Genomic DNA, 288,358 nt, shown 5'->3' with positions numbered 1-288,358 from the left:
TTATTGCCTGGCACTTGTGTGGCACAAGTGTTACTTGCCACTTATCAGCGGAAGCCTGAATGTTGCCCAGGTCTTGCTGCATATGGATACAGACTGCTTCAGTATCTGAGGAATCCTAATGCTACTGAACATCCTATACTTATCAGCAAACATCCCACTTCTGACCTTTTGATGGAGGAAAGGTCATTGAAGCAGCTAAAGATGGTTGGGCCCAGGACACTACTCTGAGGAACTCATGCAGCGATGTCCTGGGGCTAAGGTGATTGGCCTGCAACAACCACAACCATCTTCCTTTGTGCTAGATACGAGTCTAACCAGTGGATTGCGCGGCGTTCACTCCTACCATTACTGTCGTGGATAGATGCATCTGCAACAGGTAGATTGGTGAGGACAAGGTCTAGTAGGTTTTCCCACTTGTTCCCTCACCACCTGCTGCAGGCCCAGTCTAGCAGATAGGTTCTTCCAAGTGGTGTTCAACGTGGAGGAGTACTGATTCATCAACTATTCTGAAACTATGTCCCCTAGTTCTAGATTACCCAACGAGGGAAATATCCTTTCAGCATCTACCCTGTCAAGCTCCCTCAGAATCTTTTATGTTTCAATAAGATCACCTCTCATTCTCCTAAACACCAGGGAATATAGAATCATAGAAAGTTTAAGGCACAGAAAGAGGCCACTTGGCCCATCATGTCTAGTCTAAGCCTAGTCTGCTCAATCTTTCCTCATAAGACAATCTCCTCACCCCAGGATCCAGTCTATTGAACCTTTATTGTACCCCTTTTAGGTAAAGAGACCACACTACTCCAGGTGTGGCCTCACCAATGCCCTGTATAATTGTAGTAAGATTTCTTTACTTTTATACTCCATTTCCTTTCTAACAAAAGCTAACGCACCATTTCCCTTCCTAATTGCTTGCTGTACCTGCATGTTAACTTTCCATGATTCATGCACAAGGATACCCAGCCTACTTGAATGCAAATGTTTCCCAGTCTCTCCCCATCAAAAAAAATGCTGCTTTTAAATTTTTCCTACCAAAGTAGATAACTTCACACTGCCCTATATTGTATTCCATTTGCCATACTCTTGCTCACTCGATAGGTAGACAAAGAAAAGCTGTTCATATTAGCTGATGGTAACAAGGACGAGCGGACACAAATTTAAGGTTTTGGGCAAGAGATGCAGGGGGGATGTGAGGAAGAACATTTTTATGCAACAAGTGGTAATGACCTGGAACTCGCTGCCTACAAGGGTGGTAGAAGTGGAGACGACAAATGATTTCAAAAGGAAATTGGATAGGCACTTGAAGGAAATAAATTTGCAGGGCTATGGGGGATAGAAAGGGAATGGCTCTGACTGGATTGCTCTACAGAGAACCTGCCCTGCATGGTCTCAATGGACCGGATGGTCTCCTTCTCTGCCCCTATGACTCTATACAGTGGGATTATGTTTGCTACCTTCCAATCCTTGGGAACTGTTCTAGAACCTAAGCAAGGGTCAGAAGATGAGCCATTCATCACGGAGTACCCAGCCTCTGCCCTGCTGTATGAGGGGAGGCGGTGGCATAGTGGTAATGTCACTGGACTAGTAATCCAGAGCCCAGGCTAATTCTCTGGGAACATGGGTTTGAATCCCACTATGGCAGATGGTGAAATTTGAATTCAATTAATAAATCTGGAATTACAAAGCTAATCTAATGATAACCATGAAACCATTGTTGATTGTTGTAAAAACCCATCTAGTTCACTAATGTCCTTTAGGGAAGGAAATCTGCTGTCCTTACCTGGTCTGGCCTACATGTGACTTCAGACCCACAGCAATGTGGTTGACTCTTAAAATGCCCTCTGAAATGGCCGAGCAAACCGCTCAGTTGAAGGGCAATTAGGGATGGGCAATTATTGCTGGTCTAGCCAGAGATACCCACATCCCACAAACGAATTTTAAAAAAGCATGGCATTGATATGGTAGGCCCAGTTAAGTTTCTTGTCAGTGGTGACGCCTCAACTGCTTTATTGCCAAGACTTCTTGCATTGAGGTTTATAGAACATAGAACAGTACAGCACAGTACAGGCCCTTCGGCCCATGATGTTGTGCCGGACCTTTAACCTACTCTAAGATATAAGTAACTACCTACCCTTCATTCTACTATCATCCATGTACCTATCCAAGAGTTGCTTAAATGCCCCTAATGTATCTGCTTCTACTACCACCGCTGGCAGCGCATTCCACGCACCCACCACTCTCTGTGTAAAGAACATACCTCTGACATCTCCCCAAAACCTTCCTCCAATCACCCTAAAATTATGTCCCCTGGTGATAGCCCTTTCCACCCTGGGAAAAAGTCTCTATCCACTGACTATCCACTCTATCTATGCCTCTCATCATCTTGTACCCCTCTATCAAGTCACCTCTCATCCTTCTTTGCTCCAATGAGAAAAGCCCTTGCTCCCTCAATCTTTCTTCGTAAGACATGCCCTCCAGTCCAGGCAGCATCCTGGTAAATCTCCTCTGCACCCTCTCCAAAGCTTCCACATCCTTCCTATAATGAGGCGACCAGAACAGAACACAATATTCCAAGTGTGGTCGAACCAGGGCCTTATAGAGCTGCAGCATAACCTCGCGGCTCTTAAACTCAATCCCCCTGTTAATGAAAGCCAACACCATTTATACCATTTAACACTGCCAAACTCCCTTCTTGTCTATTTTCTAACCTTTGCTTCCTCTGCCTTCCAAATATGCTAATTTTTTGCTTTCCATTTCTAAATTTTCTTCTCTTCCTTCTGAATCTACTCTCAGGTTCCCCTCCTCCTGCCAAGCTAGTTTAAACCCTCCCCAACAGCACTAGCAAAACCCCTGCAAGGAGATTTGTCTTGGCCCTGTTGAGGTGCAACCTGTCTGGCTTGTACAGATCCTACCACCACCGCCCCACACCCCCCCCCCCCCCACCTCCACCCACCCCTCTGCCCCACCCAGAAGCAGTCCCATCTAAAGCCTTCTGTTACGACCAGGTGAGAAAGGTAACTAGGTGTCTTTTACTGTCTTCACCTGGTCTTATTGTAACAGGGTTTTATTTTTAAACACAGTGTGTTTTGAGCTCCCCCTTTGGTGAATCTTGTTCACCACTTTCCAATTATAAGGCAAAGAAATGAGCACTCCAGGTTTTCTTAGGTTTAAAGAAGAAAAGTGAAATTTATTAAAACTCAAACTATAATTCGGCTCTTCTTCTTCTTCTTTGGCCTCCTTGTCTCGAGAGACAATGGATACGCGCCTGGAGGTGGTCAGTGGTTTGTGAAGCAGCACCTGGAGTGGCTATAAAGGCCAATTCTAGAGTGACAGACTCTTCCACAGGTGCTACAGATAAAATTAGTTGTTGGGGCTGTTACACAGTTGGCACTCCCCTTGCGCTTCTGTCTTTTTTCCTGCCAACTGCTAAGTCTCTTCGACTCGCCACACTTTAGCCCCACCTTTATGGCTGCCCACCAGCTCTGGCGATCACTGGCAACTGACTCCCACGACTTGTGATCAATGTCACAGGACCTTATGTCGCGTTTGCAGAAGGCTTTAAAACGGAGACATGGACGGCCAGTGGGTCTGACCCCAGTGGCAAGCTCGCTGTACAATGTGTCCTTGGGGATCCTGCCATCTTCCATGCGGCTCACATGGCCAAGCCATCTCAAGCGCCGCTGGCTCAGTAGGGTGTATATGCTGGGGATGTTGGCCACCTCGAGGACTTCTGTGTTGGAGATATGGTCCTGCCACCTGATGTCAAGGATTCTCCGGAGGCAGCGAAGATGGAATGAATTGAGACGTCGCTCTTGGCTGACATACGGTGTCCAGGCCTCGCTGCCGGAGAGCAAGGTACTGAGGACACAGGCTTGAAATGCTCGGACTTTTGTGTTCCGTGTTAGTGCACCATTTTCCCACACTCTCTTGGCCAGTCTGGACATAGCAGTGGAAGCCTTTCCCCTGCGCTTGTTGATTTCTGCATCGAGAGATGGATTACTGGTGATAGTTGAGTCTAGGTAGGTGAATTCTTGAACTACTTCCAGAGCGTGGTCGCCGATATTGATGGATGGAGCATTTCTGACATCCTGTCCCATGATGTTTGTTTTCTTGAGGCTGATGGTTAGGCCAAATTCGTTGCAGGCAGCCGCAATCCTGTCGATGAGTCTCTGCAGACACTCTTCAGTGTGAGATGTTAATGCAGCATCGTCAGCCAAGAGGAGTTCCCTGATGAGGACTTTCCGTACTTTGGTCTTCGCTCTTAGACGGGCAAGATTGAACAACCTGCCACCTGATCTTGTGTGGAGGAAAATTCCTTCTTCTGAAGAGTTGAACGCATGTGAGAGCAGCAGGGAGAAGAAGATCCCAAACAGTGTAGGTGCGAGAACACAACCCTGTTTCACGCCATTCAGGATAGGAAAGAGGTCTGATGAGGCACCACTATGCTGAATTGTGCCTTTCATATTGTCATGGAATGAGGTGATGATACTTAGTAGCTTTGGTGGACATCCGATCTTTTCTAGTAGTCTGAAGAGACCACGTCTGCTGACGAGGTCAAAGGCTTTGGTGAGATCAATGAAAGCAATGTAGAGGGGCATCTGTTGTTCACGGCATTTCTCCTGTAGCTGGCGAAGGGAGACCAGCATGTCAATGGTGGATCTCTCTGCTTGAAAGCCACACTGTGCCTCAGGGTAGACACGCTCAGCCAGCTTCTGGAGCCTGTTTAAAGCGACTCGATCGAAGACTTTGCCCACTATGCTGAGCAGGGAGATTCCACGGTAGTTGTTGCAGTCACCGCGGTCGTGCATGTCCAGTGGTACTGCTCCCTCATCCCAGCACAGGCAAAGCAATTCATACGGTACTGAAAGTATAGCAGGCTTGGCACTCTTGATTATTTCAGGGGTAATGCCATCCGTCCCAGGGGCTTTTCCGCTGGCTAGAGAATCAGTAGCATCACTGAGTTCCGATTTTGATGGCTGTACGTCCAGCTCATCCATGACTGGCAGAGACTGGGCTGCATTGAGGGTGGTCTCTGACAACATTTTCCCTGGAGTACAGTTCCAGGTAGTGCTCAACCCAGCGGTCCATTTGCTTGCGTTGGTCAGTGATTGTGTCCCCTGATTTAGATTTGAGGGGGGCGATCTTCTTGATGGTTGGCCCAAAAGCTCTCTTAATGCCATCATACATTCCTCTGATTTCCGGTGTCAGAGGCCAGCTGAATATGACTGCATAGGTGTTGCCTGTAGTCATTTGCGCAGCGCTTCTGGCTGCTTTGAGTGCTACGGATGTTAACTCACTGTGGGCTTTCTTGTAGTTCAGCAGTGCAATGCGCTTAGCGGCTATGACAAGTTCCAGCTCTTCAAAGTGAGATTGAAACCAGTCTGCATTCTGCTTCACACATTTGCCATAGGTGGTCATTGCTGAGTCATAGATGGCATCTCTGATGTGGGCCCACTGGGTCTCTGCATCCCCTGTAGGAGTGTTTTGAAGGGCTTTTTCAAAAAACTCAAACTATAATTCGGTTAATGCCTACGGATATGCAACGCGCCCACGCTAGCATGCACACGTGATACACGCATGCAAATAGGGCCAGAAAAGAGCACAAGAAAAATAGAGAAGTTTGAGGCAATCTCTGAATGGGGTTTCTTGTTATTGTTTCTGTGTTTCCAGTTCACCGTAGAATCTTTGATTGTAGACAGCTCTTACTTTTCGTTGGGGCCCAGTATTCTTCTTAAACCTTGTTCACATAGGAGACTTTTCTCTCTTTGAGTTTACGTGTCTTTAATGGTTTCCGAAGCTGGTGAGAATGAGATGAGAGCAGACAGGAGAGAGGTCTTTTCAGTCCAGGAGCAAACAGCTTTCTGAGTTTCTTTCAGCAAGTTCAAATTCAAAAAAACTCCCAACAGTCAGTTAGTCATGTGACTAAAACTGGTCTGATCACTACTTCTGTGTATTAGGGAAGCAAGGACTGGGTCCATTGTTCCAACACTGTCTGCTAACATGCAAATGTCTTTCCAGTCAGGGCCTTGGCCATTCCTTGCGATAGGCCCTCTTTTCTTCCCAGCCACAATTTTAAGTTTTAATGTTCATGTGGCGAAATAATGTGTGCCTCAGTCTTGGCATGTGGGGGCCTGCATGACACCTTCCCTCCTGCACCATCTCTCCAGCCATGTATTCATGAGCTGTCACTTCCTATTTCTGTGCTCACTAGCATGTGGCACAGGGAATAATCCGGAGATTACTACCTTGTCGGTCCTGCTTTTCAATCTCTCACCTAGCTCCCTAAAATTCGGACCATGACCTCTGGCTGTTCACCCTCCCCCCTCAGCATTTCCTGCAGCTGCTCAGTGACATCCTTGATCCTGGCACCAGGGAGGCAACATACCATCCTGGAGTCACATCTGCTGCTGCAGAAGCGCCTGTCAGTTCCCCTCATTATTGAATCCACTACCACTATTGCTCTTCTACTCTTCTTCCTCCCCACAGTGCAGCTGAGCCACCCATGGTGCCATGGACTTGGCTCTGCCTGCACTCCCCAGAGGAACCATCACTCTCATGAGTATTCAGAACTGAATACCGGTTGGAGAGTGCGATGCACTCATGGGATCCCTACCCTCCTGCTTGATCCTCCTTCTCCTTCTGGTGGTCACTCATTCCCTCTCTGCCTGCACATTTTTAAGCTTCGAGGTGACCACCTCCAGAAACGTGCTATCCATGAAGCTCTCGGCCTCCCAGATGCCCCGTAGTGACTCCAGCCACCGCTCATGGTCCGAAACCCAGAGCTCAAGCTGGCGATACTTCCTGCACATGTGGTTGTCCAGGCCACGAGAAGCGTCCAGGATTTCCCACATGGCTCAGAGTGTGTATTCCACGGGGTTGAGGTTCCTGCCATGCCTTTACTTTCTAGACTATTATCTGGAAACACTTACCAGTTACTCACCAGTCGACTCCTTCCCTGGTTGGGACATCACTTTAGCTGTTTTGCAGATGTTGCTTTTGGTGTCAGATATTTCACCAGAGGCACTCTCTCAGGCTTTAACTCCTCAGTTGCACTCATGTTTCCACCGCTTCTTGGCATTCAGTCTCTTCGTAATATAGATAAATGTCTCCCTACTCACCTAATTAATGCCTCTAGAATTCATCTTTCAGGTCTCTCTGTCTCCTGCTCCCTCACTTGTTTTGTAAAAAACCAGAACAGCACCTCTTCTCTCACTGCGTCGAATTCCCTCACTCACCAAATTCCCAGAGTTAGGTGCTCTGTTGAAGCATTACTCCGTCAAGCTGGACTCCATGCTACTTACTTCCAATCACATCCCACCAAATTGGAGAACATTCCCTTTACCTCCACTCTCTGCCTCCCACCTCCCAACCATTTGCCAACCAGTGTCACAAGGTTACGAACAATTCCGTGCCCTTTCATTTTTGCTAATTGTTTTTGTGGAATATTCTATTTAACCTGTGCTGTACCTGCCTTGGGAGTGTTTGATGGGACAGTGGAGAGGGAGCTTTATTCTGTATCTAACCCGTGCTTCATCTGCCCTGAGACTTCCTAAATGGAAAGCATCCTTTCCACAACAGAGACACATCTCACCTCAAAGAACACTGAATTTACATTAGAAGCAATGAGTTGGGAATTACCAGATTTCTTTTGCTCTCCTACTTGTTTTCTCCAATTCTGCAACTCAATCCAGGTTTAAATTCGCTGGTAATTTTTGTGGTTCCCGATTCAGGCTGTGGACAAGGCACCTGTTAAAAGCAGGCAGGTGCCTACTTAAGATTCAAAGGATGTCATTGGTATTGCAGTCCAATTTTAAGGTCTGTGCAGTGGGAGTCCCAGACTGTCTGCTGCCAAGCAGTGGCAAACTTGTTTGAGGAGTCGACTGTTAGAAGAGGCACAGTAAAATTTGAAAACTTTGCCTATCTTTGAACTTGAGAGAGCTGGTGGTGAGGTAGAACTGGGTGGTGTCAGCATACATGTGGAAACTGGCATGTTTTTAAATGATGTTGCCATGGGGAAGCATGTAGATGGGAAATAGGAGGGGGCCAAGGATGGATCCTTGGGGAACACCAGAGGTAATGGTGCGGGAGCAGGAAGAGAAGGCATTGCAGGTGATTCTCTGGTTATGATTAGATAGCTAAGAATGGAACCAGGTGAGTGCAAATAATTACAAATTAAACTGCAAATAATTTTCTATTTTCAGGAATTATGAAGCGATTGTCAAAGCCCATTGGAATAATCCTCACCAAGGCAAGGATCAGGTGACTGACCAGATCAAGTTCAGTATATTTCAGAGCATCATGGACTCCCTGTTTCAGACATTCAATGCCTGCATCTCTGTGACCAGTTTCCAGGAGTTGTCAGCCTGTGTTTTCAGCTGGATCGAGGAACACTGCAAACCACAGGTCAGAGTCCAGCACAATCCACGAGCACAAAGGACTGGCAACAAATCAGCAGTTTTCTTTATGGCTGATGGTTGATATGTAAATTTTAGTCATGATTGAACAGCGTCTGAGAAGAGCTCAGTTGAGCCCATGAAGAGCAGATGCTTTTTATGGTCATTTGTGTGTTAACACTGTAAGTTAACACCTGCATTATTAGCTCTTGGACAGTGCATTTGCTGAACTCCAGCCTTAGCACTGTGGGTTTGCTGAACTCCAGGAAGTTAGCCCTGTGCGTTCTCCGAATTTGAGTGCTGTGCGTTCTCGGAGCTCCAAAATGTTAATGCTGTATGTTCTTTGAACTCTGGAGTGTTAGTGCTCTGCGTTCTCTGAAATTGGTTGTGTTAGAGCCATGCATTCCCGGAACCCGAGTGAAAGTGCTCTGCCTTCTCAGAGCTCCAGAGTGTTACTGCTGTGCATTCTCGGAACTCCGGAATGTTAGTGCTGTGCGTGAGTTCTAAGATTTCTGGAGTCTTATTGCCATACTTTCTCAGAACTCAAGTGTTACCACAATGTGTTCTCTGAAATTGGTTGTGTCTGAGCACCATGCGTTCTCTGAACTCTAGAATGTTAGTCCTGTGCATTCACAAACTCCGTAGTGTTAGCATAGGTGTTCTCTGAATTCCAGTCTAGGTGCTGTGTGTTCACTGATCTCCAGAGTGTTTACACTGTACATTCTCTGAACTCCAGTGTCTGAGCGTTGTGCGATCTCAGAACTCGAGTGTTTGTGCTTTGAGCTCTCTGAATTCCGGAGTGTTGCTGTGTGTTCTTGGAACTCTGGAGTGTTAGTGCTTTACATTCTTTAAAATTTCTTGTGATAGCGCAGTGTGTTCCGTTAGTACTGTGGATTGTCTTTACTCTGTAGGCTGCCTGACAATGATTGGATAAAGCTACACATTCCAGTAAAGTGTTTGGCATGTGTTGTCCTTCCATCTCTTGGTGGTGAGAATAAGCTTCTCCTTCATTTGCACCAGTGTTGCCAGTAAACGTAGCCATAAAATGGGGACCTAGCAACAGCCCATAATGTGTAGTACACTTCTAATCCCCAGTTGGTCATTAGGTATGCTGGCTAGGGAAATCTAAAAGCAGATTTCGACAGTGAGTGACATGATTCACACTTGGCCACTTCTGCCCAGGAGCTGAGGGGGGAAATATATTTTAGAAAAGCAACCTCTTTTCTGTTAAAATATCTCCAATCGCATCAGTGGTTTAAATCCCATCCAAGTAAATTATCAACCATCACCGCGGTGAGTTGTGTTTCCCTACCCATCAGTACCTCAATAGGTAGCTGACCCAGGGCAGAGCAAAAAACTCTCAGGTTTAATTCCTGGTCTGTGCTACATTAGCTGATCTCAGTGAGGAAACTACAATTACCCTCATTGCCCACAGACGAGAGAGAAAAAAAATCAGCTCAGTTTGCAGCTCTGGTTTGCTATCTAGTCGCTGCTGTTCTATATGTATTTGTTTTGTGTGTGTATGTGCGCGCAAGCATGGCACTAAGTTTGTTTTGCTGCCGATAAAAATTGCAACCTTAATAACCTGATATGAGACACAGCTAAGTGGGAGAAATGCACAGACACTTAGAGCTGATTCAGAAGAAACAATGATGTAACACACTTGTGACTTTTTATTTGGTTTTGGTTAAGTGATCATGTCCACCCTGTGAAGCTCCACCTGAACCCAGAACCAGTCTTTTCTGTTTCACGTGCTGCAATTTGGGAAAAAAATTTGTTTGACTTCCTGCATTAGATATTTATTTTGGATCGGTGCATTTTACTAAGTCGATTCAATGGTGTGGGATCAGAACTAGCCTGGGTGATCTTTAATTGTGATGTAAAATGTGTAACATTTGTTGTTGTCTCTCTTGTTTCAGACTCTGCGAGAGATCGTGGTTGGTGTTCTGCAGCAGTTAAACAGTCAGCTACATTGAGTTGTCAGGATGGTTTAGCATTACAGGACTATGAGCAGATTTGTATGCTGGGAATTTCTGAAAATGTTACATGAACTCTCTGATATCAGCAGAAATATTAATATTGAAGAAAATGGCTTAAAGAATTTGTTGCACTTTTTTATTCTAATTAAAAATTGGATTGTTTATAATTTTGGTGCTTTGAAAAGGTTCATAATAGTAGGTCATACAGCCCCTCAAGCCTGCTCTGCCATTTAATAAGATCAAGGCTGATCCTTGACCTCAACTCCACTTTCTCGCTTGATCCCCATATACCTTGATTCCCTTCAAGTCCAAAAATCTAGCAATCTCACCCTTGAATACTCGACAGAGCATCCACAGTCCAAAAGGGTTGTCCCCTAATCCTGAGACTATGCCCCCTAGTTCATCTCTTCATCCAGGGGAAAGAGTCTCTCAGCATTTACACTATAAAGCCCTCTCAGAATCTTACCTTTCAATGAGATCACCTCTCATTCCTCTGAACTTCAGAGAGTATGTGCCCATTCTACTTGATCTCTACTCAAGAGAACAACCCTCTCCTTCCAGGAATAAGTCTTTTTTTTTTCATTCATGGGATGTGGGAGTCACTGGCCTGGCCAGCATTTATTGCCCATCCCTAATTGCCCTTGAGAAGGTGGTGGTGAGCTGCCTTCTTGAACCGCTGCTGTCCATGTGGGGTAGGTACACCCACAGTGCTGTTAGGAAGGGAGTTCCAGGATTTTGACCCAGCGACAGTGAAGGAACAGCGAAATAGTTCCAAGTCAGGATGGTGTGTGACTTGGAGGGGAACTTGCAGGTGATGGTGTTCCCATGCATTTGCTGCCCTTATCCTTCTAGTTGGTAGAGGTTGCGGGTTTGGAAGGTGCTGTCTAAGGAGCCTTGGTGAATTGCTGTCGTGCATCTTGTAGATAGTACACACTGCTGCCACTGTGCGTCAGTGGTGGAGGGACTGAATGTTTGTAGATAGGGTGCCAATCAAGCGGGCTGCTTTGTCCTGGATGGTGTCGAGCTTCTTGAGTGTTGTTGGAGCTGCATCCATCCAGGCAAGTGGAGAGTATTCCATCACACTTTTGACTTGTGCCTTGTAGATGGTGGACAGGCTTTGGGGAGTCAGGAGGTGGGTTACTCGCTGCAGGATTCCTAGCCTCTGACCTGCTCTTGTAGCCACGGTATTTATATGGCTACTCCAGTTCAGTTTCTGGTCAATAGTAGCCCCTAGGATGTTGATAGTGGGGGATTCAGCGATGGTAATGCCATTGAATATCAAGGAGAGATGGTTAGATTCTCTCTTGTTGGAGATGGTCATTGCCTGGCACTTGTGTAGTGCGAATGTTACTTGCTACTTATCAGCCCAAGCCTGCATATTGTCCAGTCTTGCTGCATTTCTACACGGACTGCTTCAGTATCTGAGGAGTCATGAATGGTGCTGACCATCAGCGAACATCCCCACTTCTGACCTTACGATTGAAGGAAGGTCATTGATGAAGCAGCTGAAGATGGTTGGGCCGAGGACACTACCCTGAGGAACTCCTGCAGTGATGTCCTGGAGCTCAGATGATTGACCTCCAACAACCACAACCATCTTCCTTTACGCTAGGTATGATTCCAGCCAGCAGAGGGTTTTCCCCCTGATTCCCATTGACCTTAGTTTTGCTAGGGCTCCTTGATGCCATACTCAGGCAAATGCTGCCTTGATGTCAAGGGCAGTCACTCTCAACTCACCTCACCTCGTGAACCTTTGTTGCATCCCCTCTAAGACAAGTATATCTTTTAGGTTAATATGGTGCCCCACTACTGCAGATTTTTAATGGGCTCATATCCTGTTTTGTTGGCCTGCCAAAGATCAATTCAGAGTAGATAACAGGAAGTTTAGAAAAGTTAAAGTTAAACTGAACCAGTCTCCCCAATCTTTGCACAGTTGCACATTCCATCTTGCTTATTTGCCTCTGGATGTTTGGGAGCCTTAGAGTCATTATGGCACAGAGGGCGGCTCTTTGTAGAGCAATCCAATCAGTCCCATTACCCTGCTCTATACTCATAGCCCTGCAAGTTTATTTCCATCAAGTGCCCATCCAATTTCCTTTCAAAATCATTCATCATCTCCACTTCCAACATCCATGCAGACAGCACGATTCAAGTCATTATCACTTGCTGCATAAAAAAATTTCCTCCTCACATTCCCCTGCATCACTTGCCTAAAGACCTTAATTTTGTGTCCCCCTCGTCCTGGTACCATCAGCTGATGGGAACATTTTTCTTTGTGTCTACCTTATCATCATCTTCTTCTTTGGCCTGCTTGTCTCGGGAGACAATGGGTAAGCGCCTGGAGGTGGTCAGTGGTTTGTAGAGCAGCGCCTGGAGTGGCAAGAAAGGCCAATACCAGAGTGACAGACTCTTCCACAGGTGCTGCAGAAAAAATTGGTTGTCGGGGCTGTTACACAGTTGGCTCTTCCCTTGCGCTTCTGTCTTTTTTCCTGACAACTGCTAAGTCTCTTCGACTCGCCACACTTTAGCCCCGCCTTTATGGCTGCCCGCCAGCTCTGGCGATCGCTGGCAACTGACTCCCACGACTTGTGATCAATGTTACAGGACTTCATGTCGCGTTTGCAGACGTCTTTAAAGCGGAGACATGGACAGCCGGTAGGTCTGATAACAGTGGTGAGCTCGCTGTACAATGTGTCCTTGGGGATCCTGCCATCTTCCATGCGGCTCACATGGCCAAGCCATCTCAAGCGCTGCTGACTCAGTAGTGTGAATAAGCTGGGGATGTTGGCCGCCTCGAGGACTACTGTGTTGGAGATGCGGTTCTGCCACCTGATGCCAAGGATTCTCCGGAGGCAGCGAAGATGGAATGAATTGAGACGTCGCTCTTGGCTGACATACGTTGTCCAGGCCTTGCTGCCATAGAGCAAGGTACTGAGGACACAGGCTTGAAACGCTCGGACTTTTGTGTTCCGTGTCAGTGCGCCATTTTCCCACACTCTCTTGGCCAGTCTGGACATAGCAGTGGAAGCCTTTCCCGTGCACTTGTTGATTTCTACATCGAGAGATGGGTTACTGGTGATAGTTGAGCCTAGGTATGTGAACTCTTGAACCACTTCCAGACCGTGGTCGCCGATATTGATGGGTGGAGCATTTCTGACGTCCTGTCCCATGATGTTTGTTTTCTTGAGGCTGATGGTTAGGCCAAATTCGTTGCAGGCAGCCGCAAACCTGTCGATGAGACTCTGCAGACACTCTTCAGTGTGAGATGTTAATTTTTTAGATTAGATTAGAGATACAGCACTGAAACAGGCCCTTCGGCCCACCGAGTCTGTGCAGAACATCAACCACCCATTTATACTAATCCTACACTAATCCCATATTCCAACCAAACATCCCCACCTGTCCCTATATTTCCCTACCACCTATCTATACTAGTGACAATTTATCATGGCCAATTAACCTATCAACCTGCAAGTCTTTTGGCTTGTGGGAGGAAACCGGAGCACCCGGAGAAAACCCACGCAGACACAGGGAGAACTTGCAAACTCCACACAGGCAGTACCCGGAATCGAACCCGGGTCCCTGGAGCTGTGAGGCTGCGGTGCTAACCACTGCGCCACTGTGCCGCCCCAAATGCAGCATCATCAGCAGAGAGGAGTTCCCTGATGAGGACTTTCCGTACTTTGGTCTCCGCTCTTAGACGGGCAAGGTTGAACAATCTGCCACCTGATCTTGTGTGGAGGAAAATTCCTTCTTCTGAAGACTTGAACGCATGTGAGAGCAGCAGGGAGAAGAAAATCCTACCTAGTGTAGGTGCGGGAACACAGCCCTGTTTCACGCCACTCAGGATAGGAAAGGGGTCTGATGAGGCGCCGTTATGCTGAATTGTGCCTTTCATATTGTCATGGAATGAGGTGATGATACTCAGTAGCTTTGGTGGGCATCCGATCTTTGCTAGTAGTCTGAAGAGACAACGTCAGCTGACAAGGTCAAAGGCTTTGAAATCTATGAAAGCAACGTAGAGGGGCATCTGTTGTTCGCGGCATTTCTCCTGTAACTTCAAAGTGCCCGCGGGAGATGTGCGGCTCGTAGCGCATCTGCAGCGCAATGTTGGCGAATTCCTGCTGGTACTGGCGCCCACCTCCTGGAGGACGCAGATGAGCTTTCCTGGCGTCGATGGTGGGAACTGATGAAATGTTTTATTACCTGCACCCCCCCCCGCTTCCCCTTTGCTCCCCCCACCCCTTGCAACCCCTTCCCAGCACCCCCTTCCCCTGCAACCCCCACCCCTCTACAGCCCCCTTCCCAGCTCCCTCTCCTCCCACCGGCATCCACCTATCCCTGAGCAGGGGCCCTAACAACCCCACTGCCTTGTTGGCGTCTTGGGAGAGTCCAAGGCTAAGGGAGGAAACCCTAACAGAAAATCCGGAGCGGAACCCCATGTGTCACCTTAGGCATGTTTCCGGCAGTTCCTGCAGCCATACCGGTGCCAAACGTCATGCTCTGCACTCCTTTGGACTCCACCAGAAAGGCCGAGAGGGGGGTTTTGACGCTTGGGCAACTCACAACCTCCATATATTCGCCCAGGCATGCGCCATGGAGAGGTCACTCCATAGTCGCCTCACAACGACCGAAACAACACAGAAGGCAGCAGTTACGGATTATATGTCCAGCTCAATTGGCATAGAGATTGGGCGCCACGACTGCCTTTGTCGGTGGGAGAGGTCATCGCACCTCACTGGATAGCTACTGCCCGCCTCAAACCGGGCAGCCCCCGGTCAATAGGTTCTGTCTGTCCCGCTACAGTCCACCTGCTTCAATGGTGCTTGGAGCTCAGGGTCATTGCCCGAAAAGCGGACTGCAACACCACACCAAACAGCACAAAAAAAGGAAAGAAGGTACCAGCCCTTCGTTTTGCAAGCTGGAATGTCAGAACTATGTGTCCTGGCCTGTCGGACGACCTTACACAAATCAACGATTCTCGGAAGACCGCCATCATTAACAACGAGCTCAGTAGACTCAATGTGGACATTGCAGCACTTCAGGAGACACGCCTCCCTGCGAGCGGATCTCTAACAGAGCAAGACTACACCTTCTTCTGGCAGGGTACGGATCCTGAAGAACCAAGAAAGCATGGAGTGGGCTTCGCCATCAGAAACTCTTTGCTCAGCATGATAGAGCCACCGTCAAATGGCTCAGAACGCATACTGTCCATCCGACTGCTCACCGCCTCTGGTCCAGTACTCCTACTCAGCATCTATGCTCCAACACGCTGCTCCCCACCTGAAGATGAAAACCAGTTCTACGAGGAACTCCATAATATCATTAGTAGCATCCCCAATCCCGAACATCTGTTCCTGCTGGGGGACTTTAATGCCAGGGTTGGGGCTGACCATGACTCATGGCCGTCCTGCCTTGGGCGCTATGGCATAGGATGGATGAATGAGAATGGACAGAGACTGCTTGAGTTGTGTACCTATCATAACCTCTGCATCACCAACTCGTTCTTTCACACTAAACCCTGTCACCAGGTTTCTTGGAGGCACCCAAGATCACGTCGTTGGCACCAGCTGGACCTCATAGTCACAAGGCGAGCCTCCTTAAACTGTGTTCAAATCACACGCAGCTTCCACAGTGCGGACTGCGACACCGACCACTCCCTGTTGTGCAGCAAGGTTAGACGCAAACCAAAGAAGCTGCAATCACTCCAAGCAGAAGGGCCACCCGCGCATCAACACGAGCAGAATTTCGTATCCACAGCTGTTACAAAAATTTCTAAATTCACTTGAAAAAGCCCTTCAAAACACTCCCACAGGGGATGCAAAGACCAAGTGGGCCCACATCAGAGACGCCATCGATCAGTCAGCCATGATCACCTATGGCAAACGTGTGAAGCGGAATGCAGACTGGTTTAAATCTCATTTTGAAGAGCTGGAACCTGTCATAGTCGCTAAGCGCATTGCACTGCTGAACTACAAAAAAGCCCCCAGCGAGTTAACATCCGTAGCACTTAAAACAGCCAGAAGCACTGCACAAAGAACAGACAGGCGCTGCGCAAATGACTACTGGCAACACCTATGCAGTCATATTCAGCTGGCCTCAGACACCGGAAACATCAGAGAAATGTATGATGGCATTAAGAGAGCTTTTGGACCAACCATCAAGAAGATCGCCCCCCTCAAATCTAAATCAGGGGACACAATCACTGACCAACGCAAGCAAATGGACCGCTGGGTTGAGCACTACCTAGAACTGTACTCCAGGGAGAATGTTGTCACTGAGACTGCCCTCAATGCAGCCCAGCCTCTACCAGTCATGGATGAGCTGAACGTACAGCCAACAAAATCGGAACTCAGTGATGCCGTTGATTCTCTAACCAGCGGAAAAGCCCCTGGGAAGGACGGCATTACCCCTGAAATAATCAAGAATGCTAAGCACTCTACGAACTGCTTTGCCTGTGCTGGGACGAGGGAGCAGTACCACAGGACATGCGCGATGCCAATATCATCACCCTCTATTAAAACAAAGGTGACCGCGGTGACTGCAACAAGTACCTTGGAATCTCCCTGCTCAGCATAGTGGGGAAAGTCTTCGCTCGAGTCGCTTTAAACAGGCTCCAGAAGCTGGCCGAGCGTGTCTACCCTGAGGCAGTGTGGCTTTCGAGCAGAGAGATCGACCATTGACATGCTGTTCGCCCTTCGTCACCTTATCTAAATCTGTCATAATCTTGTACACCTCTATCAAATGTTCCCTCAGTCTCTTTCAAAAGGAGAACAACCCCAGCTTCGCCAACCTAACCTGCTAGTTAAATCCCTCATCCCCGGAACCATTCTGGTAAATCTCCTCTGCACCCTCTCAAGGACCTTCACATGCTTCCCAAAGTGTGGTGACCAGAATGGGACACAATACTCTAGATGTAGCCTAACCAGAGTGTTATAAAGATTCAGCATAACTTCCCTGCTTTTGTACTGAATACCTCTATTTATGAAGCTCAAAATCCCATATGCTTTGCTAACTACTCTCTCAATATGTCCTGCCACCTTCAAAGATCTATGCACATGAATTCCCAGGTCTCTCTGTCCCTGTATACTCTTTAGAACTGAGATATTTAGTCCATATGGCCTCTACTTATCCCTTCTGCCAAAATGCATCACCTCTCACTGTTCTGTATTAAATTCCATCTGCCACTTGGCTGCCCCTTCTGCTAGCCTATCTATGTCCTGTTCTGGTTGATTGGTATCATCTTAACTGTCTGCCACTCCTCCAAGTTTGGTATCATCGGCAAATTTTGAAATTTTACTCTGTATTCCAATATCCAAGTCCTGTTTAGATTTTAAAAAAACAGTGGTCCTAGCATTGAACCTTGGGGAACAATACTGTCTCCCATCTCCCAGTCTGAAAAACATTTACCTTACTCACTGTTTTCCGTCCTTGATTCAGTTTTTTTATCCAAGCTGACACAGACCCTCCTTTCCACGAGCCTCAGTTTTGTTAACCAGCCTTTTATGTGGTACTTTGTCAAATGCTTTCTTAAAATCCATATAGAAAACATCTATTGCTTTCTTGTCATCAACCTTCTGTTACTTCATCAAAAAAATCAATTAAATTAATCAAGCATGATTTCCCTTTTACAAATCAGTGCTGGCTATCCTTAATTAACTCAAATCTCTCCAAGTTCCTGATTTTTCTTCCCTGATTATTGCTTCTAAAACCTTACCCACCACTGATGTTAAACTGACTGGCCTGTAGTTACTCGGAATGTCCTAATATCCTTTCTTGAATAAGGGTGTCACATTTGAACAAAGAACAAAGATAATTACAGCACAGGAACAGGCCCTTTGGCCCTCCAAGCCTGCGCCAATCCAGATCCTCTCTCTAAACATGTCGCCTATTTTCTAAGGTTAAAGAACAAAGATAATTACAGCACAGGAACAGGCCCTCCGGCCCTCCAAGCCACTCTCCAATCCTCTGACACCTCCCCCATATCTTGGGAAGATTGGAAGATTATAGCAAAACACTTCCACTATCTCCACTCCCACTTCCATTAGCAATCTGGGATGCAAGCCATTTGGATCAGGCGACTTATCCGCTCTAAGCATAGCCAGCCTTTCCAGTACATACTTCCTAGCAATTTTCACATTTATTACCTCTACCAATATTTTCCAGCATCCTCTCAGCAAACATCTATTGAAAGTACTCATTAATTATTCTAGCCTTGTCCTGCGCCTCTAAGCATATATTGCCCACTTTGTCCCTAATAGGTTCCACCCCGCCACTTGCACCCACTTACTATATACATGCCAATAGAAGATATTTGGGCTCCCTTTTATGTTAATTGCTATTCTTTTGTTATTCTCTTTGCCAGTCTTATTTCCTCTTCAATTTCCCTCTCTACTTATTGTATTTGGCCTGGTTCCCACTTGAAGAATTCACCTTACATGCATCAACCCTTTTTTTTTGTTGTTTCATCATATTCTCTATCTCCCTCATCATCCAAGGAGCCCTGGCTTTGGTTCCCTTGCCTTTGCCCTTGTTGGAATGTACCTAGCCTGTACCTGAAACATCTCCCCCTTAAAGATCACCCATTGTTTGTTCCAGTTTCTCCTGTCAATCTTTGGTTCCCTTTTACCCTGGCTAGATCCCCTCATCCCATTGAAGTTTGCCCTCTTCCAACTTAGAAGTTTGACTTCAAATTGTTCCTTGCACTTCTCCATTACAAAGCAAAACCTCATGGGTAACAGTGATAATTTTATTCAAGTGTTCTCCCACAGACACTTGGTCCACCTCATTCCCCAGCACTAGATCCAGTAATGCCTCCTTCCTAGTTGGATCGAAAACATACTGGCCAAGGAAATTCTCCTGAACACATTTCAAACATTCCTCCTCCTCCTTTACTCCTATATTAGCCCAATCAATACTTAGGTAATTAAAGTCCCCCAATAGCATCACTCTCTTGTTCTTGCTCATCTCTGTGATTTCCCTGTAGGTTTGCTCCTCTATATCTCTCTATTTGGAGGCCTATAGAATACATAAAGTAGTGTGATCATCCCCTTTTTGCAATACAAAGTTGGGTGGGGAAGTGTTTTCAGTTGTTCAGGGCTCTAGTCAAACCCCATCTGGACTACTGCATTCTGTTTGGACACTGCAGCTCAAGAAGGATAGTGGTCTTAGTGGAGGTGCAGTGCAGAGCCACCAGAAGAATACTGAGGCTGAGAGGTGTAAATTGAGGGCAGGTTGCATAAACTTGTCTTGTATTCCCTTGAGTTTAAAGATTGAGAAGTAGGCTAATTGAGGTGTTTAATATTATAAAGGAATTTGTTAATGTAGATATAGAAAAATTATTTCATTTGGGGAATCCATAATAAAATTAGAGTTAGGCCATTCAGGAGTGAAATCAGGAAGCACTTTTTCACACAAAGGATAGTGGTAATCAGTAACCCTCTTCCCTCAAAAAACAGATGCTTGGGGGCAATTGATGTTTTCAAGACAGAGATAGATTTTTTTTGTTGCATAATGGCATTAGGAGATATATGTGTCAGCCATGGCTCAATTGGTAGCACTCTCGCCTCTGAATTTAAAAAGTTTCTGGGTTCAAGTCCTATTTCATGACTGGAGCACAAAAATCAAGGTTGACACTCCATTGCAGAACTGGGGGAGTGCTGCACTGTTAAAGTTGCCATCTTTTCATTGAAACATTAAACCAAGCCCCTGTCTGTCCTCTCATGTGGATTAAAAAAAAAAATTCTATGGCACTACTCATTGTGAACATCACAAAAACAGGTGATTTGGTCATTACATTGCTGTTTGTGGGAGCTTGCTGTGTGCATATTGGTTGCTGTGTTTCCTGCATTACAACAGTGACTACACTTCAAAAATACTTTGAGACCTCTGGTGGTGTTGAAAGGCACTAGTCTTTTTTCTTTTACATGGAATAGAGTTTGAAGTACAGATCAGCCATGATCTAACTGAATGGCAAAACAAGCTCGAGGGGGCTGAATGGCCTCCTATTCTTGGGGCTCAAATGCAGATTGGTGCCTCTCATGGGTTTACTTTAGCAATCTCAGATCCAATATGTGTTCACGCAGTGCAGCTTTATGCCAAAATGAATTTAGTGCCCTATTAGGGTCCCATGAAGGTTGTGAGTGCCATCTTGTCTTGAATAGAACTGGGAATGGACCCTAAGTAACTATATTCCATTTTAATCCCCTCTCGCTTTGGGTGGATTTGTGGCATCTGTTGGGGCAACTCAATAAATTCAAATCTCTTTTCTAGATGTGAACTACACTTTAGCATACTGGCTACAGCTGTAAGACATGCTAAGCCACCTTTGACCTTTTCATCTTGTATTTGATGCTTTTGTCCTATAAGCCAGAGGGTGGGGAACTGGTCTTTGTGTATAGCTAGTGCAGGCTAGATGATCTAGGATTTCCCATTCAAGGTCTTCATGCTGAATGAACTGCCTTGCTTGGGGAAGCAATGATTAGGTTTCCACATCTCACTTTACTGTGAAATATTAACACTTCAATATGCACAAAACTATTAAAATTATTTAATTCAATTTCAAAATTTGAGCATGATGTTGGTTGTTGTTTAGTCTCAGTAATGTTACGACCAAGGCGGGAGGAATGCACTATTAATTCAGTCTCCCTTCTACACAGGTCATAGCACATCAATAAATTTTCCTATTTAGATAGATACTCGATTTGTCTCCAGCATAAAGCACACTAATCAGGTTTCTTTAATCAACATCAAAATTAACCATTTATTATAAAATTAAGTCTTAACTAATAATGAAGTAAATATATATATGAATTGAGATATTAAAGTTCCTTATTTTTTTCCTACCCCTCATGCACATAAATCCAAAAACTGGTTAACCAGGGAAAAAGGGATTTTGGTTTACAGCGGTTTCATAGAAATAAAAGGAATTTTAAAAAACTTATAGACTGCCATGATCTGGAAAGAGGTTCTTTGGTTTGGCGCGGTGTCCCAAAGCAAATAGCTGGATGCCACTCAAAGTCTTTCCAGGCGAGGTTGATGAACCGTCTGTGATGGGTAGGCAAAGAACCTTAACGATAGAAGGCTTCACATAGGTCTTCCATCAGGGGTGTAGCAACAAGTGTCAGTTCTCAACATTCGATGAAAACGTCCTCTTTTAAAGATGCACAATGTCTGCAAATTCAGGGTTTCTTCAAAAATGCAGGAGGCAACAGTACCACTTCATACAAGCTTTTGCTTTTCAGGAGCAAGGATTCTTCATAGAGGTAATAATTTTCTGGTTGTTCTTCTAATCTCCAGGCAGGTCCACATCAAATTCCAATTGTCTGCTTTTTTCCAAACCCACTGGCTTTTAGAGTTCAAAAATGAAACCAAAATCTTCTGGAAACAAGTCATATGTCAATCCATAAATTCTGTCTTGTAATGACAGAGGATAGCTCTTAGGTCAAACCCCCTGCTGGTTTCCTTGAAATTACCTGCTTTCCAGTCCTTGTTTACCAGTTCAACTTCCTTTCAAACCATCCATAAAGTTCAGTTATTTCCAGATGTCTACTGAAATCCTTTTCAGCTTTTAAAAGTATAGAATCCCAAGTTTCAATACAAAAAGAATGGAAATCCGGACAACAGTACACAGAATTTTTTTTTTAATATTTCAAAAAAAAATTGAGGTCAAAGAAAAATCAGTAGCCTCAATAACAAGATTTTTGTTCAATTTCGTCCAATCGTTAAAATTGTTAGTGCATTTTTTTTGATGCTGCTACACCAAATGCAACCAGTTGCCAAGGTTGATTGTGAGGGTATTTGTTGCCCATCCCTAATTGCCCTTGAGAAGCTGATGGTGAGCTGCCGCCTTGAACCAGTGCAGACCATCTGGTGCAGGTATACTCAGTGCTGTTAGGGAGGGAGTTTCAGGATTTTGACCCAGTGACAGTGAAGGAATGGCAATATATTTCCAAGTCAGGACTTGGAGGTGACGATGCGGACATCGCCACCCATGTGCCTGCTACCCTTGTGGTAGAGGTCACAGGTTTGGAAGGTGCTGTCAAAGGAACCTTGGCAAGTTACTGCAGTGCACCTTGTAGATGGTGGAGTTTGTGAAGATTGAGTGTCAATCACGTGGACTGCATTTTGTCCCAGTCTTATTGCACGTGGACGCTCTCTCCTTCATTTTCTGAGGAGTTACGAATGGTATTGAACACTGCAACCATCAGCAACCATACCCACTTATCACCTTATGATGGAGAGAAAGTCATCGATAAAGCAGCTGAAGATTGTTGGGCCTACCCTGAGGAACTCTTGCAACAATGTCCTGGACCTGGGACAATTGGCTTTCAAAAAACACAACCATTTCCCTTTGTGTTCGGTATGACGCCAACCAGTGGAGTTTTCGCCCGATTCCTTTTGATTTCAATTTTGTTAAGGCTCCTTATTGCCATTCTCAGTCAAATGCTGCCTTCATGTCGACAGTCGCTATCACCTGACCTTTGGCATTCAGCTTTTGTGCATATTTGGATCAAGGCTGTAATGAGGTCTGGAGCAGAGTGGCTCCGGCAGAACCCAAATTGAGTGTCAGTGAGCAGGTTATGGCTTTTTAAGTACTTGATAATAGTGTCAACAACAACACTTTCCTCACTTTGCTGATGGAGAGCAGATTGATGGGATTTGTCCTTTTTGTGACCAGGACATATCTGGACAATTCTCCACATTGTCAGGTAGGTGCCAGTGTTGTAGCTGTACTGGAATAGCTAAATATTGGGAAGTCCCACCACACACTGTTCACTAGCCACTGCTTTCATTCCTCTGCTTAGCACCTGTCTGAGACTGAACTCAACTGTTTGCAACCTTGGTGTCTTGCTTGACCCAGAGATGAACTTCCAACCACATAACTTTTCCAATACCAAAATTGCCTACTTCCACCTCTAATAATAATATAATGGTCTCTTCAGACTACGAGCAAAGATCGGATGTCCACCAAAGCTAAGTATCATCACCTCATTCCATGACAATATGAAAGGCACAATTCAGCATAGCGGTGCCTCATCAGACCCCTTTCCTATTCGAGTGGCGTGAAACAGGGCTGTGTTCTCGCACCTACACTGTTTGGGATCTTCTCACTGCTGCTCTCACATGCATTCAAGTCTTCAGAAGGAATTTTCCTCCACACAAGATCAGATGGCAGGTTGTTCAACCTTGCCCGTCTAAGAGTGAAGACCAAAGTACGGAAAGTCCTCATCAGGGAACTCCTCTTTGCTGACGATGCTGCATTAACATCCCACACAGAAGAGTGTCTGCAGAGACCCATCGACAGGATTGCGGCTGCCTGCAACGAATTTGGCCTAACCATTCAGCCTCAAGAAAACGATCATGGGACAGGACACAGTGGCGGAGTGGTTAGCACCGCAGCCTCACAGCTCCAGCGACCCGGGTTCAATTCTGGGTACTGCCTGTGTGGAGTTTGCAAGTTCTCCGTGTCTGCGTGGGTTTCCTCCGGGTGCTCCGGTTTCCTCCCACATGCCAAAGACTTGCAGGTTGATCGGTAAATTGGCTATTAGCAATTGCCCCTAGTATAGGTAGGTGGTAGGGAAATATAGGGACAGGTGGGGATGTGGTAGGAATATGGGATTAGTGTAGGATTAGTATAAATGGGTGGTTGATGGTCGGCACAGACTCGGTGGGCCGAAGGGCCTGTTTCAGTGCTGTATCTCTAAACTAAACTAAACTAAACTAAACTAAAGGACGTCAGAAATGCTCCATCCAGCAATATTGGCGACCACGCTCTGGAAGTGCTTCAAGAGTTCACCTACCTAGGCTTAACTATCACCAGTAACCCATCTCTCGATGCAGAAATTAACAAGCGCATGGGAAAGACGTCTGCTGCTATGTCCAGACTGGCCAAGAGGGTGTGGGAAAATGGCGCACTGACAGAACACAAAAGTCCGAGCGTTTCAAGCCCGTGTCCTCAGTACCTTGGTCTACGGCAGCGAGGCCTGGACAACGTATGTCAGTCAAGAGAGACATCTCAACGCATTCCATCTTCGCTGCTTCCAGAGAATCCTTGGCATCAGGTGGCAAGACTGTATCTCCAACGCAAAAGTCCTCGAGGTGGCCAACATCGCCCATATACGCCCTACTGAGCCAGCGGCACTCGAGATGCCTTGGCCACGTGAGCCGCATGGAAGATGGCAGAATCCCCAAGGACGCATTGTACAGCAAGCTCGTAATTGGTATTAGACCCACTGGCTATCCATGTCTCCGCTTTAAGGACGTCTGCAAACGTGACATGAAGTCCTACGACATTGACCACAAGCCGTGGGAGTCAGTTGCCAGCAATCGCCAGAGCTGGCGGGCAGCTATAAAGGCGGGGCTGAAGAGAGGAGAGTCGAAGAGACTTAGCAGTTGGCAGGAAAAGAGACAGAAGTGCAAGGAGAGAGCCAACTGTGAAACAGCCCCAAACCAATTTTATCTGCAGTGCCTGTGGAAGAGTCTGCCACTCTAGAATTAGCCTTTATAGCCACTCCAGGCGCTGCTCCACAAACCACTGACCACCTCTAGGCGCTTACCCATTGTCTCTCAAGACAAGGAGGCCAAAGATTACCCAACTCCACCATCAGTTCATCTGCTGCCCACAACACACCCACCCATCCCCCCCATCCAAGCCTTTGTTACTTCTAGACTTTGTGCATTCTAATGCTCTTCTGACCAGCCTTCCATAAACTTCAGCTCACTCAAAATTCTGCTGCCCGTCACCTAACTCACACCAAGACACCTCTATGCTCACTTACCTGCAATGTCTCGCTTTTAAAATTCTCATCCTGGTTTTCAAATCTCTCTATGCCTCGATCCTCCTCCCCTCCCTCCCGTAACTTCCTCCAGCCCCACAACCTTCTCAGATCTTCTACTGCAATTCCTGGGTTTTCTTTATAAAATAAGGAAACCTTTTTGGAGCTTTGGGAATGTTAAGATAAATGCTGGGTTTTTAAACTTCAGATATATAGTCACAATTTTCAACCGAGAACTGCATTATTGTACAGTATTTTAATCTGAGAAACAGCAACATTTACAACAATGTACCATCAGTTAATCAGCTCAACCACTACAGAAGTCTGCATCAGCTACATAACAAAACAAATCTTTGAGGTAAACTCAAAACCCAACAGTAAGAATTTGTGAAAAGATAATATTGACGCACTAAGTACAGATCCAATGTATGTATCACCTGGGTCCTTTGAGTAAAAAAAGATGGTATCTTTAATGCGAAGCTTCATCATTGATGGCTGTGCTGCATTAGGAGACAAGCTGAGCTCCAGCTAGGAAATCCCTTGAAGTATTTAGATTCAGTGCAATCCTTTTTTGAAGTGCTGTAAATATGAATTTCAGACAGCAATGAATCTGATGCACTGAAGAGCTCCACAAACTGGATGTTGCTCCAGTGCATCAGATCCATGCAAGAACTGACCAAAATAGAAGTCTACAGCCGTCTTGAGAAGAGACCCAAAACACAATTTAAAATAAATGAAGAGCAATGCTGGAATTCTGGGCAGGCGTTCACAGGTGAGGGCATCATTTAGTTATCTTCTAATTAAAATCACAAATATAACAGTATCACCTCAACTTGAAGTACTGCTCTTATGTGATCAGATGGAGCAACACAGATGAGAACATGTGGCAACACTTGGGAAATGACAGATTTCACAGTGAGTTCTACATCAAGCCATAGGATTCAGCAACATCCAGTAGCCAATCGGAAAACCCACCAATTCCTAGATACAGCAGGTCAACAAATTGGATGCTTTTCCCCAACGAAAAATAGTTTTTCCAGAAACAGCTATTTACATGAAATCTTGACAACCTTTTTATGTAAGGTTTGTTTTCTTCATAAGTCTGGTACAGTGACTAAGTGATCTTCATCCGTGTCTATACCAATCTCCTCCTGAATTAATAAACCAATGGAAATATTATTGAAATAAGCTCCAAAAGGGACTGTTACTGAACTTTGTACATCAACAACACATTATATCATCTGACGGGTTGTCTGCCGAACACTGGAACCCATCACCAAGCTATTGAGAAATCCACACAGACCAGAGTCCCTACTGGCCCCATGTGGACTGAATACTGTCCATGTAAGGATACATGCATTTTCCCAAATTGTGCGAGCTTCAGCACAGGTTTGCACATGGTCCCACACTTGACCTTCAGATAATACCTGCCCATTTACCTCCTCTCTCCTCACTATTCCCAGGCCCCAAACACTCCTTTCAGGTGAAGCAGCGATTTACTTGTACTTCTTTCAATGTAGTATACTGTATTCGCTGCTCACAGTGTGGTCTCCTCTACACTGGGGAGACCAAGCGCAGACTGGGTGACCGCTTTGCGGAACATCTCCGCTCAGTCCGCAAGCAGGACCCTGAGCTTCCGGTTGCTTGCCATTTCAACACTCCCCCCTGCTCTCATGCTCACATCTCTGTCCTGGGATTGCTGCAATGTTCCAGTGAACATCAACGCAAGCTCGAGGAACAGCATCTCATCTACCGATTAGGCACACTACAGCCTGCCGGACTGAACATTGAGTTCAATAATTTCAGAGCATGACAGTCCCCCATTTTACTTTCATTTTTAGTTATTTTTTCTTCCTTTTTTTTACATTTTTTTTTACATTTTTTACAAGTTTTTTTTTGCATTTATTTCATTTCATCTTAGTTTGTTCAGTTTGCTTACCCACTGTTTTTTTTCAGGTTTGCACTTGCTGCTGTTCAATATTCAATGTATTTACACCTAATCTGTACTAATGCTTTGTCTTTCAACACACCATTAACATATTGTTTGCCTTTGCTCCGTGACCTTTTGGTCAGCTATGTGGCCTGGTCCAATCTACACCTCCTTTGTTATCTCTTGCCCCACCCCCACCTCACTTGCCTGTGACTTTTCTAATATTTGTCAGTTCCGAAGAAGGGTCACTGACCCGAAACGTTAACTCTGCTTCTCTTTTCACAGATGCTGCCAGACCTGCTGAGTGGTTCCAGCATTTCTTGTTTTTACTTCAGATAACACCTCCTGGTAGAAGCTGTGCCAGGCTTCAGTTTCCTCTATCAGTTATTTAATAGACACTTGCCTTCAGTCCAGTAAAGGACCTTGCAGGACAGCCTCTGATATCCAAGTGCAATGACACATACCAGACTAACTCGCCACCAACAGCTTAATCTAGGTCCTCGTATGCGCAGCTTTACCAGAATTACATATAATTACATAGGATATATGGCACAGAAACAGGCCATTCGGCCCAGCCAGTCCATGCCATCATTAATGCTCCAATCGAGCCTCCTCCCATCTTTCCTCATCTAAATCTAACATCGTAACCATCTATCCCCTTCTCCCTCGTGCTTGTCTAACTTCCCCTTAAATGCATCTATACTATTTGCTTCAACGACTCCCTGTGGTAGCGCATTCCATTCTCAACAGTCTTTGGGTAAAGAAATTTCTTCTGAATCCCCTTTTCTTGGTGACTATCTTATATTGATTGGTTTATGCAACCTGCCCTCATAATTTAACCCTCTAAGCCCTGGTATAATTTTGATGAATCTGCACCACATCCCTGCCAAGGCCAATATATATCCTTTCCGAGGTGTGGTGCCCAAACTGAATGCAGTACTCCAGAAGTCTGACCAAAGTACTGTACAACAGAAGCATAAATTTTCCCCTTCCTTGTAATCCAGCCCCCTTGAGATAAAGGCTGATATTCCATTAGCCTTTTTGATTGCTCTTGTGCCTGTCTACTCTTGTCCACTCTTACTGTTCAGATTTTTGTGTGCAATAATGGAATTATTAATTTGAGTTAAGCAGTTTAAACAAGACTGCACAGAACATCTTTTGCACAATTTCAAATTAATAAATAATTAGCAGTTGCTTAGGGTAATTAAGAGTAAACCAGGAATTGAAACTTCAATAAATAGAACAAAGAACAGTACAGCACAGGAACAGGCCATTCAGCCCTCCAAGCCTGCATCGATCTTGATGCCTGCCTAAACCAACACCTTCTGCACTTCCGAGGCCCATATCCCTCTATTCCCTTCCTATTCATGTATTTGTCAAGATGTCTCTTAAACGTCGCTATCGTATCTGCTTCCACCACCACCCCTGGCAGCAAGTTCCAGGCACACACCACCCTCTGTAAAAAAAAAAAAAAAACTTGCCTCGCACATCCCCTCTAAACTTTGCCCCTCGCACCTTAAACCTATGTCCCCTAGTAACTGACTCTTCCACCCTGGGAAAAAGCTTCTGACTATCCACTCTGTCCATGCCGCTCATAACTTTGTAAACCTCTATCATGTCGCCCCTCCACCTCCGTCATTCCAGTGAAAACAATCCGAGTCTTTCCAACCTCTCCTCATAGCTAATGCCCTCCAGACCAGGCAACATCCTGGTTAACCTCCTCTGTACCCTCTCCAAAGCCTCCACGTCCTTCTGGTAGTGTGGCGACCAGAATTGCACGCAATATTCTAAGTGTGGCCTAACTAAGGTTCTGTACAACTGCAACATGACTTGCCAATTTTTATACTCAATGCATTTGGAGGAAAATGTAGCTGGTCTGATTAGTAAGTTTGCGGACGACACAAAGGTTGGTGGAGTTGCGGATAATGATGAGGATTGTCAGAGGATACAGCAGGATATAGATCGGTTGGAGACTTGGACGGAGAAATGGCAGATGGAGTTTAATCCGGACAAATGTGAGGTAATGCATTTTGGAAGGTCTAATGCAGGTGGGAAGTATACAGTAAATGGCAGAACCCTTAGGAGTATTGACAGGCAGAGAGATCTGGGCGTACAGGTCCACAGGTCACTGAAAGTGGCAATGCAGGTGGATAAGGTAGTCAAGGCGGCATACGGCATGCTTGCCTTCATCGGTCGGGGCATAGAGAATAGAAATTCGCAAGTCATGCTGCAGCTGTACAGAACTTTAGTTAGGCCACACTTAGAATATTGCATGCAATTCTGGTCGCCACACTACCAGAAGGACGTGGAGGCTTTGGAGAGGGTACAGAAGAGGTTTACCAGGATGTTGCCTGGTCTGGAGGGCATTAGCTATGAGGAGAGGTTGGATAAACTCGGATTGTTTTCACTGGAACGACAGAGGTGGAGGGGTGACATGATAGAGGTTTACAAAGTTATGAGCGGCATGGGCAGAGTGGATAGTCAGAAGCTTTTTCCCAGGGTGGAAGAGTCAGTTACTAGGGGACATAGGTTTAAGGTAAGAGGGGAAAAGTTTAGAGGGGATGTGTGAGGTAAGTTCTTCACACAGAGGGTGGTGAGTGCCTGGAACTTGCTGCCGGGGGAGATGGTGGAAGCAGGTACGATAATGACATTTAAGAGGCATCTTGACGAATACATGAATAGGATGGGAATAGAGGGATACGGTCCCCGGAAGTGCAGAAGGTTTTAGTTTAGGCAGGCATCAAGATCGGCGCAGGCTTGGAGGGCCGAATGGCCTGTTCCTGTGCTGTACTGTTCTTTGTTCTTTGATGGGGAGAGAGAGAGCGAGCGTGCGGTGGGAGCAGAGCAGAGATTCAAATAGCACGCCAAAAGGTGGGAGGATAGCGAGAGAGAGAGCGCGCGCGCGGTGGGAGCAGAGCAGAGATTTTAAAAACGCATCAAAAGGTTGGAGGCCGGAGAGAGAGTCTGGTGGAAGCAGAGTGGAGATAGCGTGCCAAAGGTCGGAGGATGGAGAGATAGAGAGAGAGGGGGTGGTGGGACCACAGCAGAGATTTAAAATGCATGGCAAAAGTTTGGAGGGCAAAGAGAGAGAGAGAGAGAGAGAGAGAGAGAGCGGTGGGAGCAGAGCAGACTTAAAAAGATCAAAAGGTTGGAGGCCGGAGAGAGCGCGCGGCGGGAGCACAGCGAAGATTTAAATAGTGTGCTCAAAGGTCAGAGAGAGAGAGAGAGAGAGAGAGAGAGAGAGAGAGCGAGAGAGCGCGCAGTGGGAGCAGAGCGGAGATTTAAAACGCACGCCAAAAGCTCGGAGGCTGAAGAGAGCGAGAGAGGGGGAGAGTGCGTGAGTGCAGCAGGAGCAGAGCGCCCGGGGGAGGAGGGGGTGTGAAATCGCAAAGTGACATCAGAGTGACGTCACAATCAACAGAGAGAGCACTAATAGCATAAGTGACAATGGCACGACAGGTGTTATATTGCAGCTGTGGTACGTGGGAGCTTTTGGATGCCAAGGCGATCCAGGTCACAAACATCTCCAGAAAGTGTAAGCAGCTGGAGGAATTCTGGATCAGGATTATTGATCTGGAAGCTGAACTGCAAACACTGCACAACAGAAGGTAGGGGGAGAAATACATGGACACTTTGTTCCGAAAGATGGTCACACCTCTTAGAACAGGGTTATCCATTTTGGTCAGTGAGGGGCAGGAAGATGCGACCGTGAGTGAGGCAGGTAAAGGGACCGAGCAGACCGTAGTGGAGGAGCCGCAGACTTTGCAATTGTCAAACAGGTTTGACGTGCTCACAACCTGTGTGGACAGAAGCGAGGTCTGCAAGGTGGATGAGCAGACTGGCCATGGCACTGTGGTACAGGAAGCCATTCAAGTGTGGGGAGCAAAAAGGAATGTAGTGGTAGTGGGGAATAATAGTGAGGGGGATTGACATTGTTCTGTTCATGCCAAAGGCATGAGTCCAGAAGGCTGTGTTGCCAGGGTTCGGGACAACCTGCTCAGGACTGGACAGGAACTTGGAGTGGGAGGGGGTGGATTCAGTTGTCATGGTCCATGTCAGTATCAACGACATAGGAAAGAGGTTCTGTTTAGACAGTATGAGGAGCTAGGCATCAAGAGCAGAACGTTAAGGGTAATAACTCTGGATTATTACCTGAGCCATGTGCCAATTGGCAGAGGACACATAAGATTAATGAAATGAATACGTGGCTCAAAGACTGGTGTGGGAGAAGTGGGTTTCGGTTCATCGGGCACTGGCACCAGTACTGTGGAAAGTGGGAGCAGGACTGCACCTGAACCATGCTGGGACCAGTGTTCCAGAAATCTGTATAACTAGGGAAGTAGAGAGAGCTTTAAACTAAATACGGGTGGAGAGGGTCAAGCCTGGGTACATGTAGCAAATCAAGGGGTAGAATCAAGGCAGGAGAGCAGAATAGTAATATGGGAAATGAAGGTCAGAGAATGGCAGGAAGGGACAGAGAAAAAAACCTAAGACCACACCAACAGTCAACGCTAGATGTTACAAAGATAACAAAAAGACAAAAAAGGCTCTGTATCTGAATGCACGGAGCATTCATAAAGTAGACAAACTGATAGCGCACATTGAAGTAGATAAATATGATCTGATAGCCATTATGGAGACGTGGCTGCAGGATGACAAGGATTGGGTCCTGAATATTGAGGGGTATATAACATTCAAGAATAGGAAGTTCGGTAAAGGTGGAGGGGTAGCACTGTTAATCAAGGATGGCATTGGTGTAATAATTAGAGATGACCTTATTTCAGGAGATCAGGATGTAGAATCGGTTTGGGTGGAGGTGAGGAATAGTAGGGGAAAGAAGTTACTAGTGGGAGTGGTCTACAGGCCACCTAACAGTAATCGCAAAGTAAGATGAAGTATAATATAGGAAGGATGTGATTCCACTGGAGATGGTGCAGTGGAGATTCACCAGGATGTTGCCTGGGCTGGGGCATTTCAGCTATGAAGAGAGATTGGATAGGCTAGGGTTGTTTTCCTTAGAGCAGAGAAGGCTGAGGGGGGACCTGATTGAAGTATACAAAATTATGAAGGGCATAGATAGGGTGGATAGGAAGAAACTTTTTCCCGTAGCGGAGGTGTCAATAACCAGGGAGCATAGATTTAAGGCAAGGGGAGGAAGCTTAGACGGGATTTGAGGAAATAAAATTTTCACCCAGAGGGTGGTTGGAATCTGGAACACACTGCCTGAAGGGGTGGTAGAGGCAGGAACCCTCACAACATTTAAGAAGTATTTAGATGAGCACTTGAAACGCCATAGCATACAAGGTTACGAGCCAAGTGCTGGAAAATGGGATTAGAATAGATAGGTGCTTGATAGCTGGCACAGACACAATGGGCCGAAGGGCCTGTTTCTGTGCTGTATAACTCTATGACTAAGAAATATTGGGTGCTTGTGAGAAAGGGACGGCAATAATCATGGGTGATTTTAAATCTACATATAAACTGGAAAAATCAGATTGGCAATAGTAGCCTGGATGAGGAGTTCATAGAATGCTTTTGAGATAGTTTCTTAGACCAGCATGTTCTGGAACCAACCAGAGAGCAGGTTATATTAGACTTGGTATTGTGTAATGTGACAGGATTAATTAATGACCTCAGAATAAAGGCACCTCTAGGCAGCAGCAACCACAATATGATTGAATTTTACATCCCGTTTGAAAGAGAGAAGAGTGGGTCTAAGACTAGTATTTTAAACTTAAATGAGGGCAACTGTGTGGGCATAAAAGCTGAGCTAGCTGAAGTGAACTGGGTTACTAGGCTAGGAGATAGATCAATAGAGAAGCAGTGACAGACATTTAAGGGGATGTTTCAGAATAATCAGAATAAGTATATTCTTACTATAACAAAAAATACTAAGGGGAGGACCCACCATCCAAGGTTAACTAAAGAAGTTAAGGAAAGCATCAAACTTAAGGAAAAGGCATATAATTGCGCCAAGATGAGTGGTCAGGATATAAAGAACGGCAGAGAATGACTAAAAGGTTAATCAGGTGAAAGAAAGCTAGCTAGAAATGTAACAACGATAGCAAGAGTTTCTACAGGTATTTAAAAAGAAAAAAAGTAAAGTGAGTAAAAGCAAAATACTGCAGATGCTGGAAATCTGAAATAAAAACCAGAAAGTTGGAATTACTCAGCACGTCAAGCAGCATCTGTGGAGAGAGAAACAGAGTTAACGTTTCAGGTCTTTCATCAGTAAAGTGAGTGTTGGTCCTCTACAGTGAGAATGGGAAGTTAATAGTCGATAAGAAAATGGTGGATGAAATGAACAAATATTTTGCTTCTGTCTTCACTGTACAGGTTACAAAAAACATTCCAGCAATAGCTGTAAATCAGGAGGTGGAAGGAAGAGAGGAACTTGGTGAAATTACAATCACCAGGGAAGTGGTACTGAGTAAACTGATGGAGCTGCGGACTGACAATTCCCCAGTCCTGATGGGTTTCATCCTAGGGTCTTAAAAGAGGTGGCTAATTAAGTAGTATATGCTTTGGTGTTAATTTTTTTAAATTCCCTAGATTCTGGAAAAGTTCCATCAGACTGGAAAGTAGCAAATATAACCCCTCTATTTAAGAAGGGGGGTGGGGGTAAGGCAGAAAACAGGTAACTATAGACCAGTTAACTTGATGTCTGTCGGAGGGGAAGGTGTTAGAATCGATCATTAAGGAGGCTATAGCTGGGCACTTAGAAAAACTCAAGGTAATCGGGAATAGTCAGCATGGTTTTGTGAAAGGAAAGTCATGTTTAACCAATTTATTGGAGTTCTTTGAAGGAATAACATGCTGTGGATAAAGGGGAGCCCATTGACGTACTGTACTTGGATTTCCAGAAGGCATTTGACAAGGTGCCACATAAAAAGTTATTGTGCAGGGTATGAGTTCATGGTTAAGATTGGCTGTCTGGCAGAAAACAGAGTGTATGTATAAATGGGCCCTTTTCTGATTGGCAGGATGTGATGAGTGGAGTCCCGCAGGGGTCTGTGCTGGAGCTTCAACTTTTTACGATTTATATCAATGACTTGGATAAGGGGAGCAATGGCATGGTAGCTAAATTTGCAGATGACACAAAGATAGGTAAGAAAGTATGTTGTGAAGAGGACATAGGAAGTTGCAGACCGATATAGATAAGTTGAGTGAGTGGCCAAAAATCTGGCAGATGGAGTATATTGTGGGAAAATGTGAAGTTCTTCACTTTGACAGGAAGAATAAAAAAGCTATTACTTAAATGGAGAACGACTGCAGAATTCTGAGGTGCAGAGGGATCTAAGTGTTCTGGTGCATGAGTCACTAAAGGTTAGTATGCAGGTACATCAAGTAATAAAGAAGGCTAATGGAATGCTATCCTTTATTATGAAAGGAATTGAAAATAAAAGTAAGGATGCTATGCTTCAGTTATACAGGGCATTGGCGAGACCACAGCTTGAATGCTGTGTGCAGTTTTGGTCTCCTTATTTAAGGAAGGATGTAAATGCGTTGAAGGCAGTTCAGAGGAAGTTTACTAGATTGATACCTGGAATGAGCGGGTTGTCTCCTGAGGAATGGACTTAGGAGAGCTAGAAGGGGACATGAAAAAGTCTTGGCGTGTAGGATTAAGGAAAATCCCAAGGCGTTCTACACTTATGTGAGGAACAAGAGGATGGCCAGAGTGAGGGTAGGGCCGATCAGGGATAGTGGAGGGAACTTGTGCCTGGAGTCGGAGGAGGTAGGGGAGGTCCTTAATGAATACTTTGCTTCAGTATTCACTAGTGAGAGGGACCTTGTCGTTTGTGAGGACAGCGTGAAACAGGCTGATATGCTCAAACAGGTTGATGTTAAGGAGGATGTGCTGGAAATTTTGAAAGACATGAGGATAGATAAGTGCCCAGGGCCAGACGGGATATACCCAAGGATATGACGGGAAGCGAGGGAAGAGATTGCCGCGCCTTTGGCGATGATCTTTGCGTCCTCACTGTCCACTGGAGTAGTACCAGATGATGGGAGAGTGGCAAATGTTATTCCCTTGTTCAAGAAAGGGAATAGGGATAACCCTGGGAATTACAGACCAGTCAGTCTTACGTCGGTGGTGGGCAAATTATTGGAGAGGATTCTGAGAGACAGGATTTATAATTATTTGGAAAAGCATAGTTTGATTAGAGATAGTCAGCATGGCTTTGTGAGGGGCAGGTTATGCCTCACAAGCCTTATTGAATTCTTTGAAGATGTGACAAAACACATTGATGAAGGAAGAGCAGTGGATGTGGTGTATATGGATTTTATTAAGGCGTTTGATAAGGTTCCCCATGGTAGGCTCATTCAGAAAGTAAGGAGGCATGGGATACAGGGAAATTTGGCTGTCTGGATACAGAATTGGCTGGCCCATAGAAGACAGAGGGTGGTAGTAGATGGAAAGTATTCAGCCTGGAGCTCGGTGACCAGTGGTGTTCCGCAGGGATCTGTTCTGGGACCTCTGCTCTTTGAATGAGGAAGTGGAAGGCTGGGTTAGTAAGTTTGCCGATGACACAAAGGTTGCTGGAGTTGTGGATAGTGTGGAGGGCTGTTGTAGGTTGCAACGGGACATTGACAGGATGCAGAGCTGGGCTGAGAAATGGCAGATGGAGTTCAACCTGGAAAAGTGTGAAGTGATTCATTTTGGAAGGTCGAATTTGAATGCAGAATACAGGCTTAAAGATAGGATTCTTGGCAGTGTGGAGGAACAGAGGGATCTTGGGGTCCACGTCCATAGATCCCTCAAAGTTGCCACCCAAGTTGATAGGGTTGTTAAGAAGGCGTATGGGGTGTTGGCTTTCATTAACAGGGGGATTGAGTTTAAGAGCCGTGATGTTATGCTGCAGCTCTATAAAGCCCTGGTTAGACCACACTTGGAATATTGTGTTCAGTTCTGGTCGCCTCATTATAGGAAGGATGTGGAAGCTTTAGAGAGGGTGCAGAGGAGATTTACCAGGATGCTGCCTGGACTGGAGGGCATGTCTTATGAAGAAAGGTTGAGGGAGCTAGGGCTTTTCTCATTGGAGCGAAGAAGGATGAGAGGTGACTTGATAGAGGGATACAAGATGATGAGAGGCATAGATAGAGTGGATAGCCAGAGACTTTTTCCCAGGGCAGAAAGGGCTATCACCAGGGGGCATAATTTTAAGGTGATTGGAGGAAGGTTTAGGGGAGATGTCAGAGGTAGGTTTTTTTTTTAATACACAGAGTGGTGGGTGCATGGAATGCAGTGCCAGCGGTGGTAGTAGAAGCAGATACATTAGGGACATTTAAGCGACTCTTGGATAGGTACATGGATGATAGTAGAATGAAGGATATGTAGGTAGTTTGATCTTAGAGTAAGTTAAAGGGTCGGCACAACATTGTGGGCCGAAGGGCCTGTACTGTGCTGTACTGTTCTATGTTCTATGAAAGGTTGGACAGACTGGGCTTGTTTTCACTGGAGTTTAGAAGAGTGAGTGGTGACTTGATTGAATTTTATAAGATCCTGAACAGTCTGGACAAGGTGGATGTGGAGAGGATGTTTCCTCTTGTGGGCGAGTCCAGAACTAGGGGGCATGGGCGGCACAGTGGCGCAGTGGTTAGCACTGCAGCCTCACAGCTCCAGGGACCTGGGTTCGATTCTGGGTACTGCCTGTGTGGAGTTTGCAAGTTCTCCCTGTGTCTGCGTGGGTTTTCTCCGGGTGCTCCGGTTTCCTCCCACAAGCCAAAAGACTTGCAGGTTGATAGGTAAATTGGCCATTATAAATTGTCACTAGTATAGGTAGGTGGTAGGGAAATATAGGGACAGGTGGGGATGTTTGGTAGGAATATGGGATTAGTGTAGGATTAGTATAAATGGGTGGTTGATGATCGGCACAGACTCGGTGGACCGAAGGGCCTGTTTCAGTGCTGTATCTCTAATCTAAAATTAGGGGTCGCCCTTTTAGGACAGAGATGAGGAGAAATGTTTTCTGAGGGTTGTCAAATGCCTTCTGGAAATCCAAGTAGAGTACGTCAACAGGCTCCCCTTTATCCACAGCGCATGTTATTCCTTCAAAGGACTCCAATAAATTGGTTAAACACGATTTCCCTTTCACAAAACCATCCTGACTATTACCGATTAACTCGAGTTTTTCTAAGTGCTCAGCTATAGCCTTCTTAATGATTGATTCTAACACCTTTGGAAATCTGCCTCAGAAAGTGGAGGAGTCGGGGTTAGTTAGTTAGTTAGAGACACAGCACTGAAACAGGCCCTTCGGCCCGAGTCTGTGCCGACCATCAACCACCCATTTATACTAATCCTACACTAATTCCATATTCCTACCACATCCCCACCTGTCCCTACCACCTACCTATACTAGGGGCAATTTATAATGGCCAATTTACCTATCAACCTGCAAGTCTTTTGGCATGTGGGAGGAAACCGGAGCACCCAGAGGAAACCCATGCAGACACAGGGAGAACTTGCAAACTCCACACAGGCAGTACCCAGAATTGAACCCAGGTCCCTGGAGCTGTGAGGCTGCGGTGCTAACCACTGCGCCGCCCTCATTGAATACTTTTAAGGCGGAGGTAGATTGATTCCTCTGCCGGACAAGAATCTAAGATTATCGGGGGTAGATAGGAGTGTGGAATTTGAGACAAACAGATCAGCCTTGACCTTATTGAATGGTGGAGCAGGTTCAAGGGGCCGAATGGCCTACTTCTGCATCTAATTTGGATGTTTATGTTAAGGACTTTGGTTTTTATTTTTTGAGGAGAGTAGTGATGGTGGCAGATTAGAAGGGAAAGGGGACAGTGCCTTAGGAGAGCGAACTATTAACAATATCAGCTAATATGGGAAGCAGGAAGGAAAGCTGGGTGATCAGCAATTTGGTAGAGGGAGCAGGAGGTGGGTCTCGTGGACAGGATGAGCTTGGAGCAGGCATGAGGGGAGATAGGAAAGAAACTAGAGCAAAATGCGAGTTTAAGGTTAAAGCAGGGGGAAACTTTGGAGGACGTTCGGCATGGCGACATAGGGGAAGGGAGGGAAGCAGCAGAGTCAGCTGATGCAGGAGAGATGGTGCAGGAGGGAGGGGTTCAGATTTTTGGGACATTGGGACCGATTCTGGGGGAGGTGGGACTATTACAAATTGGATGGTCTACACCTGGGCAGGACTGGAACCAATGTCCTTGGGGGTGCTTTTGCTAACGCTGTTGGGGAGGGTTTAAACTAATGTGGCAGGGGGATGGGAACCAAATGAGGTCAGTGGACAGTAAGGAGGTAGTAACTAAAGCCTGTAAGGAACTAGATAATGAAGTCAGCGTGACTAAGGGAAAGAGTAGGCAGGGAGCAGATGATGAAAGCAAAGGGACTGGTGGTCTGAGGTGCATTTGTTTTAATGCAAGAAGTGTAGTAGGTAAGGCAGATGAACTTAGGGCTTGGATTAGTACCTGGGAGTATGATGCTATTGCTATTACTGAGACTTGGTTGAGGGATGGGCATGATTGGCAACTAAATATCCCAGGATACCGATGCTTCAGGCGGAATAGAGAGGGAGGTAAAAGGGGTGGAGGAGTTGCATTACTGGTCAAAGAGGATATCACAGCTGTGCTGAAGGAAGGCACTATGGAGGACTCGAGCTGTGAGGCAATATGGGCAGAACTCAGAAATAGGAAGGGTGCGGTAACAATGTTGGGGCTGTACTACAGGCCTCCCAACAGCGAGCGTGAGATAGAGGTACAAATATGTAAACAGATTATGGAAAGATGTAGGAGCAACAGGGTGGTGGTGATAGGAGATTTTAATTTTCCCAACATTGACTGGGATTCACTTAGTGTTAGAGGTCTAGATGGAGCAGAATTTGTAAGGAGCATCCAGGAGGGTTTTCTAGAGCAGTATATAAATAGTCCAACTCGGGAAGGGGCCATACTGGACCTGGTGTTGGGGAATGAGCCCGGCCAGGTGGTTGAAGTTTCAGTAGGGGACTGCTTTGGGAATAGTGATCACAATTCCGTAAGTTTTAGAATACCCATGGACAAAGACGAGAGTGGTCCTAAAGGAAGAGTGCTAAATTGGGGGAAGGCCAACTATACCAAAATTCGGCAGGAGCTGGGGAATGTAGATTGGGAGCAGCTGTTTGAAGGTAAATCCACATGTGATATTTGGGAGGCTTTTAAGCGTGCAGGAGAGACATGTTCCTGTGAAAATGAGGGATAGAAATGGCAAGATTAGGGAACCATGGATTACAGGTGAAATTGTGAGACTAGCTAAGAGGAAAAAGGAAGCATACATAAGGTCTAGGCGGCTGAAGAAAGACGAAGCTTTGAAAGAATATCGGGATTGTAGGTGCAATCTGAAACGAGGAATTAAGAGCGCTAAAAGGGGTCATGAAATATCTTCAGCAAACAGGGTTAAGGAAAATCCCAAAACCTTTTATTCATATATAAGGAGCAAGAGGGTAACTAGAGAAAGGATTGGCCCACTCAAGGACAAAGGAGGAAAGTTATGCATGGATTCAGAGAAAATGGGTGAGATTCTAAACGAGTACTTTGCATCGGTATTCACCGAGGAGAGGGACATGACGGATGTTTGATTACTCTTGGTCAAGTCGGCATAAGGAGGGAGGAAGTGTTGGGTATTCTAAAAGGCATTAAGGTGGACAAGTCCCCAGGTCCGGATGGGATCTATCCCAGGTTACTGAGGGAAGCTAGAGAGGAACTAGCTGGGGCCTTAACAGATATCTTTGCAACATCCTTAAACACGGGTGAGGTCCCGGAGGACTGGAGAATTGCTAATGTTGTCCCCTTGTTTAAGAAGGGTAGCAGGGATAATCCAGGTAATTATAGACCGGTGAGCCTGACGTCAGTGGTAGGGAAGCTGCTGGAGAAGATACTGAGGGATAGGATCTATTCCCATTTGGAAGAAAATGGGCTTATCAGTGATAGGCAACATGGTTTTGTGCAGGGAAGGTCATGTCTTACCAACTTAATAGAATTCTTTGAGGAAGTGACAAAGTTGATTGATGAGAGAAGGGCTGTCGATGTCATATACATGGACTTCAGTAAGGCGTTCGATAAGGTTCCCCAAGGTAGGCTGATGGAGAAAGTGAAGGCGCATGGGGTCCAAGGTGTACTAGCTAGATGGATAAAGAACTGGCTGGGCAACAAGAGACAGAGAGTAGCAGTGGAAGGGAGTTTCTCAAAATGGAGACGTGTAACCAGTGGTGTTCCACAGGGATCCGTGCTGGGACCACTGTTGTTTGTGATATACATAAATGATTTGGAGGAAAGTATAGGTGGTCTGATTAGCAAGTTTGCAGACGACACTAAGATTGGTGGAGTAGCAGATAGTGAAGGGGACTGTCAGAGAATACAGCAGAATATAGATAGATTGGAGAGTTGGGCAGAGAAATGGCAGATGGAGTTCAATCAGGGCAAATGCGAGGTGATGCATTTTGGAAGATCCAATTCAAGAGTGAACTATACAGTAAATGGAAAAGTCCTGGGGAAAATTGATGTACAGAGAGATTTGGGTGTTCAGGTCCATTGCTCCCTGAAGGCGGCAACGCAGGTCAATACAGTGGTCAAGAAGGCATACGGCATGCTTTCCTTCATCGGACGGGGTATTGAGTACAAGAGTTGGCAGGTCATGTTACAGTTGTATAGAACTTTGGTTCGGCCACATTTGGAATACTGCGTGCAGTTCTGGTCGCCACATTACCAAAAGGATGTGGATGCTTTGGAGAGGGTGCAGAGGAGGTTCACCAGGATGTTGCCTGGTATGGAGGGCGCTAGCTATGAAGAGAGGTTGAGTAGATTAGGATTATTTTCATTAGAAAGACGGAGGTTGAGGGGGGACCTGATTGAGGTGTACAAAATCATGAGAGGTATAGACAGGGTGGATAGCAAGAAGCTTTTTCCCCCCCAGAGTGGGGGATTCAATTACTAGGGGACACGAGTTCAAAGTGAAAGGGGAAAAGTTTAGGGGGGATATGCGTGGAAAGTTCTTTACGCAGAGGGTGGTGGGTGCCTGGAACGCGTTGCCAGCGGAGGTGGTAGATGCGGGCACGATAGCGTCTTTTAAGATGTATCTAGACAGATACATGAATGGGCAGGAAGTAAAGAGATACAGACCCTTAGAAAATAGGCGACATGTTTAGATAGAGGATCTGGATCGGCGCAGGCTTGGAGGGCCGAAGGGCCTGTTCCTGTGCTGTAATTTTCTTTGTTCTTTGAATGAGTGGTCTCAATTTTAATTACAAAGAAGTCCATGAGTCCCTCGCACTTGTTAGAGGTGAAGGTGAAGGAATCAGAGGAGTTGGGTTAAAACTGTAGTCGAGAAAAGAAGCTGGGGGTTATCTTTGCATTCCAGGATGATACTGGAATACTCAGCAGTTTGGCAGTGGAGAGCAAGACTCAAGAGTGCTTTAGGTTGTCCAGCCAGATTTGGGCTAAATGGCTAAACCAGTTTTCATCCCTTGGACTTAATGGATTGGAGATGAAAGCCATAACAGGGGAATGACCAGGGTGAGAAACACTAAAGGTTTTAATAGGGACAAGGGCATTAAAAGGTGGAGGTGAGGGTGTGATTTTGCTGCTCAGTAGCTGCAGAAATGCCAAAAGCTAGATATAAATTTGAAAATGTAGTGATGCAAGTGCATCTCGTAAATAAATAACAATAGGAGCAGGAGTAGACCATATGGCCCATCGAGCCTGCTCCGCCATTCAAAATGATCGTGGCTAATCTTAGAATTCAACTCCACTTTCCCACCTGCTCGCCATATCTGTTCAAGTAAATGCTTGTTCACCTGGAATCTCATCTAGTGATCCAGTGAAAACAGACCGCCAACGCAGTCTGCATTGTCCTCAACTCTGCTAGACACAGTACATCTCAACCGTGTTGAAAATGACTTGAACTTTTTATTTACTTACAAAAAACTGCTTCCTGCTCTTGGGGTACCCTTCCAGAACTGCATCAATCAAATCAGTTGCCTGAACAGAATATGTAAAAATGTTAGATACGTTTGAGATTCTACACATGACACTGTATAGAAAGGTCAGGTTCCTTCACAGGATTTGGTTCTGAAACCAAATAAAACATTGCAAAGTTCTTCATTTCTGCTCATTAGAATCATGGCCTTCTGTCAGTGACTGCTGATGTCCACTATCTCAAGTAAAGGCCTGCTACCCGACCCGAAGGGACCCGACAACATGCGTCAGGTTCGGGTCGGGCCCCTCTTCTGGGTCCGGCTTTCAGGCTCGGGTCGGGTCAGGCAGAGTGTGAGGCGTGCTCGGGTCGAGTTGGGCTGGACACACACGGTAAGTGCTCTGCTAGCAAGCATTTAAAACATTTTTTTTTTTTTTTTATAAACTTAGCTGAGCTGGGAGTCCGGGACGAAACTGAGTCTGCGCAGTGAGTGAGTGACTTCACTATGACGTCATCACGCATGCGCTACAGCTTTGTGGAGCTTCCCAGTTGGAAGGTAAGTGAAGGGATGGTCGGGTCAGGCTCGGGGCGAAATTGGAGGAACTCGAGCCAGGTCAGGCTCAGGTGCGATGTGGATCGGTTGGGTTCGGGTCGGGTTCTTTTTCCTGACCCAAACAGGCCTTTAATCTGGAGCAGTAAATACTCAAACCAGTCAGGCAACAGCAATGAAAAGATCAACAACAGCTCCTGTGATTGACCTTATCCCCACTCCCAATAACCCCAACCCCAAAAATACCTGACACCAATCCTCCTGCCTCCCACCCCTCTTCCCACGAGATGATAGGTATGTCAGTAACTTGCACTGGACCTGAGAGTCCGAGTCTCATGAACTCTAGATTTTAAAAAAAAACTCACCATTCTCTTTCTTTTCCGCCATTCTTTCACATATAGCTTCCGTTCATTATAAACCTAGTTAAATCAGAGTGAAAAAAGAAAATGAAAGGATATTTTCTGTCTGTTGAGCATCTGATTTCACAACGATTTGTGTTTATTTACAATCTGCAATTTCTTCACCATCTCCCCTCCAGCTTTCAGGGTCACTCACTATCTGTTCAAGCTCTCCAATCATGTTTTTAACCATACCGAAAGCAACAATCTTAGTCAAACTCCCCAGTGACAACATTATGGGGGAGGCAGTGGCATAGTGGAAATGTCACTGAACTAGTAATCCAGGCACCCGGGCTAATGCCTTGGGGTCACAAGTTCAAATCCCACAGCAGCTGGTGGAGTTTAAATTCAATTAATTAATAAAAATCTGGAATTGAATGCTAGTCTCAGCAATGGTGCCATGAAACTATCGATTGTTGTAGAAACAGTTCTGTTTCACTATGGCCCTTGAGGGAAGGAAATCTGCCATCCTTACATGGTCTAGCCTACATGTGACTCCAGATCCACAGCAATGTGGTTGACGCTTAACTGCCCTCTGAAATGACAGCTAGATTTATACTTAATTTAAAAATCCTTTAGTTATGAAGGGCTTAAAAAGAGTTGGGTCTTTTTACTTTAGAAAAGCATAGATTTTGAAGACTTGATTGAGGTATTTAAAATAATGAAAGGATTATACTGTGTCCATGTGGATAGGCTATTTGAGTTAGGTTAGGATTAATGAGGAGACATGCATATAAAGTTACATAAGCATTAAATGTACAGAGGTTTTTCTTTTTGCAGATGTGTCAGCAACCTCTGGAGGAAGCTTGTGCAGCTTGTTGCGGATGTTGAACAGAGAGTTGGATGAGCTATGGAAGATATCACAGCGTACAAAAGCTAGGCGAGTTGATGGATAAAATCTCTCATGGTTGCCAGTCTCCTGGAATCATCACTTCCAGGAGTTGGAGGAATTTCCCAGAATTAAGCTAAGGTTATTTTGCCTCTTCCAGGAAATTGTGTGGCTACTGCTGGGTGGGGAGGTATTGGGGATCATGATGCTCAATTGTAACATGATTGTATGGAATAGACTCGATGGACTAGACAGTCTTTTACTGTGTGTCATCTTTGTATTTTGTATTCCCCAACCTCACATAGATTCAGATTACTATATAATTGAAGTATCTCACTGATTTTTCAGTGTTTCCAACCAGTAAGCAGCAGATTCATGCAAATCAGAAGGGTCTAACTTTGATCTTTTCTTCGTATTAAATTAATCAATCTAGCTGGGACAACTAAAGGGACTGTTAACTGTACTGTCCTCTTCCTAGAGGAGAAATTAGCAAGAATCCTCTTCCCAATTGCTAACCAGATTGCTACTGCAAACCATGCATGTGAATGATAAGCACAGAATGAAGCTAGACTCTGGCATCCTCATCCAGCACAGGCCCAAATTTTCTCGAAAATTTCCACCTAAACCACAGGCATGAGTCTGGTACAATGGCAAATAAAACTATATCTGAGTTTCCTAAATCTCTGTCAAATCCCTTTGCTGTGCATTAACATAGCCCTATCCCCACACAAAGTCCCAAAGGATGACAGTTTGCTGAATTTACACCAATCCGGAATCAGTGTAGATTTATGCCTCGAACTTTAGGCATAGTCCCAGTGTCATACCCTTGGCAAGATTTTTGATTTCTCCTCACCGTATTTAATAAATTTTTGCAGCATCAGAACCTGTTACATTAAAAAATGAAAAGCTTCCATGATAGCGCTAAATTGCACCTGATGTGCATAAAGCAAGGTATGATGGCTTCAAACTTGAATTGTCTAACATAAAAAAAGAAAATAACACAAATTCAATGTTTTCTGCTGGCCCCAAATTACTTACCCGGGTTTCATGACAGATTTTACCGTCTGTTGTATGCTAATGAGATTCTCCGGAAATTTCAGTACTTGTTGTCAATTGCATGATCAGCATAAATTTCCACATAACTTATTGGTTACGCTGTTTGAGGAAATCGTGGGCCAAAACGTTTAGTAAAATACATAGATTAAGTGAGCTGTTGCTTAGTAGCTGGGTTTCCGGAATTATCTGCAGAGATCCCACTTAATAATGGCTTTACCTTTTCTTTATCTTCTGGAGCAACATGGTTGGTTGCAGATTTGATTTTCTTCAGTCTATCTTGGTGTGATGCACATCCCTGGTTTAATGCTACAATTTCCACTGACATTTCTTCAGTTGTCATCGAATTATTTAGCTCTTTAAGTTCTAATTCAGATACAAATGGAGTTAGTATATTTTTCAGATTCACAGCATAGCACAGGACAGGTTAGATCTAGATACAGACCCGCTTCCACTATCCCTGCTTCCACCTTTCACATAAGCAAAGGGCCCCATGAATATTTCCGCCTAAATTGGTTGCCATGTTTCCCTACATGACAACAGTGACTACTGGGAGAGGGCGAGGGAGGGCGAGGGGCGGGGTAGGGCGAGGTAGTGTGGGGGCGGGGTAGGGCGAGGGCGGGGGGGAGCAGGGGGGAGGTCGGCGGGGGAGAGGGGGAGGGGAAAGAGGTCGGGAGGGGGAGATCGGGGGAGGTCGGGAGGGGGAGGTCGGGCGGGGGCGAGGGAGGGAGGGAGGTAGGGGCGAGGGAGGGGGAGGGGCAGCGGGGGGGGCAGGCGGAGGGGAGGGGCACGGGGAGGCCGCGGGGGGAGGGGGGAGGGGGTGGGGCGGGGGAGTGTGGCTGCAGCTGAGACTGGTAAGGGGACCCAGAGGGCAGGAATGCAGGAGCCTCAGCCTTTGCAATTGTCCAACAGGTTTTTGGTTCTTTCAGCTCGTTTGTCTGAGAGTGGGAGCTGCAGGGTGGATGAGCAACATGATCATGGCACAGGAAACCATTCAAGTGCAGGGAGAAAAAAGGAATGTAGTGGTAGCAGGAGACAGTATAGTTAGGGGGATTGACACTGTTCTCTGCAGCAAAGAGCAAGAGTTCAGACGACTGTGTTGCCTGCCCGGTGCCAAGGTTCTGGACATCTGCTTGGGGCTGGAGAGGAACTTACAGTGGGAGGGGGAGATCCAGTCAGCGTAGTCCATGTAGGTACCGAGATAGGCAGGACAAGGAAAGAATTTCTGCATAGTCAATATGAGGAACTAGGTGCCAAATTAAGCAGAACCTCAAAGGTAATAATCTCTGCAAATTGGCATAGGGCAAATAAGATGAGAGAAATTAATGCGTGGCTCAAAGACTGATGTGGTAGAAGTGAGTTCCAGGTCATGGGGCACTGTCACCAATACTGGGGAAAGTAGTGGCTGGACCGTTGGGACTGTCTACACCTAAACCGTGCTGGGGCTGGTGTTCTCGCGAGCCGCGTAACTAGGGAAGGGTTTTAAACTGAATAGTGAGGGCAAAGGGTCAAATTCGGGAAGATATGGTAAATCAAGGAGTAGAGACAAGGGAAGAAAGGTATTAATATGGGAAATGCTAAACAGACTGACAGATTTGTACGCTCTGTCCCTTCCTAAGTAGATCAACAGAAAAGGCTAGAGGTTACAAAAATAATAAAAGAACAAAACTAAAGGCTCTGTATCTGAATGCATGTAGCATTCGAAACAAAACAGATGAACTGTGAGTGCAAATAGAAATAAATAAGTATGATCTGATAGCCATTACAGAGACATGGCTGCAGGACGACAGATTGGGACCTGAATATTGAAGGGTACATGACAGTTAGGAAGGACAGGAAACTAGGAAACGGTGGAGGGGTCGTTCTGTTAATTAATGATGGTATTAGCACAATGGAGAGGGTGACCAAAGTTCAGGAGGCCAGGATGTAGAAGCAGTTTGGGTAAAAGTGAGAAATCAAAGGCAAGAAGTCACTTGTGGGAGTGTGTACAGACCACCTAACATTAACCACACTGTAGGATGGGATATAAAGGAAGAAATAATGGCAGCTTGTCAGAAAGGTACAATGATAATTATGGGGGAATTTCAACCTACATATGGACTGGAAAAAAAATCAGACGGGCAGAGGTAGCCTAGATGAGGAGTACATAGAATGTTTTCGGGATAATTTCTTGGAACAATACGTCCTGGAACCAACCAGAGAGCAGGCTACACTAGACTTCGTATTTGCAACGATACAGGATCAATGACCTCATAGTTAAGGCGCCCCTCGGTAGCAGTGATCATAATATGCATTAATTTTACATTCAGTTTGAGGGAGAGAAGAGTGGGTCCAAGACTAGTATTTTAAACTTAAATAAGGACAATTACGAGGGCATGAAAGCAGAGCTAGCTAAAGTGAACGGGCAAATCAGGTTAAGAGATAGGTCAATAGAGATGCAGTGACAGACATTTAAGGGGATAGAATGTAGAACATTACAGCGCAGTACAGGCCCTTCGGCCCTCGATGTTGCGCCGACCTGTGAAACCATCTGACCTACACTATTCCATTTTCATCCATATGTCTATCCAATGACCACTTAAATGCCCTTAAAGTTGGCGAGTCTACTACTGTTGCAGGCAGGGCGTTCCACGCCCCTACTACTCTGAGTAAAGAAACTACCTCTGACATCTGTCCTATATCTATCACCCCTCAACTTAAAGCTATGTCCCCTCGTGTTTGCCATCACCATCCGAGGAAAAAGACTCTCACTATCCACCCTATCTAACCCTCTGATTATCTTATATGTCTCTATTAAGTCACCTCTCCTCCTCCTTCTCTCCAACGAAAACAACCTCAAGTCCCTCAGCCTTTCCTCGTAAGACCTTCCCTCCATACCAGGCAACATCCTAGTAAATCTCCTCTGCACCCTTTCCAAAGCTTCCACATCCTTCCTATAATGCAGTGAACAGAACTGCACGCAATACTCCAGGTGCGGCCGCACCAGAGTCTTGTACAGCTGCAGCATGACCTCGTGGCTCCGAAACTCGATCCCCCTACTAATAAAAGCTAACACACCATATGCCTTCTTAACAGCCCTATTAACCTGGGTGGCAACTTTCAGGGATTTATGTACCTGGACACCAAGATCTCTCTGCTCATCTACACTACCAAGAATCTTCCCATTAGCCCAGTACTCTGCATTCCTGTTACTCCTTCCAAAGTGAATCACCTCACACTTTTCCGCATTAAACTCCATTTGCCATCTCTCAGCCCAGCTCTGCAGCCTATCTATGTCCCTCTGTAACCTACAACATCCTTCGGCACTATCCACAACTCCACCGACCTTCGTGTCATCCGCAAATTTACTAACCCACCCTTCTACACCCTCATCCAGGTCATTTATAAAAATGACAAACAGCAGTGGCCCCAAAACAGATCCTTGCGGTACACCACTAGTAACTAAACTCCAGGATGAACATTTGCCATCAACCACCACCCTCTGTCTTCTTTCAGCTAGCCAATTTCTGATCCAAAGCACTAAATCACCTTCAATCCCATACTTCCGTATTTTCTGCAATAGCCTACCGTGGGGAACCTTATCAAACGCCTTACTGAAATCCATATACACCACATCCACGGCTTTACCCTCATCCACCTGTTTGGTCACCTTCTCGAAAAACTCAATAAGGTTTGTGAGGCACGACCTACCCTTCACAAAACCGTGCTGACTATCTCTAATGAACTTATTCTTTTCAAGATGATTATAAATCCTATCTCATAACCTTTTCCAACATTTTACCCACAACCGAAGTAAGGCTCACAGGTCTATAATTACCAGGGCTGTCTCTACTCCCCTTCTTGAACAAGGGGACAACATTTGCTATCCTCCAGTCTTCCGGCACTATTCCTGTCGACAATGACGACATAAAGATAAAGGTCAAAGGCTCTGCAATCTCCTCCCTGGCTTCCCAGAGAATCCTAGGATAAATCCCACCTGGCCCAGGGGACTTATCTATTTTCACACTTGCCAAAATTGATAACACCTCCTCCTTGTGAACCTCAATCCCATCTAGCCTAGTAGTCTGTATCTCAGTATTCTCCTCGACAACATTTTCTTTCTCTACTGTAAATACTGACGAAAAATATTCATTTAACACTTCCCCTACCTCCTCTGATTCCACACACAACTTCCCACTACTATCCTTGATTGGCCCTAATCTAACTCTGGTCATTCTTTTATTCCTGATATACCTATAGAAAGCCTTAGGGTTTTCCTTGATCCTATCCGCCAATGACTTCTCGTGTCCTCTCCTCGCTCTTCTTAGCTCTCCCTTTAGATCCTTCCTGGCTAGCTTGTAACTCTCAAGTGCCCTAACTGAGCCTTCACGTCTCATCCTAACATAAGCCTTCTTCTTCCTCTTGACAAGCGCTTCAACTTCTTTAGTAAACCACGGCTCTCACTCGACAACTTCCTCCCTGCCTGACAGGTACATACTTATCAAGGACACGCAGTAGCTGCTCCCTGAATAAGCTCCACATTTCGATTATGCCCATCCCCTGCAGTTTCCTTCCCCATCCTACGCATCCTAAATCTTGCCTAATCGCATCATAATTTCCTTTCCCCCAGCTATAATTCTTGCCCTGCGGTATATACCTGTCCCTGCCCATCGCTAAGGTAAACCTAACCGAATTGTGATCACTATCACCAAAGTGCTCACCTACATCTAAATCTAACACCTGGCCGGGTTCATTACCCAGTACCAAATCCAATGTGGCATCACCCCTGTTTGGCCTGTCTACATACTGTGTCAGAAAACCCTCCTGCACACACTGGACAAAAACTGACCCATCTAAAGTACTCGAACTATAGTATTTCCGGTCAATATTTGGAAAGTTAAAGTCCCCATAACAACTACCCTGTTACTCTCGCTCCTGTCGAGAATCATCTTCGCTATCCTTTCCTCTACATCTCTGGAACTATTCGGAAGTCTATAGAAAACTCTCAACAGGGTGACCTCTCCTCTCCTGTTTCTAACCTCGGCCCATACTACCTCAGTAGACGAGTCCTCAAACGTCCTTTCTGCCGCCATAATACTCTCCTTGATTAACAATGCCACACCCCCCCCTCTTTTACCATCTTCTCTGTTCTTACTGAAACATCTAAATTCCGGAACCTGCAACATCCATTCCTGTCCCTGCTCTACCCATGTCTCCGAAATGGCCACAACATCGAGATCCCAGGTACCAACCCATGCTGCAAGCTCACCCACCTTATTCCGGATGCTCCTGGCGTTGAAGTAGACACACTTTAAACCAAGTTCTTGCTTGCCAGTGCCCTCTTGCGTCCTTGTAACATTGTCCCTGACCTCACTACTCTCAACATCCTGTACACTGGAACTACAATTTAGGTTCCCATCCCCCTGCTGAATTAGTTTAAACCCCCCCAAAGAGCACTAGCAAATCTGCCCCCCCAGGATATTGGTACCCCTCTGGTTCAGGTGAAGACCATCCTGTTTGTAGAGGTCCCACCTACCCCAGAAAGAGCCCCAATTATCCAGGAAACCAAAACCCTCTCTCCTACACCATCCCTGCAGCCACGTGTTCAACTCCTCTCTCTCTCCCTATTCCTCGCTTCACTAGCACGTGGCACGGGCAACAACCCAGAGATAACAACTCTGTTTGTTCTCGCTCTAAGCTTCCACCCTAGCTCCCTGAATTTCTGCCTTAAATCCCCATCTCTCTTCCTACCTATGTCGTTGGTGCCTATGTGGACCACGACTTGGGGCTGCTCCCCCTCCCCCTTAAGGATCCCAAAAACACGATCCGAGACATCACGAACCCTGGCACCTGGGAGGCAACACACCAACCGTGAGTCTCTCTCGTTCCCACAGAACCTCCTATCTGTTCCCCTAACTATGGAGTCCCCAATGACTAATGCTCTGCTCCTCTTCCCCCTTCCCTTCTGAGCAACAGGGACAGACTCTGTGCCAGAGACCTGTACCCCATTGCTTACCCCTGGTAAGTCCCCCCCCCACCCCCCCAACAGTATCCAAAACGATATACCTGTTGTTGAGGGAAACGGCCACAGGGGATCCCTGCACTGCCTGCTGGTTCCCTCTCCTTCCCCTGACGGTAACCCATCTACCTACTTCTTTTACCTGAGGTGTGACTACCTACCTATAACTCCTCTCAATAACCCCCTCCGCCTCCCGAATGATCCGAAGTTCATCCAGCTCCAGCTCCCTAAAGCGGTTCTCGAGGAGCTGGAGTTGGGTGCACTTCCCGCAGATGTGGTCCCTGCCGTTCACAATGGGATCAGCCAGAATATTTCAGAATACACAGAATAAATACATTTCAATGAGAAAGAAAAATTCCAAGAGTGGGACCCGATAGTATCAAACTTAAAGAAAAAGCTTATAATTGCGCAAAGGTGGGAGGCAAAAGATTGGACAGAATTTAAAAAACAGCAATGACTAAAAAATTGATAAGGAAGGTAAAATTAGAGTACAAGAGAAAGCTAGCTCGAAATATAAAGACAGATAGTAAGAGTTTCTATAGATATTTTAAAAAGAAAAAAAAAAAGAGTTAACAAAGTGAGCATTGGTCCTACAGAAAGTGAGTCTGGGGAATGAATGAGATGACAGATGAACAGATATTTTTCATCGGTCTTCATTATTGAGGATACAAGTAACATCCCAGTATTAGCTGTAAGTCAAGAAATGGAAGGGAGGGAGGAACTCAAGAAAATTACAATCACCAGGGAAGTGGTACTGAACAAATTGTTGGAGCTGTGGGCTGACAAGTCCCCGGGTCCTGATGGACTTCATCCTAGGGTCTTAAAAGAACTGGCTAGTGAGTTAGTCGATGCATTAGTTTTAATTTTCCAAAAGCTCTGAGATGCAGACGGATCTGGGTGTCCTTGTGCATGAATCGCAAAAGGTCAGTATGCAGGTACAGCACGTAATTTGAACAAAGAAAAAAGAACAGTACAGCACAGGAACAGGCCATTCGGCCCTCCAAGCCTGCGCCGATCTTGATGCCTGCCTGAACTAAAACCTTCTGCACTTCCGGGGACCGTATCCCTCTATTCCCTTCCTATTCATATATTTGTCAAGATGTCTCTTAAACGTCGCTATCGTATCTGCTTCCACCACCTCCCCTGGCAGCAAGTTCCAGGCACTCACCACCCTCTGTGTAAAGAACTTGCCTCGCACATCCCCTCTAAACTTTGCCCCTCGCACCTTAAACCTATGTCCCCTAGTAACTGACTCTTCCACCCTGGGAAAAAGCTTCTGACTATCCACTCTGTCCATGCCGCTCATAACTTTGTAAACCTCTATCATGTCGCCCCTCCACCTCCGTCGTTCCAGTGAAAACAATCAGAGTTTATCCAACCTTTCCTCATAGCTAATGCCCTCCAGACCAGGCAACATCCTGGTAAACCTCTTCTGTACCCTCTCCAAAGCCTCCAGGTCTTTCTGGTAGTGTGGCGACCAGAATTGCACGCAGTATTCTAAGTGTGGCCTAACTAAAGTTCTGTACATGCTGCAACAGCTGCAGCATGACTTGCCTATTTTTATACTCTATGCCCCGACCGATGAAGGCAAGCATGCCGTATGCCTTTGTGAAAGCTAACAGAATGTTATAGTTTATCACAAGGGGAATTAAATACAAAAGTAGGGAGGTTATGCTTCAGCTATACAGGGCATTGGTGAGATCACATCTGGAGTTCTGTGTAGAGTGCTGGTCTCCTTATTTAAGGAAAGATGTAAATGCGTTGGAGGTAGTACAGAGTTTTACTAGACTAATACCTGGAATGGGCGGGCTGTCTTATGAGGAAAGATTGGGCACGTTAGGCTTGTATCTGCTGGAATTTAGAAGAGTAAGAGGCGACTTGATTGAAACATACAAGATCCTGAGGGGTCTTGACAGGGTGGATGTGGAAAGGATGTTTCCCCTTGTGGGAGAATCTAGAACTAGGGGTCACTGTTTAAAAATAAGGGGTTGCCCATTTAAGACAGAGATGAGGAGAAAATTTTTCTCTCGGGGTCGTGAGTCTTTGGAATTCTCTTCCTCAAATGGCGGTGGAAGCAGAGTCTTTGAATATTTATACGGCAAAGGTAGATAGATTCTTGATAAGCAAGGGAGTGGAAGTTTATCGGGGTAAGGTGGAAATGTGGAGTAATCAGTTCAGCCATGAACTTATTGGATGGCAGAGCACGCTCAAAGGGCCGAGTGGCCTACTCTTGCTCCTAATTAGTTTGGTTGTATGTAATCCCACCTTCCAGCACCTGGTCTGTAGCCTTGCAGGTTACAGCACTTCAGGTGCATGCCCTGGTACCTTTTAAATGAGTTGAGGGTTTCTGTGTCCACCACCGTTCCTGGCAGTGAATTCCAGACACCCACCACCCTCTGGGTGAAAATGTTTTTCCTCATGCCCCCTCTAATATCGCCTGGCTCAGCCCCTACCTATCATCTGTTGAAACCTGCATCCAGGCTTTCATTACCTCGCAACTCAAATATTCCAATGCTCTTCTGGTTGGCCTCCCATCCTCCATAAACTTCAGCTCAAACAAAATACTGCTGTGCATTTCCTAACCCTTAAACCCCCCTCTGGCAAGGGGAGGGGAAACAGGATGAAGCATCAGAGAGGAGAGGCAAGATGCAGAGAGGGGTAGCAAAGACAATCAGCATTAGGTTAAATCTTAGGCCAGAAATAGGAGAGATGAGACAGGGGAGCAAAGCTATGTAGGCTACGATGGATTTGGAGTGCACGTGTGTAAATTCACTGAGCATGACAAAAGTTGGTGAACTGCAGGCACAAATGACATCATCGGGTTATGATATAGTGGCAATAACAGAAACCTGGCTCAAACAAGGTCAGGAATAGGAACTTAACATTCCTGGCTACAATGTATTCAAGAGAAGTAGGGAAGGAATAAAAAAAGATGGCAGTAGTGGACAGGTGGGGGATGGTGTGCGGATGGTGTCCCTGGAAAGGAATGATGCACTTGAGAATTCTAAGACAGAATTTATTTGGTTAGAGTTGAGCAAAATAAGAGCTGTTATGCTGCTGATTGCTTACTATAGACCACCAAATAGGAGGAAGGAGATGGAGTAGAAAATTTCAGAAAGGTGTAAAATCAATAAGGTAGTGATAATAGGGGACTTCAATTAGCCTAATATAGTCAAAAAAAAAGTGCGACAGACAAGGATGGTAATGGGTTTCGTAAATACGTACAGGAGAATTTTCTTCAACAGTATATTTACAGCCCAATGAGAAAAGCAGTGCTGGATCCAGTTTTGGGAAATGAAATGGGGCAAGTTCTATCATGTTTACAGCACAGAAACAGGCCCAAATGGTCTATGTCAGTGTTTTTTGCTCCACATGAGCCTCCGCTCACCCCCTCCTCATCTCACACTATCAGCATATCCTTCAATTCCTTTCTCCCTCATGTACTTCTCTAGTTTGCGTTGAACTGCTATTTGCCTCAACCACTCCCTCTGGTAGAGTGTTCCACATTGTCACCACTTTCTAGGGAAAGACACTTCTCCTGAATTCCCTTTTGGATTTATTATTGACCATCTAGCTTTGGACTCCCCCACAAATGAAAACATTTTCTTTATGTTTGCTCTAACAAATGCTGATCTTAAAAACCTTTTGAGGTCACTCCTCAGCCCTCTTTTCGAGAGAAAAAAAAAGAGTACCAGCCTGTTTAACCTTTACTGATAAGTATATCCTTTCAGTTCTGGCATCAGCTTGTGAATCTTTTTTGCAAATTCTTCCATGCTGTTATATTTTTTAATAATATGGAGGCCAAAACTGCGCACAGTGCTTTAAGTGTGATCTAACCAATGTGATCAAAGAATGGTTACAGAAGGAGGCCATTTGGCCCATCAAGCTTATGCTGGCTCTCTGCAAGAGCAATTCAACTGGTCCCACTCCCCCACCCATTCCCTGTAGCCCTGCAATTTTTTTCTCAAGTACTTACCTAACGCCTTTTTGAAAGCCACAAAATTGAGTGTCTCCACCATCCTTTCAGGCAGTGCATTCCAGATCATACCCACTCACTGTTCAAAAAAAAGTTTTCCCTCATATCATCTTCGGTCTCTTAGCCAAACACATTAAAATTATGTCCTCTGGTTCTCAACCGTTCTGCCAAAGGGAACACAGTTTCTCTCTATCTATACTGGACCCTTCATGATTTTGAATACCTCTAACAAATCTCCTCTCAACCTTCTCTATTCTAAGGAGAACAATCCCAGCTTCCCCAATCTATCCACAAAACTGATGTCCCTCATCCCTGGAACCATTCTCATAAAGCCTTCATATTTTTTTTACTGAAGTGCGGTGCCCAGAACTGAACACAATACTCCAGTTGTGGCCAGACCAGTGTTTTATAAAGGTTCACCATGACTTTCTTGTCTTTGTACTCTCATGTCTCTATTAATAAAGCCCAGGATCCTGCATGCCTTTTTAACCACTTTCTGAACATACCCTGCCATGATTTGTGCACATATACACCCAGGTTTCACTGTTCCTGAACCCCCTTTAAAATTGTACCCTTTAGTTTATTTTGCCTCTCCTTGTTCTTTCAACAAAATGTATAACTTCACACTTATCTCCATTAAATTTCACCTGCCACGTGTTTAACGATTCCACCAGCCTATGTGCTCTTGAAGTCTGTTACCATCATCCACACTGTTCATTATAATTCCATGTTGTGTGACATCTGCAAATCATAAAAATCAGTAGTCCTAGTACCAACCCCTGGGGAACCCAATATATATCTTCCTCCAGTCCAAAAAAACAACTGTTCACCACTACTCATTAGCTAATTTTGTATACATGCTGCCATTGCCCCTTTTATTCCATAGGCTTCAATTTTGCTAACAAGCCTCTAATATGGCACTTTATCAAGCACCTTTTGGAAGTCCGTATACACTACATCAACCCTCTGTGTTACCTCATAGTTGCTGGGTTTATCCTTGCATCCTATCCTTTTTTGAACAAGGATGCAACGTGTGCAATTCTCCAGTCCTCTGCAACATTGCCGCTAAGCTGCACATAAGCAATGGTCCCTTTAAGATGTGTCCATGCGCAGCAGTGCAACCAGCTAGTTGTGCACAGCGAAGGAACATTAGAGAGAACATTGGTCCTCTGGCACCACCCCCCCATATCTAAGGAGGATTGGAAGATTCCCTCAGCAACCTCGGATGCCTTGCTGCAATTATACAGGCCTTGGTGAGACCACATCTGGAGTATAGTGTGCAGTTTTGGTCTCCTTATCTGAGGAAGGATGTTCTTGCTATGGAGGGAGTGCAGCAAAGGTTCACCAGACTGATTCCTGGGATGGCAGGACTGACGTATGAAGAGATATTGGGTCGATTAGGCTTGTATTCGCTAGAGTTTAGAAGAATGAGAAGGGATCTCATAGAAACCTACAAAATTCTAACAGGACTGGACAGACGAGATGCAGGAAGGATGTTACCGATGGCGGGGAAGTCCAGGACCAGGGGTCACGGTCTAAGGATAAGGGGTAAGCCATTTAGGACTGAGATGAGGAGGGATTTCTTCACCCAGAGAGTGGTGAACCTGTGGGATTCTCTACCACAGAAAGCAGTTGAGGCCAAATCATTAAATATATTCAAGAAAGAGTTAGATATAGTTCTTAGGGCTAATGGGATCAAGGGATAAGGGGAGAAAGCGGGAACAGGGTACTGAGTTTCGACGATCAGCCATGATCGTATTGAATGGCGGTGCAGGCTTGAAGGGCCGAATGGCCTACTCCTGTTCCTATGCATCCCATCCAGACCTGGTGACTTACCACTTTAAGTACAGCCAGCCTTTCCAGTACCTCTATCAATTTCTAGCCCATCCTGTATCTAAATTCTCTCCTTTTTTTTTTAAAAGAATATAAACATAACAGAAGAAATAGGAGTAGGCCATTCAGCCCTTCGAGCCTGCTCCGCCATTCAATGAGATCATGGCTGATCTTCTACTTCAACACCATTTTCCTGCACTGTCCCCATATCCCTTGATGTTTTAAACGTGTAGAAATCTATTGATCTCAGTCTGGAACATATTCAATGACTGAGTCTTCACAATTCCAAAGGGGGTACAGGAGCAGAGGGATCCAGGAGAGACTCGGCAACTGGAGCGGACCTGGATAGAACCGGGAGCACCGGGGAGAGGATAAGTTGAGGTCCTGACTTGGGGCCCGCCACTTACCTGAGGAGAGACTCAGCAGCCGGAGTGGAACAGGGCACACTCCAGTTTGAAAAAAGTCAGAGAGAAAAAAAAAAATCAAACTGTTACATCACAGGAAGGCCATGTGTTGATAGGCTGGTGAGTATTGTAGCTTTGTTTCCCTTTCTCCAAATTTAGGTAGTTAGTCTAAGGAGCTGAGAATTTGAAAACCCTTATTTTAAAAAATGAATTTAAGTAAAGTGTAGTTTAGTTTAGAGATACAGCACTGAAACAGGCCCTTCGGCCCACCGAGTCTGTGCCGACCATCAACCACCCATTTATAATCTACTCTAATTCCATATTCCTACCACATCCCCACCTGTCCCTATATTTCCCTACCACCTACCTATACTAGGGGCAATTGCTAATGGCCAATTTACCTATCAACCTGCAAGTCTTTGGCATGTGGGAGGAAACCGAAGCACCCGGAGGAAACCCACACAGACACAGGGAGAACTTGCAAACTCCACACAGGCAGTACCCAGAATTGAACCTGCGTCGCTGGAGCTGTGAGGCTGCGGTGCTAACCACTGCACCGCCCTAGTTTGTTAACATTGTTAATTTCCCTATATTTAAGTGATTTACTGTGACTTTGGCAGTGTCTTCTTCCTTGGTAAAGACAGCTGCAAAACATTCATTTTAATACCTCCATCATGCCCTCTGCATCTGCATAGGTCTCCTTTTATGGTCCCCAATTTTCCCCACCCCTCAAATTACTACCCACCTAAATCTTATATACACATAGAAAACTTTTAGATACCCTTTTAAGTTAGCTGTCAGTCGCTTCTCATACTCTCTCTTTGCCCCTCTTATTTCCCTTCCCCACTGAACTTCTGTATCTAGCCTGGTGCTCACTTGTATCATCAACCCGACATCTGTCACAAACCCCTTTAATATTAGTGTGAAAGGCACAGAGGGAGCATAAACATCAAAGTTTTGTTAGCTGAAGACATTCCTGTCCCTTAGCACTAACCTCCCAAAACACTCATCAACCCCTCCCCAACACACCTGCTTCCATTTGGCGGCAGCTCTGTTGAACAATATGGAACTTCTCACTCAGGCCACCGAGCTGAGTGTCCAGGGTCTTCAGATCAGCTTCACCAACAGCTGCAAACTGACTCTAGAGGGAAAATCAGATAACAGTAACTGAAACCGTGAGAAATTTGTTATCAAGACTTGGCCAACACTGAGACAGCCACATTTATTGCCCATCCATAGAAATCCTGACTTGGTGGTGGGCCTTCATGAATTGCTGCAGACCTTATGACGATAGCTCACGATGGATAGTGATCATCGTCATTGAGTCATTCAATGCACAGGAGGAGGCTATATGGCCCATCAAGTCCATGTCGGCTCTGCAGGTGGCCCTGCAGGTTTATTTCCATCAAGTGCCCACCCAATTTCCTTTTGAAATCATTGATTGTCTCTGCTTCCATGAGCTTGAGGTCATTACCATTTGCTGTTAAAAATGTTCTTCCTCACGTTCCTCATACATCTCTTGCCCAAAACATTTAATCTGTGTCCTCACTCCTTGTACCATCAGCTAATGGGAACAGTTTCTTCCTGGTCTACCTTGTCTAAGCCTGTCATAATCTCGTACATCTCTATCAGATCCCTGTCAACCTCCTTTGCTCTAAAGGAGAACAGCCCCAGCTTTTCCAACCTAACTTTGTAAATAAAATCCCCCATCCCTGGAACTATTCTGGTAAATCTCATCTGCACCCTCTTAAGAACCCTAACATCCTTCCTAAAGTGTAGTCATCAGAACGGGACGCAATACTCTCGTTGCAGCCTAACCAGAGCTTTATAAAGGTGCTGCCTAACTTCCCTGCTTTTGTACTCAATATCTCTATTTATGAAGCCCAAGATTCAATATGCTTTGCTATCACTCTCTCAATATGTCCTGCCACCTTCAAAGATTGATGCACATGCACCCCCACGTCCCTTTGTTCCTGCACACAGAGTTTAGAATGGTGCCATTAAGTCTATATTCCCACACCCTAACCTTTCTGCCAAAATGCATCACCTCACTTATCTATATTAAATACCATCTGCCATTTGTCTGAAGGTGATGGTGAAGGATGCATGAACAAGTCAGGATTGTGAGAGATGAGATAAAACTTGGAGGTGATGATTTTCCCAGAACATTGCTGTTCTTGTCCTTCTTGGTGGAAGATGTCATGGGAGATGGAGGTGCTGTTGAAGTAACCCTGATGAGTTGCTGCTGTGCATCCTGTAGATCACACACACTGCAGCCACACTGCCTCATTGCACTGTTGTATTAATAGATCACTCAGTATAAATCAAAGTGTACAATTTCATTATAGGGCTTGCTGGCGGTGATTAATTACTAAATCTGGAATCTATTCTCATTAATAATGATCATGAAGCTACTGGATTGTTGTTAAAAACTCATCTGCTCATTAATGTTCTTAGAGTCATTGAAGTTTACAGCACAGAGACCATTTTAGCCCATCATATCCATGTCAGCCAACAAGTAGCCATCCAGCCTAATTCCACTTTCTAGCTCTTGGTCCATAGCCTTTAGGTTAGGGCACTTCAAGTGTGTTTCCAAATATTTTAAATGCTATGAGGGTTTCTGCCTCTACCATCCTTTCAGGCAGTGAGCTCCAGATCCCCACCACCCTCTGGGTGAAAAAAATTTCCCCTCGACTCCCCTCAAAACCTCCAACCTCTTACCCTAAATCTATGCCCCTGGTCATGGACCTCCTTCCTATCCACTCTATATAGACTGCTCATAATTTTCTGCACTTCAATTTGGTCTCCCCTCAGCCTCCTCTGTTCCAAAGAAAACAACCCCAGTCTATCCAATCTGTCCTCAACAAATTCCCCAGTCCGGACAACATTCTCCCAAATCTCCTCTGTACCCTCGCTAGTGAAATCACACTTTCCTATAGTGCGGTAACCATAATTGCACACAGTACTCAATTAGCATTTTATACAGTTCCAGCATAACCTCCCAGCTCTTGTATTCTATGCCTCAGCTAATAAAGGCAAGAAGCCCATATGCCTTCGTGACCACCTTATCTACCTCTCCAGCCACTTTCAGGGGTCTGTGGATATGCACTCCAAGGTCCCTGTTCTTCGACACTTCTCAGTATCCTACCATTTATTGTGTATTGCCTTTTTAACCTTCCCCAAATGCATTTACCTCACACTTCTCCAATTGAGCTCCATTTGCCACTGTTCTGCCCACCTGACAAATCCATTGATATCTTCCTGCAGTCTACAGTTATCTTATCAACCACACGGCCAATTTTTGTGTCATCTGCAAACTTCATAATCATCCCATTCCCCGCACCTCTACCCTCACCCCTTCCCCGCCCTCCCAGAACCGTGACAGGGTTCCCCTTGTCCTCACTTTCCACCCCATCAGCCTCCATATCCAAAGGATCATCCTCTGCCATTTCCGCCACCACCAGCGTGATGCCACTACCAGTCGCATCTTCCCCTCCCTTCCCGTCAGCATTCCGAAGGGATCGTTCCCTCCGCGACACCCTGGTCCACTCCTCCATTACCCCCACCACCTCGTCCCCGTCCCATGGCACCTTCCCCTGCAATCGCAGGAAGTGTAATACCTGCCCATTTACCTCCTCTCTGCTCACTATCCCAGGCCCCAAACACTCCTTTCAGGTGAAGCAGCGATTTACTGTACTTCTTTCAATGTAGTATACTGTATTCGCTGCTCACAGTGTGGTCTCCTCTACATTGGGGTGACCAAGCGCAGACTGGGTGACCGCTTTGCGGAACATCTCCGCTCAGTCCGCAAGCAGGATCCCGAGCTTCCGGTTGCTTGCCATTTCAACACTCCCCCCTGCTCTCATCTCTGTCCTGGGATTGCTGCAGTGTTCCAGTGAACATCAACGCAAGCTCGAGGAACAGCATCTCATCTACCGATTAGGCACACTACAGCCTGCCGGGCTGAACATTGAGTTCAATAATTTCAGAGCATGACAGCTTCCCATTTTACTTTTATTTTTAGTTATTTTTTTCTTTTTTTTTTACATTCTTTTTTACATTTATTTAATTTCATCTTAGTTTGTTCAGTTTGCTTACCCACTGTTTTTTTTTCAAGTTTGCACTTGCTGTTGTTCAATATTCAGTGCATTAACACTTAATCTGTACTAATGCTTTGTCTTTCAACACACCATTAACATATTGTTTGCCTTTGCTCTGTGACCTTTTGGTCAGCTATGTGGCCTGGTCCAATCTACACCTCCTTTGTTATCTCTTGCCCCACCCCCACCTCACTTGCTTATAACCTGTGACTTTTCTACTATTTGTCAGTTCCGAAGAAGGGTCACCGACCCGAAACGTTAACTCTGCTTCTCTTTCCACAGATGCTGCCAGACCCGCTGAGTGGTTCCAGCATTTCTTGTTTTTATTTCAGATTTCCAGCATCCGCAGTATTTTGCTTTTATCATAATCATAGCCCCTACATTCAAGTACAAATCATTGATATATACCACAAAAAGCAAGAAGCATAATACTGAGCCCTGCGGAACCCCACTTCTAGTCACAAAAACATCCGTTGATTATTATCCCTTGCTTTCTGCCTCCTAGCCAATTTTGGACCCAAATTTGTTTTGGATCCCATGGGTTTTTACTTTCTGCATGCAAGATCTCATCAAAAGCCTTACTAAAATCCATATAAAAATACATTAAATTCACTAACCTCATTGACCCACCTCATTACCTCCTCAAAAAATTCCATCATATTTCTCAGAGATGACCTTCCTTTAACAAATTCTTGCTGACTGTCTTTGATTAACCAGTGTCTTTCCAAATGAAGCTTTATCCTTTTAATTTTTTTCAATAATTTTCACACTAAGGTTAGGCTGTCTGGCCTGTAATTACTTGGTCTGTCCCTTTCTCCCTTTTTAAACAGTGGTTCAATGTCAACTGTCCTCCAGTCCTCTGGCACCACACCTGTAGCCAGAGGATTGGAAAATGATGGTCAGAGCCTCCACTATTCCTTCTCTTGCTTCCCTTAACAGCCTAAGAGATATTTCATTCGGGCCTAGGGACTTATCCACTTTCAAAGATGTTAAACCCCTTAATATTTCCCGTCACTATGTTAATTTCATTTACTATTTCACACTCCTCCTCCCTGATTGCAATGTCTATATCGCTCTCTTTTTTATGAAAGCAAACACGAGGTATTCATTAAGAACCATACCAAGATCCCCAGTCTCCGCACACAGGTTACGCTTATGGTCCCCAACAGACCCTATTCTTTCTTTAGTTACCCTCTTGCTCATTATGTATTTATTTTAAAAAATCTTGGGTTTTCCTTGATTGTTCTTGCCAATATTTTTCATGCCCCCTTTGCTTTTCTGATTTTCTTTTTAATTTCAACCCTACACTTTTTCTACTTCTCTAAGTTTTCCGCAGTATTGAGTCCTTGGTATCTGTTATAAGCTCCCTTTTTTCTTTATTCTCTCCTTAAAGTCCTTGATATCCAGGTAGCTCTGGATTTGTTAGTCCCCACCCTTTTTCTTCAAGGGAACATACTGGCTTTGAACACTCACTATCTCTTCCTTGAATGCCTCCCACTGATCTGGCACTGATTTACCTTAAAGTGGCTCTTTCCAGTCCACTTTAGCTAAATCACGCTGCAGGCTAGTAAAATTAGCTTTCTTCTTCTTCTTTGGCCTCCTTGTCTCGGGAGACAATGGGTAAGCGCCTGGAGGTGGTCAGTGGTTTGTGGAGCAGCGCCTGAAGTGGCTATAAAGGCCAATACTAGAGTGACAGACTCTTCCACAGGTGCTGCAGATAAAATTGGTTGTCAGGGCTGTTTCGCAGTTGGCTCTCCCCTTGCGCTTCTGTCTTTTTTCCTGCCACACTTTAGCCCCGCCTTTATGGCTGCCCGCCAGCTCTGGCGATCGCTGACAACTGACTCCCACGACTTGTGATCAATATCACAGGACTTCATGTCGCGTTTGCAGACGTCTTTAGAGCGGAGACATGGACGGCCGTCCAAAATTAGCTTTACCCAATTGAGAACTTTTATTCCTGGTGTCATGGAACTATTTATTTTCTCCTCTGTTTAAAACAGTGTGCCTTTAGAATCATAGAGATACACAGCACCGAAACAAGCCCTTCGGCCCAACGAGTCCACGCCGACCATCAACCACCCATTTAGACTAATCCTACGTTAATCCCATTTTCCCTCTCACATCCCCATCTTCCCTCAATTCTCCTACCACCTACCTACACTAGAAGCATTTTTTTTTTTTTTTACAATGGCCAATTTACTTATCAACCTGCAAGTCTTTGGCATGTGGGAGGAAACCGGAGCACCCAGAGGAAACCCACATGGTCACAGGGAGAAGTTGCAAACTCAGCACAGGCAGTACCCAGAACCGAACCCGGGTCACTGGAGCACTGAGGCTGCGGTGCTAGCCACTGCGCTGCACCTTCAAGTTTAAAAACTGTGTGCCCGCAGCTGCACCTGTTCCCTTGGCAACAGCAGGAGACGTGCTGTGATGTAACTTTTGACTGTGTACAGACCAGCTTCAACCAGTTTGAATTAGAGACACACCAGCAAAGCATGCTTGCCTTGAAGGAAGAGAATTCTCTCAGCAGAAATTCTACAATGAGCCACAGGCTGTGTTACTTGCCTAAGAAGAAAAAAAAACCCTTTTAAGAGAACATTTGTATTGCTGGAGATAGCAAAAATTCCTTTTCTTTACTTCCAATCTAAGAGTCTTTGCTTCAAGATTGACTGTCTCTTGACTGATTGCGTTTTCTGGAATTCGCAGTAAAGTTTCGACTGAAATCTACCAATTTTAAAATCTGAATAATAGACCAGTCGTTATACTCAGTGTTAAAAGAACTGTGTGATGCCTGCTGCAGTCGAAGTGCTTTGCTGTTTATCAAGTTTTATTTTGTTTTTCGTTCCTGGGATGTGGGCGTCGCTGGCTAGGCCAGCATTTATTGCCCATGAGGTGATGGTGAGCTGCCTTCTTGAACTGCTGTAGTCCACGTGGTGTAGGCACACCTACAGTGCTGTTTCGAAGGGAGTTCCAGGATTTTGACCCAGCGACATCAAAGGAATGGCAAAGTAAAGACTGCTCATCAAACTCGCGTGGAGACTTCTAATGGCATCTGATTATTTTTTTACACTAGGATATCTCATCATCGGGAACGTAACCGACAAAGACTTACCACCACGTTATTTATTTATTCTTCAGAAACAGCTAATTTTTAAAAACACTTTTAAAAACCAGTTAACCACTGATTTTTGAATGCATCTGTGTGAATGGGGGGGGGTTAGAATAAATAAGATTTTGATCACCCGAGGGGAAGGAAGGTGAACTTTCCACAGTACTTTTTCGCTTATTGGCCCTGGGTTCTATTGTTTATTTTTCGCCTTGCCAAGGAGATTACATGGCTGCTAGGAGGGCCAGGGAGGGAGGGAGAGGAAGGGAGGAAGTGTTTAGCCACAATGCTCCAGCTTAATGGATCAGCTGATCTTTTGATACGTTGATGCACTGGAGAAATACCAGAGGTGCCTCTGCCAGACTCTCTAAATCCAGTGGCAAGACAAGGCAGTCCAACAGCAACGTCCTCTCCCAAACCAATCTCCCCAGCATTGGGGCGCTAATCACCCAAAACCAGCTCCACTGGGCAGGACATGTCATTCACATGCCTGAAGCAGCTGTTCTACTCAGAACTTGGTCACTGCAGAAGACTCCCAGGAAAACAGTTGAAACGCTTTAGAGATGTCCTCAAAGCATCCCTGAAGAAATCAAACATCTTCGTCAACTCGTGGGAGTCCCTAGCCAGTGACCGTCCTAGATGGTGAAAGCATTGTACACATCAAAGGACGTCATTGGGAACATGCAGAGGTGAAGTCAAGGCGTCAGAGCAAGCGTACAAACCTACAAACTACTCATCTACCTGACCAGTCAAGCACCATCTGCCCCACCTGTGGCTGAGTCTGCAGATCACGCTTTGGATTTATCAGCCATCTCAGAACCCATCGAGCAGGAGTGGAAGCAAGTCATCCTCAATCCTGAGCGACGGCCTAAGAAAAAGACGACGACAGTGCAGCAGATGGATAGAGTCCAGTGGCTGGGGCACTGAACAGGCAAACGGAACCGTCTTGGATGGTGTTGAGCTTCACAAGCGTTGTTGCATTTGCACCCAGGCAAGCAAGTGGCGAGTATTCCTGATTTGAGCCTTGTAGACACAGCTAGGCTTTGAGCAGTCGTAAGAATGTAACAAATAGGTGCAGGAGTAGGCCGTTTGGCCCTTGGAGGCTGTTGCACCATTCAACAAGATCATGGCTGATATTCTACCTCACTCCATCTTCCTGCACTATCCCCATATCCCTTAATTCCTTAGTCCCCAAAAATCTATTGACCTCGGTCTTGAACATAATCAATGACTCAGCCTTTACAGCTCTCTGGGGTAGAGAGTTACAATGATTCACTGACCCTCTATGAGAAGAGGTTCCTCCTCATCTCCATCTTAAATGGGCGACCCCTTATTCTAAAACTATACCCTAGTTCTAGATTCCCCCATGAAGGGAAACATCCTCTCAGCATCAACCCTGTTAAGACCCCTCAGAATCTTATATGTTTCAATACGATCACTGCTCATTCTGCTGAACTCAAGGAAATATAGGCCTAGTCTGCTGAGTCTCTCATGTCAATACCCTCACCCTAGGAACCAGCCAATTGAACCTTTGTTGCACTCCTTCTAGGGCAAGTATGTCTTTTGTTAGACAGATGGTAAGGGTGTGGGTGGTTCCCACTGTTCACCTCCCAACTGACAGTCATCATGTTTTGTTTAAAATGAGTTAACCCTGGAGTGTCTTTAAGGTCAAATAAACAGGCAAATGATAGGTTTCCTTGTAAGTTTAAAACAGATTAACGATTTATTGAACAATATTCATTCCCTGAAATGTTTGCAAAACTGCTCACATACACACTCAAAGGAGAATAGATAGAAAGTAAAGGGTAATAGTTCAAGGTATGGGAGGTGCTCATGGTTCATCGTAAACCTGTTGAAGCTTCTAAGTAGGACAGTCTCTTCTAAAAGGTGCAGGCCTGGGTTTATAGTCTTGGACCTGTTGAGGTGCTGTAGATTTCTGGTGGTTAAGACTTTAGACTGAAGGTGACAGTCACTTTCAGTTCTCTACTGCACCAAGTTGAAGTGTTGAATGAGCTGCAGGGCGGCACAGTGGTTAGCACCGCAGCCTCACAGCTCCAGGGACCCTGGTTCAATTCTGGGTACTGCCTGTGCGGAGTTTGCAAGTTCTCCCTGTGACCGCGTGGGTTTTCGCCGGGTGCTCCGGCTTCCTCCCACAGCCAAAGATTTGCAGTTGATAGGTAAATTGACCATTTATAAATTGCCCCTAGTATAGGTAGGGGAATTGAGGGAAGGTGCGGATGTGGTAGGAATATGGGATTAATGTAGGATTAGTATAAATGGGTGGTTCTTGGTCGGCACAGACTCGGTGGGCCGAAGGGCCTGTTTCAGTGCTGTATCTCTAAATAAATAAAATAAATCTTGTTTAGGCTAGACCTTTCCACAGCCCCTGGCTGGACTGCCTTCTGATATTACTGTGATCTCTCCTTCTCTTTCCAGAGGGTTACATTTTAAAAGGTCACAATTCATCATATTAGCATTTCTGTTATTTGACATATGACCTTCTCCCCTGGTGTAACCATACAAACGACCAGGATGTGGAATCCATGGTTACCTATCAATGTCTGGATGAGTATCATTCTGTTAAGATGTGGCTTTCACACTTTCTTTGTCTCAGAGGAAAGCCATTCAATTTAGGAATGTCTCTTGATGGTTTCAGGATGGGTGTAGTCGACACCTCTTAGTCTGGAATGTATCCTTGTTACGACCAGGTGAGAAAGAGGTCTAGGGTTCCCTTTCAGCCTTCATCTGGTCTTACTGCAACAGGGGTTTTTTTTTAAAAAACAGTTTTTAGCTCCCCCTTGGTAAATCCTTGTTCACCGCTTTCCAATGATAAGGCAAAGAAATGAGCACAAACAGGCTTTCTTGGGTTTAAAAAAGAAACATGAAATTTTTATTAAACTTAAACTCTAATTTGGTTGACATCTACAGATATATGATGTGACCCACTAGCATGCATACGTGATACACACATGCAAATAGAGACAGAAAAGATAAGAAAAAAGCAAAGTGGAAAGGTTTGAGGCAATACCTGAAGAGTTGTTGTTACGATTCTTCGAGCTCACTGTAGAGTCCTTGCTTGTAGGTAGTTCTTGCTTTTCATTGGGGCCCAGTATTCTTCCTAAACCTTGTTCACTGTAGGAGACTCTTCTCTCTTGGAGTTCATGTGACCTCAGTGGGTTTTAAAGGCTTGCGAGAAAGAGATGGGAGCAGACAGGAGAGGCTGTGGCGAGCCAGCCAGGAGAGGTCTTTTCAATCCAGGAACAAAGAGCTTTCTACCGGCTCTCAGATCAAAACTGTACAATTCAGGAAAAAAAACCCAGACAGCCAAGCAGGTTAGTCATGTGACTAACTGGTTTGGCCTGGTCTGTTTGTGGATTGTATTGGAGCAGGGGATAGCTCCTTTGTTCCAACACTGTCTGTTAATATGCAAAAATGTCTTTCTAGCCAGGGGCCTGGCAACCCCTTGTAACAGGCCTTCTCTTCTTCCCAGCAACAATTTGAAATTTAACGTCCATGTGGCGAAATTAATATGCCTCATTCTTGACAGGTGGGGGCCTGCATGACAAACCTTTTGTCCTTTCGAGACAGTGAAGCTGTGTTTGAATACACAGGCCAGGTCATCTGACCTGTGGTACCATCGTGCAGCACACTGTCCAATTTTTGAAATTGACTTCTCCTTTACAAGAGTCAGCATTGAATAAAGTTCTAATCTTAAAAGTAGAAATATGATGTCTTTACTAGTGTTACGACCAGGTGAGAAAGAGATCTAGGGTTCCCTCTAAGCCTTCACCTGGTCTTATTGTAACAGGGTTTAATTTTAAACACCGTTTTTTTAAGCTCCCCCTTGGTGAATCCTTGTTCACCGCTTTCCAATTATAAGGCAAAGAAACCAGCACAAACAGGCTTTCTTAGGTTTAAAGAAGAAAAGTTGAAATTTATTAAACTTAAACTCTAATTCAGTTGACACCTACAGATACACGACGTGTCCAAGCCAGCATGCATATGCAATACACACATGCAAATAGACAGAAAAGAAGAAAAATAAAGTGGAAAAGTTCGAGGCAATATCTGAAGAGTTGTTACGGTTCTGCGAGCTCACTGTAGAGTCCGTGATTGTAGGTAGATCTTGTTTCTCGTTGTGGCCGAGTATTCTTAAACCTTTCTCACTGTAGCAGACTTTTCTCTCTTGGATGCATGTGTCTTCAGTGGATTCAGAGGCTTGTGAGAAAGAGATGGGAGCTGACAGGAGAGATCTTCTCAGTTCAGGAGCAAACTGTTTGTACAAATTCAAAAACTTCCAGTTGCCCAGCAGGTTAGTCATGTGACTAGCTGGTCTGACCATGTCCATTTGTGTATTCGGCCATCTTAGCAGTCAACCTGGAATGCGAGCTCCCCCACCTTTAACGTCTGGTGATCAAAAATCCATTGTGGGTTCAATGTGTCAGGGAATGGCTGCTTTGTCCTTCCAAACACTGTCTGTTACTATGCAAATCTATTTTCCAGCCACAGCTGATCTGTTTAACAAGTTCTTTCTTCACTCCAGTAACAGTTTAAAATCAATGTTCATGACAAAATTAATGTGCCTCATTCTTGGCAGGTGGGGGCTGAGCAGAACCCTGGGCATGACTCTTTGCTTAGGTAAGGAGACCAAAACTGCACACTACTCCAGGTGTGGCCTCACCAATGCGCTGTATTAATTGTAGTAAGATTTCTTTACTCTTCTACTCCAATCCCTTTGTAACAAAAGCTAACACACCATTTCCCTTTCTAACTGCTTGCTGTACCTGCATGTTAACTTTCCATGATTCATGCACAAGGACACCCCGGTCTCTCTGAATGCAAACATTTCCCAGTCCCTCTCCATTCTGCTTTTTATTTTCCCTACCAAAGTAGATAACTTCACACTTTCCCATATTGTATTCCATCTGCCATGTTCTTACCCACTCATCCAATCTGTCGATATCCCTCTGCAGTTTGTTTTCTCCTCACTGCTTCTTTTCCCACCTAACATTGTATCTCCAGCAAACTTCGATGCATTACACTTACTCTCATCAAGTCATTAATTTAGGTAAATATATATCCTTCCAGTAACCCGCCAGTTACAGTCTGCCAACCTGAAAACTTCCTGTTTATTTCTACCCTGTTTCCTGTTCTACAACCAATTCTCAGTCCATGCTAATATATTACCTCCAATTCCATGAGTCCTAATTTTGTGAAATAACCTTTCGGGTGGAGACAGAGCGAGAGAGAGAGAGAAGAGCACAGCGGGAGCAGAGGTTTAAAAAGCGTGACAAAAGCCCAGAGTCGGAGACCGGAGACAGAGCAAGAGAGAGGAGCCTGGAGGGAGCAGCAGGAGCAAAGCAGGGGAAAAAAATAAAATCAAAAAGTGACATCAGAGTGACATCACAATCAACAGAGAACAGGGAAACAGACAGCTGCCAGGGAGAGTATACAGGTAAGCTTTTAATTTAATTTAAATCAAACATCAAAGAAGAACAGTACAGCACAGGAACAGGCCATTCGGCCCTCCAAGCCCGCGCCGATCTTGATGCCTGCCGAAACTAAAACCTTCTGCACTTCCGGGGCCCACATCCCTCTATTCCCTTCCTATTCATATATTTGTCAAGATGTCTCTTAAACGTCGCTATCGTATCTGTTTCCACCACCTCCCCTGGCAGCAAGTTCCAGGCACTCACCACCCTCTGTGTAAAAAAAAAAAAACTTGCCTCGCGCATCCACTCCAAACTTTGCCCCTCGCACCTTAAACCTATGCCCCCTAGTAACTGACTCTTCCACCCTGGGAAAAAGCTTCTGACTATCCACTCTGTCCATGCCGCTCATAATTTTGAAAACCTCTATCATGTCAACCGTCGTTCCAGTGAAAACAATCCGAGTTTTTCCAACCTCTCCTCATAGCTAATGCCCTCCAGACCAGACAACATCCTGGTAAACCTCCTCTGTAACCTCTCCAAAGCCTCCACGTCCTTCTGGTAGTGTGGCGACCAGAATTGCACGCAATATTCTAAGTGTGGCCTAACTAAGGTTCTGTACAGCTGCAACATGACTTGCCAATTTTTATACTCTATGCCCCGACCGATGAAGGCAAGCATGCCGTATGCCTTCTTGACTACCTTATCCACCTGCGTTGCCACTTTCAGTGACCTGTGGACCTGTACGCCTAGATCTCTCTGCCGGTCATTACTCCTAAGGGTTCTGCCATTTACTGTATACCTCCCACCTGCATTAGACCTTCCAAAATGCATTACCTCACATTTGCCCAGATTAAATTCCATCTGCCATTTCTCCGCCCAAGTCTCCAACCGATCTATATCCTGCTGTATCCTCTGACGATCCTCATCATTATCCGCAACTCCACCAACCTTTGTGTCGTCCACAAACTTACTAATCAGACCAGCTACATTTTCCTCCAAATCATTTATATATACTACAAACAGTAAAGGTCCCAGCACTGATCCCTGCGGAACACCACTAGTCACATCCCTCCATTCAGAAAAACACCCATCCACTGTCTTCTGTGACTGAGCCAGTTCTGTATCCATCTTGCCAGCTAACCTCTGATCCCATGTGACTTCACCTTTTGCACCAGTCTGCCATGCGGGACCTTGTCAAAGGCTTTAGTAAAGTCCATATAGACAACATCCACCGCCCTTCCCTCATCAATCATCTTCGTCACTTCCTCAAAAAACTCAATCAAATTAGTAAGACACGACCTCCCCTTCACAAAACCATGCTGTCTCTCGCTAATAAGTTTGTTTGTTTCATCACAGGCAAGCAGGTAGGTGATTGGTTTGGGAAGAAGCTACCTGTTTAGTGAGTGTCTGGTAAGGGATTAAGCTCCATTCTAATCCCAACGTTTAAAATAGTAAAAGGAACTAGTGGTAAGCTTAATAAAATATATAAAAAAGTAAAATAAAATAATTGAATAAAATAATTATGTAGTTAACTAAAATACATTAACGATGGCAGGACAGGTGATGCACCACGGCTGCAGCATGTGGGAACTCCTGGATGCCAGTGTAATCCAGGGCAAACACGTCTACAATAAATGTATGCCACTTGAAGAGTCATTGAACTGGAGCTTGAGCTGCAGAAACTGCGACACATCAGGGATGGGGAAAAGTTACTTGGACATTTTGTACCAGGAAGCAGTCACACCCCTTAGGATAGGGTCTTCTGATTTGGTCAGTAGTCAGGGACAGGAGAGTGTGGCTGCAGCTGAGGCAGGTAAGGGGACCCCACAGGGCAAGAGTGCAGGAGCCTCAGCCTTTGCGAATGCCCAACAGGTATGAGGTTCTTTCAGTTTGTTTGTATGAGAGTGGGGGCTGCAGGGTGGATGAGCAACATGACCATGGCACAAGAAGCCATTCAAGTGAAAGGAGAAAAAAGCAATGTAGTGGTAATAGGGGACACTAAAGTTAGGGGGATTGACACTGTTCTCTGCAGCAAAGAGCGAGAGTCCAGATGACTGTGTTGCCTGCCCAGTGCCAGGGTTCTGGACATCTGCTCAGGGATGGAGAGGAACTTACAGTGGGAGGGGGTGGATCCAGTCATCATGGTCCATTTCAGTACCAACGACATAGGCAGGATAAGGAAAGAGGTTCTGCAAAGTCAGTATGAGGTACTAGGAGCCAAATTAAGAAGCAGAACCTAAAAGCTAATAATCTCTGGATTATTACCTGAGCCACTTGCAAATTGACATTGGGCAAATAAGATTAGAGAAATTAATGCGTGGCTCAAAGACTGATGTGGTAGAAGTGGGTTCCAATTCATGGGGCACTGGCACCAGTACTGGGGAAAGTAGTGGCTGTACTGTTGGGACAGTCTACACCTGAATCATGCTGGGGCCGGTGTTGTAGCGAGCCACATAACTAGGGAAGTAGAGAGGGTTTTAAACTGAATAGTGAGGGCAAGGCATCAAATCTGGGAAGATATGGTAAATCAAGGATGAGAGACAAGGCAAGAGAGAAAGGTATTAATATGGGAAATGATAAACAGACTGTGACAAAGAGACAGAGCGTACAAATTTAAGAATAAATCAACAGATAAGGCAAGAGGCTACAAAAATAATAAAAAAAGACAAAACTAAAGGCTCTGTATCTGAATGCATGTAGCATTCAAAACAAATGAACTGAGAGCGCAAATAGAAATAAAGAAGTGCGATCTGATAGCCATTACAGAGACATGGCTGCAGGACGACATAGATTGAGACCTGAATATTGAAGGGTACATAGCATTTAGGAAGGACAGGAAGCTAGGAAAAGGTGGAGGGTAGCGCTGTTAATAAATGATGGTATTAGTGCAATGGAGCAGGCTGACCTAAGTTCAGGAGATCAGTATGTAGAAGCAGTTTGGGTAGAGATGAGAAATCATAAAGGCAAGACGTCACTTGTGGGAGTGGTGTACAAGCCACCTAACAGTAACCACATTGTAGGAAGGGGTATAAAGTAAGAAATAATGTCAGCTTGACAGAAAGGTACAGCGATAATTATGGGGGAATTTCAACCTACATATAGACTGGAAAAAATCAGATGGGCAGAGGTAGCCTAGATGAGGAGTACATAGAATGTTTTTGGGATAATTTCTTGGAACAATGCATTCTGGAGCCAGAGTGCAGGCTATACTAGACCTGGTACTGTGCATATAGATAGGATTAATTAATTACCTCATAGTTAATGCATCCCTAGGTAGCAGTGATCATAATATGATTTAATTTTACATTCAGTTTGAGGAAGAGGAGTTGATCCAAGACTAGTATTTTAAACTTAAATAAGGACAATTATGAGGGCATGAAAGCAGAGCTAGTTAAAATGAACGGGCAAATCAGGTTAAGGGATATACAAGGTCAACAGAGATGCAGTGGAAGACATTTAAGGGGATATTTCAGAATACACAGAATAAATACATTTCAACGCGAAAGAAAAATTCCATGGGTGGGACCCACCATCCATGGTTAACTAAAACAGTTAAAAGATAGCATCAAACTTAAAGAAAAAGCCTATAATTGCGCAAAGATGGAGACAGGTCAGAAGATTCGACAGAATATTAAAACAAGCAAATAACAACTAAAAGATTGATCAGGAAAATATAATTAGAGTACGAGAGAAAGCTAGCTAGAAATATAAAGACAGATAGTAAGAGTTTCTACTGATATTTTAAAAAGAAAAGAGTTAACAAAGTGAGCGTTGGTCCTATAGAAAGTGAGTCTCGGGAATTAATGAGATGGCAGATGAATTGAATAGATATTTTGCATCGGTCGTCACTATTGAGGATACAAGTAACATCCCAATATTAGCTGTAAGTCAGGAAATGGAAGGGAGGGAGGAGCTCAAGAAAATTACAATCACTAGGGAAGTGGTACTGAACAAATTGTTGGAGCTGTGGGCTGACAAGTCCCCGGGTCCTGATGGACTTCATCCTAGTGTGTAAAAAGTGAGATAGTTGATGCGTTAGTTTTAATTTTCCAAAATTCCCTAGATTCGGGGAAGGTTTCATTATATTGGAAAATAGTGACTGTAACTCCTTTATTCAAAAAGGGAGAGACAGAAAACAGGAAACTACAGGCCAGTTAGCTTAACATCTGTCTTAGAAGCTATTATTAAAGACATTATAACAAGGCATTTAGAAAAATTCAAGGTAATCAGGCAGAGTCAACATGGTTTTCTGAAAGGGAAATCATGTTAAACCAATTTACTGGAATTCTTTGCAGGAGTTAGATGTGCTGTGGATAAAGAGGAACCGGTGGATGTACTGTCCGTAGATTTCCAGAAGGCACTTGACAAGGTGCCACATCAAAGGTTATTGCACAAAATAAAAGCTCATGGTGTAGGGGGTAACATATTGGCATGGGTAGAAGATTGGCTTGCTAACAGGAAACAGAGTAGGCAGAAATGGGTCATTTTCTGGTTGGCAAGATGTAACAACTGGTGTGCCACAGGGATCAGTGCTGTGGCCTCAACATTTTACAATTTATATAAATGACTTAGATGAAGGGACCGAAGGTATAGTTGCTAAATTTGCTGATGACACAAAGATAGAAAAGTATCTTGTGAAGAGGACATAAGGGGATTACAAAGGGAGATTGATAGCTTAAGTGAGTGGGCTAAGACCTGGCAAATGGAGTATAATGTGGGAAAGTGTCCACTTTGGCAGGAAGAATAAAAAAGCAGCATTTATCTAAATGGTGAGAGATTGCAGAGCTCTGAGATGCAGAGGGATCTGGGTGTTCTAGTGCATGAATTGCAAAAGGTTAGTATGCAGGTACAGCATGTAATTGGGAAAGCTAATAGATTGTTATAGTTTATCACAAGGGGAATTAAATAGGGAGGTTATGCTTCAGCTATACAGGGCATTGGTGAGATCACATCTGGAGTACTGTGTACAGTACTTGTCTCCTTATTTAAGGAAGGATGTAAATGCATTGGAGGCAGTTCAGAGAAGGTTTACTAGTCTAATACCTGGAATGGGTGGCTGTCTTACGAGGAAAGATTGGACAGGCTAGGCTTGTATCTTCTGGAATTTAGAAGAGTAAGAGGCGACTTGATTGAAGCATAGAAGATCCTGAGGGGGCTTGAAAGGGTGGATGTGGAAAGGATGCTTCCCCTTGTGGGAGAATCTAGAACTAGGGGTCATTGTTTAAAAATAAAGGGTGTCCCATTTAAGACAGAGATGAGGAGAAATATTTACTCTGAGGAGCTCGAGTCTTTGGAATTCTCTTCTTCAAAAGGCAGTGGAAGCAGAGTCTGGGGTGGAAGGTTATTGGGGGTAGATGGAAATATGGAGCAATCAGTTCAACCATGGACCTATTAAAAGGCTGAGCAGCGTCCAAGTGCCGAGTGGCCTACTCCTGCTCCTAATTCGTATGTTTGTATGTGGCACCAATTCAAATGCTTTTTGAAAGTCCAAAAACACTACATCCACTGGTTTCTCCCTTATTCATTTTATGGGTTCCATCCTCTTAAAAACTCAACACATTTGTCAAACATGATTTCCCTTTCAGAAATCAGTGTTGATTTTGCTTAATTATATGATGATTTTCTAGGTGCCCTGTTACCACACCCCTAATAATAGATTCTAGCATTTTGCCTACTAGTGATGTTAGGTTAACTGGCTTATAGTTCCAAGTTTTCTCTTTTCCTCCTTTCTTAAAAGTCTGGTCACCACACTTTAGGAAGAATGTGAGGGTCTTTGAGAGGGTGTAGAGGAGATTTACCAGAATACTTCCACGCTTGAGGGATTTTGGCTACAAGGTTAGACTGGAGAAGCTAGGGTTGTTCTCCTCAGAGCAAAGGAGATTGAGGTGAGATTTGATAGAGGGGTACAAGATTATGACAGATTTAGATAGGTAGACTAAAAAAACTGTTCCCATTCGTTGATGGTACAAGACTAAGGGACACAGATTTAAGGTTTTGGGCAAAAGATGCAGGGTGGATGTGAGAAAGATTTTTTTTTTTTTTTTACACAGCAATTGGTAATGACCTGGAACTTGCTGCTTACAAGGGTAGAAGTGGAGATGACCAATGATTTCAAAAGGAAATTAGATGGGCACTTGAGGTAAATAAACTTGCAGGGCTACAAGGATAAAGAGAGTGGGGGGGCGGGGGGAGAGGAAATGGGACTGATCGGAGTACTCTAAAGAGAGCTGGCACGGACTCGATAGGCCGAATGGCAGCCTTCTCTGCCCTTATGACTCTAAATAGTGGGATTATGTTTGCTATCTTCCAATCCTTGGGAACTGTTCTAGAACCTAAGGAAGACTCAGAAGATGAGCCAATCACATAGTACCCAGCCCTTTCCCTGTTGTATAGGCATAGCATTGATGCTGTAGACCCAATTAATTTTCTCATCAATGGTGATGACACCTCAAATGTTGATGCTGGAAGGCTCGGTAACGATAGTGCTGCTTGAGATCAGTGAGACAGGTGGCCCCTCTCTTGCTCATTATCTGGCACTTATAGAACATAGAACAGTACAGCACAGTACAGGCCCTTCGGCCCACGATGTTGTGCCGAACCTTTAACCTACTCTAGGATCAACTACCTACATACCCTTCATTCTACTATCATCCATGTACCCATCCAAGAGTCGCTTAAATGTCCCTAATGTATCCGCTTCTACTACCACCGCTGGCAGTGCATTCCACGCACCCACCACTCTCTGTGTAAAGAACCTACCTCTGACATCTCCCCGAAACCTTCCTCCAATCACCTTAAAATTATGCCCCCTGGTGACAGCCCTTTCCACCCTGGGAAAAAGTCTCTGGCTATCCACTCTATCTATGCCTCTCATCATCTTGTATCCCTCTATCAAGTCACCTCTCATCCTTCTTCGCTCCAATGAGAAAAGCCCTAGCTCCCTCAACCTTTCTTCATAAGACATGCCCTCCAGTCCAGGCAGCATCCTGGTAAATCTCCTCTGCACCCTCTCTAAAGCTTCCACATCCTTCCTATAATGAGGCGACCAGAACTGAACACAATATTCCAAGTGTGGTCGAACCAGGGCCTTATAGAGCTGCAGCATAACCTCGCGGCTCTTGAACTCAATCCCCCTGTTAATGAAAGCCAACACACCATACGCCTTCTTAACAACCCTATCAACTTGGGTGGCAACTTTGAGCGATCTATGGACATGGACCCCAAGATCCCTCTGTTCCTCCATACTGCCAAGAATCCTGTCTTTAAGTCTGTATTCTGCATTCAAATTCGACCTTCCAAAATGAATCACTTCACACTTTTCCAGGTTGAACTCCATATGCCACTTCTCAGCCCAGCTCTACATCCTGTCAATGTCCCATTGCAACCTACAACAGCCTTCCACACTATCCACAACTCCAGCAACCTTCGTGTCATCGGCAAATTTGCTAACCCAGCCTTCCACTTCCTCATTCAAGTCATTTATAAAAATCACAAAGAGCAGAGGTCCCAGAACAGATCCCTGCGGAACACCACTGGTCACCGAGCTCCAGGCTGAATACTTTCCATCTACTACCACCCTCTGTCTTCTATGGGCCAGCCAATTCTGTATCCAGACAGCCAAATTTCCCTGTATCCCATGCCTCCTTACTTTCTGAATGAGCCTACCATGGGGAACCTTATCAAACGCCTTGCTAAAATCCATATACACCACATCCACTGCTCTTCCTTCATCAACATGTTTTGACACATCGTCAAAGAATTCAATAAGGCTTGTGAGGCATGACCTGCCCCTCTCAAAGCCATGCTGACTGTCTCTAATCAAACTATGCTTTTCCAAATAATCATAAATCCTGTCTCTCAGAATCCTCTCCAATAATTTGCCCACTACCGACGTAAGACTGACTGGTCTATAATTCCCAGGGTTATCCCTATTCCCTTTCTTGAACAAGGGAATAACATTTGCCACCCTCCAATCATCTGGTACTACTCCAGTGGACAGTGAGGACGCAAAGATCATCGCCAAAGGCGCTGCAATCTCTTCCCTCACTTCCCGTAATATCCTTGGGTATATCCCGTCTGGCCCCGGGGACTTATCTGTCCTCATGTCTTTCAAAATTTCCAGCACATCCTCCCTCCTAACATCAGCCTGTTCGAGCAGATCAGCCTGTTTCACGCTGTCCTCACAAACGACCAGGTCCCTCTCACTAGTGAATACTGAAGCAAAGTATTCATTAAGGACCTCCCCTACCTCCTCCGACTCCAAGCACAAGTTCCCTCCACTATCCCTGATCGGCCCTACCCTCACTCTGGCCATCCTCTTGTTCCTCACATAAGTGTAGAACGCCTTGGGACTTTCCTTAATCCTACCCGCCAAGACTTTTTCATGTCCCCTTCTAGCTCTCCCAAGTCCATATTCAGTTCCTTCCTGGCTACCTTGTAACCCTCTAGAGCCCTGTCTGATCCTTGCTTCCTCAACCTTAAATAAGCTTCCTTCTTCCTCTTGACTAGCTGTTCCACATCTCTTGTCATCCAAGGTTCCTTCACCCTACCATCCCTTCCTTGCCTCATCGGGTACAAATGTTACCTACCAGTTGTCGGAAGTCTGCATGTTATGCAGGTCTTGATGTATATTGGCATAGCAGCTTCACAATTGAAGTCATTAAGAGCTGTAACTTGAAATAGTCAGTGAACCGTCCAATTCCATCAGATAACGTCTATTCCAATATTCACAGTTTGGCTTCAGAACACCGCTTAATGAAAGCTCCATTTGGAAAAAGTTTAATTGAAATAGAATTTGGGCTAACGGAAAATATAAATTTAACGAAACTGACCTATTAACACTAAAGATTGTAAAGGGAAATTGTGATTTAGTTGTCAGTGTCTTTCATGCTGTCTCTTGTTCTGTACTTTGTAAGTGCTGGTTGGAGCCAACCTATCAGATTCTGTAGAAAGACCCACCGAAACACAGACCGTCACAGACAAGCCAAATATCCCCTACGTGCAATATCTAGCACCTGCACTGATATTTAATGTTCTCATAGAAAAGCTCACTTTCTCACCTGATCAGCAAAGTAGATTTTCTGTTTCCCGTAGACCTTTTCTTTTATTTTACCATCTTGCGTTAGTTGCTCAAGAGCTTTCACTGCAGCCTACAACAAAAGAATACATGCGATGAAAGAAACTGATAAAGACTCAATAACAAGAATTGTTCTGCTGCTGTCGATGTCTCAGTCATACCTGCAAGTGCTTCTATCCCAGACACAGGACAAAACCCGCAAAGAGCAGGTTTCAGAACACGTTATCAGCACTAAGAGGCTGCAACCTCTCAGGAAACTGCTATTAGTAACCAGAAGCCAGACTAATGAAAATGTTCACTTCTAGTCCCCTTGCTTCACATGTTGTGAAACTCAAAGCATTGCTCTGCCTATAATATCCCATCAAGCACCTGAGTGAGACTGCTAGTTCTGTAACAAATTATCACGAAGCAATCTTCTGCTGCTGCTTGTAGCTACTCCTATCTGCTGTCATGGTATGTCAAGTTCATCTATATTTTGCCATCCTCACACTTCCACTGTAGCTCATCTACAACCACTCTGATCCAACTACGCCTAGGTTGATCCCTCTTTCTCCTGCTCCCCACTTTGCCTGCTAGAAGAGATCTCTAGCTTTTCAGCTCTGATCAAATGGCTGAAATACTGACTTTTTTTGCTGTTCTAGAACTCTTAAAAAGTGACATCCAGAAATCAGCAGACTGAAATTTTAACAAAGCTGCATACCACTGCCTGATCTTTCAGAGTTAGTTCCCAGTCAAGTCCAGATATGGGGAGACAGGACTGAAACCACTATGCTACATTCCAGAAAGCCCGTTGGTGAAAGAATGTAGCGGAGCCAATCTTTACTCAGTCTAACATTTATTTAGAGAGTGAAACATTACAAGCATACACTTCCTAACACAACCACACCAGTTTCAGTAAGCGTCTCTTAATATGTGCTCAAGTAAAACCCAAATTAATGCTTTCCACCTGCATACAATTAAACACAACTGATATACAATTAACACACTGAGCCATAGTACCTGTAGTTTCAATTTAAACACACGTCATCTAAAATGTAAGACAGCTCCAATCTTACTGACTTAAATGCATTTTTTTTGAAGAAGTCACCAAGATATTGGTGAAGGGAAGCTCAGTAGACATTATCTACCCAGACTTTCAAACTGCTTTTGATAAGGTACCATAAATGAGAAACATTTAAAATGATGTTCTACAGAGTGCAGAAAAAAAAATGCATTCCACTAAAAGAACAAATTCAACGCTAGTGAAAATCCATGGATGGATAAAAACATAAGGGAACAATTGAGGCTTCGACAGTAGAGGTGTGCATGGGAGGAGAGAATACAAAGAGATTAGGAGAGAAATCAAAAATTAGGAAGGCAAAAAAGATTAAATTAAATCATCAAGGAAGATGAAACAAAATAGTAAAATACTTTACAGGCACATCAATAAAAAAGGAAGGCTGGGATGGGAATAGGAACATTAAGGGATAGACAGGATAATACCACTGGTAACGATAGGGAGATACAGAAATATTAAATAATTATTTCACTTGGATATTTATCAATGAGATAGAACAGGTAGATATGACAATGAATGATAAGCTGAGTAATCAGATAAGTGCATTTAAAATAAAAAAGGGATGTATTGAATAAACTAATTAAACTCAAAGACGATAAAGCCCCTGGTCTGGACGGATTACATTTACGCATTTTAAAAGAATCTAGAGAAGAGATAGCAGAGGTATTACTACATATATTTAAGAATTCATTAGAATAAGGCATAGTGCCAGAGGACTGGCAGATAGCTAACGTAATTTCTATATTTACGAAGTGGGACAGAACATGCCCAGAGAATTATAGACCAGTTAGCTTAACAATCGGTGGTAGGAAAAATAGAATCACAATTAAAAGGAGAGAATAGAAGAACATCTAGGAAAGAAAAATATTATAATGAATAGTCAGCATGGATTTCAAAAGGAAAAATCTTGTTTGATCAACCTTATTGAATTTTTTGAGGAAGTAACAGAGAGCAGACAATAGTAATGCAGAAGATGTAATTTATCTGGATTTTCAAGAGGCCTTTGATAACGTGCCCCATAATAGACTAATGAATAAGGTCAAAGAATGTGGAGTCGGGACAAGTAGGAGAATGGATTGCGAGCTGGCATCTAGACAGAGGGCAGATAGTGGGAGTAAAGGATAGTTATTCAGAGTGATAGCAGGTGGGAACTGGCGTTCCACAAGGATCAGTGCTGGGACAACTGCTGTTCACAATTTACATTAACGATTTGGACTCTGGAATCAAAAACATTATTTCTAAATTTGTGGATTACACCAAATTGGGATCGATAGTCAATACTGAGGAGGACTACAACAAATTATAGGAGACATTAATAAAGTCGCAGAATGGGCAAATAACTGCCAAATGAAGTTTCACACAGATAAATGTGAGGTAGTTCATTTTGGTAGGAAGAATAGGGAGGTCATTTATTACTTGGAAGGCATGAGTCTAGGTGGGGTACAAAAACAAAGGGATCTTGGAGTACAAATACACCAATCACTAAAAGTTGTGCCACAGGTTGGCATGGCTGTAAAAAGAAAGCGCACTGGGCTTTATTTCTAGAGGGATAGTCTTGAAAGTAGGGAAGTTATGCCAAACCCATATCGAACCTTGGTTAGACTATACTTATCGTACGGTGTGCAGTTCTGGTTGCCATATTATAAAACAGAAATAGAGGCACTGGAGAGCGTGCAGAGAAGATTTACAAACATGATATGAGAAATACACAGGTATACATATCAGGAAAGAATGAACAGGCTGGGTCTCTTCTGAAAAAAGCAGCTGATCTAATAGGTTTTGATATGTGAAAACATTCTCTCCGTATCCATTGTGTGGAAGAGCATAACTAGATGCCAGCAATATAACAGAGTCACCAAGAAATCCAATAGGGAATTCAGAAGAAATTGCTTTACCCAAACAGTGGCAAGAATGTGGAGCACACTACCACAGTGAGTGGCTGAAGTGAATAGTATAGATGCTATTAAGGGGGAAGCTAGACAAGTGTATGAGGGAGAAGGGAATAGAGGGTTACACTGATAAATTTAGATGAGGAAAGACAGGAGGAGGTTCGAGTGGAGCATGAACTCTGAAATGGATTGGTTGGGCCGAATGGCCTGTTTCTGTGCTACATATTGTATGTAAAATCCTATGTAATCCACATAAGATGTTTCTCTACAAAACCAAAGCCTCTGGTATTAGTAGAAATCTATAGCACTGAACTGAGAACTGGCTGGAAGCTCACAGGCAAAAAGTTTCTGGAGATGGATTTAGATCTGCTTGGAGACAGGTTGCCTGTGGTGTCCCACAGGGTTCAGTGCCGAGACCTTTGCTATTTACTATTTTTATTCATGATCTAGATGTAGGCATTGGGGGAATGAGCCGTAAGTTTGCAGATGATACAAACATATGAGAGAGAGTCCAGATGCTCTGGGGGATTTGACTCGTGACTGGCAAATGATATTCAACTTAGACAAGTGCAATGTTCTGCATCCGTGCAGGGTAATTGCTGAACAAATGTACAGCCTTCAGCCGGTGAAAAGAGAGATCTGGGTGTTCGAGCGCATAGATCTCTAAAGGTTCATGACCAATGCTGCAAAGCAATAGCTAGATTGAATAGGGTTTTAGGGTGTATTCACAGGACAATTGACTACAAAACAAAGCATACTATTTTGTCTTTGTATAATACCTTGGTTAGACCTCAGTTAGAATACAGTGTCCAGTTTTGGTCTCTCACATGGTAGGTGATATAAAGGAATGGGAAAGGGTACAGAATTGGACCACAAGAATAATTCCCAGTCTAAAGCACCTTAGTTACCAAGATAGGGGAAAGAGCTGGGACTCTACGCTTTAGCAAAGCACAGACTTGTTCAAGATTTATAAGATGATGGAGAAATTGTGTTTGAGCTTATGTCACCTAAAAACAGTTAAGCAGGACCAGGGATCACAATCTCAAGTTACACGAGGACAGATCTAGATTAGGTAGGAGATAGTTGGGAGCTGGTTTTTTTCCCCAGAGAATAGTGGCCCTGCGGACAAGGCTGCCAGCTCCTGTAGTGAACATTGATTTGATGAATTCCTTCAAGTGAAAGCTGGACCTGTTTCTGGCTGTGGTAGAGATCACCTCAGACAAAAGACATAACACTGTAGACTGCATAATAAAGCCAGGGTGGTTTACTGGATTAGTTTCATTCATCTAAAGGAGTTGGATAGAAATTTTCCTGATATTGTTCCCGAATTGGTCTGGCTTTTTAGCCTCTCCCAAGCAATTACGTGGCTCTGGGTGAGGTGGGCATTGTATATACTGTAATACACAAGGCACCACAGTTTTATAGGTCAGACTGGATGGGCCAATGGGTCTGTCGCTGTATGTTCATTTCCAATGGAATCGACCAACGTCCCAAGGTGCCACACGTATTTGGCTCGAGAAGTCGCTCGTGGCAGTTCTATTCCTCAGAAATTCTCAAGTTTCATACAGACACACCATTTTAAATCAACACAGACTGACAAACAGCAACACAAAACAATCTTACCGTCTTCCCGAAACCGTGCTCTCGCTGGAGATTCCCAAAAACATCTTGTGCACTGTATGGCCGATTCTGATCGTTCAAATACTTTAAAATAACGGAAGCAGCTAAAAGAGAAAAGTTTTTTTTACATCAATTAAAAATGTTATAATTTCCTGTTTAAATGTTATCAAGAAAACACTATATGCCAAATGAGAAATATGATTTAATTAGTTGGAAACTTACATTCGACTTTTAATGGAGAAAATCCTAGTTAACTTCTAAAAAAACAAAGTGATTCCTGACAACACAGTGGCCTGCTTATGTCCAAGTGCGCACATGCGCAGCTACATCTTGCCAGAACTAAGTAGCACATGCGCGGGATGACGTCATCGCATATCCGCGCCTGCTTCATCTTCGCGCATGCATGATCACGCATCATCAGGTAACCAGCCCCTCACTCAGCTGCAGGAAGCAGCTGAATGGGAGACTTTGAGGCTGGAGTTCGACCCCCATCACTTGCTCCCACCCCACAGGCCGCTCTCCCCCCTCGGCAACTCGCTCCAGGCCTTGACGCTTCCTCTCCTCAGCCGCTCGCACTAGATCTCGCTGCTCTCCCCCACTCCCCTGGCCAATTGTTCCTCGCTTCGCGTCACCACGCTCTCCAGCCGCTCGCTCTCCACTTCCCTGCCCCCCCCCCCCCCCCCAACCAACTGCTGGCACTCGGCCGCGCCACTTCCCTCCTCTCGGCCACTCGCTCCTACGTCGCCTGGTCACCACTTGCGGCCCGCCTTGCTTCTTCAAACGGCACCTGGTGACTAATGAAACGTGGGTGTGAGTGCACAGGAAGAGGGAAGCAGCGTGGCCTAGAGCTATAGTTTGGGAAGCAAGCAGCGAGGTCTGGAGCAGCCAGTGAGGAGGTGGGGGGGGGGTGGGGGGGTGGTGGGGAGACAGCAAGTTGTCAGGGTGGGGGGGGGTGCGCGGTGGGAGAGCAGCCAGTGGGGCGGGATTTAGTAGCTACGTTCGGGTGAAATCAGTCCTGGTCAGTCAAATAAACAAATCACAATAATGAATTAGCAGCACATTTTATACTCTGCCTGATTTTCGATCAGGGTGACAATTCACTATCTTGCAATGGAAATTCAATCATAAAATTCCTTTTGTATTTAATAGGATTACTGGAATATTAAATGGATCGGAGGATTACAGTAAGTATCCTATAACTACATAGTAGCATATTACTGGGCTTCCATGCAACTTAATCTAAGGTTAGTTTGCTAGAATGATCAGCCATAATCATTTCCTGTGATAAATTGAGCAGCGCCATCTTTAATCCTGGCAGCTGCCTGAAAGTCACAGACACTGCCATTCCAGTTGAAAAGCCTGTATTTGCTCATGTACAAGTACTGCATCACCTGGTGGCTGCGTTGTCAGCAAATGCAGCCTTTAAAAAAACTGGCAGCCAAGATGGCCACCGCAATTTGCATCTGAAATATCTTTGCACATTCCAAGGCCCAACCGAAGCCAAAAGTTGGAGGCGCCCTGGACACAGAACAATGGCTTTCTCCAAGTAATTGAATTACCTAGGATTGCTTCATTAGCATGGCAGTCAAGGCAATCCTGACACATTGACTTTGAAAGAGCAAACCCCTCAGTGTAAATATTGGCATCCTGGGACCCGTGGAACCAATTCTAAATCAATTCAAATTTCATTAGAAGGTTCCAGAGTATACCGAGGCAGTCATGTGACCATCTGTCCATCTCTGAAAAAAAAAATGGGAGTTTTGCTACACAGACAAAAGACGAGCAGTAACTGAATGCACAGCAGTAGAGAAGGCTGTGTGCCTCCCTTTCTCTCCAGAAAACATCAAGTTTGAAAACCTTCTGCAACTGTGGACACTTTAAGCCTACAGACTGCTGCAGTCAGAGACCAGGAGAAAAGAGATCCACCTACAATTCTGCCTCCAAGAAAACCCTGAGCAAAGCAGGTCAACCACAAAGTGCACTTTTACCAGCCAAAGACTTCAAGAATACAACTCCAGCCTCTTACCTTCCAGGAGCAGAGCAAAGAGGACCGGAGCAGACCTGTAGGGAGAACGCTGAGAGCGGAGCCTATTAATCGACCCCGAGGATCAAGGCCCAGTCTCTTACCTTTCGGGAGCGGAGCGACGAGGAGAGGACCGGAGTGGACCTGTGGGGAGAACACCGGGAGCAGAGAGCAGTCAGACCTCTTCCAGCACGCCGGAGTTTTGAAAAAAAAAGGCAAACAGTGACATCAGAGGACAGCTGCAAGGTGATTGGTTGGTGAGTAGCAGCTGTTAGAATATCTTAAAAAAAAATAAGGGGAAAGTTGTTTTTTTTGTTGGAAAAAAATTTCTGGTGATAAGGCGAGTACTACTAAAGTGTTTTTTTTTAAAGGACTTTAGATTGAAGTGGGTCGAACAATTATACCAAGTATAATTAGTATTTTTTAATTAAGGGAGTAACTAATTAACCCAAGGGTTGGCTGGAGTGCTCAGCCCCGTGATATGCTCTTCCTGCGCTATGTGGGAAACAAGGGACGCTTCCAGTGTCCCTGACAACCATGCTTGCAGGAAGTGTATCCATCTGCAGCTACTGGCTACCCGCATTATGGAGCTGGAGCTGTGGATGGATTCACTGTGGAGCATCCGCGATGCTGAGGACGTCGTGGACAGCACGTTTAGTGAGGTGGTCACACCGCAGGTAATGGCTGCAGAGGCAGAAAAGAGATGGGTGACCACCAGACGGAGTAGTAGGCGGAGTCCCCTGTGGCCATCCCCCTCTCAAACAGATATACCGCTTTGGATATTGTTGGGGGGGATAACCTCCAAGGGGAAAGCAGCAACAGCCAAGCTCGTGGCACCACGGAGGGCTCTGCTCCACAGCAGGGAAGGAAAAGGGGTGCAAGAGCTATAGTGATAGGGGATTCTATTGTAAGGGGTGCAGATAGGCGTTTCTGTGGCCGCAAACAAGACTCCAGGATGGTATGTTACCTTCCTGGTGCTCGGGTCAAGGATGTCTCGGAGCGGCTGCAGGACATTCTGAAAGGGGAGGCTTAGCAGCCAGAGGTCGTGGTCCATATTGGTACTAACGACATAAGCAGGAAAAGAGATGAGGTCCTGCAAAGTGAATATAGGGAGTTAGGAAGGAGGTTAAAAAGCAGGACCTCTAGGGTTGTAATGTCAGGAAGACTCCCTGTGCCACGTGCTAGTGAGGGTAGGAATAGGAGGATTAGGCAAATGAATGCATGGCTGAAGAGCTGGTGTAGGCGGGAGGGCTTCAGCTACTTGGATCATTGGGATCTCTTCTGGTGTAGAGGTGACCTGTACAAGAAGGACGGGTTGCATCTAAACTGGAGGGGGACCAACATCCTTGCGGGGAGGTTTGCTAGAACTACTCGGGAGGGTTTAAACGAGACTTGCAGGGGGCTGGGACCCAAAGTAGTAGTCTCTCAAATGAGATAGTTGAGGCAAATGTAGAGGTTAAAGCAAGCAAGTCCAGTAGGCAGGCCGGGCAGGACAGGGAGCGTGGAAGGTCTGGTAGGCTAAACTGTATTTACTTTAACGTAAGAAGTCTCACAGGTAAGGCAGATGAACTCAGAGCATGGAGCGGTACATGGGATCGTGATATTACAGCTATTACGGAAACGTGGTTGAGGGATGGGCAGGACTGGCAGCTCAATGTTCCGGGGGACCAATCCTTCCGGCGTGACAGAGGTGGAGGTAAGAGAGGAGGGGGAGTTGCACCAAAAATTAGGGAGGACATCACGGCAGTAATTAGAGAAGATATCCCGGGGGGAATGTCCAACGAGGCCATATGGGGAGAACTTAGAAATAAGAAAGAGGTGATCACTTTGATGGGATTATACTATAGGCCCCCCAATAGTCAGAGGGAAGTGGAGGAGCATATATGTAGGAAAATCACAGATAGGTTTAGGAATTACAGGGTTGTAATAGTAGGTGATTTTAACTTCCCTAATATTGACTGGGACTGCATTAGTGCTAAGGGATCAGATGGAGAAGAATTTGTTAAGTGTGTCCAGGATAGTTTTCTGAAGCAGTATTTGGATAGCCCTACCAGAGAAGGAGCTACACTCGACCTCCTCTTGGGAAATGAGGCTGGTTGATGTGGCAGTGGGGGAGCACTTTGGGACCAGTGACCATAACTCTATTAGCTTCAAGATAGTTATGGAAAAGGATAGGACTGGTCCAAGTGATGCATTTTGGGAAGTTAAACCAGGGCAGGACATATACAGTGAATGGCAGGGCCCTGGGGAGTGTTGTTGAGCAGAGATACCTTGGGGTGCAAGTACATAGTTCCCTGAAAGTGGCAACACAGGTAGACAGGGTGGTGAAGGCGTATGGCATGCTTGCCTTCATCAGCCGAGGCATTGAGTACAGAGTTGGGACATCATGTTACAGTTATACATAACATTGGTTAGGCCGCATTTGGATTACCGTGTGCAGTTCTGGTCACTGCACGACAGTAAAGTTGTGATTAAGCTAGAGAAGGTGCAGAAATGATTCACAAAGATGTTGCCTGGTTTGGAGGGCTTGAGTTATAAAGAGAGATTGGATAGGCTGGGTCTGTTTTCCCTGGAGCGAAGGAGGCAGAGAGGGTACATGATAGAGGTATATAAAATGATGAGAGGCATAGATTGATAGCAAGAGTCTGTTTCCCATGGTAGGGGTGACTAAAACTAGAGGGCATAGAGTTAAGGTGAGAGGGAGGAGGTTTAAAGGGGATCAAAGGGGTAAATGTTTCACACAAAGAATAGTGGGTATCTTGAATGAGCTGCCAGAGGAGGTGATGGAAGCAGGAACAGTAGCGACATTTAAGAGGCGTCTGGACAGGTACTTGAATGAGCAAGGCATAGAGGGATATGGAATTAATGCAGGCAGGTGGGATTAATATGATCAGCATGGACGCTGTGAGCCGAAGGGCCTGTTTCTCTGCTGTACGACTATGATTCTATAAAACCACCGAATCATCCAACCTCACACTGTGTATTTAACTTTTATTTATTCTGGACTTTAATCCAACCTAAAACCTATTTTCCACTTTGTCATCTATTTGGGTGTGTGATCCTCCTGTGAATATATGCGTGAATGTGTAACTTTTTAAAAAAAAATTATTTTAGATCGGGTTTAGCTTTTGAGTATAATAAACTTAACTCTTTCTTGTCTAAACTCATGAAGACCTGTCCGATTGGTTCTTTCACGATCACATTAAAGGTAAAAAACGTAAAACATTCACTGAGGTGGCAAGCACAACCACTGTAAAAAGGAACAAACCCCTATTGAGGTCTAATAAGGGGAAGTGCAAAAGTAGCGACTGTGACCCCCTCCCCCTCCCCCCCACTTGGCCGTAACGTGAATCCATTCCCTATCACACAAAATGTACTCAATCTTTCTTCTTTTGGGCCTCCTTATCTCGAGAGACAATGGATACGCGCCTGGAGGTGGTCAGTGTGGTTTGTGAAGCAGCGCCTGGAGTGGCTATAAAGGCCAATTCTGGAGTGACAGGCTCTTCCACAGGTGCTGCAGAGAAATTTGTTTGTTGGGGCTGTTGCACAGTTGGCTCTCCCCTTGCGCGTCTGTCTTTTTTCCTGCCAACTACTAAGTCTCTTCGACTCGCCACAATTTAGCCCTGTCTTTATGGCTGCCCGCCAGCTCTGGCGAATGCTGGCAACTGACTCCCACGACTTGTGATCAATGTCACACGATTTCATGTCGCGTTTGCAGACGTCTTTGAAGCGGAGACATGGACGGCCGGTGGGTCTGATACCAGTGGCGAGCTCGCTGTACAATGTGTCTTTGGGGATCCTGCCATCTTCCATGCGGCTCACATGGCCAAGCCATCTCAAGCGCCGCTGACTCAGTAGCGTGTATAAGCTGGGGGTGTTGGCCACTTCAAGGACTTCTGTGTTGGAGATATAGTCCTGCCACCTGATGCCAAGTATTCTCCGAAGGCAGCGAAGATGGAATGAATTGAGACGTCACTCTTGGCTGGCATACGTTGTCCAGGCCTCGCTGCCGTAGAGCAAGGTACTGAGGACACAGGCCTGATACACTCGGACTTTTGTGTTCCGTGTCAGTGCGCCATTTTCCCACACTCTCTTGGCCAGTCTGAACATAGCAGTGGAAGCCTTACCCATGCGCTTGTTGATTTCTGCATCTAGAGACAGGTTACTGGTGATAGTTGAGTCTAGGTAGGTGAACTCTTGAACCACTTCCAGAGCGTGGTCGCCAATATTGATGGATGGAGCATTTCTGACGTCCTGCCCCATGATGTTCATTTTCTTGAGGCTGATGGTTAGGCCAAATTCATTGCAGGCAGCCGCAAACCTGTCGATGAGACTCTGCAGGCACTCTTCAGTGTGAGATGTTAAAGCAGCATCGTCAGCAAAGAGGAGTTCTCTGATGAGGACTTTCCGTACTTTGGACTTCGCTCTTAGACGGGCAAGGTTGAACAACCTGCCCCCTGATCTTGTGTGGAGGAAAATTCCTTCTTCAGAGGATTTGAACGCATGTGAAAGCAGCAGGGAGAAGAAAATCCCAAAAAGTGTGGGTGCGAGAACACAGCCCTGTTTCACACCACTCAGGATAGGAAAGGGCTGTGATGAGGAGCCACCATGTTGAATTGTGCCTTTCATATTGTCATGGAATGAGGTGATGATATTTAGTAGCTTTGGTGGACATCCGATCTTTTCTAGTAGTCTGAAGAGACCACGTCTGCTGACGAGGTCAAAGGCTTTGGTGAGATCAATGAAAGCAATGTAGAGAGGCATCTGTTATTCACGGCATTTCTCCTGTATCTGACGAAGGGAGAACTGCATGTCAATGGTCGATCTCTCTGCACGAAAGCCACACTGTGCCTCAGGGTAGACGCGCTCGGCCAGCTTCTGGAGCCTGTTCAGAGCGACTCGAGCAAAGACTTTCCCCACTATGCTGAGCAGGGAGATTCCACGGTAGTTGTTGCAGTCACCGCGGTCACCTTTGTTTTTATAGAGAGTGATGATATTGGCATCGCGCATGTCCTGGGGTACTGCTCCTTCGTCCCAGCACAGGCATAGCAGTTCATGTAGTGCTGAGAGTATAGCAGGCTTGGCACTCTTGATTATTTCAGGGGTAATGCTGTCCTTCCCAGGGGCTTTTCCAATCTATAATCAACTAACCCTAACCACCACAGGGTCAACAGTGCGATGCTCATTTTGGGCTCATTATAAGCCACATTTCCCAATATCAACATTGCGATAGTATCAAATGTCTCGCAAGGAACAATCTGTACTATACTTCGGCTCAGAGTTGATGGGCTGGAGTCCGAGCTTCAGACACAGCAGCACATCAGGGAGCGGGAGAGGTTCCTGGACACTGTGCTAAAGGCAGTCACACCCCAAAGATAAAGTATCTCAAATTCAGCCAGTGGTCAGGGACAGGAGGGTGTGACTGTAAGTGAGACAGGTAGAGGGATCCTGAATTCAGCAATGGAGCAGCCTCAGCTCTTGACCTTGTCTAACAGGTACAAGGTACTTGCTACCTGTGTGGATGAGGAAAAGGACTGTAGGGAGGATGAGCAAACTAACCACTGCACTGTGGTACAGGAGGCCATTCAAGCTGGGGGGGGGGGGGGGGAGCAAAAACATAAAGGGGTAGTGGTAGGGAATTCCATAATTAGGGGTACTGATAGCATCCTTTGTAAGCAGGACCAAGAGTCCTGCGTGGTATGTTGCCGACTCGGTTCCAGGGTGAGGGACATCTCTAACCGGCTTGAAAGGATATTGGAAAGGGAGGGGGAGGATCCAAATTTTTTTTTAATTCATTCATGGGATGTGGGCATCGCTGGCCAGGGCAGCATTTATTGCCCTTGAGAAGGTGGTGGTGAGCTGCCTTCCTGAACCGCTGCAGTCCATGTGGGGTAGGTACACCCACAGTGCTGTTAGGAAGGGAGTTCCAGGATTTTGACCCAATGACAGTGAAGGAACGGCGATATAGTTCCAAGTCAGGGTGGTGTGTGACTTGGCGGGGAACTTGCAGGTGATGGTGTTCCCATGCATTTGCTGCCCTTATCCTTCTATTTGGTAGAGGTCGCGGGTTTGGAAGGTGCTGTTTAAGGAGCCTTGGTGCGTTGCTGCAGTGCATCTTGTAGATGATGCACACTGCTGCCACAGTGCAGTGGTGGAGGGAGTGAATGTTTGTGGATGGGGTGCCAATCAAGCGGGCTGCGTTGTCCTGGATGGTGTCGAGCTTCTTGAGTGTTGTTGGAGCTGCTCCCATCCAGGCAAGTGGAGAGTATTCCATCACACTCCTGTCTTGTGCCTTGTAGATGGTGGACCAGCTTTGGGGAGTCAGGAGGTGAGTTACTCGCCGCAGGATTCCTAGCCTCTGACCTGCTCTTATAACCGCGGTATTTATATGGCTACTCCAGTTCAGTTTCTGGTCAATGGCAGCCCCTAGGATGTTGATAGTGGGGGATTCAGCAATGGTAATGCCATTGAATGTCAAGGGAGATGGTTAGATTCTCTCTTGTTGGAGATGGTCATTGCCTGGCACTTGTGTGGAGCGAATGTTACTTGCCACTTATCAGCCCAAGCCTGGATATTGTTCAGGTCTTGTTGCATTTCTACACAGACTGCTTCAGTATCCGAGGAGTCATGAATTGTGCTGAACATTGTGCAATCATCAGCAAACATCCCCACTTCTGACCTAATGATTGAAGGAAGGTCATTGATGAAGCAGCTGAAGATGGTTGGGCCGAGGACACTATCCTGAGGAACTCCTGCAATGATGTCCTGGAGCTCAGATGATGGAGCTCCAACAACCACAACCATCTTCCTGTGCGCTAGGTATGACTCCAGCCAGCAGAGGGCTTTCCCCCGATTCCCATTGACCTCAGTTTTGCTAGGGCTCCTTGATACCATACTCGGTCAAATGCTGCCTTGATGTCGAGGGCAGTCACTCTCACCTCACGAGTTCAGCTCTTTTGTCCATGTTTGAACCAAGGCTGTAATGAGGTCAGGTGCCGAGTGGCCCTGGCGGAACCCAAACTGAGCGGCACGGAGCAGGTTATTGCTAAGCAAGTGCCGCTTGATGGCACTGTTGATGACACCTTCCATCACTTTACTGATGATTGAGAGTCGGCTGATGGGGCGGTAATTGGCCGGGTTGGACTTGTCCTTTTTATGTACAGGACATACCTGGGCAATTTTCCACATTGCAGGGTAGATTGCCAGTGTTGTAGCTGTACTAAAACAGCTCGGCTGGGGGCGCGGCAAGTTCTGGAGCACAGGTCTTCAGTACTATTGCCGGAATGTTGGTCAAGCCCATAGCCTCTGCAGTATCCAGTGTCTTCAGTCGTTTCTTGATATCACGCGGAGTGAATCGAATTGGCTGAAGTCTGGCAGCTGTGATGCTGGGGACTTCAGGAGGAAGCCGAGATGGATAATCAACTCACCACTTCTGGCTGAAGATTGTGACAAATGCTTCAGCCTTATCTTTCGCACTGATGTGCTGGGCTCCCCCATCATTGAGGATGGGGATATTTGTGGAGCCACCTCCTCCAGTTAGTTGTTTAATTGTCCACCACCATTCACGCTGGATGTGGCAGGACGGCAGAGCTTAGATCTGATCCGTTGGTTATGGGATCACTTAGCTCTGTCTATCGTATGCCGCTTATGCAGTTTGGCATGCAGATAGTCCCGTGTTGTAGCTTCACCAGGTTGACACCTCATTTTGAGACATGCCTGGTGCTGCACCTGGCATGCCCTCCTACACTCTTCATTAAACCAGGGCTGGTCTCCTGGCTTGATGGTAATGGTGGAGTGGGGGATATGCCAGGCCATGAGGTTACAGATTGTGGTTGAGTACAATTCCGCTGCTGCTGATGGCCCACAGTGCCTCATGGATGCCCAGTTTTGCATTGCTAGATCTGTTTGAAATCTATCCCATTTAGCACGGTGGTAGTGCCACACAACACGATGGAGGGTATCCTGAAATGTGAAGGCGGGACTTCGTCTCCACAAGAACTGTGCAGTGGTCACTCCTACCAATATGGTCATAGACAGATGCATCTGCAGCAGGCAGATTGGTGAGGATGAGGTAAAGTATGTTTTCCCCTCGTTGGTTCCCTCACGACCTGCCGCATACCCAGTCTAGCAGATATGTCCTTTAGGACTCGGCCAGTTCGGTCAGTTGTGGTACTACCGAGCCACTCTTGGTGATGGACATTGCAGTCCCCCACCCAGAGAACATTCTGTTCCCTTGCCATCCTCAGTGCTTCCTCCAAGTGCTGTTCAACATGGAGGAGCACTGACTCATCAGCTGAGGGAGGGCAGTAGGTGGTAATCAAGGAGGTTTCCTTGTCCATGTTTGACCTGATGCCATGAGACTTCATGGGTTCCAGAGTCGATGTTGAAGACTCCCAGGGCAACTCCCTCACTACTGTATACCACTGTGCTGCTGCCACCTCTGTTAGGTCTGTCCTGCCAGTGGGACAGGACATACCCGGGGATGGTGATGTCAGTGTCTGGAACATTGTCAGATATGATTCAGTGAGTATGACTACGTCAGGCTGTTGCTTGACTAGTCTGTGGGACAGCACTCCCAACTTTGGCACAAGCCCCCAGATGTTACTAAGGAGGACATTGCAGGGTCGACAGGGCTGGGTTTGCCGTTATCGTTTCCGGTGCCGAGGTGGTCCGTCTGGTTTCATTCCTTTTTATTGACTTCGTAGCGGTTAGATACTCGTAATAATAAAGATACAGATAAACTGAGTGCCATTTCAGAGGGCATGTAATAGTCAACCACATTGCTGTGGGTCTGGAGTCACATGCAGCTCAGACCAGGTAAGGACAGCAGATTTCCTTCCCTAAAGGACATTAGTGAACATTGTGGTCCACGTTGGGACAAACAACATAGGCAAGACTAGGCAAGAGGACCTGTTTGGAGATTATCAGGAACTAGGAACAAAATTAAAAAACAGGTCCTCAAGAATTATAATCTCTGGATTATTAATCGAACCATGTGCAAATTGGCATAGGGATAAGAGAGGGGGAGGCCTCAGGGGAAGTCAATGCAGTTTCAAAAACAAGTAACAGGGCAGAGTGTAAAGAAACAGTCAGGAACCCTACTTCAGGAACTGCAGGTCATGGCAAAACTGCAAGAAGTATACTGGTTAAACCAGAAGAGAGAAATAATAAACAGGCGAATAAAGCATCAGTGCTGAGGTACCTGTTAGGGGGTATAGCCCAAATAAGAGTTCCATATACAAATGCACGGAGTGTAAGTAATAAAGTAGATGAGCTGCAGGCACAAATTCAAATGGAAGATTATGATGTGGAGGCCATTGCGGAGACGTGGCTGCATGATGGTCGAGACTGGGAACTAAACATACCTGGTTATATTGGAGCGGCACAGTGGCTAGCACCGCAGCCTCACAGCTCCAGCAACCAGAGTTGAATTCTGGGTCCTGCCTGTGTGGAGTTTGCAAGTTCTCCCTGTGTCTGCGTGGGTTTCCTCCCACATGCCAAAGACTTGCAGGTTGATAGGTAAATTGGCCTTTATAAATTGTCCCTAGTATAGGTAGGTGGAAGGGAAATATAGGGACAGGTGGGGATGTGGTAGGAATATGGAATTAGTGTAGGATTAGTATAAATGGGTAGTTGATGGTCGGCACAGACTCGGTGGGCCGAAGGGCCTGTTTCAGTGCTGTATCTCTAAATAAAATAAAATTAAAATAAAGTTTACAGGAGGGACAGGGAAAATGGCAGAGGGGGTGGAGTAGCCTTACTGATTAGAAATAATATCACTTCATTGGTGAGGGAGGATATAATGAGGGGAAAGCATCCAGTGGAGACCTTATGGGTGGAATTGAGGAACAGAAAAGGATCCAAAACTGTAATAGTTGTTGTGTATAGACCCCCTGGTAGCAGTTCTGAGGTGTTAGATTGTATAAATGCACAAATTAGGCAAGTGTGTAACAAATGCAGAGTATTAATGGTGGATTTTACACTTAGATTGGGAGAGGCAGACAAGCACCTGTCAGAAAGGTAGTGAAACTCTGGAATGTGTCTGGGATAGTTTCCTACAGCAATATGTCCTTGATGTAACAAGCGGACAGGCAATATTAGATTTAGTTGTGAGTAATGAATTCAAGGTAGCATTTGAAAGTGAAAAGCACAAATCAGCTACCAGAATTTTAGATATAAAAACAAGAAATGCTGGAAATACTCAGCAGGTTTGGCAGCATCTGTGGAGACAGAAGCAGAGTTAATGTTTCGGGTCAGTGACCCTTCTTTGGAACTGACCCAAAACGTTAACTCTGCTTCTCTGTCCACAGATGCTGCCAGACCTGCTGAATATTTCCAGCATTTCTTGTTTTTATTTAAGATTTCCAGCATCCGCTGTATTTTGTTTTTATACTAGAATTTTAGACTTGGGTAAGGCTGACTTTACAGAGATGAGACAGAGACTGTCCACGGTAAACTGGGTAGATCTGTTAATGGGTCAAACAAGTGAAGAACAGTGGAGAATATTTAAAGAAACATTTAACGAAGTACAGAGCGAGTATATACCTCAGAGAGGAAAAAGCTCTACTTCACAGAAAAAACAGCCATGGATAACTAAAGAGATTAGGGATAGCAGAAAACTAAAAGAAAAGGGCTTACAAAAATGCAAAACGCTGCACAGATCCGGCCGAATGGGATCGATACAAAGACCAGCAAAGGGTCACAAAGCAGCTTATAAGAGCTACTAAAAGGGATTATGAAAGGAAACTTGCAAGGGACATTAAAATCAATAAGAAATTTTATAGTTACATAAAGGGAAAGCAGGTGGTCAAGAGCAATGTAGGCCCACTAAAAGCTGAAAATGGAGATATAGTCATTGATAATGGGGAAATGGCAGACATGTTGAACAATTACTTTGCCTCAGTATTTACACTTGAAAAGGAGGATAACTTGCCAGAAGTCCCAAAAAAAATAAGAGCCGATAGGGGACAGTAAGTAAAACATCAGTAACAAGGAAATTAATGGAACTAAAGAGTGAGAAATCCCCAGGACCGGATGGCTTCCATCAGAGGGTGTTAAAGGAAGTAGGGGAGCACATTGTAGATGCCCTAACTATAGTCTTTGAGTTTCCTAGATTCAGGAGTGGTCCTTCTGGATTGGAAAGTTGCACGTTACTCCACTTTTTAAGAAGGGTGAAAGGGGGAACCAAGGAAATTACAGACCAGTTAGCCTGACATTCGTGGTGGGCAAATTGCTGGAGTTTATAATAAAGGATAGGGTGACTGTACACCTAGAAAAATTTCAGTTAATTAGGGACAGCTAGCATGGATTCATGACGGGAAGGTCATGCCTGACAAATCTCATTGAATTTTTTGAAGGGGTGGCTAAGGTAGTGGAGAGGGGAATATCTATGGATGTTATTTATATGGACGTCCAGAAGACATTTGATAAAGTCCCACATAAGAGACTATTAACTAAGGTAGATGCCCATGGAGTTGAGGGCAAATTATTGACATGGTTAGGAAGTTGGTTGAGTGGTAGGCGACAAGAGAGTGGGGATAATGGGTAAGTACTCCGATTGGCAGGATGTGACTAGTGGTGTCCCGCAGGGATCTGTGCTGGGGCCTCAATTATTCACATTATCCATTAACGACTCGGATGATGGCACAGTAAGTCATATATCCAAATTTGCTGATGATACAAAGTTAGGCGGCATTGTAGACAGTCTAGATGATAGCATAAAATTGCAAGGAGATATTGACAGACTAGGTGAATGGGCAAAACTGTGGCAGATGGATTTCAATGCAGGCAAGTCATAGAGAGATACAACACTGAAACAGGCCCTTCGGCCTACCGAGTCTGTTCCGACCAACAACCACCCATTTATACTAATCCTACATTAATCCCATATTCCCTACCACATCCCCACCATTCTCCCATCACCTACCTACACTAGGGGCAATTTACAATGGCCAATTTATCTATCAACCTGCAAATCTTTGGCTGTGGGAGAAAACCGGAGCACCGGCGGAAACCCACGTGGTCACAGGGAGAACTTGCAAACTCCGCACAGGCAGTACCCAGAACCGAACCCGGGTCGCTGGAGCTGTGAGGCTGCGGGGCTAACCACTGTGCCATTTTGGACCAAAAAAGGATAAAGCAGGGTACTTTCTAAATGGGAAGAGGTTAAGTACAGTGGATGTCCAAAGAGACTTGGGGGTTCAGGTGCATAGATCTTTAAAATGCCATAAGCAAGTGCAGAAAATAATCAAAAAGGCTAATGGAATGCTAGACTTTATATCTAGAGGATTGGAGTAAAAAGACACAGAGGTTATGCTGCAGCTGTACAAAACCCTGGTTAGACCCCACTTGGAGTACTGTGAGCAGTTGAGCAGTTCTGGACACCACACCTTAGGAAGGATATATTGACTTTGGAGGGAGTACAACTTAGCTTTACAAGAATGATACCTGGACTACATGGGTTAAGTTACGAGGAGAGATTAGGCCCGTTTTCACTAGAATTCATAAGTTAAGGGGTGATCTGATCGAAGTCTGCAAGATATTAACAGGAAAAGACAGGCTAGATAAAGATAAACTATTTCCACTGGTTGGAGATTCTAAAACTAGGGGACATAGTCTAAAAATTAGGGCCAGACCATTCAGGAGAGATGTTAGGAAGCACTTCTTCATGCAAAAGGTGGTAGAGGTTTGGAACTCTCTCCCACAAACAGCAGTTGGATCTAGAACAGTTGTTAATTTGAAATCTGAGATAGATTTTTGTTCAGCAAAGATATTAAGGGATATGGACCAAAGGCAGGTATATGGATTTAGGCCGCAGATTAGCCATTATCTCATTGAATGGTGGGACAGGCTCGAGGGGCTGAATGGCCTACTCCTGTTCCTATATACTAGTCAGTGTGCCGTTAATATTAAATGAGGCTAGTAGACTCTGGGTCAAAGTAACAGGAGTTTATTTCCAGGGGTCTTATTTCTAAGGCATCTGCATTAGGAGAGGTGGTGGCGTAGTGATAATGTCACTGGACTAGTAATCCAGAGCCCATGATAATGCTCTGGGGACATGGGTTCGAATCCCACCACAGCAGATTGTGAAATTTGAATTCAATTAATAAATCTGGAATTAAAAGCTAGTCTAATGGTGACTAGAAACCATTGTCGATTGTTGTAAAAACCCATCTTGTTCACTGATGTCCTTCAGGGAAGGAAATCTGCAGTCCTTACCTGGTCTGGCTTACCTGTGACTCCAGACCCACATCCCACAAATGAATTTAAAAAAACATTAACATGAGGTTCAGACTCATGACATCACATCCTTTGATGGTGCTTAAGGTCTATATACATAATCTACCCAGCAATAGCTTATGTACATTATACTACACAGTTTTCAACCGTCTTCAGCCAAAAGTGGAGAGTACATGCTGCATCTCAGCCTCCTTCCATGAGGTCTCCACCATCGCAAATACCAGTCTTCAGCCAATTCGATTCACTTCAGGTGATAAAGCAAAGGCTATAGGCCCTGACATTAAAACTTGTACTCCAGGACAAATCCACTCCAGCAAAATGCCACCCAAGTCTACTCTCAATCATCAGCAAAGTGATGAAGCTGTTGTCAACAGTGCTATCAAGCAGCACTAACTCAACAATAACCTGCTCACCAATGCTCAGTTTGAGACCTCATTACAGTCTTGGTCCAAAAATGGACAAAAGAGCTGAATTTCAGAGATGAGGTGAGAGTGACTGCCCTTGACATCAAGGCAGCATTTGATTGAGTGTGGCATCAAGGAGCCCCAGTAAAATTGAAGTCCATGGCAATCAGGGGGAAAAATTTCCATTGGTTGGAGTCGTACCTAGCACAAAGGAAAATGGCTGTGCTTGTTGGAGACCAAACATCTCTGTCCTGGGATATTGTTGCAGGAGTTCCTCAGGGTAGTGTCCTGGGCCCAACTATCTGTAGCTCCTTCATCAAAACCTTCTCTCCATCATAAAGTCAGAAGTGGGGATGTTCGCTTATGATTGCAGTGTTCAGTTCCAATTGCAACTCATCAGATAATGAAGCAGTCCGTGCCCACATTCAGCAAGACCTGGACAACGTACAGGCTTGGACTGCTAAGTGGCAAGTAATATTTGCACCACAAAAATGACAGGCAATGACCATCTCCAACATCAGAGAATCTAACCATCTGCCCTTGACATTCATTGGCATTATTGCTGAACTTCATCCATCAACATCCTGCAGGTCATCACTGACCAGAAACTTAACTGGACTAGCCGCATAAGTACTGTGGCTACAAGAACAGGACAGAGGCTGGGTATTCTACATCTCCCCAAAGCCTATCCACCAGCTACAGGGCACAAGTCAGGCATGTGATGGAATACTCTCCACTTGCCTAGAATAATGTAGCTCCAAAAACACACAAGCAGCTTGGTACCTCCCAGGACAAAGCAGCCTGCTGGACTGGCATCCCATCTACCACATTAAACATTCACTCCCTTCACCACTGTATACGATGGCTGCAGTTCGTACCATCTACAAGATGGGTGCTTAATATCACGGATACTGTGTAGAGAAAAGATAAGGAAGGAGATAAGGGTAGTGGGGTGACAGTACTGATGAGGGAAGACATCGTAGTGTTGGAAAGCAAAAATGTCCTTGAAGGGGCAATGAGAAAATCCATTTGGTTTGCTTTTAGAAGCAAAAAAGGGTACAAACACAATACTGGGGGCTATTCTACAGGAAGCCAAATAGTGCATATGAGAGAGAGAGAGAGAGAGAGAGAGAGAGAGGAGCAAATCTACTTATGAACATAAGAATGGCGGAGCAGTAGTAGGCCAATCGGGCCCTTAAGCCTGCTCTGCCATTCAATAAGATCATGGCTGATCTGATTGTAACCTCGACTCCACATTCCCACCTACTCCCAATAACCTTTCACCCCCTTGCTGATCAAGAATCTATCTACCTCTGCCTTAAAATTATTCAAAGACTCTGCTTCCACTGCCTTCTGAGGAAGAGAGTTCCAAAGACTCATGACCCTCAAGAGTAAAAATTTCTCATCTGTCTTAAATGGGTGACCCCTTATTTTTAAATAGTGACCCCTAGTTCTAGATTCTCCCACAAAGGAGAACATCCTTTCCACATCCACCCTGTCAAGACCCCTCAGGATCTTATATATTTCAATCAAGTTGCCTCTTACTCTTCTGAACTCCAACAGATACAAGCCCAGCCTGTCCAACCTTTCCTCGTAAGGCAACCCGCCCATTCCAGGTATTAGTCCAGTAAACCCTCTCTGAACTGCTTCCAACACATTTACACCCTTCCTTAAATAAGCAGACCAATACTGTACACAGTACCCAAGATGTGGTCTCACCAATGCCCTGGATAACTGAAGCATAACCTCCCTACTTTTGTATTCAATTCCCCTCGCAATAAGCGATAACATTCTATGAGCTTTCCTAATTACTTGCTGAACCTGCACACTAACTTTTTGTGATTTGTGCACTAGGACACCCTGATCCCTGTGCATCTCAGAGCTGTGCAATCTCTCAACATTTAGATCATATGCCTTTTTATTCTTCCTGCCAAAGTGGGCATTTTCACATTTTCCCACATTATACTCCATTTGCCAGATATTTTCCCACTCACTTAACCTATCTATATATATCCTTTTGTGGCTTCTTTATGTCCTCTTCACAACTTATTTTCCTACCTATCTTTGTCTCATCAGCAAATTTAGCAACCATACCTTCGGTCCCTTCTTCCAAGTCATTTATATAAATTGAAAAAAGTTGAGGCCCCAGTACTGATCCCTACAGCACACTACCTGTTACATCTTGCCAACCAGAAAATGACCCATTTATGCCTACTATCTCCTATTAGCTAGCCAATCATCTATCCATGCCAATGTTACCCCCTACACCATGAGGTTTTATTTTCTGCAATAACCTTTGATGTAGCACCTTATCGAATGCCTTCTGGAAATTTAAGTACAGTACATCTACCGGTTCCCTTTATCCACAGCACATGTTACTTCTTCATAGAACTTCAATAAATTGGTTTAACATGATTTCCTTTTCACAAAACCATGTTGACTCTGCATGATTATCTTGATTTTTTCTAAGTGCCCTGCTATAAAGTCTTTAATAATAGCTAACATTTTCCCCAAGACAGATGCTGAGGTAACTGGCCTGTAGTTTCCTGCTTTTTGTCTCCCTCCCTTTTTGAATAAAGAAGTTACATTCACTATTTTCCAACCTAATGGAATCTTCCCCGAATCTGGGAATTTTGGAAAATTAAAACCAACGCATTAATTATCTCACTAGCCACTTCTTTTAGGACACTCGGATGAAGTCCATCAGGACCCGGGGACTTGTCAGCCCGCAGCTCCAACAATTTGCTCAATATCACTTCCTTGGTGATTGTAATTTTCTTGCGTTCCTCCCTCCCTTCCATTTCCTGATTTACAGCTAATATTGGGATGTTACATGTCTCCTCTATAGTGATGACAGATGGAAAATACCCGTTCAGTTCATCTGCCATCTCCTTATTTTCTCTTATTAATTCCCAGATCCACTTTCTACAGAACCAACGCTCACTTTGTTAACTCTTTTTTAAAAAATATCTATATAAACTCTTACTATCTGTTTTATATTTCCAGCTAGCTTTCACTTGTACCCTAATTTTTCCCTCATCAATCTTTTAGTCATTCTTTGCTGTTCTTTGTATTCTGTCCAATTGAGTGACCTGCCACCCATCTCTGCGCATCTGCAATCTGCAAGAAAATCACGGAGATGTGCAAGAACTATAGACTGGTGATATTGGGGGACTTCAATCACCTAAATATTGATTAGGATAATGTTAGAGTAAAGGGTACGGAGGGGGAAAAATTTCTGAAATGTGTTCAGGAGATATTGCTTGGTCAGTATGTTCTCGGTCCAACTAGAAAAGAGGCATTGCTGGATCTGGTTCTGAGGAATGAGGTGGGCTAGGTGGACCAAGCATCTGTAGGAGAACTCTTGGGTAAGAGTGACCATTCTATCATGAGATTTCAATTAGCAATGGAGAAGAGCAAGGAACAATCTAAAATAGAACTTCTTAATTGGAAGAGGGCTAACTTCAATGGGATGAGTGGGGATCTAGCCAGGGGAAAATGAAACCAAAGTTTGGCAGGAAAATCTGTAATGGAATAGGTAATCTTTAAGGAAAAGGAGATATTTCAGGTACAAGCTAGGTACATTCCACAACAGGGAAAGGCAGGACTCCTTCAAAGACGAGGGAGATAGAGAATAAGAAAAAAAAGGGTGTATGATGCATGTCAGGTGAATTCTTCAAGCGAGAACCAGGCTAAAAACAGTAAGTTGAGAAGGGAAATGAAGAGGAAAATATGACTGTCAGAGAGAATAAGACAATGCAACGGCAGTTAACAAACGGGAACCCAAAAATCTCCTACTAGCATGTAAATAGTAAGCAGGTAGTAAGAGGTGGGGTGGGACGTATTTGGGACAAAGAAGATGATACATGCTTAGTGGCACAGGGCAAGGCTAAAATACTTAATGAGTACATTGTATCAGGGGTTTACTAAGGAAGAGGATGTTGACAAAATATCGGTAGAAGAAGAGATGGCAGAGGGAATGGATGGGGCGAAAATTGTTCTGGAAAAGCTGCCTTTGCTTAGAGTGGAGAAGTCACCTGGTCTGGATGGCTTGCATTTCAGGTTTCTATGGGAAGTGGGGGTTTTTTCTTTCATGGAATGTGAGCATAGCTGGAAGGCCAGCATTTGTTGCTCATCCCTAATTGCCCTCGAGAAGGTAGTGGTGAGCCACCTTCTTGAACCACTGCAGTCCACCTGGTGTAGGTACAACCACAGTACCGTTGGGATGGGATGCCATGTTTTTGACCCAGTGACAGTGGAGATAGTGGAAGGGATTGTCATAATCTTCCCTAGATGCAGGAGGTGTCAGAGGATGGGAGACTGGCAAATGTCCATTTTTTTTTTCAAGCAAGGGTGCAAGGACATTCTTAGTAACTACAGGCCGGTCAGTTTAATGTGAGTGGTGGGGAAGGTTTTAGAGTCATAGTCAAAAAGATACAGCACTGAAACAGGCCCTTCGGCCCACCGAGTCTGTGCCAACCATCAACCACCCATTTATACTAATCCTACATTAATCCCATATTCCTACCGCATCCCCACCTTCCCTCAATTCCCTACCTATACTAGGGGCAATTTATAAATGGCCAATTTACCTATCAACTGCAAGTCTTTGGCTGTGGGAGGAAACCGGAGCACCCGGCGAAAACCCACGCAGTCACAGGCAGAACTTGCAAACTCCGCACAGGCAGTACCCAGAATTGAACCCGGGTCGCTGAGGCTGCAGTGCTAACCACTGTGCTGCCCCTTCTGTTAAGTAAGGAGACCAAAACTTTTTTTTTTTAAATATTCATTCATGGGATGTGGGCGTCGCTGGCTAGGCCAGCATTTAATGCCCATCCCCAATTGCCCTCGAGAAGGTGGTGGAGAGCTGCTTTCTTGAACCGCTGCAGACCATGTGAAGTAGGTACACCCACAGTGCTGTTACGAAGGGAGTTCCAGGATTTTGACCTAGCGACAGTGAAGGAATGGCGGTGATATAGTTCCAAGTCAGGATGGTGTGTGACTCAGAGGAGAACTTGCAGGTGGTGGTGTTCCCATGCATTTGCTGCCCTTGTCCTTCTAGTTGCTAGAGCTCGCAGGTTTGGAAGGTGCTGTCTAAGGAGCCTTGGTGCATTGCTGCAATGCATCTTGTAGATGATACACACTGCTGCCACTGTGTGTCGGTGGTGGAGGGAGTGAATGTTTGTAGATGGGGTATCAATCAAGCAGGCCGCTTTGTCCTGGATGGTGTTGAGCTTCTTGAGTGTTGTTGGAGCTGCACCCATCCAGGCAGGTGGAGAGTATTCCATCACACTCCTTGTGCCTTGTAGATGGTGGACAGGCTTTGGGGAGTCAGGAGATGAGTTACTCGCCGCAGGATTCCTAGCCTCTGGTCAATGGTAGCCCCTAGGATGTTGATAGTGGGGGATACAGCAATGGTAATGCCATTGAATATCATGGGGAGATGCTAAGATTCTCTCTTGTTGAGTACACAGTACTCCAGATGTGGTCTCACAAAAGGCCCTGTACAGCTTGAGCAAAACTTCCCTACTTTTATACTCTACTTTCCTTGCAATAAACAACATTCCATTTGCCTTCCTAATCACTTGGTGTACCTGCATACTAACTTTTTGTGATTCATGTTCCAGGATCCCTCTGTACTGCAGAGTTTTGCAGTCTCTCTCTCCATTTAAATAATATTCTGCATTTCTATTCTTCCTGCCAAAGTGGACAAGTTCACATTTTCCCATATTACACTCCATCTGCCAAATCACTTAACCTATCTATATCCCTTTGCAGACTCTGTGCCCTCTTGACAACTTACCTTCCTACCTATCCTTGTGTAATCTGCAAACTTAGCTAGCATACATTTGGTCCCTTCATCTAAGTAATTGGTGTAGACTGTAAATAGTTTAGGCCCCAGCACTATTTCCTGTGGCACTCCACTAGTCACATCCTGCCAACCTGAAAAGGACCCATTTATCCCTGCTAACCAATCCTATATCCATGCTAATATGTTACCCCCTACACCGTGAACTCTCATTTTGTGTAGTAACCTTTGATGTGGCACCTTATCAAATGTTTTTGGAAATCCAAGTACACCATATCTAAAAGGTTCCCCTTTGTCCACGTTACATGTTACTTCCTCAAAGAACTTACCTTCCTGGACAGCAGGGGACCTGCAGGAGGAACACGGAGCGGGGAGCAATTAAATAAAGCCTGAAGATCGCAGCCTACAGCACTTATCTCCCAGGAGAGCAGCGGACAGGAGTCCAGACGCACCAGAGTTTGAAACAAGTGAACAGTGACATCACAGGAAAAGTGCAAGCTGATTGGTTGGTGAGTAACTGCTGTTAGGGAGTATCTGTAAATAGCTGGGTTAGTACACTACTGTTAGGGTGTGTGTGTAAATAGCTACAAACTAGAAAAAAACAAAATTAAAATTGATGTAACCATCTTATAATTAATTAAGGCACAAAAGCAGAAGGGAACAGCTGGTACGTCTACTGTTGTGTGTTAGTAGCTAGCTTAGGACACCAGTTAAGGTAGATCTATAAAAAGAACACTTCAAAATAAAATAAATAAAATATAATATAAAACAAAAGAAAATAAAATAATTAAAATACCTAGTTCTAGTAAGGTTTTATGAATAGTTCCAAGGTGTTTTAATATTGGTAACTTTTTTTTTTCTTGGAAGAAGCAAAGGGTCAACTAATAAAGAAATGGCGGGGTTGTTTCAACCTCGAGAGTGCACCTCCTGTGCAATGTGAGAGCTCCAGGATGCTTCCCGTAGCCTGGATAACCATTTGTGCAAGAAGTGTCATCAATTGCAGCAGCTTGAACTCTGGGTTTTGGAACCTGAGCGGCAGCTGGTGACACTGCGGTGCATTAATGAGGATGAGCTAATGGATAGCACATTTATAGATGTGATCACCCCACAGATTAAGATTATGCAGGGAGAGAGGGTATGGGTGACCGCCAGGCAGTCAAAAAGAAACAGACAGGTCGTGCAGGAGACCCCTGAGTGCATCTCACGCTCCAACAGGTATTCAGTTCTGAATACTGAGGAAAGTGATGCTTCACCTGGGGAGTGCAGCCAGAGCCAAGGACATGGCAGCACGCGTGTCACAGCTGCACAGGGGGTACAGGGAAGACTGGAAGAGCCATAGTGATAGGTAATTAAATAGTCATGGGAACAGATAGGCATTTCTGTAGCCGCAGGCGTGAATCCAGAAAGGTGTGTTGCCTCCGTTGTGCCAGGGTCATGGATGTCACTAAGCGGCTGCAGAGCATCCCAAAGGGGAGGGTGAACAGCCAGCAGTCATAGTCCACAATGAAACCAATGACATAGGTAGAAAGAGGGATGTGGTCCTGCATCAGAATTTAGGGAGCTAGCTAAGAAATTAGCAAGCAGGACCTCAAAAGTAGTAATATTCAGATTACTCCCAGTGCCAACTGCAAGTGATTACAGGAATAGAAGGATAAGACAGATGAATGTGTGGCTGGAAGGATGATGCAGGAGGGATGGCTTTAGATTCTTGGGACATTGAGACTGACTCTGGGGGAGATGGGACCTGTGCAGGCCGGACGGGTTGCACCTGAACAGAGCTGGGACCGAGTTGCTTGAGGGATGTTTTGCTAGTGCTGTTGGGGAGGGTTTAAACTAGTTTGGCAGGGGAATGGAAACAGCTACTGGAAGGTAAATCAGTGTCAGAAAAGTGGGAGGCATTCAAGGGGGAGATTCGAGGGGTTCAGCTTAAACATGTTCCCACAAAGAAAAAGGGTGCGACGGCCAAATTTGGAGCCCTATGGATGCCAAGGAGCCTACAGGGCAAGATAAGGCAGAAAAGGAAAGCTCATGTCCGACACCAAGAACTCAATACTACAGAAAGCCGAGAGGAGTATAGAAAGTGGACTGGTGAAATCAAAAAGGAAATTAGGAAAGCAAAGAAAGGGCATGAAAGAATATTAGCAAGCAAAATCAAGGTGAACCCAAAGATGTTTTATCAATACATTAAGAGAGAGAGGATAACTAAGGAAAGAGTAGGGCCCATAAAAGATCAAAAAGGTAACCTATGCGTAGGGGCAGAAGGTGTTGGTATTGTTCTTGATGAATACTTTGTATCTGTCTTCACAAAAGAGGGGGTGATGCAGATATTTTGGTTAAGGAAGAGGGGTGTGATGTATTGGATAAACATAGGGAGAGAGGAAGTATTAATGGGATTAGCATCCTTGAAAGTTGATAAATCACCTGGGCTGGGTGAAATGTACCCAAGCTGTTAAAAGAAGCAAGACAGGAAATAGCGGAAGGTCTGACCATCATTTTCCAGTCCTCACTGGATACAGGTGTGGTGCCGGAGGACTGGAGAACTTCTAAGGTTGTACCTCTGTTTAAAAAGGGAGTGAAGGATAGACCGAATAATTACAGGCCAGTCAGTCTAACTTCAGTAGTGGGCAAATTATTGGAACCTATTCTGAGAAACAGGATAAACTGTCACTTAGAAAAGCACAGATTAAATCAAGGACAGTCAGCATGATTTGTTAACAGAAGATCTTGTCTGACCAACTTGATCAAATTTTTTGAAGTAACAAGGACGATAGATCTGGGTAGTGCAGTTGATGCGGTCTACATGGATTTTAGCAAGGCTTCTGACAAGGTCCCACATAGCAGAGTGGTTAAAAAAAATTCCATGGGATCCAGGGAAATGTAGCAAGATGGATACAAAATTGGCTCAGTGGCAGGAAACAAAGGGTAACTGTTGACGGGTGTGTTTGTGACTGGAGGGCTGTTTCCAGTGGCGCGCCGCAAGGCTCAGTTCTGGGCCCCCTGCTTTTTGTGGTATATATTCACGATTTGGACATAAATGTAGGGGGCATGATCATGAAGTTTGCAGACGATACAAAGATTGGCCGTGTGGTAGATAGCGAGGAGGACAGCTGTAGGCTCCAGGAAGATATTGATGGTCTGGTCAAATGGGCAGAGAGGTGGCAAATAGGAATTCAACCCGGAGAAGTGTGAGGTGATGCATTTGGGGAGGTCAAACAAGGCAAAGGAATACACAATTAATGGGAAAATACTGAGAAGTGTAGAGGAAGTTAATGTCCACAGATCCCTGAAGGGAGGACAGGTCGATAAGGTGGTTAAGAAGGCATATGGAATCCTTTCCTTTATTAGCCGAGGTATAGAATATACAAGAGCAAGGAGGTTAGGCTGAAACTGTATAACTCATTGGTTACGCCACAACCTGAGTACTACGTGCAGTTCTGGTCATCTTATTACAGAAAGGTGTAATTGCACCAGAGAGGGTACAGAGGAGATTTATAAGGATGTTGTTGGGACTGGAAAAATGCAGCTATGAGGAGAGATTAGATAGGTTGGGGTTGTTCTCCTTGGAATAGAGAAGACTGAGGGGAGATTTGATAGAAATGTACAACATTTTGAAGAGTCTGAATAGAGTGGAGGTGAAGGGCCTATTTACCTTAGCAGGGAGGTCAGTGACGAGGGGGCACAGATTTCAAGTGATTGGTAGAAAGATTAGAGGGGTATCATACAGGTCCCCACCTGCCAAGAATAAAGCACATTAATTTTGCCACATGGACATTAAATTTCAAATTGTTGTTGGGAAGAGGAGAAGGCAAGTTACAAGTGGTTGCTCGACCCCCTGGCTGGAAAGACATTTTTGCACATTAGCAGACAGTGTTGGAACAAAGGAGCTATCCCCTGATCCCATGCAATACACAGCACAAACCCGGTCAAACCAGTCAGTCACATGACCACCCTGCTGGCCATCTTGGGGAGTTTTAAATTGTAGAGACAGTGTTTGAGCTGGCAGAAAGCTCTTGGCTCCTGGATTGAAAAGAACCTCACCTGCCTGCTCCCATCTCTTTCTCACGGAACTCCAAGACCCATTGAAGATACATGAATCCCAAGAGAAAGAAAATTCCCCTACAGTGAACAAGGTTTAAGAATACTGGGATCCAACAAAAAGCAAGATCATATCTTCAATCAAGGACTCTACAGTGAGCTTGAAGCACAGTAACAAAAAACCCTCCTCAGAGATTGCCTCAATCTTTTCCGCTTGAACTTTTTTTCTGCTCTTTTCTGTCCCCATCTACATGTGCGTATCGCGTGTGCATGCTAGCGTGGGCGCATCGTGTATCCATAGGCGTTAACCGAATTAGAGTTTTTAAGTTTAAATAAAATTTCACCTTTCTTTAAACCCAAGAAAGCTGTTTGTGCTCGTTTCTTTACCTTATAATTGGAAAGCGGTGAACAAGGATTCACCAAGTGTGAGCTCAGAACACTGTTTAAAATTAAACCCTGTTACAGTAAGACCAGGTGAAGGTTGAGAGGGACATCCCAGAGTACTTAAGAAAGTGGCCCTAGAAATGGTAGATGCATTGCTGGTCATTTTTCAAAATTCTATAGACTCCAGAACAGTTCCAACAGATTGGAGGGTAGCTCATGTCACCCCACTATTTAAAAAAAGGAGGTAGAGAGAAAACAGGGACACGATTAATCGCCACTTGGAGAGGCAGGGATTAATCAGGGATAGTCAGCAAGGCTTTGTCAGGGGGAGATCATGTCTAACAAATTGGATTAAATTTTGAGATGGTGGCTAGATGTGTAGATGAGGGTAAAGCAGTTGATGTAGTCTACATGGACTTCAGTAAGGCTTTTGATAAGGTCCCACATGGGAGATTGGTCAAGAAGGTAAGAGCTCATGGGATCCAAGGCAATTTGGATCCAAAATTGACATGGTGGCAGGAGGCAGAGGGTGATGGTTGAGGATTATTTTTGTAATTGGAAGCCCGTGACCAGTGGTGTACCACAGGCATCGGTGCTGGGACCCTTGCTGTTTGTAATGTACATTAATGATTTAGACATGAATAAAGGAGGTATGATCAGTAAGTGCACAGATGACACGAAAATTGGTGGTGTCGTAAATAGTGAGGAGGAAAGTCTTAGATTATAGGACAATAAAATTGGGCTGGGAAGATGGGCAGTGCAGTGGCAGATGGAATTTAATCCTGAGAAGTGCGAGGTGATGCATTTTGGGAGAACTAACAAGGCAAGGGATAATACAATGGATGATAGGACCCTAGGAAGTACAGAGGGACCTTCATGTACTTGTCCATAGATCACTGAAGGCAGCAGCATAGGTAGATAAGGTGGTTAGGAAGGCATATGGGATACTTGCCTTTATTAGCCAAGGCATAGGATATAAGAGCAAGGAGGTTATGATGGAGCTGTATAAAACGCTAGTTAGGCCACAGCTGGCGTATTGTGTACAGTTCTGGTCGCTACATTATAGGAAGGATGTGATTGCACTGGAGAGGGTGCAGAGGGGATTAACCAGGATGTTGCCTAGGCTGAAGCCTCTCAGCTATGAAGAGAGACTGGATAGGCTAGGGTTGTTTTCCTTAGAGCAGAGAAGGCTGAGGGGGAACCTGATTGTGATATACAAAATTATGAGGGACATAGATAGGAAGAAACATTTTCCTTTAGCAGAGGTTTTATTTATTTATTTTTTAAACTTAGAGATACAGCACTGAAACAGGCCCTTCGGCCCACCGAGTCTGTGCCGACCATCAACCACCCATTTATACTAATCCTACACTAATCCCATATTCCTACCACATCCCCACCTGTCCCTATATTCCCCTACCACCTACCTATACTAGGGGCAATTTATAATAGCTATATATAGAATTCTATAGACCCCCCCCAACAGCAACAGAGACACGGAGGAACAGATTGGGAGGCAGATTTTGGAAAGGTGCAGAAGTAACAGGGTTGTAGTTATGGGTGACTTCAACTTCCCTAATATTGATTGGAACCTCCTTTGTGCAAATAGTTTGGAAGGAGCAGATTTTGTCAGGTGTGTTTCCTGACTCAATATGTAGATAGGCCGACTAGAGGGGAGGCTATGTTGGACTTGGTGCTTGGCAACGAACCAGGCCAGGTGGCAGATTTCTCGGTGGGAGAGCATTTTGGTGATAGTGATCACAACTCCCTGACCTTTACTATAGTCATGGAGAGGGACAGGAGCAGACGGGATGGGAAAATATTTAATTGGGGGAGGGGGAATTACAATGCTATTAGGCAGGAACTGGGGAGCTTAAATTGGGAACAGATGTTCTCAGGGAAATGCACAGGTTGTTTAGGGAGCACTTGCTGCGACTGCTGGATAGGTTTGTCCCGATGAGGCAAGGAAGGGATGGTAGGGTGAAGGAACCTTGGATGACAAGAGATGTGGAACAGCTAGTCAAGAGGAAGAAGGAAGCTTACTTAAGGTTGAGGAAGCAAGGATCAGACAGGGCTCCAGAGAGTTACAAGGTAGCCAGGAAGGAACTGAAGAATGGACTTGGGAGAGCTAGAAGGGGACATGAAAAAGTCTTGGCGGGTAGGATTAAGGAAAATCTCAAGGCGTTCTACACTTATGTGTCGAACAAGAGGATGGCCAGAGTGAGGGTAGGGCCGATCAGGGATAGTGGAGGGAACTTGTGCCTGGAGTCGGAGGAGGTAGGGGAGGTCCTTAATGAATACATTGCTTCAGTATTCTCTAGTGAGAGGGACCTTGTCGTTTGTGAGGACAGCGTAAAACAGGCTGATATGCTCGAACAGGTTGATGTTAAGAAGGAGGATGTGCTGGAAATTTTGAAAGACATGAGGATAGATAAGCCTCCGGGGCCAGACGGGATCTACCCAAGGATATTACGGGAAGCGAGGGAAGAGATTGCCGCGCCTTTGGTGATGATCTTTGCGTCCTCACTGTCCACTGGAGTAGTACCGGATGATTGGAGGGTGGCAAATGTTATTCCCTTGTTCAAGAAAGGGAATAGGGATAACCCTGGGAATTATAGATCAGTCAGTCTTCCGTCAGTGGTGGGCAAATTATTGGAGAGGATTCTGAGAGACAGGATTTATGATTATTTGGAAAAGCATAGTTTGATTAGAGACAGTCAGCATGGCTTTGAGAGGGGCAGGTCATGCCTCACAAGCCTTATTGAATTCTTTGACGATGTGACAAAACACATTGATGAAGGAAGAGCAGTGGATGTGGTGTATATGGATTTTATTAAGGCGTTTGATAAGGTTCCCTATGGTAGGCTCATTCAGAAAGTAAGGAGGCATGGGATACAGGGAAATTTGGCTGTCTGGATACAGAATTGGCTGGCCCATAGAAGACAGAGGGTGGTAGTAGATGGAAAGTATTCAGCCTGGAGCTCGGTGACCAGTGGTGTTCCGCAGGGATCTGTTCTGGGACCTCTGCTCTTTGTGATTTTTATAAATGACTTGGATGAGGAAGTGGAAGGCTGGGTTGGTAAGTTTGCCTATGACACAAAGGTTGCTGGAGTTGTGGATAGTGTGGAGGGCTGTTGTAGGTTGCAACGGGACATTAACAGGATGCAGAGCTGGGCTGAGAAGTGGCAGATGGAGTTCAACCTGGAAAAGTGTGAAGTGATTCATTTTGGAAGGTCGAATTTGAATGCAGAATACAGGCTTAAAGATAGGATTCTTGGCAGTGTGGAGGAACAGAGGGATCTTGGGGTCCACGTCCATAGATCCCTCAAAGTTGCCACCCATGTTGATAGGGTTAAGAAGGCGTATGGGGTGTTGGCTTTCATTAACAGGGGGATTGAGTTTAAGAGCCGCGAGGTTATGCTGCAGCTCTATAAGGCCCTGGTTCGACCACACTTGGAATATTGTGTTCAGTTCTGGTCGCCTCATTATAGGAAGGATGTGGAAGCTTTAGAGAGGGTGCAGAGGAGATTTACCAGGATGCTGCCTGGACTGGAGGGCATGTCTTACGAAGAAAGGTTGAGGGAGCTAGGGCTTTTCTCATTGGAGCGAAGAAGGATGAGAGGTGACTTGATAGAGGTGTACAAGATGATGAGAGATAGATAGAATGGATAGCCAGAGACTTTTTCCCAGGGCGGAAAGGGCTATCACCAGGGAGCATAATTTTAAGATGATTGGAGGAAGGTTTCGGGGAGATGTCAGAGGTCGGTTCTTTACACAGAGAGTGGTGGGTGCGTGGAATGCACTGCCAGTGGTTGTAGTAGAAGCAGATACATTTAGGGACATTTAAGCGACTCTTGGATAGGTACATGGATGATAGTAGAATGAAGGGTATGTAGATAGTTTGATCTTAGAGTAGGTTAAAGGGTCGGCACAACATCATGGGCCGAAGGGCCTGTACTGTTCTATGTTCTATTCCTAACAGCACTGGGGGTACACCTGCTCCACATGCACTGCTGTGGTGGGGCAATGGTGGTTTACCACTGCCTTCTCCAGGGCAATTAGGGATGAACTTCATCAGGGGCGCTCACATCCCATGAACAAATGTTTAAAAAGTTTCTCTTTCCAGAATCCCCTCGAGTGACTCGAGCTTAAACACAATGTCGCTATTCTGGGTCTATCAGTTAACCTTATTTTGCAGTAAGCATACGCATTGGAATTTTCTCCACTTTAAAAGTCACTGCAGTGCTTACTTCATTTCAAACACATTTGTTGTTGGCATCCTTCCATTTACAAGAGATTTAAGAGCTAGAATATTGTTACACACAACCTAGAGTCTGTTTAATTGCTTGAAATTCTTCTGTAGAAAATTAACTTCTATAGTTTACTGACACAAAGCCGAAGAAATATGACACCAGCAATATCTTTAGGTTTTTTTGACGCCTTCCTCCATGGGAATGGATGCAGCAAAGGTTGGAATCCTTTAGGAATAAAGTTATTGTACGACAGCCAGCCCAAGAATGATTTAAACTGAACAAAATATCGAAGAATACAATTTGCTGTAATAATGCAGGTTCCATTGCTGAGGTTAAATTTATTTATTTAGAGATACAGCACTGAAACAGGCCCTTCGGCCCACCGAGTCTGTGCCGACCAACACCCACCCATTTGTACTAACCCTACAGTAATCCCATATTCCCTACACTAGGGGCAATTTATAAATGGTCAATTTATTTATCAACTGCAAGTCTTTGGCTGTGGGAGGAAACCGGAGCACCCGGCGAAAACCCACACTGTCACAGGGAGAACTTGCAAACTCCACACAGGCAGTACCCAGAACCGAACCCGGGTCATTGGAGCTGTGAGGCTGCGGTGCTAACCACTGCGCCACTGTGCTGATTTGATGTTGCTCACAGCTGAAATGGTTTACAATAAAATGATGCAATTTACAAGAACTGTCAAAGGTTTTTGCCAAATCTCTCAAACATTGTAGATTTTTAGTTGTACTTTTGTGGTCCGGGCTCCCGGCGGCCGGTCCGGGCTCCCCGCGGCCGGTACTCGACGCGGTTAATGCTGCATAATCTCACCGGCAGAATCCTTCAGTTTGCTCATCTCCTGCTCCTGGATCCGGAGGGATGATGATGAGGTAAAGGTGAAGAGGGTTTCAGGTTCTCGAGCTTCAGGCGTTTATTTGTAGAAGCGAATTTCGCGCCTTTATCAGCGCATGCGCACAAGGTAAGTGTTGTGGGCCAGTCGGGGGAGGGGGCGGGGCCAGTAATAAAGGCGGGACCAGAGCGGGGAGGGGGTGTGGTCAGAGCTCGGGAGAGGGCGGGGTCAGAGACGAGGAGTTATCATTTGTGTCTTTGGTTGCTGTATGTTCACCAACTCCATCTTCCCTCCTCTGGTTGGTTTTTGTGGGTTGAAACCAAACATACTGTTGCTCACTGGACAGGTTCGGTTATGTTCGTACTGGTATTCCTTGGCCATGGTGGTTAAGCAATATCTCCCCTTTCCCATATAGACCACATAGGTTAGCCCTGACAATGCGTTCCCGGCTTCCATGGTGCAATTTACAGTGGCATTAAATCCACATTTTGACTCTGCTGTTTTTTTATAGGATGCGGACATATGACCACCTGGTTTTCCAGACTACACTCAATGTTGTTCCAACTATCTCTTTTCCAATTTCCACAATAGTTGGTAATATGTCATAGTATCTTACGTAATATTTTCCCCTTATCAGCCCTGTATTTTCTACTTCGTATAATTGCATCTTGCAATTACAGGTATTCCCAATACTACTCCAATACTCATAGATCTTGTCTTTACACACTCCTGACCTTTCCATACCTTAACAAGTTTTCTGAGTTGGCACCTGGTAATTTTATCATTTGTGTGACTAGTAAGTACTCCAACTGGGTGTCATTTATCCAAACTGGTACCTGTCCCTCAACAATTTGCCTCAAATGTTCCCGAGTTTGTTCTAACATCCACGAACCGTATGTACTACAAACACTTTATTTGAAATGTTGTGGACCTCCTTTACTTTTTCTATTATATTAATAGTATGAACATGACCTTCCCGTACTCTCACCAGTCCTGTCACTGTACTCGTCAAATCCTGTCCTACTTTAGCTACACCACTCTGTCCCTTTTGTTCCTTGTTCAAAATATCCTTTACTAACTGCCTGAGAATTCTAACATTCTGGTCCTTCTTTCTTTGGCCTCCTTGTCTCGAGAGACAATGGGTAAGCGCCTGGAGATGGTCAGTGGTTTGTGAAGCAGCGCCTGGAGTGGCTATAAAGGCCAATTCTAGAGCGACAGACTCTTCCACAGGTGCTGCAGATAAAATTGGTTGTCGGGACTGTTACACAGTTGGCTCTCTCCTTGCGCTTCTGTCTTTTTTCCTACAACTGCTAAGTCACTTCGACTCGCCGCTCTTTAGCCCCGCCTTTATAGCTGTCCGCCAACTCTGGCGATCTCTGGCAACTGACTCCCATGACTTGTAGTCAATGTCACAGGACTTCATGTCGCATTTGCCGACGTCTTTAAAGCGGACACATGGACATCCGGTGGGTCTGATACCAGTGACGAGCTCGCTGTACAATGTGTCCTTGGGATCCTACCATCTTCCATGCGGCTCACATGGTCAAGCCATCTCAAGCGCCGCTGACTCAGTAGGGTGTATATGCTGGGGATGTTGGCCGCCTCGCGGACTTCTGCGTTGGAGATACGGTCCTGCCACCTGATGCCAAGGATTCTCCGGAGGCAGGGAAGATGGAATGAGTTGTGACGTCGTTCTTGGCTGACATACATTGTCCAGGCCTCGCTGCCGTAGAGCAAGGTACAGAGGACACAGGCTTGAAACACTCGGATTTTTGTGTTCCGTGTCAGTGCGCCATTTTCCCACACTCTCTTAGCCAGTCTGGACATAGCAGCAGACGCTTTTCCCATGCGCTTGTTGATTTCTGCATCTAGAGACAGGTTACTGGTGATAGTTAAGCCTAGGTAGGTGAACTCTTGAACCACTTCCAGAGCGTGTTCGCCGATATTGATGGATGAAGCATTTCTGATGTCCTGTCCCATGATGTTTGTTTTCTTGAGGCTGATGGTTAGGCCAAATTCGTTGCAGGCAGCCGCAATCCTGTCGATGAGTCTCTGCAGACACTCTTCAGTGTGGGATGTTAATGCAGCATCGTCAGCAAACAGGAGTTCCCTGATGAGGACTTTCCGTACTTTGGTCTTCGCTCTAAGACGGGCAAGGTTGAACAACCTGCCATTTGATCTTGCGTGGAGAAAAATTCCTTCTTCTGCAGACTTGAACGCATGTGAGAGCAGCAGTGAGAAGAAGATCCCAAACAGTGTAGGTGCATGAACACAGCCCTGTTCACTCAGGATAGGAAAGGGGTCTGATGAGGCGCCGCTATGCTGAATTGTGCCTTTCATATTGTCATGGAATGAGGTGATGATACTTAGTAGCTTTGGTGGACATCCGATCTTTGCTAGTAGTCTGAAGAGACCACGTCTGCTGACGAGGTCAAAGGCTTTGGTGCGATCTGGGTTACTAGGCTAGCAAATAGATCAATAGGGAAGCAGTGGCAAAACATTTAAGGGGATATTTCAGAATACTTAGAATAAGTATATTCCTTCTATAAAGAAAAATTCTAAGGGGAGGACCCACCATCCGTGGTTAACTAAAGGAGTTAAGGAAAGCATCAAACTTAAAGAAAAAACATATAATTGCATAAAGATGAGTGGCAGGTCGGATGATTGGTCTGAATATAAAGAGCGGCAGAGAAAGACTAAATGGTTAATCAGGAGAAAGAAATTAGCGTATGAGGAAAAACAGATAGCAAGAATTTCTACAGGTATTTAAAAAGGAACAGAGTAAGTAAAGTGAGTGTTGGTCCTCTAGAGAGTGAGAATGGGGAGTTAATAGGAGATAATAAGAAAATAGTGGATGAAATGATACAAAAAACATTCCAGCAATAGCTGTAAATCAGGAGATGGAAGGGAGAGAGGAATTTGGTGAAATTACAATCACCAGGGAAACGGTATTGAGCAAACTAATGGAGCTGCGGGCTGACAAATCCCCGTGTCCTGATGGGCTTCATCCCAGGGTCTTAAAAGAGGTGGCTAATGAGGTAGTAGATGCATTGGTGTTAATTTTTCAAAGTTCTCTGGATTCTGGAAAGGTTCTGTAAAGTAGCAAATAGTCAAGAAGTGGCGAAAACAGAAAACAGGTAACTATAGGCCAGTTAGCTTGTCATCTGTCGTGGGGAAGGTGTTAGAATCGATCATTAAGAGGGCTATAGCTGGGTACTTAGAAAAACTCATGGTAATCAGGAATAGTCAGCATGGTTTTGTGAAATGGAAATCATGTTTAACCAATTTATTGGAGTTCTTTGAAGGAGTAACATGCACTGTGCATAAAGGGGAGCCCGTGGATTTCCAGAAGGCATTTGACAAGGTGCCACATAAAAGGTTATTGCGCAAAGTAGGAGCTCATGGTGTAGTGGGTAACATATTAGCATGGATAGAAGATTGGCTGGCTGGCAGAAAACAGAGTATGCATAAATGGTTCCTTTTCTGATTGGCGGGATGTGACAAGTGGAGTCCTGCAGAGATCTGTGCTGTGGCCTCAACTTTTTACAATTTATATCAATGGCTTACGATGAGGGGAGCGATGGCATGGTAACGAAATTTGCAGATGCTAGGTAGGAAAGTATGTTGTGAAGAGGACATAAAGAGGTTGCAGACCGATATAGATAGGTTGAGTGAGTGGGCAACAATCTGGCAGGTGGAGTATGTTCTGGGAAAATGTGAATTTGTTGACTTTGGCAGGAAGAATAAAAAAGCTGAGTATTACTTAAACAGAGAACGACTGCAGAATTCTGAGGTGCAGAGGGATCTAAGTGTTCTAGTGCATAAGTCACGAAAAGTTAGTCTGCAGGTACAGCAAGTCATAAAGAAGGCTAATGGAATGCTATCCTTTATTATGAAAGGAATTGAAAATAAAAGTAAGGATGTTATACTTCAGTTATACAGGGCATTGGTGAGACCACATCTCGAATACAGTGTGCAGTTTTGGTATCCTTATTGAAGGAAAGATGTAAATGCGTTGGAGGCAGTTCAGGGGAACTTTACTGGATTGATACCTGGAATGTTCGGGTTATCATATGAGGAAAGGTTGGACAGACTGGGCTTATTTTCACTGGCGTTTAGAAGAGTGAGGTTAGACTTGATTGAAGTATACAAGATCCTGAACAGTCTTGACAAGGTGGATATTGAAAGGATGTTTCCTCTTGTGGGGAAGTCCAGTACTAGGGGGCACTGCTATAAAATTAGGGATTGCTCTTTCAGGACAGAGATGAGGAGAAATTTTTTCACTGAGGGTTGTGTGACTTTGATGTCCCAGGACATCACTGCAGTTCCTCAGGGTAGTGTCTTAGATTTCTGCCTCAGAAGGAGGTGGAGGCAGGGTCATTGAATATTTTTAAGGCAGAGATAGATAGATAGATAGATAGATAGATAGATAGATAGATAGATAGATAGATAGATAGATAGATAGATAGATAGATAGATAGATAATTGTTAGGCAAGGGAATCAAAGGTTATCAGGGGTAGATAGGAGTGTGGAATTCGAGACACAAACAGATCAGCCATGATCTTATTGAATGGCGGAGCAGGCTTGAGGGGCTGAATGGCCTACATCTGCTCCTAATTCGTATGTATGTTCGTAGGTTGAGAAAGTGATTAAAAGGATACAGGATACTGGGCTTTATAAATAGAAGCATAGAGTACAGAAGCAAGGAAGTTATGATGAACCTTTACGAAACACTGGTTTGGCCTCAACTGGAGTATTGTGCCCAATTCTGGGGACCACATTTTAGGACGGATGTGAAGGCTTTAGAGAGGGTGCAGAAAAGATTTACAAGAATGGTTCCAGGGATGTGGGACTTCAGTTTTGTGGATAGATTGGGTTGGCACAGTGGCGCAGTGGTTAGCACTGCAGCCTCACAGCTCCAGCGACCCGGGTTCAATTCCGGATACTGCCTGTGTGGAGTTTGCAAGTTCTCCCTGTGTCTGCGTGGGTTTACGCCGGGTGCTCCGGTTTCCTCCCACCACCAAAAGACTTGCAGGTTGATAGGTAAATTGGCCATTATAAATTGCCCCTAGTATAGGTAGGGGAATATAGGGACAGGTGGGGATGTGGTAGGAATATGGGATTAGTATAAATGGGTGGTTGATGGTCGGCACAGACTCGGTGGGCCGAAGGGCCTGTTTCAGTGCTGTATCTCTAAATAAATAAAATAAATAAATTGGAGAAGCTGGGGCTGATCTCCTTGGAGAAGATTGGAAGGAATTTGATAGGTGTTCAAAATTCTGAGGGGTCGAGACACAAGTAGATAGAAACTGTTCCTGTTAGCAGAAGGATCAAGAACCAGAGGACACAGATATGAAGTGATTGATTCTTTTGCCAATGTCCGGGGAACTTTTTTTACGCAGCTAGTGGTTACGGTCTGGAACACACAGCCTGAAAGGGTGGAGGCAGATCCAATTGTGACTTTCAAAAGAGTATTGGATAAGCACCTGAAGGGAAAAAAAAATTGCAGGGCCACAAAGAAAGGGCAGGTGAGTGGGACTAGCTGAATTGCTTTTGCAGAGAGCAGGCCCAAGCTCAATGGGCCAAATGGTTTACTTCTGTGCTGTAACCATTTTATGATTCTATGAGGTGTTTATAATTAAAAGAAGTTGATAGAGTAAACTATTTCTTCTGGTAGGGCGTTTGGAACAAGGGGAGGTGAGAGTGACTGCCTTTGACATCAAGGAGCCCTAGCAAAACTGCGAGGTGGCAGCTGGGAAGGTTAGTTTCAGTTTAAAGTAACTTACCTTTTGTTTCGGCGGACACGGGGACTGCTGGGTAAGTAAACTTATATATTCGGGCAGTGGCTAAACCCGAAACACTACACGTGTAGTGTCTCCCACCCATCCTCCTCCTCCTCTAACCAAAAAAAAAGGACTCTTGTGTGGAGGGTTTGGTAAGGTAAGGTTTTCCTTTTTTTTAAATCTCTGTTGTCAATTTAGTGCGGAGGGGATGGAAGCTAGGGCAGTTGCATGCTCCTCTTGCAGGATGTGGGAGGTAAGGGTCACCACTTGTGTCCCTGCTGACTTCACCTGTGAGAAGTGCACCCAACTCCAGCTCCTCGCAGACCGCGTTAGGGAACTGGAGCTGGATGAACTTCGGATCATTCAGGATGCTGAGGGGGTGATAGAGAGCAGTTATAGGGAAGTAGTGACACCTAAGTTACAGGATAAAAGTAGCTGGGTGACAGTCATGGGAGGGAAAGGGAATAGGCGCACAGTGCAGGGATCCCCTGTGGCCGTTCGGCCACAATAATAAGTATACCGTTTTGGATACGGTTGGGGGGGACGACCTACCAGGGGAAAGCCACAGCGGCCAGGTCTCTGGCACTGAGCCTGGCTCTGTGGCTCAGAAGGGAAGGGGGGAGAATAGGAGAGCGATAGTGATAGGAGATTCAATGGTTAGAGGAACAGACAGGAGATTCTGTGGTCCCGAACGAGACTCCCGGATGGTATGTTGCCTCCCGGGTGCCAGGGTCAAGGATGTCTCAGATCGAGTCTACAGGATTCTTAAGGGGGAGGGGGAGCAGCTAGAAGTCGTGGTACATATCGGTACCAATGACATAGCTAGGAAAAGGGATGAGGACCTGAAAAGCGAATATAGGGAGGTAGGTTGGAAGCTGAAAGGCAGGACGAGCAGAGTAGTAATCTCAGGATTGATACCGGTGCCACGAGCTAGTGAGGCTAGAAACAGAGAGCGAGTGCAGCTGAACACGTGGCTACAGAGCTGGTGTAGGAGGGAGGGCTTCAGATATGTGGATCATTGGGATACCTTCTGGGGAAGGTGGGACCTGTACAAGAGGGACGGGTTGCATCTGAACTGGAGGGGCACCAATATCCTGGGCGGGAGGTTTGCTAGAGCTCTTCGGGAGGGTTTAAACTAGTTTGGCAGGGGGATGGGAACCGGAGCTATGGATCAGTGGATGGGGTAGCTGTTGAACAGGCAGATACCGAGTGCAGAGAGTCTGTGAGGAAGGTTAGACAGTTGACAGGGCAAAGTTGCAGCCAGTATGATGGGTTGAAGTATGTCTATTTTAATGCAAGAAGTGTCAGGAATAAGGGTGATGAACTTAGAGCATGGATCAGTACTTGGAGCTACGATGTTGTAGCCATTACGGAGACGTGGATATCACAGAGGCAGGAATGGATGTTGGATGTTCCGGGGTCTAGATGTTTCAAAAGGAATAGGGAGGGAGGTAAAAGAGGTGGGGGAGTGGCATTGCTAATCAGGGATAGTATCACAGCTGCAGAAAGGGAGGTCGTCAAGGAGGGTTTGTCTACTGAGTCATTATGGGTGGAAGTCAGGAACAGGAAAGGAGCAGTCACTTTGTTGGGAGTTTTCTATAGACCACCCAATAGCAACAGAGACACGGAGGAACAGATTGGGAGGCAGATTTTGGAAAGGTGCAGAAGTAACAGGGTTGTTGTCATGGGTGACTTCAGCTTCCCTAATATTGATTGGACCCTCCTTAGTGCAAATAGTTTGGAAGGAGCAGTTTTTGTCAGGTGTGTCCAGGAAGGCTTCCTGACTCAATATGTAGATAGGTCGAATAGAGGGGAGGCTTGTTGGACTTGGTGCTTGGCAACGAACCAGGCCAGGTGGCAGATCTCTCGGTGGGAGAGCATTTTGGTGATAGTGATCACAACTCCCTGACCTTTACTATAGTCATGGAGAGGGATAGGAGCAGACGGGATGGGAAAATATTTAATTGGGGGAGGGTGAATTACAATGCTATTAAGCAGGAACTGGGGAGCATTAATTGGGAACAGATGTTCTCAGGGAAATGCACAACAGAAATGTAGAGGTTGTTTAGGGAGCACTTGCTGCGACTGCTGGATAGGTTTGTCCCGATGAAGCAAGGAAGGGATGGTAGGGTGAAGGAACCTTGGATGACAAGAGATGTGGAACAGCTAGTCAAGAGGAAGAAGGAAGCTTACTTAAGGTTGAGGAAGCAAGGATCAGACAGGGCTCTAGAGGGTTACAAGGTAGCCAGGAAGGAACTGAAGAATGGACTTAGGAGAGCTAGAAGGGGACATGAAAAAGTCTTGGCGAGTAGAATTAAGGAAAATCCCAAGGCATTCTACACTTATGTGAGGAACAAGAGGATGGCCAGAGTGAGGGTAGGGCCGATCAGGGATAGTGGAGGGAACTTGTGCCTGGAGTCGGAGGAGGTAGGGGAGGTCCTAAATGAATACTTTGCTTCAGTATTCACTAGTGAGAGGGACCTGATCGTTTGTGAGGACAGCGTGGAACAGGCTGATATGCTCGAACAGGTTGATGTTAAGAGGGAGGATGTGCTGGAAATTTTGAATGATATGAGGACAGATAAGTCCCCGGGGCCAGATGGAATATACCCAAGGATATTACGGGAAGCGAGGGAAGAGATTGCCGCACCTTTGGCGATGATCTTTGCATCCTCACTGTCCACTGGAGTACTACCGGATGATTGGAGGGTGGCAAATGTTATTCCCTTGTTCAAGAAAGGGAATAGGAATAACCCTGGGAATTATAGATCAGTCAGTCTTACGTCGGTAGTGGGCAAATTATTGGAGAGGATTCTGAGAGACAGGATTTATGATTGTTTGGAAAAGCATAGTTTGATTAGAGACAGTCAGCATGGCTTTGTGAGGGGCAGGTCATGCCTCACAAGCCTTATTGAATTCTTTGACGATGTGACAAAACACATTGATGAAGGAAGAGCAGTGGATGTGGTGCATATGAGGGCGGCACAGTGGCGCAGTGGTTAGCACTGCAGCCTCACAGCTCCAGGGACCCGGGTTCAATTCTGGGCACTGCCTGTGTGGAGTTTGTAAGTTCTCCCTGTGTCTGCGTGGGTTTTCTCCGGGTGCTCCGGTTTCCTCCCACAAGCCGAAAGACTTGCAGGTTGGTAGGTAAATTGGCCAGTATAAATTGTCACTAGTATAGGTAGGTGGTAGGGAAATATAGGGACAGATGGGGATGTTTGGTAGGAATATGGGATTACTGTAGGATTAGTATAAATGGGTGGTTGCTGGTCGGCACAGACTCGGTGGGCCGAAGGGCCTGTTTCAGTGCTGTATCTCTAATCTAATCTAATCTAGCAAGGCGTTTGATAAGGTTCCCCATGGTAGGCTCATTCAGAAAGTAAGGAGGCATGGGATACAGGGAAAGTTGGCTGTCTGGATACAGAATTGGCTGGCCCATAGAAGACAGAGGGTGGTAGTGGATGGAAAGTATTCAGCCTGGAGCTCGGTGACCAGTGGTGTTCCGCAGGGATGTGTTCTGGGACCTCTGCTCTTTGTGATTTTTATAAGTGACTTGGATGAGGAAGTGGAAGGCTGGGTTAGCAAGTTAGCCGACGACACGAAGATTGCTGGAGTTGTGGATAGTGTGGAAGGCTGTTGTAGGTTGCAACGGGACATTGACAGGATGCAGAGCTGGGCTGAGAAATGGCAGATGGAGTTCAACCTGGAAAAGTGTGAAGGGATTCATTTTGGAAGGTCGAATTTGAATGCAGAATACAGGCTTAAAGACAGATTCTTGGTAGTGTGGAGGAACAGAGGGATCTTGGGGTCCATGTCCATAGATCGCTCAAAGTTGTCACCCAAGTTGATAGGGTTGTTAAGAAGGCGTATGGTGTGTTGGCTTTCATTAACAGGGGGATTGAGTTTAAGAGCCGCGAGGTTATGCTGCAGCTCTATAAGGCCCTGGTTCGACCACACTTGGAATATTGTGTTCAGTTCTGGTCGCCTCATTATAGGAAGGACGTGGAAGCTTTAGAGAGGGTGCAGACGAGATTTACCAGGATGCTGCCGGACTGGAGGGCATGTCTTACGAAGAAAGATTGAGGGAGCTAGGGCTTTTCTCATTGGAGCGAAGAAGGATGAGAGGTGACTTGATAGAGGGGTACAAGATGATGAGAGGCATAGATAGAGTGGATAGCCAGAGACTTTTTCCCAGGGCGGAAAGGGCTATCACCAGGGGGCATAATTTTAAGGTGATTGGAGGAAGGTTTCGGGGAGATGTCAGAGGTATGTTCTTTACACAGAGAGTGGTGGGTGCGTGGAATGCGCTGCCAGCGGTGGTTGTAGAAGCAGATACATTAGGGACATTTAAGCAACTCTTGGATAGGTACATGGATGATAGTAGAATGAAGGTAGGTAGGTAGGTAGTTTGATCTTAGAGTAGGTTAAAGGTTCGGCACAACATCGTGGGCTGAAGGGCCTGTACTGTGCTGTACTGTTCTTTGTTCTATGTTCAATGGGTATTGGGGGAAACTCTCCGCTGGTTGGAGTCATATCTAGCACAAAGGAAGATGGTTGTGTTTGTTGGAGGTCAATCATCTCAGTTCCAGGACATCACTGCAGTTCCTCAGCATAGTGTCTTAGGCCCAACCATCTTCAGCTGCTTCATCAATGACCTTCCCTCCAACATAAGGTCAGAAGTGGGGATGTTCACAACTCCTCAGATACTTGAAGCAGCCCGTGTCCAGATGCAGCAAGATCTGGACAACATCCAGGCTTGGACTTATTAAGTGGCAAGTAACATTCGTGCCACACAAGTGCCAGGCAATGACCATCTCAAAAAAGAGAATCTAACAATCTCCCCTTGATGTTTAATGGCATTACCATTGTTGAATCCACCACTATCAACATCCTGATGGTTACAAATGAGCAGAAACTGAACTGGAGCAGCCACATAAATACTGCGGCTACAAGAGCAGGTCAGAGGCTAGGAATTCTGTGATGAGTAACACACCTCCTGTCTCCCCAAAGCCTGTCCACCATTTACAAGGCACAAGTCAGGAGTGTGATGGAATACTGTCCACTTACCTGGATGGGTGCAGTTGCAACACTCAAGAAGCTCGACACCGTCCAGGACAAAGCAGCCCGCTTGATTGTCACCACATCCACCACTTTCAACATTAAATCCCTTCACCACTGACGCACAGTGGCAGCAGTGTGTACCATCTACAAGATGCCCTGCAGTAACTCACCAAGGCTCCTTCACTTTCCAAACCCATGACCTCTACCACGTGACAAGGGCAGCAGACGCATGGGAGCACCACCACCTGCAAGTTCCCCTCCAAGCCACACATCATCCTGACTTGGAACTATATCGCCGTTCTTTCACTGTCACTGGGTCAAAATCCTGGAACTCCCTTCCTAACAGTACCAAGGACTGAAGCGGTTCAAGAAGGCAGCTCACCACCACCTTCTCAAGGCCAATTAGGGATTGGAAATAAATGCTGGCCTAGCCAGCGATGCCTGCATCCCACAAACTAATAAAAACAAAACCCTAAAATTGGAGCTTGGTGATGACAGGAAGCGCCCCCTTCACAAAAAGGGATGGCGGAATTCTGGAACTCTGTCATTCAAAAGTTGTTGAGGCGAAGGATCAATTGAAAATTTAAAATGGAGATTGATAGCTTTTTGTTAAGCAAAGGTATAAGGGTTATATAGTGCAGGGCACACCAAGACATGGAGTAGGATTTTGGGATGTTGGCCGATAGTTACGAGTGCAATTACACAGTTTACCGTGCACTGAATTCAGTCACCCTTATGCAGTTGCAGGTAAGCCAAGCGACTGAGCACAGAAAGCGATAGAGAAAAGGCAGGTGAGCTACTCACCTGTAACAAGTTACAGAGCAGCAACGGCAGAGGCTGGGGAATGCAGCATCATTGAGAAAACAGCAAGACAGAAAACAAGATCTGAACTAAAACATTACAGGCACATGCACTGGTCAGAACTCAGATTACACACAAATACAGACACACATCTGAAAATCAGCTGCACAATCGCATTCACATTTTTAGAAATCAGTTTAATGAATGATTCAAAAATAAACAGTGACTTTTCTACAAAACTTTCAAATGGATCAGGTTAGTTATAAACTCTGAAAATGAACATTTTGAAATATTTTAAATACACAAGAGTGACATTGAGGATCACGCAACATCAAAAATACGCATGTGCACACAAATCCTGCACATTTTACACAATAGTTCAATGCATTTTGCATTATATAACTATCAATTCTAATTGTCTGGGCTTCTAATGAAAACGCTCAGGCTGCACTAGGTTTCAAACACACCACAGAGTCCTCAGCAAGAGAAGGTTTCACCTCTTCAAAAAAATCTCAAAGCTTAAGCTCATCACTAACTTTTTAAAATAACGAGTTTTTAAACAGATCACTATGTACATAATTTCATCCGATTTTCAAAAGATTTGAGGAATCAACCAGTTGTCTGCAGTTTTCAATTTCAGGTGTTCTGGAATCTGCTCTGAAATGCACTTCTCCTTTACAATTACTAACAGTTGGCATGGATTAAAGAGTGATGACCACAATTGCTTTGCCACGAAAACCAAACCAATGACCAGTGCCCCAACATATCACTCGAAATAAGTAGACACTGTGCACGCAGGCACTGTTGCTTAATTCAATGAGAATTGTGCAGCAGCTGTATAGCTCCAAATCACGTATTTATTGCACACAGGGCCGGGTCATTGAGGGAAAGGAGGACAGCAGATCATTTCCAGGAAAAGTGTCAACACTAAATAATCCATAATGTACAATAATGGATTTTATTTCATTTCGGTTTAGTAAATATGCCACTGGCTCTTGTGCTGTCTATACAGCCAGCTGCTAATCCACTCTAAGAATTAACAGTATCATCTTCACGCAGCCTCTCAACGCAAGTGTGTAACTGGAACAGGATATTAAAGAGCTTAATATTGAAAGGTCTTTGACCTGAAATGTTAACTTTGTTTTTCTGGCAACAGATGCTGCCTGGCCTGCTGAGTGTGACTGGCATTTTGTTTTTATTTCAGATTTCCAGCACCCCCAGTATTTTGATTTTGTATTAAAAAGCTACAACAGATCAAACTTAAGTCCCACAATATCAAATATTTCATTCTTTAAAACAGCTTCAAAGAATAATGACCATGTATTAAAATATTTTAAAAGAGTTTGTGTCTGACTCAAATCAACATTTATAAAATTACCACTCCTACATGTGACGCAGTTTTGGATTACACCACACTGCACTCAGCGACACCACATAGTTCGAAGCCCAATTCTCCATTTCATAAAACTTTTTGATTTGTTTTTTTCCTTCCCTAATTGAGCAAATGTAACTGAGTAATTCACAGTGGAGAGAAAGGAAATGTGATGCTGCATTTAAATCACTGCAATCAGAAAGGCTGCTCTTGGTTAGAGAGAAACTGCAATATTCTAAAAGGGAGCGATATGAAGTCAGCATTATTCACTGCCAAACTGCACAGTTACAGCATTGGGTTCCATCTTTAGCAAGATGGAAGTTCAGCTTTCTCAGTTGGCGGAGGAAGGGTAAATACTGCATTACTGTGGAGTCTGGGAGGGTCCAGTGAATGAATACAGCTCCCTCTGCCATCCAATCCATTACTATAGCTGCATCTCTGATCCTCTCTAAACCAGGCAGAAGTCGCTGATGCCCTTATTGTTCACCGCCTGAATCTTTGGGCTTTACGCACACAAGCATTGCAGACTTACATCCATATCCGGGCCCAGTCATATACATTTTGGGCAACATAGTCCGAGCTGAAAATCTGGTCATCAATGGGAACTGCCACAACTGAGAGGTGATAGTTTTCCTAACTAGATTGCAGTCATCTTAGAAACACGGCTGCAGAAATTTAAGATGAATTGAATTTTAAGGAACACTGCAACAAGAAGCTCAGCAAAATGATGGTCACAGAAATAAACACAATGGAAGAAAAGAATTTGCAGTATCCGAGGAGCACTGAACGATTAATTCAAACTGACAAGACTATTGCATTGCCACATATCGAAAAAATTTACAGTATGAAAGGGATAAAACACAAATCACCAAGTTTTACAGAAATTCTGCAGATTGCCTCACTATGGTTTAAAGAACAAGCCTCCATTAGCTATAAACAGTTTACACTTCACTGTTCAGTTTTGCTAGATTGTGACCTTTTCTATATAGCCTGATGGGTGACCTGAATGGCAAAGCTAGCCTCACATTTACCTTCCCAGAAACCCCAGCCCCTCCCCAGTAAACAATCTGGTTATTGCTATCTCTGGCCAAGGGCAGAGCATAGTTTTAATCCTGAAACTTTTCCAATCCTGTTATTCTGAATGAACAACAGCAACATTTAAATTCCACAGACGATGAACTTTACTGTTCAATGCATTACACGCGCAGTAAAGTGGATTATCTCTCTTCACTGCAGAACCCTAATCCTCATTAGTGAGTGCTAAATGGTATATTTTCTAGATTTGATGAGATTACAACCCAACTAATCAAATGATATCTGAACTACCTCCATCAACTGCACACCTTGTCTATCGAAAAATTTTTTTGAATGGTTTCTACTTTCTGATGTGAAAGCACAGGAGCTACTGCTATAAACGGAGATGACGCATTCAACAGGAAATCCGCTTTCTTACCAATGAGGCAGAATGATAATCTATGCACCAAAAATGCCTCATGAATGGCTGCAAACCTCTACCCCTTAAAACAGCAACTGTGCTGAGTTAAAATCAACAATACTTATTGATTGGCACAATTAGCACCTTCTCAAGGGCAACTCGGGATGGGCAACAAATGCTGGCCTTGCCAGCCATGCTCACATCCCATGAAAGAATTTTAAAAAAATTGGAAGTGCAGATAGCATCATCATCCTTTCAAAAACCTTTCTGGATGACAGCATTTCAAACCCGTGGAACTAGAGGAGACACCAAACAAACCAGCGATGGTACACAGCAAATAAATTCTACATCTCTCTTAGCTGTGAAATTCTGTCACCATGAGGAAGAAATGTTGACTACTGGGGCAATCACTATTTTAAACTGCACACAACAGCAGCAGGAATAACAGACATACCAGTGGTATTGCAACAAGGGGGTTATGGCAACCCTGCCTTCTGATGAATGGCTACTGGGCTCAGTGTAGTGTAATCTGCCAATACCAACACCCACAAACCTACTGTTTTCGAAGGAAGTTTGAAAGAAACCCTGCCTTCGAGTGTTGCTGTGCGCCCCGATCCTGTGAGGTGAGGTTCTCATACTGATTCAGCTCCGACTGATCCAACAGTTCAAAATCATCACCCTCTGCATCAGTGTCCATTTCTATGCCTGAGTGTTCATAACAGGTCTGTGAAGCAACCCTTGGAGGATTGTCTCTCACCACTTGGGCCTCTTGAGTTGTGCTCGACAGGGCAGCCGCCATCATATTACTGGCTAGCGCTCCTGCCAGGGCAAGGCCCTGGTTGCCTGTGAAATTCAGGGGTGATGGCAGCCCACTGAGGGATATATCTACATCAATATCCTCCTGATCAGAAAACAGGCTCTCGTCCTCTTGTGCCAAAGCCTGGTAGGGGGCAGTTGGAATACCCAGGCTGGTATCATCATCATCATCATCCAGACCAGTCACATTATGGTTTATTGATGGGAATTCTGGTAGATCTCTTGCAAATGACTCCTCCGGGTCACTATGGTGATCAAGATCTAGGTGCAAAAGAGAATTTGGGTTAATTCAGATATTTCTGTCATGTGGCCAATATCAGGAATGTAGTGTATTTGTCTTCTAAGAACATAGGAAAAAGGAGCAGACCTCACTGCCCCTCGAGCCTGCTCCACCATTCAATATGATGATAGCTGATCTTGTACCTCAACTCTACTTTCCCACCCACTGCCTACATCCATTGATGCCCCGAGACTCCAAAAACCTTAGCTCAGCCTTAGATGTACTCACCAATGGAGCATCCACAACACTTTGGGGTAGACAATTTCAAAGTTTCACAACGCTTTGAGTGAAAAAATTTCCCATCTCAGTCCTAAATGATCCACTCCTTTTATCCTGAGCCTGGCCCATGTTCCAGATTCCCCAGCCAGGGGCAACAACCTCTCATTGTCTACCTGTCAAGCCCCTTCAGAATCTTGGATGTTTCAATGAGATCACTTCTCATTCTTCTAAACTCCAGACAGTATAGGCCCAATTTTCTCAGCCTCTTATTATAGGGCAACCCAGCAACCAAACTAGTGAACTTTTGCCGGAGCGGCTCCAATGCAAATGATGTTGTATCACCAAAAGCTCTGCAAAATTGTAGAAGACCTCCTTATTCTTGCACTCCAATCACCTTGCAATAAAGGCCAGCATACCATTTGCCTTCCTAATTGCTTTCTGTACCTGCATGCTAACTTTCTGTGTTCCTTGTACAAGTACACCAAAGTCCATCTGAACATCACATTTAGAAGTTTCACGCCTTTTAAAAAAAATCTGCAGCTGTTCAACTTCCACCTCGACTGACAAAGGGAGAAATCACAGAAATTCTCTTTGTCAAAGCCATGATTTTCAAATAATTGAGACAAGTGCTTAAAATAGAAGCAATCAGTTTGAAAAGACACTTGGAAAGATAATACAATGGAGAACCAGGCTGAATTTAGAAGGTTCAGAAGGGAAGTGAAGAAGCAGATAAGAGAAGCAAACGGGGAGTATGAAGAGAGACTGGCGGCTAACATAAAAGGGAATCCCAAAGTCTTCTATAGGCATATAAATAGTTAAAAGATGGTAAAAGGAGTACGGCCGATTAGAGAGCAAAAACAGTCAGAGGTCGTGGTACACATTGGCACCAACGACATAGGTCGAAAGAGGGATAAGGTCTTGCAACAAGAATTTAGGGAGCTAGGTAGATTAAAAAGCAGAACCTCAAAGGTTGTAATCTCTGGATTACTCCCGGTGCAACGGCTAGTGTGTATAGGAATAGGAGGATAGAGCAGATGAATGCATGGCTGAAGAGATGGTGCAAGAGGGAGGGCTTTAGTTTCCTGGATCACTGGGCTTGTTTCAGGCAAAGGTGGGCGGGTGTACAATTTGGATGGGTTGCACCTGAACCAGAATAGGACCAACATCCTTGCTGGGAGGTTTGCTAGTGCTGTTGGGGGGGGGGGGGGGGGGTGGTGGGTGGCGGTTGAAACTAATTTGGCAGGAGGATGGGATACAGAGTGGAGGTACAGTATGGGGTGATGCACAGTCAAATACGGCAGAGCAAATGTAGACTTGTTAAGGCACAAGCGAATAATGCAAGGCTGGATTGCAGCTATTTTAACGCAAGGAGTTTTACAAGTAAGGCAGATTAATTGAGGGCATTGATTAACACATGGGAATATGATATTGCTATCACAGAGACATGGTTGAGGGAAGCTCAATATTCCAGGGTATAGAATCTTCAGGCATGACAGGGGAAGGGGGTAAAAGAGGAGGTGGCATTGCACTGTTGTTCAAGGAGTTAATTACTGCAGTAAGGAGGGATGATATCTTAGAAGGTTCCTCAATTGAGGTCGTATGGGTAGAACTAAAAAGGGGGCAATCACTTGGCTGGGAGTGTACAACCAGCCTCCAAACAGTCAGGGAGAGATAGAGGAGCAGATACGTAGGCAAATTTCAGAGAGGTGTAAAAATAATAGGGTAATAATAGTAGGGGATTTCAATTTCCCCAATATCAACTGGGATAGTTTTTGGGCAAAAGGCTTAAAGGGGGGCGGAATTTTTAAAATGCATACAGGAGAGCTTTTATGAGCCAGTACGTAGAAAGTCCTACAAGAGAAGTGGACCTAATCCTAGGGAATGAAGCCAGACAAGTGGTTGAAGTGTCAGTAGGGGAGCATTTCGGGGATAGTGACCATAAATCTGTAAGATTTAAGGTGGTTATGGAAAAGGACAAAGATGGACCGGAAATAAAGGTACTGAATTGGGGGAAGGCCGATTTCAATATGATGAAACAGGATCTGGCCAAAGTGGACTGGGAGCAGCTACTTGTAGGAAAGTTTACATCAGACCAGTGGGAATCAAAGAGGAAATAGTGAGAGTTCAGAGCAAACATGTACCCGTTAAGGTGAAGGGTAAGACCAACAAGTCCAGGGAACCCTGGATGTCAAGAAATATAGAGGATTTGGATCATGAAAAAAAAGGGAGGCTTATGGCAGATTCAGAGGGCTGAAAACAGCGGAGACACTAGAGTCATACAGCACAGAAACAGGCTCTTCGGCTCATCGTGTCTGTGCCGGCCATCAAGCACCTAACTGTTCTAATCCCATTTTTCAGCACTTGGCCCGTAGCCTTGTATGCTATGGCGTTTCAAGTGCTCATCTAAATACTTCTTAAATGTTATAAGGGTCCTGCCTCTACCACCTCTTCAGGCAGTGTATTCCAGATTCCAACCATCCTCTGGGTGAAAAAATGTTTCCTCAAATCCCCTCTAAACCTCCTGCCCCTTACCTTAAATCTATGCCCCCTGGTTGTTGACCCCTCCGCTAAGGGAAAAAGTTTCTTGCTATCTAATCTATCAATGCCCCTCATAATTTTGTATACAGCAATCAGGTCCCCCCTCAGCCTTCTCTGCTCTGAGGAAAACAACCCTAGCCGTTTCAGCCTCTCTTCATAGCTGAAACGCTCCAGCCCAGGCAACATCCTGGTGAATCTCCTCTGCACCCTCTCCAGTGCAATCACATTTTTTCAATAGTGTGGTGCCCAGAAATGTACACAGTACTCCAGCTGTGGCCTAACTAGCGTTTCATACAGCTCCATCATAACCTCCCTGCTCTTATATTCTATGCCTCGGCTAATAAAGGCAAGTATCCCATATGCCTTCCTAACCACCTTATCTACCTGTGCTGCTGCCTTCAGTGATCTATGGACAAGTACACCAAGGTCCCTCTGACCCTCTGTACTTCCTAGAGTCCTACCATCCATTGTATATTCCCTTGCCTTGTTAGTCCTCCCAAAATGCATCACCTCACACTTCTCAGGATTATATTCCCTTTGCCACTGCTCCACCCATCTTACCAGCCCATCTTTATCGACCTGATTGCTGTATACAAAATTATGAGGGACATTGATAGATTAGATAAGAAACTTTTTCCCTTAGCGGAGGGGTCAATTAACCAGGGGGCATAGATTTAAGGTAAGGGGCAGGAGGTTTAGAGGGGATTTGAGGGTGGTTGGAATCTGGAACGCACTGCGTGAAGAGGTGGTAGAGGCAGGAACCCTCATAACATATGAGAAGTATTTAGATGAGTACTTGAAACGCCACAGCATACAAGGCTATGGCCCAAGTGCAGGAAAATGGGATTAGAATAGTTTGGTGCTTGATGGCTGGCACAGACAGGATGGGACGAAGGGCCTGTTTCTATGCTGTATATGTCTTTGACTCTAAAAGGGGATTTACACATGGAGGCAGGGGGAGTAGATGAGGTATTAAATGAATTCTTTGCATCTGTATTTACTAAGGAAGAAGATGCTACCCAGGTCATGGAGAAAGAGGAGCTAATTAATACACTGGAAGGATTTAAAATTGATGAGGAGGAAGTGTTAGATAGGCTGGCAGCACTTAAAGTTGATTAAGCAAAGGACTGGATGAGATGTATCCGAGCATACTGAGGGAAGTGAGTGTGGAAATTGCGGAAGCACTGGCCATAATTTTCCAGTCCTCCTTAGAGTCAGGGTGGTACCAGAGGACTGGAGAATTGCAAATGTTACACCCTTGTTCAAAAAAGGGTGGAAAGATGAGCCCAGCAACTACAGTTTAACTTTGGTGGTGTGGAAACTTCTAGAAACGATAATCCGGGACAAAATTAATAGGCACATGGACACAGGCAGGTTGATTAGAGAAAACCAGCACAGATTTGTCAAGGAAAAATCGTGTTTAACTAAATTGCTGCAATTTATTTGAAGAGGTAACAGAGGGTTGATGAGGACAATGCTGTTGATGTGGCGTACATGGACTTTCAAAAGGCATTTGATCCAGTGCTGCACAACAGATTTGTGAGCAAAGTTATAATTCAAGGAATAAAAGGGACTGTAGCAACATGGATACGAAATTGGCTTGGCTGTGTGACAGGAAACAGAGAGTTGTGATTAATGAATGTTTTTTGGACTGGAGGAAGGTTTGTAGTGGAGTTCCCCAGGGGTCAGTGTTGTGACCCTTGGACTTCCTGCTATATATTAATGACCTAGACCTTGGGGTACCGAGCACAATTTCAAAATTTGTGGATGATACAAAACTTGGAAGCATTGTGAACTGTGAGGAGGATAGTGTAGAACTTCAAAAGCACAGACAAGATCATGGAATGGGCTGAGAAGTGGCAGATGAAGTTCAATGGGGAGAAATGTGAAATGATTCATTTCGGTCGGAAGAACGTTATCTAAAATATAAGGTAATATAAAGGGTACAACTCTAAGGGGATACAGGAACAGAGAGACCTGCGGGTATATGTGCATAAGTCATTGAAGGTGGCAGGACAGGTTGAAAGAGCAGTTTAATTTAGTTATGGGATATGATGAAATGGCCGAGGCATTGAACAGGTATTTTGTATCGGTCTTCACAGTGGAGGACACTAATAACATGCCAGTAATTGACAAAGAGACGAACGTAGGTGAGGACCTGGAAACAATCATTATTACGGAACAGGTAGTGTTGGGCAAGCTAATGGAGCTAAGGATTGATAAGTCTCCTGGCCCTGATGGAATGCATCCCAGGGTACTAAAAGAGATGGCGGAAGAAATAGCAGGTGCACTGGCGGAAATTTTCCAAAATTCGCTGGACTCTGGGGTAGTCCCAGCAGATTGGAAAACAGCAGATGTGACGCCACTGTTTAAAAAGGGAGGTAGACAAAAGATGGGGAATTATAGACCGGTTAGCTTAACCTCTGTAGTGGGGAAGATGCTTGAGTCTATTATCAAGGAAAAAATAGCAGGGCATCTCGATAGAAATTGTCCCGTTGGGCAGATGCAGCATGGGTTCATGAAGGGCAGGTCATGCTTGACAAATCTTTTGGAATTCTATGAAGACATTACGAGCAAGGTGGACAATGGGGACCCAGTGGATGTGGTGTACCTAGATTTCCAAAAGGCCTTCGACAAGGTGCCGCACAAGAGGCTGCTGCATAAGATAAGGATGCATGGCGTTAGGGGTAAAGTATTAGCATGGATAGAGGATTGGGTGACTAACAGGAAGCAGAGAGTGGGGATAAATGAGTGCTATTCTGGCTGGCAATCAGTCACTAGTGGTGTGCCTCAGGGATGGGTGTTGGGACCGCAATTATTTACAATTTATATAGATGGTTTGGAGTTGGGGACCACGTGTAGGGTGTCAAAGTTTGCAGATGACACTAAGATGAGTGGCAGAGCAAAGTGTGCAGATGACTGAAACTTTGCAGAGGAACATAGATACATTGAGTGAGTGGGCAAAGGTCTGGCAGATGGAATACAATGTTAATAAATGTGAAGTCATTCATTTCGGTAGGAGTAATGGTAAAAAGGATTATTACTTGAATGGTAAAAAGTTGCAGCATGCTGCTATGCAGAGGGACCTGGGTGTCCTTGTGCATGAATCGCAGAAGGTTGGTCTGCAGGTACAGCAAGTAATTAGGAAGGCAAATGGAATTTTGTCCTTCATTGCGAAAGGGATTGAGTTTAAAAGCAGAGAGGTTATGTTGCAGCTGTATAAGGTACTGGTGAGGCCGCACCTGGAGTACTGTGTGCAGTTTTGTTCTCCTTACTTGAGAAAGGATGTACTGGCACTGGAGGGGGTGCAGAGGAGGTTCACTAGGTTGATTCCGGAGTTGAGGGGGTTGGCTTATGAGGAGAGACTGAGTAGATTGGGATTATATTCATTGGAATTCAGAAGAATGAGGGGGGATCTTATAGAAACATATAAAATTATGAAGGGAATAGATAAGATACAAGTAGAGAGGATGTTTCCACTGGCAGGTGAAGCTAGGACAAGAGGGCATAGCCTTAAGATTAGAGGGAGCAGATTTAGGACTGAATTGAGAAGGAACTTCTTCACCCAGAGGGTTGTAAATCTATGGAATTCCTTGCCCAGTGAAGTAGTTGACGCTACTTCAGTAAACGTTTTTAAAGCTAAGGTAGATATCTTTTTGAACAATAAAGGAATTAAGGGATACGGTGAGAGAGCGGGTAAGTGGATCTGAGTCCACGAAAAGATCAGCCATGATCTTATTGAATGGCGGAGCAGGCTCGAGGGGCCGGACGGCCTACTCCTGCTCCTAGTTCTTATGTTCTTAATGAAGCATACAGAACCCTGGGCTTTATTAACAGGGGGCATAGAGTACAAGAGCAAGGTTATGTTGAACTTGTTTCAGACACTAATTCGGCCTCAGCTGGAGTACTGCGCCCAGTTCTGGGCGCTGCACTTTAGAAAGATGTGAAAGCATTGGAGAGATACACAAAAGATTCACAAAAATGGTTCCAGGAATGAGGAACGTCAGTTATGAAGATAGATGGGAGAAGTTGGGATTGCTTTCCTTGGAGAAGGGAAGGCCGAGAGGTGACTTGATAGAGGTATTCAAAATCATGAGGGGTCTGGACAGGATAGGGAAAAACTGTTCCCACTCGTGAAAGGATTGAGAATGAGAGGGCACAGATTTAAAGTAATTGGTAAAAGAAGTAAAAGTGACATGAGAGAAAACTTTTTCATGCAGCGAGTGGTTAAAGTTGGGAATGCACTGCCTGACAGTGTGGTGGAAGCAGGTTCAATTGAGGCAGTCAAAAGGGAATTAGATTGTTACATGAAAAGGAAGAATGTGCAGGGTTACGGGAGAAGGCGGGGATTGGCACTAGATGAACTGCACATTCGGAGAGCTGGTGCTGACATGATGGGCCAAATGACCTCCTTCTGTGCTGCAACAATTCTGTGTGACCCCAGATCACTCACCCACTGCAGACATTCTATACTACAGGTGAAGTAAGGTGACTCCGACTTGGGGAAAAGAGAAATCAGTGAATGACCTCTCATCTTCTGTTGTGTGGCACATCACCGGGGCGCCTGTCGAATTGGGTTGATACCTGACACACAACCTGTTGCACAGAAACTAACTAAATTCACCTAATCAAATGGTTCGACTTCAGATGATACAATTTCCTTGATTTTTGAACAGTAAAATAAAGTATTTAAACAGACTTCCATTAAAACTCAAGAACTTGCCTTCAGACCCATCTGTTATTGGGGTCTGTCCTCGGGATAAGTTGAAGGTTCCGTTCTCAGTGTATGACACCTCGGTGTCAGAATGCTCAGAGTCTGAAATTTCCAGTTCCTTAGCAATCATGGAGTCATCGAGCTTTCCGTGCAGGAAACAGGAGAGACAGAAATAAGATTTTCATAACCATTTAATTCCAAAAAGAAAAAAGACTTGCTTTTACATAGCGCCTTTCATGATCACTGGACATCCCAAAGGGCTTACAGACAATGAAGTATGTTGAAGAGTACTCACTCTTGAAATGTAGGAAATGCTGCAGCTGATTTGTACACAGCAAGCTCCCACAAACAGCAATGTGATAATGACCACATGATAATAAAAAGCTCTGTACATATACACCATAAGAAAGTGGTTCCAGCATTGTATATGAATTTGAATTTACAGAATAGAAAATGTACCAGTTTAACCATTCACCAAGAGAAGAAAGATCTGTATTTAGTTTTTAAATATTAACAATGATTCGTTGACTTCAGAGAATTTCTATTGAACATGATTGAGGGATCTGCTCTCTTTTAAAACCTCCAAATAATCATTAAGCATTTTACACATTTCACAATAAAGTGCAGACTGAATCTCAATGAACAAGCTGCAAATCCATTATCCTTCAGGAGCTTGGACACCGAGGGATTATGAACAATTTAAAAAAACTCTAACCAAACAATTTCATATATGACATTGGCATTTAAACTTCACAGTGAATTGTAAATATTTTAAAACATTTTTTTAAGCTGCTGAGGTGAGGAGAACTAGTGGTGGGAGCCCCCCCGCCCTGCCAAGGAGGCAGAGCAGTTTCGGGAGGGGCCGAGGAGAGTGAGAACGGTGGGGGAGGCGGCTGAGGACAGTGAGCTAGGTGGGTGGTGAACAAGGACAGTGTTTGTGGGGGGGCCGAGGAGAGCACAAGGGTGAGAGTCACACTCAAGTATGGACAGCAGTGCTATCAGGAGAAAAACATGATGTGTACCTTGGGGCAGAACGCAGCCAGCTCAGCTTCACTGTCACTTCCATCATCTGCAGTCTTGATAGTTGCTGCTCGGTGACGCACTGAAACAAACCAGAGATCAGACACTAATCGATATAACAGCCAGGTGGAGCTGCCCCCCTTCAATATGTGCCCAAAATTTGCTGGAATGGGGCATCCCACAGCTTGAGCTATTAGTTAGACTTTTTCCCTCAACCTTGTGCTCAAAAATATTTTGCAATGCAAATCTGAGGAACTGCAAGCTGATAATGATGCATCTGTCACCTTAGTTAACAACAGGATCAACCGTCTATCTCCTTAACTAATTAGATTTAAGGAATGAGAAAGCAACGGCAACGATGGAGCGTGAAATAGTGAATTTGAATCAAATCAGGTACAGAAAAATAAAGAGATTGAGAGAGAAGAGACGAAAAGAAAAGTAATTCAAAAAAATTAAATATTTTTAAATTATCTCTCGAAACAATTTACTACCTGCAAGAGTGAGACTCCATGGTTTCAAATGTTCCCTTTCTGGACCAGAGAGGTTGAATGCATTGCAGGAACATAAATCTCATTAAAAGGGTCCTTATGTAGTTAAATATCGGTCCAAACTTTCAAAGGTGCATTTAACTGCTAATTAATATGCAAATGCAGCAATATCTGGAAGCTCACAGGGAGATTGAGGGTGAGCTGGCAGTTTCACAAGGCTAATGGCAAAGCGACGCAAGTCATCCAGCAACAGTTGGCGTTTCGCAGCTATTCTCTTCCTCACCACAATTGCTGGATGACTTACATACTAATAATGGCAAGCACATTCAACTCACCATTATTTTATAAAATGTAGCCCACTGCGTGGGTTTCTGCCGGCTGCTCTGGTTTCCTCCCACAGTCAAAGACTTGCAGGTTGATAGGTAAATTGGCCATTATAAATTGCCCCTAGTGTAGGTAGGTGGTAGGAGAATGGTGGGGATGTGGTAGAGAATATGGGATTAATGTAGGATTAGTATAAATGGGTGGTTGTTGGTCGGCACAGAAACGGTGGGCCGAAGGGCCTGTTTCAGTGCTGTATCTCTAAATAAATAAATAAATGCAAATTTCTCTAATTGTTCCTCATAAGTCATCATCCCTTACATTTGAGATCACTTTGGTTGTTCCTCATTGCAGTAACATTTGCTGATTGACCAGCTGCTCTCACAGGAGAGGACACTGAAACCTCTTTAGTTTATTTCAGTTACTGGTGTTATCTTGTGATCCTGCTGGTCTTCAGAAGGTGCATGATTATCGTATACTAGACTCAACCCTGGGTTTAACAGTCAAACAAATTTATCAACAATAAAAGAAGCAAATTGTAGCAACTTTTTTTTGCAGTAGTCATCTCTATAGCTATTTCCTGAAATAAGTAGCAAATAATAGTTTAGTGCAAGAGTGGTCAACAATGATGTAAGCAATATTCCTGTATAATCTCACCATCTGCAGGAGCTATCTGGACCACTTGGACATGAACAAGACAGGTTGATAAATAACTTAAAAATGTTAGAGAGGAAGCAGTTTTTAACTATATCTTTAATTCAAAAATGCTGCCAATCAAACTTAGTACTGAAGATATACCACAATATGTTTGTATTTGAATTGAGTGATATGGTCCCTCCCTCAGGCCAGTCAACCTAACTATTTCTGTTGCTTCAGAAATCATAGAAAAGCTATGCCACAGAAAGAGACCATTCAGTCCATTGCGTCTGCGCCGGCTGATAAAACTAGCTGCCCAATCTAATCCCACCTTCCAGCACCTGGTCCGTAGCCTTGCAGGTTACAACACTTCAGGTGTAGGTCCAGGTTCCTTTGAAATGAGTTGAGGGTTTCTGCCTCCACCACCAATCTGGGCAGTGAATTCCAGACCACCCTCTGGGTGAAAAAGTTTTTCCTCATGTCTGCTCTGATCCTTCTACCAATCATCCTAAATCTGTGCCCCCTGGCAACTGACCGCTCTGCTAGGGGAAACAGGTCCTTCCTATCTACTCTATCAGGGCCCCTCATAATTTTGTTCACCTCAATTAAGTCACCCTTCAGCCTCCTCTGTTCTATGAAAAGCAATCCTAGCCTATCCAATCTTTCCTCATAGCTGCAACGTTCAAGCCCTGGCAACATTCTTGTAAATCTTCTCTGTACTCTCTCCAGAGCAATTATGTCCTTCCTGTAATGTGGTGACCAGAACTGTACGCAATACTCCAGCTGTGGCCTAACCAGCGTTCTATACAGTTCCAGCATTACATCCCTGTTTTTGTATTCTATACCTCGACCAATAAAGGAAAGCATTCCATATGCCTACTTCACCACTCTATCTACCTGTCCTGCCACCTTCAGGGACCTGTGGTCTCTCACTTCTTCTACCCCTCTCAATATCCTCCCGTTTTTTGTGTATTCCCTTGCTTTGTCAAGTCGTGACATGATTTCCATGGGTAAACCTAGTTTTTAACCCCTTTATATACCATGCCAGAAGTAAAGTCAATACATTAGGTCTCTGATGTGCCAGAGGATTTTGACTCTTAATCCCAATCTACATTAGTTTTTATAAAATGCCCCAAAACAGGTTCAGACAGATGGGAATAAAAGGCATGCTACAACCAAAGGGTTAATTTTATCCATTGCAAATTTCCCTTCATTACTCACACTGTCGTTCCCGCTGTTTTGTCAACATGTATCCCTTCATGCTGAAATCCAGCCGCTTGAGCACGGGTTCAATTCTAGCATAAACCGTTAGCCCCAGTTGGTGATAAATGGCCAGAGGCCAGAGCAGTATGCCAATCACTGTGGGAAAGGAAAACATCGGCGTGAAATGAGCGACAAACCACAGCAGGAAGGTCCTGAAGTACTTTTAAAGTCTACAGTCCTGGTATCTAATTAGGGTAAGTAAAAATATTCAGGGCTGCCTAGAAACCCTCCCACTTTTATATAATTAACCCACACAAGATAATTAACTTCAGAGGTAAGGTGGCCAATGTATTCGAGCAGAAGTCGAGAACACATCTAGTCAATGAGATATCTAATAAACCCTTGTAACATGCACATGCTGCCACACTATATTTCAATCTTCACCCAGGTTACTGCAAACATTTATCTCTGAGAAAAGGTTCAATTATAAAGAAGATAGCAGTGAAGCTTCAGAACCTTTCATTTTACTGCACCTTTAGATGAAACTTAGTTCCTTCACTCCTGAACCATGGTCATTTCTGATCAGCCATTAGGTCTGTGACTGAGGTCAGGTATGTCTTACATTCCTGAACACTGAGGCAGAACTGGGAATTGTGTCAGTTGTGGCTCAGTTGGTACCATTCTTGCTTTTGAGCCATAAGGTTCCGGTTTCAAGTCCCACTCCAGGACTTGAACGTAAAAATCAAGGCTTACACTCTAATGTAATACCGAGGGAGTGCTGCACTGTTGGAGGTGCTGGCTTTTCGATGAGACGTTAAATCGAGGCCCTGTCTGTCCTTTCAGGTGGACATAAAAGATCCTATGCCACTATATCAAAGAAGAGCAAGGGAGTTATCCCCGGTGTCCTGGTCAATATTTATTCCTCAATCAACATCACAAAAACAGATTATCTGGTCATTATCACATTTGTTTATGGGATCTTGCTGTGCACAAATTAGCTGCTACATTACAGCAGTGACTCCACTCCAAATGTACTTCATTGGCTGTTAAGCACTTTGAGACGTCCTGTGGTCATGAAAAGCGCTATATAGATGCAAATCTGTCTCTTTCTTTTCAGAACAATTCAATTGTCCCATCCTGCTCCTGAATCGGTGACCAATCACGCTGCCCATTCCCTCACTGCCACACATGCTGCTGCTACCCACTGATAGCCTGTGGTCTGTGGCACTGAGCAATAGCAGCTACAGTGCTCAACACACTTGGGCTTAAGGCACAGGACTAACTATAGCTATGGAAACTGATTTGTGACTGCTTTTTTGGAGGGGCAGGGTGCAGAGGTTGCTCTGCACGTGCAAAAGGAAGTACACACAAGAGTGAATGGAATATAAATATTGCTGGGCTTGTGAGAGAACTGCTTTATTTCAGCTACTCAATCAGAACATTGGTTTTCAAATATTCATTGCACGTCACTGGGTGCAGACCAAGGGTAGCAGGTACAGAAGACAACTGAAAGCATGTCATTTTATTCGGAATGAACTTATCTAAGACAAGTCAGATGTATTAAGACAGCACTTACAACTGATGTAACACAGGAGGAGACCAGGAATGTACCGTCCAATTACAGCCAGGAACGTGAACACACCACAAACTAAAAGACAAAACTGAACAAAACAATCGGATACAATCAATTCAAATCTTGCATTCAGACCTACTTTCCCACAAAGCAGAATTTCTGGGGATTTTTAGAATGATTCCTACAGCACTAGCAGCATCTTGGGATTCCAGGGGTAGCACATTAAAGCTCCACACACTGCGGGTTTGGATCTGCATTAAATCTAAGTGATATTGAAGAGTTTCAATCTGCCAATCGCAGCCATTCACTTTTGCTTGAAAGCAATCTCACCCTACCATCACCCCCATCCATTTCTACTCGCCCTCACTTTCTCACACTTTCTCACACTCTCTCACCCGCCCCCACCTCCTCACATACTTCCACCTTCACCTACCAAACTCCTCCTACTCCCACCCATCCTGAGCCCCCTCCACCCCAACCCTCCCACCCTTTCATCCACCCATCCCACTCGTCTCACCCACCTCACCTTCCCACCCTCACTCGTTCACCCCCTCCGATCCTCACCCCCTTTCCCCTTGTCCCTTCCCCATCCACCACATGTCCTGGTGCCTCGTTGCACTACAAGCAATTTATTTCATGTAAAGCACTGATCAAATGTTTAAAAAAAGAATTCTGCATTTCTAAAGACAACTTTGAAGTCATTTTGGAGGGATTTAAATTCAAAATTTTTTCATGAAGAGGCAGAATGACTTGATAAAAAGGATATCTTACAATCTTGGAACTCTCCAGAAGGCAATGGGACTAACAGATTCCAAATACAATGATGCATTATTTTAACAAAAATGTATGATCACTTGAATTAATGGAATAAATATAAGTACTTTAAATCAGTCTCTGATATTACAGTAACCCGATAGTTTAACAAAGCTCTTACCTTACCAGGATTCTGCTTTTTAAAATGGTACAAGTTCTTCAAGAATCTGTCTGCAATGACTGAGAGCTCTGCCATTCTGTGACAAAGTTCAGGAACGCTGAGCAGTTTTGGGTGAACAAGGCCCCAGCTGCATGGGAATAAAAGACCATCGCACGTGTTAGAATGCCATCAAAAGGATGCTCACCTAAAAGCGCAATCGAAAATGAGTTGCAGCAAGGATGAGTTGTAATAGATTACCAATAGATTGTTAGAGCAAAGATCAGGCGCTCAGTCCGCATAATACCTTGTGCCCCAGATATCCCCACCAGCCTGGAGAATGGGAACTGTTTCCTGTCCAGGGTCCATCTTAGGAAATGGGGACTGCTCTGGAGCTGAGCCTGCAGACAGTTTATGTCTGAATCCAAATGTTTTGAGGATCACACAATCAGCAGGTGGTTTATTATATACACCAGCAGCCATGAATTAGGACTCAATGTTTCCCCAAAGATGATTTTCCACAAGTGTCACTTTTAATAATGCTTATAAAACAAAATATACTAGATTATAGTTATGAGAGTTTCTCAGTCACTAGGTATTTCAATTATATTGAATATAGCTTTCCGACAATTACTTTCTTCCCATCCATCCCCGTTCCACTGTGGTGTTACACCTCATTACATCATCTCAGTGGCAGCCCAAATACAAGTCAACGGGAATTTTAGTGAAAGTAAAATAGAGGTTGTGACAACAACTCACATTTATACAGAGCCTTTAACATAGTAAAATGTCCCAAGGTTCTTCATTGGAACATAATCAGACGAAAAAAAAAAGTTATTGACTAGTGGTTGTGGAGAGTCACAGTAATTTAAAATATTTTGATATAAAATGGAAAACTATACTCAGAAAATACGTTAGCTTTGAGAATATCACCAGGCTACATGACAAGATGGAAAAAGATGGCAACAACTCAGAGTGCACCATGTTCAGGATCAATGACCACAGACCTTCAGCACATTGCTTAGAACATTTCTTCTCACAGAAAAGCAAAACATCAGCTTTTAAACAGAAAAATACAAGCTCCCTCAAAGCTGGAACGGGTGCTAAGGAAAATATGCAGAATGAGAACAAATAAATGTTTGTGGATTTGTGCACAGCAGTATTTACAATCAGTGTTTCAGCAAAATAACCAGATTGCACAGTCTGACAAACTGTTGCTAATAAAATATTGCTAATGACCTAGCCCCAAACCACTCCCCAGCTGCAACCCATTCCCAAACCAACCCCCTAGGATCACGGACTAGCACCCCCCCACCCCCAACCAACCCCCAACAATTTCTGGGGCAGTGACGTTAATCAAAATTCTGCTGAGACTAATGGCTTCTTCAATAGGAAGTGAAATGCTCTGAACAAGAAGTCTTTCTTCCCATTTAGCCAAAGTGTTTCAGAATGATTCCCATCAGTTATAACTGTTTGGAGCCAATAAAGTTACACATCTTAGTCCAGAACAAGGTGCCCAGTTTCATCCTCTGGACGCAACAGAATTAGCATAAATGTGTTCATGGAATTGGAGGCAACCTACTGACGTGCGTAGGGAATTGGTGAGGAGAGTAGAGATAATGGTTATGTACTTCAACTGGCAGCACAAGACTGGTGGTGATCTGTACTGGGGCCTCAGCTTTTCACTATATTTATAAATCACTTAGTGAAAGGATTGAGAGCCATATATCCAAGTCTGCTGACAGGTCAGGTGGCAAAGTAAACAACACAAATGGAAGCAGAAAGATGTAAGGGGACATTTTGTTTTATTCTTTCATAGGATGTGGGTGCTCCTGGCAAGGCCAGCATTTATTGCCCATCCCTAATTGCCCATGAGAAGATGGTGGTGAGCTGCCTTCTTGAACCACTGCAGTCCATCTGGTGCAGGTACACCCAGGCTGCACAGTGGCGCAGTGGTTAGCACCACAGCCTCACAGCTCCAGCGACCTGGGTTCAATTCTGGGTACTGCCTGTGTGGAGTTTGCAAGTTCTCCCTGTGTCTATGTGGGTTTTTTCCGGGTGCTCCGGTTTCCTCCCACAAGCCAAAAGACTTGCAGGTTGGTAGGTAAATTGGACATTATAAATTGCCCCTAGTATAGGTAGGTGGTAGGGAAATATAGGGACAGGTGGGGATGTGGTAGGAATATGGGATTAGTGTAGGATTAGTATATATGGGTGGTTGATGGTCGGCACAGACTCGGTGGGCCGAAGGGCCTGTTTCAGTGCTGTATCTCTAAACTAAACTAAGTGCTGTTAGGGAGGTAGTTCCAGGATTTTGATCCAGTGACAGTGAAGAAACGGCAATACAGTTCTAGGTGAGGATGGTGTGACTTGGAGGGGAACTTGCAGGTGATGATGTTCCCATTCATCTGCTGTCCTTGTCCTTCGAGGTGGAAGAGGTCACGGGTTTGGAAGGTGCTGTTGAAGGAGTGTGATGTGTTGCTGCAGTGCATCTTGTAGATGGTACACACTGCTGCCACTGTGCATTGGTGGTGGAGGGAGTGAATGTTTAAGGTGGTGGATGGGGTGCTGATCAAGCGGACTGCTTTGTCCTGGATGGTGTGAAGACTCCTGAGTGTTGTTGGAGCCACACTCATCCAAGAAAGTGGAGAGTATTCCATCACACACCTGATTTGTGCCTTGTAGACGGTCAGAAAATGGAAGGGAGGGAGGAAGTCAAGAAAATTACAATCACCAGGGAAGTGGTACTGAGCAAATTGTTGGAGCTGTGGGCTGACAAGTCCCCAGGTCCTGATGAACTTCACCTTAGGGTCTTGAAAGAAGTGGCTAGTGAGATAGTTGATGCGATGGTTTTGATTTTCCAAAATTCCCTAGATTTGGGGATGGTTCCATTAGTTTGGAAAATAGCCAATATAATTCCTTTATTCAAAAAGGGAGAAAGACAAAAAGCAGAAAACTACAGACCAGTAAGCTTAACATCTGTCTTAGGGAAAATGTTAGAAGTTATTATTAAAGACCTTATAGCAGGGCACTTAGAAAAATTCAAGATGATCAGGCAGAGTCAACATGGTTTTGTGAAAGGGAAATCATGTTTAACCAATTTATTGGAGTTCTTTGAAGAAGTAACATGTGCTGTGGATAAAGGGGAACTGGTGGATGTACTGTATTTAGATTTCCAAAAGGCATTTGATAAGGTGCCACATCAAAGGTTATTGCAGAAAATAAAAGCTCATGCTATAGGGGTAACATTTTGGCATGGATAAAAGATTGGCTGGCAAACAGAAAACAGAGAATAGGCATAAATGGGTCATTTTCTGGTTGGCAAGATGTAATGAGTGGTGTGCTGGGGCCTCAACTTTTTACAATTTATATAAAATGACCTGGATGAAGGGACCAAAGGTATGGTTGCTAAATTTGCTGTTGAGACAAAGATAGGTAGGAAAATAAGTTGTGAAGAGGACATAAGGAGGCCACAAAGGGATATAGATAGGTTAAGTGAATGGGCAAAGATCTGGCAAATGGAGTATAATGTGAAAAAATGTGAAATTGTCCATTTTGGCAGGAAGAATAAAAAAGGAGCCGATTATCTAAATGGTGAGAGACTGCAGAGCTCTGAGATGCAGAGGGATCTGGGTGTCGCAAAAGGTTAGTATACAGGTACAGCACATAATTAGGAAAGCTAATAGAATGTTATAATTTATTGGGAGGGGAATTGAAGACAGGGCATTGGTGAGATCACATCTGGAGTACTGTGTGCAGTATTGGTCTCCTTATTTAAGGAAGGATGTAAATGTGTTGGAAGCAGTTCAGAGACGGTTTACTTAGACTAATACCTGGAATGGGCAGGTTGTCTTATGAGGAAAGGTTGGACAGGTTAGGTTTGTATCTGCTGGAGTTCAGAAGAGTAAGAGGCGACTTGATTGAAACATATAAGATTCTGAGGGGTCTTGATAGGGTGGATGCGGAAAGAATGTTTCCTCTTATGGGAGAATCTAGAACTAGGGGTCACTGTTTAAAAATAAGGGGTCGCCCATTTAAGACGAGATGAGGAGAAATTTTTTCTCTTAAGGTCGTGAGTCTTTGGAACGCTCTTCCTCAAAAGGCAGTGGAAGCAGAGTCTTTGAATATTTTTAAGGCAGAGGTAGATAGATTCTTGATAAACAAGGGGGTGAAAGGTTATTGGGGGTAGGCGAGAATGTGGAATTGAGCTACAATCAGATCGGCCTTGTCTTATTGAGTGGCAGACCAGGCTTGAGGGGTCGAGTGGCCTACTCCTACTCCTAATTTGTATGCTGTACGTTCGTACACATGATAGGCTTTGGGGAGTCAGGAAGTGAGTAACTAGCCGCAGAATTCCCAGTCTCAAAGATTAAGACAACGTTTGGGCAAAACTGTGCCAGTTGGAGTTCAAAGTGGGAAAGGGTGGGCTCATCTATTTTCGACCTAAGAAAAATAGATCAGAGTATTTTCTAGATGACAAGAAGATAGGAACAGTCGAGGAGCAGAGAGATTTGGGGGTCCAAATAAAGGAATCACTAAAAGCTGGTGGGCAGTACAAAAATAATTTTAAAAGGGCAAATGGAATGTTGGCCTTTGTATTCCAACCACCTTGAGATGAAGAAGTGGAAGATATGCTTCAGTTGTATAAAGTTCTGATTATTCTCCATCTGGTGTACTGCACTCAGTTCTGGACACCGCATCTCAGGAAGGATAAGAAAAAGGAGCAGGAGTAGACCATATGGTCCCTCAAGCCTGCTGCACCATTCAATACAATAATGGCTGATCTTCTGCCTCAACTCCACTTTCCCACCCACTCCTATATCCCTCTCAACCTTAAAAGATACTCAACAATGGAGTGTCCACAACTCTCTGGGGTAGACAATTCCAAAGATTCACAACTCTTTGAGTGAAGAAATTTATCCTCAGCTCTGTCCTAAATGATCGCCCCCCTTATCTTGAGACTGTGCCCACGTGTCCTAGATTCCCCAAATGGGGAAACCAACCTCTCAGTGTCTACCATGTCAAGTCCCTTCATAATCTTGTATGTTTCAATGAGATCACCTCTCAATCTTCTAAACTCCAAAGAGTACAGGCGCAATTTACTCAGCCTCTCATCATACAACAACCCTCTCATCCCAGGAACCAATCTAGTGAATCTCTGCTGTACTGCCTTCAATGCAAATATATCCTTCCTTAAATATGGAGACCAAAACTGCACACAGTATTCCAGATGTGATCTCACCAAAACCCTGTATAATTGTAGCAAGACTTTCTTATTCTTATACTCCAATCCCCTTGCAATAAAGGTCAACCTGCCATGTGCCTTCCTAATTGCTCGCTGTGCCTCCATGCCAACTTTGTGTGTTCCTTGTACAAGTACGTCCAAATCTCTCTGAAAATTAACATTTACAAGTTTCATGCCTTTTAAAAAATACTCTGCTCTTGTATTCTTACTACCAAAGTGAATACCTCACACTTCCCCACATTATACTTCATCTGCCACCTTGTTGCCCACTCACTTAACCTACCAAAGTCTCTTTGCAGCCTCTTGTGCCCTCCTCACAGATTACATTTCTCCTAACTTTGTATCGTCAGCAAACATGGATAGCTTACTCTGGGTCTCTTCGTCTAACTCATTAATATAGATTGTAAATAGCTGAGGCTGCAGCACTGACCCTTACGGCACGCCACTAGTCACAGCCTGCCAACTTGAAAATGCCCCATTTATCCCTACACTCCATTTCCTGTCTGTTAAACAATCCTCTATCCAGGCCAATATATTACCCCCAACTCCATGAGCCCTTATCTTGTGTATTAGCATTTTGTGTGGCACCTTATCGAATGCCTTTTGCATATTCAAGTATACTATATTTACTGAACATAGAACAGTACAGCACAGTACAGGCCGTTCGGTACAGCACAGTACAGGCCGTTCGGCCCACAATGTTGTGCCGAACTTTTAACCTACTCTAAGATCAAACTAACTGCCTACCCTTCATTCCACTATCGTCCATGTACCTATCCAAGAGTCGCTTAAATGTCCCTAATGTATCTACTTCTACTACCACCGCTGGCAGCGCATTCCACGCACCCACCACTCTCTGTGTAAAGAACATACCTCTGACATCTCCCCGAAACCTTCCTCCAATCACCTTAAAATTATGCCCCCTGGTGATAGCCCTTTCCGCCCTGGGAAAAAGTCTCTGGCTTTCAACTCTATCTATGCCTCTCATCATCTTGTACCCCTCTATCAAGTCACCTCTCATCCTTCTTCGCTCCAATGAGAAAAGCCCTAGCTCCCTCAATCTTTCTTCGTAAGACATGCCCTCCAGTCCAGGCAGCATCCTGGTAAATCTCCTCTGCACCCTCTCTAAAGCTTCCACATCCTTCCTATAATGAGGCGACCAGAACTGAACACAATATTCCAAGTGTGGTTGAACCAGGGCCTTATAGAGCTGCAGCATAACCTCACGGCTCTTAAACTCAATCCCCCTGTTAATGAAAGCCAACACACCATACGCCTTCTTAACAACCCTATCAACTTGGGTGGCAACTTTGAGGGATCTATGCACATGGACCCCAAGATCCCTCTGTTCCTCCACACTACCAAGAATCCTGTCTTTAAGCCTGTACTCTGCATTCAAATTCGACCTTCCAAAATGAATCACTTCACACTTTTCCAGGTTGAACTCCATCTGCCACTTCTCAGCCCAGCTCTGCATCCTGTTAATGTCCCGTTGCAACCTACAACAGCCCTCCACACTATCCACAACTCCAGCAACCTTCGTGCCATCGGCAAACTTGCTAACACAGCCTTCCACTTCCTCGTCCAAGTCATTTATAAAAATCACAAACAGCAGAGGTCCCAGAACAGATCCCTGTGGAACACCACTGGTCACCGAGCTCCAGGCTGAATAATTTCCATCCACTACCACCCTCTGTCTTCTATGGGCCAGCCAATTTTGTATCCAGACAGCCAACTTTCCCTGTATCCCATGCCTCCTCACTTTCTGAATGAGCCTACCATGGGGAACCTTATCAAACGCCTTGCTAAAATCCATATACACCACATCCACTGCTCTTCCTTCATCAATGTGTTTTGTCACATCTTCAAAGAATTCAATAAGGCTGGTGAGGCATGACCTGCCCCTCACAAAGCCATGCTGACTGTCTCTAATCAAACTATGCTTTTCCAAATAATCATAAATCCTGTCTCTCAGAATCCTCTCCAATAATTTGCCCACTACCGACGTAAGACTGACTGGTCTATAATTCCCAGGGTTATCCCTATTCCCTTTCTTGAACAAGGGAACAACATTTGCCACCCTCCAATCATCCGGTACTACTACAGTGGACAGTGAAGACGCAAAGATCATCGCCAAAGGCGCAGCAATCTCTTCCCTCGTTTCCCGTAATATCCTTGGGTATATCCCGTCTGGCCCCGGGGACTTATCTGTCCTCATATCGTTCAAAATTTCCAGCACATCCTCCCTCTTAACCTCAACCTGTTCGAGCATATCAGCCTGTTCCGCACTGTCCTCACAAACGACCAGGTCCCTCTCACTAGTGAATACTGAAGCAAAGTATTCATTTAGGACCTCCCCTACCTCCTCCGACTCCAGGCACAAGTTCCCTCCACTATCCCTGATCGGCCCTACCCTCACTCTGGCCATCCTCTTGTTCCTCACATAAGTGTAGAATGCCTTGGAATTTTCCTTAATCCTATCCGCCAAGACTTTTTCATGTCCCCTTCTAGCTCTCCCAAGTCCATTCTTCAGTTCTTTCCTGGCTACCTTGTAACCCTCTAGAGCCCTGTCTGATCCTTGCTTCCTCAACCTTAAGTAAGCTTCCTTCTTCCTCTTGACTAGCTGTTCCACATCTCTTGTCATCCAAGGTTCCTTCACCCTACCATCCCTTCCTTGCCTCATCGGGACAAACCTATCCAGCAGTCGCAGCAAGTGCTCCCTAAACAACCTCCACATTTCTGTCGTGCATTTCCCTGAGAACATCTGATCCCGATTTATGCTCCCCAGTTCCCGCCTAATAGCATTGTAATTCCCCCTCCCCCAATTAAATATTTTCCCACTAAAATAAAAGCAAAATACTGCGGATGCTGGAAATCTGAAATAAAAACAAGAAATGCTGTAGTGTCACACGGACTGAACATTGAGTTCAATAATTTCAGAGCATGACAGCCCCCCATTTTACTTTCATTTTTAGTTATTTTTTCTTCTTTCTTTTTACATTCTTTTTTACATTTTTTACAATCTTTTTTTTGCATTTATTTCATTTCATCCTAGTTTGTTCAGTTTGCTTACTCACTGTTTTTTTCAGGTTTGCACTTGCTGCTGTTCAATATTCAGTGTATTAACACCTAATTTGTACTAATGCTTTGTCTTTCAACACACCATTAACATATTGTTTGCCTTTGCTCCGTGACCTTTTGGTCAGCTATGCGGCCTGGTCCAATCTAGACTTCCTTTGTTACCTCTTGCCCCACCCCCACCTCACTTGCTTATAACCTGTGACTTTTCTAATATTTGTCAGTTCCGATGAAGGGTCACTGACCCGAAACGTTAACTCTGCTTCTCTTTCCACAGATGCTGCCAGACCTGCTGAGTGGTTCCAGCATTTCTTGTTTTTATTTTAAATATTTTCCCATCCCGTCTGCTCCTGTCCCTCTCCATGACTATAGTAAAGGTCAGGGAATTGTGATCACTATCACCAAAATGCTCTCCCACCGAGAGATCTGTCACCTGGCCTGGTTCGTTGCCAAGCACCAAGTCCAACATAGCCTCCCCTCTAGTCGGCCTATCTACATATTGAGTCAGGAAACCTTCCTGGACACACCTGACAAAAACTGCTCCATCCAAACTATTTGCACAAAGGAGGTTCCAATCAATATTAGGGAAGCTGAAGTCACCCATGACTACAACCCTGTTACTTCTGCACCTTTCCAAAATCTGCCTCCCAATCTGTTCCTCCGTGTCTCTGTTGTTATTGGGTGGTCAATAGAAAAATCCCAACAAAGTGACTGCTCCTTTCCTGTTTCTGATTTCCACCCATAATGACTCAGTAGACAAACCCTCCTTGACGACCTCCCTTTCTGCAGCTGTGATACTATCCCTGATTAGCAATGCCACTCCCCCACCTCTTTTACCTCCCTCCCTATTCCTTTTGAAACATCTAAACCCCGGAACATCCAACATCCATTCCTGCCCCTGTGATATCCACGTCTCCGTAATGGGCACAACATCATAGCTCCAAGTACTGATCCATGCTCTAAGTTCATCACCCTTATCCCTGACACTTCTTGCGTTAAAATAGACACACTTCAACCCATCATACTGGCTGCAACTTTGTTGTGTCAATTGTCTAACCTTCCTCGCAGACTCTCTGCACTCTGTATCTGCCTGTTCAACAGCTACCCCATCCACTGATCCGTAGCTCTGGTTCCCATCCCCCTGCCAAACTAGTTTAAACCCTCCCGAAGAGCTCTAGCAAACCTCCCGCCCAGGATATTGGTGCCCCTCCAGTTCAGATGCAACCCGTCCTTCTTGTACAGGTCCCACTTTCCCCAGAAGGTATCCCAATGATCCACATATCTGAAGCCCTCCCTCCTACACCAGTTCTGTAGCCACGTGTTCAGCTGCACTCGCTCCCTGTTTCTAGCCTCACTAGCACGTGGCGCCGGTAACAATCCTGAGATTACTACTCTGCTCGTCCTGCCTTTCAGCTTCCAACCTAACTCCCTATATTCGCTTTTCAGGTCCTCATCCCTTTTCCTAGCTATGTCATTGGTACCGATATGTACCACGACCTCTGGCTGATCCCCCTCCCCCTTAAGAATCCTGTAGACTCGATCCGAGACATCCCTGACCCTGGCACCTGGGAGGCAACATACCATCCGGGAATCTCGTTCACGACCATAGAATCTCCTGTCTGTTCCTCTAACCATTGAATCTCTTATCACTGTCGCTCTCCTATTCTCCCCCCTTCCCTTCTGAGCCACTGAGCCAGACTCAGTGCCAGAGATCTGGCCACTGTGGCTTTCCCCTGGTAGGTCGTCCCCCCCCAACTGCATCCAAAACGGTATACTTATTATTGAGCGCAACGGCCACAGGGGATCCCTGCACAGTGCACCTATTCCCTTTCCCTCCCATGACTGTCACCCAGCTACCTTTATCCTGTAACTTCGGTGTCACTACTTCCCTATAACTGCTCTCTATCACCCCCTCAGCATCCTGAATGATCCGAAGTTCATCCAGCTCCAGTTCCCTCACGCGGTCTGCGAGGAGCTGGAGTTGGGTGCACTTCTCACAGGTGAAGTCAGCAGGGACACAAGTGGTGACCCTTACCTCCCACATCCTGCAAGAGGAGCATGCAACTGCCCTAGCTTCCATCCCCTCCGCACTAAATTGACAACAGAGATTTTAAAAAAATGGAAAACCTTACCTTACCAAAACCCTCCACACAAGAGTCCTTTTTTATGGTTAGAGGAGGAGGATGGGTGGGAGACACTACACGTGTAGTGTTTTGGGTTTAGCCTACATCCTCATAAAACTCGAATACATTTGTGAAACATACTTTCCCTTTTGTAAAACCATGTTGACTTTGTCAGATCATACTATGATTTTCTAAGTGCATTAAGACTTTCTTAATAATAGATTCCAGCATTTTCCTCACAAATGATGTCAGGCTAACTGGCCTGCAGTTCCCCATTTTCTCTCTGCCTTCTTTCTTGAATAGCAGTAGTACATTTGCTAACTTCCAATCCACTGGGACGATACTAGAATCTAAGGACTTTTGGAAAATCATAACCAGTGCATCCAACATCTCTGCAGCTACCTCTTTTAGAACCCTAGGATGTGGGCCATCAGGTCTTGGGGATGTTGGATTTCGCCCCTTAAGCTTCTCCAATACTTATTCTTTGTTGATATTAATTACCTTAAGTTCCTCACTCTTATTAGCCCCTTGGTTACTCACTTATGGCATGTAATTTGTGTCTTCTAATGCGAAGACAGACACAAAATATTTGTTCAACATCTGTCATTTACTTTAGCTACTTTTTATACACTTGTAAAAGCTCTTACAGTCTGTTTTTATATTCCTGGCTGGTTTACTCTCATATCCTATTTTTTCAGATTCTATATGTTGGTCTTGGAGGGATTTCAGCATAGATTCAGACACGGAGACTAAAAAGATTAAGTTATGAGGACAGATTGCATAGTCTAGGCTTATATTCTCTTGAATATCGAAGATTGTGATCTGAATGAGGTATTTAAGATGAACAAAGCAATCGACAGCACACAGAGAAACTACCGTCTCTGACTGGGGAGATCAGAACAAGAGGGAGTTCAGAACAACCTAAAAAATAGAACTAGGTCATTCAGTGGTAGTCAGGAAGCATTTCTTCACACAAAGGGTAGTGGAAATCTGGAACTTTCTCCCCCAAAAAGCTGTTGAGGCTGGGGGTCAATTGAAAATCTCAAAACTAAGCGATAGATTTTTGTTAGCAAGGGTATTAAGTAAGGGTTTTGGAATCAAGACGGATAGATGCTGTTAAGACACAGAGCAGCCATGATCTAACTATGTTGGATTTGGTGCTTGGCAACGAACCAGGCCAGGTGGCAGATCTCTCGGTGGGAGAGCATTTTGTTGATAGTGATCACAACTCCCTGACCTTTACTATAGTCATGGAGAAGGATAGGAGCAGACGGAATGGGAAAATATTTAATTAGGGGAGGGGGAATTACAATGCTATTAGGCAGGAACTGGGGAGCTTAAATTGGGAACAGATGTTCTCAGGGAAATGCACAGGTTGTTTAGGGAGCACTTGCTGTGACTGCTGGATAGGTTTGTCCCGATGAGGCAAGGAAGGGATGGTAGGGTGAAGGAACCTTGGATGACAAGAGATGTGGAACAGCTAGTCAAGAGGAAGAAGGAAGCTTACTTAAGGTTGAGGAAGCAAGGATCAGACAGGGCTCTAGAGAGTTACAAGGTAGCCAGGAAGGAACTGAAGAATGGACTTAGGAGAGCTAGAAGGGGACATGAAAAAGTCTTGGCGGATAGGATTAAGGAAAATCCCAAGGCGTTCTACACTTATGTGAGGAACAAGAGGATGGCCAGAGTGAGGGTAGGGCCGATCAGGGATAGTGGAGGGAACTTGTGCCTGGAGTCGGAGGAGGTAGGGGAGGTCCTAAATGAATACTTTGCTTCAGTATTCACTAGTGAGAGGGACCTTGTCGTTTGTGAGGACAGCATAAAACAGGCTGATATGCTCGAACAGGTTGATGTTAAGAAGGAGGATGTGCTGGAAATTTTGAAAGACATGAGGATAGATAAGTCGCCGGGGCCAGACGGGATATACCCAAGGTTATTACGGGAAGCGAGGGAAGAGATTGCCGCGCCTTTGGTGATGATCTTTGCGTCCTCACTGTCCACTGGAGTAGTACCAGATGATTGGAGAGTGGCAAATGTTATTCCCTTGTTCAAGAAAGGGAATAGGGATAACCCTGGGAATTACAGACCAGTCAGTCTTACGTCGGTGGTGGGCAAATTATTGGAGAGGATTCTGAGAGACAGGATTTATGATTATTTGGAAAAGCATAGTTTGATTAGAGATAGTCAGCATGGCTTTGTGAGGGGCAGGTCATGCCTCACAAGCCTTATTGAATTCTTTGAGGATGTGACAAAACACATTGATGAAGGAAGAGCAGTGGATGTGGTGTATATGGATTTTAGCAAGGCGTTTGATAAGGTTCCCCATGGTAGGCTCATTCAGAAAGTAAGGAGGCATGGGATACAGGGAAATTTGGCTGTCTGGATACAGAATTGGCTGGCCTGATACAGAATTGGCTGGCCCACAGAAGACAGAGGGTGGTAGTAGATGGAAAATATTCAGCCTGGAGCTCGGTGACCAGTGGTGTTCCGCAGGGATCTGTTCTGGGACCTCTGCTCTTTGTGATTTTTATAAATGACCTTGATGAGGAAGTGGAAGGCTGGGTTAGTAAGTTTGCCGATGACACAAAGGTTGCTGGAGTTGTGGATAGTGTGGAGGGCTGTTGTAGGTTGCAACGGGACATTGACAGGATGCAGAGCTGGGCTGAGAAGTGGCAGATGAAGTTCAACCTGGAAAAGTGTGAAGTGAGTCATTTTGGAAGGTCGGATTTGAATGCAGAATACAGGCTTAAAGACAGGATTCTTGGTAGTGTGGAGGAACAGAGGGATCTTGGGGTCCACGTCCATAGATCCCTCAAAGTTGCCACCCAAGTTGATAGGGTTGTTAAGAAGGCGTATGGTGTGTTGGCTTTCATTAACAGGGGGATTGAGTTTAAGAGCCGTGAGGTTATGCTGCAGCTCTATAAAGCCCTGGTTAGACTGCACTTGGAATATTGTGTTCAGTTCTGGTCGCCTCATTATAGGAAGGATATGGAAGCTTTAGAGAGGGTGCAGAGGAGATTTACCAGGTGCTGCCTGGACTGGAGGGCATGTCTTACGAAGAAAGGTTGAGGGAGCTAGGGCTTTTCTCATTGGAGCGAAGAAGGATGAGAGGTGACTTGATAGAGGGGTACAAGATGATGAGAGGCATAGATAGAGTGGATAGCCAGAGACTTTTTCCCAGGGCGGAAAGGGCTATCACCACGGGGCATAATTTTAAGGTGATTGGAGGAAGGTTTCGGGGAGATGTCAGAGGTATGTTCTTTACACAGAGAGTGGTGGGTGCGTGGAATGCACAGCCAGCGGTGGTAGTAGAAGCAGATACATTAGGGACATTTAAGCGACTCTTGGATAGGTACATGGATGATAGTAGAATGAAGGGTATTGTAGGTAGTTTGATCTTAAGAGTCGGTTAAAGGGTCGGCACAACATCGTGGGCTGAAGGGCCTGTACTGTGCTGTACTTTTCTATGTTTTATGTTCTAACTGAATGATGGAACAGGCTCGAAGGATTGAATGGTCTCCCCTTGTGCAGATTGCAAGCTGAGTATGGAGATTCGAGTTTGGTGAGTGGAGAGTTCGGTGAAGGGGGAGGTGGTGCTCCATTTTCCGACATTTTTTCTACATTTTTAACCCCCCCAGTATTTGGTTCTTGCTTTGGTGCAGTGAAAGGAGCTATTTGGTGAGTTCCTGGTCAGCTACTCTACTTATAATAAATAGTCTGTAAATTTAAGGTATGGCAGAACAGCTCTGCTGAGTGGAATGTACAGCCTGTGGCATGTGGGAAGTCCTGGACGCACCATGTGTCCTCGACAAACACATCTGCAGGAAGTGTCACCGGCTGCAGGACGCTTGAGCTCCAGGTTTCGGAACTCGAACGGCCGCTGGAGTCGCCGTTGTGCATCTGCGAGGTGGAGGACCATGTGGATAGCACGTTTAAGGAGGTGGGCACACCGCACGTTAGGAGCATGCAGGCAGAGAGGGAATGGGTGACTGCCAGGCAGTCTAAGAGAACCAGGCAGGTATTGCAGCAGTCCCCTGATATGATCTCACTCGCGACTCGGTTTTCCATTTTTTATACTGGTGAAGGTGATGGTTCTTCAGTGGAGTGCAGTCACAGCCAAGCTTGTGGCATCACAGGTGGCTCAGCTGCACAAGAAGGGAGGCAGAAGAGTGGAAGAGCAGTAGTGATAGGGGATTCGTTAGTTAGGGGAACAGACAGGCGTTTCTGCGGTTTGAGCGATTGAACACGTGGTTGGAGAACTGGTGTAGAAGGGAGGGCATCAGATTTCTGAGACATTGGGACTGGTTCTGGGGCAGCTGGGACCTGCACAAGATGGACGGGTTGCATCTTAGCAGGACTGGGACGAATATCCTCGCAAGGAGGTTTGCTAGTGCTGTTGGGGAGGGTTTAAACTAAATTGTCAGGGGGGATGGGAACCTGAGAGAGAGCTCAGATTGGAGGGAAGCAAAACTGGTAACTTATCAGGGGTGTGGGAACCAGGCACATGTATCAGAGAGGAATACCGAGGAGCACAGAATACTGGGAGAGATAGATAGCACAAGAGTAGGCAATAGTAAGTTATTAGGTGGGGTCAGAGTAAGGGAGAAAATAATCATGTCTGAATCAGGGTTAATGTGCATTTATTTGAATGCACGGAGTGTGGTTAATAAGACTGGTGAGGAACACGCGCAGATTGCCATGTGGAAATATGATTTTGTGGCTATAACAGAGACCTGGCTCAAAGACGGGCAGGACTGGGTGTTAAATATTCCTGGATACAAGGTGTTTGGGAAAGATAGGAAAGGGAAAAAAGGGGGAGGGTGGTGGTATTGATCAAGGAGGGCATTGCAGTGCTGGAGAAAAAGAATGTCCCAGAGGGGTTGAGGACAGAATCAATTTGGCTACAGCTAAGGAACAAAAAAGGTGGGGTTACATTGCTCGATGTTGTCTATAGGCCACCAGCTAGTGGGAAGGACGTGGAGGAACAAATTTGAAAGGAAATTAGAAAGGTGCAAAAATGTTAGGGTAGTTAGAATGGGGGACTTTAATTATCCAAACATAGACTGGGATAATAGTAGTGTAAAGGGCAGTAAGGGGCAAGAGTTCCTAGAGTGTGTTCAGGAAAATTTTCTGCAACAGTATGTTGCTAGTCCAATGAGAAAGGAGGCACTGCTAGACCTGGTTCTTGGAATGAGGTGGACCAACTGGATCAAGTATCAGTAGGAGAGCATTTAGGGGATCGTGATTATTGTATCATAAGGTTTGGCTCACTATGGAAAAGGACAAAGAGCAATCCAGGGTAAGAATAATTAACTGGGGGAAAGCCAACTTCAATGGGATAAGAATGGAGCTGGGATGAATAAATTGGAGTCAAAAGCTGGCAGGAAAACCAGTAGCTGAACAACCTTCAAAGAAGAGATCGCTAGGGCGCAGTCAAGGTCTGTTCCCTCGAAGGGGAAAAGTAGGGCAAACAAATCCAGAGCTCCCTGGATGACAAAAGAGGTAGAGATTAAGATAAAGAAGAAAAAGTATGCTTATGAGAGATACCAGGTAGAAAATACTATTGAGAACCAGGCTGAATATAGAAGGTCCCGGTTGGGGGGGGGGGGGGGGGGGGGGGGTGGGAAGTGAAAAAGCAAATAAGAGAAGCAAAGAGAGAGCATGAAAAGTGACTGGCAGCTAGCATTAAAGGAAATCCCAAAGTTTTCTATAGGCATATAAATAGTAAAAGGGTGGTAAAAGGAGGAGTGGGGCCGATTAAGGACCAGGAAGCGGATTTACACATGGAGGCAGAGGACATAGCTGAGGTATTAAATCAATACTTTGCATCTGTCTTTACCAAGGAAGAAGCTGCAACCCAAGCAATGTTGAAAGAGGAGGTATGTCAGACACCAGAGGGGTTTAAAATTGATAACGAGGATGTATTAGATTGGCTGTCTGTACTTAAAAGTGGATAAAGCACCAGGACTAGATGAGATGCATCCATGGATACTGAGAGAAGTGAGGGTGGAAATCGCAAAGGCACTGGCCATAATTTTTCAGTCTTCCTTAGACTCTGGGGTGGTGCCAGAGGACTGGAGGATTGCAAACATTACATCCTTGTTCAAAAAAGGGTGTAAAGATAAGCACAGCAACTACAAGCCAGTCAGTTTAACTTCGGTGGTGGGAAAACGTCGAGAAAAAATAATTCGGAACAAAATCAATCGTCACATCAACAAATGCGAGTTAATTACGGAAAGTCAGCATGGATTTCTTAAGGGAAAATCATGTTTAACTAACTTGCTGGAGTTTTTTCAGGAGGTAACAGAGAGGGTTGATGAGAGTAATGCTGTTGATGTGGTGTACATGGACTTTCAAAAGGCATTTGATACAGTGCCACACAATAGACTTGTGAGCAAACTTGTAGCTCATGGAATAAAATGGACAGGAGCAACATGGATATGAAATTGGCTGAGTGACAGGAAACTAAGAGTAGTGGTGAATGGATGTTTTTCGGACTGGAGGAAGGTTTGCAGTGAAGTTCCCCAGGGATCACTGTTGGGACCCTTCCTTTTCCTGACATATATTAATGACCTAGATCTTGGTGTACAGGGCACAATTTCAAAGTTTGCAGATGAGACGAAACTTGGAAGCATTGTGAACTGTGAGGAGGATAGTGTAAAACTTCAAAAGGACATAGACAAGTTGGTGGAATGGGCAGACAGGTGGCAGATGAAGTTCAATGCAGAGAAATGTGAAATGATTCATTTTGGTTGGAAGAACAGGGATAGACAATATAGAATAAAGGGTACAATTCTCAAGTGGGTGCAGGAGCAGAGGGACCTAGGTGTACATGGGCATAAGTCATTGAAGGTGGCAGGACAGGTTGAGAGAGTGGTTAATAAAGCATACAAAGAACAGTACAGCACAGGAACAGGCCATTCGGCCCTTCAAGCCTGCGCCGATCTTGATGCCCGTCTAAACTAAAACCTTCTGCACTTCCGGGGACCGTATCCCTCTATTCCCATCCTATTCATGTATTTGTCAAGATGCCTCTTAAACGTTGCGATCGTACCTGGTTCCACCACCTCCCCGGCAGCAAGTTCCAGGCACTCACCACCCTCTGTGTAAAGAACTTGCCTCGCACATCCCCTCTAAACTTTGCTCCTCGCACCTTAATCCTGTTTCCCCTAGTAACTGACTCCTCCACCCTGGGAAAAAGCTTCTGACTATCCACTCTGTCCATGCCACTCATAACTTTGTAAACCTCTATCATGTCGCCCCTCCACCTCCGTCGTTCCAGTGAAAACAATCCGAGTTTTTCCAACCTCTCCTCATAGCTAATGCCCTCCAGACCAGGCAACATCCTGGTAAACCTCTTCAGTACCCTCTCCAAAACCTCCACGTTCTTCTGGTAGTGTGGCGACCAGAATTGCACGCAATATTCCAAGTGTGGCCTAACTAAAGTTCTGTACAGCTGCAGCATGACTTGCCAATTTTTATACTCTATGCCCCAACCGATGAAGGCAAGCATGCCGAATGCCTTCTTGACTACCTTATCCACCTGCGTTGCCGCTTTCAGTGACCTGTGGACCTGTACGCCCAGATCTCTCTGCCTGTCAATACTCCTAAGGGTTCTGCCATTTACTGTATACTTCCCACTTGTATTAGATCTTCCAAAATGCATTACCTCACATTTGTCCGGATGAAACTCCATCTGCCATTTCTCCGCCCAAGTCTCCAACCGATCTACATCGTGCTGTATCCTCTGACAATCCTCATCACTATCCGCAACTGCACCAACCTTTGTGTCGTCCGCAAACTTACTAATCAGACCAGCTACATTTTCCTCCAAATCATTTATATGTACTACAAAGAGCAAAGGTCCCAGCACTGATCCCTGTACAGTATCCTGGGCTTTATTAATAGGGGCATAGAGTACAAGAGCAAGAAAATTATGTTGAACTTGTATAAGACACTAGTTTGACCTCAGCTGGAGTATCGCGTCCAGTTCTGGGTGCCGCACTTTAGGAAAGACGTGAGGGCATTGAAGAGAGTACAGAAAAGATTCACGAGAATGGTTCCAGGGATGAGGAATTTCAGTTATGAAGATAGATTGGAGAAGTTAGGGCTGTTTTCCTTGGAGAAGATTGAGAGGTGATTTGATAGAGGTATTCAAAATCATGAGGGGTCTGGACAGAATAGATAGAGTGAAACTGTTCCCACTCCTGAAAGGATCGAGAATGAGAGGGCACAGATTTAAAGTATTTGGTAAGAAAAGCAAAAGTGCAGTTGATGTAGGTAACATGGATTTCAGCAAAGCCTTTGACAAGGTCCCACATGGGAGACTTATCAAGAAAGCAAATGCACATGGGATACAAGGTAACTTGATAAGGTGGATTCAAAATTGACTTAGCTGTAGGAGACAGAGAGTGATGACAGACGGCTGTTTTAGTGACTGGAAGCCAGTGTCCAGTGGCGTACCACAGGGATCTGTGTTGGGTCCCCTATTGTTTGTCATTTATATAAACGATATGTGGGGGGTAGGATCAGTAAGTTCGCGGATGACACAAAGATTGGCCGAGTGGTTAACAGTGAGGTGGAGTGTCTTAGGTTACAGGAAGATATAGACGGGATGGTCAAATGGTCAGAAAAGTGGCAGATGGAATTTAACGCTGAAAAGTGTGAGGTGATACACTTTGGAAGGAGTAATGTGACATGGAAGTATTCAATGAATGGCCTGACACTGGGAAGTTCCGAGGAACAAAGGGACCTTGGTGTGTTTGTGCATAGATCTCTGAAGGCAGAAGGACAGGTTAATAGGGTGATGAAAAAGGCATATGGGACACTTGCCTTTATCAATCGAGGCATAGATTACAAAAGCAGGGAGGTCATGTTGGAGTTGTACAGAACTTTGGGAAGGCCACAGCTGGAGTACTGTGTGCAATTCTGGTCGCCACATTATAGGAAGGATGTGATTGCATTGGAGGGGGTGCAGAGGCGATTCACCAGGATGTTGCCTTGGATGGAACATTTAAGCTATAAAGAGAGGTTGGATAGGCTTGGGTTGTTTTCACTGGAGCAGAGAAGACTGAAGGGTGACGTGATTGAGGTGTACAAGATTATGAGGGACATGTACCGGGTGGATAGGGAGAAGCTGTTCTTCTTAGTTGAAGGGTCAGTTACAAGGGGTCACAAGTTTAAGGTGAGGGGCAGGAGTTTTAAGGGGGATTTGTGGAAGAACTTTTTTACCCAGAGGGTGGTGACGGTCTGGAATGCCCTGCCTGGGAGGGTGGTAGAGGCAGATTGCCTCACATCCTTTAAAAAGTACCTGGATGAGCACTTGGCATGTCATAACATTCAAGGCTATGGGCCAAGTGCTGGCAAATGGGATTAGGTAGACAGGTCAGGTGTTTTAATGCATCGGTGCAGACTCGATGGGCCGAAGGGTCTCTTCTGCACTGTATTATTCTGTGATTCTGTGACATGAAGAAAGACTTTTTCATGCAGTGGGTGGTTAAGGTCTGGAATGCGCTTCCTGAGAGCGTGGTGGAGGCAGGTTCAACTGAAGCATTCAAAAGGGAATTAGACAATTATATGAAAAGGAAGAGTGTGTAGAGCTATGGGGAGAAGGCAGGGGTATGGAATTGAGGGAATTGCTCTTTCGGAGTGCCAATGCGGATACGATGGGCCGAATGGCTTCCTTCTGCACTGTAAGCATTCTGTGATTCTGTACCTAAGTTCCTACATGGAAGCAAAACAATGTTTCATTGAAAAATACAAATCTGCCTCAGTTTCAACTCAAAGCTTTGTCCTTATAAACAGAATAAACAGTCATATTCAATATAAAGCACACAGCTCAAGCACTCTGTCAAATCGTTGAAAAATGCATAATGCAAGTAAAATGTGTTTCTATACCTCTCAGCATCGCCGTCCTCCATGTGCGCCACTAAAAAAGAACAAATTATTAGTGCACTAGTAATAGGTACTAGCAACTAGATCACCAACTGACGCAGGCTACATCACCAATCCACCCAGACAATACAGGTGAGGTGGAAAATCTCTGGCTTCCTCATTTACAGGACATGAACGACAAATAAAGCAAATGTTTCCCCAGAAGGGAGAGGGGTTAAAACAGCTTGCGTAAAATAACTGAAAGGAGAGGCTTCTGTCTAGTTCTGTACTGTCCAATAGAAATCACTGACCATGTGCCTCTACAGCAGGCAATAATTTTAGCAGAAAAAGGCATTAAACACACAATATAGGTCATGTCCTTCACGTGTGTTCATTTAAAAATCTACCACCATTCAGTAACCAAGGACGTAAAACTCTCAACGATCAAACACTTGAAAGCTCTGCTTTTTGTCTGATCATTTTACCAACAAACACAAAAGGTGAATATCAATACTGAAATCACAAGTTCATTGGATGTGTCTATTACTCGTTTTTCAGTCATCAAATGTAATTATCGTCACACCTGGATTCCAAATTAGCCACGTGGACAGAAGCTGAGTCCACGAAAAGATCAGCCATGATCTTATTGAATGGCGGAGCAGGCTCGAGGGGCCGGACGGCCTACTCCTGCTCCTAGTTCTTATGATCTTATGATAATATATTGGACAACATTGATCTAGTCTTACTCTTCAAAACCAGCCACTGTCACTCATTTTTTTAAGCAGAGCTTATCCCTTAACCCAACTGTCTGAATGAATTGTGTTCTCCTTCCACTGCATTCTCTACTGCCCACTTCTTTGACCAGGAGTCCTCTGCCCAGACAGTGGACACTTTCTCCCATCTTCAGAATTCTCATTTCACCTGGACCTCTGGCCTCTTGCCCTCCCTAGATCTTTTCACATCAAGTAAAATGAGCAGAAAAATTGAGATGGCCATTCAAATCCACATTCTGTGACCTTGCAGCACTCTGCAACCCAGACATTGTCATTAAACCTGTTGACAAGGGAAAAGCAGTTGTTTGATGAATGGACCTTTACCTCATGGAGGCCGAACACCAACTCTCCGATACCTCCTCCTAGCTCATGATCCCATCATCCTACATCAAGCCACCGCTTCCCCAGACTGTCACAATCTCATCTGCTCTGGAGATCTTCCTCTCATGGCCTGCAACCACATAGTCCCCGAACCCCACACAGCCTGCTTCTACTTCCTTCCCAAGAGGACTGCCCTTTTCTCTGGCTTCTGAATTTGTTTAAAACTGTTAATCTCTACATCTTCCAGTTTCGATGAAAAATCATTGACTTGAAATGTTAGCTCTGTTTCTCTCTCCACAGATGCTGCCTGGCCTGCTGAGTGTTTTCCAGCCTTTTATTTCTTGAACACAGATGCAATGTCATTCAGCTTTTAATGGCATATATTATCATTTACATACATTGTTCAACAACACAAATTAATTCCAAACAAATTAAGCTCAATACCAACACTAAACATTTTGTTACTGTGCAGTGGATTTGGTTTAGTGTCTCAGTGTACTGGAGGATGGGATCCTTGGATTCATAGCAGTACACTCTGCTGTATACCTACAAACCTACATTACTGGACTCATTGTTAAAGATGCAACAATATGAAAGGTCATCAACATGATACATTTAACCCTAACTTTCTCTCCCCACAGATGTGCACTGAATCATAGAAATTTACAGCGCAAAGGAGACCATTCAGTCCATCATGCCTGTGCTGGCTCTTTGAAAAAGCAATCCCCACTTTTTGTTTGTAACCCAGTAAAGTTCCTCAGCGAGTACCTGTTCAACTCACTGTTAAAATTATTTATGGAATCAGCTGCCACTTTCTTTTCAGGTCGTGTTTTCTAGATCCTAACAACTCAGTGAGAAAAATTCTCATCTTTCCTCCAGATTGTTTGTTAATTATATCAAGATTATGACCTCTGCTTATTGACCCACTCACCAAGGGGAATAGTTTTTTTTCCATCAAAAACTCTCACTATTGTGAAAACCTCTATTAGGTCACCTCTTAATCCTCTCTGTTCTATGGCAAACAGTCCCAACTTTTCCAACCTCACTTTATAAATAAAGTCCCTCACCCTTGGTAATATCCTGCTAAACCTCCTCTGTATACTGTCTAAGGTCTTTACATCTTTCCTGAAATGTGGTGAACAGAACTGACCACAATACTTCAGCTGAGGCCAAACCAGTGACTTATACAATTTAGCTTAATCACTTTGCTATTATATTCTATAAACCCCTTTTTTAAAACAACTAGCCGAGATGCTTTTTTAACCACATTACCAACTTGCCCTTCCACCTTTAAGTATTTGTGGATATGAACATCAAGGTCTCTCCGCTCATTGACACTTTTCAAGTTTGTGCCATTTAAAGTATACCGTCTTTGCATATTGGTTCGCCAAAAGTGCAACACTGCACACTTTTCCACATTGAACTCCATCTGCCACACTTCTGCCCATTTCACCATGCTGTCCATGTCATCCTGAAGCCTACAACGATCAGCACCATCTACTACTTTGCCACGTTTCATAACATCTGCATTCTTTTATAATGCTGCTCCCTACACCTGAGTATATGTTGTTAATAAAATTTGCAAAAGAAATCAACCCAAAACTAATCCTTGAGGAAAAACCACTGCAAACCACCACCCCGTGAGAAAAACATCCATCCATCAGCACCACTCTTTGCTTCTTGCCACTGAGCCAATTCTGTAACCCGATGGTCACTTTCCGTCAATTCCATGGACCATCTTAAGAAGGCTCCTTTGTGGCACTTCGTCATATACCTGCCAATTCAAACTTTTGTTTATTTGTTCATGGGGTGTGGACATCATTGACAATGCCAGCATTTATTGCTCAAATGTAATTGCCCTTGAGAAGGCTGTGGTGAGCCACCTTCTGGAACTGCTGCTGGACTATGGTGCATGTACACCCTCAGTGCTGTTAGGGAGAGAGTTCCAGAATTTTGAAGGACAGTGAAGGAAGGGCAATATATTTCCAAGTCAAGATGGTGTATGACTTAAAGGGGAACTAGCAAGTGGTGGTATCTCCGCATCATACCCACCCCCTCCACCCAAGTGCTTGCTGCCCTTGTTCATCTCGGTGGTAGAGGGCACGGGTTTGGAAGGTGCTGTCGTTGCAGTGCACCTTGTAGATGGCATACACTGCTGTCACTGTGTGCAGGTGATCAGGTTAGTGAAGTTAAGTGGGGGATGGGTGTCAATCAAGTGAACTGCTTTGTCCTCGATGGTGTCAAGCTTCTTGAGTGTTGTTGGAGCTGCCCCCATCCAGACAAGTGGAGAGTATTCTATCACACTCCTGACTTGTGCCTTGTAGATGGCAGACAGGCTTTGGGGAGTCAGGAGGCGAGATACTCACCACAGAATTCCTAGCTTATGATTTGCTCTTGTAGCCACAGTATTTAAGTGGCTGGTCCAGTTAGGTTTATGGTCAACAGTGACATTCAGGAACATAGGAGCAGGAGTGGCCATTCGGCCAGTTGCGCCTATTCAGCCATTCAATTCGATCATGGCCGATCATCTACCTCAACACCGTTTTCCTGCACTATCCCCACATCCCTTGGTGCCATTAGTATCCAGATATCTATTGATTTCTGTCTTGAACATGCTCAATGATTGAGCTTCCACAGCCCTCCCAGGTAGAGAATTCCAAAGATTCACCACCTTCTGAGTGAAGAAATTCCTCCTCATCTCAGTCTTAAATGGCCTACTCCTTATTCTGAGACTACATCCCTAGTTTCACCAGCCAGGTGAAACATGCTACCCAGGATGTTGATGATGGGGAATCACCAACAGTAATGCAATTGAACATGAAGGGGAGATGGTTAGATTCTCTCTTGTTGGAGGGAGTCATTACCTGGCACTTGTGTTGCACAAAGTTCAAGGTCATCAGACACGGTTTGCCTTTAACAAATCCTTGCTAATTCTCCTTGATTAACCCATGTCTTACCAAATGAAAGTTTATTTTCCCTAAATCTCGAATCATAGAATGGTTACAGCATAGGAGGAGGCCATTCGGCCCGTCACATCCTTAGCTGCTATCTGTAAGAGCGACATAGCTAATCCCAGTCCCCCGCTCTTTTCCTGTAGCCCTGCAAATCTTTTTTCTTCAGGTGCTTAACCAAACCCTTTTTGAAAGTTCTGATTGTACCTACCTCCACTACATACTCGAGCGTTATTATAGCACAAAAAGGCAGGTATTTGGCCCATCGAGTCCATGCTGTCTCTCTATAGAGCAATCCAATCATTCCCATCCCCTACTCTATCCTTGTAGCCCCTGCAAGTTTATTTCCCTCAAGTGTACATCCAATTTCCTTTTGAAATCATTTGTCATTGCTCCTTCCATCACCCTCGTAGACAGCAAGTTCCAGGTCATTACCACTTGCTGCATAAAAAAGTACTTCCTTACATCCCTTCTCCATCTCTTCAAAACTTAAAATCCTCTGGTCCTTGTACCAGCTAATGGGAACAGCTTTTCTTTGTCTACTTTATCTAAACCTGTTATAATCTTGTACACCTCTACAAAATCTTTCCTCAATCTCATTTGCTGCAAGGAGAATAACCTCAGCTTCTCCAACCTAACCATGTAACTAAAATCCCTCATTTCTGGTCACTCTCCTCTGTACCCTTTCTGGAACCCTCACATCCTTCCTCGAGTGGTGACCAGAACTGGATGCAATACTCTAGTTGGGGCCTAACCAGAGCTTTATGAAGGTTCAGCATAACTTCCCTCCTTTTGTACTCAATGCCTCTATTTATGAAGCCCAAGATCCCATATGCTTTACTAACCACTTTCAATATGTCCTGCCACCTTCAAAGATCTATACACATGAACACCCCTCCCCTCGCCCCCGCACACTCTTTAGAACTTTGCCATTTAGTCTATATTGCCACTTCATATCCCTTCTGCCAAAATGCATCACCTTCTTCTCTGTATTAAATTCCATCTGCCACTTGTCTGCCCATTCTGCTAGCCTATCTATGTCCTGTTGCAGTTGATTGGTATCATCGTCACTGTCTGCCACACCTCCGAGTTTGGTATCATTGACAAATTTTGCTCTGTATTCCAATATCCAAGTAATTTTTATATGTACACATACATACACACGTATCAAAAAAGAAGTGGTCGTAACACTGAACCTTGGGGAACACCACTGTCGACCATCCGCCAGTCTGAAAAACAACCATTTACCATGTCTCACTGTTTTCTGTCCTCAAGCCAATTTTTATTCAAGTTGACAGACCCTCCTATTCCATCAGCTTCAATTTTGTTAACCAACCTTTTACATGCTTTCTTATAATCCAGATAGACAACATCCATTGCATTCCCTTCATCAACCTTCTCTGTTATTTCAAAAAATTCAATTATATTAGTCAAGCACTGTATGCCTTTTACAAATCTGTGCTGGCTATGATTAATTCACTCAAACCTCTCCAAGTGCCTGTTGATTTTTTTCCCTTATTATTGTTTCTAAAACCTTAGCCACCACGGATGTTAAATGGATCAGCCTGTAGTTACTAGGATTGTACTTATACCCTTTCTTAAAAAAGGGTGTCGCATTTGCCACTCTCCAATCCTCTGGCACCTCCCCTTCGCTATCGAGGGCAGGTTGGAAGATTATGGCAAGCCTTTCAGCTATCACTACTCCCACTTCCTTCAGCAACCTGGGATAAAAGCCATCTGGACCAGGCCACCTATTCACTCTAAGCACAGCCAGCCTTTCCAATACATCCTTATCAATTTTCGTGCCATCCATTATCTCTACCATCTCCGCTTCGAGCAATATTTTTTCAGCATCCTCTTCTTTAGTAAACATCGATACCAAGTACTCATCAAATATTCTAGCCTTGCCCTGCACCTCTAAGCATACATTGCCCTGTTTGCCTGAATTTTGCCCCACCTCTTACTACCCACTTACATGCTGGTAGAAGATTTTTAGGTTCCTTTTTAAGCTAACTGCCATTCTATTCTCATATTGTCTCTTTGCCAGTCTTAATTTCCTTTTCACTTCCCCTCTCAACTTAATGTATTTGACCTGGTTCTTGCTTGAAGAAATCACCTGACATACATCATCGCATCATATACACCCTCTTTTTTGTTTCATCATATTCTCTATCTCCCTCGTCATCCAAGAAGCCTTGACTTTGGTTTTCTTACCTTTCGCCCTTGCTGGAATGTACCTAGCCTGTATGAAACATCTCTTCCTTAAAGATCATCCATTGTTCCATCACAGTTTTCCTGTCTTCCTTGTCTGTGTTTGGTTCCATTTTCCCCTGGCTAGATCCCCTCTCATCCCAATGAAGTTAGCCCTCTTCCAATTTAGAAGTTCTACTTTAGATTGTTCCTTGCTCTTCTCCATTATTAATCTAAACCTTACGATACAATAATCACTCTTACCCAAATGTTCTCCCACAGACACTTGGTTGACTTGGCCCAACTCATTCCCCAGCACCAGATCTAGCAATGCCTCTTTCCGAGTTGAACTGAGAAAATACTGATCAAGGAAGTTCCCCTGAATACAGTTCAGAAATTCCTCCCCCTCCTTACCCTTTATTCTAAAATTACCCAAATATTGATTGGGATAAAGTCCCCCAATATCACCTTTCTATAGTTCTTACACAATCCTCCCTTTCCAACACTACAATTTCTTCCCTAATCAGTAATGCCAACCTACCTCCCTTTTTCCCCTTCGCTATCTTTTCTGAACACTTTGTACCCTTGAATATTTACCGCCCAGATCTCATCATTTTTAAGCCACGTTACTGTTACTTCAACTGATAAGTGGCAAGTAACATTTGCGCCACACAAGTGCCAAGCAATGACCACCTCAAACAAGAGAGAATCCAACTATCTTCCCTTGATGTTCAATGGCATGGCCATTGCTAAATTCCCCCACTATCAACATCCTGGGGGTTACCATTGACCAGAAACTGAATGAGACCAGCCACATAATTGCTGTGGCTGCAACAGCAAGTCAGAGGCTGGGAATTCTGTGGCGAGTAACTCATCTCCTCACTTCCCAAGGTCTGTCCACCATCTATAAGGCACAAGTCAGGAGTGTGATGGAATATTCTCCACTTGTCTGGAAGGGTGCAGCTGCAACAACCCTCATGAAGCTTGACACTATCCAGGACTAAGCAGCCCGCTTGATTGGCACCCCATTCACCACCTTCAACATTCACTCCCTTCACCACTAATGCACAGTGGCAGCAGTGTGTACCATCTACAAGATGCACTGCAGAAATTCGCCAAAGCTCCTTCAACAGCACTTTCCAAACCCTTGACCTCTACCACAAGGGCAAGGGCAGCAAATGCATGGGAACACCACCACCTGCAAGTTCCCCTCCTAGCCACACACCATCCTGTCTTGGAATATATTGCTGTTCCTTCAATGGCGATGGGTCAATATCCTGGAGCTCCCTTCCTAACAACACAGTTGGTGTACCCACATTCCGAGGACTGAAGCGGTTCAAGAAGGCAGCACACCAACACCTTCTCAAGGGCAATTAGGGATGGGCAATAAATGCTGGCCTAGCCAACGACACTCATATCCCTGCTTTTTGTGGTACAGATGAACAATATCGACATAAATGTAGGGGGCATGATCAAGATGTTTGCAGACGACACAAAGATTGTGGTAGGTGGCAAGGAGGATAGGTGTAGGCTCCAGGAAGATATTGATGGTCTGGTCAGATGGGCAGAGGTGGCAAATGGAATTCAACCCGGAGAAGTGTGAGGTGATGCATTTGGGGAGGTCAAACAAGGTAAAGGAATACACGATTAATGGGAAGATACTGAGAAGTGTAGAGGAAGTGAGGGATCTTGGAGTAAATGTCCACAGATCCCTGAAGGTAGCAGGACAGGTCGACACGGTGGTTAAGAAGGCATATGGAATCTTTTCCTTTATTAGTTGAGATATCGAATATAAGAGCAGGGAGGTTATACTGGAACTGTACAACTAATTGGTTAGGTCACAACTTGAGTACCGTGTGCAGTTCTGGTCACCTTATTACAGAAAGGATGTAATTGCACTAGAGAGGGTTGAGGAGATTTACGAGGATGTTGCCAGGACTGGAAAAATGCAGCTATGAGGAAAGATTGGATAGGCTGGGGTTGTTCTCCTTGGAACAGAGAAGGCTGAGGGCAGATCTGATTGAGATGTACAAAATTTTGAGGGGCCTGGTAGAGTGGAAGTGAAGGGTCTATTTAACTTAGCAGAGAGGTCAGTGACTTGGGTGCAGAGATTTAAAGTGATTGGTCGAAAAATTAGAGGGGAGATGAGGCAGAAAGCCACAACTCATTCAAAAGGAGTCTGGATATGCACCTCGAGTGCCGTAATCTGCAGGGCTATGGACCAAATGTTGGAAAGTGCGATGAGAATGGGTGGATCATTTTGCATCCAGCATAAACACGATGGGCCAAGTGGCCTCTTTCTGTGCATTAAACATTCTATGATTCTATGAAAGAATAATATAAAATACATTATATTCCCACACGGTTATTTGTGCGTGTAGCTCACCAACTTTATTCATCACACTTTATGCGTTGATATACATACATGCATCTCAGGTAGTGCACTCCAGATCCAAACCACTCACTGCGTAAAAAAGCTTTTCCTCATGTGGCCACTGTTTCTTAGGCAATCATTTTAAATCTGTGTCCTCTGGTCTCGCCCCTTCTACCAAGGTGAACAGTTTCTCTCCATTTACTCTGTCTAGACCCCTCAGGATTTTGAACACCTATCAAATCTCCTCTCAGCCTTCTCTTCACTGATGGAAACAATCCTTGCTTCTCCAATTGATCCACATAACGGAAGTCCCACATCCCTGGAACCATTCTGGTCATCTCAAGTCTTTACATCCTTCCAAAAATGCGATGACAAGAATAGGACACAATACTCCAGTTGCGAATGAACCAGAGCTTTATAAAACTTCCATCAATAACTTCCTTGCTTTTGCACTATATGCTGCTATTTATAAAGCCCAGGATCCTCTATGGCTTTTTTAACTACTTTCTCAACCTGCCCCACCTTCAATGATTTGTGTACATAAATGCCCAAGTCTCTGGTTTCCTGCATTCCCTTTAGAATTGTGCCTTTTATTTTATATTGCCTCTCCCCACTCTTCCTACCAAAATGTATCACATTACATTTCTCTGCATTAAATTTAATCTGTCACATCTCCGCCTATTCTTCCAGCCTATGTCCTCTTGAAGTTTATCACTAGCCTTCTCACAAGTCCCAATACTTCCAAGTTTTGTGCCAACTGCAAATTTTGAAATTGTGCTCTGCACATCCAAATCTAGGTCATTAATACATTAAGAAAAACAGTGTTTTTCTAGTACCAGCCTCTGGGGAACCCCATTGCAGAGCATAAGAACACAAGAAATAGGAGCAGGAGTAGACCATATGGTCCATCGAGCTTGCTCCACCATTCAGAACAATCATGGCTGATCTTAGGCCTCAAGTCCAACTTCCCGCCCGCTCGTCATATCCCTGGAGTCCCTGAAAGACCAAAAATCTGTCTATTGTAGCCTTAAATGTATTCAATGATGGAGCATCCACAACCCTCTGGGTTAGAGAATTCCAAAGATTCACAACCCTTTGAGTGAAGTAATTTCGCACCTCAGTCCTAAATAATTGGCCCCTTATCCTGGGACTGTGCCCCAGAGTTTTAGACTCTTTGACCAGTGGAAACAATCTCTGAGTGTCTACCCTATCCAGCCCCTTCCGAATCTTCTGTGTTTCAATGAGATTGCCTCTCATTCTTCTAAACTCTAGAGAATATAGGCCCAATTCACTTAGCCTCTCAGTATAGGACAAACCCCTCATCCCAGGGGCCATTTCGTGAACCTTTGCTGTACTGCCTCCAATGCAAATCTATCCTTTCTTAAATGTGGAGACCAAAACTGCACACAGTACTGCAGTCTCAAAAACAACCGCTCACCACTACTGTCTGTTTCCTGTTGCTCAGCCAACCTCTGACCCACGTTGCCACTTTCCCTTTTATTCCACGGGCTTCAACTTTGCTGGCAAGTCTATTATGCAGCACTTTTTCAAATGCCTTGTGGTGTAATGGACTTCCAAATCAACCACATTATCCTCATCATAGTTTCCAATAACTTCCCCACCACTGATTGTCAGCTAACTGGCCTGTAGATTCCTGGTTATCCTTCTCCCTTTTCTTGATTAGTGGTATAACATTCACAGCCCTCCAGCACTGCTCCTATACCCCATGAGGCCTGAAAGATTGTGACTAATGTTTCTGCTATTTCTACTTTTGCTTTTTCAGCAACCTAGGTTGCATTTTATCTGGACCAAGTGACTTACTAACTTTCAGTAATGTTGCCTGACTTGCTGAGTGTTCCCAGCATTTTCTGTTTTCATATAAAATGACACTGCTCCATTAAGCAGAACACAAGGTCCCTACCTCGGAACTCAGGCCAGATTCTGTTCTTCCAGGTGTCGACACACACAACAATAATCAGACCGAATGCAATGAGGAATACCAGTCTCAGTGAGGTTAGTGCCAGAAACCTGCCAGGAAAAATGAAAATGTAAGCAACTTGCAGAATTGTAATCAGTTCCTGAATACCAAGCAATCACTTGCATTTCTGCAGTAATCTCTGAAGTGATGGATCAGAACTGGACACAGGGCAGGAGGGAAAATAGAGGGTATCTGGAATGAGCTGCCTGAGGAGGTGGTGGAGGCAGGAACAGTAGCGACATTTAAGAGGCATCTGGACAGGTACTTGAATGAGCAAGGCATAGAGGGATATGGAATTCATACAGGCAGGTAGGATTAGTATAGATAGGCATTATGGTTAGCATGGACGCGGTGGGCCGAAGGGCCTGTTTCTATGCTGTACGACTCTATGATACAGAAAGGTCCTGAAGGTTTCAGGGAGGGAGTTTATCAGGGAAGAGAATACTTAAGATATTATGAATTTGTCTCAAGATCACAGACGAACACTTGTCAGCAACTTGCAACACTTTTAGGCTGAGGGTTAGCAGCTGAAGTTCACATACCAAATATCCACATGACCAACAATTTAATTAACACCTGGAACCAAGCTTCTGCATCCTGGTTCATCAACAGATCAAAGAACCAGTCTACATTCTTCCAATAATTTAAATTTACAGTATTCAAAGTTTAGTTCAGGGGAGTCACTTTGCATCTCAACTCCAATCATCCATAACATACAATATAGATGCTTCCCCCATGACAATAACTTGCTCTTACTCAGTGACTGAAACAAATTTAGACTGGCATCTGCATAAGGGACACTGAGCCAGGAAGGATAAAAGGAGCAGTCAAATTGATTTTGAGGATGTTTTTAAAGTTAGAGAAAAGTAGAAGGACAAAGGGGTTTAGGGAGGGAATTCTAGATGGTACGACCCAAAGGCTGAGGAGAGCACAAACGGCTACAGTTAGAGGACTGGAGAGTTCCGCTGGAAAGATAGGGTCGGAGGTGATTGCAGAAACAGGTTAGGGTAAGGCCATAAATAAAAGCAAAATACTGCAGATGCTGGAAATCTGAAATAAAAACAAGAAATGCTGGAAATACTCAGCAGGTCTGGCAGCATCTGTGGAGAGAGAAACAGATTTAACATTTCAGGTCAATGACCCTTCTTCAGAACTGGAAAAGGTCTGAGCCCCTTGTCTTTTTAACCACTTTCTCAAACTGCCCTGCCACTTCCAGTAATTTGGGCACATATACCCCAGGTCTCTGTTCCTACACCTCCTTTAGAACTGTACCTACATCTCTGCATGAAATTTCATCTGCCACACGTCTGCCCACAGACCGTCTATGTCCTTTGTAATAAAGGCCTGCTACCTGAGCCGAACCAGACGGGACCAGACATGTGTCGGGGTCGGGTCGGACTTCCGGGCTCAGGTCAGATCGGACATGCTCTATCACCACATCAGGTAAGTGACTCTAATGTAAATTTATTTTTTGGACTTTAAAGGTGGTTTTGTTACAGTTATTTTAAGCTTGTGCAAGTAAGGAACAAAGTGAAAAACGGAAGGTAAGTTAACTGATGGTTGGACGCGGGTAAAAAATGGAAAGACTCGGGCCAGATTGGGCTCGAGGGTCGGATGGGATTCTGTCGGGCTCGGGTCGGGTCTCATTTGCAGACCCAAGCAGGCCTTTGCTTTGTAAGCTGAGGCACAGAATATAAGATGAGGGAGGTTATGCTGGAAATGTATGAAACACTGGTTAGGCCACAATTAGAGTACTGTATTACTGTAATACAAAGCAAAATACTACAGATGGTGGGAATCTGAAAGATAACCAGACACTGTTAGAAATACTCTAGTCAGGCAGTATCTGTGATGAGAGAAACAGTTAATATTTCAGGTAAATAACTTTTCAATCATTGCCAGCATTTTGTTTCCAGTTCCGAAGAAGGGTCACTGACCCGAAACGTTAACTCTGCTTCTCTTTCCACAGATGCTGCCAGACCTGCTGAGTGAATCCAGCATTTCTTGTTTTTGTTTTGTTTTTATTACCGCCTACAGTTCCAGCCACTACATTACAGGAAGGGGAAAGGCAGCGCTTACAACCAAAAATACAGGCCCAGAGCCGAGTGCCGGCGGAACCCGACCCCGACCATCGCGCGGGTCAGTGGAACGCCCAGGCCAGGGAGCCAACAGCAGGTATCCGCCCGGCCTGGCTGTGCCTTTCCGCCTCATGTAGCGTGAAGCCTGACGCCGACTGCACCCTTCCCGGGCTCCCGCTTACCAGAAGCCGGCGTTGGCGCTCAGGTACAGCAGCAGGCTGTGTAGCGGCCTCTCCCACACCAACACGCTCTGCCAGTAAGTCAGCACCGGCTCGTAGTGTCCCAGGATACGGAGTAGCTGCTGCTGCCTCCGGAGCTGGTGATCGGAGTCTGGGCCCGAGCCCCCAGTCCCTTCACAGCCCACAGGCCGCACTGTCCCCGTCCCCATCCCCGCCGCCATCTTAGTGACGCGCTGCCTGGAAACTGAATATTAATCAGAAAATATGAATATTAATCCATAAACGTAAATATGGACGAGGGGGTTTCTGGCGCCTAAACATCGATCAGAAAGCTGTGAATGCCCATCTTTTTATTCATTCATGGGATGTGGGGGTCACTGGCTAGGCCAGCATTTATTGCCCATCTCTAATTGCCCTTGAGAAGGTGGTGGTGAGCTGCCTTCTTGAACCGCTGCAGTCCATGTGGGGTAGGTACATCCACAGTGCTGTTAGGAGGGGAGTTCCAGGATTTTGACCCAGCGACATTGAAGGAACAGCAATATAGTTCCAATATAGAGTGACGCAGTGGTTAGCACCGCAGCCTCACAGCTCCAGGGACCTGGGTTCGATTCTGGGTACTGCCTGTCTGGAGTTTGCAAGTTCTCCCTGTGACCGCGTGGGGTTCCGCCGGGTGCTCCGGTTTCCTCCCACAGCCAAAGACTTGCAGGTTGATAGATAAATTGGCCATTATAAATTGCCCCTAGTGTAGGTAGGTGGTAGGGGAATTCAGGGAAGGTGGGGATTATTGTAAGATTAGTATAAATGGGTGGTTGATGGTTGGCACAGACTCGGTGGGCCGAAGGGCCTGTTTCAGTGCTGTATCTCTAATAATAAAAAAATAAAAAGTCAGGATGGTGTGTGACTTGAAGGGGAACTTGCAGGTGGTGATGTTCCCATGTATTTGCTGCCCTTGTCCTTCTAGGTGGTAGAGGTCACAGGTTTGGAAGGTGCTGTCGAAGGAGCCTTGGTGCGTTGCTGCCACTGTGCATCAGTGGTGGAGGGAGTGAATGTTTAAGGTGGTGGATGGGGTGCCAATCAATCAAGCTGCTTTGTCCTGGATGGTGTCGAGCTTCTTGAGTGTTGTAGCAGCTGCAGCCATCCAGGCAAGTGGAGAGTATTCCATCACACCCCTGACTTGTACCTTGTAGAAGGTGGACAGGCTTCGGGGAGACAAGAGTTCCTAGCCTCTGACCTGCTGTTGTAGCCACAGTGTTTATTTGGCTATTCCAGTTCAGTTTCTGGTCAATGGTAACCCCGAGGATGTTGATAGTGGGGGATTTAGCAATGGTAATCCCATTGAACATCAAGGGGAGATGGTTAGAGTCTCTCTTGTTTGAGATGGTCGTTGCCTGTCACTTGTGTGGCACGAATGTTACTTGCCACTTATCAGCCCAAGCCTGGACATTGTGCAGATCTTGCTGCAGCTGGACATGGGCTGCTTCGGTATCTGAGGAGTCGCGAATGGTACTGAACATTGTGCAATCATCAGCTGACATCTTCACTACTGACCTTATGATGGAGGGAAGGTCAATGATGAAGCAGCTGAAGATAGTTGGGCCTAGGACACTACCTTGAGGAACTCCAGGACTGAGATGTTCGGCCTCCAACAACCGCAACCATCTTCCTTTGTGCTAGGTATGACTCCAACCAGCGGAGAGTTTTCTCTGATTCCTATTTACTCCAGTTTTGCTGGGACGGTTTTAGTTCCTGAGTTTGTCCCTGTGCACCGGGTCATTATTCCAAACTGAATCTAAGAACTGATTTGGATTAATCGACTGGATCAGCTGCTCAAGTGCAGAGATTTCCAGAATTGTTCCAGGATGGGGGATTTTAGTTATAAGGTTAGATTGGAGAAGCTGGGGTCGTTCTCCTTGGAACAAAGGGGTTTGAAGGGAGATTTGATAGGGTTGTACAAGATTATGATAGGTTTACATAATGTAGACAAAGAAAAGCTGTTCCCCTTAGCTGATGGTACAAGGACTAGGGGACAGAGGTTTTGGACAACAGATGGGGGGGGAATGTGAGGAAGATTTTTTTTACGCAGCAAGTGGTAATGACCAGGAATTCGCTGCCCATAAGGATGGTGGAAGCAAAGATGATTGATTTCAAAAGGAAATTGGATGGGCACTCGGAAATACACTTGCAGGGTCTTGGGGATCGAGTGGGACTGACTGGATTGCCCAGAGAGAGCAGGCATGAACTCGACGGGCCGAATGACACCCGCTCTGCCGAGCTGGAGTATTTATACTGCGCACGCGCAGGGCGGACAGTCGGGCTGTGCGCATGCTTGGTACAGTTGGCGGGAGGAAGAGCGGCGATGCCTCGGGAAATTATCACCCTGCAGCTCGGCCAGTGCGGCAACCAGAGTAAGTGGCTGGTGCGGGGAGAGTGCGATCTTATTCGGGGATTGGGCCTGGTGCTTGCACTGAGGTGGTGGTTGGGCCACCAATCCTGCCGCTTCCCTGTCTCACTCGGCCGGGAGCCTGGTCCACACACACTGGCCTAAAGGCCGACACTTCAGGAGGCAAATTGTTAACCGCCCCTCGGCCAAAGCTTTTGCTGTTGTCGGGAAGGGCCCAGTTTGAACCGGAGCTTCGCCACAGCCCGGCAGAGTCTCCGCCAACTGCATCCCGGCACTGTGAGCACCTTTGGTGCACAAGCTCTGCCCCGAACCCGGTACCGGCTCTGCCCCGGGCAATATGACTACTAAACCTCAACAACAGCCTTGAATTAGAAAACGGATTTAGGACAGAAACACTGACAAGGTGTTTCACAGGTTTAAAGCAAATGGAGGCGACAATAGTGGCTGGAAGGTTGGTCAAAGTGATTGGTTTTGAGGGGAATCTGAAATGAAGCGAAGGCGGTGGCGAGGCAGAAGGATCTAGAAAGCTCAAGGTACAGATAACGGTGGAAATGATGCACAAGAATCTAAAGTCGGGGGGGGGTGGGGGTGGAGGAGGTACTTTGGAATAAACGAGTCTGGAGGTGGCAAATCTGAAAGTCTTTTAGCAACAGCTGGCAACCTTTCAGAGGTGGAAGTTCTTTTGTAGCGATTCGATTCACATTGTGACTTTGGGTCAAACAGGATGCTGGATTTGAACACAGTCTTGTTTAGTTTGAGAGAGTGATTATGGAGGGAGATGGAATCTGTTGGGAGGGTATAACGTTTGCGATTGGATCAAAGATAATGACTTTAATCTCTTTCTGGAGGAAATTACTCGTCCAAGGCTAGACCAATAATATGACAGCATAAAAGTGATAGAGGGAGTGTTGGGTGTCATTTGCACCTTTTTGGAAGTGGACCATAACTTTGGATAATGTGGTTAAAGGGCAGCATGTAGTTGTGGAAGAGCAGTTATGGATCCTTGGTAGGCTGCAGTAATGGTGTGGGAGTCAGCAGAAAAGCCATTGGTTGAGACTCATTATTCTTGAAGGCAATTAAGAATGAGCATTAAGACACCCACATCCTCAATCACAGAATTGTTACAGCACAGAAGGAGGCTATTTGGGCCATCATATCTGCACCAGCTTTCTGAGCATTTCACCCTGCCTTCTCCCCATAAGCTTGCACATTCCTCCTTTTTCATATAACTGTTGAATTCCTTTTTGAATGCCTCGATTGAAACTGCCTCCACCACGCTCTCGGGCAGTGCATTCTGGACCTTAACAAAACGCTGCATGAAAAAGTTTTTCCTCATGTTGCTTTTGCTTCTTTTACCAATTTAAATTTATACCACTTTAAATCTGTGCCCTCTCGTTCTTGATCCTTTCATGAGAGGGAACAGTTTCTCCCTATATATTCTGTCCAGACCCCTCATGATTTTGAATACGTCTATCAAATGTCCTCTCTGCCTTCTCTTCAAGGAAAACAGTCCCAACTTCTCCAATCTATCTTAATAGCTGAAGTTCCTCATCCCTGGAATCATTCTCATGAATCTTTTCTGTACCCTCTCATGCCTTCACAGCCTTCCTAAAGCATGGCGCCCAGAACTGCAATATTGCAGCTGAGGCTGAACTAGTGTCTTATACAAGTTCGACATAACCTCTACAATAAAAGCATGATAGAGCCTCCCTCAAATGGCCCGGAATGCATACTGTCCATCCGACTGCTGTCCACCTCTGGTCCAGTACACCTACTCAGCATCGATGCTCCAACGCTTTGCTCCCCATTTGAAGCTAAAGACCAGTTCTACGAGGAACTCCATAATATCATTAGTAGCATCCCCAACACCGAACACCTGTTCCTGCCGGGGGACTTTAATGCCAGGGTTGGGGCCGACCATGACTCATGGCCCTCCTGCCTTGGGCGCTATGGCGTTGGAAGGATGAATGAGAACGGGCAGAGACTGCTTGAGTTGTGTACCTATCATAACATCTGCATCACCAACTCGTTCTTTCACACGAAACCCTGTCACCAGGTTTCATGGAGGCACCCAAGATCGCGTCATTGGCACCAGCTAGACCTCATCACAAGGCGAGCCTCCTGAAACAGTGTTCAAATCACACGCAGCTTCCACAGTGTGGACTGCAACACTGACCACTCCTGGGTGTGCAGCAAGGTCAGACTCAGACCAAAGCAGTTGCATCATTCCAAGCAGAAGGGCCACCTGCGCATCAACAGGAGCAGAATTTCTCATCCACAGCTGTTACAAAAATTTCTAAATTCACTTGAAAAAGCCCTTCAAAACACTCCCACAGGGGATGCTGGGACCAAGTGGGCCCACATCAGAGACGCCATCTATGAGTCAGCTTTGACCACCTATGGCAAACGTGCGAAGAGGAATGCAGACTGGTTTCAATCTCATATTGAAGAGCTGGAACCTGTCATAGCCGCTAAGCGCATTGCACTGTTGAACTACAAGAAAGCCCCCCAGTGAGTTAACGTCCATAGCACTTAAAGCAGCCAGAAGCACTGCACAAAGAACAGCCAGGCGCTGCGCAAATGACTACTGGCAACACCTATGCAGTCATATTCAGCTGGCCTCAGACACCGGAAACATCAGAGGAATGTATGATGGCATTAAGAGAGCTTTTGGGCCAACCATCAAGAAGATTGCCCCCCTCAAATCTATATCAGGGGACATAATCACTGACCAACGCAAGCAAATGGACTGCTGGGTTGAGCACTACCTAGAACTGTACTCCAGGGAGAATGTTGTCACTGAGACTGCCCTCTATGCAGCCCAGCCTATACCAGCATGGATGAGCTGAACGTACAGCCAACAAAATCGGAACTCAGTGATGCCGTTGATTCTCTAGCCAGCGGAAAAGCCCCTGGGAAGGACAGCATTACCCCTGAAATAATCAAGAATGCCAAGCCTGCTATACTCTCAGCATTACATGAACTGCTTTGCCTGTGCTGGGACGAGGGAGCAGTACCTCAGGACATGCGTGATGCCAATATCATCACTCTCTATAAAAACAAAGGTGACCGTGGTGACTGCAACAACTACCGTGGAATCTCCCTGCTCAGCATAGTGGGGAAAGTCTTTGCTCGAGTCGCTTTAAACAGACTCCAGAAGCTGGCCGAGCGCGTCTACCCTGAGGCACAGTGTGACTTTCGTGCAGAGAGATCGACCATTGACATGCTGTTCTACCTTCGTCAGATATAGGAGAAATGCCGTGAACAACAGATGCCCCTCTACATTGCTTTCATTGATCTCACCAAAGCCTTTGACCTCGTCAGCAGACGTGGTCTCTTCAGACTACTAGAAAAGATTGGATGTCCACCAAAGCTACTAAATATCATCACCTCATTCCATGACGATATGAAAGGCACAATTCAACATAGCGGCACCTCATCAGACCCCTTTCCTATCCTGAGTGGCGTGAAACAGGGCTGTGTTCTCGCACCCACACTTTTTGGGTTTTTTTTCTCCCTGCTGCTCTCACGTGCGTTCAAGTCTCCAGAAGAAGGAATTTTCCTCCACACAAGATCAGGGGGCAGGTTGTTCAACCTTGCTCGTCTAAGAGCGAAGTCCAAAGTACGGAAAGTCCTCATCAGAGAACTACTCTTTGCTGACGATGCTGCTTTAACATCTCACACTGAAGAGTGTCTGCAGAGTCTCATCGACAGGTTTGCGGCTGCCTGCAATGAATTTGGCCTAACCATCAGCCTCAAGAAAACAAACATCATGGGACAGGACGTCAGAAATGCTCCATCCATCAATATTGGCGACCACGCTCTGGAAGTGGTTCAAGGGCTCAACTATCGCCAGTAACCTGTCTCTAGATGCAGAAATCAACAAGTGCATGGGGAAGACTTCCACTGCTATGTCCAGACTGGCCAAGAGAGTGTGGGAAAATGGCGCACTGACACGGAACACAAAAGTCCGAGCATTTCAAGCCTGTGTCCTCAGTACCTTGCTCTATGGCAGCAAGGCCTGGACAACGTATGTCAGCCAAGAGCGACGTCTCAATTCATTCCATCTTCGCTGCCTCCGGAGAATCCTTGACATCAGGTGGCAGGACTATATCTCCAACGCAGAAGTCCTCGAGGCGGCCAACATCCCCAGCATATACACCCTACTGAGCCAGCGGCGCTTGAGATGGCTTGGCCATGTGAGCCGCATGGAAGATGGCAGGATCCCCAAGGACACATTGTACAGCGAGCTTGCCACTGGTGTCAGACCCACCAGCCGTCCATGTCTCCGTTTTAAAGACTTCTGCAAACGCGACATGAGGTCCTGTGAGATTGATCACAAGTCGTGGGAGTCAGTTGCCAGTGTTCGCCAGAGCTGGCGGGCAGCCATAAAGGTGGGGCTGAAGTGTGGCGAGTCGAAGAGACTTAGCAGTTGGCAGGCAAAAAGACAGAAGCGCAAGGGGAGAGCCAACTGTGTAACAGCCCCGACAAACAAATTGTTCTGCAGCACTTGTGGAAGAGCCTGTCTCTGTAGAATTGGCCTTTATAGCCACTCCAGGCGCTGCTCCACACACTACTGACCACCTCCAAGTGCTTACCCATTGTCTCTCGAGATAAGGAGGCCGAAGAAGACTGCGGATGCTGGAAATCTGAAATAAAAACGAAATGCTGAGCAGGTATGGCAGCATCTATAGATAGAGAAGCAGAGTTATTTATTTATTTAGAGATACAGCACTGAAACAGGCCCTTCAGCCCACCGACCAACAGCCACCCATTTATACTAACCCTATCACCTACCTACACTAGGGGCAATTTACAATGGCCAATTTACCTATCAACCTACACGTCTTTGGCTGTGGGAGGAAACCGGAACCGGAGCACCCGGCGAAAACCCACGCGGTCACGAAGAACTTGCAAACTCCGCACAGGCAGTTCCCAGATTCGAACCCGGGTCCCTGGAGCTGTGAGGTTGCAGTGCTAACCACTGCGCCGCTGTGCCGCCCCAGTTAATGTTTCAGGTTGGTGACCTTTCATCAGAACTGGCAAAGGTTAGAAAGGTAATAGGTTTTAAGCAAATAAAGCAGGGGTGGGAGGAAAAGAGAACAAAAGGGAAGGTGTGTGATTGGACAGAGGGCCGGAGAGGTTAACTGAGGAGTAAGTCGTGGGGCAAAGGCAAAGAGTGTGCGCTAATGGTGTGGTAAAGGACAAAGCATTAAGGCAGAAAGTTATTACCTGTTTGTGGGATGTGGGCGTCACTGACAAGGCCAGCATTTATTGCCCTTGAGAAGATAGTGGTGAGCTGCCTTCTTGAACCGCTGCAGTCCATGTGGGGTAGGTAAGGGAGTTCCAGGATTTTGACCCAGCGGCAGTGAAGGAACGGCGATATAGTTCCAAGTCAGAATGGTGTGTGACTTGGAGGGGAACCCGCAGGTGGTGGTGGTTCCGTGCATCTGCTGCTTTTGTCTTTCTAGGTGGTAGAGGTTACAGATTTGGAAGGTGCTGTCTAAGGAGCCTTGGTGCATTGCTGCAGTGCATCTTGTAGATGATACACACTGCTGCCACTGTATGTCAGTGGTGGAGGGGATGAATGTTTGTGGATGGGGTGCCAGTCAAGCGGGCTGCTTTGTCCTGGATGGTGTCGAGCCTTTTGAGTGTTGTTGGAGCTGTACCCATCCAGGCAAGTGGAGAGTATTCCATCATGCTCCTGACTTGTGCCTTGTAGATGGTGGACAGGCTTTGGGGAGTCAGGAGGTGAGCAGCAAATACAGTATACTAAATTGAAAGAAGTACGAGTAAATCACTGCTTCACCTGGAAAGGAGTGTTTGGGGCCTTGGATAGTGAGGAGACAGGAGGTAAAAGGGCAGATATTACACCTCCTGCGATTGCATGGGAAGGGGACGAGATGTCGGGGGTGATGGAGGAATGGACCAGGGTGTTGCGGAGAGAACGATCCCTTTGGAATGCTGACGGGAAAGGAAGATGCATTTGGCAGCGGCATCATGCTGGAGGTGACGAAGAATGATCCTTTGGATGTGTAGGCTGATGGGGTGGAAAGTGAGGACAAGGGGAACCCTATCGCAGTTCTGGGAGGGGAAGGGGGGAGGGGAGAAATGCAGGAAATGGGTCGGACGTGGCCGAAGGCCCTGTCAACCACTGGGGACAAATCCTCGGTTATGGAAAAAGGAAGACATATCAGAAGTGCTGTTGAAGGTTGCATCATCAGAGCAGGTGGGCCGGAGAATGGAGTGGAGCCCTTACAGGAAGCAGAGTGTAAGGAAGTGTATTTGAGGTGCCGAGGATACTGTATGCTTTATTAACTGCTCTCTCAACCTTTCCTTCTACCTTTACTGACCTATGCAGGTATACACCGAGATCCCTCTGCGCTTGCACCCCCTTCAGAATTTTACACTTCATTTTATATTGTCTCTCCATGTTCTTCCTACCAAAATGTATCATTTCACATTTCTCCACGTTGAATGTCGCCTGCCACCTGTTCGCCCATTCCACCAACCTGTTTATGTCCTTTTGAAGTTGCACCACAGTTTTGCCAGCTGCTGCTCAAGTTCAAAACACGGAGCTCAAGCTGCTGCAACTGATGACGCCAGTTTATTCCCTAATTTAGGTAAGGTAACTAGGAAATTCTCACCAGCCAATCACCTACCTACCTTCCTGTGGTGTCAAACCATCAGTTTTCTTTCTGAACATCGGTTCCGAACCTACAGACTGGCTGCGGCTCTGCTCCCTCTGTTTCCCGCCTCGCTTGCGCTCTCGCTGTCTCTTGTGATCTCTCTGCGCCCTGCGCCCCCCCTCCCCCTCGTGCCCCCCCCCCTTCCCCACGCCCTCTCACTTGCTCTCCCTGGCGTGCGCGCTCTTGCTCGCTCTCTCTCTCTGGCGCTTGCTCGCGCTCTCTCTCTCTGGTGCTCTTTCTCTGGCTCTGTATGACTTGCTCCACAAATGAGAAAAGAAAATATCCTGGCTGCAATTTTATATGTAAGGGTGCAGCCTAGTTAAAGGTGCTTTTAGGGAGCTGGACAATAATAAGCTGTGGCGGCAGATTGAATGATTAACATTTTTCAATGTTGCAAACTGGGGCCGAGTAAGGATAATGTACAACAAATATTTGTGGCTTTCAGTGCTGCACTGCTGCAGTTGTTTGCAGATAAGAAGTTAAGCCATGGCCCAGTCTGACATTGTGCTCCCCTCCATGATTAATGTATTATACACATAAGTAATGTCACAGATTGTAACCTTGATTTGCGATCAAAGGGACCATGCACTGGAGATGTTGTGCAGCACTGGCTGGATGACATACTGTCCTTTTCTTGATTGAGTGGCTGAACGGGAATGCAATTCTTGAACAAAACAAGCAGCAACCCATCACATTAATGTTTTTTCAGTAGCAGTCCTTTTAGCTTTTCATAGAACGGTGGTTAGTTTGCACAGGTTGAGACTGTCCAAATAATTTCTCTGAGGGAGAGGAAACTTTCATGTCATCAAATTGAGCTGTATTTTAAACTTGCATAGCTGGTCAGAAGGCATTAGGGCTGGTCAGAAGGCATTAGGGCTAGCCAGCATGCTGCTCAATTCTATGCCCTCCCATGATGGATGTTATCTGCAAATGTAATGCCCTGTGTTCTAACACTGATTTGTAGTCTGAGGAACCTTTGTGCAACCAGCAAATGAATAAATGATCAGGTAATGTTTTTGACTGATGGAGGCGTGCTGGCCAGCACACAGAGCATCCTCTTCTTGCACTGGGATCTTTTTTCATGTGATCACATGGACACAAAGGGACAGAAGGCTTTGAGTTAGTGAGGTTAAAATACTTTTGAGGCAAGGCTCATCATAAATTAAGTGAGAAAATCAGAGAAAAAAATAAGGTTAGCATAGGTTCATAGAGTAGGAATATAGTGGGGGGTAAAAATAACCACATAGGTTAAACATCAAAAGGAGGAGAGGGAGATGTTTAAAGAAGGGTGGGTCCTTCTGAAGGCGCTGCTGTTATTGGTGGGCAAAGGGAAGTGGGCACGCAAGGCCAGTGTCACAGAAATGGGGAGGTGAGGTTGGTATTATAAAGAAAGAACTGCATATCTAATGCCTTTTGTGACCATAGGCCACCCCAAAGTGCTTTACAGCAAATGAAGTACTTTTGAAGTTTAGTCACTGTTGTAATTAGGAACCGTGACAGATAATTTGTGCACAAGTTTTCACAAACAGAAAGGTGATAATGAATTTTGTGGATCGATGTTGTGAGGTTATCCAGTGGGAGCATTGGAAGAGTTGAATCTGGAGATGATGAAGGCATTGATCATGGTTTCAGCAGATGGTTGAAGTGGTGGCAGAAGTGAATCATATGGAGGTGGTGGCTTTTGTTATTGAGAGGATGTATTTGGCTGGCTGGTTATCACAGCATAGGGTTGAATGACACACGTGGGTGGCTGGTTCAGCCTGAGGCTGGGGGCGAATAGGAATGGAATTGGTGGTGGATTTCATAATTTGTGGCAGGGGCTAAAGATATCAGTCAAGTTCCCAATGTCCCAATGTTTCACTAGAGGTAATTGCAGTACCATCAAGACTGACAACACGGAGGCAATGGAGTGGTCAGAGGAAGTGGTGGAAAGGTGGAACCAGTTGTTATCACGAATGTGGAAATTGACACTATTTTTGGGATGATGTTGTTTGGGGCAGCATCTTTTAGATAGGATTACATTGGGCCAACTGGCCTGTTTCTTTGCCATATATCCAATCAGTCCATGTAGGTGTGTATGCTCCACTCAAGCCGCCTGCCACATTTCCTCATCTAAATCTATCATTGTAACCCTCTATTCCCTTCTCCCTCATGTTTTTCTAGCTCCCCCTTAAATGCATCTGTACTATTCGGCTTCAACCACTCTGGTAGCGTGTTCCACATTCTCACCAATCTTCAGATAAAGAAGTTTCTTCTGAATTCCCTATTGGATTTCTTGGTTACTATCTTATATTGATGGCCTCTGGTGACGCTATTACCCACAAGTGGAAACATTCTCTCTGTGTCCACTCTATCAAATCGTTTCATAATTTTAAAGACTTCTATTAGGTCACCTCTCAGCCTTCTTTTTTCAAGAGTAAAGAGATCCAGCCTGTTGATCCTTCCATGATATGTATACCCATGTATTTCTGGTACGATCCTTGTAAATCTTTGCACCCTCTGTAGTGTCCATATCCATTTTATAATATGGTGACCGGAACTGCACACAAGTGTGATCTAATCAAGGTTTGATGCAGGCTTTGCATAACTTCCCTACATTTCAATTCTGTCCATCTAGAAGTAAAGCTCAGTGCTTGGTTTGTTTTTTTAATGGTCTTCCTAACCTGTAGCACAATTTTTAGTGATCGGTGTGTTTGTACTCTGAGCTCCCTTTGTTTCTCTACCCCACCTAGACTTGCACCTTGCAAGTAATAAGTGACCTATTCTTCCTGCCAAAATATGCCACCTCACATTTAACTGTGTTGAACTTCTTTTGGCAATTATTTGCCCATTCTGCAAGTTTATTAATGTCCTCCTGTAATTTGTTGCAGTCCTCCTCAGTATTAACTATTTCCCCCCCCTATCTAGTAGAGGATCAGGAGTGGGCCAAATATAGATCCTTGTGAAGCTTCAGAAATAATGGTGGGAAGGGAAGCTATTGCTGGAAAAAATATTTTCATTCAATCATGGGATGTGAGCTTCGCTGTCAAGGCCAGCATTTATTGTCCATCAGAGGAATGGCTTTAATGGTGGATGAAGTGTTCATATGTGTCAAAGTATACATGGTTATAGTCACACGTGTTTTGTGACTTCTGTTAGGGCTGCAATGTAAAAAGTAAAAGGAAAATTAAAAGTAGGATCACAGAAGCATGAAGTGCAAAATCTAGTTAAGGGGATGAAAATATGATCAAGATATAAGGAAGTGAGAATGTGGATAATACTGTTTATGGTCATTAGAAAGTAAAAATCCGGTTTTTACCACAGTTTTCCAGTCCTTTTGAATATTGTGATGGAGCTGGAGTACAGTCAATGTGACAAATCTGATCAAGAAGGGGTAGAAAGATGAACTGACTGACTAAAGATCCTCAGTTGTTTACAAGCTCTTTAAATCCAAAATTTGCAACAGAAGTAGTGAGTATATGGAAATACAGAGGCTAATCAAAGAGGATCAACACAGATTTGATAAAGTTAAGTTTAGCTTGACAAATGAGTATTGTAAAGAAGGACTAATTGAATAGAATAGGGGAAACAAGGGATGTGGTATGTAAGGATTGTCAGACGTTGCTTGTTAAGATGTCACGCAGGAGCCTTGTTACAAAAATCAGATGTATGGTGTAGGAAGCAGTATAGCAGCATGGATTGAAAGTTGATTGACAGAATGCAAAAGGTAAGAGGAGAAACAATGTTGCTCCAATTGGAAAAAGATTGGATGTGATGTACATAAGGGTCAATACTGGATCCACATTATTCTTTGGACTTCGACGGTTTGTACTTGGGCATAGGGAGCACAGTATCAAAATTTGCAGACAACACAAAAATGAGTTTAAACAGAGCAAGTAGGAGTGCAGGAGGACACACGGAGTCCCATGGAATGGGAAGACTGATGTTGAATACAATTTAATGTGAAATACTGTGAGTTGATAGGTTATGGCGGGGGCGGAAACAAGCAGTGGAAAGAAGCTGAATGTTGTACAGAACAGATCTGAGTGCAAATAGATAATTCTCTGAAAGTAGATAAAGCCATTAAAAATACATGATTTTGGCGTTTAGAAATAGAATGTGGCCAGTAGAATACTTGTGCAGCTTCAGGGACACTGTCATGTAAAAGTCTCATGCACAGTGTGGGATGATGCCATAGATGGCAAGCTATAGTTCTGAGGGGAGGCTTGATTTGGGACTACTTGTACTGGAGCAGAGAAGGCTAAGATGAATAAAGAGTTTTAAAATTATGAAGAGGGTGAATAGGGAAAGATGATTTCCTCTGGTTTGAGTGTCAGTGACCAAGAGGTGATCGTTTTAAAATCATCACTAGAGACTGAGGAGAGGAGTTTGGAGAAATTTCCTTACACAAGAAGTGTAAGAGCATCGGATGCTTAATCATGGGAATTTTTGAGGGACTGGCAATTGCTTTTTTTAAGGGAATTTTTTAATATATATGTGTGTGTGTGTGTGTATATGCAGGGCTATGACAAAAGTGCAGGATATTGCGATGAGTTTTGGATTTTTCTATCAAATGCCAATACAGACATAATGGGCTGAATGGCCTCCGTTTGAACTGTAAACGTCTAGGAACCACTAAGCCGATAGTTTAAGTTCAACATCTTGTCTGAAAACGACACTTGAGACAATACATCACTTCCTCAGTATTATGCTGAAATGTCAGCCTATGTATTGACACTTTGTGCTGAAGTATATGGAGACTTGAACGCTTAAACTTCTGGATCAGAAGTGAGTGACTAATACTCCGCCTACTGCAACATTTTTAGAAATATGAACATTTTGAAAATGCTGCAGTAAGGAATACATCCTACCCGGTATGCTGCCTGATTGCCCAGCAGCAGCAATGAAAACAACTTGCATTGATATAGAGCTTTTAATGTAGAAAAATGTCCCATAGTACTTCATAGCTGTGTGATCAAAAATATGGATGCCAAGCCAAAGAAGTAGGAGGGATGACAAAAAGCTTGTTAAAAGTGAGATTTGGGCAAGATCTGCAGGGAGTTGGAAGGGCTTATGGAGTGAATTCCAGATCGTGGACTGAAAGCACAGCCGCTATTGGACTGAAGGAAGTGGAAATGCACAAATCTTGAGAGGTGTGGGAATGGAGGGTTTGGGAAGGTGTTTTCGGGCTGGAGAAGGTTACAGAGATGAGGAAGGGTAAGGCCATGAAGGGAGTTATACACAAGAGTGAAAATTTTAAATATTGAGGCAATCTTGCTTCTACAAATTAGTTTTAATACCAATATTTTCCAAAACTTGTGACCTGCAATTTGTGGCAAGCCTCTTCTGAAACCAAATCACTGCATTGTAACAGGAAAGTTGTTGGTTTCTTTTTCCCCAGCCGTTCTACTGAGTCCAACGTCTAAACTGTCTAATGAGGCCGGTGCTGAATGTGAAAGCTGTTTTGCAAGGGGAAGGGGTTTAGTCACCCACCCCTGCTACTGCTGAGAGTGCTTGACAGCAGTCTGGACAGCAGTGATGTTGCCTGCAACAGGAATATAACCTGCATGGAGAGAAAAGAAAGTTCCCCCACCCAAAAAATTCAAATTATTTTGTGGTTAAAAATTTCTTGCTACAAATGTCACCTCTGCAAAGTACAAGAGAGTACTGGGACAGGATTAAAGGTTTATTTACTGTGATAAAGAACGACACATTCCATTGGAATGTCAAAATGTAACTTTGAGGCTGCTTTCATTGTGATCTTCATGTATTTTCATAGTTGGCTTTGAGTTCTGGAAACAACTTTGTGCAGAACATGGTATCAGCCCTGAAGGGATTGTTGAAGAATTTGCCACTGAGGGAACTGACAGGAAGGATGTCTTCTTCTACCAGGTTTGGCTACTAGTCATCTCCTAACTGTCATACAAAAAGCAGGCAAATACTTTTAGCAGTCTCTGCTATCGCCATCAATAGCTTCTCTTTCCATTCCTGCAGTAACCTCTTGTGGCCCCTAAGGATCTATCTTTGACCCCTCCTATTTCTCATCTACATGCTACCCCTCAGCAACATCATCTGAAAACGCAATGTCACGTTCCACATGTATGCTGGCAACACCCAGCTCTACCTTGCCACTACGTCTCTTGACCCCCCCCCACTGTCTCCAAATTGTCAGACTGCTTGTCTGACATCAAGTACTGGATGAGAATAAATATTCCCCGCTTAAAAATATTGGGGAGACTGAAATCACCATCTTTGATCCCTGTCATAAACTACTCTCCCTCACCACTGACTCCATCCCTCTCCCAGGCAACTGTCTGAGGCTGAACCAGACTATTCCCAATCTCGGTGTCATATATGACCCCGTGGAGAGCTTTCAACCATGTATCTGTTCTCACTGAGACCACCTATTTCCACCTCCCTAATGTCGCCTGACTCTGCCCCTGTCTCAGCTGTTTGCTGAAAACCTCATCCATGCCAGACTGCGCACTTCTAACGCACTTCTTGCCAGCTTCCCATGTGCTACCCTCTGTAAAATTGAGGTCATCTAAAACTCTGCTGCCTGTGCTGTAACTCATATAAATCCAGTTCACCCATCACCCCTATGCTTGCTACCTGCACTGGCTCCCTCCCAGTTAAACAACACCTTGATTTTTAAATTCTCTTCCTTGTTTTCAAATCCCCCCATGGTCTCGCCCCTTCCTATCTCTGTAATCTCTTGCAACCTTACAACACTCTGAGATATCTGCAGTCCTCTAATTCCGGCCTCTTGAGCATCCCCGATTTTTAATCACTCCACCATCTCTTCAGCTGCCTGGGCCGTAAGCTATGGAATTCCCTCACTAAACCTCTCCGCCTCTCATCCTCCCTTTCCTCCTTTAAGACGTTCCTTAAAACCTACCTCTTTGACCAACCTTTTGGGCATTTTCCCTGATATCTTATGTGGCTCAGTGCCATATTTTGTTTTGTAATGCCTCTGTGAAGCATCTTCGGATGTTTTATTATGTTAAAAGGGCTATATAAATATAAGTTAAAAGCAAAATACTGCGGATGCTGGAAATCTGAAATAAAAACAAGAAATGCTGGAACCACTCAGCAGGTCTGGCAGCATCTGTGGAAAGAGAAGCAGAGTTAACAGGGTCACTGACCCGAAACGTCAGCTCAAACTAGTCTCAGACAGCTGTCAGTAAGGTTTTTGAAAAAATTAATTCTCAGTATGTGGGCGTAGCTGGTAATGCCGGTATTTATTGCCAGTTCTTACTTGCCATGAGAAGGTGATGTTGGCTGCCTTTTTGAACTGCTGCTGTCTGTGTGCTGAAAGTGCTGCCACAGTGCTGTTAATTGGGAATGCCAAGACTTTGATAAGTGATGAAGGAACAGCACTATATGTCCAAACCAGGATGCTGTGTGATTTGGAGGGCAATTTGGTGGTGATAGTACTCCCATGAACTGTTGCCCTTGTCCTTCTAGAGCGTTACAGTTTGCTTTCTTTCACAAATTAGGGAAGGAAGATCTTTTCCTGATTGCTATCCAATGACTATTGCTTCAAACTGCATATGTGAATGTTTGGGAGGCTGGACTGTGATAGCCACATAAATAGCCCACTGAACACTCACTCTGCTTTTACACTAAGAATAACTGTTTGAGGGATGTAACAGATAGTGCTGATGCTTATGGGACCTTGCCCAAGCAGGAATGGCTGCCTGCAGAGGAGGGGAGAAAATTAGAGGGAAGGAGGAAAAGAAACAAAAGCCTTTTTGTTTGAAAGTAGAAGATATTCGCCTGTTCACCTTTAGCTTATAGGGCACAATCTATTGTTCTGACTGCCTTATGGCATATTTATATTGGAGATCTGCCAACTGAAGGGGCTTTCCAGTGTCCGCTCCTTTTTTTTTTTATTCACAGGCATCTTCTGAAGGGCAATTAGGGATAGGCAATAAATGCTGGCTTTGCCAGCAATGCTCACATCCCAAGACCGAATTTTTTAAAAATGTTGTACCTCTTTAAAAAGGGAGCAAAGGATAGACCGAGTAATTAGAGGCCAGTCAGTCTAACGTTGGCAAATTATTGGAATCAGGAGAGACAGGATAAACTGTCACTTAGAAAGGCACAGATTAATCAAGAATAGTCAGCATGGATTTGTTAAGGGAAGATCTTGTTTGACCAACTTGATCAAATTTTCTGAAGTAACAAGGAAGATAGATGAGGGTAGTGCAGTTGATGTGGTCTACATTGATTTTAGCAAGGCTTTTGACAAGGTCCCACATGGCAGACCGGTTTAAAAAAAAAAAATTCTATGGGATCCAGGGAAATGCAGCAAGGTGGATACAGAATTGGCTCTGTGGCAGGTTTTAGCGACTGGGGGGCTGTTTCCAGTGGCGTTCCGCAGGGCTCAGTACTGGGTCCCCTGCTTTTTGTGGTGTATGTTAACAATTTGGACGTAAATGTAGGGGGCATGATCAAGAAGTTTGCAGATGACACGTAGATTGGCCGTGTGGTAGATAGCGAGGAGGATAGCTGTAGGCTGCAGGAAGATATTGATGGTCTGGTCAGGTGGGCAGAAAAGTGGCAAATGGAATTCAACTTGGAGAAGTGTGAGCTGATGCATTTGGGGAGGTTAAACAGGGCAAAGAAATACATGATTAATGGGAAAATACTGAGAAGTGTAGAGCAAGTGAGGGACCTTGGAGTGAATGTCCACAGATCCCTGGAGGTGGCAGGACAGGTCGATACGGTGGTAAAGAAGGCATATGGAATCCTTTCCTTTATTAGCTGAGGTATAGAATATAAAAGCAGGGAGGTTATGCTGGAACTGTATAAATCATTGGTTAGGCCACAACTTGAGTACCGTGTGCAGTTCTGGTCACCCCATTACAGAAAGGATGTAATTGCATTAGAGAGGGTACAGAGGAGATGTACAAGGATGTTGTCAGAACTGGAAAAATGCAGCTATGAGGAAAGATTGGATAGGCTGGGGTTGCTCTCCTTGGAACAGAGAAGCCTGAGGGAAGATCTGATTGAAATTACAAAATTTTGAGGGGCCTGGATAGAGTGGAGGTGAAGAGTCTATTCACCTTAGCAGAGAGGTTGGTGACGAGAGGGCATAGATTTAAAGAGTTTGGGAGAAAAATTAGAGGGGAGATGAGGAAAAACCTTTTCACCCAGAGGGTGGTGGGGTCTGGAACTCACTGCCTGAAAGGGTAGTTGAGGCAGAGACCCTCAACTCATTCAAAAGGAGTCTGGATATGCACCTCAAGTACCGTAAGCTGCAGGGCTACGGACCAAATGCTGGAAGGTGGGATTAGAATAGGTGGATCATTTTTCAGCCAGTACAGATACGATGGGCCAAGTGACATCTTGCTGTGCCTTCAACGTTCTGTGATTCTATTTTATCCCTTTATGTCATCGGTATTTAGAAATTTTGCAGTCTCTGCTTTAAATATACTCAGTGACTGAGCTTCCACAGCCCTCTGGGATAGAGAACTCCAATGATTCACAATTCTCTGTGTAAAGAAATTTCTCCTCATCTCTGTCCTAAGTGGCTTCCCCCCTGTTTTGAAATTGTGTTCCCCTGGTTCTAGACTCCCCAACCAGAGGAAATATCTTACCTGCTTCTACCCTGTCTATCCCTTTAAGCATTTTGTAGGTTTCAATGAGATCATCATTCTTCGAGACTCTATAGACAACACAGGCCCAGTTTCCCCAATCTCTCTTCATAGGACAGTCCTGCCATCCTGGGAACAAGTCTGGTGAACCTTCGTTGCACTCCCTCTATGGTAATAATATCTTTCCTAAGGTAAGAGGTTCAAAACTGCACACAGTACTCCAGGTGCCGTCTAACCAAGGTTCTATACAACTGAAGCAGGACTTCACTACTCCTGTACTCAAATCCTCTTGCGCTAAAGGCTAACATACCATTAGCCTTCCTAGTTGCTTTCTGCAGCTGCATGTTAGCTTTCAGTGACTTATTGTCGAGAACACCCAGGTCCCTTTGTACATCTCTACTTTCGAATCCCTTACCATTTAATACTCTGCACATATGTTCCTCCTACCAAAGTGGTTAACCTCACATTTTTCCACATTATATTCCATTTGCCATGTTCTTGCCTGTCTTGGTCCTGTTTCTACTGTAAAACCCTTATTTATATTGCAGAATGACTTTAACAGCCAGAAGAATAAAGTAATTTCGCTTACACAGTTTTAATTACAAATATCCCAGGTACCTGCCCAGTGAGAGGCAATAGTCTGCAGAGGCTTATGCTGTCAGACATTGGTACCAATAAAGTAGATGTGTTTCCAAAAGCCACACCACCTCAGACTGACTGACTGTCAGAGGCAGAAGTAACCTGACTAGTGGCTGCTGACAGGCTGAGCATCTGAAATGCTCTTGCCCATCTGTCTGGTGCAGAAAAGCTACTTCAAGCCTTGTTGACTGTTCAGAAGAGCCACAAAATTAATTCCCAGCATCAAACTGAAATAGTAGAGAAACATAGACTTTCCAATCTTGCAAGGAGACAACTGAGAGATGACTTTACAGAAATATATAAAATTAAAAATAAGATGGTGTACAAATGTTAAGCGCAAGGGATCATATTTACAAATCAAGGAAAACAAAAGAAAATAAGACCTGCATGAAGAAGGTATCTAAAAGGGCAGTGAACATTTGGAACAGATCGCCAGCACAGGTGGTGAAACCTGAAACCTTTAATGGGCTAAATTAGGAATTGACCAGCTTCTAGTCAACAAATAGTATTCAGGGTTATTAGAAATGCACCAAAGGTATACTGTGGATAGATGGGCCAAAGATGTCCTGCCTGACTCTTTTTGTCACTGAACCCTAGAATAAATTAAGGAAGACTGTGATTGATTGAGGGGGTGATTGTCTGTAAGGTCTTTCAGGATGGTTAAGATACAGTGGGTCATTTGTACTCACTTTGTAATTTCTATAAACATCAACTTCCTCCAGCCCCAACAGATGTTTAGCTCCTTTTAAAAGTTAAATGTTAATTAACACTGTCAGTGACCTTTGGGAATCTGTTCCACATATCCTGTGGGGAGAAAAATATCTCTTCTTGCTTGAGGCCTGTATACTGATGACCTATAGTAGTTACTCATTGTCCAAAGCTAATTACCTTCTGCTCATCCATGCCTTTCATTAAGATCCTTCATCAGAACTGGAGGAAATTACAGGTGAACAAATTTAAAAAGGATTAGAACAGATGGAAGAGGGAAATCTTTAATTTCTCTCATGTTTCCTTATGTAAAGTGTTAATATCACTTCAATGTTTAACCATCTCCTGTTTTCCATTTAAGCATTTCTTTGGTCACTACTTCCTGTGTCTGTTTTTTCACTTTTTTTAAAGATGCTCATCTGTAATTTTTTCCAGTCCTGATCAAGGTTCCAAACCTTAAAATGGTAACTTGGCTGTTCTCTCCACAGACGCTGAATGACCTGTTGAGTATTTGTTTTTTTGTTTCAGATTTCTAGCGTTTATACTTTTGTATTTTTTGTTTATACCTTTCACTATTTTGAACATTTAGAATTTTATAAAATAGGCTATTTGTCCTATTAAGTAGCGATAATGGGGAACTTTGATTATTCCAAAATAGATTTGGTGGGAGGGCGGGAGCGGGGAAGCTGTAAAGGATATGAAAGAGGAGGAATTCCTGAAATGTGTACAGGAGAAGCTTCTTGATCATTGTGGTTCCGGCCCAACAAGGAAGGAAGCAGTGCTGGATCTAGTTCTGGGGAATGAAGTGGAGCTTGTTTCAGTGGGAGAGCATTTGGGAAACAGTGATCACAATATAATTAGGTTTAAAGTGGTTATGGAAAAGGACAAGGCAATCACAAATGAAGATATTCTACTGGAAGAGGGTTATTTTCAATGGGGTGGAAAGGGATTTTGTATGTGGCCAATTAGGGACCAAAAAGAAAATCATATGGAGGAAGAGAGTATGGCTAAGTTACCTAATGAGTGCTTCACATCTCTCTTTACTAAAGGGAATGCTACTAATGTCACAGTAAAGGAAGAGCATGTAGAGAAATTGGATAGGATATAAACCGATGAAGGGAGGTAGAGTTAGCAGCAGTCAAAATTAGAAAAGTCCCCCTGGTCCAGATGGGGTGCATCATAGGATGTCGAGGGAAATAAGGGTGGAAATTATGGAGGCTTTGGTCACAATCTTTCAATCCTCCTAAAATACAGAGGTGGTGCTAGAGGACTGGAGGATTGCAAATGCTGCACCCCTGTTCGTAAAAGGGGAAAGGGAAAAACTGGCACCTACAGGCCAGTTTAATGTCAATGATGGGGAAACTACTAGAAACTATAATCCAGGGCAAAATTAATTAACACTTGGAAGGACATGGGTTAATAAACGAGAGCCAAAACGTATTTGTTAGAGGCAAATTGTGTCTGACAAACTTGATTGGTTCCTTCAATGAAATAACAGAGAGGGTTGTTTAAGGTAGTGCAGTGATATGTACATGGACTTACAAAAGTTATTTACTGAAGTACCACATAATAGACTTGTCAGTAAAATTGAATCTTGTGGGATTAAAGGGCCAGTGGTATAAAATTGTCTGAGGGACACAAAGTAGAGCATTGTGGGTTTTTTTTCAGGAGGATGCAAACAGATACATACATGGCAGATGAAACTTAATGCTGAGGAGTACAAAATATTTTTATTTGTTTGAGATGTGGGCATTGCTGGCAATGCCAGCTTTTATGGACCATTCCTATTTGACTTTGAGAAGGTGATAGTGAGCTGTCGCTTTGACCCACTGCAGTCCATGTGGAGTGGATAGTTATGGAGTTCCTGGACTTTGACCCAGTGACGATGAAGGAACAGCAATATATTTCCGAGTCAGGATCGTGTGTGACTTGGAGAGGAGCTTACAGGTGGTGGTGTTCCCTTGTGCTAGCTGCCCTTGTTCTTCGAGGTGGTAGAGGTCGCAGGTTCGGAAAGATAAAGGCATTAAAATTTTACCTTGGTATGAATCAAAACATCGATGTCTGCCTGCATACTTCTTGTAGCGATGCGGAGTATTCCGGATATATGTCCATCTATCAGGAGTGATCTTGACCATTCTCTCTACTTCCTCTCCCTGTGTCTCTCTCACTCCCCTCCTCTGCTTTCCTCCCCCTTCTAGGAACATAGGAGCAGGAATAGGCCATTCAGCCCATTGAGCCTGCTCTGCCATTCAATATGAGCATGGTTGATCATTCACTTCAATGCCTTTCCCACACTATCCTGGTATCCCCTTATGTCATTGGTATTTAGAAATCTGTCAATCTCTGCTTTAAACATACTCAATGACTGAGCTTGCACAGCCCTCTGGGGTAGAGAATTCCAAAGATTCACAACCCTCTGAGTAAAGAAATTTCTCCTCATCCCTCTCGTAAGTGGCTTCCCACTTATTTTGAAATTGTGTCCCCTGGTTCCAGACTCCCCAGCCAGGGGAAACATCTTACCTGCATCTACCCTATCTATCCCTTTCAGTATTTTGTAGGCTTCAATGAGATCACCTCTTATTTTTCGAAACTCCAGAGAATACAGGCCCAGTTTCCCCAATCGTTCTTCATAGGACAGTCCCACCATCCCAGGAACAAGTCTCCCTGTTCCTCACCCCCTTCCTCCCTGTCCCACCCCGTCTATTGTCCTGACAAGTGCTGGGGGCAGGAACCGCGGTTTCTGATCTTCAGACAGATTTGGGTTTTTCCAGCATGTTCCAATTTTTTTTAAAATCCCGCCAGAAAACTCTTAGTCTGTCCAAAGTTTGGATGCCGCTGTTCCCCCTCTCAGCACCTGTCAGCTTTGAATATGGAAAAGAGTGTTAATGAGTATTAGATAAAGATCTGAGTTTAGAAATTCCAATTCAGCTGTGAATCGGACAGTGCAATTTTTTTTTTACCAGTCTGGTCGGAACGAAGAAGCCAGTGGGAAATTTCTCATCTCTGTAATTACCAATCTCAGTCTGCTGGCGAGGATGAGGAACGGCCGGGTACAGTTTACATCCGCGGGCCGAATGGAAACCTGTGACGGGCCGGATTCTGGCTCACGGGCTGTACGTTTGACAACCCTGGTCTACAAGATGCACTGCAGAAACTTGTCAAGGCTCCTTCGACAGCACCTCTACCACCTAGAAGGACAATGGCAGCAGACTCATGGGAACAGCACTTGCATGTTTCCTTCCAAGTCTCGCACCACTCTGACTTGGAACTATTTCGCTGTTCCTTCTCCGTTGCTGGGTCAAAATGCTGGAACTCCCTTCCTAACAGCACTCTGGGTGTACCTACACCACATGGACTGCAGTAGTTCAAGAAGGTGGCTCACCACCAACTTCTTGGGAGCAATTAGGCATGGGCAACAAATACTGGCCTTGCGAGCAATGCTCACATCCCAAGAACAAATAAAAAAAACTCCCCCAGTGCCTGTCCCATTTACCAGGAATCTAAAGCCTTCTCTCCTGCATCATCTCTCCAGCTACTCATTCAGCTGCACTACCCTCCTATTTCTCTGCTAACTATGGTGTGGCACTGACGTTAACACCTGTCTGCTCCGCTAACCATTGTCTCCCTATCATGTGTTTTTCTGGCCTTCCTCCTTCCCGCACCCTGCATAGTTGAGTTGTTCATTTGCCGTGGACTTTGCTCTGGCTGTATTCTGCACAGAAACCATTGCCTTCACCTGTGTTCAGAACTGATGCAAGATGCACTTAGGGGACCCATGCACTACCTGCCTGGTCCTGCTTGACTGTCGGTCAACCATTCCTTCTGCCTGCACACTCTAAGCTATGGCGTGGCCGCATCCAGAAATGTGCAATCCACGTATCTCTCAGCCTTGTGAATGCACTGCTGCGACACCAGCTACTGCTCAAGCTCCTCCAGTGGCACATTCTGCACATGTGCTTGTCCAGTACATGAGAAACATCCTGGAGTTCTCAAATGGAACAGGATGTGCATTCCACAGGACTAAAGTTCCCTGCCATGCTTCTAGTTATCAAGTTATTAACTAACTTCACTAAATTTGAGATAAAAACAATTCATCAGCTACTGACTAATCAGCTCTTTCCCTGTTCTGATGTCACTTTAGGTGTTTTTACTTCTCGCCCTGATACTTGCACTCCTTTACCTTTGTGATGTGGATGAGGGTAAACCAGTGGATGTGGTGTACATGGATTTTAGTAAGGCATTTGATAAGGTCCCCCATGGTAGACTTATGGAGAAAGTCAGGAGGCATGGGATAGTGGGGAATGTGGCCAGTTGGATTAAGAATTGGCTAACTGATAGAAGGCAGAGAGTGGTCTTAGATGGTAAATACTCAGCCTGGAGCCCAGTTACCAGTGGCGTGCCACAGGGATCAGTTCTGGGTCCTCTCCTGTTTGTGATTTTTATTAACGACTTGGATGAGGAAGTCGAAGGGTGGGTCAGTAAATTTGCAGATGATACAAAGGTTGGTGGAGTTGTGGATACCGAGGAGGGCTATTGTCGTCTGCAAAGGGACTTGGATAGGTTGCAGTGCTGGGCTGAAAAGTGGCAGATGGAGTTTAACCCTGAAAAGTGTGAGGTCGTCCATTTTGGAAGGACAAACACGAATGCAAAATACTGGGTTAACGGTAGGGTTCTTGGGCATGTGGAGGAGCAGAGAGACCTTGGGGTCTATGTGCATAGATCGTTGAAAGTTGCAACTCAAGTGGATAGGGCTGTGAAGAAGGCATATGGGGTGTTAGCGTTCATTAGCAGAGGGATTGAATTTAAGAGCCGTGAGGTGATGATGCAGCTGTACAGGACCTTGGTAAGGCCTCATTTGGAGTACTGTGTGCAGTTCTGGTCGCCTCATTTTAGGAAGGATGTGGAAGCCTTGGAGAGGGTGCAGAGGAGATTTACCAGGATGTTGCCTGGAATGGAGAATAAGTCTTACGAGGAAAGGCTGAACATTCTAGGCCTCTTCTCATTAGAACGGAGAAGGATGAGGGGTGACATGATAGAGGTTTATAAGATGATCAGGGGAATAGATAGGGTAGACAGTCAGAAACTTTTTCCCCGGGTGGAGCAAAGCGTTACAAGGGGTCATAAATTTAAGGTGAAGGGTGGGAGATATAAGGGGGATGTCAGGGGAAGGTTCTTTACCCAGAGAGTGGTCGGGGCATGGAATGCCTTGCCTGGGGAAGTTGTTGAGTCAGAAACTTTAGGGACTTTCAAAAGGCTTTTAGATAGGTATATGGATAAAGGAGAATGATGGGGTATAGATTAAATTGTCCTTGACAAAGGATCGGCACAACATCGTGGGCCGAAGGGCCTGTTCTGTGCTGTATTTTTCTATGTTCTATGTTCTATGTTAAAAATACATAACACAAAAAGTGAAATGTAGACACCTAACCTATATATTTGCTTTAAAAGTCTTGGGTTCTGCTGCTCCACCTCTGCTGATTGAGATATTACTCTGACGGTATTTTTTTTGCTTTATCTCAGCTGCTGTACTTGCTGCTGATATGTTTGAAGTTCAGTTTGAGGTTCAGTCTCAGCAAGCTGCTGTGGAGTGGAATGAAATTGGGGTTCAGAGTTCGCAAGATGTGAACATGATGTCTTCTGTTTTACCAATATTAAGTTGAGGAAAGTTCTAGCTCATACTCAACTCAATGCTGGCAATGCCACCAATGGCACCATAAGGAGTTGAAGGTGGTAGATGTGGCTGCTGTGGCAGACATATGGAAACTGTCTCCTTGATTAAAATAATGCCTTTTGAGGGCAGAAAGGAACTGCAATGAAATATTTATTTAATTTAAGTGCTAAGTTTTGTCGGTGGCTAAAATTTGTTCCTTCATCTCTAATGTGTTTCACAGTTCTCCAGGTGTTGATGCAAGGCTGGGTAAAGCAGAGACCAACCTAACTAAATTTGGCAGTTTTGGCAATGTTTCTATTAATTAGGATATGTTTTGGGAATATTCCCTAATGCAACAACAATCACATGCATTTATATAGTGCCTTTAACATTGTAAAACATCGTGAGGTACTTGACAGGAGTCTTATCAGAAGAAAATAAGGAGATATTAGGACAGGTGACAAAAAGCTTGATCGAAGAGGTAGGTTTTAAGGAGCACTTTAAAGGAGGGAGAGGTGCTGGGTTTTCGGGCTGGAATTCCAGAGCTTAGGGCCTAGGCAGCTGAAGTCATGGCCGCCAATGATGGACCAATGAAAATTGGGATGCACAAGAGGCTAAAATTGGAGGAGCACACAGATCTCGGACGATTGTAGGGCTGGAGGCGTTACAAAGATGGGGAGGGGTGAAGCCATGGAGGGACTTGAAAACAAGGATGAGAATATTTAATTCCCCTTCTAACAGCACTGGGTGTACCCACACCACATGGACTGCAGGTGGCTCACCACCACCACCTCGAGGGCATTTAGAGATGAGCAATATTGTCTTGCTAGCAATGCCTACATCCCGTGAAAAATTTTTTTTTTTTTAAATCACATTGCCAGACCAGGAATCAATGTAGACCAGTAAGTGCAGGGGTGATGAGTTACTGTGACTTGATGTGTGTTAGGATATGGGCAGCAGAATTTTGGCTGAGCTGAGGTTTGCAGAGAGTGCAAGATGCGAGGCTGTCCAGGAGAACATTGGAATAGTCAAGTCTCAAGGTAACAGGCATAGATAAGGGTTTTAGCAACAGGTGAGATTAACCAGGGGTGGAGATGGTCCATGTAATGCAGGTGGTAGTAGGTAGCTTTGGTGATGGAGAGACCGCAGGACTGAAAGTTTAACTCCAGGTCAAATATGACACCATGGTTACAAACAGTCTGGTTCAGCCTCAGACAGTGATCAGGCAAGGAGATGGAGTCAGTAGCTCTGGAACGGAAGTGGTGACGGGGACCAAAGTCGATGGCTTTGTTCTTCCCAAGATTTGATTAACGGAAATTTGTGTTCATCCGGTACTGGATGACAGACGAGCAACGCAACAAATCAGAGGCAGGTCGAGAGAGGTGGTGGTGATGTAGCTCCAAGTGTCATCAGCGTACGTGTGGAAGGTAATGTGTTTTTGAATAATGCTACAGCTCATCCTACCACCCTAAAAGTTATGGAACCAAGGCAGGTAGATGGAGTTAAGATATTGATCAGCCATGGTCTAATTGAACTGCAGAACACACTTGAGGGTCTGAATGAGTTCCTACAGAGAGCAAGGTGACTCATGCAATGACAGCAAACCTCATGCATTCAAAATGGGGCTATTTTGTTCAGGTTATGTTCCTCTAAAGTAGCTTCACTGACTGGTTGGTAGATTTAGTTTACCACTTAATTAAATTTCACTTAGTCATTGCGATTCTGATACTAAAGTGCAATCTTAATCCACAGTTCTAATTCTGGCCAAAATAACAGAAAATGCTGGAAGTTCTCAGGTCAGGCCGCATCTGTGAAAAGAGAAACAGTTAATGTTTATGGTTGATGACCTTTTATCAGAACATCATCTGGCCAGTTGGATGCATTTACTAGGCTGGCTGTGATTAGATTACTGACAGCTATGTTATGGCATTTGGCATAAATTGGAGAGTAAAACTTTGAAGGCAAAGAACAGTACAGCACAGGAACAGGCCATTCGGCCCTCCAAGCCTGCGCCGATCTTGATACCTGCCTAAACTAAAACCTTCTGCACTTCCGGGGTCTGTATCCCACTATTCCCATCCTATTCATGTATCTGTAAAGATGCCTCTTAAAGGTCGCTATCGTAGCTGCTTCCACCACCTCCCCCGGCAGCAAGTTCCAGGCACTCACCACCCTCTGTGTAAAGAACTTGCCTCGCACATCCCCTCTAAACTTTGCCCCTCGCACCTTAAACCTATGGTCCCCTAGTAACTGACTCTTCCACCCTGGAAAAAAGCTTCTGACTATCCACTCTGTCCATGCCGATCATAACTTTGTAAACCTCGATCATGTCGCCCCTCCACCTCCGTCGTTCCAGTGAAAACAATCCGAGTTTATCCAACCTCTCCTCATAGCTAATGTCCTCCAGACCAGGCAACATCCTGGTAAACCTCTTCTGTACCCTCTCCAAAGCCTCCACGTCCTTCTGGTAGTGTGGCGACCAGAATTGCACGCAATATTCTAAGTGTGGCCTAACTAAAGTTCTGTACAGCTGCAACATGACTTGCCAATTTTTATACTCTATGCCCTGACCGATGAAGGCAAGCATACCGTATGCCTTCTTGACTACCTTATCTACCTGCGTTGCCACTTTCAGTGACCTGTGGACCTGTACGCCCAGATCTCTCTGCCTGTCAATACTCCTAAGGGTTCTGCCATTTACTGTATACTTCCCACCTGCTTTAGACCTTCCAAAATGCATTACCTCACATTTGTCCGGATTAAACTCCATCTGCCATTTCTCCGCCCAAGTCTCCAACTGATTTCCCACCTGCTTTAGACCTTCCAAAATGCATTACCTCACATTTGTCCGGATTAAACTCCATCTGCCATTTCTCCGCCCAAGTCTCCAACTGATCTATATCCTGCTGTATCCTCTGACAATCCACATCACTGTCCGCAACTCCACCAACCTTTGTGTCGTCCGCAAACTTACTAATCGGACCAGCTACATTTTCCTCCAAATCATTTATATATACCAGAAAGAGCAAAGGTCCCAGCACAGATCCCTGTGGAACACCACTAGTCGCATCCCTCCATTCAGAAAAGCACCCTTCCACTGCTACCCTCTGTCTTTTATGACAGAGCCAGTTCTGTATCCATCTTGCCAGCTCACCTCTGATCCTGTGTGACTTCACCTTTTGTACCAGTCTGCCATCAGGGACCTTGTCAAAGGCTTTACTGAAGTCCATATAGATAACATCCACTGCCCTTCCTTCATCAATCATCTTCGTCACTTCCTCAAAAAGCTCAATCAAATTAGTGAGACACGACCTCCCCTTCACAAAACCATGCTGCCTCTCGCTAATAAGTTTGTTTGTTTCCAAATGGGAGTAAATCCTGTCCTGAAGAATCCTCTCTAATAATTTCCCTACCACTGACGTAAGGCTCACCGGCCTATAATTTCCTGGATTATCCTTGCTACCCTTCTTAAACAAAGGAACAACATTGGCTATTCTCCAGTCCTCTGGGACCTCACCTGTAGCCAATGAGGATGCAAAGATTTCTGTCAAGGCCCCAGCAATTTCTTCCCTTGCCTCCCTCAGTGTTCTGGGGTAGATCCCATCAGGCCCTGGGGACATATCTACCTTAATGCTTTGCAAGACACCCAACACCACCTCCTTTTTGTTAATGAGATGACTGAGATTATCTACAGTCCCCTAGGCTCATCATCCACCAAGTCCTCCTTTTTAGTGAATACTGATGCAAAGTACTCATTTAGTACCTCGCCCATTTCCTCTGGCTCCACACATAGATTCACTTCTCTGTCCTTGAGTGGGCCAACCCTTTCCCTGGTTACCCTCTTGCTCTTTATATACGTATAAAAAGCCTTGGGATTTTCCTTAATCCTGTTTGCCAATGACTTTTCATGACCCCTTTTAGCCTTCCTGACTCCTTGCTTAAGTTCCTTCCTACTGTCTTTATATTCCTCAAGGGATTCGTCTGTTCCTAGCCTTCCAGCCCTTACGAATGCTTCCTTTTTCTTTTTGACGAGGCTCACAATATCCCGCGTTATCCAAGGTTCCTGAAACTTGCCAAACTTCTCCTCCTTCCTCACGGGAACATGCCGCTCCTGGATTCTAATCAACTGACGTTTGAAAGACTCCCACAATTCAGATGTTGATTTACCCTCAAACAGCCACCCCCAATCTAAATTCTTCAGTTCCTGCTAATATTGTTATAACTAGCCTTCCCCCAATTTAGCACCTTCACCCGAGGACTACTCTTATCCTTATCCACAAGTACCTTAAAACTTATGGAATTATGGTCACTGTTCCCGAAATACTCCCCTACTGAAACTTCGACCACCTGGCCGGGCTCATTCCCCAATACCAAGTCCAGTACGGCCCCATCCCTAGTTGGACTATCTACGTATTGTTTCAAGAAGCCCTCCTGGATGCTCCTCACAAATATTGCCCCATCCAAGCCCCTAGTACTAAGTGAGTCCCAGTCAATATAGGGCAAGTTTAAAATCACCCACCACTACAACCCTGTTACCTTTCCATCTTTCCAAAATCTGATGATTCCCCCATTCAATCTTATAAATGGAATGGAATTTTTCAACTATTTTTGTTTTAAAGAACAGGAATGTAAAACTGTAATTACTGCACAAGTTAATAGTTTACATTTAAAATGCTCTGCATTTCAGTCCGCATCAACAGACTCCATCACTGAAAGGAGTTGAGAAGTAGTCAAATGTTGATGAAATATAAAGAGATTACCAGGAGAGGGTGCTGTAGAACACAAACACTTTTGTTAATCTTCGATGTCAGGTCCTACAGCAGCTTTCTACTATTCATGCAAAAATTCCGGGTCCATCTATTTATATATTTAGAACTTTTGTACTTAATTTTTTAGTAGCTAATCTCCAAACTTGAGCCATGGTAGTTCAGAGCTCCAATTTGTGGTATTTAATTTCTTGGCTCCCATTGCAATTTTGAAACAACTTCACAGAATCATAGAAAGTTTATGGCACAAGAAGAGGCCGCTTGGCCCATTGTATCTGTGCCGGGCGTAAAACGAGCCACCCAGACGAATCCCACCTTCCAGCATTTGGTTTGTAGTACTGCAGGTTACAGCACTTGAGATGCGTATCCAGATACCTTTTAAATGAGTGGAGGGTTTCTGCTTCTACTCTTTCAGGCAGCAAGTTCCAGACCCCACTACCCTCTGGGTGAAAAAATATTTCCTCAACTCACCTCCAGTCTTTCTACCAATCACTTTAAATCTATGCCCCCTAGTTACTGACCTCTCTGCTAAGGTGAATAGGCCCATCACCTCCACTCTATCCAGGCCCCTCTCAATTTTGTAATTTCAATCAGATCTTCCCTCAGCCTTCTCTGTTTCAAAGAGAACAACCCCAGCCTATCCAGTCTTTCCTCATAGCTGCATTTTTCCAGTCCTGGCAACATACTCGTAAATCTCCTCTGTACCCTCTCTAGTGCAATTACATCCTTTCTGTAATGAGGTGACCAGAACTACACACAGTACTCGAGTTGTGGCCTAACCAATGATTTATGCAGTTCCACCATAACCTCCCTGCTCTTGTATTCTATACCTCAGCTAATAAAGGAAAGGATTCCATATGCCTTCTTAACCACCGTATCGACCTGTCCTGCTATCTTCAGGGATCTGTGGACATTCACTCCAAGGTCCCTTACTTCCTCTACGCTTCTCAGTATTTTCCCATTATTCCTTTGCCTTGTTTAACCTCCCCAGATGCATCACCTCACACTTATCCAGGTTGAATTCCATTTGCCACTTTTCTGCCCACCTGACCAGACCATCAATATCTTCCTGCAGCCTACAGCTGCCGTCCTTGCTATCTACCACAGGACCAATTTTTGTGTCATCTGCAAACTTCTTGATCATGCCTCCTACATTTATGTCCAAATCGTTCATATATACCACAAAAAGCAGGGGCCCAGTACCGGACCGAACGGAAAACCACTGGAAACAGTCCTTCAGTCACCAAAACACCCATCAACAATTACCCTTTGATTCCTGCCACTGAGCCAATTTTGCATTCTCCTTTCTACGTTTCACTGGATCCCATGGGCTTTTATTTTTGTAAGGCAAGTAAAATTAATGCCACACAAGTGCCAGGCAATGACCACCACCAAGAAGAGAGAATCTCACCATCTTTGCTTGACATTCAATGGTATTACCATCGCTTAACCCCCCACTATCAATATCCTGGGGTTTACCATTGACCAGGAACTGAACTAGACCAGCCACCTAAATACTGTGGCTACAAGAGCAGGTCAGAGCCTAGGAATCTTGCGGCAAGTAACTCATTTCCTGACTCCCCAGAGCCTGTCCACCATCTCCAAGGCACAAGTCAGGAGTGTGATGGAATACTCTCCACTTCCTGGATGGGTGCAGCTCCAACAACACTCAAGAAGCTCGACACCATCCAGAACAAAGCAGCCTGCTTGATTGGCACCCTATCCACTAACATTCACTCCCTCCACCACCGATACACAGTGGCAGCAGCGTGTACCATCTACAAGATGCACTGTAGCAACGCACCAATACTCCTTAGACAGCACCTTCCAAACCAGCGACCTCTGCCACCTCGAAGGACAAGAGCAGCAGATGCATGGGAACACCACCATCTGCAGGTTCGCCTCCAAGCCACACACCATCCTGACTTGGAACTATATCACCGTTCCTTCACTGTCGCTGGGTCAAAATCCTGGAACTCCCTTCCTAACAGCACTGTAGGTGTACCTACCCCACATGGACTTTAGCGGTTCAAGAAGGCAGCTCCCCGCAACCTTCTCAAGGGCAATTGGTGATTGGCAATAAAGACCGGTCCAGCCAGCGATGCCTACATCCCAGGAAAGGAAAAAAAAAAGTCTGCCATGTGGGACCTTCTCAAAAGCTTTGCTAAAATCCATGTAGACCGCATCAACTGCACTTCCCTTGTTTATCTTCCTTGTTGCTTCAAAAAGTTCGATCATGTTGGTCAGAAAAGATCTTCCCTTGACAAATCCATGCGGCCTCTCCTTGATTAACCTGTGCCTTTCTAGAGGACAATTTATCCTGCCTCTCAGGATTATTCCACTAATTTGCCCATGACTGAGGTTTGACTGACTGGCCTGTAATTATTTGGTCCATCCCTCGCTCCCTTTTTCAACAGAGGTACAACATTGGCAGTGCTCCAATCCTCTGGCACCACACTTGTATCCAGTGAGGACTGGAAAATGATGGTCAGACCTTCCACTATTTCCTCTCTTGCTTCTTTTAACAGCCTGGGGTACATTTCATCCAACCCTGGTGATTGATAAACTTTCAAGGATGCGAATCCCATTAATACTTCCTCTCTCCTTATGTTTATCACATCCAATACTTCACACCCATCTTCCTTAACTACAATATCTGCATCGTCCCCCTCCTTTGTGAAGACTGACGCATATCTGCTCCTCTACCTCCCGCTGGCTGTTGGGAGGCCTGTTGTAAACCCCCAACATCGTGACTGCACCCTTCCTATTCCTGAGCTCCACCCATATTGCCTTGCTGCACGACCCCTCTGAGGTGTCCTCCCGCAGTACAGCTGTGATATTCTCCTTAACAAGTAATGTAACTCCCCCACCCCTTTTACATCCCCCTCTATCCCGCCTGAAGCTTCTAAATCCTGGAACATTTAGCTGCCAATCCTGTCCTTCCCTCAACCAAGTCTCTGTAATAGCAACAACATCATAATTCCAAGTACTAATCCAAGCTCTAAGTTCATCTGCCTTACCTGTTATACTTCTCGCATTGAAACAAATGCACTTCAGACCACCAGTCCCGCTGTGCTCCGCAACATCTCCCTGCCTGCTCTTCCTCTTAGTCTTACTGGCCTTATTTACTAGTTCCCCCTCATTTATTTCACTTGCTGTCCTACTACTCTGGTTCCCACCCCCCGCCACACTAGTTTAAACCCTCCCGTGTGACGCTAGCAAACCTCGCAGCCAGGATATTTGTACCCCTCCAGTTTAGATGCAGCCCATTCTTCTTGTACAGGTCCCACCTGTCCCTGAAGAGATCCCAATGATCCAGATATCTGAAACCCTCCTTCTACACCAGCTGTTCAGCCACGTGTTTAGCTGCACTATCTTCCTATTTCTAGCCTCCCCCTGGCACGTGGCACAGGGAGTAATCCCGAGATTGCAACCCTCGAGGTCCTGTCTTAACTTTCTACCGAACTCCGTAAACTCCCCCTGCAGGACCTCATCACTCTTCCTACCTATGTCGTTGGTACCGATGTGTACCACAACCTCTGGCTGCTCACCCTCCCCCTTCAGAATGCCCCCTGTCTGTTCTGAGACATCCTTGACCCTGGCACCAGGGAGGCAACATACCATCCTGGAGTCTCTTTCACGTCCACAGAAGCGCCTATCTGTGCCCTTGACTATAGAGTCCCCTATAACTATTGCTGTTCTGCGCTTTGTCCCTCCCTGCTGAACAACAGTGCCAGTCATGGTGCCACTGCTCTGGCTACTGCTGTTTTCCCCTGATAGGTCATCCCCCGCCCCCCCCCGCCAACAGTATCCAAAACAGTATACTTGTGAGAGAGGGGGAGAGCCACAGGGGATTCCTGCACTGACTGCCTGCCCCTTCTAGCGGTCACCCATCTATCTGCCTGCACCTTGGGTGTAACCACTTCTCTAAAACTCCTGTCTATGACGCTCTCTACCACCTGCATGCTCCTAAGTGCATCCAGTTGCCGCTCCAACCGATCCATGCGGTCTGTGAGGAGCTGTAACTGGGTACACTTCCTGCAGATGTAGTCGTCCGGAACGCTGGAAGTGTCACGGACCTCCCACATCTCACAGGTGAAGCACTTCACCCCTCTAACTGACATTTCTAGCACTAATTAATAAATTAATTTAAGATAAATAAATACTTATTAAATCCTTACTAAATTGTTATAACTATATGGTCCCTAGTGCTAGATTCCTACTATAAATATTAAATGCTAACTAAATACAGTGATCTCCTCCCTCTGGTTTAGTTACTCTACTTATTAATTAGTTAATTAGGGTTTTAATAAATTTTTATCAATGTTTTATTTTCAAATTCAGTTTTTAAAAAAAAATTCTCTACCAGCCAATCAGGTCACAGCTTTCCTGTGACATCACTTTCAGTTTTTTTTTAGTATTCCACACTCTTGACCTGTGCTTTGTTGATGGTGGACAGGCTTTGGGGAGTCAGGGGGTGGGTTACTCGCCACAGAATTCCCTGTCTCTGACCTGCTCTTGTAGCCACAGCATTTATATGGCTGCTCCAGTTTAGTTCATGGTCAATGGTGACTCCCAGGATGTTGGGGGATTCAGTGGCTGCAGGATGACAAGGATTGGGTACTGAATATTAAGGGGTATATGTCGTACAAGAAGAATAGGAAGCTAGGTCAAGGTGGAGGGGTTGCACTCTTAATCAAAGATGGCATTGATGGAATCGTTCGAGATGACCTTGGTTCTGGAGCTCAGGATGTAGAATCAGTTTGGGTGGAGATGAGGAATAGGGGAAAGAAGTTTCTTGTGGGAATGGTCTACAGGCCCCCTAACAGTAATCATAATGTAGGATGAACTTTCCGAGAAGAAATATTGGGCGCTTGTGATAAAGGGACAGCAATATTTATGGGTGATTTTAATCGACATATAGACTGGAAAAATCAGATTGACAATAGTAGCCTGGATGAGGAGTTTATAGAATGCTTTCGAAATAGTTTCTTAGAGCAGCACGTTCTGGAACCAACCAGAGAGCAGGTTATGTTAGACTTGGTATTGTGTAATAGATTAGAGATACAGCACTGAAACAGGCCCTTCGGCCCACCGAGTCTGTGCCGAACATCAACCACCCATTTATACTAATCCTACACTAATCCCATATTCCTACCAAACATCCCCACCTGTCCCTATATTTCCCTACCACCTACCTACACTAGTGACAATTTTTTATAATGGACAATTTACCTATCAACCTGCAAGTCTTTTGGCTTGTGGGAGGAAACCGGAGCACCCGGAGAAAACCCACGCAGACACAGGGAGAACTTGCAAACTCCACACAGGCAGTACCCGGAATCGAACCCGGGTCCCTGGAGCTGTGAGGCTGCAGTGCTAACCACTGCGCAGCCAATGTGACAGGATTAATTAATGACCTCAGAGTAGAGGCACCTCTCGGTTGCAGCGACCACAATATGATTGAATTTTACATCCCAAACTAAAGGAATTAAGGAAAGCATCAAACTTGAGGAAAAAACATATAATTGCGCAAAGATGAGTGGCAGTTCAGATGATTGGTGAGAATATGAAGAACAGCAGAGAATGACTAAAAGGTTAATCAGGTGAAAGAAAGAGTATGAAAGGAAGCTAGCGACAAATGTAACAACGGATAGCAAGAGCTTCTACAGGTATTTAAAAAGGAAAAGACTAAGTAAAGTGAGTGTTGGTCCTCTAGAGAGTGAGAATGGGGAGTTAATGGGCGGCGCAGTGGTTAGCACCGCAGTCTCACAGCTCCAGCAACACAGGTTCGGTTCTGGGTACTACCTGTGTGGAGTTTGCAAGTTCTCCCTGTGACCGCATGGGTTCCGCCCGGTGCTCCAATTTCCTCCCACAGCCAAAGACTTGCAGGTTGATAGGTAAATTGGCCATTGTAAATTGCCCCTAGTGTAGGTAGGTGGTAGGAGAATTGAGGGAAGGTGGGGATGTGGTAAGGAATATGGGATTAATGTAGGATAAGTATAAAAGGGTGATTGATGGTCTTCACAGACTCAGTGGGCCGAAGGGCCTGTTTCAGTGCTGTATCTCTCTATGTCTATGTCTAATAGATAATAAGGAAATGGTGGATGAAATGAACAAATATTTTGCTTCTTTCACTATCGAGGATGGAAAAAACATTCCAGCAATAGCGATAAATCAGGAGGTGGAAGGAAGAGAGGAACTTGGTGAAATTACAATCACCAGGGAAGCGATATTGAGCAAACTAATGGAGATGCGGGCTAACGAGTCCCCAGGTCCTGATGGGCTTCATCCTAGGGTCTTGCTAGGATGGCTAATGAGGTAGTAGATGCATTGGTAATTTTTCAAAATTCACTAGTTTCTGGAAAGGTTCCATCAGACTGGAAAGTAGCAAATATAACTCCTGTATTCAAGAAGGTTGGGTGGGGCGTTTGGGGAGGAGGCATAAAACGGGTAACTGTAGGCCAGTTAGCTTAATGTCTGTCATGGGAAAGAACAAAGAACAGCACAGGGACAGGCCATTCAGCCCTCCAAGCCGCCAATCTTGATGCCTGTCTAAACTAAAACCTTCTGCACTTCCAGGGACCGTATCCCTCTATTCCCATCCTATTCATGTATTTGTCAAGATGCCTCTTAAATGTCGCTATCGTACCTGCTTCCACCACCTCCCCCGGCAGCAAGTTCCAGGCACTCGCCACTCTTTGTGTAAAAAAAAAACTTGCCTCTGGTGTTAGAGATGTTAGAATCGACCATTAAGGAGGCTATAGCTGGGCACTTGGAAAAACTCAAAGTAATTGGTAATAGTCAGCATGGCTTTGGGAAAGGGAGATCGAGTTTCACCAATTTATTGGATATTGCTGAAAATAGAGACATGTTGTCAAAGCTTTTCATCTTGCATTCATCAAGGCAATCGCAAGAATAACCAACGTGAGGGAAAACAATAACTTATACTACATGAGAAAAGAGTGCTGATTGGTTGACAAATGAGCTCATTGGTAGAGGTGTTGCCATGGCAAATGCACCAGTTTACAGTGACTGACAGTTAACTGCCAAGCTTTGTTTAAAATTTAAACCAGGCAGCTTGACTCTGGTGGCATTGCCTTGAGGAATGAACCAGCGAATGGCTGTCACTTAATTTGTTCAGCTGAAACAGGCGCAATGTTTGTACATATTCTTTCTGTCTGCAAAGAACAGGGCACTGTAGCTTCCAGTATGTGCAAATAGATGGTGTTGCCATGGGATCCCCTCTAGGTCCAGCTCTCTCAAACATCTTTGTTGGCTTCCATGAAAAACGTGTCTTTAATGGAATGACACCTAACCTCCTACCTCTTGCATATTTCCAACATGTAGATGATATGTTTGCTATATTTGAATCCACAGCTGCATGCAATAATTTCCTTACACGTCTTAATAGGCTCCATCCTGTGTTCAAATTCACCTTTGAAATGGAGCAGTCAAATGAGCTCCCTTTCCTAGTTGAGAAACCTCTCTACCACGGTCTACCACAAACCTACTTTCACTAGTCAATACACGCGTTGGGATTCTTATATTTCCACGCGCTATAAGATTGGCCTATCGGCAACTCACGGAATCATACCTAACAGACAATGTCCCAGACACTGCCATCACCATTCCCGGGTACGTCCTGTCCCACCAGCAAGACAGACCCAGCAGAGGTGGTGGCACAGTGGGATACAGTAGGGAGGGAGTTGCCCTGGGAGTCCTCAACATCGACTCCGGACCTCATGAAGTCTCATGGCATCAGGTTAAATATGGGCAAGGTAACCTCCTACTGATTACCACCTACCGCCCTCCCTCAGCTGATGACTCAGTACTCCTCCATGTTGAACACCACTTGGAAGAAGCACTGAGGGTGGCAAGGGCACAAAATATACTCTGGGTGGGGGACTTCAATGTCCATCATGAGTGGCTCGATAGCACCACTGCTGGCCGAGTCCTAAAGGACATGGCTGCTAGACTGGGTCTGCGGTAGGTGGTGGGGGAACCAACACGAGGGAAGAACATACTCTACCTCGTCCTCACCAATCTGCCTGCTGCGGATGCATCTGTCCATGACAGTATTGGTAGGAGTGACCACCGCACAGTCCTTGTGGAGACGAAGTCCCGCCTTCACATTGAGGATACCGTCCATCGTGTTGTGTGGCACTATCACCGTGCTGAATGGGATAGATTTCGAACGGATCTAGCAATGCAAAACTGGGCATCCATGAGGCGCTGTGGGCCATCAGCAGCAGCAGAATTGTACTCAACCACAATCTGTAACCTCATGGCCCGGCCTATCCCCCACTCTACCATTACCATCAAGCCAGGAGACCAACCCTGGTTCAATGAAGAGTGCAGGAGGGCATGCCAGGAGCAGCACCAGGCATACCTCAAAATGAGGTGTCAACCTGGTGAAGCTACAACCCAGGACTACTTGCATGCCAAACTGCGTAAGCAGCATGCGATAGACAGAGCTAAGCGATCCCATAACCAACGGATCAGATCTAAGCTCTGCAGTCCTGCCACATCCAGCTGTGAATGGTGGTGGACAATTAAACAACTAACTGGAGGAGGTGGCTCCACAAATATCCCCATCCTCAATGATGGGGGAGCCCAGCACATCAGTGCAAAAGATAAGGCTGAAGCATTTGCAACAATCTTCAGCCAGAAGTGCCGAGTTGATTATCCATCTCGGCCTCCTCCTGAAGTCACCAGCATCATAGATGCCAAACCTCAGCCAATTCAATTCACTCTACGTGATATCAAGAAACGACTGAAGGCACTGGATACTGCAAAAGCTATGGGCCCTGACAATATTCCGGCGATAGTACTGAAGACCTGTGCTCCAGAACTTGCCGCGCCCCTAGCCAAGCTGTTCCAGTACAGCTACAACACTGGCATCTACCCTGCAATGTGGAAAATTGCCCAGGTATGTCCTGTACGCAAAAAGCAGGACAAATCCAACCCGGCCAACTGCCGCCCCATTAGCCTACTCTCAATCATCAGTAAAGTGATGGAAGGTGTCATCAACAGTGCCATCAAGCGGCACTTTCTTAGCAACAACCTGATCAGTGATGCTCAGTTTGGGTTCTGCCAGGGCCACTCAGCTCCTGACCTCATTACAGCCTTGGTTCAAACATGGACAAAAGAGCTGAACTCCAGAGGTGAGGTGAGAGTGACTGCCCTTGACATCAAGGCAGCATTTGACCGAGTATGGCATCAAGGAGCACTAGCAAAACTGAGGTCAATGGGAATCAGGGGGAAAACCCTCCGCTGGCTGGAGTCATACCTAGCACAAAGGAAGATGGTTGTGGTTGTTGGAGGTCAATCATCTGAGCTCCAGGACATCACTGCAGGAGTTCCTCAGGGTAGTGCCCTCGGCCCAACCATCTTCAGCTGCTTCATCAATGACCTTCCTTCAATCATAAGGTCAGAAGTGGGGATGTTCGCTGATGATTGCACAATGTTCAGCACCATTCCTGACTCCTCAGATACTGAAGCAGTCTGTGTAGAAATGCAGCAAGACCTGGGCAATATCCAGGCTTGGGCTGATAAGTGGCAAGTAACATTCGTGCCACACAAGTGCCAGGCAATGACCATCTCCAACAAAAGAGAATCTAACCATCTCCCCTTGACATTCAACGGCATTACCGTCGCTGAATCCCCCACTATCAACATCCTAGGGGCTACCATTGACCGAAAACTGAACTGGAGTAGCCATATAAATACCGTGGCTACAAGAGCAGGTCAGAGGCTAGGAATCCTGAGGCGAGTAACTCACCTCCTGACTCCCCAAAGCCTGTCCACAATCTACAAGGCACAAGTCAGGAGTGTGATGGAATACTCTCCACTTGCCTGGATGGGTGCAGCTCCAACAACACTCAAGAAGCTCAACACCATCCAGGACAAAGCGGCCTGCTTGATTGGCACCCCATCTACAAACATTCACTCCCTCCACCACCGACGCACAGTGGCAGCAATGTGTACCATCTACAAGATGCACTGCAGCAATGCACCAAGGCTCCTTCGACAGCACCTTCCAAACCCGCCACCTCTACCAACTAGAAGGACAAGGGCAGCAAATACATGGGAACACCACCACCTGCAAGTTCCCCTCCAAGTCAAACACCACCCTGACTTGGAACTATATCGCCGTTCCTTCACTGTCGCTGGGTCAAAATCCTGGAACTCCCTTCCTAACAGCACTGTGGGTGTACCTACCTCACATGGACTGCAGCGGTTCAAGAAGGCAGCTCACCACCACCTTCTCGAGGGCAATTAGGGATGGGCAATAAATGCTGACCTGGCCAGTGATGCCCACATCCCATGAATGAATTTTAAAAAACCTCATAAATAGGGCCTGAGCCATTTGTTCATCATGCAAGCTTGATGCTGAAATAGGGCAAATCAGAGACAACCTGCATGACCATGGCTACCCTGATCAGATCATTTCTCACTGTATATCACACAAACTTATGAGTGGGCCTAAGGCCGTCTTTTTCGGCCCTGAAAAGTATCCAGTCTACTTCAAATTACCCTGGAAGGGTAATGTATCCCAAAAATTTGAGCAACAGGTAAAGATAGCTGTTTCATGCTGCTACCATGCAGTTGCAGCACATGTGGTGTTCGCCACTAACCAGATGCTGTCAAAAAGACGTTCTGCCTTTCACACAAATGAGTAATGTGATCTATGAATTTAAATGCCAATGTGATGCTAGGTATACAGGCCATACATCCCAAAGACTGGCAGATCATATCAAACGACATGTCCCTTCTGCTGTTTGCAATGGGCAAGGTACAGACCGTACCCAACCAGCCCGTGCTTGCAAAACTCAAAACACAGTGTCCAACATTAGATGTGATTCCGCGATTGGACAGCATTTGCTGAATAATACTCAGTATGCTAAGAATTACACTGACAACTAATTTAAGGTTGTCAGTAGGGCTCACAGTGTGGCGCATTGCGCATACTGGAAGCTACATATATTAATACACAGGGCCCTGTTCTTTGCAGACAAAGAATATGTACAAACAATGTGCCTGTTTCAGCTGAACAAAATAAGTGACAGCCATTCGCTGGTTCATTCCTCAGGGCAATGCCACCAATCAGAGTCAAGGTGTCTGGTTTAAATTTTAAACAAAGCTTGGCAGTTAACTGTCAGTCACTGTAAACTGGTGCATTCTCCATGGCAACACCTCTACCAATCAGAGTTCACTCGCCAACCATTCAACACTCTCGTGATTGTCCTGATGAGTGCAAGACGAAAAGCTTTGACAATTTATCTCTATTTTAAGCACTACTCTAGTTCTGTACTGTTAAATTTATTGGAGTCTTTGAAGGAGTTACATGTGCTGTGGATAAAGGGGAGCCTATTGGCTTACTGTACTTGGATTTCCAGAAGGCATTTGACATAAAAGGTTATTGTGCAAATTAGGAGCTCATGGTGTCGTGGGTAACATATTAGCATGGATAGAAGATTAGCTGGTTGGCAGAAAACAGAGTATGCATAAATGGGTGCTTTTCTGATTGGCAAGATATGATGAGTGGAGTCCCGCTGGGCATCAACTTTTTACAATTTATATCAATGACTTGGATGAGGGGAGTGATGGCATGGTAGCTAAATTTGCAGAGGACACAAAGATAGGTAGGTAAATATGTTGTGAAGAGGACATGAGGTTGCAGGCGATATAGATAGGTTGAGTGAGTGGGCAAAAATCTGGCAGATGGAGTATAATGTGGGAAAATGTGAAGTTCATCACTTTGGCAGGAAGAATAAAAAAGGCAGAGTATTACTTAAACGGAGAAGGACTGCAGATTACGAGGTGCAGAAGGATTCTAGGTGCTCTATAGAGCATGAGCCACAAAAAGTTAGTATGCAGGTACAGAAAATAATGAAGAAGGCTAATGGAATGTTGTCCTTTATTACAAGAGGAATTGAAAACAAAAGTAAGCCTGTTATGCTTCAGTTTAACAAGGCATTGGTGAGACCACATCTTGAATACTGTGTGCAGTTTTGGTCTCCTTATTTAAGGAAGGATGTAAATCCGTTGGCAGCAGTTTCAGAGGAGGTTTTTTAGATTGATACCTGGAATGAGCAGGTTGTCTTATGAGAAAAGGTTGGACAGACTGGGCTTGTATTCACTGGAATTTGGAAGAGTGAGGGGAGACTTGATTGAAGTTTATAAGATCCTGAATGGCCTTGACAAGGTGGATGTGGAAAGGATGTTTCCTCTTATGGGGGAGTCCAGAACTAGGGGACACTTTCTTAAAATTAGGAGTTGCCCTTTTAGGAAGAGATGAGGAGAATTTTCTCTGAGGGTTGGAACTATCTGCCTCAGAAGGTGGTGGAGGCGGGGTCATTGAATATTTTTAAGGCAGGGGGTAGATTGATTCCCTTGCGTAACAAGAATCTAAGGTTATTGGGGGTAGATGGAAGTGTGGAATTCAAGACACAAACAGATCAGCCATGATCATCTTGAATGGCGGAGCACGCTAGAGGGGCTGAATGACCTACTTCTTCCAATTCGTAAATTCGTAATGCCATTGAATGTCAAGGAGAGATGGTTAGATTCTCTTTTGTTGGATATGGTCTTTACATGACGTGTGGCGCAAATCTTACTTGCCACTTATCAGTGGAAGCCTGAATGTTGTTTAGGTCTCGCTGCATATGGACATGGACTGCTTCAGTATCTGAGGAGTTGCGAATGGTAGTGAACACTGTACAATCATCAGCAAGCATCCCCACATCTGACCTTATGATGGAGGGAAAGTCATTGATGAAGCAGTTGACGGTTGTTCGGCTTAGGACACTACCATGAGGAACTGCTTCAGCGCTGTCCAGGGTCTGAGATGTTTGGCCTCCAGCAACCACAAGCATCTTCCTTTGTGCTGGGTATGATACCAACTAGTGAAGAGTTTTCCCCTGATTCCCATTGACTTCAATTTTGTTAGGGTGCCTTGATGCCACATGTGGTCATAAGCTGTCTTGATGTCAAGGGCAGTGACTCTCACCTCGCCTCTGGAATCAGCTATTTTGTCGAAGTATGGACCAAGGCTGTAATGAGGTCATCAGCTGAGTGGTCCTGGCGGAACCCAAACTGAGCATCAGTGTGCAGATTATTACTGTGTAGATACTGCTTGATCGCATTGTCGACGATACCTTGCATCACTTTACTGATGATTGAGAGTAGATTGTTGGCGGGGGCAGTAATTGGCTGGATTGAATTTGTCCTGACTTTTGTGGACAGGCCATACCTGGGCAGTTTTAAATAACTGAAAATGATAGTTATACAGAACTGTGTAATAGTTACATTGGTGTGCAGTAGTCAGTTTCTTAATAATTTATTTTAAAATTTAAAGCTTTTAAAACATGCCTATTGTATCCTTGCACCTAAAATAAGCAACTTAACTTTAAGAGCCTCCTCAAATGACCCCAATTAGTGGAAATCCTCCATGGTGATTAATTCAATTTGGGGGTGGGTCCTTTTTTTGTGAACGGGGCCAGCTTCTAGCATGTTTTTTTTAAATTGGCACAAAAGGTCCTGGGAACTCTATTTGCACTGAACATAAGTTGCACTTAACAGTCCGTAATCTTTTGCACTGATTTGACCACTTTCGTAAGAATGACACTCAGAAAAACTAGTGCAACCCCGAGGAAACTCCTGCCCCATATTTTCTGAGCTAACCTCAGGAATGTGTTGTAAAATGATGGCTCCAATTTGAAGATTTGCTGTTGGGAGGTAAATTTTACTCTTTAAATATGTTAAGGCCTCTTGCAACATTCCTTTAACCTTTAGACTCTGAACAGTGTACTGGGAACGGAGTCTCAGCATGTTCAAGTTTGTTCACTAATTTTATCTGCTAATATTTCAGCAACTTAATCCAAAGTGTGGATTAGCTTTGTTCTGATAACTGCCCTGGATTGCTAGCACAAACACTTTAAGTGGTCATTGGATAGACATATGGATGAAAATGGAATAGTGTAGGTCAGATGGTTTCACAGGTCGGCGCAACATCGAGGGCCGAAGGGCCTGTACTGCGCTGTAATGTTCTAATTCTAATTTGCATTCTGTATATAATTTAAATATTTTTTTTCTGTCTAATAACCTCATTTGTCTAATTTAGCATTTCGCTCCTAAATAATCTTAAAAAACTTTAAGTCTGTTTTGGAGGCGAGAGGACCTTCAAAATTGGCTGCTTAGGTGGGTTTTGTAGTAAGTTAGATGCCAAAGTATTAAAAAATTGACATGGCCGCAGGAATAGTCAAGTTAATGAGTTAATAATCTTTGACACAAATGTGTTAAACCAGCTGAGGCTGCCACTGAGGTGGTAAACTTGTCAGTTCCAGGAGGCTACCTGCAACCAGATGAGATAACTTGATGAGCTTGACATATTTTCCTGGACCTGAGTTATCTTGGCAAACAACGCATTTGCAGTTGTATATTGGGCATGCTGCTATAAATCCGAAGAAGGGTCACTGACCCAAAACGTTAACTCTGCTTCTCTTTCCACAGATGCTGCCAGATCTGCTGAGTGGTTCCAGCATTTCTTGTTTTTATTATGCTCCTATAGTGGTTATGGTACTGGACTAGCAACATAGAGGTTTTGAGTTCAACTCCCACCATGGCAACTTGTGTTTAATAAATCTGGTAACGTGTGCCAAAGCAACAGAAAAAAATGACATAGAAAATGATGGAAATACTCAGTAGCTCAGGCAGCATCTGTGGAGAGAGAAACGGAGTTAATGTTTGAGGTCTGTGACATTTCTTCAGAATGGGGATAAAAATGACCACTTCTAAAACAAAACCTCACTGGTTCACAAGTGATTCCAGTCCCACATTGTTTACTTCATAATCCTCTCTAGCAAGCTGAGAAAACTGGGGGATGGACAATAAATATGGCCAAACAAATTTGAGCTTTTTAAAAAAAAATGTCATTACATGGATCAAAATTATTTTTGCTCTGTTAGTTGTATATTTACAAAAGCACTCTAATTGCATCTGACTGTCTGATTCAGTGTGTGGTAAGTTTAATATATGTTTGTTTAGGCAGATGATGAACATTATATCCCAAGGGCTGTGCTATTGGACTTGGAACCTCGTGTGATTCATTCCATCCTGAATTCACCATATGCCAACCTGTACAATCCAGAGAATATCTATCTGTCGGAGCATGGTGGAGGCGCAGGCAACAACTGGGCCAGTGGCTACTCTCAGGTGGGTGTTACTTAAAATGGTAACAAAACTGTAACCCAGAAGCAAACCATTCAGCCTAACCAGTCCACATCTGTGTTTCCCCTCCACAGGAGCAAATAGTTCTAATCGCATTTGCCCACCCTGTTCCATATCCCTTCGTCCTCTTTTCCCTTCTGTGTGAAGGAGATTCTCCATTCCTTTATTCTTAATCTCTTGCATTTAATCTTATAGCTGTGGCCCCCTCATTCTAGACCCCTTAATCACTGAAGAACAGTCTGCTTCTAGCTACCTTATCCCTTTTTTCGTAACTTTAAATGCATCTGTTACGTTGCCCTGTAATCTGTATTCTGCTAAAAGCCTTTCTCCCTATTTATATGTATTTCCTCCTTTTAGGTAGCTCCCTTGTGAATCAGCATTGTACCCTCCCTAAAGGCTCAATATCCTTGCTAGTGTGGAGCATAATACTGTACACAGTATTCTAACAGAGATCTTATGGTTTTATATTGGCTTATCATTCTACAGAAACCCTCAACTCATTTAAAAGGTACCTGGACATACAGCTGAAGTGCTGTAACCTGCAAGGTTATGGACCAGGTGCTGGAAGGTGGGATTAGATTGGGCGGCTAGTTTTTTCAGCTAGCGCAGACACGATGGGCTGAATGGCCTGCCATAATTTTTCTCTGGTTCTACCTCTTGGCTTTTATGTTCAATATCTCTTGATACTACTTATTTTCTTACAGGAAATTTATAATTTTATTAGGTTTTTTACAACATTTCCAACTTGAGCTACCTTTAATGTCCATTGGATCAGTCCCACCGCACTCTCCCAACGTGAGACTGCTCCCATTCACGGGAACCTGTCCCCCTATATTGTTCTGCATAACTCTCTGAATTGCATGATTTATTTTACATCTGATGGAGACCACCAGAAAGGTTATATGGGTCATATATGCTTGGCACCCATCTTGTGGTTAAGAAGCGGATGTATCTGACTTTCAGGGTCAGCTGCTTTGTGACAGAAATCCTTTATTTTTAAGATTTATGGTCAAGTCTTTTCTATTTGCTCTGAATAGGGTGAGAAAATCCATGAGGATATTTTTGATATTATTGACCGAGAGGCTGATGGCAGTGACAGTTTGGAGGTGAGTCCGTGCTTTTAATCTGTTTTTGGATACTCCATTGAATTTTGTATAATTCATAATCTGTGTGGTTTTCCAGCAATCACCCCAGTTACCTGCTTTAACATTTCAATCATCCAGATTAATTCTGTTCTTGAATTCTTCAAAGAAAAGACCAAAATGCCAGGTGATGTGTGTTCCAGGATGGCTGTTTAGTAAATGCTAGTCTGTTTTATGATTGATATGTGTAGCATCTCCACCTGGGTTAACCGAAAACTTATGCTTCAAATCCAGTAAACATATGACACAGATGACCAGTGGGGCGCCCAAAGTTCCGCTTTAAGGATGCTTGCAAGTGTGACATGAAGGCCCTAAATGTCAACTATTGCATCTGGGAGTCACTAGCTGGCGAAAGAGGGAAATGGCAACACATCCTGTGGACTGGTGTGCACTACCACAACGACCAGTGGCTACAGCAGCTTGGCAACAGAGCCAATGTCAAAAACAGCGACTCTCAGCGTCACTTGGCAGCTGCATTTGTGGCAGAACCTGCCTCAAGGATTGGCCTTCACAGCTATCAGCAAAGGTGCAAGAGAAGACACCCTACGTAAATGGATTGTTTGTTGTGTGCTTGCCACCCAATGATACAGTAACTAAAATAAGGCAAAAATGCCATTTATTGACTCGTGAGATGGTGCTGGGTAAACTATATTCGGCTAAGTCACAATATAGGAAAAATGCTAGGCTTCCCTTGTGTTTATATGTTTTCTGACAGAAGCCTGAACCTTATGATCTCTAGACCAACAAATGTATCCTGACTTCAGTTTGCAGCAACTTGCTATTTTTTGACAAGAGCCAGATATGCAGAGTGCTTTGAGTTGATAGAGTTGAAGACATTTTATTGTTGGAATGTACGTATTGAGTTTTGAGTCTGCCACAATGCTCTGTATTTTCTGATATTAAGTTATTAAATGCATCCGTTCAAACTGCAGTGGTGTGGAGTAGCTATACAGTGTAATTTGCATTGTAGTCATGGGCAAGGCTAATTGTGCAGGGCGGTGAGCACTGCAGTGTTATTACTACTTGTCAACACCAAGCACATTCAGGTCGGGTGTTGAATAGCTGGATGCAGAGTAAAATTTGGCAAAGTAGTAAATGGTGACCATGATAGCAGCAGACTTCAGGAGGACATATACAGACTGGTGCAGTGGGTGGACAGACACATGGCAATGCAATTTAATGTGGATAAGTGTGAAGTAAGGCACTTTGGAGCAATATGGAGGCTGTATAATCTATTTTGAGGTGTGAGGCGGGGGTGGGTGGGTGCAAGAGGGCAGAAAGACCTGTGGGTGGTAGGATAAGTTGAGGCAGTTCAGAAAACGTATGGGATACTTGGCTTTGTAAATAGGAACATTGAATACTAAACTAACAAAGTTATGCTAAACCTTTACAAATCTCAGTTGGAGTATTGTGTCCAATTCTGGGCACCACATTTTAGGAAGGATGTCAAGGCCCTTGAGAGGATGTTTACCAGGATGATAACAGGGATGAGGGAGTTCAGTTATGTGGCGAGATTGGAGAAGCTGGAATTGCTCTCCTTGGAGCTAGAGGTGGTTAAGGGGAGACCTAACAGATATTCAATATTATGAGGGTTTTGATTGACAAGTAGTAGAAACTATTTTCTCTGGCAAGTGGGGTCGGAAACAAAAGGTCATAGCTTTAAAATAATTGGTAAAAGAACTAGAGGGGCAGCAGGAATAAATTTCTTCACAGAGGATTAAGATCTGGAATGCACTACTTGAAAGTGTGGTAGATTCAAATTCCATAGGAACTTTTAAAAGGCAATTGGACATGTACTTGAAGAGGATTAATTTGCAGGGTTATGTGGAAAAAGCTTGGGTGTGGGACTAAATTAGTTAGCTCTTTCTAAAAGCTCGCACAAGAGTGTTGGACCAAATGATCTCTTGTGCCTCTACCATTCTGCCTGTCTCTGCCCCTGCATCAGCCCATCTGCTACTGAAATCCTCCATAGCTTTGCTGCCTCCAAAACCGACTCTTCCAGTGCTCTCTTGGCCCACCTGCCTCCCCTTCTCCACCCTCCATAAATCTCCTCATCCAAAATTCTGCTGCCCGTATTCTAGCTCATACCAAGTTCCATTCCCATCATACCAGGCCTAGTTGATGTACATTGACTCCTGGTCTGGCAATGCTTCAAATTTAAAATTCTTATCCTTGTAGGAATTTGAAAACATGTTCTTGCCACTCTGTCTTTCTTACCTGCAAAAGCCCTACTACACTCCATACATTCCCTATTTCTTGTGCCCCACCACTGGAGGCTGTCTTCAACCTAAATCCTAATCTCTGGAAGTCCCTCTCTAAACTTTTCTGCCTTGTCACCTCTCTCCTCCTTTAACACCTTCTTAGACCAAGCTTTTGGTCACCCCTCTTGTATCTGCTTCATTGGCTCAGGGTCAGTTTTTGTCTCATACTTCTGTGAAGTGTCTTGGGATGTTTCTCCAATGTTAAAGGTGATATATAAATCTGGATATGAAAACTAAATATAATCTTGTCAAATTCATGTATGACTTATAATAACAGTAGACACTGAAGATATAGTTAGAATCATAGAGTTCAAGGCACAGAAGGAGGCCATTTGGCTCATCATGTCTGTGCCGGCTATAAAACGATCCACCCATTCTAATCCCACCTTCCTGCATTTGGTCCGTAGCCCTGCAGATTACAGCACTTCAGATGCCTATCCAGACTCCTTTTGAATGAGTTGAGGGTTTTTGCCTCAACTACCTTTTCAGACAGTGAGTTCCAGACCCCCACCACCCTCTGGGTGAAAAATGTTTTCCTCAAGTCCCCTCTAATTTTTTGACCAATCACTTCAAATCTATGCCCCCTGGTCACTGACCCCTTTGCTAAGGTGAACTGGCCCTTCACCTCCACTCTATCCAGGCCCCTCAAAATTTTGTACATTTCAATCAGATCTCCCCTCAGCCTTCTCCTCGGAACAGAGAACAACCCCAACCTATCTAGTCTTCCCTCATAGCTGCATTTTTTCAGTCCTGACAACATCTTCATAAATCTCCTCTGTACCCTCTCGAATGCCATTACATCGTTTCTGTAATGAGGTGACCAGAACTGTACACAGTACTCAAGTTGTGGCCTAACCAATGAGTTGTACAGTTCCAGCATAACCACCCTGCTCTTATATTCTGTACCTCAGCTAATAAAGGAAAGGATTCCATATGCCTTCTTAACCACTGTATCGGCCTGTCCTGCTACCTTCAAAGATCTGTGGACATTCACTCTGAAGTCCCTCACTTCCTCTATACTTATCAGTATTTTCCCATTAATTGTGTATTCCTTTGCCTTGTTTGACCTCCCAAATGCATCAGGGGAGGCGGTGGCGTAGTGGTATTATCACTGGACTAGTAACCCAGAGACCCAGGGTATTAATCTGGAGACATGGGTTCGAATCCCACTACAGCAGAAGGTGGAATTTGAATTTAATTAATAAATCTGGAGTTAAAAGCTAGTCTAATGATGGCAATGAAACCATTGTCGATTGTTCTAAAAACCCATCTGCTTCACCTGTCCTTACCTGGTCTGGCCTACGTGTGACTCCAGACCCACAGCAATGTGGTTAACTCTTAGATGCCCTCTGAAATGCCTAGCAAGCCACTCCGTTGTACCTAACCGCTACGAAGTCAATAAAAAGGAATGAAACCAGACGGACCACCCGGCATGGACCTAGGCACCTGAAACGACAACGACAAACCCAGCCCTGTCGACCCTGCAAAGTCCTCCTTACTAACATCTGGGGGCTTGTGCCAAAGTTGGGAGAGCTGTCCCACAGACTAGTCAAGAAACAGCCTGATGTCGTCATACTCACTGAATCATATCTGACAGACAATGTCCCGGACACTGACATCACCATCCCTGGGTATGTCCTGTCCCACCAGCAGGACAGACCCAGCAGAGGTGGCGAAACAGTGGTTTACAATCGGGTGGGAGTTGCCCTGGGAGTCCTCAACATCGACTCCGGACCCCTTGAAGTCTCTTGGCATCAGGCCAAACATGGGCAAGGTAACCTACTGATTACCACCTACTGCCCTCCCTCAGCTGATGAGTCAGTACTCCTCCATGTTGAACGCCACTTAGAGGAAGCACTGAGGGTGGCAAGGGCACAAAATGTACTCTGGGTGGGGGACTTCAATGTCCATCACCAAGAGTGGCTCGGTAGCACCACTACTGACCGAGCTGGCTGAATACTAAAGGACATATCTGCTAGACTAGGTCTGCGGTAGGTGGTGGGGGAACCAACACGAGGGTAAAACATACTTGAACTTGTTCTCACCAATCTGCCTGCCGCAGATGCTTCTGTCCATGACTGGATTGGTAGGAGTGACCACTGCACAGTCCTTGTGCAAAGTCCCGCCTTCACATTGAGGATACTGTCCATCGTGTTGTGTGGCACTATCACCATGCTAAATGGGATAGATTTCGAACAGATCTAGCATTGCAAAACTGGGCATCCATGCGGCGCTGTGGGCTATCAGCAGCAGCAGAATTGTACTCAACCACAATTTGTAAGCTCATGGCCCAGCATATTCCCCACTCGTCCATTACCATCAAGCCAGGAGACCAACCTTGGTTCAATGAAGAGTGCAGGAGGGCATGCCAGGAGCAGCACCAGGCATACCTCAAAATGAGGTGTCAACCTGATGAAACTACAACCCTGGACTACTTGCATGCCAAACTGCATAAGCAGCATGCAATAGACACAACTAAGCGATCCCATAACCAACGGATCAGATCTAAGCTCTGCAGTCCTGCCACATCCAGTCATGAATGGTGGTGGACAATTAAACAACTAACTGGAGGAGGTGGCTCCACAAATAACCCCATCTTCCATGATGGGAGCCCAGCACATCAGTGCAAAAGATAAGGCAGAAGCATTTGCAACAATCTTCAGCCAGAAGTGCCGAGTTGATGATCCATCTCAGCCCCCTCCTGAAGTCCCCAGCATTACAGACTTCAGCCAATTCAATTCACTCCGCGTGATATCAAGAAACGACTGAAGGCACTGGATACTACAAAGGCTATGGCTCCTGACAATATTCCGGCAATAGTACTGAAGACCTGTGCTCCAGAACTTGCCACACCCCTAGCCAAGCTGTTCCAGTATAGCTACAACACTTGCATCTACCTGGCAATGTGGAAAATTGCGCAGCTATGTCCTGTACACAAAAAGCAGGACAAGTCGAACCTGGCCAATTACTGCCCATCAGTCTACTCTCAATCATCAATAACGTGATGGAAGGTGTCAACAACTGTGCCATCAAGCAGCACTTGCTTAGCAATAACCTGCTCAGTGACGCTCAGTTTGGGTTCCCCCAGGGCCACTCAGCTCCTGACCTCATTACAGCCTTGGTTCAAACATGGACCAAAGAGCTGAACTCCAGAGGTGAGGTGAGAGTGACTGCCCTTGACTTCAAGGCAGCATTTGACCAAGTATGGCATCAAGAAGCTCTAGCAAAACTGGAGACAATGTGAATCGGGGGGAAAACTCTCCACTATTTGGAGTCATACCTAGCGCAAAGGAAGATGGCTGTGGTTGTTAGAGGTCAATCATCTGAGCTCCAGGACATCACTGCAGGAGTTCCTCAAGGTAGTGTCCTAGGCCCAACCATCTTCAGCTGCTTAGTCAATGACTTTCCTTCAATCATAAGGTCAGAAGTGGGGATGTTCGCTGATGATTGCACAATGTTCAGCACCATTCGCGACTGCTCAAATACTGAAGCAGTCCGTGTAGGAATGCAGCAAGACCTGGACAATATCCAGGCTTGGGCTGATAAGTGGCAAGGTACATTTGTGCCACACAAGTGCCAGGCAATGACCATCTCCAACAAGAGAGAATTTAACCATCTCCCCTTGACATTCAACGGCATTATCATCGCTGAATCCCCCACTATCAACATCCTAGGGGCTACCTTGACCAGAAACTGAACTGGAGTAGCCATCTAAATACCGTGGCTACAAGAGCAGGTCAGAGGCTAGGAATCCTGAGGCGAGTAACTCACCTCCTGACTCCCCAGAGCCTGTCCATCATCTACAAGGCACAAGACAGGAGCGTGATGGAATACTCTCCACTTGCCTGGATGGGTGCAGCTCCAACAACACTCAAGAAGCTCGACACCATCCAGAGCAAAGCAACCCGCTTGATTAGCACCCCATCTACCAACATTCACTCCCTCCACCACCGACGCACAGTGGCAGCAGTGTGTACCATCTACAAGATGCACTGCAGCAATGCACCAAGGCTCCTTAGACAGCACCTTCCAAACCCGTGCCTGCTACCGTCTCGAAGGACAAGAGCAGCAGCTGCATGGGAACTTCACCACCTGCAAGTTCCCCTCCAAGTCACACACCATCCTGACTTGGAACTATATCGCCGTTCCTTCACTGTCGCTGGGTTAAAATCCTGGAACTCCTAACAGCACTGTGGGTGTACCTATCCCACATGGACTGCAGCTGTTCAAGAAGGCAGCTCACCACCACCTTCTCCAGGGCAATTAGGGATGGGCAATAAATGCTGGCGTAGCTAGTGATGCCCACATCCCATGAATGAATAAAAAAAACTCAATTCTCCGGGTTGCATTTCATTTGCCACTTTTCTGCCCATCTGACTAGACCATCAATATCTCCCTGCAGCCTACAGCTGTCCTCCTCACTACTACGTAAGCATTTAGGGCACCTGTGTGTTACGCTCATGAGAAGTACAATGATGAAAATACAAAACATAAATAGAAGAGTTGAAAAATTAGAACATAGAACAGTACAGCACAGTACAGGCCCTTCGGCCCACGATGTTGTGCCGAACCTTTAACCTACTCTAAGATCAAACTAACTACCTACCCTTCATTCTACTATCATCCATGTATCTATCCAAGAGTTGCTTAAATGCCCCTAACGTATCTGCTTCTACTACCACCGCTGGCAGTGCATTCCACGCACCCACCACTCTCTGTGTAAAGAACCTACCTCTGACATCTCCCCGAAACCTTCCTCCAATCACCTTAAAATTATGCCCCCTGGTGATAGCCCTTTCCACCCTGGGAAAAAGTCTCTGACTATCCACTCTATCTATGCCTCTCATCATGTTGTACCCCTCTATCAAGTCACCTCTCATCCTTCTTCGCTCCAATGAGAAAAGCCCTAGCTCCCTCAATCTTTCTTCGTAAGACATGCCCTCCAGTCCAGGCAGCATCCTGGTAAATCTCCTCTGCACCCTCTCCAAAGCTTCCACATCCTTCCTATAATGAGGCGACCAGAACTGAACACAATATTCCAAGTGTGGTCGAACCAGGGCCTTATAGAGCTGCAGCATAACCTCGCGGCTCTTAAACTCAATCCCCCTGTTAATGAAAGCCAACACACCATACGCCTTCTTAACAACCCTATCAGCTTGGGTGGCAACTTTGAGCGATCTATGGACATGGACGCCAAGATCCCTCTGTTCCTCCACACTGCCAAGAATCCTATCTTTAAGCCTGTATTCCGCATTCAATTTCGACCTTCCAAAATGAATCACTTCAGACTTTTCCAGGTTGAACTCCATCTGCCACTTCTCAGCCCAGCTCTGCATCCTGTCAATGTCCTGTTTTTAAAAGACTCTTTTAAAAGACAATTTTAAAAGACTGGTACATTTGCTGTCAACAAAATGGAGGACAAGTAACATGACCCATACAGCTCCTGGCCTAAAATACACATATAATATATATAACTAGAACAGTAGAGGAGATCGCTGGAAATTGCCTGGGGTTCTCCTGATCAGTGGCCTTAACTTTGGATGATCTGGAGAACCCTCGAGGAATTCTGAGCAAGAGTCTTGGGTCACACCAAGGTTTAACAGTGCACTTGTTAGACCATGTTTGGACTGCTGGGCTGAATTTTGTGCAGCCATTTCAGGTGGGTCTGGTGGTGATGTGGGGGGGGGGGGGTTGGCGGAGCTGGCGAAGAATCACAATCAAGTCATCCACCTTGAAATTTGGCACCATTCCGTAGTTTGCCAATTTTTGTCAGCAGTGAGGAAGTACCATATTCACGCCCCGACGCAGCGGGAACCTAATTTACATTGCTGAAATGCTGTTTAACATGAATTTAAATGTAATTATCTCTGATTTAATGACTGGTCCATGATTTTGTGAATGGCGTGAGGCACTCACGTGCCTTCAGTTTTGCGACTGTTAAAAGCTGGCAGCATCGAGGCAAGCGGCCTCAGTGTCGCAACGGGGAGGTATCCTGACTATTGCAGCATAGGGAAAGTGGGGGGCTGTGCGGCTATTGCTGCTCTGCTGATGTAGGCTCTGCAGGGGGGTTGTGCGTATCGGGGGCTCTGCAGGGGGGTTGTGCGTATCGGGGGCTCGGCAAGGGTTTAGATTGGGTGTTTTTGGATCCCCTTGGTGTGTTGAGGTGCCTCCAATGGAGGCAGGCCTAAGAGGCAGCTGCACCTGACCCTGAAGCTCCTTGACGAGCGCAGCAGCAGCCGGCCAGGCCAAGAAGGGTCCACTTACATCAGGGAGTGTACAGGATTTGCACCATCTACCTTCCAATGTCCGAGCGATACTGTCAGCAAAGGCTACGGCCGTCACCGACTTGTGCGTCCTTCTGCAGGACGATTTGCAACATTGGGATTTGGGGGTCACCCTATGCCAGTGGCCCTAAAGATTACCATGGCACAAAACTTCTATGCATCTGGATCTTTCCAGGGATCCACCAGGGATGTATATGGGGTCTCCCAGGCCGCAGCGCACCGCTGCATCAAGGAGGTGACCAATGCCCTGTTTTTGAGAGGGCCAGCGACTTTGCGCTACCTGACCGACCAAGACGGTTGGGCCGAGAGGGCCATCAGTTTCGGGGCCATAGCTGGATTCCCACAGGCGCAAGGCTTCCATGGACCTTCCAGCCGCCTTCATCGACAGGAAGGGCTTCCATTCTATCAACATTCAACTGGTCTGTGACCAATGAAAGCATTTTCTGCAGGTGTGCCCACTTCCCAGGGAGCAGCCACGATGCCTACTTACTTAGACAGTCCCAGGTACCTCAGCTTTTCAACCTCCCTGCTCACCTTCAGAATGGATTCTCGGGGACAGGGGTTACCCATTGAAGACATGGCTTCTGACGCCTGTGAGGAACCCTCACAATGCAGCAGAGGAGAGTTACAACACTTATCACTGCTCCACCGATTGACTATTAAGCAGGCCTTTGGGCTGCTGAAGATGAGGTTTCACTGCCTTGATCAATCTGGTGGAGCCCTGCACTATGCCTGTTTCTTGGTGGTCTTCTGTGCTCTGCATAATTTAGCACTACAGCCTGAGTGGCACTCATCCTCCGAGGGGGACGCAGAGAATACAGGCGCAACCAGCAATGGATGATGGTAATACGGCAACAGAGGCCAGGCATATTGAGCGACACGCAAAGTACACAAGACAATCTCATTATGACCCACTTTCAGCCACCCTGATGTCCATTCAATGAGAATCCAATAAAGACTCGCCAGCACGCCTGTAGTCTTCTGGTTCCTTCCTATCTTTGTCTCCTGAAATCCTACCAGCTGCAATGCACGCTAATGTCCATGAGAGACCATATGTTAATGAGATCTGCAGTCACATTGCCAAGATAATGAGGGCTGTGGTTACATTGGCACTACACTAAGGGGTAACGTGGAAGATAGAAGCTCACAATTAAGGCATGTTGGAACACTTCACAAAATGATGGCTAATGATTGGCACAAATGAGCATTTAATTAAATTCCAAAGGACATACTTACAACACCCATGAATACCCAAGTGTGGCTAGATGCTTTTATTAATAAGTTTGCGGGTGCTCCTATGCGGAGTGACCCCTACGCTAGCAGCTGTGCTAGAGGCAGGCTGCTGATCAGATATCCCTTGGCCTGAGATGACTTCTGTGGCCATCCTCTGGGTGCCTGAGGCCTGGAGGGCTCCCGGCTGCTTGAGTTTCCTGCACTGGCACTGGACTCTCCTCAGGCGTCGCAGCTCCTGGAGCTGGGCTGACTGGCGGAGGGACTGAGGAGCTGGTGTCCACCCTGGGGAGAGCTCCCAGATGTGGAAGGCAGCCTCTCCTCCTCCGTTTCAAGGCTCACTAGAATCTCCCTGTTGATCAGAGAAGGATGAGGGGCAGGAGAAATCTCCATGCTCCTTCTCTTGCCTTGCCACTGCTGAGATGGTGTGCAGGTCCTGATGCATCTGTGAAATCTGGCTCCCTATGAGGGTCGCCAGCCTCTCAGTAGAGGAAACCATGTGCTCGTATGCCTGGGACATGGCAGCAGTCATGGATGGACTCCTGCATTGTCTGCTCATGGCTGAGCATGGAACATAGGAGCACAGGAGTAAGCCATTCAGTCCGTCAAGCCTGCTCCGCCATTCAGTTAGATTATGGCTGGTTATCTACCTCAACGCCACTTTCCCACACTATCCTTGATGTCATTAGTATCCAGATATCTATCAATTTTTGACTTGAATGGGCTCTGAGTGAGCTTCCACAGCCCTCTGGGTAGAGAAATTCCAAAGATTCACCACCTTCTCATGGAACTGTTATTTACTCCTCTGTTTAAAACCGTGTACCTTTAAGACAGAGAGAGAAGTTTTTGATTTCTGAGAACAGTATACCACAGCTGCACCTGTTACCTAGGTAACAGCAGCAGAGTGAGGAGGTCACATGGTATAATGTTTCAATTTAACTGTGTAAAAACCAGCTGAAACCAGTTTGGAGAGACACCAGCGAAGCGTGCTTGCCTTAAAAGAAGAGAATTTTCTCATCAGAAATTCTACAGTGAGCCACAAGCTGTGTTGATTGCCTAATGAGGAAAGAAAATCCCTTTTGAAGAGAACATTCGTATTGCTGGAGGTAGCAAAATACCTTTTTCTTTACTTCCAATCTAAGAAGTCTTTGCTTCGAGATTGAATCTTTCTTGACTGTGTTTTCTGGAATTCTACCGATTTTTAAAATCCAAATAATAGAACAATCATTCTACTCCGTGCTGAAAGAACTATGTGACGCTTGCTGCAGCTGAAGAGCTTTGATGGCCTATCTATTGAAGGACTGTTTCATCCGTGTGGAGACTTAGAATGGCATTCGATTTTTTTTTTACACTAGGATACATCACCCATCAGGAACGTAACCCAGAAAGATTTATAACCCTGTTATTTATTTATTCTTAAGAAACAGCTCATTTTTAAAGCATCATTTTAGAAAAAAAAGGTTAACCGTTGATTTTTGAGTGTATGTGTGTGAATGGGGGAGTTAGGTTAAAATAAGAAGTTATAAGGCCTTTTAAACATGGAGTTATCTTAATAGTGTTTAAAATTCAGTTTTAATAAAGAGCTAAATTGTTGTCTAAAGATACCTGGTTTGGTCTTTTATTCTGGGCGTTACTAGAATGTTTAATGTGGCTGCTTTGTGGTTGGGAGGGAAAACTTTAATAATAGGCTGTGACCTGTGGAGTGATGGAACTGAATTGACAGTGCGTTGCTCCCGCCTCGGTCATAATACTCTGAGTGAAGAAATTCCTCATCTCAGTCTTAAATGGCCTACCCCTTATTCTGAGCCTATGTCTCCTGGTTCTAGACTCAAGAGCCAGGGGGAACATCCTATTTACATCCATCCTGTCACATCCTGTAAGGATTTTGTAAGTTTCAGTGAAATCATCTCTCATTCTTCAAAACTCGAGAATAGAGGCCTAGTTTCCTCACTCTCTCCTGATAAGGCAGTCCCGCCAGCCCAGGGATTAGTCTGGTGAGCCTCCTTTCCACTCCCTCTCTGGTAAGTATATCCTTCCTTAGATAAGGAGACCAAAAGTGTACACAATAATCCAGGTGCGGTCTCACCAAGGCCCTATACATTTGCAGCAAAACTTCCAGCAAAGCCCCTTACAATGAAATAAAAACAAGAAATGCTGGAATCACTCAGCAGGTCTGGCAGCATCTGTGGAAAGAGAAGCAGAGTTAACGTTTCGGGTCAGTGACCCTTCATCGGAACTGGCCAACATACCATTTGCCTTCCTAATTGCTTGCTGCACCTGCTTTTAGTGACTCATCAACAAGGAAACCCAGGTCCCTTTGGACATTTTTTTATTCTTTCCTGGGATGTCTGCCTCGCTGGCTAGGCCAGCATTTAATGCCCATCCCTAATTTAGTTTAGTTTAGTTTTAGTTTAGAGATACAGCACTGAAACAGGCCCTTCGGCCCACCTTGTGGAGGTGGTGGTGAGCTGCCTTCTTGAACCGTTGCAGTCCATGTGGGGTAGGTACACCCACAGTGCTGTTAGGAAGGGAGTTCCAGGATTTTGACCCAGCGACAATGAAGAAACAGTGATATAGTTCCAAGTCAGGATAATATGTGGCTTGGAGGGGTGCTTGCAGGTGGTGGTGTTGCCATGCATCAGCTGCCATTGCCCTTCTAGGTAGTAGAGGTCATGGGTTTGGAAGGTGCTGTCTGAGGAGAATTGATGCATTGCTGCAGTGCATCTTGTAGATGGTACACCCTGCTGCCACTGTGCGTCGGTGGTGGAGAGAGTGAATGTCTGTGGGTGGAGTGCCAATCAAGCGGGCTGCTTTGTCCTGGATGGTGTCGAGCTTCTTGAGTGTTGTTGGAGCTGTACCCATCCAGGCAAGTGGAGAGTATTCCATCACGCTCCTGTCTTGTGCCTTGTAGATGATGGACAGGCTTTGGGGACTCAGGAGGTGAGTTACTTGCCTCAGGATCCCTAGCCTCTGACCTGCTCTTGTAGCCACGGTATTTATATGGCTACTCCAGTTCAGTTTCTGGTCAATGGTAACTCCCAGGATGTTGATAGTGGGGGATTCAGCGATCGTAATGCCATTGAGTATCATGGGTAGATGGATTCTCTTTGTTGGAGATAGTAATTGCCTGGCACTTGTGTTGCACGAATGTTACTTGCCACTCATCAACCCAAGCCTGGATGTTGTCCACCTCTTGTTGCATTTCTACACGGACTGCTTCAGTATCTGAGGAGTCACGAATGGTGCTGAACATTGTGCAATCATCAGCGAACATCCCCACTTCTGACCTTATGATTGAAAGAAGGTCCTTGATGAAGCAGCTAAAGATGGTTGGGCCTAGGACAGTATCCTGAGGAGCTCCTGCAGTGATGTCCCGGAGCTCAGATGATTGACCTCCAATAACCACAACCTTTGCGCTAGGTATGACTCAAACCAGTGGAGAGTTTTCCCCTGGTTTCCATTGACTCCAGTTTTGCTAGGGCTCCTTGATGCCATACTGGGTCAAATACTGCCTTGATGTCAAGGGCAGTCACTCTCACTTCACCTCTTGAGTTCAGCTCTTTTGTTCATGTTTGGATCAAGGCTGTAATGAGGTCAGGAGCTGAGTGGCCCTGGGGGGATCCAAACTGAGCATCATTAAGCAGGTTATTGCTCAGCAAGTGCTACTTGATGGCACTGTCAATGACACCTTCCATCACTTTACTGATGATTGAGAGTAGACTGATGGGGCGGTAATTGGCTGGGTTGGATTTGTCCTGCTTTTGGTGGCTAGGACATAGCTGCGCAATTTTCCACATTGCCGGGTAGATGCCAGTGTGTAGCTACAGCAACACTTCCCAGTTTCTCACTATTTAAGAAATGCTCTGCCTTTCTGTTTTTTCTACCAAAGTGGATAACTTCACATTTATTCACATTATATTTCATCTGCCATGTTTTTGCCCATTCACTTCAGCATTTCAAGTTCCCTTGAAGCCTCCTTGCATCCTCCTCACAACTTGCATTCCCACCTAGTTTTGTGTCATCAGCAAATTTAGAAATATTACACTTGTCCCCACATCCAAATCATTTATATAGATTGTGAACAGCTGTGGCCCCAGCACTGATACTTACGATACCCCATTCGTATCAGCCTGCCATCCTGAGAATGATCCATTTATCCGTACTCTTTTTTGTTTTTGGCGTCTCTACCAGGTGTTGGCTTCCCTTTCCCTGCAACTTCCGCATACCCTCTGTTGTCGACAACAAAGGTTTGTCATCAGCCTGGGGCTCAACTTGCCACCCACAGTCCTCCAATTGTCAGAAGCCTTGGCTGTCTCAGCCTCAGCCAGCGCTCAGCCGCATGTGCTGTGCTCTCACCAGCTAGTGACCCTGATTCCAATGCTGATCGATTATCCGCTGAGGTGAAAGTATTAGCACTGGTTGTAGGTGCAGGGGAGTCGTGGGATTGTGCATCCTCTGAACGATGGTCCTCCTCAGAGGTTGATGGATTTGACTCTGTGGCTGCAGTCACCAGCAAATGCTGACCTGCATGAGAGAACAAAAACGTGTGGGTTAGGCTACACATATTTCGTTACTGCAAACATGTCTGAGGGGGTTCTCCATCATTCATGAATTTTTCAATGAACAGCAATAAATCACTCTTTCGCACAGGGACTCCAGTCTCCTCGTAAGATATAGTGCATCCATCCTGGCTCCCTGCTAGTTCTGAAGTCTCTTCCTGGCTTAGAGGGCGAATGTCGGGGACCCCTCCACCAGTCCTGGCTGCCTTCCTCCTGTTATGGGCCCTCTTCTGCAAGAGGCAGGATGGTAAAATTATAAATTGGCATAAGTATCACCATGACAGTTCTGCTACTATGGGCTCCTCGTTCCCAACTGGAGGATCTGATATATCTCATGCTGACACATGCTGTCATGGGATTTACTGGGGGTGAACTATGAATGAGGGTGGCGTGTGGCCCAGATGCAGCCATACATCTATCATGCTGAGGTTATAACCTCTCTGTCATTGCACTAGCAGTGGCACCCTCACCATGTTGCACACCCTGTAGTCACATCCAAACCCTAGAATGGAGCATTGGAACTTAGCACTCACCTTGGCTGAAAGCAGGAGGTCATTGACCGTTTTCCTGCCCTGGACCCAGTTGCATCTGGGGACCCCACGACTGTTGACCTCCTCTGCAATCTCCACCCAGGCTTGCTTGGTCAGGCAGGAGGACCTCTTTTTGCTGTCACTGGGGAAGAGAAACTCACGCCTTTCCCACCTCTGAAGGGTGGGACCACCCTTGGTCTACCCTCTTCCATCCTTTCCACTCATCCCAGAGAGTTGACTGTTGTCGGAAACAGTGCTGTGACTTTTTACACCTCACAGTAAACAGACCTTCTATTGACTGCAAGGCAGTACTGAATACAGGGCTGGCAGGCCTTTAAAGATGGCGCTAGCCACCTGAGTCATGCAGGGGTCTGTGCTGGGCCTCAACTTTTTACAATTTATATCAATGACTTAGATGAGGGGAGTGATGGCATGGTAGCAAAATTTGCAGATGACACAAAGGTAGGAAATTATGTTGTGAAGAGGACATGAGGTTGCAGACCGATATAGATGGGTTGAGTGAGTGGGCAAAAATCTGGCAGATGGAGTATAATGTGGGAAAATGTGAGTTGTTCACTTTGGCAGGAAGAATAAAAAAAGAGTATTACTTAAACGGAGAACGACTGCAGAATTCCAAGGTGCAGAGGGATCTGGGTGTTCTAGTGCATGAGTCCCAAAAAGTTAGTACGCAGGTACAGCAGGTAATAAAGAAGGCTAATGGAATGTTATCTTTTATTACGAGAGGAATTGACAATAAAAGTAAGGATGTTATGTTTCAGTTATACAGGGCATTGGTGAGACCACATCTTGAATACTGTGTGCAGTTTTGGTCTCCTTATTTAAGGAAGGATGTAAATGTGTTGGCGGCGGTTCAGAGAAGATTTATTAGATTGATACCTGGAATGAGCGGGTTGTTTTATGAGGAACGGTTGGACGGATTAGGCTTGTTTTCACTGGAGGTTAGAAGAGTGAGGGGAGACTTGATTGAAGTTTATAAGTTGCTGAATGGTCTTGACAAGGTGGATGTGAAGAGGATATTTCATCTTGTGGGTGGGTCCAGAACTGGGGGCACTGTTTTAAAATTAGGGGTCGCCCTTTTTAGGACAGAGATGAGAAATTTTTCCTCAGAGTTGTGTGACTTTGGAGCTATCTGGCTCAGAAGATGGTGGAGGCGGGGTCATTGAATGTTTTTAAGGCGGAGTTGATAGATTCTTGTTAGGCAAGGGAATCAAGGGTTATCGGTACATGGGAGTGTGGAATTCGAAACACAAGCGGATCAGCCATGATCTTATTGAATAGCGGAGCAGGCTCGAGGGGCTGAATGGCCTACTTCTCCTAGTTTGTATGATCCACTGTCAGCTGATTCCATAATCGACGTCTCACCTCCCTCCCCGGCCACGTGATTGGGGTGACCAGCGTCTCCATTGTGTTAAATGGCCGCGCGCCGTGTAATCTTAGCAGCATGGCCGGACACTTGATGCACAGGAATGCCGCCCTTTTCGGGCTCAGGCTCATTAAATTCAGCCTGCTGTGTGCAGTTCTTGTCACGGAACCCAGAAAATGTAACACGGTGCTGAAGATCTGGAGTACTCTGTGCAGTTAGAAAGGGTGTGAGGGTGCAGAGGAGATTTGCCAGAATAGTTCCAGGCATGAGGAATTTTAGCTGCAAGGTTAGGTTGGTGAAACTGGGGTTGCTCTTGGAGCAAAGGAAATTGAGGGCAGATTTGATAGAGGTGTGCAAGATTATGACAGGTTTAGATAAGGTAGACAAAGAAAAGCTGTGCCCATTTGCTAATGATGCAAGGACCAGGGAACGTGGATTTAAGGTTTTGGGCAAGAATTGCTGGGGTTGCAAGGAAGAAACTTTTACCAAGCAAGTGGTAATGACTTAGAACTCACTGCCTACGGTGGAAGTGGAGAGCACCAATGATTTCAAAAGGAAATTGGATGGGCACTTGTAGGAAATAAACTAGTGGGGCTATGGGGATAGAGCGGGAGAAGGGACTGACTAGATTGCTCCACAGAGAGTGGGCATGGACTTGCTAGGCCGAATGGCGTCCTTCTATGCTGTAATGAGTCTATGCCGAGAATAAAACTGATCCCAGGTGATAAGTAATGAGAATGTTGTAATGGGCGAGTTAGGGTGCTGGAGAGATAGACTTCGGTTGGTCATGTTGTCTTTGTAGTCATGTAGTGGCCATTTTTCAGTTTTCTTCCCAACTTATGTATACAGTTCCATGTCCAATTGAATCTCCATTATGTCTCCCAAACCTGTCAATTTATGTGTGAGGCTAGACAATTAGTATCTACAAATTATTTGACCACAGAGCGTTTCGCATTAAGACTTCATCCTGTCTTCGCCTGCATGTTTATGTTCCAGTCACTGGTTACTGATTAAGGACAGAAACCGTGCCTGATATTTTTTTTCTCTTTTTCTCCACGCTTCACAACCCAAGACCATTAAGTGAATTGTCACATCTCTAATCACCCTGGCTGATATAAGCTAACTCAGCACAAAATGGGATTGGACCTGAGATGTGCTGCTCTGTGTGGCAGAATGCCGCATTAGACAGTTTCTTACCTAGTAGGCCTTTGGAGAAGGTACATTCTTTTTATATAAGGAGAAAAGTAGAAGGCTTATTTTGCTGTACTGACGCACTGCAATAATTACTAAAAATCTGCTTGTATGGGCTGTGTTGATTTTTGAGTTTGGACTCTATCATTTTATACTGTATCAGCTTGTGCTGTAATTTATGTCAGTGCAGTGTGACCAGTTTGTATAGTAATGTTTTCTGCTGTTTTTGGCTGTAGGGGTTTGTTCTCTGTCATTCTATTGCTGGTGGGACAGGTTCTGGACTGGGTTCCTACCTCTTGGAGAAGTTAAATGACAGGTGAGTGATGGGCACTTATTGTGGATATGAATTACTGACTGCTGCAAAGAGTGATTGCTTCTCTACATCAATGCTGGATTCGGAGAGAGAAGTTTGGGCAATTTTGTTAAAAATGTTCCTCCTTCCATTAAAGAACATGAGAAATAGTAGCAGGAATAGGCCATATGGCTCCTCGAGCCTAATCTACCATTCAATAAGACCATGGCTAAATCAGTTCCACTTCCCCGCCCTATCTCCATATAGAGTCATAGAGTTATACAGCATAGAAACAGGCCCTTCAGCCCATCATGTCTGTGCCAGCCCTCAAGCACCTAACTATTCTAATCCCATTTTCCAGCACTTGGCCCGTAGCCATATCCTTTGATTCCCTTAGTGTCCAAAAATCTATTGATCTTGGTCTTCATTATATTCAACGACTGAACATCCACAGCCCTCTAGGTAGAGAATTTCAAAGATTCGCAACCCTTTGAGCGAAGAAAGTTTTCCTAATTTCAGTCCTAAATGGCCAATCCCTTATCCTGAGACTGTGACCCATAGTTCTAGACTCTCCAGCCAGAGGAAACAGCATCTACCCTATCAAGCCTTCTCAGAATTTTATATGTTTCAATGAGATCACCTCTCATTCTTCTAAACTCCAGGGAGTATAGGCCCATTCTATTCAGTTGCTCCTCATAGGATAGTCCTTTCATCCAGGAATCAAATCAATTGAACTTTTGTTTTACTCCCTCTAAGGCAAGTATAAGCTTCTTTGCGTATGGAGACCAAAACTGTACACACTGCTTCCGGTGGAGTCTCAGAAAAGCCTTATATAACTGCAACAAAACTTCCTTTTCTTGTACTCCAAACCCCTTTGCAATAAAGGCTAACATACCATTTGCTTTTCGAATTGCTTGCTGTACCTGGATGGTAACTTTGTGATTTGTGTACAAGGATGCCCAAATCTTTCTGAATACTGGCACTTACAAGCCTCTCTCATTTTGAAATATTCTGCTACTCCACTCTCCCTACCAAAGTGGATAATTTCACATTTCCCTGTGTTATGTTCCTTCTGCCAGATTCTTGCTCACTTAATATGTCTATATCCCTTTGCAGCCACTTTGTGTCCTTCTCACTTTCCCACCCAGCTTTGTATCGTCAACAAACTTGGATATAATACACTCAGTCCCTTCATCTAATCATTGACTTGATGATTAGGTAGCAAGACCTGTATGAGATTGATGTGGTGTTTCTTTTGGTAAGCTGACTGTAAAATCCTGAATATTCTAAAATTTGAGAAAATTGTTCAGAATGCTCAAACGTATTTATTAAATCCCTTCAGGTATCCAAAGAAACTGGTACAGACCTACTCTGTGTTCCCTAATCAGGATGAGATGAGTGATGTAGTGGTGCAGCCTTATAACTCACTGCTGACACTGAAAAGACTGACTCAGAACGCAGACTGTGTGGTAAGTGACTGCACGTGCAATGTTTGAACTTGGTGCAGTAGTGTCTGGAAGGGTTAGTGTCTTGCACTGAACTCTGGGGAGGGGATAGTAGAATGGAATGTTGAATTGCATGCCATTAAAGCGCTGCTGTTTTGGTTTTTAAGGTTGTTCTTGACAATACGGCACTGAATCGGATTGCAACAGACAGGCTGCATATTCAGAATCCCTCCTTCTCTCAGATCAACCAGCTGGTAGGTAAAGACTGATGCTCATACAGAAGCAAAATATTGCAGATGCTGGAAATCTCAAATAAAAGCAAAATGCTGGAAATACTCAGCAGGTCTGGCTGCATCTGTGGAGAGCGAAACAGAGTTAATGTTTCAGTTCGATGAAGGCTACTGACCTTTTTGCTGCTGGAAGCAGTATCTTCTCAATTACTCTAGTATTACATAGAATTTGTCATAAAATATAATGTAGTTTAGTCTATCAAAACCCTTCGTGATTTAAAATACCTCAATCGAATCTTCTCTTAACCTTCTCTGTTCTAGGGAGAACAATCGCAGCTTCTCCAGCCTCTCCCTGTAACTGAAGTCCCTCATCCTTTGTACTATTCTCGTAAATCTCTCCTACACCCTCTCTAAGGCTTTGACATTCTTCCTAAAGTGTGGAGCCCAGAACTGAACACACTCCAGCTGGGGCCTAACCAGTGTTTTATAAAAGCTTAGCATAGCTTTCTTGTTTTTGTACTGTCTTAATAAAGCCAAGGATCCCATGTGCTTTTTAACAGCCTTCTCAACTTATCCTGCATGTAATAAATTGTGTATGTACACCCCCAGGTCTCTCTGTTCCTGCATCCTCTTAAAATTGTACATTTAGTTCATATTGCCTCTCCTCATTCTTCCTACCAAAATGCATCACTTCACACTTCTGTGCTAAATTACACCTGCCATGTGTCTGGCCATTTCACCAGTTTGTCTGTCCTCTGAAGTCTGTTACTATCCTCCTCATTGTTCACTACATTTTAGAGTTTCATGTCATCTGCAGATGTCAGAAATATGCTCTGAATACCAAAGTCATTAATATAAATCAAAGTAAGTGGTGGTTTGAATGCCGACCCCTGGAGAACTCCCCTGTGCACTTCCTTCCAGTCTGAAATGCAACTGGTCAGACATTAACAGTGATTTCTATCCCTTAGCCAACTTTGCATTCAAGGTTCCACTGTCTCTTTAATCCCAATTGCTTTAATTTTGCTAACAAATTTATTGTATGGTAGTTTGTAAAACACCTTTTGACTGTCCATATACATAACACCAACCATACTACCCTCATCAGCCCTATTTGTACTTTTGAAGTGTAATCACTGTTGTAGTGTAGAAGCAATTTATACAAAGCAAGGTCCCATAAATCAGATCATTTTTTTAAATTGATGTTGGGCACTGGGGAGAATTCTCCTGTCCCCTTCGAAATAATGCCATTAGGATCTTTTATGTGCTCCGGAAAGGAAAAATGGAGCCACAGTTTAACATCTCACTGGAAAGACACCTCTGCCAGTGCAGCGCATCCCTCGGGACTGTCCCCCCCTCTAGTGCAGCCACCAACCCCCCCCACCCCCAGTCCCTTGGGACTGCCCATCAACAGTGAACACCCCCACCGTGGGACTGCCCCTCCACCAGTACAGTGCACACCACCATCCCCCTCACAGGACTGCTCCTCCGCCGGTACGATCCCCAACCCCCACCCCTCGGGACTGTCCATCCACCAGTGAACCCCCAACCCACCTCCGGGACTGCCTTCCCCCAGTACAGTGCCCCCCACACCTCTGGGACTGTCCCTCCGCCAGCGCAACGCTCGCCCTGCAGCGTCCTCATACTCCCAGGACTGCTCTTAGGCAGTGCCCCCCCACTCCCCGCCTCGGGACCTGTCCCTCCGCCAGCGCAGGGCCCGCCCTCGGGACCTGTCCCTCCGCCAGCGCGGGGCCCGCCTTCAGGACTGCCCCAAAGTGTCAGCCTCAATTTTGTGCTCAAGTCCCTGGTGACTCGGAACTGAGTGCAACCACTGAGCCATGGCTGATGCATAGACTATTTGACAGAAACGTAGAACCAGCTGCACTGGGAAGCAGCTAGCATGGGGAAATACATGAGAGCACTGTTCCTCCTAAGCTGTCTGAATGGGTGGCCATGTGGCAGTCTTTAAGGGATTGTGCAGTGTGACAAAATGGCTGTGGAAAACAGAAAAATTAGAGGGAATGTCGCTTGACTATTGAGTAGATGTTTTGGGATCAGCCAGAATTAACATGTTCCAGTTACTGTCTCCCAACAGAATCATTGCCATTAACTCTGCCACTTCAATTAAGGTACACAGAGCCAGTATTTTTAATGGGTTAAAATGATCTGCTGGGAAGCATGCTATAGGTTCAGACATTGCTGTGTAGCTGCAATGTGACCTCGCAGCATTGCTATGTGATTTCTTTCATAGGTCTCCACCATCATGTCTGCAAGTACCACCACATTGAGGTACCCTGGATACATGAACAATGATCTTATCGGACTGATTGCATCCCTTATTCCCACTCCAAGACTTCACTTCCTTATGACAGGCTACACTCCACTTACCACAGATCAGTCGGTATGTGATTGATAATGTGTCTTTGCTGTGCTTAACCTTTGGTTTAGGTAAATGATTATATCTTTTATTCGTTCTTATGAGCATCACTAATATTTAATATTTAACTTATTTGTGATTGCATACATTTGACAGTGCATTAGATCTTAAAGGGTAGTATCTTCAACTTTTTTGACTTGGATTTCAGATATACAATCCACAGCACACATCCTGTCATGCCATATTTGTCTTCAGTTTTAAATGTTCAAATGTGATCTTCAGCTATGGACACTCAGTGGCTTACTTTGGACAACCTGTTGCTATGACAGCAGCTTTGTTGTGTTTATCATATTGCTACTGTCCTTGTGTGATGTCTGTCTTTTAAATAAGCATTTTAAAATTTGAATAGAAACATAGAAAAAATAGGAGCTGGAGTAGGCCATTCGGCCCTTCGAGCCTGCACCGCAATTCAATACAATCATGGCTGATCATCCAAACTCCGTACCCTGTCCCACTTTCTCCCCGTATCCCTTGATCCCTTTAGCCCTAACAACTATATCCAACTCTTTCTTGAATATATTTAATGATTTGGCCTCAACTGCTTTCTGTAGTAGACAATTCCACAGGTTCACCACTCTTTGGGTGAAGAAATCCCTCCTCATCTCAGTCCTAAATGGCTTACCCCTTATCCTTAGACTGTGACCCCTGGTCCTGGACTCCCCCGCCATCGGGAACATCCTTCCTGCATCTAGTCTGTCCAGTCCTGTTAGAATTTTGTAGGTTTCTATGAGATCCCCCCTCATTCTTCTAAATTCTAACAAATACAAGCCGAATCGACCCAATCTCTCTCCATACGTCAGTCCTGCCATCCCAGGTATCAGCCTGGTGACCCTTTGCTGCACTCCCTCCATAGCAAGAACATCCTTCCTCAGATAAGGAGACCAAAACTGCACACAATACTCCAGATATGGTCTCACCAAGGCCTTGTATAATTGCAGCAAGACATCCTTGCTCCATTACTTGAATCCTCTTGCAATGAAGGCCACCATACCATTTGCCTTCTTAACTGCCTGTTGCACCTGCATGCTTACTTTCAGCGACTGGTGCACAAGGACACCCAGATCTTGCTGCACCTCCCTTTTTCCCAATATTTATATATTGTAGCACTGATGACATGGTTCGTGAATGATCCAATTCTACCTCCACGTGGCAGTGCTTGGACCAGTATCGGCATATCTTGAGGGTGCAGGATAATGTGATGTCTGCCAGCTTCATGAGTGTTAAGCTTGCCTCAAACATGTGAATGAATTTAAAATTGGCTTCCTTTATAAATGGGCCAATTTCATAGGCAAAATGTTTTTTGTGTCTTGAACCCAGCCTGGAACATTCCTGTGAGTCCCATGTCTGCAGCTCCACTGTACTGAACACTGGTATAATGCTGGGAGCATCAGGAATTTCAGAGGATGATGCCATCCTGCTGGACCCATCTTTTGTTATTTTACACTAAAATTACTGCTCACCCCTACACCCAGAGGAAATTCCTGCTTCTCACCTGCCCTCTCCCACCCTGTTACAGACCACTGTGCCCCTGGCTTAAGAACAAGTTGTGTTTATATAGTGCATTTATTTAACATAGTAAAATGTCCCAAGGCTCTAAGGAGGTTTGTGCCGTAGTATTTAAAGCACCAGTACTGGATCCTGAAAGCTAATGCAGGACATTGTTTTAATTGCTAAGCGTTTAATATACAATTATATTCATCTAGGATGTTTCAGAAAGACAAAAAAATGTGCAAGAAGCTTTCTTTCCAGGTATACCAGAATGCGGTGTATTTTAGTGTCTCTTCTGTGTTGTGCATTTGAAACTCTTTTTATTCAGTATTTTGGGTTGGTCTGGTGTTCGATTTAGCTACTTTCAAAGACTGACTGCAGAATTGCAGAAGATCAAAGTTTGAGTGGGTGTGCTGGATGGTTGAGTTAGCAAACCACAGCTCTCATAAAGGGCCTGCATGTGACCAATTTTTCATGTTTTAGGAATGACAGAGGTTACAACAGATGTTAAGGTCCAGAATATGCCTGAAATCTGTATAATACCTTGTGAGGTACTGAACATTTTTAAGTATGCAGGCAGTGCACTGCCTGTTGGAAGCTCTCTGGTGGGAGGTCAGCTAGAGTCAGTGAATAGTTTGTGCTGACATGTGAACACTTGAATGCTTATAAATCTAGAAACGTTACAAGCAAAAACTGACTCAAGTTGTATATTCCGATATAAAAAGTTGACTGTTCTCGTCAGATGTCACAATTCTCCTGCTTGTGCAATCCCTGCAGCAGACAGACTTCACTCTGGTCATTGAAACTTTAGTCCAACTTCCCGTATTTTTTTTTTGTATGTATGTTACAGACAGGATATGTTTAGAAGCAAGTTTACAGATGCATGCTCAAACTTTGGCAGGCAAGATTGTTGTCTGTAAGATAAAGTATAAATTTTCCCAAATATTGAAAATCATAATACAGTCAGGCAGCGTCAACGGGTGGCACAGTGGTTAGCACCGCAGCCTCACAGCTCCAGCGACCCGGGTTCAGTACTGCCTGTGCGGAGTTTGCAAGTTCTCCCTGTGACCGCATGGGTTTCCGCCGGGTGCTCTGGTTTCCCCACACAGCCAAAGACTTGCAGGTTGATAGGTAAATTGGCCATTGTAAATTGCCCCTAGTGTAGGTAGGTGGTAGGAGAATGGTGGGGATGTGGTGGGGAATATGGGGTTAATGCAGGATTAGTATAAATGGGTGGTTGTTGGTCGGCACAGACTGGGTGGGCCAAAGGGCCTGTTTCAGTGCTGTATCTCTAAATAAAATAAAAAATAAATAAACATGGTTTTATGAAAGGGAAATTGTGTTTGACAAATTTATTAAAGCACTTTGAGGATGTAACAAGCAGGTTGGATAAAAATAAACCAGTGGATGTAGTGTATTTGGATTTCCAAAAGGCACTTGATAAGGTGCCACATAAAAGGTTATTACACAAGATTAGAGCTCGTGGTGTTGGGGGTAATATATTAGGTTGGATCGAGGATTGGCTAACAGGAAACAGAGCCAGGATAAATGGGGCATTTTCAGGTTGGCAAACTATAACTAGTGGAGTGCCACAGGGGTCAGTGCTGGGGCCTCAACAATTAACAATCTATATTAATGACTTGAATGAAGGGATCGAGTATATTGTAGTCAAATTTGCTGTCAGTACAAAGATAGGTCGGAAAGCAAGTTGTGAGGAGGGCACAAAGAGTCTGCAAAGGGATGTAAATAGGTTAAGTAAGTGGGCAAAAATTTGGCAGATGGAATATAATGTGAGAAAATGTGAGGTTGTCCATTTTGGTGGCAAGAATAGAAAAGCAGAATATTAATTTACATGGAGAGAGACTGCAGAATGCTGTGTCCATGTACATGAATCACAAAAAATGAGTATGCAGCTACAGCAATTAATTAGGAAGGCAAATGGAATGTTGGCCGTTGTTCCGAGGGGAGTGGAGTGGAAAAGTAGGGAGGCCTTTCTTTAACTGTAAAGGGCATTGGTGAGACTGCACCGAGAGTACTGTGTACAGTTTTGGTCTCCTTACTGGAAGCAGTTCAGAGAATGCTTACTAAGCTGATTCCTGGGATGAAGGGGTTGTCTTATGAGGAAACATTGAGCAGGCCTATATTCGTTGGAGTTTAGAAGAATGAGAAGTGATCCTATTGAAACATAGGAGATTCTGAGAGGGCTTGACAGGGTAGGCGCCGAGAGGATGTTTCCCCTCGGAAATCTAGAACTGGTACAGTTTAAAAATTAAGGGGTCTCCCTTTTAAGACGGAGATGAGGAATTTCTTCACTCAGGGTCTTTAATCTTTGGTATAAAAACAAAAAGTGCTGGAAATATGTTGTGGAACCAACCAGAGCAGGCTATTCGAGATTTGATATTATGTAATGAGGTGGGATTAATTAATGATCTCATAGTTAAGGATCCTCTAGAGAAGAGTGATCATAGCATGCTAGAATTTCAAATTCAGTTTGAGGACGAGAAACTGGAGTCCCACACTAGTGTTCTGGAGTTAAACAAAGATAATTATATAGGCATGAGGACAGATTTGGCCCTAGTGGACTGGGCAGGAAGACTAAAAGGCAGGACAGTTGATGAGCAGTGGCAGATGTTTAAGGAGATATTCAATTCCTCCCAACTAAAATATATTCCAGAGAGAAAGAAAGATTCTAAGAGGGAAAAAACATCCATGGCTAAGCAAGGAAGTTAAGGATAACATAAAGACAAAAACTAAGACATATCATAGTGCAAAGTCCAGTGGCAGGCTGGAAGATTGGGAAACTTCTCAAGATCAACAAAGGGTTAAAGAGCAAAGGTAAATTATGAAAGTAAACTAGCACAAAATATAAAAATGGATAGCAAAAGCTTCTATATGTATATAAATGGGAAGAGATTAGCTAAGTGAATGGTGGTCCCTTGGAGGATGTGACTAGGGAGTTAATCGTGGGGGGGAACACAGAAATGGCAGAGACACTAAATCAGTATTTTGCCTCAGTTTTCACGGTGGAGGACACTAGTACCATCCCAATAGTAACAGGTAATGTAGAGGTTATAGAAAGGGAAGAACTTGGAACAATCAACATCACTAAGGAAAAGGTACTGAGCAAACTATTGGGATTGAAGGCAGACAAGTCCCCAGAGCCTGATGGCCTACATCCTAGGATCTTGAAGGAAGTGGCAGAGGAGATAGTGGATCCATTGGTTATAATATTCCAAAATTCCCTGGGTGCGGGACAGGTTCTAGTGGATTGGAAAAATGCTAATATAACGTCCTTATTCAAAAAGGGAGGGAGGCAGAAAGTAGGAAACTATAGACCAGTTAGTTTAACATCTGTCATTGGGAAATTGTTAGAATCCATTATTAAGGAAGTAATAACAGGGCATTTAGAAAGTAAAAACGCAATCCATCAGAGTCAGCATGATTTTATGAAGGGTAAATCGTGTTTGACTAATTTGCTAGAGTTCTTCAAAGATGTAACAAGCAAAGTGGGTAATGGGGATCCTGTAGATATAGTATATCTGGAGTTCCAGAAAGCATTTAATAATGTGCCGCACAAAAGGTTAATACACTAGGTACGATCACATGGGGTTAGGGGCAATTTATTAGCTTGGATAGAGGATTGGCTAACCAACAGAAAACAGAGTCGGGACAAATGGGTCCTTTTCTGGTTGGCAAGGTGTAACTAGTGGGTGCCACAGGGTTCTGTCCTCGGGGCCCCAACTATTTACAGTCTATATTAATGACTTGGATGCAGGGGTAGAAGGTACTATAGCCAAATTTGCAGATGACACTAAAATGGATATGGATAGGTTAGGTGAATGGGCCAAAATTTGGCAGATGGAGTTTAATGTGGATAAGTGTGAGGTTATCCATTTTGGTCGGAAAAATAGAAAGGCAAATTATCTAAATGGAGAGAAACTTGAGAGTGCTTCGGTGCAGAGGGATCTGGATGTCCTCGTGCATGAATCGCAGAAAACTACCATGCAGGTGCAGCAGGTAATAAGGAAGGTAAATGGAATTTTGGCATTTATTGCTAAAGGAATAGAGTATAGAAGTAGGGAAGTATTGCTGCAACTGTACAAGGCATTAGTGAGACCGCACCTGGAATATTGCATACAGTTTTGGTCCCCTTACTTGAGGAGGGATGTAGTTGCATTGGAGGCAGTTCAGAGGAGGTTCTCTAGATTGATTCTAGAGATGAGGGGTTTGTCTTATAAAGAGATTGAGCAGTTTAGGCCTTTCATACTTCTAAACTCTAGAGAGTAGAGGAGATGTAATTGAGGTATATAAGATGATTAAGGGGATTGACAAAGTAGACATAGAGAGGATGTTTCCTCTGGTGGGGCAATCTAGAACGAGACGTCATAGTTTTAGGATAAGGGGTAGCAGATTTAAAACAGAGATGAGGAGAAATTGCATCTCTCAGAGGGTCGTGAGTCTGTGGAATTCACTACCCCAGAGTGCGGTGGATGCCGGGACATTGAGTAAATTTAAGGAGGAGATAGATTTTTAATTGATAATGGGTTGAAGGTTATGAAGAACGGGCAGGAAAGTGGAGTTGAGGCCGAGATGAGATCAGCCATGATATTGAATGGCAGAGCAGGCTTGAGGGGTTGAATGGCCTACTCCTGCCCCTATTTCTTATCTTATGATCTATTGAATGGAAAATTCCGCTTACTGAGAGATTTGGGGAAGCAGATTGCCTGAATTGGGCGTTCTGAGAGAATGGTACATTGGTTCAGAAATGACCAGCCCTGCTGGTGAAAAAGAAACTAATGTATTTACTGAAGCACCACAATGAAAAGTATGAGTATCTGTTTGACTTGATTGGTAGCATTCTCACCTATCGTCAGAAGGGGTTGCAAAATGATTTGTACGGTAGGGATAGATATCCTTTTTGTGTGTCAAACTGCACTTTGAAGAATTTTGAGTTACTTTTAAAACTCATAACTTGCGTTGTATAACTCTTAAAATTGGTAAAGAATTCAGTCCTCAAAGTCACCAGCCGTTCCTGCATCTTAAGACTTTACAGAGTGTTACCACCGAGGCAGGAGGAGTACACTGTTTATTCTCGTCCCACTTCTTCACAGGTCACAACATATTGTTTTAAATTTTCCCACTTATCGGTACGATCAATCATATACTCTATTTTTACTAGCTTAGAACACACTAACCAGGTTTCTTTAATGAACAACAAAACTATCCGTTTATTATAAAACAAGTCTTAACTAGTAATGAAGTAAAACATAAACACACAGGTTGAAATTTTTAAAATTCCCTTTTTACCTTAGTCCCTTCACATTCACACACACATGTACACCGGTTAACAGAAAAATAAAAGGGATTTTTATAAATTCAGAGCTCTGTTACAGACAAAAACAAACTCTTCGGCAGATTACTTGCTCGTTTTTGAAGAAAACAGATGAGATATGTTGTTCCAAAACTGACGACCAGTCTAACTTCTGAGTACATGTAGACAGGTCACTGAGATCTTTTAGAACAGTTCTTTTCAGGTAGCGTTGGAAAGTAATTTAGCGGGCTTTATTCAAAGACAGGAAACTAGATGAATTGACACAGTGAGCTTCTCAGGGTTCTTCAGAGATGCTGTAAGTTGAGCTGGGTTGTGGCGTCTCCTTTTTACATTTCTTCAGACTGGACTTTATCAGTCACTCACTCCAGAAGGTAAAACACACACTGACCCAGTGAATTTTCTGCCCATCCCAGGTGCACTCTGCTGCTACTGGGCTTGTCCAATCGAGGAACGCTCGTCACTTCTCTGCCCCTGTTACCCGGGTTTCTGTTCTAGCTTTAACTTGAGTCATGTGAGAACTAGTAACATTGTTGCTAATCCAGTTCCTTCAGTGCCCCCCTTGATGGCTCTCTTTTTTGAAAAAAACTGGTCCAACATTTATTCAGTTTAACTATAAATTCTTTAAAAATATTTTTAACAAAAACAGAATCACTTTCATCGCAAGAGTGTAAGCAGGTCTTGTGTTTTACCGGCTTAAAAACTAGTCAGACAACTTCAAATGCTTTTCCAGAGCTTCCCTTCATCTTTTCTCAAAATACCATAAAGTCACATTTGAGGACTTTGCTGGAGAGATTTGTTCCACTAATGTATGATGGGTCAGTGATGCACCTGAGGTTAAAATTGCTGGGAGTTCGCCCTTCACACAAGGCCTGCACCTTAGAACACACGAGTTTCCCATCGGAGGAGGCATTGTCAGGCTCATACCTTTATCCCTGACCCAGACTTATCTAATCCAGATGTTCAGAGATCAAAACACATGACAGACGAATGGGAATCAATGTGTCTGAGACTGTGATAGCATGTTATCAACTGGTATGTATTTCTGCAATTATACACTGTTACCTTTCTCGTTAAATTTGGTACGTATATTTAAAAATCGGTGCTGAAAGCATCTTTTCCCTTTAAATCTTAAATACTTCAAAGAACCTTGTTTTTGATTCACTACTCTGTTACAAATCATTTCTCCATCACTGTTTACCTGTAATAATAGTGTCTGACTGTTCGCAGTGCTCTGATTGGGTTGATTTGGTGGGCAGAGCCTGGTGCACATGGAATGCTTAACGCACATGCAGCTGCCAACGGTTGGTGTTGGGGGAGTGGAGGGGAGGTAGAGATTGGTGGAGAAAAGGAACAGTGGAAGGTAAGGGGAACCAAACAACAAAGTTACTTTGGCTGGAGGGGTTTGGGGGGACGGCATGGGAGGGACAGGCAGTGGCAGGGTCGGGGGTATTGGTGCCATTGGAAATGGCTGAGATCAGGAGTGTGAGGGAGTGGAAACAGTAATATAGCAAGGGACTGGAGGAGACTTGACCGGCAGCAGGTGATACTATTGAGAGTGTTGGAAACCAGTGGGGAGCCCTGGGGACTGAGACGGTAGCTAGAGGCAGTGCAAGGCTGGGCTGCCTGAGACTGGTGCCATTTTCACCCATCTCCAGCTGCCAGATCCGGGGTGATGGAGAGAGATTACAGGAACAGGAGTAGGCCATTCAGCCCGTCGAGCCTGCCCCGCCATTCAATACGATCATGGCAGATCTTCCACTTCAGTGCCTTTTTCCTACACTATCCTCGTATCCCCTTATGTCATTTGTATTTAGAAATCTGTCAATCTCTGCTTTAAACATACTCAGTGACTGAGCTTCCACAGACCTCTAGGGTAGAGAATTCTAAAGATTCACAACCCTCTGAGTAAAGAAATTTCTCCTCATCTCTGTCCTAAGTGGCTTCCCCCTTATTTTGAAATTGTGTCCCCTGGTTCTAGACTCCCCAACCAGAGGAAACATCTTAGTTGCATCTACCCTGTCTACCCCTTTAAGTATGTTGTAGGTTTCAATGAGATTACCTCTCATTCTTCAAAACTCTCGAGAGTACAGGCCCAGTTTCCCCAATCTCTCTTCATAGGACATCCCGGGAACAAGTCTGGTGCATCTTCGCTGCACTCCCTTCTATGGCAATAATATCCTCCCTAAGGTAAGGGGACCAAAACTGTACACAGTACTCCAGGTGCGGTCTAACCAAGGTTCTATACAATTGAAGCAAGATTTCATTACTCCTGTACTCAAATCCTCTTGCAATAAAGGCTAACATACCATTAGCCTTCTTAATTGCTTGCTGCACCTGCATGTTAGCTTTCAGTGACTTACTGACCGGAACTCCCAGGTCCTTCTTTTCATCTGCACTTTCTAATCTCTTAGCATTTTAGAAATACTCTGCACATCTGTTCCTCCTACCAAAATGGACAACCTCACCTTTTTCTACAGTATATTCCATCTGCCACGTTCTTGCCTACTCACTAAGTCTTTCCAAATCCTCTTGAAGCCGCTTTGCATCTTCCTGACAACACACATTCACACCTAGTTTTATGTCATCCGCGAACTTGGAAATACTACATTTGGTCCCCACATCCAAATCATTGATGTATATTGTGAACAGCTAGGCCCAAGCACTGATCCCACTAGTCACAGCCTGCCAAAGTGAGAATGGCCCATTTATTCCCACTCTCTGTTTTCTGCCTGTTAACCAATCCTTAATCCATGCCAGTATATTACCTCCTATCCCATGTACTTTAATTTTACTAACCAAACTCCTGTGGGGGACTTTGTCAAAAGCCTTCTAAAAATCCAAGTATACCACGTCCACCAACTCCGCTTTATCAATTCTGTTAGTAACATCCTCAAAAAAAACTCCAACAGGTTCGTCAGACATGATTTCCCATTCATAAATCCACATGATTTCCCATTCATAGATCCATTCATAAGATTATAACCCAAGATTCGCGAGTGCGGAGAATATGGCTGGGATGTTCTGCAGCCATTTCCATGTGAGACTGGTGGCCAAGCCGCCCAAGTACACCCCATCTCCCTTTGGCAGTGAGGACGTGGTGAACCGGCTCTAACATTTCGAGTTCAAGACGGCTGGAGGAGGCTTCCAGAGAGGTTTGGTCACTGGATTGTTTACCAGATGAATCTTGCATCTTAGCACCCCCCATTGTAGAAATTGAACTCCTTTCAGAGATGCATGGCCCTTCCTGTTGCATATTACTGTAGTAGCAGTAGAAAATGTGATACCAGAATTGATGATGAGGTATTAGATAGGCTGGCTGTAGTTAAAGTTGATAAGGCAACAGGACTGAGTGAGATGCATCCAAGGATACTGAGGGAAGTGAGAATGAAATTGCGGAGGCACTAGTCATAATTTTCCAGTCTTCCTTAGATTCAGGGGTGGTGCAGAGGACTGGAGAGTTGCAAATGATACACCCTTGTTCAAAAAAGGCGTATAGATAAGCCAAGCAACTGTAAACCAGTCAGTTTAACCTTGGTGGTGGGGAAGCTTCCAGAAATAATAATTCGGGACAAAATTAATAGTCACTTGGGCAAATGCAGGTTTATTGGGGAAAGCCAGCACTTAGTTGTGAAGGGCAAATCGTGTTTAACTAACTTGATTTTGAGTTTTTTGATGAGTTAACATTGAAGGTTGATCAGGGTAATGCTGTTGATGTGTTGTACATGGACGTCCATGGCTGGAAACAGAGTAGTGGTTAATGGATGTTTTTTGGACTGGAGGAACGTTTGTAGTGGAGTTCCACAAGGGTCGGTTGCTGTTCCTGATTATATATTAATGGCCTAGACTTTGGTGTACAGGGCACAATTTCAAAATTTGCAGATGAAACGAAACTTGAAAACATTGTGAACTGGGAGGGGGATAATGGTAGAACTGTAAAAGGACACAGACAGATTGGTGGAGTGGGCAGACAAGTGGCAAATGTAATTTATTGCAGAGAAGTGTGAATTGATTCAGTTCGGTAGGAAGAACGTGGACAGACAATATAAAATTAAATGGTACAATTCTAAAGGGGGTGCAGGAACAGAGGGACCTCGGAATACATCATTGGAGGTGGCAGGACAGGTTGGGAGAGCGGTTAATAAAGCACACAGCATCCGAGGTTTCATTAAAAGGGGCATAGAGTACAAAAGCAAGGAAGTTATGTTAAACTTGTACAAAACATTAGTTTAACCTCAACTGGAGTATTGTGCCCAATTCTGGGCACCACATTTTAGGAAAAATGTGAAGGCATTAGAGAGAGCGCAAAAAAGATTCATGAGAATGGTTCCAGGGATGAGGAACTTCAGTTGCTTGGATAGTTTGCAGAAGTCGAGACTGTTTTCCTTGGAAAAGAGAAGGTTAAGTGGAGATTTGAAAGAGGTGTTTAGAATCATGTGGGGTCTGGACAGAGTAGATAGGACAAAACTGTTCCCATTGATGGAAGGATCAAGAGCGAGAGGGCACAAATTTAAGGTAATTGTCAAAAGAAGCAATGGTGACATGAAAATCTTTTTCATGCAGTGAGTGGTTAGCATCTGGAATGCACTACCTGAGAGTGTGATCGAGGCCTTCAAGAGAGAATTGGATTGTTATCTGAAAAGGAAGAATGTGCAGGGCTACGGGGAGAAGGCGGAGTGGCACTAGGTAAATTGCTGTTTTGGAGAGCCAGCGTAGACATAGTGGGCTGAATGGCCGCTTCCTGTGCTGTAACAATTCTGTGGTTCAGAAAGGGGACATCTGGAGTACTGTGTGCAGTTTGGATGTTCTGTTGAAAAAAGGTCATTGAAGCCATACAGCGCATAAAATACAGATTCATCTCAATACCAAGGATGAAAGATTATGTTTGAGGGACTTGAGAAACTGGGGCTATTTCCACTGGAGCAGAGAGGATTGAGGACAATGGGGCCATGCATATAGAACATGTCACTTTTTAAATTAAATTTCAGAGCCTCAGGCTGTCTTCCTGATTTGGCTGGTTGCTCCACGATGTTAGTTCTGGCTACTTGATACCACTCTCGCTTCTGAGTCGCAAGGTTTGTGGGTTCACATCCACTCCAAAGAAGCACAAAATCTAGGCTGGCACGCCTAGTGCAGTACTGAGGGAATTCTGTGCTGTCAGAGGTGCTGTCTTTCGGATCGGGCATTAAACCAGGGCCCCTTGGGCAGGTATAATAGATCCCTTGGCATTATTTTGAAGAGCAGGGAGGTTCTCCCTAGTCTCCTAGCCAATGGAGGTGGGGTGGAATGGCATGGGAGGTGGGGGGAATTGAGAAATATGGAATGGGGATGGGATGGGGTGGGTTGGAGGGTTGGCATAGGAAGAAGAGGTGGGATAGGGATTGTGAAAGGGATGGGTTAGGTATGGTATATGGGAGATCACATGGATTGATATGAGATGGGGATTTAAAGAAGTACTGTTGCAGTAAAGATAGTAATTTCACTGCAAATGTTTTGTGGGCCTTTGCTGGTATATAGATAAATGCAGCTTTCTTTCTCTGGTTTCTGGCAGGGCAGTTTAAGCATAACCAGTCACACTTGAAAGGGTCTTTAATAGTCTCATATCTGAAAATAACCAATATCTAGCACAGTTTTTGTGTTTCATTTCCTCACAAGTAAACTGGTAAGAAGCTCAGCTACCCAGCAGGATGTACGTTACATTAATGCAAGCTATCTTAGTCACGAACAGTGTGAGGCGCGTAGATGTTAATTCCCCTTCAACTGCCAGGCAAACCAAGTAATGAATTTGAAAGGCAAACACAATAGAATTTAACTGGAATAAAAGCAAAATATTGAGGATGCCAGAAATCCGAAATAAAAACAGAAAGTGCTGTAAGTACTTAGGTCCGGCAGCATCTGTGGAGAGAGAAGCAGAGTTAACGTTTCAGGCCGGTGACCTTTTATCAGAACATCAGAATTTAACTGATGTCTACCAGCTGAAGCAAAATTTGGGTAGCTCCTGCAGTGCTGATTTGAACTCTTTATAAGGAGATGTCCTTGACTGACTTCAGTCAGTACATATGCCTCAGTAAGTGAAAAGCATACAGGTTTGTTTTGTACATCCTACAAAAAGACTTTTAGAATACAAGTCTGTGATGCAGATTTATGGTAAGTACTTTCAGCATTCCTGGGCCCAAGCCTTTTAGAACCATGCTTTGTATTGCCAGCATTGCCAGGGACCACTGGTTTCTTCTGCAGTGTTGCAGTAGTTTGTCTTTTTTCTTACTGATCTAAGGTTTGTGCATGTGTGAGTGAAGATTTTTTTTTGTATTGGGAAATCAGACAAAGAGTTGTCTACCATACTGGGCACTGCCAGAGTTGAACAGAGTAAAAGGTGAGGTAAATCAGGAAGTATTGATTAACTGTTAGCAAGTTTGAGTCTTGATGTCAAGAATGAGGTGCAGGGAAGATCATGTTGGACAGTGTACTTGGAATTTAGGAGGAAAATTCAATGAGGGGAAATAGAGAAATTAAATTGATGAAGCTACAAAGCTGTCTTGTAGACTTAATTTTCACAAGATATATTTCCAAATTCAGCACTGTTTCATGAGAAGCCTGAGATTCTTCAGTTCTTATTTCTTGGTGACTGTATGATGGTGGTCAGGATATGCTGCTTCTATTTGAAGTGATTCGGTTTAAGTGTGACCATTGGAAATTGACAGCTCCATTTTTAAAACCTAATACGTGTTTTGATCTTAGGTCCCAAGTGTCCGTAAAACAACAGTTCTGGATGTCATGCGAAGATTGTTGCAACCGAAGAATGTGATGGTGTCCACTGGCAGAGACAGACAAACTAACCATTGCTATATCGCCATTCTAAATATTATCCAGGGAGAGGTAGACCCTACTCAGGTAGGACTATAGCATTCTTTGTAAAAAGATTAAATAAAAGAAACTTGCATGTATAACACTGTACCACATTCCAAAGTACCACATTAGGGCATTCCAAAGTCCTTCACAACAGTGTTGTCTAATAGAAATCGCTGGCTAGACACAAGTGAGGCTGACTTAAGTAGAACACAAGAACTAGGAGCAGAATATGACCATATGGCCCAGCAAGCCTGCTCCACCATTCAATACAGTCATGGCTGATATTGGGCGTCAGTTCCATTTTTCTGCACGCTCCCCAGATCCCTTAATTCCCTGCGAGACCAAACATCTATCGATCCGAGTCTTAACTGTATTCAATGATGGAGCATCCACAACCCTCTGGGGTAGAGAATTCCAAAGATTCACAACCCTTTGAGTGTAGTAATTTCTCCTCATTCAGTCCTGAATGATTGGCCCCTTATCCTGAGACTGTGTCCCCGTGTTCTAGATTCCCTGACCAGTGGGAACAATCTCTCCGCTTCTACCCTATCAAGCCCTTTCGGAATCTTGTCTGTCTCAATTAGATCACCCTCATTCTTCTAAACTCCAGAGAATATAGGCTTAATTTACTCTGCCTCTCATCATTGGACAACCCCCTCATCCCAGGGACCAATTTAGTAAATCTTTGCTGCATTGCCTCCAGTGCAAGTATATCCTTTCCGAAATGTGGAGACCAAAACTGCACACAATATTCCAGGTGCGGTTTCACCAAAGCCCTGTACAATTTTAGTAAGACTTCTTTATTCCTGTACTCCAATCCCCTTGCAATAAAGGCCAACATGTCATTTGCCTTCCTACTAGCCTGCTGCATCTGCATGTTAACTTTGCATTTCGTGTATGAGTACCCCCAAGTCTCTGAACATCAACACATAGCAGTTGCACACCTTTTAAATAAAATTCTACTTTTCTATTTTTATGACCAAAGTGAGCAACTTCACACTTCCCTATATTATACTCCATTTGCCATCTTGTTGCCCACTCACTTAACCTGTATATCTCTTTGAAGCCTCTCTACATCCTCCCCGAAGTTTACCTTTGCACCAGCGTTTTATCATCTTCAAGCTTAGGTACATTACTCTCTCTCTCTTCATCCAAATCATTAATATACAGTGTAAATAGCTGAGGCCCCAGCACTGATCCTTGTCGCATTCTACTATTCACTGCATGCCAACTTGAAAATGCCCCATTTATGCCCACTCTCTGCTTCTGTCTATTAACCAATCTTCTATCCACGCTAATATTATCCCCAACAACATGAGCCCTTATCTTGCCTGTTAACCTTTTATGTGGCACCTTATCAAATGCCTTTTGAAAATCCAGCTATACTACATCTACTGGTTCCCCTTTATCTCCACTACTAGTTACATCCTCAAAAAACTAATAAATTTGTCAAACAGGATCTCCCTTTAGTAAAACCATGCTGACTTGATCGAATCATACTGTGCTTTTCCAAGTGCAATGTTAAGACTTCTTTAATAATAGTTTCTAGCATCTTCCCAACAACTGATGTTAGGCTAACTGGCCTGTAGTTCCCTGTTTTCTCTCTATTCCTTTCCTGAAAAGCGGCGTAACATTTGCCAATTTCCAATCTGACGGGACCATTCTGGAAAATTATAACCAGTGCATCCACTGTCTTTGCCGCTATCTCTTTTAGAACCCTAGGATGTAGGCCATCTGGTCCTGGGGACTTGTCAGATTTTAGAGTTATACAGCACTGAAACAGGCCCTTTGGCCCATCGTGTCTGTGCTGGCCATCAAGCACCTAACTATTCTAATCCCATTTTACAGCACTTGGCCCGTAGCCTTGTATGCTATGGCACTTCAAGTGCTCATCTAAATACTTCTTAAATGCTGTGAGGGTTCCTGCCTCAACCACCTCTTCAGGCAAATGCATTCCAGGTTCCAACCACACTCTGGGTAAAAACAGTTTTCCTCAAATCCTCTCTAAACCACCTGCCCCTTACCTTAAATCTATGCCCCTGGTTATTGACCCCTCCGCTGAGGGAAAAAGTTTCTTCCTATCTAACCTATCAATAGCCCTCATAATCTTGTATACCTCAATCATGTCCCCCCTCAGCCTTCTCTGTTTTAAGGAAAACAACCCGAGCCTATCCAGTCTCTCTTCATAGCTGAAATGCTCCAGTCCAAGCAATATCCTGGTGAATCTCCTCTGCACCGTCTCCAGGGCAATCACATCCTTCCTATAGTGTGGTGAACAGAACTGTACACAGTACACCAGCTGTGGCCTAACTAGCATTTTATATAGCTCCATCATAACCTCCCTGCTCTTATATTCTGTGCCTCAGCTAATAAAGGCAAGTATCCCAAATGCCTTCCTAACCACTTTATCTACCTGTGCTGCTGCCTTCAGTGATCTATGGACAAGTACACCAAGGTCCCTCTGACCCTCTGTATGTCCTAGGGTCCTACCATCCATTTTATATTCCCTTGCCCTGTTAGTCCTCCCAAAATGCATCACCTCACACTTGCCAGGATTAAATTGCTTTGCCCCATCTTACCAGCCCATCTATATCGTCATGTAATCTAAGGCTTTCCTCCTCACTATTTACAACACCAACAATTTTCGTGTCATCTGCGAACTTACTGATCATACCTCCTATATTCATGTCTAAATCATACAATCGTACACTACAAACAGCAAGGGTCCCAGCACCGATCCCTTCGGTACACCACTGGTCACAGGCTTCCACTCGCAAAAACAACCCTCGACCATTACCCTCTGCCTCCTGCCACTAAGCCAATTTTGGATCCAATTTGCCAAATTGCCCTGGATCCCATGGGCTCTTACCTTCTTGACCAATCTCCCATGTGGCTTATCAAAAGCCTTACTGAAGTCCATTTAGACTACATCAACTGCTTTACCCACATCTACACATCTAGTCACCGCTTCAAAAAATTCAATCAAGTTAGTTAGACACGATCTCCCCCTGACAAAGCCATTCTGACTATCCCTGATTAATCCCTGCCTCTCCAAGTGGAGATTAATCCTGTCCCTCAGAATCTTTTCCAATAGTTTCCCAACCACTGATCTTAGACTCACCGGCCTGTAATTACCTGGTTTATCCCTACTACCCTTCTTGAATAATGGTACCACATTCGCTGTCCTCCAGTCCTTTGGTACCTCTCCTGTGGCCAGAGAGGATTTGAAAATTTGTGTCGGAGCCCCTGCTATCTCCTCCCTTGCCTCACATAACAGCCTGGGATACATCTCATCTGGGCCTGGGGATTTATCCACTTTTAAGCCCGCTAAAACTGCTAATACTTCCTCCCTTTTAATGCTAATATATTCATGTATATCACAATCCCCCTCCCTGATCTCTACACCTACATCGTCCTTCTCCATAGTGAACACAGAACAAAGAACAGTACAGCACAGGAACAGGCCATTCGGCCCTCCAAGCCTGCGCCGATCTTGATGCCTGCCTAAACTAAAACCTTCTGCATTTCCGGGGACCGTATCCCTCTATTCCCATCCTATTCATGTATTTGTCAAGATGCCTCTTAAATGTCGCTATCGTAGCTGCTTCCATCACCTCCCCCGGCAGCAAGTTCCAGGCATTCAACACCCTCTGTGTAAAGAGCTTGCCTCGCACATCCCCTTTAATCTTTGCCCCTCGCACCGTAAACCTATGTCCCCTAGTAACTGACTCTTCCACCCAAGGAAAAACTTCTGACTCTCCAATCTGTCCATGCCACTCATACCTTTGTAAACCTCTATCATGTCGCCCCTCCACCTCCGTCGTTCCAGTGAAAACAATCCGAGTTTATCCAACCTCTCCTCATAGCTAATGCTCTCCAGACCAGGCAACATCCTGGTAAACCTCTTCTGTACCCTCTCCAAAGCCTCCACGTCCTTCTGGTAGTGTGGCGACCAGAATTGCACGCAATATTCTAAGTGTGGCCTAACTAAAGTTCTGTACAGCTGCAGCATGACTTGCCAATTTTTATACTCTATGCCCCAACCGATGAAGGCAAGCATGCCGTATGCCTTCTTGACTACCTTATCCACCTGCGTTGTCACTTTCAGTGACCTGTGGACCTGTACGCCCAGATCTCTCTGCCTGTCAATACTCCTAAGGGTTCTGCCATTTACTGTATACTTCCCAACTGTATTAGATCTTCCAAAATGCATTACCTCACATTTGTCCGGATTGAACTCCATCTGCCATTTCTCCGCCCAAGTCTCCAACCGATCTATATTCTGCTGTATCCTCTGACAATCCTCATCACTGTCCGCAACTCCACCAACCTTTGTGTCGTCCGCAAAGTTACTAATCAGACCAGCTACATTTTCCTCCAAATCGTTTATATGTAATACAAACAGTAAAGGTCCCAGCACTGATCCCTGCGGAACACCACTAGTCGCAGCCCTCCATTCAGAAAAGCACCCTTCCACTGCTACCCTCTGTCTTCTATGACTGAGCCAGTTCTGTATCTTCTATGACCGAGCCAGTTCTGTATCCATCTTGCCAGCTCACCTCTGATCCCGTGTGACTTCACCTTTTGTACCAGTCTGCCATGAGGGACCTTGTCAAAGGCTTGACTGAAGTCCATATAGACAACATCCACTGACCTTCCTTCATCGATCATCTTCATCACTTCCTCAAAAAACTCAATCAAGTTAGTGAAACACGACCTCCCCTTCACAAAACCATGCTGCTTCTCGCTAATAAGTTCGTTTGTTTCCAAATGGGAGTAAATCCAGTCCCGAAGAATCCTCTCTAATAATTTCCCTACCACTGACTTAAGGCTCACCGGCCTACAATTTCCTGGCTTATCCTTGCTACCCTTCTTAAACAAAGGAACAACATTGGCTATTCTCCAGTCCTCTGGGACCTCACCTGTAGCCAGTGAGGATGCAAAGATTTCTGTCAAGGCCCCAGCAATTTCTTCCCTTGCCCCCCTCAGTATTCTGGGGTAGATCCCATCAGGCCCTGGGGACTTGTCTACCTTAATGCTTTGCAAGACGCCCAACACCACCTCCTTTTTGATAACAACATGACCGAGACTATCTACACTCCCTTCCCTAGGCTCATCATCCACCAAGTCCTTCTCTTTGGTGAATACTGATGCAAAGTACTCATTTAGCACCTCGCCGATTTCCTCTGGCTCCACACATAGATTCACTTCTCTGTCCTTGAGTGGGCCAACCCTTTCCCTGGTTACCCTCTTACTCTTTATATACGTATAAAAAGATTTGGGATTTTCCTTAATCCTGTTTGCCAATGACTTTTCATGACCCCTTTTAGCCTTCCTGACTCCTTGCTTAAGTTCCTTCCTACTGTCTTTATATTCCTCAAAGGCTTCGTCTGTTCATCGCCTTCCAGCCCTTACGAATGCTTCCTTTTTCCTTTTGACTAGGCTCACAATATCCCGTGTTATCCAAAGTTCCCGAAACTTGCCAAACTTATCCTTCTTCCTCACAGGAACATGCTGGTCCTGGATTCTAATCAGCTGACGTTTGAAAGACTCCCACAAGTCAGATGTTGATTTACCCTCAAACAGCCACCCCCAATCTAAATTCTTCAGTTCCTGCCTAATATTGTTATAATTAGCATTCCCCCAATTTAGCACCTTCACCCGAGGACTACTCTTATCCTTATCCACAAGTACCTTAAAACTTATGGAATTATGGTCACTGTTCCCGAAATGCTCCCCTACCGAAACTTCCACCACCTGGCCGGGCTCATTCCCCAATACCAGGTTTAGTACGGCCCCATCCCTAGTTGGACTATCTACATATTGTTTCAAGAAGCCCTCCTGGATGCTCCTTACAAATCCTGCCCCATCCAAGCCCCTAGCACTAAGTGAGTCCCAGTCAATATAGGGGAAGTTAAAATCACCCACCACTACAACCCTGTTACCTTTACATCTTTCCAAAATCTGTCTACATATCTGCTCCTCTACCTCCCGCTGGCTGTTGGGAGGCCTGTAGTAAACCCCCAACATCGTGACTGCACCCTTCCTATTCTTGAGCTCCACCCATATTGCCTCGGTGCATGACCCCTCTGAAGTGTCCTCCTGCAGTACAGCTGTGATATTCTCCTTAACAAGTAATGTAACTCCCCCACCCCTTTTACATCCCCCTCTATCCCGCCTGAAGCTTCTAAATCCTGGAACATTTAGCTGCCAATCCTGTCCTTCCCTCAACCAAGTCTCTTTAATAGCAACAACATCATATTTCCAAGTCCTAATCCAAGCTCTAAGTTCATCTTCCTTACCTGTTATACTTATCGCATTGAAACAAATGCACTTCAGACCACCAGTCCCGCTGTGCTCTGCAACATCTCCCTGCCTGCTCTTCCTCTTAGTCTTACTGGCCTTATTTACTAGTTCCCCCTCAGTTATTTCACCTGTTGTCCTGTTGCTCTGGTTCCCACCCCCCTGCCACACTAATTTAAACCCTCCCGAGTGACGCTAGCAAACCTCGCAGCCAGGATATTTGTGTCCCTCCAGTTTAGATGCAACCCGTCCTTCTCGTATAGGTCCCACCTGTCCCTGAAGAGAGCCCAATGGTCCAGATATCTGAAACCCTCCCTTCTACACCAGCTGTTCAGCCGCGTGTTTAGCTGCACTATCTTCCTGTTTCTAGCCTCACTGGCACGTGGCACAGGGAGTAATCCCGAGTTTACAACCCTCGAGGTCCTGTCTTTTTAATTTCTACCTAACTCTGTGTAAACCCCCTGCAGCACCTCGTCACTCTTCCTGCCTGTGTCATTGGTACCGATGTGTACCACAACCTCTGGCTGTTCACCCTCCCCCTTCAGAATGCCCTCTGTCCGTTCAGAGACATCCTTGACCCTGGCACCAGGGAGGCAACATACCATCCTGGAGTCTTTTTCACGTCCACAGAAGCGCCTGTCTGTACCCCTGACTATAGAGTCCCCTATAACTATTGCTCTTCTGCGCTTTGTCCCTCCCTGCTGAACAACAGTGCCAGCCGTGGTGCCACTGTTCTGGCTGCTGCTGTTGTTTTCCCCTGATAGGCCATGCCCCCCAACAGTATCCAAAACGGTATACTTGTTAGAGAGGGGGATAGCCACAGGGGATTCCTGCACTGACTGCCTGCCCCTTCTAGCGGTTGCACCTTGGGTGCAACCACTTACCTGAAACTCCTGTCTATGACGCTTTCTGCCACCTGCATGCTCCTAAGTGCATCCAGTTGCCGCTCCAACCGATCCATGCGGTCTGTGAGGAGCTGCAACTGGGTACACTTCCTGTAGATGTAGTCATCAGGAACCCTGGAAGCGTCATGGACCTCCCACATCTCACAGGTGAAGCACTTTACCCCTCTAACTGACATTTCCAGCGCTAATTAATAAATTAATTTAAAATAAATACTTATTAAATCCTTACTAAATTATGTTACAATTAACTATATGATCCCTAATGCTAGATTTCTACTATAAATATTTATTTTATTTTTTTCTTTGGCCTCCTTATCTCGAGTGACAATGGGTAAGCGCCTGGAGGTGGTCAGTGATGTGTGGAGCGGCGCCTGGAGTGGCTATAAAGGCCAATTCTAGAGTGACAGGCTTTTCCACAGGTGCTGCAGTAAAATTTGTTTGTCGGGGCTGTTACACAGTTGGCTCTCCCCTTGCGCCTCTGTCTTTTTTCCTGCCAACTGCTAAGTCTCTTCAACTTGCCACACTTTAGCCCCGCCTTTATGGCTGCCCGCCAGCTCTGGCGAACGCTGGCAACTGACTCCCACGCCTTGTGATCAATGTCACAGGACCTCATGTCGCGTTTGCAGACGTCTTTAAAGCGGAGACATGGACGGCCGGTGGGTCTGATACCAGTGGCGAGCTCGCTGTACAATGTGTCTTTGGGGATCCTGCCATCTTCCATGCGGCTCACATGGCCAAGCCATCTCAAGCGCCGCTGACTCAGTAGTGTGTATAAGCTGGGGATGTTGGCCGCCTCGAGGACTTCTGTGTTGGAGATACGGTCCTGCCACCTGATGCCAAGTATTCTCCGGAGGCAGCGAAGATGGAATGAATTGAGACTAATATTAAATGCTAACTAAATACAGTAATCTCCTCCCTCTGGTTTAGTTACTCTACTTATTAATTAGTTAATTAGGGTTTGAACCAATTTTTATCAATGTTTTATTTTCAAATTCAGTGCAAATTCCCTACCAGCCAATCAGTTCACAGCTTTCCTGTGATGTCACTTTTTCATTTTTTTTTACCAGAGGTAAGTTTTTTTTTTATACTTACAGGTCTGGAACTCCCCCCTCCGAGTCTTCTCCGTGGGTGAAGGTGAAAAGTAATCATTTAAAATCTCACCTATGTCCTCCGACTGCACACACAGATTGCCACTTTGGTCCCTAATGGGCCCTACTCTTTCCATGGTTATCCTCTTGCCCTTAATATACTTATAAAATGCCTTAGGATTTTCCTTTATCTTGCCCGCCAGTGTTTTTCCATGTCCCCTCTTCGCTCTCCTAATGACTTTTTTAAGTACCCCCCCCCCCCTACACTTTCTATACTCCTAGTGCCTCCATTGTTTTCAGCACTGTGAATCTGCCATAAACCTTTTTTTTCATGATCCAATTCTCTATATCCCTCAACGTCCAGGGTTCCCTGCACTTGCTGGTCCTACCCTTCACCTTAATGGGTACATACTGGCTCTGAACTCACTGTTTCCTCTTTGACTCCCACTGGTCTGATGTAGACTTTCCTACAACTAGCTGCTCCTGTTTTATCATACTGAAATTGGCCTTCCCCCAATTCAGTACCTTTATTTCCGATCCATCTTTGTCCTTTTCCATAACTACCATAAAATCTTACAGGGTTATGGTCACTATCCCTGAAATGCTCCCCCACTGACACTTTTACCACTTGTCTGGCTTCATTCCCTAGGATTAGGTCCAGTACTGCCCCTTCTCTTGTAGGGCTTTCTGTTTACTGGCTCAAAAAGCTCTCCTGTATGCATTTTAAGAATTCCGCCCCCCTTTAAGCCTTTTGCCCAAAGACTATCCCAGTTGATATTGGGGAAGTTGAAATCCCCTACTATTATTACCCTATTATTTTTACACCTCTCTGAAATTTGCCTACACATCTGCTCCTCCATCTCTCCCTGACTGTTTGGAGGCCTGTAGTACACTCCCAGCCAAGTGATTGCCCCCTTTTTGTTTTTAAGTTCTACCCATATGTCCTCATTTTAGGAATATCCTACGATATATTCCCTCCTTGCTGCAGTAATTGACTCCTCGATCAACAGTGCAATGCCACCTCCTCTTTTACCCCCTCCCCTGTCACGCCTGAAGATTCTAAACCCTGGAATATTGAGCTGCCAGTCCGGCCCCTCCCTCAACCATGTCTCTGTGATAGCAATAATATCATATTCCCATGTTCTAATCAATGCCCTCAATTCATCTACCTTACTCGGAAGACTCCTTGCATTAAAACAGATGCAATCCAGCCTTACATTTTTCACTTGCGTCTCAACAGGTCTATATCTGTTCTGCCTTCCAGACTGACTCAGTTTCTCTTCTATATTTGACTGTGCATCACCCCCTACTGTACCTCCACTCTATATCCCATCCTCCTGCCAAATTAGTTTAAACCACCCCCCAACAGCACTAGCAAACCTCCCAGCAAGGATGTTGGTCCCATTCCGGTTCAGGTGCAAATCTTCCAACTTGTATGCCAGAAACAACAGTACAGTCCCTCAAGTTTCTCCAATACTTTTTCAATATCCTTAATTTCCTCAGTCTTTTTAGCCCCTAGGTTACTGCCTATTTCTGGTATGGAACTTGTGTCTTCTACTGTGAAGACAGACACAAAATATTTGTTCAGTGCCTCTGCCATTTCCTCATTCCCCATGATAATTTCTCCTGTCTCTGCCTCTAGGACGCCAACATCTACTTTAGCTACTCTCTCCTTTTTATGTACTTATAAAAGCTGTTACAATCTGTTTTTATATTGTTGGCTAGTTTACTTTCATTCTATTTTTTCCCTTTTTGTCAACTTTTTGGTGGCCCTTTGCTGGTTTGTAAAACTCTCCCAATCCTCAGACTTGCTACTATTTTTTGCAACATTGTAAGCCTCTTCTTTTAGTCTAATACTCTCCTCAACTTCCTGAGTGAGCCGCAGATGGCTCTTTCTTGACGAGGTTTTGTTTTTGAACAGAATGTACTTTTGTTGAACCCTTTGAATTGTTTCTTTAAATGTTTCCCACTGTTCATTTACCACCATACCTTCCAGTCTATTTACCCAATTAATCTTAGCCAGTTCTCCCCTCATACTTTCGTATTTGGCTTTGTTTAAGATTCGTGTTTGTGATTGAAATGTGTCACCTTCAAACTTAATATGAAATTCAATGGTATTATGATCGGCTTACACACATGCTCAAACAAGACTGGTAAATGCAGTTTATGCATATGTTTGCTTCTCAAGTACCTCTCCCCATTTAGTGCAAAACTTTGCAGTCTTTCACTTTTACCCAAGTTTGGAATTCTGCCATGAATTTATTCGATAACAAACATCTTCGTGCAGCTTCTACATTTTTGTGCAGTAGTTGCAAACAGGACTTTGATTTCCTCAGTGATTGCTCAGAATGTAGACTCACGCAAGATACAATAGACTAATTTCCCACTCTCCATCCACCAGACCCATACCATGCTCTCCATCTGCCCCTGCCCCCTGTGAGTGATTCCTACAGATCACAAGATTATGAAGGGACTGGGTTTGTGGTTCAGTTTTAGCTGGACCTTGTACAGTTGGCGTTGCAGGAGGTTTAACAATTTGAACAAGAAGCTAAAATCTGAATAAAATTAATACATAAGCAAAAATTATATTGGCTAAGGTTTTTCAGTGAGAAAGCTAATCAAAGAACAGCCAGCGAAGCATTTTATTTCTAGCTGGCCTTGTCTTGATCACAAACCATCACGTTGAAACATGTCTTAATGTTTCTTTGTTCCTTTCGGAATTCCATAAACCTCAGTCATATGATCATCCCACTCTGTCGTGCTGCAGTCTGCTGCACGAATTTTCCTTGAAAGTAAGAGGAATGTAAAACAACAGGGTTTTTTTGCTGATATGGTGCTGCATGGTATTGTCGAAAATGCAATCCAGTAATCTTTAGAAATGTCTTACAACTTGGCAGTTATGTTTTGTTAAAAGTCTCACCTTGATTACAAGACTGATGACACTATTATACTAATTAGGAGCAGCCCCTCAAGCCTGCTCCGCCCTTCAGTAAGTTCATGGCTGGACTGATTATCGGGGGTAGGTGGTAATGTGGAGTAATGTTTCATCCCCTTGCTTATCAAGAATTTGTCTACCTCTGCCTTAAACATATTCAAGGACTTTGCTTCCACCGCCTGTTGAGGCAGAGAGTTCCAAAGACTTACGACCCTCTGAGAGAAAAAATATTGTGGTACATATTGGGCTTGGGTGTTGTGCAAGAACAAAGGCAACTGATAGCAAACATGATAATTTTACTTGTTGCCTCCCTTTAGCCTATATGGAAGGTTGGCTTTTGTACTTCTCTCAAATTTTTTTCCTATTACTCTCGTAGATGGTTATCCTCCCTTGGGAGGAAGGGTTAAGATGCATCTAAAATAACGTGCCTGCTGTTGGAATATTGGAACGGAGTCAACCTACGTGGCATGTTCTGTAAGCAAATACGCGAAACAAATAGGCCCACATTACACACGGAGCATTGTTGATTGATTAGCCAGTTTCATTAATGGGATAGTCTTTTCACTCAACTCCAGCAAAGTCAATGTTATAACAATGAGGTGGACCCTTTCTGGACAAGGAATGATGAGGAGTTAGTGACAACAAAGAACGGTACAGCACAGGAACAGGCCATTCGGCCCTCCAAACCTGCGCCGATCTTGATGCCTGTCTAAACTAAACCCTTCTGCACTTCCGGGGACCGTATCCCTCTATTCCCATCCTATTCATGTATTTGTCAAGATGCCTCTTAAATGTCGCTATCGTAGCTGCTTCCATCACCTCCCCCGGCAGCAAGTTCCAGGCATTCAACACCCTCTGTGTAAAGAGCTTGCCTCGCACATCCCCTTTAATCTTTGCCCCTCGCACCGTAAACCTATGTCCCCTAGTAACTGACTCTTCCACCCAAGGAAAAACTTCTGACTATCCAATCTGTCCATGCCACTCATACCTTTGTAAACCTCTATCATGTCGCCCCTCCACCTCCGTCGTTCCAGTGAAAACAATCCGAGTTTATCCAACCTCTCCTCATAGCTAATGCTCTCCAGACCAGGCAACATCCTGGTAAACCTCTTCTGTACCCTCTCCAAAGCCTCCACGTCCTTCTGGTAGTGTGGCGACCAGAATTGCACGCAATATTCTAAGTGTGGCCTAACTAAAGTTCTGTACAGCTGCAGCATGACTTGCCAATTTTTATACTCTATGCCCCAACCGATGAAGGCAAGCATGCCGTATGCCTTCTTGACTACCTTATCCACCTGCGTTGTCACTTTCAGTGACCTGTGGACCTGTACGCCCAGATCTCTCTGCCTGTCAATACTCCTAAGGGTTCTGCCATTTACTGTATACTTCCCAACTGTATTAGATCTTCCAAAATGCATTACCTCACATTTGTCCGGATTGAACTCCATCTGCCATTTCTCCGCCCAAGTCTCCAACCGATCTATATTCTGCTGTATCCTCTGACAATCCTCATCACTGTCCGCAACTCCACCAACCTTTGTGTCGTCCGCAAAGTTACTAATCAGACCAGCTACATTTTCCTCCAAATCGTTTATATGTAATACAAACAGTAAAGGTCCCAGCACTGATCCCTGCGGAACACCACTAGTCGCAGCCCTCCATTCAGAAAAGCACCCTTCCACTGCTACCCTCTGTCTTCTATGACTGAGCCAGTTCTGTATCTTCTATGACCGAGCCAGTTCTGTATCCATCTTGCCAGTTCACCTCTGATCCCGTGTGACTTCACCTTTTGTACCAGTCTGCCATGAGGGACTTTGTCAAAGGCTTTACTGAAGTCCATATAGACAACATCCACTGCCCTTCCTTCATCAGTCATCTTTGTCACTTCCTCAAAAAACTCAATCAAGTTAGTGAGACACGACCTCCCCTTCACAAAACCATGCCGCATCTTGCTAATAAGTTCATTTGTTTCCAAATGGGAGTAAATCCTGTCCCGAAGAATCCTCTCTAATAATTTCCCTACCACTGACGTAAGGCTCACCGGCCTATAATTTCCTGGCTTATCCTTGCTACCCTTCTTAAAGGAACAACACTGGCTATTCTCCAGTCCTCTGGGACCTCACCTGTAGCCAATGAGGATACAAAGATTTCTGTCAAGGCCCCAGCAATTTCTTCCCTTGCCTCCCTTAGTATTCTGGGATAGATCCCATCAGGCCCTGGGGACATATCTACCTTAATGCTTTGCAAGACGCCCAACACCACCTCCTTTTTGATAACAACATGACCCAGACTATCTACACTCCCTTCCCTAGACTCATCATCCACCAAGTCCTTCTCTTTGATGAATACTGATGCAAAGTATCATAAATATAAAATTATCAATGAGAACCAATGGGGTTAGAAGAAATTCCTTTATGCTGAGGGTTGTTGAAATGTGGAATGCTTTACTGCATCTTTTATGAGAAAACTAGATAAATATTTGAAGCAACAGAAGATATAAGGAGTTGTGGGGCAGTGGGCTTAGTTTGGGATTGATACAGGGCTATGGGAGTGAGCAGGGCAGTGGAATTTTAGGATTGCTCTAGCAGGCACTGACATGGACTGAATGGCCTCCTATGCTGTAATAGATGAGCTGGTAAGATGGGCAAAGCAGTGGCAGATGGAATTTAATTGAGAAGTGTGACGTGATGCATTTTGGGAGACTGACAAGGCAAGGGAATATACAATGGATGGTAGGTCCCTAGGAAGTACAGAGGGACCTTGGTGTACTTGTCCATAGATCACTGCAGGCAGCAGCACAGGTAGTTAAGGTGGTTTGGAAGGCAAATAGGATACTTGCCTTTATCAGCCGAGGCATAGACTATAAGAGCAGGAAGGTTATGATGGAGCTGTATAAAATGCTAGTTAGGCCATAGCTGGAGTACGGTGTACAGTTCTGGTCGCCACACTATAGGAAGGATGTGATGCCCTTGTGAGGGTGCAGAGGAGATTCACCAGGATGTTGCCTGGGCTGGAGCATTTCAACAGTGAAGAGAGACTGGATAGGCGAGGGTTATTTTCCTTAGAGCAGAGAAGGCTGAAGGGGTGGGGGGGGACCTGATTTGAGGTATACAAAATTATGAGGGGCATCGATGGGGTCGATAGGAAGAAACTTTTTCCCTTAGCAAAGGTGTCAATAACCAGGGGGCATAGATTTAAGGTAAGGGGCTGGAGGTTTGGAGGGGATTTGAGGAAAAAACGTTTCACCCAGAGGGTGTTTGGAATCTGGAACACACTGCCTGAAGTGGTGGTAGAGACAGGAACCTCTCACAACATTTAAGAAGTATTTAGATGATCACTTGAAACGCCATAGCATACAATGCTGTGGGCCAAATGCTGGAAAATGGGATTAGAATAGATAAGTGCTTGATGGCCGGGATAGATACAATGGGCCAAAGAGCCGTTGCTGTGCTGTATAACTCTATGACTCGAAACATTTCTCTATCTTTGGGCTTGGTTTCTATTTTGTGCTGAGTTAGCTGATCATAGCAATGACATCATAGGAGCAATTTGGGCACGCTGGGTGGGGGAATGGAAAATTAGCCATGGTTGCAGTTTCTAGTTATGTTCCAGTGACTCTCAACTGGAAATTACGTGTATATGGATACTAGGGGAGGCCAGGATTGGGCTTGGCGCTTCAACCCCTTCCATAGTTGAATAACTTGCATCCTGTCTAAGTTTCAATGAAGGACAGTCACTTGGTCAAGATACTTAAGGTCAATCTGTATCCATGGAGCTAGACTCCAGCAAGACTCAGCACCTTTAGGATAGGAGGAAAGAAAATTAATATCTGGCGGAGAAATTGTAGACTCAGCCACTATGACCTAGTCCCAGCTGGAGAATGTAAAGTGTGAGATACAGAGCATTTACTTTGTGAAAAGAGAAAATCAAATTTAAAGCAAAAGGTTGTCACCCACTAGTTATTTACATAGAACTGTATCAAACTGCAAGTGCAGTCACCTGCTTTGTCTGGTCATCTGGGTAGTGTTTTTGTGTCATAGAATTCTTCTATTTATGGTAAATAGAATGATGTGCTGACTTTTCTAATGATTCCACAGTAAATGCTCCACCTAATATCAGCCGTACAAACTAGAAATGTCTATGATTTGATCCCTGTTCTCTGCTCAGCTTGCTGATTTCTACTGGGGAAGCCACTGTCTATTTGGTTCATCAAGATAGCAACTCCCCTCAAAGTTGTGGGACTCCACTCCAGAACTTAAGCACATTATCTAATCTGACAATGCAGTACTGGGGGCATGTTGGGGTGTGGGGTGGCAGTGTCGTGAGCATACCGCCCTGTCACATTGAACTTTCAAATAGGCATGAAAGATGCCACTTAGAGTAGAGTGGGAACTTTTACACCCCTCAACTAACAGCACCAAAACGTTCAGCATTGGCATGATCATTCGTCTCATTTGTGGAACTTTGCTATGTGTCAGTTAGCTGCCATACTTGCTTACAGTGACTGCACTTCAAAAGAAGTGTTTTGGGATGCACTGAAACTGTGAAAGATGCAATCTGAATATAAGTTTCCTATTCTACACTGTGTGCTTTAAATAGGTACACAAGAGCCTACAAAGAATAAGGGAGCGAAAGCTGGCCAACTTCATTCCATGGGGCCCAGCCAGTATACAGGTGGCGCTGTCACGGAAATCTCCTTACCTGCCTTCAGCTCATCGTGTCAGTGGCCTCATGATGGCCAATCACACTAGCATCTCCTCAGTAAGTATCAGTACTGCACTAACCAGTTTCAAGGCATGTGATCATAGGGGCAGTAATACTGTGTGGCTGTGGGCTTGATTCCTGTTGGCCGGTGTTTACATTTCTGGATTTATTTGTCTCATTGACTTGTGCTGAAAGTGGAAAGCAAAATAAATGGCCTAGAGCAAAGTGTAATTTACGAACATGTACTATGCAACCAAGGATGGGACAATGTAAATACTAAGCTGGTAGTAAGAGGTGGAGTGGGGCCTATTAGGCACAAAAAGGGTAATGTGTGCTTAGAGACACAGAGCAAGGCTAACATACTTAATGAGCACTTTTTAATCAGTGTTCACTAAGGAAGTGGAATCTGACAAAATATCTGAAGCGGAGAGGGTAGAGGCAATGGATAGGACAAAAATTGAGAGGGGGAGTTACTAAAAAGGCTGGCTATGCTTGGGGTAGTTAAGTCACCTGGTCCAGATGACTTGTATCCCAGGTTTTTAAAGGAAGTGGTGTTGGAGAACTAGCAACACAAAGATTGGCTATGTGGTAGATAGCGAGGAGGATAGCTGTAGGCTGCAGGAAGATATTGATGGTCTGGTCGGATGGGCATAAAAGTGGCAAATGGAATTCAACTTGGAGAGGTGTGAGCTGATGCATTTGGGGAGGTCAAACCAGGCAAAGGAATACGCGATTAATCAGAAAATACTGAGAAGTGTAGAGGAAGTGAGGGACCTTGGAGTGAATGTCCCTGAAGGTAGCAGGACAGCTCAATATGGTGGTTAAGAAGGCATATGGAATCCTTTCCTTTATTAGTCGAGGTATAAAATATAAGAGCAGGGAGGTTATGCTGGAACTCAGGCCACAACTTGAGTACTATGTGCAGTTCTGGTCACCTCATTACGGAAAGGATGTAATTGCAGTAGAGAGGGTACAGAGGAGATTTATGAGGATGTTGCCAGGACTGGAAAAATGCAGCTATGAGGAAAGATTGGATAGGCTGGGATTGTTCTCCTTGGAACAGAGAAGGCTGAGGGGAGATCTGATTGAAATGTACAAAATTTTGAGGGGCCTGGATAGAGTGGAGGTGAAGGGTCTATTCACCTTAGCAGAAAGGTCATTGGCAAGGGGGCATAGATTTAAAGTGATTGGTAGAAAAATTAGAGGGGAGATGAGGAATAACTTTTGCATCCAGAGGGTGGTGGGGGTCTGGAACTCACTGCCTGAAAGGGCAGTTGAGGCAGGAACCCTCAACTCATTCAAAAGGAGTCTGGATATGCAGCTCAAGTGCCGTAATCTGCAGGGCTACAGACCAAATGCTGGAAAGTGGAATTAGAACAAATGGATCGTTTTTCAGACGGCACAGACACGATTGTCCAAGTGTCCTCTTTCTGTGCCTTAAACTTTCTATGATTCTATGAATCTTCCCTGGATATGGGGGAGGTGCCAGAGGATTGGAAAGTGGCAAATGTGACACCCTTATTCAAGAAAAAGTGTAAGGACAGTCTTAGCAGCTACAGGCCAGTTAGTTTAACATCAGTGGTGAGTAAGGTTTGAGAAACAATAATGGGGGGAAAAATCAACACACACTTGGAGAGGTTTGAGTTAATTAAGGATAGTCAGCTAGTAACAGAAGGTTGATAAAGGGAATGCATTGGACGATGTTTATATGGATTTGAAAAAAGTTTGATAAAGTACCACCTAAAAGGCTGATCAAAATTGGGGCTCATGAAATAGGAGGGTCAGTGTCAGTCTGTCATTGGCTTAATGACATCAAACAGTGAGTCATAGTAAATGGTTGCTTTTCAGACTGGAGAATGGTAGACAGTGGTGTTCCTCAAGGGTCACTGTTGGGACTACTGCTTTTTATGCTATATATAAATGACTTGGATCTTGGAATACAGTGTAGAATCTCAAAATTTGCTGATGACACCAGACTTGGAGATGTGGAACCACCTGCAACAGGATCTAGATAGACTAGTGGAGTGGGCAGGCAGATGGAATTTTATACTGACAAGTGTGAGGTGATGCATTTTGGCAGAAGGAATAGGAAGAGGCAATATATACTTAATGGCACAGTTCTAAAGAGTGTGCAGGAACAGAGGGACCTGGGGATGCATCTGCATAGATCTTAGAAGGTGGCAGAACATATTGAGAGAGAGTGGTTAGTAAGGAATATGGGATCGGGCTTCATAAATAGACGCATTGAGTACAAAAGTCAGGAGGTTATGCTGAACCTTTATAAAGCTCTGGTTAGGGCCCAGCTGGAGTATTGCATCCAGTTCTGATCACCACATTTCAGGAAGGATGTAAGGGTCCTTGAGAGGGTGCAGAGGAGATTTAGCAGAATTGTTCTAGGGATGGAGGATTTTAGTTACAAGTTTATGTTGCAAAAGCTGGGTTTGGTCTCCTTAGGCTTAGATGAGTTAAACAAGGAAAAGATGTTCGCATTAACAAATGGTAGAAGGACAAGGGGGCACTGATTGAAAGTTTTGGGCAAAAGATGCAGGGAGATATGAGGCAGTGAGTGGTAATGACTTGCAACTTGCTACCCACAAGGGTGGCGGAAGCGGCGACAATCACTGACTTCAAGAAGAAGTTGGATGGCCAGCTGAGAGAAATAGACTTGTAGGACTGTGGGGATCGAGCGGGGGAGTGGGACTGACTGGATAGCTCATTGGAGAGCCGGCATGGACTCGATGGCCGAAATGGCGGCCTACTGTGCCGTAAATGACTCTGTAAATGTTATGTTCCTTTCTGATCTGGAAATATCTGTTTTAGAGGAGGATGAATTAGGTGAATGAATGGGAAGTGTGCTTCTAGCCAAAGAGCTTTTTGGTACCATAGTACTATTGCCAAAGTTCTTGGTTGAATTTATAGGAACATTATGACATCATTCAGTTCCATTGCACATTATTCATGAAGATCCAACTTCAGAGGAAATTGAGTAAGGGCTTTTAGCATTAGAAGGTTGAGCCAAGAGGTTTTGTGAAATTTTCGCCCTTTAATGTAACTTTTAGTTACAGAATATACAGTTACAGTTAACTTATAGAATTGTATAGCATGAACAGTTTCCTCTCCTAACTCTTCATTCCCTTACCCTGCAGCTGTTTGAGAGAACCAGCAGGCAGTACGACAAACTTAGAAAGAGAGAAGCTTTCTTGGAACAGTTTCGCAAAGAAGACATATTTAAGGAGAACTTTGATGAACTGGATACTTCTCGGGAGATTGTGCAGCAACTGATTGATGAGTATCACGCTGCTACCCGTCCTGACTACATCTCCTGGGGCACCCAGGAGCAGTGAGGCATGCACACTAATGATGCTGCAGTCAGGCTTAATTGCCAACACATGTAAATTACAAGATTCCAGAGTGTATGGTATTCTACACTGATAAGTAGCCTCTGTACGTATCTTAACATTTCAGTTTGTCTGATATTTGCATTTAAGTTTCCTTTGTGTGAAGCAAATGATAGAATGTCACAAAACATGGCAAATGTGCAGGGCGCCCTAGGTCAGACCAGCATCGGCCTTGTGTCTGTAACTCATCAACGGCTGTACTGAGTGCCAGTGTCCCACTCCATCACTGGACACATTCTGATGAAAGCTGAGTGAAACCTGGTGATTCTGGCATTGGTCAGATAACTCTTAACTTATATGCATTTCATTCAGTTCAGTAATTCACTCTGGTACACCTCTCTATAGATTAGATTGCAGCGCTGGTGTGAGTAATACATTGCATAAGCATGGAGTCAACTTTAAGTGTACATAGTGAACTATTCAACCTCTGAGTCAGTGTCTAATGTACATGGGTTGTGAAACTGTTGTGTGGCAGCACGTCATGGAAGCAGTGTTCAAATAACCTTGAAAGGACCTGCATAGGTTGTTCAGTTTAGAAAAATTCCCTTTTTCTTGTGCTTTTTTTTGTAAAAACACCTCTGCCAAATGTTTGCGACTTTCTTCTAAATCTTAGTGGGGTTTTTAATTAAAACAGTGTCAGCTAAGTGTGTTTATTTTTGATCTCACTTTTCTGATTTAGCCCAGTCCTAGATTATTCATACTGATGAACTAGAGTGACTGAGGCAAAGGTGAATTAGTCACCTTTGCTTCCTGTGGATGGAGAAATGCAGGTACAGTCAGCCCAGCTCCATGTTTGAACACTTGTCCTGGGGAATGCCAGGGATGTTGCTTCACTTGGGCAGTGAAGCATCAGTAAAGCATGCTACTCATTTAATTAAGCACATAACAGTTTAGCAAAGGGCTCCAATAACCTAGATTTTAAACTCACTGTTTAGGTTTTATTGGCATGTGTTTTGATTTGGCTACAGTCTCTCTGGTCTCCAGGTACAGTCACAAAATATTGTCAGTGTCAGTGATAGAGAGTCTTAAATATGATTGAAACTCAGTTGTGTTTGGCCTGTACTTTGCATATTGGGTGTGAGATTGTATCGGGGGGGCGGGGGGGGGGGTGCTGTACATAATGATGTAGTGTATTATTAAGCTACTGAATGTGACATCCTAATAAAAGACTTTTTTCTATTGATCAGTAGTTTTTGCAACCCTCATTTGGTTCTGAGAAGTCTCATTCCTCCTCCCCAGCCCATATGTACACATTCGTTAAAATATTATTAGCATTCTGTTGCATTTCAAAGAGTAATATAGGAGCAGGAGCTGGCCATTCAGCCCATTGAGCCTGCCCCGCCATTCAATATGATCATGGCTGATCATCCACTTCAATGTCTTTTTCCCACACTATCCCCATATCCCTTTATGTCATTGATATTTAGAAATCTGTCAATGTCTGCTTTAAACATACTCAATGACTGAGCTTCCATAGCCCTCTGGGGTAGAGAATTCCAAAGATTCACAACCCTCTGAGTAAAGAAATTTCTCCTCATCTCTGTCCTAAGTGGCTTCCCCCTTATTTTGAAGTTATGTCCCCTGGTTCTAGACTCCCCAACCGGGGGAAACATCTTAGCCGCATCCACCCTGTCTACCCCTTTAAGTTTATGTAGGTTTCAATGAGATCACCTCTCATTCTTCGAAATTCTAGAGAATATAGGCCCAGTTTCCCCAATCTCTCTTCATAGGACAGTCCTGTCATCCCGGGAACAAGTCTGGTGAATCTTAGTTGCACTCCCTCTATGGCAATAATATCCTTCCTAAGATAAGCGGACCAAAACTGCACACACTACTCCAGGTGCGGTCGAACCAAGGTTCTATACAATTGAAGCAAGACTTCATTACTCCTGTACTCAAATCCTCTTGCAATAAAGGCTAACATACCATTAGCCTTCTTAATTGCTTGCTGCACCTAAATGTTAGCTTTCAGTGACTTATTGAACAGGACACCCAGGTTCCTTTGTACATCTACACTTTCTAATCTCTTCCCATTTAAGAAATACTCTACACATTTGTTCCTCCTACCAAAATGGATAACCTCACATTTTTCCACATTATATTCCATCTGCCGCATTCTTGCCCACTCACTAAGTCAGTGCAAATACAGTTGCAGCCGCTTTGCATCTTCCTTACGACACACATTCCCACCTAGAACTTGGAAATATTACACTTGGTCCCCACATCGAAAATGACCCATTAATTCCTACTTTCTGTTTTCTGCCTGTTAACCAATCCTTAATCCATGCCAGTGTACTACCTCCTATCCCATGTGCTTTAATTTTGCTAACCAATCTCCTGTGCAGGACTTTATCAAAAGCCTTCTGAAAATCCAAGTATACCATGTCCACCGACTCCCCTTTATCAATTCTGTTGGTAACATCCTGAAAAAAAAAACTCCCAACAGGTTCGTCAAACAGGATTTCCCATTCATAAATCCATGTTGAATATGCCCAATCAGTCATTATTATCCAAGTGTCCATTTATCACAGAAACAAGAAATGCTGGAAAATTGTCAGCAGATCTGGCAGCATCTGTGGAGAGAGAAGCAGAGTTAACATTTCAGCTTTTTGAACAGCGGTAGCAGTGAGAGTGCGAGCCGGGGGCAGCTGGGAAGGTAAGTTTCAGTATAAAGTACTTACAAAGCAATACGGCAGCTTCGGCAGGGTGGGGGGGAAAAAAAAAAGTGAAAAGTGACGTCACAGGAAAGCTGTGACCTGATTGGCTGGTAGGGAATCTGTACCGAATTTGAAAATAAAACGGATAAAAATTGATTAAAACACTAATTAATAAATAAGTAGAGTAACTAAACCAGAGGGAGGAGATTATTGTATTTAGACAGCATTTAATATTTATTGTAGAAATCTAGCACTAGGGACCACATAGTGAAGTGTATCATAATTTAGTAAGGATTTAATAAGTATTTATTTTATATCAATTAACTAATTAGTGATAGAAATGTCAGAGGGGTGAAGTGCTTCCCCTGTGAGATGTGGGAAGTCCGTGACGCTTCCAGCGTTCCGGGTGACTACATCTGCAGGAAGTGTACCCAGTTGCAGCTCCTCACAGACCGCATGGATCGGTTGGAGCGGCAACTGGATGCACTTGGGAGCATGCAGGTGGCGGAAAGTGTCATGGACAGGAGTTTTAGAGAAGTGGTTACACCCAAAGTGCAGGCGGATAGATGGGTGACCGCTAGAAGGGGCAGGCAGTCAGTGCAGGAATCCCCTGTGGCTCTCCCTCTCTCTCACAAGTATACCGTTTTGGATACTGTTGGGGGGGATGGCCTATCGGGAAAACAGCAGCAGCCAGAGCAGTGGCACCACGGTTGGCACTGTTCAGGGAGGAACAAAGCGCAGAAGAGCAATAGTTATAGGGGACTCTATAGTCAGGGGCACAGATAGGTGCTTCTGTGGACGTGAAAGAGACTCCAGGAAGGTATGTTGCCTCCCTGGTGCCAGGGTCAAGGATGTCTCTGAACGGACAGAGGGCATTCTGAAGGGGGAGGGTGAACAGCCAGAGGTTGTGGTACACATCGGTACCAATGACATAGGCAGGAAGAGTGATGAGGTCCTACAGGCGGAGTTTACGGAGTTAGGTAGTAAGTTAAGAAACAGGACCTCTAGGGTTGTAATCTCTGGATTACCCCCAGTGCCACGTGCCAGTGAGGCTAGAAATGGGAAGATAGTGCAGCTGAATACGTGGCTGAGCAGCTGGTGTAGAAGGGAGGGTTTCAGATATCTGGACCATTGGGCTCTCTTCAGGGACAGATGGGACCTGTACAAGAAGGACGGGTTGCATCTAAACTGGAAAGGCACTAATATCCTGGCTGCAAGGTTTGCTAGCGTCACTCGGGAGGGTTTAAACTAGTGTGGCAGGGGGGTGGGAACCAGAGCAGTAGGACAGCCTAGTGAAGTAAATGAGGAGGGCATAGTAAATAAGGCCAGTAGGACTAAGAGGAAGAGCAGGCAGGGAGATGTTGCTGAGCACAGAGGGTAACTAGTCTGAAATAGAATCTGGGCACAAACTAGTCAAAAGCATGAGGTGATAGCCAAAGTGCTAAATTTTGCATTCCGTACACTTACAACATTCTATGTTAGCAATCTGTCGAGATTGTAATTATGCTGAAGTTTTTACTTTTCATTCAGGTGGTCTGAAGTGCATTTGTTTCAATGCGAGAAGTATAACAGGTAAGGCAGATGAACTTAGAGCTTGGATTAGTACTTGGAAATATGATGTTGCTATTACAGAGACTTGGTTGAGGGAAGGGTAGAATTGGCAGCTAAATGTTCCAGGCTTTAGAAGCTTCAGGCGGGACAGAGGGGGATGTAAAAGGGGTGGGGGAGTTGCATTACTGGTTAAGGAGAATATCACAGCTGTACTGCGGGAGGACACCTCAGAGGGGTCATGCAGTGAGGCAATATGGGTGGAGCTCAGGAATAGGAAGGGTGCAGTCACGATGTTGGGGGTTTACTACAGGCCTCCCAACAGCCAGCGGGAGGTAGAGGAGCTGATATGTAGACAGATTTTGGAAAGATGTAAAGGTAACAGGGTTGGAGTGGTGGGTGATTTTAACTTCCCCAATATTGACTGGGACTCACTTAGTGCTAGGGCCTTGGATGGGGCAGAATTTGTGAGGAGCATCCAGGAGGGCTTCTTGAAACAATATGTAGATAGTCCAACTAGGGATGGGGCCATTCTGGACTTGGTATTGGGGAATGAGCCCGGGCAGGTGGTCGAAGTTTCGATGGGGGAGAATTTCGGGAGCAGTGAACATAATTCCATAAGTTTTAAGGTACTTGTGGATAAGGATAAGAGTAGTCCTCGGGTGAAGGTGCTAAATTGGGGGAAGGCTAATTATAACAATATTAGGCAGGAACCGAAGAATTTAGATTGGGGGCGGCTGTTTGAGAGTAAATCAACATCTGACATGTATAAGTCTTTCAAACGTCAGCTGATTAGAATCCAGGACTAGCATGTTCCTGTGAGGAAGAAAGACAAGTTTGGCAAGTTTCGATAACACGGGATATTGTGAGCCTAGTCAAAAAGAAAAAGGATGCATTTGTAAGGGCTGGAAGGCTAGGAACAGATGAAGCACTTGAGGAATGTAAAGACAGTAGGAAGGAACTTAAGCAAGGAGTTAGGAGGGCTAAAAGGGGTCATGAAAAGTCATTGGCAAATAGGATTAAGGAAAATCCCAAGGCTTTTTATACATATATAAAGAGCCAGAGGGTAACCAGGGAAAGGGTTGGCCCACTCAAGGACAGAGATGGGAATCTATGTGTGGAGCCAGAGGAAATGGGCGAGGTGCTAAATGAGTACTTTGCATCAGTATTCACCAAGGAGAAGGACTTGGTGGATGATGAGCCGAGGGAAGGGAGTGCAGATAGTCTCAGTCATCTCATTATCAAAAAGGAGGAGGTGTTGGGTGTCTTGCAAAGCATTAAGGTAGATAAGTCCCCAGGGCCTGATGGGATCTACCCTAGAATACTGAGGGAGGCAAGGGGAGAAATTGCTGGGGCCTTGACAGAAATCTTTGCATCTTCATTGGCTACAGGTGAGGTCCCAGAGGACTGGAGAATAGCCAATGTTGTGCCTTTGTTTAAGAAGGGTGGCAAGGATAATCCAGGAAATTATAGGCCGGTGAGCCTTACGTCAGTGGTAGGGAAACTATTCGAGAGGATTCTTCGGGACAGGATTTACTCCCATTTGGAAACAAACAAACTTATTAGCGAGAGGCAGCATGGTTTTGTGAAGGGAAGGTCGTGTCTTACTAATTTGATTGAGTTTTTTGAGGAAGTGACGAAGATGATTGATGAGGGAAGGGCGGTGGATGTTGTCTATATGGACTTTAGTAAAGCCTTTGACAAGGTCCCGCATGGCAGACTGGTACAAAAGGTGAAGTCACACGGGATCAGAGGTGAGCTGGCAAGTTGGATACAGAACTGGCTCGGTCACAGAAGACAGAGGGTAACACTGGATGGGTGTTTTTCTGAATGGAGGGATATGACTAGTGGTGTTCGGCAGGGATCAGTGCTGGGACCTTTGCTGTTTATAGTATATATAAATGATTTGGAGGAAAATGTAGCTAGTCTGATTAGTAAGTTTGCGGACGACAAAGGTTGGTGGAGTTGCGGATAATGATGAGGATTGTCAGAGGATACAGCAGGATATAGATCGGTTGGAGACTTGGGCGGAGAAATGGCAGATGGAGTTTAATCCGGACAAATGTGAGGTAATGCATTTTGGAAGGTATAATGCAGGTGGGAGGTATACAGTAAATGACAGAATCCTTAGGAGTATTGACAGGCAGAGAGATTTGGGCGTACAGGTCCACAGGTCACTGAAAGTGGCAACGCAGGTGGATAAGGTAGTCAAGAAGGCATTCGGCATGCTTGCCTTCATCGGTTGGGGCATAGAGTATAAAAATTGGCAAGTCATTTTGCAGCTGTACAGAACCCTAGTTAGGCCACACTTAGAATATTGCGTGCAATTCTGGTTGCCACACTACCAGAAGGACGTGGAGGCTTTGGAGAGGGTACAGAGGAGGTTTACCAGGATGTTGCCTGGTCTGGAGGGCATTAGCTATGAGGAGAGGTTGGAAAAACTCGGATTGTTTTCACTGGAACGACGGAGGTGGAGGGGCGACATGATAGAGGTTTACAAAGTTATGAGCGGCATGGACAGAGTGGATAGTCAGAAGCTTTTTCCCAGGGTGGAAGAGTCAGTTACTTGGGGACATAGTTTTAAGGTGCGAGGGGCAAAGTTTAGAGGGGATGTGCGAGGCAAGTTCTTTACACAGAGGGTGGTGAGTGCCTGGAACTTGCTGCCGGGGAGGTGGTGGAAGCAGATACGATAGCGACGTTTAAGAGGCATCTTGACAAATATATGAATAGGATGGGAATAGAGGGATACGGACCCCGGAAGTGCAGAAGGTGATCGGCGCAGGCTTGGAGGGCCGAATGGCCTGTTCCTGTGCTGTACTGTTCTTTGTTCTTTGTCAGTGACCCTTCATCAGAACTGGCAGATATTAGGAATGCAAAAGGTTTTAAGCAAGTAAAGCGGGGGTTGGGGCAAGAGATAACAAAAGAGAAGGTGTTGCTAGGACAAGGTCACAGAGAATAACTGACCAGGAGGTCATGGAGCAAAGGCAAATCATATGTTAATGGTGTGCTGAAAGACAAAGCGTTAGTACAGAGAGGGTGTGAATGGACAGAAAACTGAGCAGCCTGGCCCCAAGCACAAACATGAAAAAAAGTGGGTAGAGACATAAGAAACCAACTAAAATAAAATAAACACCTAAAAAAGAAAAAGTAACTAAAAATAAAAAGGGAGGCCCGTCATGCTCTGAAATTATTGAACTCAATGTTCAGTCCGGCAGGCTATAGTGTGCCTAATCGGTAAATGAGATGCTGTTCCTCGAGCTTGCGTTGATGTTCGCTGAAACACTGCAGCAATCCCAGGACAGATGAGAGCAGGGGGGAGTGTTGAAATGGCCAGCAACCGGAAGCTCGGGGTCATGCTTTCGGACTGAGCGGAGGTGTTCCACAAAGCGATCACCCAGTCTGCGTTGCAAGCAGCAAATACAGTATACTACATTGAAAGAAGTACAAGTAAATCGCTGCTTCACCTGAAAAGGAGTGTTTGTGGCCTTGGATAGTGAGGAGGAGGTAAATGGGCAGGTATTACATCTCCTGCGATTGCAGGGAAAGGTGCTCAGGGAAGGGGACGAGGTGGTGGGGGTAATGGAGGAGTGGACCAGGGTGTCGAGGAGGGAACAGTCCCTTCGGAATGCTGACAGGGGAGGTGGGGGAGGGTGTTGTGTTTAGTAGTGGCATCACGGTGACGGAAATGGCGGAAGATGGTCCTTTGGATGTGGAGGCTGGTGGGGTGGAAAGAGAGGACAAGGGCAACCCTGTCGCTGATCTGGGAGGGAGAGGAAGGGGTGAGAGTAGAGGTGCGGGAAATGGGCTGGACACGGTTGAGGGCCCTGTCAACCACAGTGTGGGGGGGAATCCTCAGTTGAAGGAAAAGGAAGACATATCCGAAGCGCTGTCATGGAAGGTGGCATCATCAGAGCAGATGCATCAGAGGCGGAGAAACTGGGAGAAGGGAATGGAGTCCTTCCAGGAGGCAGGGTGTGAAGAAGTGTAGTCGAGGTAGCTGTGGGCTTATAATAAATATTAGAAGACAGCCTATTCCCAGAGATGGAGACAGAGAAGTCAGGGAAGAGAAGTGTCAGAGATAGATCATGCAAAGGTGAGAGAAGGGTGGAAATTAGAAGCAAAGTTAATAAAGTTTTCCAGTTCCGGGCGGGAGCAGTAAATGGCACCGATACAGTCATCTATGTGCTGGAAAAAGAGTTGAGGGAGGGGGCCTGAGTAAGACTTGAACAAGGAATGTTCGACATATCCCACAAAAAGACCAGCATAACTAGGACTCATGCGGGTACCCATAGCAACACCTTTTACTTGAAGGAAGTGAGTGGAGTTGAAGGGGAAGTGGTTCAATGTGAGAACAAGTTCAGCCAGGCGGAGGAGGGTGGTGGTGGTGGTTGGGTCTCTGTTCAAGGAAGAAGCGGAGAGCCCTCAAACTGTCCTGGTAGGGGATGGAGGTGTAGAGAGATTGGACACCTATAGTGAAGAGGCAGTTGGGGCCAGGAAACTGGAAATTGTCAAAAGAGTCACGGATGTAGGTGGGAGGAGACTGGACTAGGGAAAAAAAGATAGAGTTGGAATAGGAAGAAATAAGTTCAGTGGGGCAGGAACAGGCTGAAATAATGGGTCTGCCGGGACAGTCCTGATTGTGGATTTTGGGAAGGAGGTAGAAGCGGGCTGTCCGGGGTTACAGGACTTTGAGGTTGGAATCTTTTAGAATCGGTCCTAGCATTTTCCCAACGACTGATGTAAGGCTAACAGGTCTGTAATTCCCTGTTTTCTCTCTCCCTCCCTTCTTGAACCATGGGGTGACATTTGCGACCTTCCAATCTGCAGGAACCACTCCAAAATCTATAGAAGTTTGGAAGATGATTATCAATGTATCCACTATTTCCATAGCTACCTCTTTCAACACTCTTGGATGTAGAATATCAAGTCGTGGGGACTTATCAACCTTCAGCCCCATTAATTTCTCCAATACAACCTTCTTACTACTAATTTCCTTCAATTCCTCATTCCCCCTAATCCCTTGGATCTCTAATTCTGGGAGATTTCTTGTATCTTCCTCGGTGAAGACAGACACAAAGTAATCAGCTCCTCTGCCATTTCTCTATTCCCCATTATAAATTCTCCTGACTCTGCCTGTAATGGACCCACATTTGTCTCAGCCAAACATTTCCTTTTTACGTACCTATTGAAGCTTTTACAGTCCGTTTTTATATTTTTTGCTAGCTTATATTCATGTTCTATTCTCCCTTTATCAGTTTCTTGGTTCTCCTTTGCTGTATTCTAAAATCCTCCCAATCCTCAGGTTTATTGGGCGGCGCAGTGGTTAGCACTGCAGCCTCACAGCTCCAGGGACCTGGGTTCGATTCTGGGCACTGCCTGTGTGGAGTTTGCAAGTTCTCCCTGTGTCTGCGTGGGTTTTCTCCGGGTGCTCCGGTTTCCTCCCACAAGCCAAAAGACTTGCAGGTTGGTAGGTAAATTGACCATTATAAATTGTCACTAGTATAGGTAGGTGGTAGGGAAATATAGGAACAGGTGGGGATGTTTGGTAGGAATATGGGATTAGTGTAGGATTAATATAAATGGGTGGTTGATGGTCGGCACAGACTCGGTGGGCCGAAGGGCCTGTTTCAGTGCTGTATCTCTAATCTAATCTAATCTAATCTATTACTATTTCTGGCAACTTTATAGGCCTTTTCTTTTAATCTTATACAATCCTTAACTTCCTTTGTTATCCATGGTTGACTGCCTTTACTTTTGGGGTTTTTGTGCCTTGAAGGAATGTATAGTTGCTATATGTAAACTATGTAATATTTCTTTAAAGACTATCCATTGCCTATGTGCTGTCATACGTTTTAATGCATTTTCCCA

General features: G+C 44.9%; 4 protein-coding genes across 8 annotated transcripts in view; 2 read left to right on the top strand and 2 right to left on the bottom strand.

The window, feature by feature from the left end:
* The window catches only part of mlx (MAX dimerization protein MLX), a 134,409-nt gene extending 123,870 nt beyond the window's left edge, over positions 1-10,539 (top strand). The window contains 2 exon segments of the mRNA XM_068013709.1: positions 8,202-8,403; positions 10,313-10,539. Of these exon segments, the coding sequence (XP_067869810.1) occupies positions 8,202-8,403; positions 10,313-10,369 (259 nt within the window). The 3' untranslated portion in view covers positions 10,370-10,539.
* A 14,841-nt stretch (positions 10,540-25,380) lies between these two features.
* Positions 25,381-114,408, bottom strand: psmc3ip (PSMC3 interacting protein). 2 transcript variants are annotated; one of them, XM_068013047.1, is made up of 8 exons: positions 114,287-114,408; positions 83,312-83,412; positions 78,726-78,815; positions 58,058-58,169; positions 45,038-45,183; positions 42,903-42,956; positions 41,993-42,052; positions 25,381-26,300 (listed from the first exon to the last, which is right to left on the bottom strand). In XM_068013047.1, the coding sequence occupies exons 1-8, from the start codon at positions 114,309-114,311 to the stop codon at positions 26,244-26,246; spliced, it is 645 nt and encodes a 214-aa protein (XP_067869148.1). In that variant the 5' UTR covers positions 114,312-114,408; the 3' UTR covers positions 25,381-26,243. The 2 variants fall into 2 exon arrangements, with proteins under 2 accessions (XP_067869148.1, XP_067869149.1); XM_068013048.1 differs by lacking the exon at positions 41,993-42,052.
* An 11,719-nt stretch (positions 114,409-126,127) lies between these two features.
* Positions 126,128-176,863, bottom strand: retreg3 (reticulophagy regulator family member 3). Of its 2 annotated transcripts, XM_068013704.1 has the most exons (9): positions 176,640-176,863; positions 174,323-174,429; positions 163,817-163,847; positions 143,501-143,627; positions 142,570-142,654; positions 141,012-141,149; positions 138,348-138,427; positions 137,335-137,467; positions 126,128-129,835 (listed from the first exon to the last, which is right to left on the bottom strand). In XM_068013704.1, the coding sequence occupies exons 1-9, from the start codon at positions 176,855-176,857 to the stop codon at positions 129,312-129,314; spliced, it is 1,443 nt and encodes a 480-aa protein (XP_067869805.1). In that variant the 5' UTR covers positions 176,858-176,863; the 3' UTR covers positions 126,128-129,311. The 2 variants fall into 2 exon arrangements, with proteins under 2 accessions (XP_067869805.1, XP_067869806.1); XM_068013705.1 differs by lacking the exon at positions 142,570-142,654 and having other exon boundaries at positions 143,506-143,627.
* On the top strand, positions 176,587-279,395 carry tubg1 (tubulin, gamma 1). 3 transcript variants are annotated; one of them, XM_068013707.1, is made up of 11 exons: positions 176,587-177,103; positions 191,485-191,597; positions 222,122-222,289; positions 223,342-223,410; positions 241,122-241,201; positions 242,520-242,646; positions 242,790-242,876; positions 245,101-245,250; positions 258,842-258,994; positions 274,783-274,944; positions 278,034-279,394. In XM_068013707.1, the coding sequence occupies exons 1-11, from the start codon at positions 177,097-177,099 to the stop codon at positions 278,229-278,231; spliced, it is 1,314 nt and encodes a 437-aa protein (XP_067869808.1). In that variant the 5' UTR covers positions 176,587-177,096; the 3' UTR covers positions 278,232-279,394. The 3 variants fall into 3 exon arrangements, with proteins under 3 accessions (XP_067869808.1, XP_067869807.1, XP_067869809.1); XM_068013706.1 differs by lacking the exon at positions 176,587-177,103 and adding an exon at positions 178,933-179,041; XM_068013708.1 differs by lacking the exons at positions 176,587-177,103; positions 245,101-245,250 and adding an exon at positions 178,933-179,041 and having other exon boundaries at positions 278,034-279,395.
* Positions 279,396-288,358: the final 8,963 nt, after the last annotated feature.

The sequence above is a fragment of the Heterodontus francisci genome, chromosome 33, assembly GCF_036365525.1.
Source record: "Heterodontus francisci isolate sHetFra1 chromosome 33, sHetFra1.hap1, whole genome shotgun sequence".
NCBI classification, from domain to species: Eukaryota; Metazoa; Chordata; class Chondrichthyes; order Heterodontiformes; family Heterodontidae; genus Heterodontus; species Heterodontus francisci.
Note: the sequence above shows the minus strand (reverse complement) of the source record. Positions and strands in the feature narration are given on the sequence as shown.

What these genes read in the sequence shown, in the direction of transcription:
- psmc3ip (XM_068013047.1), bottom strand. Translation starts at nt 114,311, where the DNA reads ATGAGCAAACTGAAGGATTCTGCCG. An exon ending in CTCCAGAAGATAAAGAAAAG is followed by an intron (nt 42,957 to 45,037) that starts GTAAAGCCATTA and finishes TGATTTAACTAG; the next exon opens with GTTTATAATGAACGGAAGCT. An exon ending in GGCGGAAAAGAAAGAGAATG is followed by an intron (nt 42,053 to 42,902) that starts GTGAGTTTTTTT and finishes TATTCTGTTCAG; the next exon opens with GCAACTGATTTGATTGATGC.
- retreg3 (XM_068013704.1), bottom strand. Translation starts at nt 176,857, where the DNA reads ATGGCGGCGGGGATGGGGACGGGGACAGTGCGGCCTGTGGGCTGTGAA. An exon ending in AGCGCCAACGCCGGCTTCTG is followed by an intron (nt 174,430 to 176,639) that starts GTAAGCGGGAGC and finishes TTTTCCTGGCAG; the next exon opens with GTTTCTGGCACTAACCTCAC. An exon ending in GAGGACGGCGATGCTGAGAG is followed by an intron (nt 143,628 to 163,816) that starts GTATAGAAACAC and finishes ATTCCCATGCAG; the next exon opens with CTGGGGCCTTGTTCACCCAA.
- tubg1 (XM_068013706.1), top strand. Translation starts at nt 178,993, where the DNA reads ATGCCTCGGGAAATTATCACCCTGCAGCTCGGCCAGTGCGGCAACCAG. An exon ending in TCTCTCAGATCAACCAGCTG is followed by an intron (nt 242,877 to 245,100) that starts GTAGGTAAAGAC and finishes TTTCTTTCATAG; the next exon opens with GTCTCCACCATCATGTCTGC. An exon ending in CACTTACCACAGATCAGTCG is followed by an intron (nt 245,251 to 258,841) that starts GTATGTGATTGA and finishes TTTTGATCTTAG; the next exon opens with GTCCCAAGTGTCCGTAAAAC.